This window comes from Euwallacea similis, chromosome 6 (assembly GCF_039881205.1).
Source record: "Euwallacea similis isolate ESF13 chromosome 6, ESF131.1, whole genome shotgun sequence".
Classification (NCBI taxonomy): Eukaryota; Metazoa; Arthropoda; class Insecta; order Coleoptera; family Curculionidae; genus Euwallacea; species Euwallacea similis.
Window position 1 is genome coordinate 1,901,531 of NC_089614.1, and position 288,358 is coordinate 2,189,888.

The window sequence follows — 288,358 nt, forward strand, 5'->3', positions numbered from 1 at the left end:
GAGGAAATGTTATAATAATTAAGTGTTAATTATTTTGAATTACCTCGCCAAATAAGCTGTGGAAAAAATTTAAACTTTTCTCCAAAATTTCGTTTTTTTAACCCTTCCGAAAGCCTTTGAAATGTTTTAAATTTGAAAACGGCATATTCTTCAACTCCAACTTGCGCAACCTTGCTCAAATTTAATCGACTTCCTATCTTTTATGGTTGCCACGATTCCCATGGTTGATCTCCAGGAACGGACACTCTGTATGACAAAACTCCATAAAGAAGTAAACAACTCCATTTAAGAGGGTTTGCCCAAGGAAAGCAAGTAATGAAGAACAGAAACCTTGATGTGTAACGATGTTACAATGGAAACTGAAAACTCGGAGTTTGAAACTTTCCTCAAAATCTGAACATCTCCTCTATTATTGCTCTCCCACCAACCCGCATGGCGCAAAAGTTAGAGCTTGGAGCTTTCAGTCAGTTAAGCTGCGGTGCTTGATCGTGTCGTTTCAGTGTCGCTGCGCGTTTGAAGCTCGTTCTACACCGAACTCGCGTGCATTTAAGCTCTCGCCTGAGAAAATCTCCAATTCGGTGGGGTTTGCAAACATGTATAAAGGGGGATGAAAAGCGGTCATTATACGACAAACACCCGATCCGGCGCGATGATGGACTGACTGCTAACAAGCACTATTGTTAAAAATTTTCCAAAGAGGGGCTAAAATGGATTCGGATCCCCTCACTGGGGCCGAAAAGGCCAAACTTTACGGGGACAAGAAATCTCCATCGAGCGGGCTCAATTTTGTGATGTGTATCCTTTGTGCAGTGAGTGTCGTTATGAGTGGATACAACAGTTGGAATGAGTTTTATTTGAAAACGAAGATAACTGTACTGGAAGAAAGAGTCTTCCATCTGGAGGAGAGACTCTTGGAGAATTTGAATTTTGGGGATACAGAGCAGAGATTCGACGAGAGCAGGAACAGAGCGGTCAGGGATTTGGCTGCCAAAAATCAGCCACACATGCAAAAAGACGCACCTGAATGTGTTTGCCCGGCAGGTGAGGAACCATTTAAGATCCTGTAGAACTGAACAATTTAACATAGTTTACGCTAGCGTTAAAACCTAACAAAGACATGGGCCAATAATTAAGGGATCACGAGAATTTGAATGAATTGTCTCGAACCGAAGAAATGACTTGGCAGTTTTCCTTCTTGGCAGCGGTTTGAAAGCTCTAATTTACACTGATAAGCTTAACTGACAACACAACATACTGCACCCTATTTTGGCCTCAATTTGAGCTCTCAGCCTCAATTAAAAAAGGCAATTAAAGAACCATTCACTTACATATGATAGGCAGAGTTCATAATCCTTTGATGATTGAGGATTTGGACGATCGTAATCTAATATTTGCCCGCAGCGAAATAACATGAAGAGCATGCTTCGTTGGCATTTTATGGATTAACCGATTGAAGGATCACTGCAAAAGAATGAAAGTCTTTGTTCGCATATTGGTATTTCCAAACAAATCAAATTCGAATTTTTCATACCCAGCCAAATATTACGTATTAATCTTCGGCTCTCTTTTCCCTTGAAATACGGAACGTTGAATAGAGAGCATTAAACTTTTACGTTAAGGCGAATCTCTGAGGGCGAGTAGTTTCTTCGAATCCCTTGTACTAGTCAATATTAAAATTTTAGAATATTCTAGATCTACCTATTTTGCTGGGAGCATTAAGATAGCACTGCTCTCAAAAGATAAAGGTTCACAATATCGTCTTTGTGCATGTTTCTGCTCTAGGAGGAACACTTAAAAGTGCATGAATGCTTTATTTTCATGAGACCTGCATCATGCTAAAAACTATAGAAATGTTATGCAAAACAAGTTAAATAAAAAATTTATTAGGACAAGTAGTTCGGTAAAATGTAATGAGTTTAAATAATGTGCTTGAGCAAGAAGTTGAGTAAAAAGCGGTTCATTCCGGAATAGCTTCTAATGTGTTGCGAATTAAACTCGGAATTAGACGATATAAACCTTGAGCGTCGAAAAGAACTTCCATGGAAAATAATTCTGTCCTGGATTGTCTCTATCTCTAAGTCCTGAAGTTCTCTGTTATCGGCAAAGAATACAGTTTTCCGAAAGTTGGTAAAATCAGTTGAAAAACTTGGGATGAAATTAATGAATTTCCTCGTGTTTATCACAATAAAAATGTCTTCACAATCTATTTTGACCTTCTCATGAACATGTTCTTTAATCGTCTTCTCCCCTGTTGGCTTCGAGTTTTGAGGGCTATAAAATTTTGGCATTCCTCATCCTCTAACTATTCGCAACTGTAATAAGTTAACTTAAAATCCAATTTAAGGACAAAATTAGTGAAGGTTTAAATTGCCAATACACATCTATTTATACAGCACAATTAAAGTCCTGGGGAAATTCTTCTGGACATATATAAATTAAATTGAACAAAGAACTGTTCATCGGAAAGATCTGAATGCTGCAAGTTTATAAAGAGTACTCTCCATTAAGATAGTCAAAATGCCCTTTGATTTAAATTGAAAATCTAACTTAATGGGCATATAAGTACATAAGTTATAACCCTCTAATACCAATCATTTGTGCATAATACTCTCACCCCCTAAACCACAAAAACCTCTCAACCGTCATTTTCTCAATTATAATTATTAACTTAAGAACTGTTTTTTCGAAAAATCTGAAAAAAATCACACGTCTATAGAAAACCCTCGCGTATTAGCCACATTTTTTTCGTTTTTTTTTCTGCTAATCCTAATCTAAAAACCATTTTTGAAATTTCAAACTGGAATAACTTTTTTTCAGAATGGGCTGCAGTTATAGTTTTTCTTCTTATAGGCATTTTTATGGCAAATCAAAGTGTATAAGGGTTATACCTTATCTACTTATATGCTCATTCAAGTTTTCAATTTAGATCAAAAGGCATTTTGACGATCTTAATGGTGGATACTCTTTAGAGTATGTAGTAATCTCGGCCTAAAACTATAATTGAAGGGTTAAAATTCTCAGGTGATTAGTCAGTCACAACAGAATAATAAAAAAAAATAATTTTAAGAGATATCATGGGAATCCCAGGCAGGCTTCAGTTCTTCCATTTTGTGAATTCACCCAAATTGACCTTATCTGCTGAAAATTCATGCAGGATATCCATGGTAGTATTGCCATGGACTTCTGCTGTGGTTAGCTAGCCATAGGAAGTTTCTAACAAGTGTTAGAATGGATGATTGGACATGTTAGGAAAGTGTTGAGGACATTTCCGTAAAACTTCGTGAGCGTTAAAGAGAAAGTTACAATAGACGTTGGGCAACCTGGTGACACGTGTTTCTATTTATTGGTCTCATCAGGCATGTGTTTGTGCGTATAAAATATGAACACAAATATTATAAAACATATGCTTAAAGAGACACACCCATGTAGGTATAGTCTGGAAAAGATAGAAAAAGAAAAGAAAATGGGAACCACAGGCTGTGCCATTTTGTAGATTTGTCCAAACCGAGACGTAAAAACACGTGTCGATGGGTCAATCAGAATATTCCTCCGTTGCTATTTAAAAGCTCATTCCAAACATGTCCAGTCATCCGCACAAAAACTTCTTTACTTGAAACTTCCTAAAGGTGGTTACCCACGACACGTGTGAGGTCTGACTAAGATCCTAGACGAATTTCCAACAGATGAAAAACATTTTGAGTGAATTCACATGATGGCGGAGCTAATGCCTGCCTGAGATTTCCATTTCCTTTTTTTCCCATTCTATCCAGGGTATACCCGTATGTGCGTATATCTTCGAGCATAGGTCTAATTATGAGGGCATAACGAGGGGCGTACCTACTTTGTACAAATCGTATCGCAATTAATTACATAATGAAAGCAGGTGCCTTCATTTCATAACTCAGTTAATAAATAGGACCATTAGCAACAACGGTTGCTCTAGTTCTACAGATACAGAACGCAGCATGAATATGTCCAAATATAACTATTTTCTGGTAATTTTTTCATCGAACAGCAAAATTAGGAAAACATATATCGGAAACTCGTCAGGAAAAGTTATCTTGTGTATCTCGTGCCATATTCCAGTACCTCGCTCCGGTCGTCTCGCGGAATCTCATACTCATAGCTATTGATTTTCTATAACTGATTAGACGAATAGCTATTCTAAGGACATTAACATTTTTTTAAGTTTTAAAGATTTATTTCGCAGAGAAAGGAATCCGAGCAAAGATTGGGAAAATAAACAATTTTGCATTTTCCGATCTCTTAGGTCAACTCTCCGCTTTTAAACAACAAACTTTAGTTTCAAGTAGAAAAATTTTACAGAACGAGTATACTTTCTGGCTCATATTAAAATAAAAAAATTGGAGGGAATCGTTAAAGATCTAGAATATAAATAAATTTTTAGAAGTCTTACTCGTTTATATTCGTAAGCCAGATCAGAAAGAAAATGTCTCAATCACAAATGGTTGAAAATGCGCAAAAAATGTTGAGTTAAAAAATCAAAAATGAATAAGGACCAGTCAATGTTTCTTAAACTCTAAGGGAACTTCAAGTGAGAAATACCTTAGAGGAAAGTTCCTAAAGTGTTAAAGATTCAATGGATATCACGGAAAAAAAATCTTAGAGAAGTGCTAACATTAACAACTCCCAAAAACCATTTGCCTCTTTTCGATCTTTAACTGAAGAAATAAAACAACTAGTTATCAAATTAAGGAAACCGACTAATTTATAACATAAAGCTGGGGCTGATCACAATGACATTGATGGTTAAGAAAACGAAAAGAATTTCTTCAAGAAGTCTTGTATTAATCAGTTCCAAGGAACTACTTGTCTATTTTTGGTGTTCTGTTGAAGAAACAATGCACCGAGTTGTGAAGATAAGTAATAGTGAAAAGGCACGAGTTGGCTAATTTCTTTGCCCATATCGCTCATTTCAAACCATATTTAATAAAGAAAACTTACTTAAGAAACTGCAAAATACATCGATCAAAGTTTGCGGCTTCAGCTTCGTAGATATTCGCTATAAGCTAAGTAAGAAATTAATCGTAAAAGATTTATAATTAAATATTTATGTAATTTAAAGTAGGGTTTAAGGTTTTTTTTTTTATTTTTAGCTATTATACGCAAAGCCCGACCGATAATACTGACATTACTCATACAGGGAACTAAAATTTTATTTTATTTTCTTTGAACATCGCTTCAAATCCAGCTTTAAACAATATGCGTATTGGATTGAAAATGGATTGAGAAACGTAAGGAACCAAAAAAAGTTGATGAGATTGAAGTGTGAAATATTTTAACGACAGAAAAAATGTGATTGAAAACTCATGATATTATGAATCAAACCATAAAGTTGTTGAAAGTTCGCAGATTAGATAATTGTTATACTAGGTGCAATATATTTACGTATTTACCAAGGTACTTACGTCTACAAATCCACACGAAAATATAATATTTTCTATCGAACTCTCTTCTTGCCTCTAGAAACTTTTTTACACTCAAAATTATGAAGACCTTGTTAGGACTAACTACGCCTAAACTGCAATTTTCATCTAAAATCCTGCCGTACTTAAAACTTCTGTAAATTATTTTCCTAATTACAAACTGCAATGGGTTTTTTAACGTCATGCTCATTAGGATTTCTTTTTCCTTTTTCTTTCAGCTTTCCTTTTAGGACTTTCTCTAGTTTCTCTATAAACCCACTGATAGTATCTGTTGTTTATGTTTCGTTACAACTACCCGAGCACATTATTTGATTGCTGGGAAAAATCAATAATTGCAAGTAACTTAGAATATGGAATCATCCATATGAATAGAGAACGGACAAGAAATGTGACTTTGAAGATGCTGAGGAAGGCAATGGAGGAAAAATATCAGAGAAACAGTACCCCCCGTTAAGATTGTCAAAATGCCCTTTAATCTAAATTGAAAAGCTAACTGAATGGTCATATAAGTACATAAATTATAACCCTTTAATGCCAATCAATTGTGCAAAATACCCTTGCCCCCACCAAAAAAGCCCTTAAATCATCATCGTCTCAATTATAATTTTTTACTTGATAACTGATTTTTTGAAAAATCTAAAAACAATCACACATATATAGAAAACCTTCGCGTATTAGCCACATTTTTTTCGCCTTTTTTTCCTGCTAATTCCAACCCAAGAATGATTTTTTAAATTTCAAAATGGAACCTTTTTTTTGTCAGAATGGGCTGCAGGGTCAATTTTTTCTTGTAATGATGGGTATTTTTTTCACAAATCTAAGTGTATATAAAATGTGTCACTTTAGGCTGCGCGTACTGAAAAATGCAAAAAACTTAATTTTTTGGCAGTTTTTTCAATACCGAATGAAGCATTTTGACATAAAATGCGATACATAGACACTATTGGATTATAAAAAATGCATCAAATGCCCAAAAAAGCCGACTATCTTAATGGGAGGTATTCTTTCAGAAGAAATTCACCATTGCGACACATTCTTTAGAAGCAGTTCTTTTAAAGGTTTTGTGTTTATTATGATATACTAATATTTTTAAACTTTAGGTAAACTTTTTGTGATAATCGTAGATACCTAGTTGTGCTACATTAAATATTTATCTTTGTATTACTATTAGCGCCAAATAGATACATTTATGAACCTTTTCCTCAACATTTTCCATCACTCTGTACGTTCTAGTTTCAAACAAATTAACATAATTTTGCTTTAAAACGTGGCACAAAACTCACTAATTAAATTTTTTGTTCGTTAGAAACTATGAAGCCAGCTTTTGCGTCTTTTTATGGAAAATTGCGGTTAAGCAATGCCCTAACGACCATTTCGGAAAATTTAACAGCGCAATAAGAAAACAACAATAATAGTATCGATAATTTAAATATTTAATTGCCCTAATCATATGCTAATAAAGCTGGGTGATTTAAGGCGTGTACTTAAGCCTAAGCTTAGAGAATTTCCGCGTATGGTACGAGCTTATTATCTGTTCGTACACATTGGGCAACTAATCTTCATTTTATGTATTTTACTAAATTAAGGCCGCACTTTCCTGATAGTTAAGTTCATCTTGGTATTAACGTGGGCTTAGCGGAGGTTTCAGTTCACGTCTCCAATTACAGATTTATCAAGAGCAAATAGTCTCTCCTCTGATGCGGCAGATAATGAGCTACTTCAAATTGGAAATCACGGTCCATATAACCGAAATTTAAAGACGAGTTTTTCCAAATATTTCAAATTCTAGTGTCTTGGCACGTTATTACGGTCACTGCTATCTAACTCCATTGTCGTTTCTGGTTGGTCCAACAATAAAGACGAAGGTAAAATATTTACCTGGACATACAAAAGCTGAGCCGTTACATCTTTCTCGCGCCGTCCTCTGTTCTTTTTATGGTTTTTACACCTAATTCTCAAACACGTTGGGGACCCACATTTTCGCAAGTGATTAAATCAGAATATATTTTCGTGTTGCATTAGTGTCGCGCGTTCACTCCTTTTCAATTAATGTACATGGCAGATTTACAATCTTTGAATTTCAAAAGCTCCGACATTGGCGGGAATTAATTCCAATTTCTGCGCCATAAATCAGCTCGAGCCATAAATATTCTGGATACCAATTAAGTTATATCTCATATTTAATCCAGCATTCTCAGTAATTTTAACATTAAGCTACCGCTAAACATGTATCGATCTTCAGTTGCCAACTACAGGCAAGTTTTGAGATTGATTGTCTAACTTTCCGGGCTTTTTCATCAATAAAGTTAATTTATTCAAGTCTCTCTCTCTGAAATAATAGTAAAATAACTGATTGCTAAAGTTGAAGGAAATTTGATCCGAAACCTATAGAAATCCCTCATACCCCGTTATTCTAGGGTCGTCTTAATAATTAACTGCACAGCAATATCAGGTTTCCTTGTGGGCAAAAGGTTAGGTTGGGTGGTCCCATAAAACAATATTAAAAATGAGCACAATAAGCTAAATAAGACTATGCAAATTTCGACAAATTTATGCGAACAATTTTAATATAAATGACTATGTAAATCGATGCATCAATATAGTAATATGGCGTGTCATTCCTCGAGGCAGAGCGAAGAAGTGATTGTCAGAGAACCCAAAAAGAGAAATAATAAGTGTCTAGCAGGAATTTAAAACTGACACGTTGAATTTAATAAGCTGTATTAGTATCGGGAAACTTAATATTTAGACCGGCATAGGCATACACAGTTACGTTCACAAGCCGCATGCACTCGGAGTATTAGATCCTTTACATTATCTATGGAGGCAATGCAACACCCTGCATAAGAAGGCCATTAAATATGAGCCTGTAAGTTTATTGACTCTTGAAAGCCATGTTGTGCTGGCCATGCATGAGTTCAAACGATTGTTATGGCCCCCTTTGTCCATTTCCAATGGCAATCCATGTCAATACGATATCTATGACGCAATTGTTCGGATATTGAGCGGTACTTTCAGATCTATCCTATACCAGCCTTTGGTCGACTTTTTTGTAAATAAAGTAACGCTTTCCCACAATTTAATTTTCAGAATGCATAAAGTTCAGTCTGTACCATGAAATCGGTACTTGCGACGAGATATAAGTAAAAGAGCCATTGATTTTTTCCTTCATGATTCAGGTTGAAATTATTCGGAAATCTTGTATGTTGTAGTATTGTTTTTTCGCTATTATTTTTTAAAAGTTTTTACGTAAGCTGTGGCAGAACCAGTAGTATCCATTTCTGTGCCAACAATTTCTAACCACTTAAGGCACATTTTTTAAACAAACACAAGAGAAAACACCAATGTCAGAAGCGAATTTGCCTTGTTTAAGGTTCACACGCTTCAAAAAGGTTTCAACTTATTAACGATTTGCGATTGTTGAAACTTTTGCCGATTCACAAAAGTTGGACAATTATGTTGAAACAAGTGTTCTCACGATTTTTTCATTGATTTTTGTTGACCCAACGTGGAAACGCTAGGCACAGTCCGCAGGTCTACGAACGCATCGCCAGCTACTGAATCGATAAATACAGATCTTGATGGTTCCATGCATAGAAAATCATACCAACCTGCCTAATGTGTGGGCAATATTCCTCTGCTCATGTTTGCTATTTTTTTTTCAAAAAACGTTCCTTCGAAAGTTACAGTACTGTTCATCTTGCATCTCTTCGCGGATGTTTTCCCAACCTCTCCGAAGTTTTTTCCTAAACATTAAACGATGTTGATCAACCCCATCAGCTGCGCTATGTCCTCTAGATATACGATCGATCTCCCCACTGAGTTCTTTTGTAGGAAAAAAATTGTCGAGTCCGCGAGTATCTCGAAAATTGATGGAAAACCGTAACAAAGAGAAGTTAGGGTCTCTCACAATATTTTAATTCTTTTTATATTCCTTCCTGGGAATAACTAAAAATGTCGTCTCCAAGTTATATAACTTTTTTTTAATCATTGTAAGTTCCTTAATCTTTATTTTGCATTGTCACAAATTACTTTTGAAACTTTCATTATTGCAAGTTTCGAGGATCTGAAAAGGCTTTTAAGACAAACCAAACCTAACACAAGACCATCTGAAATTTGCCATAATTTGAGAACCCAGTTTCACACACCGCAACTTCGACCAATTACAAGTGTCTAAACTTTCCCTTATAGGTACAATATGTCTTCGTCATTTTACAGTGACGAAATGAATTGCCGAAACTGGATTCGTCAATTTACAAACCTGCCTGCGTTCCCCGTTTCAAATGCCTTTGATTGTCGCATCCGGGATGCCTTCTCTTATTATTCCCTCTGGATACATCAAGTTTGAAATTGCCAATTCAATTTTTTTGAATTGGAGAGACAGAGGAAGACGTTCAATAGGAACAAACGCAGTTAACCTAGAAATAACATATTATTTCTCATCGTTCTTATTCCCAGAGGTATCGTTGGTTGGTAATTTGCATCTTTGAGAACTTGAAGGGAAATATGAGGTTTAGAGTAACGCTAATACCGCCAAGTATCGCAATTTTCAAAAATTTTAAATTCAAAATGGAAAGTTTATCCTTCGTATAACATCCTACGTACGGATTAAAGAAAGCCTCTTTGTATTTTGATACTTGGTGCCTATATTTGTGTCTGGTGGATTACTAGAGATAACGAACTAATCGATTCCATTATCTGAATTAATTCAGGGACTAACCCGAAAATTTTATCAACCCCCATCGCCATAAAGGCCTCCTTCCTCTCTCTCTCTCTCCCCTCTTTGATCCACTTTTCGCCCGTGATTTAAAATCGCCTCGCTCGACACTTTTTAGATAAGTTTTCATTCAACTGTTAAAGCGTCTTCAATTGGAACTGACAACATTATTCGGCCTGGTGCAAAGATATTTTCGAGTTTGCTCAAGAATCCTTTTCTGCTCTGATCTCGAGGACTCCGCTCCTTTATGTATTAACAAGTTTTAAAGATAAGCAGCCGGAGGATCTTTGTCGTTGGACACTCCCAATCAAAAGGCAATTTTCTAAATATTTTGATTAATTATCCAGTTCTCTTCAACGCGTCTCAAGTACAAAGAAGTTATCAGGGCCCACGTGGTTATTGTTTCGTTTGAGCGGTAAATAAGGACAATGTGAAGTTTTTGCTTTATTCAATGATCGAACCACGGAGAAAGGCTGCAGCTGGAAGCTGATTGTCTTTTGATTCCAGGAAATTAAAATTGGAGTATTCTGCAAACATTCGCGGTATAAAATACCGACTTTTATATCAATAAGAGCAACCGGGGAAAGACTCATCCAATTAACCAAATATTGATCTCTAGATAGGTAATACCACTCGAGATTACATCGAGCTTACTTAATTTAACCCTCAGGGACGTTTAAAAGGATGAAAGTTTGCGAATAAAATTGATAGCACAGAAATTTTGATCATTAAACTGTAACGTACGCAAGCTATGAGAAAATATACCTGAGTGATGGAGAGTTGCTTACACAATTATGATTCCTATGGATGTTGATCATCACAGTGTCACGATTGTAAATCTGAATTTTTATTTTTTTTCGTTTATTTTCCGAATAAAATGTCCTTTTGTAATCCCTATGGGATGCGAAGCGACTCACAGCCAAAAGCAAATCCTGTTAAAATTTGTCTGAATACCTCAGTGCCCTAAATCCAACAGGGATCCAGATATATTAATGTGAATTTTTTTCAGTTGATATCCTAAAGTTCAATAGCGGCTTTTTATGTATATCAAACAATGCTTTTATTATTTTTTTGACAATATATATATATATATGGTACCATATATGATTGTTCACTAAAAAACTTCAAATAACGGAAGTCAGCAGTGAGTTATTACTAACACCAATAGGATATTGCGTTTTTAATGAGAATGGTCGTTATATAAAAATTAAATCGGATTTCACCACGAAATATTTTGATAACAAATATGATACAATACTAAGTCGTACGATTTTGTGGGTCTTTATAAAATGCATATAAACGTAAATATTCATATCGCAACATTACTAGGTATATATACCCTCTCTTTTACTCCATTACAGTATTCTATCGGGGTTTGTTACATCCAATTTTCTTGTTCAATTTAATTGTTACATACAAATTTTCCATTTTCGGTCCCCTAACAACAATAAATCCTAAACAAATGTTTTAGTCGTCGTCGTCATAAAGAATTCGTACACGATCCGCAGTTGGAATTAGATTTTTTGTATGTTGTTATCCTTCGTTTTGGCATGTTTTCGGTATTTTTATTGGTGCTCTTTCTCCTTTGTTGCGTCACGTGCCCATACAGGACGTAACAGGTATATTTTTCGTGTAGATCTTGGATGAAAGAAACCCGATTCATTTTTCGTGAATCTAAAATCGAGGTTCTGATGTCATCTGGATTGTTTGAAATCGATTAAGTTCCATTCAACTCAATGTATCAAGTTTGGAATCAATTACCTCCTCATGGTTTCTCTTCGAGGCAAATCTTTAATATCATCTGGGCAACTCGATTAAAAGCGCTGATTCGAGGTTTCGAGTCTTCTAGGAGAAGCAAAAAAGTATTTGTAAACGTCCCTTTTGCATTTATTCGTACCTTCCGTCCTATTCAGCTCCAAGGAAAAGCCTTTAAAACTCCAATGATTCTCATAAAATTACGAACCCAAAAGAAAACCTCATTGGACCCACAACCTGCAATACCCTCAAAGAAGTCAGTGAGCGTTTCACAAGTCATTACTTTGAATTACTTCGCTTTATGACTTAAAGGTTGAGGTTTCTCCGCTGCAATTTTCTTCAATCCTTGTGTAAAGGAAAAGTGTATACTACCCTCATATAACTCACTGATCTCAGACCTTTTTCCAGGAGAAAAGACCCCCCCAGGCCGCAGAACATCACAAATATTTTTGTTGGTAGCTATTACCTTCCGAAATGACCTCGCGCTCTATCGGAAAGGAAATAAAGGGACTTGCCCCTTATCCTCTGCATATTTATTCACTCAGTTTTTCATCAAGGAAGGCGAAATGGTCAGTTTCTCTAAAGTAAAGGATGCTGTAACGCATTTTTATAGGTTTCAATCGAATTTCCGACGATAGCTTGAATCGAGACCAGAGAAACCTTGATGTGAAATACTCCAATATTTATAAGCTACAGGTCGTTTAAGAGGAATTTGCCAGTATCGTCGGTCAATCTCATGGAAGCTGTAAAAATTGAATTTAACCATAGAAAACTTGAGTCTTAGTAGAGTGATAAAAGTCTAAATATTACTTATCGCAATATTTAGGAAAAAACCAAAAAACTAGGCAGGATTTGTTCAGTGATTAGTTCTGAAGAGCCCTGAAAAGTTACCATCTAGACAAATAACTCTGCTGCTCAACAAATTCACTAATTAAGTACTTCCTACCAGGATGGAATTCTCCATTACTTTGGCGGAACTGCTATGAGCAGGGCTTTATTCCATGGTCAATCATTCAATGTTTTTCACGTTCGATCTCATCTAAGCAGTCTCCAATCAGGAAGAGCATAAGACAATATTTTAATCGAGGGAATGGCTAATGGAAAGATAATGAAATTGTCGATGGGGATAGGAACTGCATAATGTATAAATTCGTCATTAATGAGCAGAATATTGCTGGAGATGGCGGAGATGACCTGTATCTGTAAGTCTCTGGGGAGACAGATTGAAGAGCGTGTTCGGATAAAATAACTTAAAAGTCATGAAATCTGGTCAGAGAATATTTCCTTGATTTTGATGCAACAAAGGGACTATCACCTTGTTCATCAGCTTCAGAAATTCGAGAAATTGCACTTTGTTCACTCTTTCCAATTCAATTAACTGCCATACACCTTCCCTTATCACAGATTATATGTATTTCAAAATCCCCATGGAAAGCGATGTCGTAAATCCATCCCTAAGGCTTTTTTCAGTTCTTTAATAGTGTTTTCTCTTGGCAATTTTCCTGAAATTAGATGCGCCCCTGCTTAGCATCATTAGTCTTTATTGGATTAGTCAGTGCGCTTCTACATAGGAGATAAGCCCCTGCTGACAGGGAGTAATCCGGGGGTTTGGTGTCTGGATGAAACTTTACAGACTCGTTTGCGAGATTAAAACAAGGGACATCCCTCCTAATGGACGGTTCGCGTCTTAGTCTGGACCAAGGCCTTTGCCATCATTCATTATGTATATGGAGTCCGTTCGGGCTGTATCAATAACAGCAAACCATCACGTTGGATAAATCTCAGTGGCGTGTCATAAAGTTCTCTCAGAGAAGCAAAACAATAAAATACCGGAGAAATATAAAAGGAAAATAAAAATTAACCATAAAATGCGGTTACGGCCTATCTGGTTCATTATCATATATTGTTAATTCCCGAGTTATCTGCGGGGCCCATCTTGTCGTAAACTGAGCCCCATACGACGTTATTTACTCAATCTATCAGTCGGGCAGTTGTAACGTTAATTAAGAAATTGTTCGGGTCCTATTCAAGAACAAAACTTAATTTTTGAATTGTGCCCGAAAGAATTTTATCGGCGAAAGATCTCCATTAGTCCCGGGTGTTTCGGAATAATTGAACGTGTCAGCTTCAAAGATTAGCCGTACTTTATAGTAATAGGCTCTTGTAATTGTGTTAGGTGTGCCTATTTTAAAATAATTGCTTTTGAAAGTACCCGAGAAAACCGACTATTTATCGGAAAATAATTCAATCTTTGAGTCTGCTTGAATAAACTTCCTGCATGCGAGATTTTACTGCTGAGTTGTGCGATAATTTTTTATTGCTTTAGGGGCCTTATAAACAATACACTGCAGAGAAAATAGGGTTTAGTTATTGGAGAGTTGCCAAAACAATTTTGAATGGAAGTTAAGACCCAACAAGAGTTTCATTAACTAAACATACATACGCCAAAAGTTGATGATTTACGGGCGGAAATGTTAAGCTGACTTGCATTAAAATTCGCATAGGGTTATTTTAAATTCTGATACTAAGTTGATTCGAACAGTTTCTTTCAACCTGAAGAAATTTGAATTCCCTGGTTCACTGAGTTTGAAAACCAGAAAAATTCCTTCCTTACATCATTATATCATTCAAGCAGCAATATTCATCTTTTTCATCAGCATCATCATTATCATTTTCATCATCATCATCATCATCGTTACCATCATCTTCATCATTATCATTATTATTAAAACCCCTATCGACTAGTTTTCGATCCACTTTTATCAATTTGCTTTTGAAATCATTATTTTTCTTCCAGCATTTCCCTGTTACACATGGTGAGAAAATATACTAAAAATGTCAAAATTCAATTTAAAAAAGCAACGAGATCCATTTAATAAGTGAAAAGTTTTGGCTTCTTCCCCATCTCATATTTTCGGATCGATATTTCCTATCCAACCTTAATTAAACCCGTGAAATTAGTGTCACAGGTCCAAACCATTAAGTTTCACACCTTCAGATTGCTACTTGATTTTCAATTTTGTTCTCTAATTGCCAAAAACAAATTCTTTTAATTTCACACGGTTTTTTGGCGAGTCAAAAAAAGCTATGATAAAACCACCCCCAACCCTCATACGTTCTTAATTCAATACTCTAAGTGTATACAAGCGATTTAACTCAATCAGGTGTCATTTATCATAGCTTGAACAATACGGCTTCCTGCAACCCCAAATTGGTTATAAATCCGTGCCCGGTCGTGCGGAAAGTGATAGTGTATCATTAAATGGATCTTGCCCACATATTTTCAGATTCTATCGGTAAGCGGTAAGCACGGGCGCGGGTAATTGTGGCGAGAGAGGGGTCTGTCTACTGCCAATAACCCAACCCAGATAAATGAGATGTTGGTTTAAGTACACGGTAGCTTTTAAGCTAAAATGTTCCTCTAAGCCTATCTATCGAGTGTTAGATAGTCAATTAAGGGTGCCCAATTAGAGCAGTGAAAACGGAATTATTTAACTTAAGTTTAAAAGCAATTTTGATCTTCGTTTTATCTCGAGGGCCTTCTCAAATGAAAATCCGGCTTTGCGAAAGAATTCTGATGTAAATTGGTCAGGAATTTTTCTTTAACATCCAATTACATAGAGTTTCGAGAAGAATTTCATTAACATTATTATTACTGAAGCTGATTAATTGTTTTTGTAAGTAAGCTAGCTTGTGCAATTCCAAGAAAGCAGTTTAAAAGCTGTAATTATTTGATTGATTTTAAGTAATTTGCATTCGACATGAGAAAAATCTAAACAGGAATTTGCCCCCTAGGAAGGTAATGCTTAAAATAATACTTCCCTTTTTTTTCGAGAGCTTATTCAGAATTTCGATTAATCATGCGAGAAAAAAACACTCAAAATATCCAGATCTCCCCAACATTCGTGTCGTCTGTCAAAGAATGATAAATCGTCCCATATATTCCAGCCAGACTGGATTCTTTATCCAAATTACATTTATCTGGAAAGTGTTTGAATAAAATTCGGCAGCCACGAAACCCGGTTTATCTATCTCATCGCCCGATTGGCTTCGGATTTGCCCTTCCACATTTTTTAAATGGAAATTTAAACCGTCTTTGAGGATTTTGTCGCGGAAGAATGGAGATTATTACCAATTTGAACTGGTGAAAATTCGAAGGAAGACTACTTTTATCATATAAATGTTATCGAATGCTATATAGAATATGTGTACACAACTCTTCCCTAAATTTTCGACTCATATTAATTAAATAATATAATTGGTATCATTTTTTTGAGGCGATTATTTAGGCTAAGTCAAGTGATTCTTCGTTTAAACACTACATCAAAAACGTATCATTATTGAGATACAGAGTTTTAAAATATCGGATTCTATTAAGATTGTATTTCAGAAATCTAATTTTCTCCAGCCGACACTAGCGTTTAAAATCTTCAGAGCTAGATTCTAGAAATTGCTGTAAAAATTTGCAGGGTTATACTTTTTCGGGAGTCAAGCCCTTTTACCACCGCAAACATTTTTGTGGTGCACCACTGGTTTCAGTATCGGCCAGCACGTATCGACTGACCGCACGCATTGATCTCACATCATTTAAAGGAGCACCGTGAGTTTTCGCACGACGACAAACGCTTTTCAATTTGCAGCGATTAATCGGGATCTCGGTCAACAGCCGCATCATCAGCGATTGCACGAAGTTTAATCTATACTATGGCTATTTTCATTTTCATGCCATTGTTTAGATTTAGTTGTGTGTTATGTCTGAAATTTATTGTCCTATGACGATGTGCATATGTGTTTTTTTGTTCTTGCTGAAACGACCTCCCAGTTACAGTATCCATAAGCCGGCACTGGTTAGAAAGGTGCGTTGGAAGGGCGTTTAACCTCCACCGGAAAGGTACCACCGAGATTTTAACGACTTTTAAAATCTAATCAGGTAGATTATAAATTTTACTGTCTCCACAAATGTTGGTAGTGAGTTCGAATTTGACATATTGACTCTAAGGCTTTCGGTGCCTGAATTTATGAACTTGACGTTGGATTCGGATTTGGCATTGGCATTGGACTGCAAGATAAATTTGGTTGTCCTAGTAATATAATATGTATATGCCGTCGGACATGAAGATGCCGCTGAGCCGGCGTCGGAGGTAAACTAATTTTATCTTTTTGACCCTGGTGCATAGCGTCGTCGTTTAATGAAATCAGTCGTTGACTGATGATTTTTAATGTTAATTTTACCCAAAATTAATTGCCATTAATGTTTCCGGTGGAACACGCAAAACTCAATAGCTACATATGCATAAGCTAATGATATATTTGAGCTGTTCAACTCCATACACAAAATTGAAACGTACCTGAGAGTTAGCTCATCTCTCATCACGAGTAGCTAATTTCATAAATTCAAAACCAAAATATTACGTAATCCCTTGTAACGGCCAATTAATTTCGTCTTCAGCACATTTGCCATTACGCTTGTCATCAAATGGTCGATGTAAATGAGGAATTACTATTCAATGTTACTAAATTTCAAATTACATTTGGGTTGGAATTAGTTCATGTCACTGTAACTGCAAATAAACCATATTTAATATCGAGTTGATGACTGCCATTAAAATGTTTCTCTTCGTGCTCTTTTCAAAACAGAAAAACTGACTGCGCAGTCCTCAACATTATAAATATTTAATGATGAATTATAAAAAGATTCCTCCTGCAAAATACCATCGATCCTGCTGCGAACGAACATAAAAACATTCCCAATTGTTCAGACCTCCTGCTCTTGAATGTTAATGAAGCCACTCGTAGTGCTCAGTGGCAGTGGTCAAGAACCAAAAACTCGGTCATCGATGAAGAACTTTTAAGTTATTAAAATGCTTGTAAAAGTGGACGTTAAAAACACAATATAGGATATAAAAGCTGTGTTTACACGCTGATACATGATTTGAACCAGAAAGAGATTTATGCGGTATTACTGTTTACAGCCATTTGTTATTCGGTAAGGCGTACTTTTATTACGCACCGGTAACCAGAAATCGTCCGGACAGTGAAGTCAACCGAGCAAACCGGAATCTTAAAATTCATGAGCCGGAATCGGACTCTATCGGGTTTCTCTGACATGGGGCCGGCTTCTTTTAGTGTCTCATATATTGCCTAGACGGCAATTCAACCATTATGTCCCTCCAATGCACGCATTATGATCTCTGGTTAATAAAAGAATAAATGCGTATGATAGTTGTTGCCCTTGGGGGCTGAGGAACGAAAATATCTTGAACAATGCTGACGACTTTATTCCCAACCGACATCAACGGAAAATGAAATATCAATTTCGATTCTATTGAGAAAATCCCCAAGGTAGTTTGCTTTGGCCGAATTCAGTTAACTATAATATAACTTTTTCAATGGAAAAAACTCCTGCCATAAAACCGATTTAATTTAGAACAATGTGGAGCTTCCAGTAGTCTTCTTCTCGCTTTTGATTCGCCCGCATTTGCATTCGAATTTAGAAAGTTTACCTTGTACAAAAAGGAAATGAGAAGTTTTTAGTTTTACTTACATCCAGTTTCTGGACGTTAAACTTGAATGGGAACACGAGAAAGTGCTCTAGGAATAATTATTATCTTAAAAAAAGCTTTCATGTATGCTCGTCTAGTGCATGCAGGAACATAAAAGCAAACAAAGTGGATATTTGCACGGAGCAGATATCGGATAACATCACACATAAATGCCGCTCTATCCCAAAACGAGGTCGAGATTATTCTGGTGGTTTGCGCTTCGTGAATTTTGATGGTCCGTTTTGCTCTTGGCCATCGGTGTGGTCGATGGTCATGCACAAATAAATGATTAGAGCCGGAGTATGCATAAATAAGTATAAGCGAAGTTGCTCAGGTTAGTCCAGGTTAAAAGGGAGAACGAAATAAGGTTTTCGGAATAATTCCTTAGAAGATGCAACAGTCGGCGAAACAATCAAAAAGAATCCTGAATACTATCTGGGAAGAGCTGAAGTCGTTCTCTTTGTTAAGTAAACTTCGACTTGAGAGTCATGATTATGTCCTAATAGCAATTTATGCTATCTTAGCTATTTAAATGCTAAGAAAAGAGATCACATTAATGTCCTCCAGCATTTGGCCAGAAAGCGACAGGTCTAGTCAAGCTTTCATCGGCTAACAGAATATCTGACTGCAGATTTTTCAAAGTTCAAAATGGCCTGAAAGGATGAGCACAGTGAGAAGCTTCCTATGGAACATGCTTATAAAAAAAAAATATTCTGTCTAACGCAGGGCCAATCCAATACGGACTATTCGCCGTTTCTTGTTGAAACTCGTTAATTTATCGGACCATTGAGTCGGTGGATAAATAAGATGTAAATAATACGTCTTTGGTGTTTGACTGAATTTATGATAGGACCCCTCTTCAGTCGCTTCGTCAGACCCACCTTTGTGCCATCGTATTTTAACCACCAATTATCTGTCCATTGTGCTGTCCCCATTAATTTTCTCCCTCTTCATTTACTCATTACGTTTCCTTCGACCAGATGTTCAATTTTTTGTTTTGACTAGAAAAGTGCTGTCTTTCTGAGGCTAGAGGCTTTAAAGTGCAGGAGGAAAAGCTTTTTCATACGGGCCTCCAAAGACACACAATTTTCGCCTTTTTGAAAAGAGCATTAGTGTATATGTTACAACCGAACTACATAAAAGAAAATATATGTAGGAAGAGAAATGTAGAAATTGAAATGAATTTTTTAATGGAAACTTCATAACTTAGTTAACAAATTGGAATCAGTAACAATAGTAGTTAGAAACAGTGGTTGCCTACAGATTTGAGGTTTAAAGTTCAAATTTCTGTCATTTTCTCTTATTTTACCGTCTGTCAAGAAAATTAGAAAAATCGTATATAAAAGTTTATAGGAAATGCTATTTCCTGTTACTCCTGTCGTAATGTGGAATTTTATAATACTTTGTTCGGCTTGCAGATTTCCACAGCTTACGGAAAATTATATACTTCCTTAGTGGTTACGTAAATAGCTAATTAAATAAAACAATAGTTTACCAAGTTCGCCAAATTCATTGAGTTACCAAATTGGAGTCGCAGTAACAATTGTTGCTGTACTTCTGCAGCTGCGGGGCCCAACCGGAACTTCAAATTACTGCGTTTTTCTTCTGATGTTCCATGGTACTACAAAATTTGAGAAAAAAATATATTAAATTTTGTGACGAAACCGGCTCAATTTGATAACTATTTTCGGGATTGGACCGAGTGCATTAATTTCGCACTCAGTTAACAATTGGTACCAGTGGCGCAAATTACTGTTGTAGTTCATAAAACAGGGTACAGTTTGAATTTGTCCTAATTTTTGTCTTTTTCGTGCGATTCCTTTATCGTATGGCAAAATTATTTTCGTATGTGATTTATTAAATCACATGCGAAGCTCTATATATCATATATGGAAATGCTCTTTTGTGTAACTCTCGTCGTACTGCGAAACCTCGCTTCGCTTGTTCCGTAAAATTTAACTCGTTGTACAAAGCTCTATGCATTTCTTAAGTGTCTGTGTAAATAGTTTTTATTCAGTTTGATTCAATTCACCATAAATCCATTCAAATTGGAAAGAATATTTCAATATTTATTTTTAGTTGTGAATTTTTTCGCATTCGATCTCAAAAACGGTGGTATATAAATGTAGTAGATAAATGTCATAGCTATTTTATTCTGAACAACATTTTACACCTCAGACTCGAGCCTACTCAAATATAATTGGTTTTCAAGTATAATTGGATCGGGTGTCTTCACACTGGACAAGGCACATGAGCTGCGTAGGTGAATTTAGCGCTGAAAATCTGGGGGCGATCGAAATTTAGTGAGCTATGCCGATGCGGATTCTCAGCAAAGCAATCTGGTCAACAGATGGCCCATAATCTAGAGGAATATTTTGGATAAATTTTGAGTATGAAAACCCTTGTTCAAATTTGTCCCCCTTTTTTAAAATTCAGAAAGTTTGGAATGGGACTCCGAAACGGTGGGATGATTTCAGGTTTAGTACTTGCTGTTGCTAGGAAGAAACAATTGGAGAAACTGTTAATGGCAAGAAATCTCAAAAGTCACTCTATAAAGGCTTTGAAACCAAGAAACTTTCATGGAAACTAATTATGTTTTCAGATGCAGAAACCTCGTATGAAATGTGAAAATCAGGACTAATATAATATGACTCAAAACTCAGAAGACTTTGAAAGGAAAAGAATAATTAAAAAAAGCAAGAAAACTGGGAGGAAACGGGTATCGTGTAAGAACAACCATGTAAGAACCAAATTAAATTTGGGGAAAATGTTCGGTAACTCTCAAGAGTGACTTTCAATTTTAACGTTGAAAACATACTTTCATCAATCTCCATTGTCCACATATTAAACTTTGATCTTAGGAAATTCTTTGATGTTCGAAATTAGCTCCTTCCTCCTGATAGAAGAAAAGGGCAAATTCGGTGCTCTTTCGACAGTTAAATACGCTACATCAGGTCCTTTATTTTCAAGAAGAAGAACTGTTTTAATATATAACCAAAGAAAATGGTCGAAGACGTAGATGTTAACAAACATGTTAAAGATAAATGGCCAGGAAGCAGTTGAAATAGCGGGTAAAAAAGTATTATAAGACAGAAAAAGTCACATAGAACACAAAATTTATTATATACAAGAGATACAAGAAATTGGTGATAGTATCCAATTTTCCTCTGAATCAATTATAGTAATATGCACCATTAACTTCTAATCACTGAGTAGGAATAATTGGTAAACCTCAGGAATGCTAAGAACACATTAACCTTTGTACACACCTAAAAGAACGTTAAGCTTTGAAATAACTAAAACCTTGTCTAGACAAATAGATCTAATAATTTGGTGCTAAATGATCCTCATATATATCCACTTATTGCCCCCTATTGCATACCATTTTCCTAATTTCAACTCGTTGCCAAGAAACTTGACAAATGAACCTCATTAGAGATCGTCTTAAATAGTATTTACAATGCAAGTTTTGTTCAATAGGTGTGTTAATCCGATAAAAGCAAATTTGTCAATAAAATTGCATAATACTAAATAATTGTTAAAAACTTAACTAGACACTTTAATGTACAACCAATACAACACTCCATCACTCAAGCCTTCCTCTTGACTTTTTAGAGCCCGCCTCGTCTTCGTGCTTGATGGATGAAACACTTAAATAACCCTTAGAAACCTAATTACAATGTAGAATCCAATAAAGTCGTCGACAAATCCAGACTACATCAAACTGGAAGACAGTAAAAAAGTGCTTTAAAGCCCTGTGAAATCGTGAGTAATTGCTCTGGCGGGTTGATCAACGCCTTCATAACCGAGCTTTATTCGACATCAAGCAAATATCTTTTACAAATAGATCGTACTGTAGATTAAAAGTTGACCACAATGTGATGTAAGAATAAGAATTCCTTCCTAGAATTACAAATTATATACATTAGCCGACTTACCGGAACATCATGCATGACAAACATTAACTCCGTGCCCGTATTGTTCCATTGGCCTTATCTGGGATCTCATTACACGTCTCTGAATGTTATCTCCCTTTATACTTGGAGTGCTTAACAAAAGAGCTGTCTGGATGACTTGAGATGCTGGGGCCACCCAGATACCATTGAGCCAGGAAAAACTTATTTTCATGAAGTCGAAATGATAAAACTAAACTCATTTGAAATCGTACAGGTATGGATGTAAATAGCTAATGATTACTCATCAATGGAGTGTGGTAATTACAGCAATTATTCCATCAATCCATCACTTTAGAAAAATGTGGCTTATGGTGAACGTTATGTTGAAATATTGCAACACTAGTATGGCTAGTTTAACGGTTGATGGTTTTAAGATCGGTAATTAATTCTGAATTGACTCAAGTGTTTGATATATGGAGATAAATTTATGTAAAATAATATTTAAATTACTGACCGTAAAACGCGATTACCAAGTCGATTAGGCGCATATTAGCTGTCGAAAGGAATTATGGAGATTTCTTTTATGTATTTTCCGTGTTATGGGCATTTAAATGGGGGAACCGCTTGAAATCTGAGATTACCTTTGACTTATACTAAAATCTGAATTTTTCTCCTATCAATTAACAACAGATATGTTAGCTGGTGCCGTTATTCTCAACGTATAACACTCGAGCTTTATTTTTCCTTTCCACCACCACGCGTTCCAATTGGAAATTTCAAGTGTACTTGAAAAGGAAATTGAACAATCCTTACCGTTAAAGCGAACTGACATTCGACTTCCTTTGCCATTTAAACTTTGAGGCCGCGTTTAAGGGCTGATAAGATGAGGTTTGAAGGCCTTCGCGAAATTGTCCATTGTTGGAACATTCTTTTGGAAAATGTCGCTTATATTATTATAGCTATGTAGATAAAAAGTTTTAAAAGAGGCGTCGCAGACGACGGAGAAAGGGTTAGTAAATGAAATGCCAAGCAGCAAAGAACATGGTACTTTATCATAAAAGCATAAATAGTTATGAATTTAACAACCAGTGAGACTGACAATACTCCCAAGAGGGGAATCCCTGTGTGGAATTCTGAACAAATGGTTAAAGAGGCCTGAAAACCCGTTATGATACATAGGCACGGTTTTCACCTAAGTAGATTATCCTTAGAAGAGTTGAAATTTATAGATTTTAGACACATTGTTCAATCCTCAAACTCATAAGATTCCACTGAACCCACATTATTATTATTAGGTGTACAACTTTGCTTCCGCCGTTTTTGAATAGATGTATGTAGCGGTAAGTAATGATCGAAATAAATAACCCCATGTGGGCATGCAGGAGCCTTGGGCACCTGTTAACATAACCTCATAAAAATATTAGTCTATTTGTGTCTTCATCATAAAGTTATTCGCAATTGAAAATGTCAGTGTACGAGCCAAATTCTCGTCATTTGCGGGAGGTTTTACTTTTCTGCTTCAATATGAAGAAATCTGCTGCTGAGGCTCATCGAATGCTCTCAGATACTTATGGGGAAGCCACTATTAGTGAAAGGACATGTCGTGAGTGGTTTCAGCGCTTCAAGAACGGTGATTTTCACGTCGAAGACCAACATAGCGGTGGAAGAAAGAAGGTTTTCCAAGATGCGAACTTGGAAGCATTACTTGACGAAGACTCGTGTCAAAGTCAACAAGAATTGGCACAATCATTGGGAGTGACTCAACAAACAATCTCAAAACGCCTCAAAGACATGGGAATGATTCAGAAGCAAGGATATTGGGTGCCGTACGAGTTGAAACCAAGAGATATTGACAGGCGTCTGTTCGCTTGTGAACAGTTGCTTGCAAGGCAAAGACGGAAGGGATTTCTGCATCGTATTGTGACTGGGGACGAGAAATGGGTTCATTACGATAATCCCAAACGCAAAAAGACTTGGGGATATCCCGGCCATGCTTCCACGTCGACGGCCAAACCGTCTATTCATGGTTCCAAAATCATGCTCTGTATTTGGTGGGATCAACTCGGCGTAATATATTATGAGCTGTTACAACCAACTGAAACAATCACAGGTGCTCTTTATCGAACCCAATTAATGCGTTTGAGCCGAGCATTGAAAAAGAAACGGCTGCAATACAACGAGAGACATGATAAAGTGATTTTGCAGCACGATAATGCTCGACCCCATGTTGCGCAAGTGGTCAAGAAATACTTGGAAACATTGAAATGGGAAGTCCTACCCCACCCGCCATATTCTCCTGACCTAGCTCCTTCTGATTATCACTTGTTTCGATCCATGGCACATGGGCTAGCTGACCAACACTTCCGGTCTTATGAAGAAGTAAGAAATTGGATAGAATCGTGGATCGCTTCAAAAGATGTCCAATTTTTTCAACACGGGATTCGTATGCTGCCCGAAAGATGGGAGAAAGTAGTGGCCAGCGATGGACAATACTTTGGATCCTAAAGGTATAATTAGTTTTTTACAATAAAATCGCGAAATTCGGAAAAAAAACGGCGGAAGCAAAGTTGTACACCTAATATTATTTGATGTTCGCTTTGCTACTCCCTTTCCGGGAACCATAAGATTGAATGGAGCTCCAGTAATAACGCAGCAATTCCTTCATTGTTACCTTTCTTCAGATTTTTATCAGTTGTGCGCCCACTCCTGTTTCCCCATACGCACTGGGCACACGACTGTAATAAACGGACATTTGCCCCAATTTGACTAGATTCGATATTCATTATACCTAAAATTTGAACACCAAATATGTAATTTCATGATTCATCATGACCAATCGGATTTAAATTGTGCTAGACAGATGCGAGTCAGCCTGAGGATTTCTAACATGTCGCGTGCCTTGTCAAATGAAGAATCGTCTGGCGGTGTGTCCCTGGGGGATTTCGTGTAAGATTCTTTCAGTTACGATGTCAGATTATTTGGAATTAACCCAATGCTCGGCTTATACACACATACTTAAAATCTAGGGATATTCTAGATTTTGTCAATACATTTTTTTTGCGTTGAACCGAGCCTTGAACCTACTTAGGACAATTATTTTGATCTCAATTCCTCAAATACCAAACTAGCGGATCTGTATAAGACACGATTTAGATGTGTGCAAAAATAAATTATAATAGAAGGAATTAGTGAAAACTCTTCAAAAAACATACAAGTTTAAAGTTTAATATACTAGAATGTGTCCTCCCCGTGCATTTTATGGTGGTTCTACAAATCCTTTCCATACTCAGGATTTTGTATATCCAAATCTTGCTAATTAATATCATTTCAAGCTTGTTGGAGTTTGAAATAATTTATTTTCGGTCTTAAAATTAATTCTAGTTTCAAAGAACCTTTTTTTGACGCATACCACAAGCATGTTCAATGGGGTTGAGATCGGAAGTTTGCGCGGGCCATTCTAAAACTGGAATATTTTGTTCTTCTGAGAAATTTTTATTGATTCTGGCAGTGTGTGGAGGTATATTATCATGCATTAAGATAAAATCTGAACCGATGATGTTTCTGTGTGGAACAAGTTTTAGAACATTCCTAACATAATCGTATGCTGATAAAAAACGGTTCAGGGTAACAAGTTTGATTCTACGACCAAGTGAAATCCCTTCCCACACCATGATCATACCTTCTCTGTAACTGTGAACTTCCTATGTGTGTGTTGAATTCGACTTCGTATACCAGATTCTCTTCAAACACGTACTCTTCGAAAATCTGGATGTAAACCGAATCGAGACTCATCACTAAGCAAAATTGTTTCCCACTGATCCGGTTCCCATATCATATGTTCTTGAGCCCATACTAGTCGAGCGGCGCGATTTCCACAGTTTAGAGCTTGGCATCTCGAAGGCCTTCTGGAGATTAAATTACCTTCTTTCAATCTCCTGTACATGGTATGTCTTAAAACAGCTACAATATCTCGTGTAGTTTTGTGTAGACGATTAATTAAATGAGCTGCAGTAACAGGGCCATTTTTTCGAGCTTCTAATTGGACATAACAGTCCATACGAGAAGTTCTCACTCTTGGCCGACCCAAATGTCTCTCTCGTACGCTGCCAGTCTCTCTATAACGGGTTCAGAGGCGAGAGATGACGTTCTGAGTGATTTCTATGGTATCAACAGCAATAACTTGCAATAGCCCAGCTTCAGGCATTCCTATAGCTCGTAACATTTAATTTTCACTTAAATGTCGTCTAGGCATTTTTGAAATAATGAAAACTAAAACGACTGAAGAACAATGATCCCTCGGCACCTAATACAACGACTGCAGCACAATAATTTCATATGCGAACCTTAAGGTTGATTTTCCATATACTGGAAAAAAATTATACAAGACTGCTTATGAATACCTCTTATTTGTATGTTTACATTAATAAACGTTGCAGACATCATGATACGCTGTATACATAACTGTAAAGCAGATAGAGAAAATTTTATTAATAAAAATCTTTAATATCCTTAGATTTTGAGCATGTGTGTAGAATCAGCATTGGAATTTCCGTAAATGTGCCCTCAATCGTGGACTTAGCCCCATGTTTTATCAAATTCGTACAAGAACCTGCAACACCTCTCCTCTCAGAGAGCACAGTTGTGAGAAGATGACGGTACGAAGGATCTTGTCTGACCTGATTGAAGATCGGGAAGAAGAGAAAAATCATGAACTTTTTTAGTTTCAAGACCCCATCTTCGTTTCTTTTCTACATCTTACAGTGTATTCAAACTTGAAATGCCCATAATGTAAACACAGGCACGCGACCGATGGCCAATAACAATACAACAATTGTTCGCCGGACGGAGTTGACTCCACTTCCTCTAAAAAAATGTTGAAGATGTCCACATTCCTCCGATGAATCCTGGTAGATCGTGGAGTTGGCACTTTTTTAGACAAATTTATGGAAGAGAAAACTTTCGGGATAAAGTTGGGAACGTACTTTATTCGGGATTTACTTCTGTTCCCACGTTTACGTCGCTATGAAAAGGGCAAAAAGAATGGATTTCCCAAAGTTCAAATAAAAATTGACGATAAAATTTTTTCGGGCAGTTGGCCCTATTCGCACTTATCACACTCAAGAGGGCACCACGGCCGCTCCGGCCCTGCCTCACCTACGACATTCAATCCCGACTTCGGATGTTTGTTGGTGTATTCGGTTTCCTTGTTTATTTTAATAATTGGGCAAGCGCAAGTGGCTTTAAAGGACTGCAGCTATATTGTTTATCAAACAAATGTGGGAGATATATGCTAAGCAACTGCCATTAAATGCACGGGCCTCGTAGCCTGAGTGCCATCTGCTTTCTATACTTTCAGAACTATTATCCGCATGGCGTAAATGGTTGTCAAGACAAGGCACGTGGGCGTAGTTAGTTATCGCGCAGAAATATACAGCGTAAACGTTTTTTCCGTCATATTGGCATTAAAATTTTAAGTAGTTTTACAGTGGTGTGGAACCGAAATAATGGTATCGCATTGCGGGTAACGCTAGCGATTTGTCTCTGTCAAGAGATCCGCCATCGAAGTGTTCGATCATTTTATCAGAATGGTAAATATTGTAGCTGCTGCATTGATCGGACCTGAAGTAGTCGTTGTAACAGTAGAAGACGGCCCCGTCATAGACCATAAATCAAGGGTTTGCTAACTGGTATTGGTTTGCACAGATTTAATAAGTTGCGAAGATTTATAGAGGTTTCATGCGGCCTTTAGACTGCAATTACCCTCTAAAAAAGCCGCCGCACCGTTTACTGAAAAATGACACAAGAATTTGTTGGAAACTACGTGAATATCTTGCAAAGGCAGTTTTATGTAAATGAGCTAATGAAATTAGGATCTATCGACGTTTCCAGCTGCGGTGAACGCCATCTTCCACACATCGTGACGCTGCAACTAATTGACGGACGCTTAACGAAAGTAATTAGCATTCGTTAGCATAATCGAAACTCCTAAATTTCGGACGTAATTTGGGGTTAAATTTCCATAAACATCGGAAAGTGAACCCGCTGGATGTCACCTTATTTGCATCTTACACCTGCACGGTTTGGTTCCTCTGCGACTTGTTTACTGCCGCCAACTTCATGAAAGTTGGAGATATATGGTAATTGGGAGACTGTTTACTACAGATGTGGCGGAGTAAGGCGATTTTACATTTTATGGAAATGAATGCTGTAATCTGCCTGATACTTTATGGGGGATTGTAAATAATAATCCAGCTGATTATGAATGAAATGGCCCTTCCAGGAAGCCATTCATTTTAAAACAACACGCTTCCTTATTCACAAACTTACCTAACTGTCCAAAATATTACCTAACTAAAATAGCTATTTATGTAGTCATTTTAGTTCGAGTTAGGAAATGCCTTGGTTACATGAAGTTACACACTGAGATGGTTTTATTTTGTGACCTAAGCTTGAAAAATATCAAAAAGCAGTTATTGCTCTCCCCCATTAGGAAATTTGCAGGAGAATTTCGAATTGTACGGTGTTGACTTAAGTCGACGGATTTGATTCCTATCTGGACCTTAGTGGAAATGCAAATAAAATATCAAGTGTTAAGCTCATTTTCTAGCGACATTAAATCCTCTCCACTATGTCACAGCTTTCGTCAATTTATCAAATTTTATTAGTAGTGTTCAATACTTAGGGGAACATTCACTCTGAAATTCATTAGCGTGGATGATCCTCTTAACTCATTATATGTTTTTATATTTTCTTTTCTCTACTTACTGCTTTTTATCTTATGTCATCAAATGGCCTTATTGCGCCTCCAACCAAGCGATTATTCTCAAGGACAATAAGCACTGTTAACCAGATTCGCAGGCACTACTGAATTCTTACCAACCGACTCACTAATACTACTGTGGGTGTATATTATTTAATGTAGCTTCTCAATCATCCTTGCTTGGCGTTATCAGTATCCTTAAAGAAGTACTGAAAATCAGAACCTCGACTGCAACAACCGTCACCACCCAGTGAACTTCCTCCACTACATTAAAGTTGACAAAGCCATATCGACATTAACTTAGTAACCTCACCACCTGAATGCAGGCCAACACTGATGTTATCGATACATCGGTTGGATTTCACGCTTTCACACAATCAATTATGGATATTCAATACTTCGCAGTTCTCTGTATGGAAAGTTAGGAAGTCGGTACCATGAAGAATTTGATACTAAGTTTGTTTTCTTCAAATGAATTGCTTGGGGGCCCGTCTATGCCATTGCCATGCATGTAATACACAGCTATATGTTAAAGGTCTTGTTAGATCTACAGATTATTCAATAAAATATCAATTCAATTTGGCCTATATTAAGGGGAAGGGGGAGTTGCGCTAGGTTTAGCCGTGCTAAAATAATAAAAACCATGGCACGTTAGCAATAATAACTAAATCGATTTCAGTTATTCACTCATGGAAGACAATTAGCCCATTTCAAGGGCCTACCACGCAGGTAGACTTAACCAGAATTGGACTCTTTCACATAAGTCTGTTTTCTGAAAATCTGAGAGCGTCTTCTGCTGCTGAAAATTACTTAAATTTCATGAGAATATTGAAATTTGAATTTTATAATACCAATTTTTGGAGTCTTCTCTCAGAATAAAGATAAGTGCAAATAGTAGCAGGAAAATTTGAGAATATTAAGGCTTATTACGACTTGATTCATCATTCGAGGTTTAATTAATTAAATGCAGAGCTGGAATGAGGCATAAAGTCGTAATAGTCCTTAATCTTCTGAGATTCAGAATACAATGAATATTGCAACTACTTTTTCATCTACTCCATTCCTTCAAAAGTTCTTGTTTTCTTTCTTTTCAATTAAGTGTCATGCCATTTTTTTTTTCCTTTTTTTCCTTTTTTTCCTTTGCAATTTCGAGTTATCCCTTCCTTCACTCCTACTTTGATCTCTAAATGTATAAAAATGTGCAAAGGGAATTCATAACCCTCCTTACTTTGCCCTAATAAAGTTAAAATGCACTCTCAACCAACACAGGCACCGTCGTCTTTGGGGTGGGCCCATATTCTCGTCTTAATAAAGGCCGTCGCGGGGGCTTTTGTACCTGTTATAGGGCTTTTTCGTCCGTCGACCCCTATGGATAAGTAGAGCCAAACAGGATTTCTAGGTGATTTATTCCTTCCATTAAGTCCTGTCTTAGGGGCACAATTAAGCAAAATCGAAAGAATATTTGTGGCTTCTTAACGACATTGTAAGAATGAGCTAGATTTAAATAACGGTTATCAGAGAAAATGTACGGTGAGAAGCGTTCATTAGCCGGTAGACAGAAGATGGGAGGGAAATACTTCAAAGGTTTCAAAGATGTGAAAAAATTTCGTCTTCGAGGGTCTTCTAGGTAAACTCATTACCGCATTCGCCTCACGATTCGAACAGCTTTGGGCAATGTCTGTTTACCAAAGTTAAGCGCTCTCCGAGAAAGAGAGTCGACTATATTTGCACTCATCTTAGGCCGGATTTCGAGATGCAACTAACGAATTTTTATCCACTTTGCTCCTAATCAACCCTGGAAACTAATAACCTTTGAACTTTCCCAAGGCCCTTCAACGGACATTACTCAATCTTACTCATTTTCTCTTTCAATTCAGAGTACAAAGGATTTGTCGCTGGGACCTTAATAAAACACAATTTATAGAAAATTGTGTCCGTTTTCTTTCGATACCCTCCGTATTGTGTCCCCTATCTCTTTTATGAAATTTGCTTTTTGCTGCCTATCCTTGCAAAATCAATATTCCCGTCCCCAGGGACGATTCACTTTTAATCTGATTGATTAGTTCGCTTTGTTTGCTTGTCATTTTTGATTATCCTAGGGCTTTGTGTTTTATTTTGATTTCCCGGTGGTTCGGCCAAGCAATTTCCACCAAACAAATCCTTGTGTTCGTGGATAATCTTTCATAGAGAATATAATTTTTTGGCACTTTATCAATGTTAAGTCGCCAGATACAACAGGTTCTGAGTTCTGATAACAGCTCAGTCGTTCAAACTCCACAGGGTGATGTTTTTTATGGTGTATCACTGACTACTGCAAGTTGAGTGCCGGAGGGGGTCCTTTTAAGCACCTCAATTTACACAGAGACTTAAGGTCTTCTTTTGGAAATTAACCCAACTCTGAATTCTTCCGACTTCCTCTCCATTGCACCGATGAGGAGAAGGAATGGTTAACCCTCCTGCACAACCCTCCTGCACAACCCTCCTCTTCAGGCAATTTTTACCCTTCTAATGAACGCAAAGGTCAACCATCAACAACTATTAAATTACCAGACAAATGAGGTTCAAGGCCCTCATATCACCCTCTCCGCAGACATCCAAAAGAAGCTGAACAAATCTGCTGCGCTCGAAAGCACAGACCACTCATCTTAAAGCTTTAGCGAAAGTGATTGCTTATTAGAGACTTTAAGTTCTTAATCATGATAGAGACTATTCATCATCCTAATGCATAGCCACTGTTCAAACTACACCCTCTTCACGATAAAACGGATCGAATAACCAGCTTGACAGTTTAAACCCGATCGAAAGATGCTCCCATAAATATGTAAAACGATACGGCCTTAAAGGCGCGCCCCGAAGTTGTGCCCTCCATTGTCGTACCACATAATCGTATAGAATGTACGAGAGCGTAGTCAGGTAGCAGCAAAAACCACTGCAAAGTTGATCTTTTACGGTGCCACACTTAAACATTTTCTTTGATTTATGCCAGCTCAACTCAGAATAAATCAAACAGAGCAAAGCGAAGTGATCTGCCTGGAAGGCTTACATATGCTGCTATCGACGTATGTCTATGTGCTTTTATTCCGAGACGCAAAACATTTGTTTGCTACCATTACAACAAAATAAAAAGGAAGAATTACTCATCTTATAACCCTCAATGGATCTACACAACAAATTCTTGGAGTTTTGGACAACTTGATTATACAAGAACACAAGTTTACCTTATCCGAAAATACATTGTTCCCCTTAATTTACCAGTTAGTTGCTTAAACTTTGGCCATCAGCTCGGCTTAAAGTTTACAAAGTTCCGCAGAAATTAAGTTGTTGATAGCATTCCCTTACTTTTCTATTAATTTATTTGCCCTCTACTCTCAACCTTGGTTTTAGTTAGTTAAAGTCGCACTCCTGTCTTTAAAGCCGATTATAATTTACCTTAATGATGTGTCAGCGTCATATCTACTTCGTGGCATTTATTCTTGTGCGTGTTGCAAAGCAATTTCTCACCCAAGATTGATGAGTTTAATTAAATACTTAAAATATTCAGATAAATCAATCATTTGGCCGGATATCGGCTTCAACGAAGACACGACTAACTGATATCTATCGGCTTGATGATTACTATTCTTTACCTAATGGCAAACCTAAGGTAGAAGCAAATTCCTTGGTATTTTGCCAGGAAACGTCGGATTGTGGAGGGTATTAAATGAACTGATTTATCGAATTCTGAAAATACTTCTATTTTTGGAAAAGAGGTTTTTAATATGCAGATGGAGAGTGCTTCTGGGGGTCAATGCAAAAAATGATCTCAAATGATAGTGACCAAACTAATCATCTTTACGATGAATGAGAGAGAGAGAGAGAGAAAGAGGTCTTTTACTGGTTTTCTTAAGATGAGGGAGAAGATTCGGTTGTCCAAAATTCCGCTTGCGTGAAATATTTTAGCAAACCTGTGATGTGGTGATTTGAAACATCTACACAGTGGCCAAGTGTCATAAACAAAAATGAAGAAAACTTAATAATAGTAAATAATTAAAGAAAATAGAGAAGATAAAAATGTCTGCCTTTTCAGCCGTCCATAAGTCGCCTGGTTCAAATGTTCAAATAATCACTAGGTGACATGAACCAAAGATCTGGGCAATTTGTCCCTGGGTAAATTGTACACAATTGCAGAACCACCCAGATTCCAAATTTACCTCTATGATTTTCTTCTCGTGACTTCTTTTAGTCCTCCATGTTGAAAAGGATTTCTTAGTACATATACATTTAAAGCAATAATTTCCGTTTCTCATTCGTATTTTGCGTTACTGTTCCCTGTTCTAATGCACAGACTGGCAAATAAATACAGGCAATATTTTATGTCTTTTCTTGTACAATGGCGGCATGAAAATAGCAAAATCGTGTTTTACACTACTACCTCTAAAGTTAGCACCAAGTTTTTTGCAGTTTCCATCACGTGTGTGTCTGCATAGCGGCGTAAATGTGGGTTTCTGCACTGCAAGTGGGAAGCCCTCGTCTGCAATAACTATAAACTTTACCTGATCTGTGTGAAGGTGTTATTTTTACGTCTGGAATATGTATAATTTTTAGTTGTTCCTTTTATATCTACCAGCGGAAGCAGCAAATTTACGACCCAGGTGAATTCTTCATCCAGTGCCAGAAATGCTCTAATTAGTGGTTACTAGACGAAAACATCAACACGATAAAGCCACTTTAAGAGCATTTGCTAGATCTAAAAACACATTGCTTGCTTTGCAAGATGTTTAAGATCTTTAAATCACACCTCTTGAATATTTACACGGCAATAAATTCCCTTTAAGGAATAACAAATATGTTGACAATCCCAGAAGGTTGAGCAATCCATTAACTACCAGGGGAATGTGAATGCGCCTTGCGATGCTGCCAATTTCCCTCTCTTTTGCTACGTGAGGAATTCAAAATTTATAAGTTTTAATTGTGTCAAAAAAAGATTCATTTCCAGGCAAATTATGGGATGTTTATGTTTCTCAACCTCTTACGCCTTAGACTGAAATATTAATGATGTTTTCATTAAATTGAAAGCGACTTTTGTATATGTACAGTAGGTTCACAGATGACGAATGGCAACAAAGAATCATCAATTTTATGCAAGCCAGACGAGACGCAAATAAATAAATTCGAGTAAGAACAAATTGCATTATGGGATGACTTGGCAGCCTTGCGATGTATTAGCGAAAGCTTCAGCTATATGTTTAAAAGACATTTTCTTGGAGAATTTCCAAATGCAATTAAGAGAAAAAGACCCGGATTATCCCAAAGTTATCGAGAATTCCGCTTTCTTTTTCCGTAATTTTATTTATGAGGATGCAGCCTCGCCTTGTATTGGATTTTTTGTAGCCAATTTTACTTACTTTGCATAAATTAGTTTTTATCCTTTCTGGAGGCACCTTGTAATTAAACGTCTTTTGAGGGTATCGTCTTTTTCAACGACATGTACATATTGTTGAGAGTGTGGAAGAGCAGAAAGTTAAGAGGAGAGATGTATCGATAGATGCAGGAGAATGATGTTAATAGACATCATTTCCTTTCTTGCAATCACCGTATGCATAGGGAAAAATCTTCCCTGCGGTTTCCAACCATTTAGCCAAGAATCTTTACATAACCTCCTACGAAGCTTAACCAATCCATATATGGAGTTCAACTGAAGCAGCTAATTACTTACGTAAATCGATAAAAATCAATGCAGGTTGAACTACTGCAAAGCATGAAAAACTGAAACTAAAATTTGCACGTATAACAGACCCCTCCCATTTAACGGTTAGAGGCTCTGCATCGTCCTTCAGTTTCGTTTGTACTTTTAAATCTAATTATACTTATCTAATTAGTACTGTTTATTTTTGGTTTTATTATGGAAGTGGCTTTTCCTCCACACATCATTAAAGCCATTTATTTCAACTGTTACTGTCTAGAACAATATGACCCTTTTTCAGTTCTTTTTCTAAGGCATTCCGCCAAATCAATGTGAGTATTCTATATTTTATCGCTAGATCCAATCAACTATTGCATTCTCTGCAACAGGTTTCTTCCGACACATTTTTTCTTTCATGCCATTTTAAGACTTTCCTCCCAATCGCCATCATTCATTACATTTTCTTCTTGCATTTTCATTTCACCAATATTACTGCTATTAGTTTCTTTATCTGCGCTCGTCTTTATATTTATAATTGTTATATGTTTTAAGTTGGTTATTCAGTAACTGTGTGTGATCGGATGTTCTCCAAAGGTCGGTCAGATCTTGTTCGTTTGGATTCCTGTTTTTATGACTAAAAACCGAAAATGTGTATGTCAGGGATTAGTTATTCATTAATTTGATTTCGAAAAACGACTTTTGGTTGAATAGCTTATTGAATTGAATTTGTTGAAAAATTGAAAAGTTGTTTCTTAAGGCCTTAACACGTGTAAATTCAGATATCCAAAATACAACTTACAGTTCTATTTCAAGCTCCACCACAGATTATGTAGGATACCTAACCCTAACCTAATCTCCCGCATTCATGATTTTGAAAGAACGTTACCACCTTGTCCGTGTAGCACGCAAGATTTAGTTCTGTGGATTTTTTTTTGTTTTCTAAAAACGCATTTTTTTCCAGGTAAATATCCCTCACAATTCCCCGAGGCCTAGCGGCTAATCTGTAAGTATAAAACAAGTAACTTCCACACTGTTAATGTGACTGCCACGATAACAGAGGCACACAACAGAGGCAGCCAGACGGAATCTACTGAATGCGTGACTGAACTTAATCCCTGCAGACAGGCCCGACAATCAGGGGCCAAACAAACCCTTTCGTCCCACTGCGTTGCAATCAAAACGTTATTATCTGGGGCGTTACATACCCATTAATGGAGCTGGTGTTACAACAATGAACGCGACTGATTGCCTGCGCTTGATACTAAATTCGTCACCCAACATTCGTTTATGAAACTGAAAGACAAACATTTTTCTTTAATAACAATTGGGATTTTGTACCACTGCTTCAGTTTTGTTTTGAGAAATTTATTCCTGCCTTCAATAGATTTACATAAACTGGGCCCATTAAGACCATTGTAATGCTTCGACTGAGGCTTCTACATTTATAGAAACTGCACTGAAAATTACAAAAATTGCTCTCCTTGGAGCGTTCGAGTCTAAAGAAATTTAGGACAAATGTCCGTTCCAAATTTACGTAATTACAGTTAAAGTGGCGGAATAAGAGACTGAGAAGGAATAATCTTCCTCACTTCCGGGATTTACTTTGCGAGCAGATGCATCAAATTGTCAGTATTTTCCTTAAGTGCCAGCAAACTTTCTAAATTATATTGTGTGTGTCGGGGTAAAAGCGCACACTGTCGACAAATTATCCCTGGAAACTTTGGTTATTTGCTCGGTTATGAAAGCGACAACTGACTAAAAAGTTGCGTCGATGGCATTTTGAAATCTCAAACTTTAAAAGCCAAAGTGGAGTTAGTTCTGCGAATTCTACTAATTTCTGTTCGTTTTAATTATCGCTTTTACTGAAACAAAGTACCTAATGCCAGTAATGCCGCAAACATAACATTGCGATAAGTTGCACGCACATGCAAATTTATACCGCGTGCCTCAGTTTACAATGGTACCAAACTCTGTATTTACCTTCGGACTATGTTAACTCAATTAATTTCTTCAGTTTCTTTTGTGCCGCTCGTAACAGGAGCTGTAAGCCTGATATTAAGCCAGAGTTATTGTACTATAAATTATCTCACAGAGGTGTAATTTCATGAGAGTTGCAAAAATCTGAATATGCTCTCTACATACCTGAAACAGAAGCTCTCGTGGTTACTCTTACAAATTACTTCTTGTTCTAGAAGAAGTATTTTGTACACAAGGCGCTACGCATTTTGGGTAAGTATTCCCAATTCAGATTTCATGCTTATATTCGATAGTTTTTGAGACAATGGTGCTCAACAGATTTCATTTTTAACACATTCTGAATGTCTGATGTGTCAACGGTTTGAGATGAGGTGAAAGTGCAATGCAACTTACATTTGTTTTCAAAGAGTACCCCCCATTAAAATAATCAAAATGCCTTTTGATCTAAATTGAAAACCTAATTAAATGGGCATATAAGTACATAAGTTATAACCTTCTAATGCCAATCAGTTGTCCAAAATACCTTTATCTTCACCCCCTACACCAAAAAAATCTTTAAACCGCCATCTTCTCAATTACAACTTTTAGCTTGAAAACTGTTTTTTCGAAAAATCTGAAAAAAATCATACATGTATGGAAAACCCTCGCGCATTTGCCAAATTTTTTTATGGCATAAAATGGGATAAATAGATATTATTGGATTATAAAAAATGCGTCAAATGTCCAAAAAAAGCCCAAATGTTTAATTAGGTATTGAAAAAAAATGTCAATAATTGAGTTTTTTGCATTTTTCAATATGGCGCAGCCTAAAAACTAACACATTTTAGATACACTTAGAATTGTCATAAAAATGCCTATAAGAACAAAAACTATAACTGCAGCCCATTCTGAAAAAAAGTTATTCCAGTTTGAAATTAAAAAAATCGTTTTTAGGTTAGAATTAGTAGGAAAAGAAACGAAAAAATATGGCAAATACGCGAGAGTTTTCTATACATATGTGATTTTTTCAGATTTTTCGAAAAACCAATTTTCAAGTTAAAAATTATAATTGAGAATATGGCGGTTTAAGGGTTTTTTTGGTCTAGGAGATGGGGATAAGGGTATTTTGAACAATTGATTAGCATTAGAGGGTTATAACTTATGTACTTACGTATACGTATGTCCATTCAATTAGGTTTTCAATTTAGATCAAAGGGCATTTTAACTATCTTAATGGGGGATTCTCTTTGGTATTATACTACGTGACAAAGAAAGGTAAACATCCATTAAAAACCATTTTATTTTGATAATTTTTTGCATGTTGACTTTTCTTAAAAAAAAGAAAGAAATGATCAAAATTTCAAGTTTATCTGTTAATTTTTTTTTTAGTTTCCATGGGTCGTTCCTTAAAAAAATAAAAGTTTGTTTAAACATTTTTGTTCACATTTGCATCGCAACTTTTGTGAAGTGTGTTGCAATCGGTCATAATTTTTACTCCTTATGCCTAGAGTGCGTAGAATTGAACAGATCCGTCAGCTTAGTGACTTTGAGAGGGGGCGGATTGTTGGGTTGCGCGAAGCAGGTCTGTCGGTCAGAGAAGTGTCTAGAAGAACTAACAGATCCTTAGGAACCACAGTGCGATATTACCAGGCGTGGACTCAGGAAGGCCGTGGGCACAGAGCCAGAGGCACTGGGCGACTCAGAGGAACCACAGAGCGCGAAGATCGTCGATTGCGACTTTTGGTTCTTAGAGACCGATTTAGCAGCAGTCGAGCTATTGCAAATCAGTGGTTTGAAGAACATGGGAATAGGGTTGGTATGCGTACAGTATATCGCCGAATACGAAGTTTTGACCTTTTGTCCTATCGTCCGCATTGGGTGCTGCCTCTCACTCGCGAACATCGATCTAACCGCTTACAATGGTGTAGAGAGATGATTCAATGGGACCAAGAATGGACTCAGGTGATCTTTAGTGATGAATCCCGCTTCTGTCTGGGGATGAACGACGGTCAGGCAAGGGTGAAAAGGCGACGGGGTGAAAGGCGAGATCCACAATTTGACAGAGAGCGTCATGTCCACCGTACTGTAGGGTGCTATCGCATATGGTAGCAGGTCACCCCTAGTTTTCATTAGAGGCAACATGACTGCCCAACGCTATATCCAAAAAGTGTTGGAGCCATATGTGATTCCATATTTTCGAACTATCCCGAACGCTATTTTCCAGCAAGACAATGCTAGACCTCATGTTGCTAGGCAAACAATAACGTTCATGGATCAACATCAAATCAACCGTTTACCCTGGCCACCTCGATCGCCGGATCTGTCTCCTATTGAACATGTCTGGGACATGATTGGCCGCAGACTGTTGAATTTACAGCACCCTCCACAGACTTTAGCAGCCCTTACTCATGAAGTTCAGATTGCTTAGAATGAGATACCTCAAGAAGACATTGACAATCTTATTAGATCCGAGCCCAAGCGTATCAATGAGTGTATAAGGAACCGTGGATGCTCAACACACTATTGAAAAAAAATGAAGTTCTTCCTCTGATCTTGCTGAAAATGTAATCATTGAATAAGTATGTGATACTGAACACGTACAAAAAAAATTATCAAAATAAAATTATCTTTAATGGGTGTTTACCTTTCTTTGTCACGCAGTATATTTTATGAGTCAGTCAGAACTCGGTAAAAATAAAAGAAATCTCATATTATCAAGCGGTAGACTCTTACTCTGAAATCTGAACAGAGACGTCGATGTTGTAAACGGTGTAGAGCCTACAGAGCGGTAATTCTTTGAGATTCGAGTAGTTGTGCGACAATAATTTGTTCAAGTGATTGCTCCACGCGATTCATTAATGGGATTTTTCAATGTCGCATTTCCTTCAAGAAACCTTAGATCGACAGTAGGGAAGCCGTTGATTACCAGGAGCATTCGAAGTTCCACTACCTAGTGTTAAATTGGAATTACATTAGAAGAATATTTGAGCCTTTATTTAAGCTCATATCTAATCGCTATTTGGCGTGATTTATTTTTTGTTATTCCTCGCTGATTCTGCTTAGAGTCAATTTTCTTAAGCGACAAATAATATCAGAATCAGCATCGCCGATTGCTTTTCTTAATCGTAAGATATATTAGTTAGTTCATTTTTGCCGCTTGTTATAGCCAGAAGTTCAATATATATAATAAACACTTTTCGTATCGACTGGTGTTTAAATTAATATCTAGCTTCGCAACCATTTAAAAAAAACATGTTTCTCTAACTCGACTTTTTTTAAGAAATACTACAAAATACAGGGTATTGCAGGAATAAGCGCCACAATTTAAACCAATAATATATCTCTTATAAATAACTCTTAAAAAGCGACGTCTTTTTCAAGTACATTTTTTGAGTAAAAGGTATAGCTTTCCACTTCTATTTATTAAAAAATTTATCACAGTTCGGCTACCCGCCTATGACTTCTAAAATTGTTTCTCTTATTTCGGGTCCTTTATATAGGTACTTACTGAATTTTTTGCGTGTTCCTAATGTGCGTGTCTTTTTTCGAATAATCAATAAATGCGAACAGCTTAGAAGGAGGAACGTATGGGTTATTAGGGTGTTACGTTATTTACTATCAAAAAATAATCTAATTTTTTGAGATTTGTGAAATGCTGCATTTTACACCAAAATTTCTAAATAGTTTCAATCTCTATCACTATAATAGAAACGACACGTATCAATCGCCAACAATACAAGCCTCGTTGTGCATCTAGCTTGAATTACCGTTAGTAAAAAATTTTACGACAATAGAACGTCCACAAAACAGCGCGCATTTCGATTTTTTTAAATCTATAGGCGATTCAATAGAGGTTTTAATAGGTGAAAATACCGGAAGCAAATATACAGTTTAAAAAAACTTATTGAAAAAAGTTGTTGCTTTTGATGAATTCTGTTACTTGTTCAAATTATGGCACTTATTTCTGAGATACCCAGTATACGGGAGCATTTGTCTAAACGACTTAATGTTGCAAAAAGACTCCATCATTCCTAAATTAGGGAAAGGTAGAAGGGGTCAGTGAGGAAAAAGAGTGAGCGAGTTCTCCGTGTCTCCTGATCTGACACCGGAGAAAGTCAACATTCTCTTTTCTGTAATTGCACTCAGGGGTATTGGCGGATTGATCTCCTTGTCCACTTGGTTTCACGTCAATGACACTTTTTTCTTTCCCTCTGTGGATATCTATTAGATCAGGAGTTGTCTCGACCAATTTTCTTGGATTTGCCAGATGTGGCGCTATCTACGCTAGTCGAAGCAATCATTGCATCTTACAACTTAAGGGCGTCTTCCTTGACTCTTTTAAATGAACCACTGTTGTTAGCACCCCTTGTGAACGCCTGTTCCTTCACAAGGCTGGCAGCGTTGACGAGTTACACCGAACATTACCCGATATCTTCCTAAGTTAAAGGACCGGTTTCATTCTAATGGGTTGGTTCGAAGATGCCCTTGAATTTCCATTCGGTAGGTTAACGGGATTTTGCCATATTCCTGAGGTTTTATACGTATAGAGGACAAGTTAAAATTTGATGTGGTTGCCCTTTCACTTCCAAATCGGGGAGTGTTAATTCACGTCGAAAAGAATTTAAAAAATGCATTTTAGTCAATATTGGTGTTTACGGAGTCTTCAAGGCGACTACAAAAGGATAAAATGTCGCCGCAGCTTGGTTATTGTACAAAGTGCTGTGAAGTACCGGCTATAAAAACGTGCATATTTTATTTCCGCTTTAAGTAAAATAAACACAAGCAAATCAATAGATCTGTCTGTAAGATTTGTGGAAGGGATTACGAATTTATACGGAATTTTGCCGGCAAAATAAATAAGCTTTAAAACAGTACTCGAATGCAAATCCAAACATCCAGCTGTGTAAACGCGACCCGGTAATTGCAACAAAAAAAGTCCAGTGACACTGTTTACACATGCATGGGCGACCGCTTCGAAATTTCCTTTTAATTTGCTTGTTCGGGCAAACTTCGTCCAGAAATTTTTGGCCATTAGACCGGACATCCTACCACGCGTTTCATTCCCATGACGCATATGTAAATCCCCTTAAAATAATACCTATTACCTACATACAGGAGATTGCTTCAAAGTGCGTCCAAGGTAACCCGTAAATAAGTGCTAATGCATTTGGCTTATTACCATTCCATCCAGGAAAGCAAGTACTTATTCAGAATAGTGACAATAACCGTATAAATCATATCCAGATTATATGCCAGAGGCTTTCCGCCCACTTCAGAGCGCTCAGATTTGATCCTTTCCCCACAGAAATTGAGCCCTGGTGAGGCTGATTATTGGCTCTCGGGAAATCAGATTTAGTTCGTCCAATTTCGGTGCATAAGGGGAGCCAGACAAAAAACAAAATCGATGAAGTGATTCAAGAATGTAAATTTATGTGAATTTAGGATATAGTTGATCTAGAATTGAAGATCTGCCCCTGACAGCGCCGTTCCTGAATGCGAAATGCATTTCAGTTTTTATGAATCTCCTGCATAAATCACTTTTTAGCGACGAAGTTGCCGATATATTTTAGTAGTTACAGGCAAATTTAAAGGAAAAAAGTGAGATTTGTCGAATGTTGAATTTTTAAATGCGGGATATGCGCAAACGGCTTCAAGGAAACATCAGGGCCAGATTTCCTTTACTACATTTAAATGGCATAAATATCAATTTTTTCAAGGAAACACACAATTAAATATCTCGTTTGAGCTTAACGTTTCATTTTTCTTAAATAACCTTTGAATATTCCGCCTCCCTGGTTGATAATTTCTGTATTTTCATTAAAATTTATAGCCCTACATTGAGTGTTTTTATTCATAATTCTGTAAATAACTTGAAGACGGTGGGAAACACGAAGGCAATTACGTTTATTTACGTGGAGCTTAAAGCGATTCTACAATATTAAGAAGGAATTCATCAGCATACTTCTAGAATTTCCTTCAATCGTTGAAGCAGTTGTCGTTAGTATATTTCTTGAACCATTGTCAAATTTAAATATGACAAATCTTATCCTGCCCAGGAAAACATTAATTCCAGTCTTGTGGGAAGATGTTGGAAACCCGAACTAAGTCTTCAAAGCACATCTCTGTCTCCTTGCACATAACATTAAGACCTCTCGCGTAACACACATTTTATGTTTATACCACGTTTATACATTTTTATACGTTACTCGGGACATTTCGAGACTGCAGATAAAGCCCCTGAAATATTGCTAACCCGGCAATAAAACAGCAATATGGAAACGTCGTGCAGTCATATTTTTCTTACAATACATCTACCTCCTTCAGGTCGTAATAAACTTTATTGAGGATGCACATTCTAGCTAATGACCCTATTCATATCCAGGCATTTTTGGAAATTTAAAAATTGCCTGTTTATTTCGGCACACATTGGCTATATGCATGGGTTGACTGTTTAAACTCAATTCGTTTGCAGTATCGAGCAGGGATGTGAATTAAACCTATTTGAATATTTAGACCATAAAGCATTGGCAATTCTGGCCGTATATTGATCAAATAAATCAGTGTCTGTAGGCCAATGATAACATGGGGCACTAAAATTAGTTTAGTCTTGGGCTAATTTGGAAAATTGCGGACTTTTTAGTCGTTTTTGCTCCTCCAAGACCGTCTTTTAGTCTTCGACTAAAGCGAATGGTGAATTCAGGCAGATTTCTTAATAGTTTATTTTCAATACCAAATATAAGTATTATGAATTTTCCAGCAAAGAACTGGGCTTTTGCCAGGAGTAATGAATTTTTCACCTCCTAACAATTTATCACGTCGTTGCGGTAAAGCGAGGCTCGACATATTTATAAAATATCTCTAATGTCAAGTGAAAACTTCATCACCTCTCCTTTCTAATTTATGGGTTTTGTTATTCAAACAGACTGTCTTTCTGAATTAAAAATGAAAATAACGCGGAATGCATTTCATGCGGATCACGTTTATGTAAATATTTTTGAATTGGTGGGATTCCTATATTCATTTTAGAGTGGTGACCCAAATCCCCTAATAGAGGTTGCTTACCCATCTGCCACTTGGCGGGCTATACGTAGGTTCAGATGTTATTTAAAAAGTCCCTTTTAATGTTAGTCATCATAAATTTCTTTGGCACTTCATAATGCTCAACGTTGAATAATGTTGAAAGGAGAGCTGAGATTTCAGTTGTCTTGTCTTGTATCCTCTGCCTACATTCAACTGCTAGGGACTTGAGAACAGCTAGAATGGGTTCCTGAGCTTTCCTAAAAATAGCAGTAAACGGGATGGCTATGCGTCTATTAAAGAGAACAAAAATAAGAATTTACAACATAGTTTCGCATGAACCGAATTCAAAAGTGTAACTTTTAAAAATGTTACCCTAGTAAGGGTTTAGCAGCTTTTGGGTTGTTCTGAAAAACTGACTTTGATGATGGTTCTGGAAAAGCGAAACGCTAAAAAAAAAATTCACAACATCTTGAGACATAAAAAAGATAGTTCACTTCGGCAAAGTGACTCTTTATTGTTCATGTGTTTCTCGTTTACTCGAGGATCATATCATCTTCGTCAAAACGTTCAAGCAATAACTTTTTTTACAAAGCCATGAAGAGTGTGACAAATTTGTTGACTGGGCGTAACTATTAGTTCATCTAACCTTTAGCAAATGTGCCTAGCGCTTTTTCAAAAATTCATATACAAGGTGATTTTTTTGGTCTGGAAAAACCTACTAAATTTTTTGAAGACGTTCTTGAATTTTTTAAACCCTGAACACCTTATCTTACTCTTACCCAATAATGCACTCTTTCAGTAAAAAATGAAAAAAAAAACTAACTGGCATTACAAAGTTATAGCCAAAACCATTTTTCGACAAAATGTGTGAAACTTCCTGTATAATAACAATAAAAAATACTTGCAACTTTTCAATGCTTATTCGATATTCCTCTTAGGAATCTTGTTTTATGACAGAAGTATGCACAGTTCCTCATGACTCGCCCTGTATATTCAGTGATTATAGGATTTTGTATTGAGGTGGGGACGATCTGAGCATTTGAAACTTAAGGCAACGCATTAGTATAGCACACTTATAATGAAATCTCTAGTGACGTCTCCGAAACTATTTCCAGATATTTATGTTCGTCTGCCTAAAATCCTGATTATCAAGCATTCAAAAGTATATCCCGCCTTTACTGCTATCCAGGTGTCAAATCCATTATGTCGGATATGATATCGTAAACTGTTATTAATAACGAGTATTTTAACAGCACGAAAGCATATTCAGAATAAACCGCTAACAATAAAGCCTAAATTTAGCACCATATTATTGCCGACGTAAATTTTCTTATTCAGAATTTCGTTCCATATAAATTACCTGTGGTGTGGCAGTTTGTACGGTAGAATTTTTAATTTCTAAACCGCTATAAATCATATGGCATCAAGTTCTGTTTCCTGCTGTTTATTTTTAGGAGTTTGAAGTGCTCCTCTCTTCCCGGCATCGCTAAAGATAGAAAAAAATCGAGCTTAATGACTCCCTACTCCGTCACTGAAGTCTCCCCTGATTAAGGAGACTTCTTGTAGATACATTACACGGAAAACAGAAGTGTAACAGTAGTTAATTTATACTAGATAAATAGATTAAGCCGATACATCAAGCTCCCTCAACCGACGGAAAAACATCAGCTTTAGCCGAAACAGAATAAAGTCGTAGCTGTGGGGAGAAGAGTTCTTTTCAGTCCGCAATTATCCCAAGAACCCTCAAGAATGTCAACGCCACAAAAGCGGAAGAATATAGTCTGGCCCCTTAATGAAACACGCACTTCAAGCTTTATAGCTTTCGCTTTATTATCCAGGCGACAATGGCGAATAAGCAGCTTTAGGATTTTTTTGGAGCTATGTTATGCGCATACATGCATTCTAAGAAGCGTTTTTTCGGAAAATTCTTAATAACGCCCCTGTGTTGCTTATGAACCTCACCTTTGCTGGGATTTATGGCGAAAGCCCGTTTTGCCTTATTTGATGTGTTGAGGCGGGAAAGTGCATAAAACAATGCCCAACAACAATGACGAATGGGGTACCATTTAACAGGCCACCATGCTAATTCTTTAACGCGAAGTAGTAATTTTAGCCGTGTAGGTTTCAGTGGTTTCTTCAGCATAAGAAGTAGTTATTGCAAGTTTTCTCTATTTTTTTTTAAATTCGGTGAAAATAGCTTCAGTCATGCTGTTTCTGAATCCATATTTGTGGAAATGCCACAAATAAAAAGTATCGCGCAGGCATGAAGAAATTAACAGTGCCGAGTTTAAAATTTATTTTACATGAAAGCTGTCTTTGAACATTTTTTACGATACTTGTGTGTAGCAGAGTTGAGAGTTGAGCAACTGTTAGAATTTCTGATGCATGATACGCCACCCTTCAAACAGATGTAAATGGCAGCTGACCTCATTTTAGCTGAGAATTGCGAACAATTGGAAAACTGATTCACAACTGTTACCTCTCCTGAATGTGGCCTCCAAAATTATTAACTTCGTTACCTCAAAAATTATTGAAGGTAAGTTTTAAGGTATGCTTCATGCAAATTGCACATAAAAACGTTGAGGAAGACCTAATTAAGTATTAAAAAAATGTAATTTGGGAGCGAACAATTTTTTTGACCCATTCTGTGCATGTCTTGCGATTTTTAAAATGTACCATTTTTATCCTCATTTTACCCTAACTTTCCATATAACATTCCGCCCCTGAATAAAAATCCAAAATTCCAAAACAAGGGGCGTTTTGAAGACGGCCCTGGTACTCCATATTTAAACAAAAATTAGTTTTCAATATTTTTAAGTTTTCTGCTCAAATTCAGGCATTTTCATTGGCTCAGTGAGGATGAATGAATTACTCAATAAATATGAGCATTCGGATGTAAATCTACTGTTTGTTTAAATTTTAATAATACTATTAGTGGCATTAGTCATTTTTGATACGGATTTAAAATTTAAGTTTCTATTAGGTAGTAAACTTAGTTTTAAGGCTTTTTTGGAGAAGAACACATGTTTTTTGAAAGAGAACGGCGCGACTAGTTTATTAAAAATATTGTTCATTATTTTCTATAACTTTTTGCCATCTTTTTGGCAAAAGATGGATTCCGCGGCAAAAAAAGGACTCGTCTTTTGAGGCAATCCAGGAATCAAACAATATTTTGATGTCCTCATACGTACGGAATTGCTGCTCAGCGAGACCATGTGCCATTGACCGAAACAAGTGGTCTGTACAAGTCTGTACAAGTGGCGCAACATCTGGGGAGCACGGCGGGTGGGGTAGAATTTCCCAGCCGACATTTTTCAAGTAGTTTTTGACGGGAATTGCCACATGGAGACGAGCGTTGTCATGCTGAAAAATCAACTTATTGTGACAATTGTTCCATTTAGGCCGTTTCTCGCGCAATGCTTGTTTCAGTTTGATGAGATGGCATCGGTAGCGATCCCCGTGATGGTTTCACCTTGTTTTAGTAGCTCATAAAACATTACCCCTCGCTGATCCCACCAAATACAGAGCATTACCTTCAATCCATGGATATTGGGCTTTGCTTTGGAAGTTGACGGCTTCCTTGTATTACACCATGATTTCCTGCGTTTCGAGTTACCGTATCGGATTCACTTTTCATCGCCGGTTACAATTCGGTGTAGAAAACTTTTACGTTTTTGCCGTTGAAGCAACAGATCACACATGACAAGACGGCGTTCAATGTCTTGAGGTTTCAATTCGTAGGGCAGCCAAATTTCTTGCTTTTGGACAATTCCAGTTGCTTTCAAACGTTTCGAAACGGCCATTTCCGTCACCTCCAACGATGTTGACAACATTTTCAGCGTTTGACTTCGGTCGATGTTCAATAACGCTTCCAATCCGTCGTCGGTAAACTTTTTTGGTTACCCAGAGCGCTTCTTATCTTCCACGTCAAAATCACCGGATTTGAACCTTCGATACTAGAATTCCACAGTCTATATGGATGGCGCATGGTCGGCATAAGCCTTCAGCAGCAAAATATGGCACTCAACGGCCTTTTTCTTCAAATGGAAACAGAAAAGGATAGTTTTCCGCAAATTGCGTTTCGATGGCTCAAAGCTAGACATTATTAAAGCGATAGAATTATGTGTTGTTGTCACTATATTTGATTGGCGCGCACTAAGATGATAGCTGAAAGAGAGCCTTTTCAAATGAAATAAACGTTGTGTTTCCCCGATGCGAGACTAACTAGTTACGCCATCTAACAGAAAACCCTTAAAACTAAGTTTACTACCTAATAATACTTTAAGAGTTTGGAAAATTTGCATGGAATTTTCTAGTTCTCCAATTCACTATGATTATCACAGAAGATTACACTCCTATATTGAAAATGGACTTCTCTCAATAAATCATCGGGAAAAAACAGCGTTGTTCAACGCCGGTAAGGGTATTATCCCTCGAAGTAGGTTTTTATATTTTTCTCCTCCTCATCCGTAGTTTCCATTATTAAATGACTTTGACTTCGCACCTTTTTTAAGTGTTTACAACTTTTCCTACTTGTATCCAAGGTGTTTAGTAGTTTAAAAAAACAAGAACTTTTGAAATTTTTTCAACTCTTATGACATGTTGAAGAACTATAGAAACGAGGTGTTACTGAAAGTTATTTTATGCAATTTGATTGACTATTTTACAAATCATACTGTTGCGATATTTAAGTAAATGTCCATATATCATACCTTTTCAGCTCGAGATTCTGGCATTGGTCTTAAGAATCAATAAATTATGCAAAAAATAATACAGATCATGTCTAAATTACGTTATTCGAAGTTATGGTTTATAATTTTCTTTAGCAATTAATAACTTCGAACTTGAGGTCCCCATTGGTGGATCATGAAATGGTAAATTTTCTTCCATTTCTAATAAGATGGCTAATAGTCGTGACATTGCTATCTTCCCTCTCAAAGAAATTTTCAGTCCTTTAAAACCGTTCATGAGATCTATCCTACATTGTTTTGTATCTGAACCATATGCCGTTAAAAGTTTGAAGAATGACCCTGTAGATTCATGTCGAAGTCGTTATTTGTTCTCCCGGAATCGACAGCTGTACTTCTGGGGGGGTTCGCTGATTGCGGACGTGATAAGAAAGCGCAATGTCCAACTAAACTTCAAAGATAACGACAAAAAGCGTTATATTGTTAGAACTTTATCTCGACGGCCTGTCTGCTCTATCGATTGAATTCAGAAATGAAAGAGACCTTTTAAACAGAGATTTTTGCCCCAACTTTACACGAAGAACACACGTATCGTGGAACGAAAGAAATTAATTTAGGAGGATCACTCTTGGCTCTAAAAACCGGCAATAAATTACCAAATTACTGGATAAGAACATGCTTTTAAAACACGATCCGTAGGTGTGAAACACTCTAATCGAACGTCGGGATTAACATGAAAATTCAATATAATTATGTTAAAGAGGCGGACGTAGCCGAGTAATAGACAAATTCGTCCATTACGGACCTTATAAAGAAAAGGGGTCTAAATAAAAGCTAAATTAGCTTAGATAAAGCTATTGACGCCCCCAAGGCACTCCAATCTCAACGACAAAAGTGCACTTAAAGCTTAAATTATCGCTAATAAACGAAGATCGTACTCATGAGAATATCTTTATGGAGACCACTAGACAACTCTTGGTGAAATAATAGCCTTCGGAATATATAATACGGTCAAAGTTAGCAGCAACTTTGTCTATTTAGTATATAACTGCTTATAAGTTCTTGAGTTTGAATACCATATTCGCAAGTTGGCGTGGACTCTATTGTATACTGTGAAACCATTATTTTCGATTAGAAGACAACTCCTAATGGGTAAGTTAAGTTTGTTGAAATCTTAAAGACTATCAAAGATTGAAAATGGTTATTGCTTTGGAAAATCTACAGAAGTAGGTCACTTCAGATCACTAGAAAACAAAACGAAAAATAAATTAGGTCAAACGCGGACTGAAGGAAGTAGGGTCAATTCAGGTTACTATGCTCGCCGCACCTGATTAAGTGCATTGATTGACTTGCAAATTTCTTGTTAGTTTATTCAAAAATTTTAGATCCTAGTCGGGTTTAACAAAAAACCGCATAAAAAATGCGATTGGGAGGTCTAATCTAGACATGCCATTCGAACAATTCTCTCATCAATATTCATCTATTATATATCATGAGCGCTGACAGTCGCACTAACGTTAAATAACCGGAGTTCCTTTTTTGTAGAATGTTGAGGTGTTAACCCACTAAACTCCCCGCCCCGCTCTACCTTGAAAGCACAACCAAGAACATCTTCGGCGGCTGGAGGAGGGGTTGCTGACATGCAAAAACTATATCTTCAGTTTTACATAACTTTTCTTTCGGTTTTAATTTTGTTCAGTTGTAGTGAGCTTCACATTCGAATAATATCTCTACAGGCACACGTGTGATAAAAAATTTTACCGCACGAATATGAACGAACAAAAGTTCCTGACCAATGCTAATATTTGCGTACGAAGTTGGTGCGGTAAGGCCACTTTATCGGATACTCAAACATAAATATCGTTTCATATTACAATTATATCTTTGTCAACATAAATAAAATTAGACGTACCGCGTGATATTTTCATTTTTCTTTGCCCATCACCTTTTTTTCCCATCAATGAAAAATGGACAAAACATAGCAAAATCAAATTTTCATGGTCTATCACTTTGCAAATAATAAAAAATTGATTATGTGTGTATATTCAATTGCACGATTTTCCTGTTTTGATATTCTGCGGCAGCCCTTTATATATTTACTTTTTCGGATGAATAATTTGTTTATTTTCCTGACCATATTCCTATTTAACGTGAACTAACCTGGAAATTCAAACCTATGACTAATTTGGACTGAAATCCTCACCAAGAACTCCAATTAAAGGTCGGCCATTATGAATCAGGTCACGTACTAGTCACGGTCAGATCAAATTTTGCAACATTCATTTTGTATTGTTTATTCTCATTAGCACCCACGGTCAAGTTACGATCAAACAATACAAGAGGAATACTACAATATTTGAGCCGACGATGACCTCACCGACAATGTAAATCGTCCTTAAACATAACATTTGCTGAACCTCAGTTTTGAAAATGCCACTAACCTGAAGGCTGAAAATTGTAGTTACCCTTATTCAACTTGATCACTGAAAATTGCGATTAACTTAATCTGACCTGAGCGCTGAAAACCCCACTTATCTGAACTACTACTGAGGAGTGAAAACTTTATTTAACTAAACCGGAGTCAACTGGATCCTTGAGAGCACTAAAAGGGCGCTGATAAAAATGCAAAAGTGTATGCCCCAAACATTGTATTAAAATTCCAAAATTGGGAAGAAACCTTCCAATTGTTAAATGAATCTATTTTTATCAACTCTTTTTTCATCATTTAACCAAGTCTGCGATCTCTGAGAGAGTATTCAAGCAACGAGAACACTTAATTGACGCTTTCGCCAAAGATCAAATTCAAATAAAGCAATTTAACATAAAAATTCAGTCGATGTTATTCTTTGATGGGAATAGGTATAGGAGATTTTCCAGAATGAAATTGATTCAGGAAATATTAGATTAGACCAGCTACGATGCGGCAGATAACTGTGGGATTGAGTGGGAAGAAATGGCCCAAAATAACAGTGTACAGGGTGCACCATTTTCGTTGTAATCGTGAGATATCTCGGTTATTAGCAAAGTTAGAGAGATGCGGTTTTCTCGAACCTGTGTCACTTTTTAAAGAAACTAATAATGACGTTCATAGAATCGACGCTGCTATCATAGTCTTTGCACTACAGGGCATTGTTGAAAATATTGTATTTTAGAACCTTCCCTATAGTTAGAATATGCATCAAATTATTAAAAATGTAAAAATGATGTGGGATGGAGATTTTTATGTAGAATCCAGTGGCGTGCTCAGATTTTATTTATAATTCATAGTTTTCGAGGTATGGACCAAACTTATATTTTTTAAATGGGACACCCTGTATATTTTACCTATTTTCATTCCCTTAATTTTCCCCATTCTAAAAATACAAAACTCGATATGGTTATTTCAAATAATAAGGTTACAAATTAACATTTTCTGAAAGTAAAAGTAGAGTACCTAATCATATTTTCTGCACCTTAAAACGACATAATCATTTTGCAAGCTTTGAGTAAAAATAGAGAAACCCCTTAATCCATTTTAGTAAGACAATGTAAAACTGTGGAAAATTTAAACAGGAAATGCTTTGCTTACCTATAATCTTTACGTGGCTGTGGGGGTTACAATTTGGGTCAACTTTCATATGACCATTATGTGTATTTAGATTCATAATTACAGTGCAGATAGATGTTTCCTGTGGGATTTTTTTGCTATTTTCAATCTCTCCTATACGGAAAACTTGAAACTTTGACGAAAACATTGGCATAAACATAAGTATACAACCGAACGCGATGTGAACTATCAATACCCATATCTGTTCCAAATGCATTCAACTTCTTTATCGTATTACCCCTATATAGATAGAGAAAAATAGAAATTCTCAATTTCAGTATAGATTTCTGCATAGCTCCGCTTCATTCATCTTCCCATGAAAATTCCAAATTCTAGAAATAAGACAGCTAACAAATCCGAAATGTTTGTAACTTTGCTTTGAGCGGGCTCTCGAAGTCCCCGATTTTCTTTGTGGCGCACCTATTCGAAGTCCCTAAATTGATTTAAACCTGATGTCATTTAAGAAAATGCAACGAGGTTTCCAATGAAACCGACCAGGGATTGCTTACATTCCACCTTAATGATGGCAGTTTTCGTTTCGGGAAAATTGAATTCGGTTGCTAACATTAATAAGTGAGTGCCGCAGACCGAGGTAATAGATAAATGTAAAAGTGTTAAAAAACCGAAATATTTGCGCACTATATGGCGTTTTTAATTAAAAAAACCCATTTGAAACAAAACCTGCTGGCACATAAAAAACATTCATTTACACTCTCTCCAATAAGCCCACATCTGCATATTTGTGTAGGCGACTAATAATAATTCAGTTAATTTTTTTTTGACAACGTTCCGCCGGGGATCAGAGGTGAGCACTCTATTTAGAGCCTCTGTGAAGTCACTTGATTAATATGACAGTTTAATTTTCCGTGTAAGCACATGTGTTCCTTGTCGCTTTAATAGGCCGTGCCAGTAGTGTAATGGGACATGAATATTCTTCTATTTTGAAACTTTCCTTTTGGTACCCCCGAAAATTTTAAAGCCAACACGGCTTTAACGAATCAGAGTATGACGTCGATACGGCCTGGCTATATCTGGCCCTGACAGGGCCTCAATCATGACCTTAAAGCGCCCCTTATCCCTTTAGTGTGTGGCTTGGAAAGTTGATTAATTCGACCACTTAAGCCCGTCTATTTAGATTAGCTGTATTTGGTGATGAACATCTTTATAGCATATGTGGGCTATTAAAGGGTCCTTTGTCGCTTTGTTAATGGGGCCCAATGATACTCAAGCGTACAGTTTCTAATATGAAAAAGATGTTAAATAATCAATAATTCCTGTTTGAGATATCTTAAGAAAGAGGGAATTCACGAATGGATTAAATGGTAATTCAAAGATTTTCAAATTCTTGTATTCTAACATTCAACACCTCCCACTAAATATAGGAGATTGTCTGTGTCTTTCCTCTCGTGAGTATCTTTACTATCAACGAAACTTGCTGTCTTTAAATCAAAATTTGATTTTTTTTATATACTGAATGACAAAGAAAAGTAAACACCCAGTGTTTGTATTTTATTTCAATAATATTTTACATGCTAATGTGCTTTGGGTCAAACAACAATTGATAACATTTTCAGCCTTATCTGCACATTCATCTGTCCTTAAGTTTTTTTTGTACTTTCCGCGTTGTAAAGAATTTGTCTTTATATTGTAACTGGATCCTTGACTGTTGAAAATCTTGTTAAGCATTCTTTAAAGGCGACTGCTATGCCTCGAGTACGTAGACTTGGGTACATTCCTCAGCTTAGTGACTTTGAGAAAGGGCGGATTATAGAATTACGAGAAGCAGGTGTTTCCGTTAGAGAAATTGCCAGAAGAACCAACATATCCGTACATACTATTTTGAGATGTTATTGGGCATGGACGGAAGAAGGTTGTCAACACACAACTAGGGACACCGAACATCGTAGAGGAATAATCGACATCAAGACCGCCGCCTTAGACTTTTGGCTCTTACAGACCGTTTTAGTACCACTCGAAGGATTGCCCATCAATGCTTTGAAAAACACGGAAAGGTGATTGGAAGGGGATACGTACAGTATACATATTGTCGGATACATAGTTTTGGGCTATTTTCTTTTCGCCCCCATTGGGTGTTGCCTCTCACTCTCGAGCATCGACGTAACCGCCTGCAGTGATCCAGAGAAAGACAACAATGGGATCAGGAATGGAATAGTATGGCTTTTAGTGATGAATCCAGTTTTTGCTTGTGGATGCATAATGCTCGTGCAAGGATAAAAAGGCGACGTGGCGAAAGGCTTAATCCACAGTTCGACGTGGAGAGGCACGTTCATCATACTGTAGGGGTAATAGTATAAGGTGCCATTGCATATGGAAGTAGGTCACCTCTAGTCTTCATTTGAGGTAACATGACAGCCCTTCGTTACATTTAGAAAATAGTACAATCATTCAAAGCGGTATTTTCCAACAAGACAATACCAGACCCCACGTGGCTAGAATGACGCGAAACTTCATGAACTAACACCAAGTTATCATTTTACCAGGGTCATCAAGATCATCTGACTTATCTTCTATCGAACCCGTATGGGACATGGTAGGTCGCAGGTGGTTGAATTTAAAGCATCCCCATCAAACATTGGCAACACTTAGGCATGAGGTAGAGGTAGCCTGGAATGAGATACCGTAAGATGCTATAGACCACCTCATAAGAACAATGCCCGGATGTCTGAATGAGCGTATAACAAACAGAGGGTCTTCGGTACATTATTGAGCAGTTTCATGTGGTGATTAACCGATTTGTCTCAAAATGTTATCAATTGTTGTTGGACCCAAAACATTAGCATGCAAAATATTATTAAAATAAAAATACAAACACTGGGTGTTTAATTCCTTTGTCATTCAGTATAACTTATTTCTGCTTTTGCTTGTGACCATACAATTTTTTTGCAGCAAATTGTTCCTCCTACTTATCAAAAACAAAAGTGAAGAAAATAATAAAACCGACTTTTAAGTCCATTCTTAAGGTAGTTGCTATGACGCTCACAAAGGTGAAATTGAGGGATGTATTTTGTACAAAAATTTGTTTGCAAAATAAAGGTTGACGCACTTTGTGAATTTTCCCAAAAACAATTAATTTCAAAGGTTACCGGAGGGTCATGTTTTTGTTGAAAAACCTATTTATATTTAACAGGAAACATTATATTGCTACAAATATGTAGAAGAGAAAAAAAGGCACCGCAATTCATGATCCAAGGTCTCTTTAAGGCTCAATTTCAAGGTTGCACTCTGAAAGTAGTTCTTGTAGAGTTCTCAAATTGTGATAGTTAATTTTCCTAAAAGACGATATCATCAGTCAAGACATTGAACACGGTTTTATCAAAACATTAATAGTCTAAAATTACTGGGAACATTTCACTCCACTGAAATATTATTTTCAATGCTTCAGAAGAATCGTGAATATTAAAACGGCGGTTTAGCTTATTCTGTTTTAGGCATTACCGACTTTTTAATTAAGAACTTCCAAACTTAATTAACATTTTTGTCGGCCTGAGTGCCGATTTTATTCAAATGACTCCAAGTTCGTTGAACGTTTTCAGGGGCTAAAAGTAAATATTGTCTGGCGCTATATACTTTCAATCTTGGCACTTATAATGGGCCAAAAATAAAAATTCACCTTTAACCTTTCCGACTTGTTAGTAAGTACGAAATGGTTTCAGTCCCATCATGAAAAACGTTATTGGAGGAGTCAACACACGAGTTGGAATTGAAGAGCCCTCGAAAGTTGTCAAGACTCTTGAAGCATCCCATGCGTGCCGCATTGGGGTGCTTATGCCTAAATACGTACAAAAAGCTAAGAGACCATTTGGATGTTAAGTGCTTTTCAGGTTGAGCAATTGTCAGTGGTAATAACTACAATGTCGTGAGATGGAAGTTAGATGTCTGATGTTAACGTAAAAGGTAAATCTCAGAGTATATCGCGGAAACAAATCTACTCAGGCAGTCTAATAAATAAAACCCAATCATTTTTGTGAAGAGGCACAAACAAGGAAGAAAACAGATTATTTCCCAGATATGGATGCTCTGAACCATGTTATGCTAATGGCATCGACCAGTTCTAAAGACACAAGAATCGCAGCCCACACAGACCTCTAAATTTTATTTATTTACATGGCGTTACACTATTCGCAGTTTTTTTGGTAGGCAACATGGAAATATATGTTTATTATATGGGCCATAAATTTCTCAGGCGCCACTATGCTTTACTTTATATACAAGCTGTTCTAATGTTATAGCTTGTAAATTATGTCGTTATTCGAGTAGGTATTTATTTAAATTTGGCAGCTAGTTGTGGAGGCGAAGAGTTTTGTGTAGGTATGAGTCATAAAATAGTAGGAGGTCACTGTAAAATTCCTCATAACAGCATCCTGTTATAAAACACCATAAAACTCAGATATGTTTCACCTGTGAGCACGCCTGAAGTTATTTATTTGGCAAATAGAGTAAAATTGGAAATTATGAGATGCTACTCAGAATGTGCGAACAAAATTTTATACCAAGAAAAATTTTTGGAAGCCCGCCCATAGTACCACGCAACAACTTCCTACAGTTCGTTCTTGTTTGAGAAAAATAGAAGGAAGAAGATCCAGAGGTGACAATGGTCCAACAATTATTTGATTCTGGTAATATGTCGAGTGCCTACAGAACAAGGTGGTGCACAAAACTCCTCATTCTTATTTATCTACACAGGCTCTTGACTTTAATTATGCCTACACCTAGAATAGCAGTTTGAGGTGAATAATCAAGCTTATATTTAAGACAGTACGAGAGGAATTTACCTCCTAGGAGCAAAGTCCCATATGTGAATAGTGAAATCAAAAGGATAACAAAAACCAATAAAGGCGTTGATAATAATGAAGCTTCAGAGTATGCAACCTCTTCTGGAACTGAGAAACAGTATAATGGTATACGGGGGGCGAATTGTGAGACAGCAGTACCCGCTTCTTTATTTAAGAACTGTCCGGATGCAGCTTTTAACTACTATTACAGCAACTCTTTTCTAACATATCAACAAAGTTGTCCGTTTACCCATCTAACTGACATTGAACTATCCAGAGAGAATGCAGCGAGAGTAGGGCTTTATATTAGAAAAAAGCTAAAACTGAACAAATCTATGAACTAAAATAAATCTTTGTGGCCAAGAAAGCAAACGACTGAAACTATAGTGGAGAAAAGACTAGAAAATTCAAAATCGATGATTCTCTGTGCTTTGTAGAGTCACCAAAACCTTTGACTCTGAGATTGAAAGCATGTATCTCAACCTGTGCCAGGAAATGAAACAAAAAAACAAAAATTATATTAATTTTTTATTATTTTATTTTAATACAAATAATGTAATAATGCAAATAATAAAGAAGCACAGAGAATATTAAATCGAACACACATTGCAAAATCGAAATTCTCGAATAAATGCAAATCCGTTGACCTGTAAATTGAAAACATCCATATGGATTTGTGCCAGGAAAAGGTACAGGCCTCAACAATTGTACAAGTGTGCAAATAGATATATTACATATAATATAAATGATATACAACATAGAGGAAAATAGCCACATCTGGATGAATGAGCCCTTAATGGGAAAATTACTAGTCGAGATAATTCACAAAAACCTCCATAGACATTTTACGGCCTAATTCAGTTTATTAAAATTTAGTAAAATTTTGTATTCGTTTTTAATGCATGTTTTAATGTTTTAACACCCGTTGCTGGTGGTTCACCCATGAACATTTATCTGTAATTTTGATTCCTGCCATTGCACATGACAATATAACCGACTGAGCCGTCAGTATCTACTTGCGTGACTACCACTAAAGCCTGTAACTTGAAACAGGTAAAGCCAACGGTTAGTGTAACCAAAGCTCTTCATATTCATACATTAAAAAATTGAAAAACCACATGTCTTGTATGCACGGCAGTTTTCATTTTTTCGATAAAACCTGGTGCAATTTCTAGGAAAAAAGGCTATTTACATGTGACTTCTAGGCTTTATGATTAAAGTAAGCAATTCACCGTTAACGCTTCCAAGACATCTATTATCGTCAATTAAGAACCATCTATTTGGCCGATTGTTTTTTCAGCGAATAACGCTCAGTTCATATTCCAGGCACGTTCCCCTCATATGTTTGTTTAATACTACTCAAAAGCATTAACTTTAGGTGTACTGTTCTTACAGTAGTATATTTTATAACATAAAATGTGTTCATAACATTTCCATTTCATAAATAAACAAACCGACGTTCTTAAGGTAGATAGGACCGAATTTATCCCGACATATTAGAATTTATACGAAGAACGGTTTATGTTAATGGCATTAAACTTAGAGCCCATATTTCGGGGATCTTAATAGTTTATGCAGCCGAAACTATGGTGGATAAGAAGCCTTTTCGATTCCAAAGAGATCAGCCTGTTTGTTTACGTCCTCTTGTTTTATGAGGTGTAAGTATGATAATGTAAACTGAGTGTGAAATATCGCTAACGGTTTGTATATTTGGGGAACTGAGTCTCCGGATATTGGCTGCATTAATTTCGGTTTTTTTCTATAAATATTTTCTTTAAGTGAAGTGGTTTCTATTATTTTCATGGATAAACAATCAAGGAGGAAATGGACCATTATCGATAATTAGCAGTTGAGTACTTGTTTTTGAGTAAAGGAACGTAAAATTATCTATTATTATTAGATTTAATTATCACCCATGGGGATATTTTCACTCTCATGCATCTAATTAACCCTTCAGCAGTGGCGCTCTATGGCTTGACATAAATAGTTGCGCCGGGTCTGGTAGACCCAAGATATTTTTTATGTACAATAAGAGTAAAAGGTATAGAATAAATTCATTTAAAATTCATAGGTTTGTTTTTTGGAAAAACGCTCGGACATGCCGATTGTTATTTTTGACTGCGATTTTTCTGATGGCAAACTTATGTATACAGGGTCATCCAAAAATAAGTTACGATCACCAACTTCATTTTTTCAAATGGAAACACCTATTTTTTATTTCATTTTTGGATTCTGCATCGAATTCTAAGTATATTTCATGTACCATGTCCTATACCTAAACCCAACAGGAAACTATGTTAAACAATGAACAAAACAATTGGTTACTTAACCAATTTTTATAGAGAAATTATATTGAAAACGAGAACAAAATTTTATTAGTAGAAACAAATGAAGAATAACCTAAATTACCTCATCTAAGTATATGTTGAAAATGTTCACCAACAACCTCTCGACAATATCTTAGACGATCGTGAAATTCTTGCATTACACTGAAAATTGTTGTTGGTTCAATGTAGTATCTTCATTTAACACAGGAGAACGGCTGCTTTTTGGAAGATTTCTAACATGCCCCAATTAATGAAACTTTTTTTCTATTTTACTCACAGTGGACAACCAGCTACGAGGTCTCTCTGGATGATTATTGTTAAATAATATACAAACTTCCTGCTGAGTTCTTGTTTTGTCGCCACATTCAAGCATTATCAAAATTTCAATCCGTTCTTTTTCAGTTAGCTTATTAGCCATTATTGTTCTATTCACCTTTTACTTAGACTTTACTACGTATTAATATTCGAAATAAATTACTGTCAAGATTGAGAAAAACTAACTCCATGACGAGTACATACAACATATACACACAATACAACAAACAAGTCTACTTTTTGTTTGGGTATTTTGTATATTTCTTGATAACTGTTGAGTCTAGGTATGGGAAGTGGTACATGAAATATACATACTTAGAATTCTATGCAAAATCCAAAAATGGAATAAAAAATAGGTGTTCCCATTTGAAAAAATGAAGTTGGTGATCGTAACTTATTTTTGGATCACTCTGTATACATAACTTTACTATCAGAAAAGCCGCAGTCAAAAGTAAAAATGGAAGTGTCCGAGCGTTTTTTCAAAAAACAAACCCCTGAATTTTAAATGAATTTATTCCATACTTTTCACTTTCATTGTAGAAATTAATAAAACACTTTTAGTTTTCAATAGTACAAGGTTTTTATAAATGTCTTTAACACAAATATAGAGTTTTTATTATTTATTTAGAATGTTGTCTTATTTTTTAACGAAGTTTAACTAAACCTTATAATTCTTAACATCATCATGCTTAAATTAGTAAATAAAAAAAAAAAAGTATTATTTTAGTAAAATAATAATAAATTAAAAATTATTCTTTTTTTTGATCACCCAGTGTCTCATCTTTCATAGATAACTTTAGCGTGGGATAAACATAAGAATTTTCTACACTTTTCGCAACGATACCTCGCTTTATTGTCCTTTTTACACTCCGAACACCTTTTTTTAGTTCCGGGGGGTATTTTTGGAATAGCTGCAATAGGTGAAGATGTTACAGCCACATCTTGTCTTCTTTGAAGCATCATTCTGGGTACATTGTCCAATAAAGAGCGGCGATTCGAATGTTCGTCTATTAGGGACAAGGCGAGATATCTCAGAAATTATCGTCGCCGTAATGTGGACTAGCGATTGTTACAAGTATGAATTACTTCTCCGTTTATCCCAGGTAGGTTCATTAGCCCATAAAACAAAACCATGGGCCACCCCTTGGTTTTCCTGGCAGCATCATAATTTGATGTCAACTGGTCTATAGCTTCGACTCCGCCTTTGGTCAAACCTTGTAGAAAGTAACGATCTCTTGTATATTTTTATCACCTGTAGCCAAATTGATCGTGTCGTAATGGTGTAAACTGGATACAAGCAGAATGTTTTTTTTTTTTTGGATGTATGAAAACAGAGTAACTTTAGTTTTTAGTTATCTATTATATTATAGATCCAAAAGTAAATAAAACGTGGCGAATTAGGTGGACATCCAACAAATAATTGAAAAGGAAAAAAGCTCCCATATTTTTCCAGATCTTACTTTTTGTTTTACCTGGATTTGTGAAAAAAATAAAAAAATAAAACGTTAATGAATTTTACAATTAATAACACCACTAATGGCGCCAAGTCTATATGACCCAAATAGGCCAATGTTGGGTTACTAAGAAATAACAATGAATTGACGACAGAACCACGTATTAGTTGACCTAAAGCTAGTTAGGTGCTATAAGCCGCAGAGTCACTACTGTAATATTGTTGCAACAGAAAAGCAATTGATGGGGGTTTCACAGACCCGCCGCCACTGCTGAGGGATTAAACTATGCAATCTTGGCAATAATCATATCCACTCTAAACCTTTACGAATATACATATGTCTATGTTAATCGAGCTGCAGTGGGTGAAGTTAAACAAGAAAAATAAACTCATTTCATAGTAGGGATGATTTTATGGTTTCTCAACGCGCCTTTTGAACAAAGCCTCACAAAAGCTTCTAAAACATAGCTATTCTACAAAATTACTTTGAAACTTAATCTTAGCTGGTGGTTTTGTGAATACATAAATCAGCTGATGTTCACTGAAACCTCTTATAGCATCGTGAATAATCTCTTATCAAAAGAGAAAATCATTCATCCGTTCAAAAGTCGGAATTCTGAGATTGTCGAAAAAAAACAATGCACAAAGCATGACTGAAAGAAACCATCAAGGAAATTTCCAGGGTTCAATAACCTAAACTGGCAAAATGTGCAAACTAATATGCCTATGGACTAAGTACGCTTGAACTCATCTATCATCAGCATTAGGGGTAGAAGAACGTTTCAGACACATCAAGTATCAAGCGGGAGAATGCTTGAACTGAATCCGATAAAAACCAAAATAATCCTGAGTTCATTAATAACCGATTGGGAAACTCTCTGGAATAAATGTGTATGTGAACATTCCGGATTTTAAGGAGAATCGGTCCTACTTCGATTTATTTTTTCAGTTGCGGGTTAAATCTTTTGAAAAAAGTATTTGATAAACATGCTAGAAATCTTCTCACAAGGGGCGGTCAAGATGATCATCCTCAAAATCTCCTTGAGGGATAGACTTTGAAATTTTCTGTATGTTTCTGTTACATATTTTGTAGTGTTTTTTCTCTTTTGTCTCACCTTTTCTATCCCTCTGATCGGGTCGGTGTGTGGGTGAAATTGGAAACAAATGGAAGCTTGAAAGAGATACTTTTAACAAAAAGTGAATAAACTCATGCGTTTTTACTATATTATTAATAGAACTTTCCAATGCGTAGACCTTTTTTTGACGAGGCACGTATGGTCATTAAAACCGATCACTGAGGATCTCCGATAGCTGGAGTCATTCATTGATCACCCTGCTCCAGACGTTTCTCCTCTATTAACAAACGACAAGAGTCACTTTTCTCAAGCTATCGATTTCATTTGCAAATCTTGACCATTATCATTCTGCAGATAAGTTTTTTACCAAGTGGTTTTGCGCTTGATTTAGTTTTGTCTAACTGGGAAATAAGCTGACCAATATTGAGACTGTTAAACTCCTGCAAGAAAAGTTTATTTGCAAAAGCCGCAGACCCACATCGGGAACAGACTGCTTCTAGAAACATACGCTGCCCCCAAAACCAAATAAAAAATCTATCTATTAGATTGGCATATCCAAGCATTAAAAACAAATACTTCTAGAGGTCCAAAGAACTAACATCAATGTTGATATAGAAATGAGTCGCCCCCCCAGGGGATGATTTCGTAACATCATAACAGAATTTTGAAGTGAATTACTTCTAAAGTTTTCAACTTCATGCAAACGAAAAAAGGCTTGAAATTGAATAACTACTTTCCCAAGGAGCCTGTTTAAAAAAAGGACTAAATTGACAATAGTCCCAATCCAGTCGGAACTATTTTCCTTTGCGAACAACCGGGAGAGACTTTATCGTTCGACAGTTTGCTCCTCCGAAACTAAAACAGGAAGTTCTCGAATTCCTTCTTCCTTAAACCTCCAGTTTCGTGAAAATTTGAAATGAGCATAGAACATTTCCCGGGAGTTGCCGAATACAAACTTCATTAAACTGAGCGATTAAAGCACCAATATAATGGGCGGACTTCGAGTTAAAATTATCGCGTCCTTAAATGAGATCAAAAAATAACCAAATGGAAAACTTAACTGTCCTTTCTAATTACACTGCGCCTGCCTTTTATTTTCAGGTGCCATCTTAATGACCGTCTAGACAGTAAATAGGTATTTAGTTTCGTCATCTAATTCGCTTTGTTAATCTGTTTAGACATAGCGCGTATCTTCTTTTTGTGAAAGTTTAGAGTTGCATGGTGCAAATTGCAGTTAGGACATATGCGACGATAAAATCTGTCAACTTAAGGAATTAATCCGCACTTAAAACTGGTAATGTGATGGAAACGTTCCAATAAATCCTTCCTCGCTGAGGCAGACGATTTTTGCTATCCTCAGAGATACTGTTTGCAAACATACTTTGATTATATCTCGAGTATAATCAAAGGCAAATACAGTGAGTGCCGCATCAAAGTACCGTATTACTCGAGGAGGTTCTGCAAAAATCTCCATTTGGAATTTCGATTAAATTCCACGCAGTCAGGCCGGGGTAAATATTTGTATGGCGTGACATCTAGGCAGACGATCCCTATTTGCTCAAGCAAGCCGAATAAGCGGTGTTTACCCGAGGAAATCAAATAAACACCGCGTTCGAAAAGCAACTGCGACTCAAGAAGCGGTTGCAGAGGTGATGTCGTCTTTTGGCATACAAAAGCACCTATAGACCCCATGCTAGAATAATTCAACAGGGGTGTATGCAGAGCAGAAAGTTTCGGGGAGATTTGAGCTTTTTCATTTAAAAATGGTGAGGAGGGTAAATATTTGGAAATTGCCTGCGAAATTTGTTTAGGTCCGCTTGTAAAGGAAACTGCAGGCGGGGGTTGTTTGGTAATAAACTAGAATACTCTCACTTCCCAATTGGCCAAAACGAAGACCTTTAAATCAACAGAATTCTGCACTGGTTACTGATTATCCTGTATGAATCTGCCACTGTGATGATTTGTGGTTGGCTGATACCGACACGTGTCCAAATAAAGTTGAATTGCCAAATGTGAATATCCGCGAGTGAATTCGACTGGAGCGTGTGTGCCATGCTTTAATACCATGGTGTCTGATGGAGCTCCACAATGGCCGAAACCCTTATTTTAAATATTTCATCATGGCTCTAGCCATGGTGGAGATTAAGCATGCACTCAACGTCGTCGTAATGGATGTAGCCATCAGCAAATACAATTTACTTACAGACCTATTTGGTTCGGTTTATATGGATTATTCGCCAATGATTCATAGGACGTTCAGGCCACTGGCATAGAGAGACTTTTTTGGAGGTTTGACACACATTTTCTGCATTTCTCAACTGCTTTAGACCAAAAACAATGATGAAGTGACAAATTCTTCATGCGGCAAATTTCAGGATGCTCCACAGCGAAACTGATCAAGGACGAAGTTTCTGAGACAACCTTCTCGGTCCTCATCGAAAAAAAATTGTTTTCGGCTATGTTACTGTCGCCCTTTGTACACGAAGCTAAAAGGGCTAAATCAAGATTCGATTTCTTGAACTTCTGCCAATCATTCTGGACATAAACTAAAAACTTGTTGCTCTAACTTAAACTGGCGAGTCCGGAAAATCCGTTAACTGATTTATAACCAAAACTTAAAACCAAAAATGAAGCTAAATCATCGTTCAAAGTTTTAAAAATGCATGATATTGATCCTCTAAAATTTTTGCCTTAAATCATCCCTTAACCGTTGACCAAGAACGATCCAAGTCGTTAAAAACTATTAACAATGTATTATTTAAGCGGCTCTATTAACACTCTCCTGGGACTTTAAATGGCGAAGAGTTCTATAAGAGGCCAAGGGAAACATGAATTAAGTTACTTTATTTTACACAATGGGCTCTTTAAAAACTATTTTATTGCACAAAAAAACTAATATACAACGGTCAGACCGGCAGCATACTTGCTCACAGAAAATTATGAATAAGAATGATGATGTTCCAGTGGTTAAGGGCGGTTTTATATTGTCCCTTCTCACTGGGTCCATATGAACTTCACTTGTCCATGACGCCAGGCGACTTTGCACAGGATAATATATGTGATGAGACAAAAGATAGGATGAAAATCAGATGACCATTGGATAACACAGATGGTCTCAGGGCGAAACACATGGTTACATAACTCATGACTATTACCTGTTCAACTTAATTATAGGTATAATAATTCTACAATTGAACTGCAATAATCGTGCAATTATTGAACCTAAACTGATTCATCTCCAATTGGTCCATGAATCTAGAGGTATCCTGGATAACGCTTCAAAGAGGTGCAGATTATCAAAAATCTTTCTGCCTGAGCAAAAAACAATTCAGTTTCTTCAAATGAAAAAGCTATACCAGGGGGTGTGTGATTCTTCTTGTCTGTGTATTGAATTATTCATTCACGGTATGTTCTCTTCAAATAAGGTGCTTATGACTTGCCATAAGCTTTATACAAGTCCATACTTGGGGCTTTATCTATAGCTTGCCACAAATTATTATGTTTGGTTATGCTCGATAAGCTTAGTTAGCTAAATATCCAGTATCCAGGTAAAATCAAATTAAATTACTTCGAGTTAGTTCAAGTTATAACAATGACAAATGACATTTGCTGCCCATTAAAGTTTACCGCTCCTTTAATTAAAGCAAACCAATATCAGATTAGAGATTCGATTATTATACAGGGTGTTATTTAGATATGTGGCCAAACTTCAAGGGGTGATTTTTGAGTGGTTTTAAGATGAAAAGTTTATATAAACATATGTCCAGTAATGCTTCGTTTTCTAGATACAAAGTGTCAAACTTTTTTTTAATCGTTTTTTCGTATAAATCTTAATAATTCTTTACTCGATTTTGTTAAAATTTGGCATTTACTTATTGGTAAATTTATTTTTTCTTAAACCTCTGGCGTTACCCCTGTGCTACTAGTAAAAGGAGACAAACAACTTCTAGCTTAAAAGATTCCTTTGTATTATATTAAAAGCAGTCACCAAATTTCAACGTTATATTAGTTTACACCTTCTTGTGATTCAGGAGGTTTTTTTTAATACGTAACAACTAAAAAACGTTTGAGACCCTGTATCTTGAAAACGAAACATTACCGCACATATATTTACATAAACTTTTCGTGTTAGAATCACTCAAAAATTCTCCCCTTGAAATTTGGCTACGCACTTAAATAACACCCTGTATCAAATTTAAACCAAATTACTAAAGTACTGGCAAGCTCACCGTCAAACAGCTGAGTGTCATGAAAAATTTCTTCCGATAGATTTACGGGGTGGTTTAATAGTTTACTTCTGACTGGATTAGGACCGATACGTCCAAATACTGGTAACTTTACCTGAAAGAACATTCCCATGGAAATCGCAAAACTTGCTAATTTTATGGGCCACATTGTAACTTTTAAATCTCGTCATTGAATGGGCCAAATCAACTGAATTTGTACCAATTCCCTGGTGTCAGCCGGTTGAGCTTTGTGAAACACTTAAATTTAATTTATGTGTTAATATAGGGTATTGGTGGGTTTTTCCTTTTAGTCACATCTGTTACCCGTCGTGTTTGTTCGCTGACTTCAGCAATGGACCGACTTTTTGTGTCCCTACTTTAACAACTTTTATATTAAACCACTATTGTTTGTTCAGGCCGAGGCCGAAAGTTTTTGTTTAAACGTTTTTTCTTAAGTGTTCACTCCCCTGCTATCAGTAATTCCTTCGACTAAAGGGTCCATCAGTCTTAATGATAAAACTCCAAATTAAAGCATGCTTGTCGGGATGGCTTTCGAGTCGGTGGAATTTAAGAGCAAGTGTTCAAAAGATGTTCATACTTTGTTTAGGATTAGGAATGTAATTCCACCGTGTCTTATTAGGGAGAGATAAATGTTGCGGTCTCAAAGAACGCTCGTTATTGTGTCTCGTGCTAAATCATATTGGATGAGGCGTGAAAAGACGTGAAAGTCACATTCAATTTATTGGTGAACTAGCTAGTTTCCGAGAGGTCGTGAAGCGGAACACGTTCGGTAAATCTTCTTAAACGAGGCCGATGGGGAATTTATTCTTAAGGTTTTTAGCGACACATATTTTCACCCTTGGCCCCGCTAAAATTCACGTTCAATGCGGACGAAAACCCAAATTGATCAAAAGCGACGAAAAATCGCTCCCGAGCTAAATATCGGCTCGATCCTGCTCATTATATTCGCCATTTATTCAGGCAATTAAGCCAATCTAACAGGCTCTTAGCGATTCAGAGGCGTTGCTAATTGTACGGGGAAATGTTCAAAACGGAAAACCATTTTCATGACGTCGTAGTTACCAGGAAAATGACTCTATTGCCGCTGAAAGGGCTTCCTTTCAACGTTTATGAAATTAGGGTGCAATAATATGTCGGACGTGGCTTATATACTGCCGAAAGTTTCGAGACTAATACTAATAACAATAGAAATGCATTTCACATCCTCATCTAAACTCCCATTTTAGAACGTAACGGGGCAATCAGCCCCGAGGTGTTGTTTATTTTATTTGCTCGTAAATGTGGTAACACTTGAGTAAAATTGAATCGTCTGTCGAAATAACGTTATTTATGGGGGGCAGTCTCCAGAGCGGCATTAAATCAGGTGTGAAATTAAACCGAATTTTAACGCCCGCTTTATTGCCCCGAGCCCCACTTTATGATCTAGGTGGCTTGAGTGGCTGCGAGGGGATATATCTCTATTTTTAAATCCGAACAGGTTTAATGGGGAAGTCGTAAAAATGCTACACTTGATTCACATCAAATTTACAGTTTAGATCGAGTTTGAAAATTGCTCTTCAGGATTTTTGCTTCCGCGAAAGAAGTTGACTTAGGGATGAATGGGCGTCGAAGACGCGTGAGGTGAGAGGGAGAAGAGTACTTATGCTCGAGCTCAATCACTTTCAAGCACATCTAAATATCATTGAATACATGTAATCATTATATTCAACGTGAAAATTAACCCAGCCCTCATCGGTAATAATTCTCTCCAAAACAAGACGTTTACACACCCTTTCATTATGAAGTGAACATTCTCATTTTAACAATGAAGGACTGAATAATTGCGAACTTGAACTAACCCGAGCACTGTTCCGTTTTTCATTCTGTAGAACACCTTCATTTCAAAAACTGCTTAATCTATTCCAACCGCAATGTATAATATAGCTCATTATTTACCTAGCAAGCTATTGCAGATGATGGATGCCATGGAAATAATTGTCGCATTAAACGTTATCGTTGATATTATGATCACTATGATTCAAAGCGCCTTGTGTTTTTTTATCCTGATTTAATTGATTCATAATTCAAATAGATTTGATGTAATATGATCGAATCGGACAGGAGGTCAGTTAAATTAGGGCAATGTTGCGTAATGTAATGCTTCTTTGCGATTGAAAAAAATCCAAATACTTCCGGATATATCTTGATTTTTTGAGAGCTTTATTTTCTCAAATATTATAAGAACTGCTCATTGTAGACTACTACACTTTTCTAATCTAAAAGTATATTCTAAATGACCATTTATTTGCGCAACTTGGCCCTAATACTACTTTGTAGATTTTATAGTTACCGAGATCTCTATGCTCGAGCTCCAAAAACAAACACCTTGTATATACATCGAGGTTATATGAAATGTTTATGACCCTTATGTCTTATTAAAGCCCTCGGCGCTGCGCGTTTAGTTATTTAAACTTGACGTTATAATGATAATGATGCGCTTCATAACCTTGGTGTATAATGTACTATTAATGAAAGGCACTAATTACTCCATGACCCTCTGTACAAGTAGGGCAAATTTCGGTGTTTATATAGAAAAATTCGGTAACTAGAAAAGATAGAAAAAAACGAATCAAGAACTTTCGATATCTTTTTGGAGGCAAGTCTAAGAGAGTGATTAATTTTTTTTCATTTTTTGCTTTCAAGCTAGAATCAAAAATTTAATTTCGCCCATTTTTTATAGATAAGCGGCTGTACCTATTGAAAAAAATCCCCAAAATGTCTTACAAAAACTAAGAAAAATGTGGTGTGTCAAAATGTTTTATTCAAAGTAATAGTAAACCCGGCATTGCGTTCAAAACATATTTCAATCGATATGCTGAAAGAAGACATGATAAATCAGTGCTACGAAACGATGCAATTTGGGTATCGAAAATAACAGACAACGGTTTGAATGTTTTTGATAGAATTTTCTCTACTATTGCTACAAGATTTAAGGTTTATAAAAATAGTAAAAATTGCAAAGTTTTCGGTTATTGCTCGTTTTAAATGGTTCATATTCGGATCCTTTCCAATTTGAAAAAAATTAATTTGTCAGATTATCTTCTATGAAGATATCAATTGATACATAAGATGTGTTACTGACGCAATGCCGAATTTAATTACCTTCAGTAAAACATGTCAACGTATCCTATTTTTCTTAGCTTTCATAAAACTTTTTGAGGCTAAACAGGACCGAGTAATCAGCATAGAATTTTTAACAATTTGTTAATTAATATAAAATAAAAACACAAAACCCGTTACAGATAACTAAACCGTTATCTCCGTTGTAAAACGTGGTTTTTGTAAAAGAAATGGCTTCGGTCCATATTAATGATAACATGTTATAGTTCGTATTGAAAGGAAAATCCTCCTTTGAATGATGCCTAAATAAACCACGTTTTAAACTTTTCCCTCGCTCGGTAAAAAGCTACTTTCCAGTTCCTTTTGGACAAGGCAAAATGTGTAAATGTTGGTAAGTTTATCTAGCAGGCAAGTTGAAAAAATATCTCATTATGGTAGAGGCAAACTGTCCGATTGGTTCGCTTATTTATCCTCCTCACAGCAAAAAGGTAACGTGGAATTCCACCTACTCGATCTAACGCTGGCAGTTAATTGAAAATCAATCAAGTGCCACACTGGCAGTAAACTTAATTAAATCTAATTCTAGCTCGAATGAAAACGCTTCATTTTGTGATAACTGAATATCAAAACAATTTCCGAGTCCCATCATTAAATGGTCGATTAGGGACTTTTTGTCCTAATAAAATTAAGATAAGCATTCCAATTCAAAGATAATTAAAAGGTGTGACGTTATTACCCGCCCTACGGCCCTGTTGGCCATAATTTAACAATCAAATAAATGCGCCTCGTTTTACATGTAATTGGAAGCAATCCAGGTGCAATTATATCCACGATAACAAATCGTGACTTTCAAGGGACTGCCATTAAATCCTTTTTCCCTTTTTCTCCCCGTTTTTAAAGTCCGCCACTGCGAGACCATTTGCATTCCAGTTATACGGGTGCTTGTATATCGGAACAGTTTAGCTTTCGGTTAATAAATAAATTAGTGACTAGACTACATTTGTAAACAGATAGTGTAGATACTAGAGGCTATTTGTTTAGCATAATTCAGTTTGAATATTCCTTTAATAAATGCATAGCAAAAAGTAGGCGAATTACGTTTGATTGCTCTACATAGCTGCCTTAATAATCCCATAAAAACATTCAAGTAATTATGGTCCGACAGCATTCCTCTTGCCGCATTTTTTTGGACAAATGGTAATTTGTTCGATAACCATATTGTATGATATTCCGATGCGTCACGAATTGTAATTCATTAGTACACAATGATGATGAATAGATATGAAAGATTGCTAGCTGACAAAAAGGTCAAAAAATAATTTAACCTTTGTGTAGATAATATCTCTTTGTATGTTAGTTTTTTCAGCCATGGGTGCGTGAATAGGCGCTTTCTCGAAATGAGCATCCTGGCTGCTTAAATTGACTGATGACCCGTCCTTCTTAAGTTTATTTCCTCCACATTTTTACACAAAATATAACTAAAACCACCTTAAAAACAAATTTATTACAACCATTTAGTACACCGTAAACGTAAACAACGGAGACAAGCTATTTCGAAGTATTTATGCATCATTGTTGCTTTGACGGGTGGTATTTATGAATCCCCTTTAGCGTACGTGGTTATTAACATATGGAAATATTTTTGTATATTTTCAATTATCTTGTCTCAGTTCAATGCGCAGATGTTTCGAGATTGCGTGTCTAGTGCTTGTCAAGAGATAAGTCGGATCCGCATTCACTTCAGTTTTCACAGAGGCGAATTAATCCTGTAAGTATGTGGATTTCTCGGCTAAGACGTTATGATGCTGGAAGGTAGTAGGCGAGGCGATTTTCTAGAGTTTCCGCAAATTTAGATAAGCTTAGACTACAATTTAGATATAGAGGGTATTTCCTAAACCTACGTTTCATGGGTTAAAGTAAGAAAATAGTTTCTGTAAACACTGTGGGTCCACGGATGGACTTCACTATACTTGTAAACATTTTTATTTTCAGTTTTCCGAAAAAAATCATTCTTCATAATTTCTTTTGCTTGTTGTACATATAAATACGATTCACGTTAAAAAACTTTCATTTTGATGTACAGGGTGCGCACAAAATGTAAAAATGTAGATTTTCAAAATTAAACATTTTTGAATCAAACTTTTTTTAAGCATCAAAATGAATGAACTTAGAAGAGGAACTCGAAAAGCTGCATAAAGTTTGTCGATTTCTCTGATAAGATTTGTGGTTGCTGTGATTTTTAATATTAAAGTTTATCGATTCAGGTCTTAACTTGAACTTAATTATTAATAATTAATAATAATTAATAATAATGATTACTTAATTATTAACCCTTGACTTAGGCGTTATTTAAACATAGCATTCTTAATATTGTTATTCACAAAATGAGATAGTGGCCCATTTCTCAAAATAATACGTAATTGATTGAATCAAGTTAAGACCTGAATCGGAAACTTAAATATTAAAAATCGCAGCAACCACAAATCCTATCGAAAAACTTTAGTCGCCTTTTCGACTTCTCCTTTTAAGCTCTTTCATTTTAATGCTTCAAAAAAGTATGATTCAAAAATTTTTTATTTGCAAATTAAGCACCCTGTTCATCAAAATCAAAGTTTCTCAACGTGAATCGTATTTTTACAAGAAGCAAAAGAAATTATGAAGAATGCCTTTTTTTCGAAAAACTAAAAATGAAAATTTTTACAAGTATAGTGAAGTCCATCCGTGGGCCCACAGTATATGTATGTTCAGAATTGCAAATACAGGGTTTAAAAAAAAGCTACAATGGTGATTTCGAAACAGTTCGGCAGTCATTTAAAAGAAAATTTTGTAGATTTTCAAGCGTCGCTTCTGTTTATTCCCATTTCTTGACGAGATATGAAAAATTATCAAATGATAAAAAAAATGTATTTTAAATTGCTCTATTCAAAATAGTTATGAAAATTAAATAAATCTGCTAGACGTTACTATGTTTGTGTAAATTTTAGATTCTTAAAATTTCTACGCGAATTAAGATATTCTATGTCTAAAAGTCACACCATAATATTGTTATAAAAAGGGCGAAAATTTTAATAAAATCGGCCTAAGTATTTTCTTTTTAATATTAAAAAGCAGAATTTTTCTTTTAAATATTTTGTCCAAGAATTTCACAGTAATTTTTAATATTCTGACCTGTCTGATATTGTTACCAAAGAATATGAAGCATTTAATTTGCTGCAATTACAATTAAAATCAATTTTCAACAATATTGAGGTTAAAAATGCAATTAATAAACTTGTATCAGCAGACAAAAAGTATTTATTTTGTTTGTGTTTATTCTATTTATTTAAGTTAAATATAAAAGTATTTTGAACAAAAATGACTCTGGAGCCAAAACGACTCATTTTTGACTAGGGGTTTCTATGCAAAAATTATTCATTGTAATGTTCTCTAGAACCTCTCTACGTTTAGCACAATATTTTTGAAACACCCTGTATATTTGAACTAAAATATTTTTACTTATTGTAAATATGGAAAGTTAGTTCGGTAAATGATCATTTCATTTCATTTCATCTCAATAGTGGAAATTTTATTTTGCGCACACTGTATTTGAATTTTTTATTTTTAGGTATTGGAGATATGGGAAGATATCATCAATGAAAAAAAAATATATCAAAAGTCAAATAATACTTGAAATCCTTCCTCTATTGTTGCTCCAAAATAAACCGAATTCAGCTTTGTTGTATAACATTCTCATTTTCATGCCAAAACTAACGCATGAACAACAAAAAGGCACAAAGCACCATACCACTTTCAGTTTCATTACAAAAGAAGAAAACAGTTTCTGGCGACACCCATGTGCAGTCACTAAATAGCAACTACAGTACTGACCTATTTCTAGAGTTTTTAAAACACAAGAATATCCGATTTTACCGAGGATTAAAAAAATTAATTTAATGTACTTGGTGATCTTTTCGAAAATCCTCATGTTAGTCAAACTCATATTTCTTAAAATATCAATATAAGTCAATCGAGCGTATCAAGAATACTTCGCAAATATAAAAACCATTTTTTGTCTTATAAGTTACGCAAATAATACTGAAAATATCATAAATAAAAAATTATCCGAAATAAGAACGCATCGAAATTACTTTTTATATTGGCATTTTAGATGCAAACATGGCAACCGATACAAAAATAATAGGATTTTCTACTTTTTTTTAATCTCAATTTTCGAAGAGAACTTGTACATTTAGGCATAACAAATTTTAAAATGGTAATATCTCTATCTGTAACTCCAAGTAATCAAATATGAGGTGTTCCATTTAAATTAAGCAAGTTAATACTCTTCAAATTAAATACATTTTTCAATTTATTTTTTGGACACACTGTATAAGATATTTAAATTTTCATGACTATAGCATGAAATATGTCTCATGCCTGAGGTGTGAATATTGGCTTAGTCCAGATGAAATTTTTTTCAAAGCAGAATTTTTGAATTTGCACTACATTTTTATAAAATCTCAACTATGTATTTCAAAATCCTTAAGGTTTAGGTTAAGTGAACCTTAAACAAACTTATATTAATTTTTCTTAAGGAATATAAAACGGTACTAATATATTGAGTGTTCCGTTAAGAAAACATAACTTTGATATTTTCCATTTATTTACAACGCCCCGTATACTAAAAGGAAAATAAATTAAAAATATACCTTTATTTGAGTTCTATATAACGCAAAAAAATCAAAATATTAAATACTTTAGCCACATATTCCATGTAGAATGACGTGAATCTTGCACACAAGATGTCGAAAATTTTGCAGGAATCATAAAAAGAATGTAAAATTCATCTAATCACGCCAAATTTATCAAATAGACATTCATATAAGTTCAAACAAGGAAAATTACATTTAAATGAAACCCAATTGTGGAAAATTATGATATTGCTCTGATATAAAATAAACGCGATATGTACATACATAAATCAATAAATTTTATCAAATTAAACTTTAAATAAATTAAAACAAAATCCAGCAGGGCGGTCTGGATAATTTGTCGGAGTTTAATTTTCTTCTCACTAAGTTACTACAATTTGGATGGTTTTGATTGGACAAACTAAGAATGCTATTGGATATTGAAACTTGTGAATGGTTTTATCTTGCTGGACGTGATCGTCTACACTGGGTATCGAATTCTAAATGAAGCTTAAGACAAAGTGACATGTGTATGTATACCGAGGAAATTAATGTGAACGTGATAAAACGCACGTGGAGCAGAATGGAATTAAAGCTGAGTTGAAGAGAACAAGAGTCTCAAATTCTAGAAGAGGGAAGAATAAGTGGCGATTGCTTAAGAAATTATCAAAGTGAATCAAATATCCGAAATTTCTACTGCGATTGATTCCCATCCAAATATGCTGCTCGGCGATTTCGGAGACCCGTATGTAAACGACACGATATTCCCGGCATTGTCAAATAAAAGCGAATTTTAAATTAGCAATTTTTATCTGTTTTTAACCTATATATTTTGTTGCGTAAAGAAACTGTTTCGCTTTATTTCATCAATAAATTATAATATCTAAATATCGAGTCTGTAAAGCCCCAAGGTATCATCAATGATACATTGTTTTTTGCCAAAAAAGCTTTATATTTTAGTTTGTTTTCAATTTAATGTTGTTTTTGGTACCCTAATTAATATAATAAAGCATATGTTCCCGCAAAATTGGGCTCAAAGAGATCAAATATAGAAAGTTGAAATTTACTTAAAAACCAATTTCATATTCGCCAACGGATTTTGCTTCTGGCACATTCCTGAATCCGGGCTCCTAGGCGGCAGAAGTGCAGAGCGAAAAATACTGAGAGCTCATCCTTCGATCTCTTCAACTAAATCATCTTTATCTAACGGAAACATTCAGGACTTGGACCCCTCTAGTGATTAAGCAAGTTCTTAACAGCATCACAAATGTGTCCTCCGCACAACTGATCTTGAGTTGCTGGGTGAGGAAGCCCCCTTGTTGCAAATTGCAATTTCTACTATACCTCTGTTCTCTTATGTTGAAAACAATCCTCAATTCATCCAACTTTTCCAATAACCTATTTTTGCCATTTTTCAATTCCCCAAACGTTTCCTGTGTCAACCGGCATCCAATAAAACTCCAGCGTGAATTCAGTGATACTCGCGGAACAAAACGGCTCGAAAGCCGTCAAAGAGAACTCGTTTCCAAAATAAATTAAAATGTTTACGAAGAGTATTGTGAACGTTTTCACGCTGTTCATTACGATTAACTTTTTGTTTCAATATTGTTGGTTGGCGGTCGGAGTCCAATTTCACGGGCAATTTAACGCCATTAGGATTAAATTCTTGTCTGCGCGTTGAAATAACAAACAAAATTGAGTACTGCAGTTTCATAATGAAATTCAGGAAGTTGCGATTTGGAGTGGATTGGAGTGAATACAAAGGGAACAACTGGTTCAAGGGCCTTTTTCTAATTACAAAATTGTTACGAACTGAAACGAGGTACAGTAAAAGCTCCGGCAGCGATCCCCGGGGACAAAAAAAATGTGAATAAATCCTCGTTTCCGCACTTTAAATCCGCAATTTCCTTACAGCTCGTTTGGTGACGATTTCACGGACTATTTCGCTATCTTCCATTTTTATCTTAAAACTACATAAGTTCCCGGATTAATCTTCTTTGCCAGCCTCGTTACAAAAACGTATCACGTAAGGTAGATGGGTATCTGGAAAGGTGTTATCGCATTTAGCCAATTTGTCCCACTTAAGGCGCGGGCACACTAAATCGATGAAAAATTACGTTTTAGTTAAACGTTATTCCTTGATTGGTTAAGGGTCATCGGTCACAGCGTAAATGCGACAAGATTTAAGGCCCAGATAAATGTTTAGCTTGATTTTTATTACCTTTCGAAGACCGGGAGGCAATTAGCGATCCCCTTGGATGTCGGCCATTAGTCAAAGTTGTAGGTTGTGAGCGGGCGGGCGAACTAAATCAGCCAAGACTAAAGGATTTGATGCGAGTACCGCCTCGAGGAGGTAGAGAGACTTAATTGTTCTGAAACTGAATCGTAAATTCAATCTTTTTGTAATTAGAGCCAAAATGTGTTCGCCTTTGTATATAGCCGAGATGTGATCATTGAAGTCTGTCAATGTGACCCGTCGATTTTTCATCCGATGCTGGAAAATACTTTCTGATATCAAATACTGCACATTATTTGCGGCGGTTTTTAACTTCTATTTTATTGCCTTTTAGTCGTGAAATATGGGCAAATTATGTCGATAGTATAACACTGAGAATTCTTTAGACTGCATTTCCACGATTCCCAGCCCGCATATGCGGTTTGGAGAGTCATCGAAAGCATGAGGGTCAAGTCATTTCACTATAATAAAAACAGATAATCAGGAAATAAAGAAATTTTTTGCAACAGCAACAAAAGAAAGGGCAGTCGAGTATCTCACGTTTCCCAATCTTGGGCAGGCAGTTGATATTTGGAGAACTCGCGTAAAACGATTGGATTCAACCATTAGCCGGAATGGAGTGTCGAATGTTACTGTGTCTACATTACATTGAAAGCAACTGTTCCGGAAACTTTATTTAATGAGCTTTATTTGGTGATCAGCAAAAGATTGCAATTGCAAGTTAGCTGAAGAAAGTGCGATGTACGATATCAGCATGCTAGACATTATTGTCCTGAACACACTGTATGCTGTATATATGCATATGGGGTGCTACAGAATGTTGTGAGGAAAATTTAAGAACAGACTGTACATCTACAAATGTGAAAAAAGCTCATATAAACGTGGGTCCGAAATGCTCCGTTTCTAAAGCACTTACATCAGTGGCGTTCGTGCCACTAAGTTTTTATGTTTAGCGAGAAAAACTATACGCCACTGGTTTTTGAACAAATTTGTACATGTAAATGTAACCTTTAATGATACATTTGTGTGTACCAAAACTCATCTCAATATCTCAACGGTTTTTCGATAAATGTAAAATAAACTATTATAAACTATATAAAACGGAAAAGTTAGAACATCCCGTATCATGAAAATGGAGCATTTCCAAATCCGTGTTTTTGTGATCTTTTTTTCATACTTGTAGATGCACAATCTGTCCTTAAATTTTGCTCACAACATTCTGTAACACCTTGTATGCAGCAGCACAAGTTTACCTAACAATTCAAATCGGACTGGAAGCGCATAATACACCGGATTTTTCAATTACATCTTCAGTCGGCATTGAGAGGCATGGAAGATTACTTCGAACGTTATTACTTTTGATAATGTCCACCGCAGTAGTGTGGACGAAATGTCAGGGAGCAGTTTCTTTGGATCGCGACTTGGAGCTGTCTGGAAAATATTTCCAATTCCATTTTAACCGGCTATGAAACCTTTTACAATTTCATAAATACTGTTGGACCAAATTTCATATGTAAGTGAATCCCCCAAAAAAGGAATTGAGTATTCTGGTGCTTATCCGAAATTTATCTCACAAGGCTCAACTAGGGGTTGACGCCATTATAGTCAAGCTACAAATCAAGCTTCATCAGTCTGCTTACCAATAACTTTCACTCTCATTAAAATAAATAAAATTGTCTTTTAATTGGCGCAGAAAATTTAGGTAAATTTCCAAATAAACCCCAATTGTTCAAATATATATTGTTAATTTTAGTCAAATTGTCCTGAGGAGACTTCAGGCTCAAAATCAAAAGTGAAGAAACTATGTATCAATACAAATCTGAACAGGCCAGAAGTTTCCAACCTCAAGTAGTCTCTATAGATTCTAGATATAAAGGAACAAAGCTGCAGTAATCTGAAGTTTCTAACAACAACAATTGTTGGAATCTACAACTTTTGAAGAGAGTGTGTTGGTCTCAGATTTGTTCGACAAAGGGTGCATAATATTTCGAATTTAACTTGCTTTAACTTTCCAAAACTTGACATCTCCACATTTTTGGAATCCTCGGGCTTTCAGAGCTTCACAGCCGAATAGAATGATTGCGAATTTTGGATAGCTCAAATTGCCTTGAAGTTTCCAAAATTGCATACTTGAACTCGTAGATAACCTAATTCGTGTTAGTACATGTAACAAAAATATATTTGGAATTCAGATTAGTCCACTTTACTTTGGATTCTCAGAATTTGAAAGAATTATGGGAATCAAATTTGGAAGAACGAATCGTGAAAAAAAGTGGAGAATTCTTGAGTAATTTCCTAAAGAATGGATAAGGATTTAGAGTTCATTGAAGAGACTCATTCATCAGTAGATATCAAACTTCAGATTTAAAGTAAGGATTAATCCTTTAAAGAAATTGTCAAATTCTTCTGTTTATTTAAGTTTGGAATTTTTAGCGTTTACGCAGAACTAGATAAAATGAATATGGAGTAAATAATAAAATTACAAAATGAAGTTTTGAATGCTCTGCAGTTAATCCACTGCTTGCGATTGAATATTATACATAGATAGAGAATTAAATTGAGCATAAATAGCCACAAAATAAAGCAGACAATTGAAGAGATTAAGTAGAAAATGAGATTTGGTTTTGAAATATGAGCTAAAGTGAACATCTGGAATAAATATATTATATATAATAAAATTATATATTCGATACGCTGGCTCAATTGGGTTTTGAAATGCGTTCATTTCAAAATGGAATTTAATTATTTCCTTATTTTATTTAATTGTCTGCTTAATTTTGTAGCTATTTAAACTCGATTTCATTCTTTGTTTATCTGTAAAAATCAATGCCCATGAAAAACGCAAAGAAGATCTGCCGGCAATTTTGCTTCTATGTAGACGTTAAAAATTCCACACTAAAAATACTTCTCGCACGGAATAAATTCTATATTCAATTGTTATGCTTGTGGCAGAAATGATCCTTCTTAGAAGTTTGATATTGTAAACGCGTAGATTTCCCATAAAATTCAGCGATTTTGCAGTTACTATTTTAGATTTAAACTGAAGAACAATCTCGAAAGCAACTGAGTATTTCTAGGCTTGCCACGAACCTACAAGGATAATTCATCTTACGATTAATTTTTTTTTTTTTTGAGTAAAGCCTCACACACCAGTAAGGACTGTTGTTGTGGTGGAATTGCACACAATTCTCAGTTAAAACTAGCAGAAAATAACATTCACCCTTTATTAACAGCTCGACCGAACACCTTTGCCTGAAGGGGAAAAAGGAAGTAACAAAAAACACAGGGTAAACTAAAATGTATAATAGATGCATATTCAAATATGCGAAACACTTGGAGTGTTTTTTACAATTTTTTATCTGGCAGAAAAACGATAATAAACGGTAAACTAAACAGTGCTTTTTGTTTGATTCTTTTTGTGTGTTATTTTCGTTTTTTTCTACTCTTTTTTGTCACCGAAATGTTAATAATGGTGTTCGTCCGAGCCCTTAGTAAAGGGTGAATGTTATTATTGAAGAAGGAAAACCTTAATCTGCCTAAAAGCAATAATATTGATAAGGCCAAATGTATATGCGAGGTCAGCGTTTTCAGTGTTCCTTTGCATGTGTGTTCTTTTTTTCTTTTTTAATAGTCAGGTCTGTAATATATCGTGTTGTAATCAGGTGCTCCCTTTTCTTTTCCTCACCCACTGAGGCAACCCTTAACAGTTATTTTCAGCGAGTTTTAACTGAGAATAACGGGCTCTGTAACAACAAGAATCCCTGGGGAGTGAGCCATTGTTGCCAAAAATTAAAAAAAGAATGGACAATCCGCCTCAAGCGCACAAAACGTATTTACAATCTGAAATTTGCAGGCAGTCTTTGATTTTTTTAAGGTTGTATAGCAGTTCTTTTATAGTTTCTTCATGGGTGTGGAAGGCAAGATACCTTGGCAAAACTTATGTGGGATAAAACCGCGTGAAAATTCAAAATTACCTTTAAAATATGTTCGTGTACTGACATGTGCCTTTGCCCAGGTGGTCTTCGACATTTTCGGTAACCGGTATTCACGCACTGAAAACCCGGGGGGTCGCCATTCTTGAAAAAAACCGATTGCCAGTTTAATTTATACCGGCGGTTTGCGGTAAACACCCGTTGCGAGAGAGAGATGCGCTGCAACAAAACAGCCTTTTAGGTTGAGAAGATTGACCAATTACCACGGTAGGTTGACCGCCTTTTTACCACCCGAATTTTGTTATTTACGCTAACAATTTTCGACCCAATCACATGGTTGACTCACCCACAAATCCAAGCGGATTCTAAACCATCAGAGAACGTCATTTGCAATCGATATTTGCGTACTATGTAAAGATATAATATAATCCGATATTGCTGAGCACATCCCCGAGAAGTAATTACAAAAATGAAGGAGAATTAATGACGACCCTCGTTCCAAGCCGAATCTATCCTGTTGATGAAAATTGCTAACACGAGGCAAATTGGCCCGCCATATCCCATCTCTAATGCACCCCTTGTAATTACTCGGTGCTGGGGGAAAATCTCTGTAGCAATTTCTCTATTACCAAATGATGTGTATGTGCTTATTGCGCGCATTATGTTCAGATGTCGGGGTTAGTTGTTTTCTGTCCGTAACGATTATCCACACTTTGACTCCAGACGACTTTACATCGATGTAATGAGCACACCAAGCACTAAAGTTGGAATTTGCAATTTCAACCATATCCAATTTCCGCTTAGATGTAACATCGTCAGCTCGAATATTATTACTTTCTTGAGACGATATGGTCGCATGTATTGCGGAAAGCTTTTAGCCGCAACACTAAAATAACTTTGTCTATAAATTCCTATCAGGCAAGTTGGAACTGCTCCGTGCCCCGAACGTGGCATGGAGAATGACTTACAATGGATAATTTACGTCTTGGAACGTGCTTATCCTGGAAATGACACGCTATATGGATTCGACTTCCGGAAAGTGAGGCTATGAATGAGGAGAAGGCAATGAAAACGAGGGTCAACGTTGATTTAGTGGGCAGGAAAATGGACAGTTGTGGGTAATTTTCTAGAAAAGTGGGTCGGTTTAGAATTCATTAGTTATTGAACTTTATGGGAGTCTCACTGATTCCGCTTTTATCGCTATTTCTCAAAAACGTCTACTTCAAGACTAGAAACATATAAATTTAGTTTTTGCATCTATTTACTCCCAACATCCATTAGTGACAAATATTTCGAATAACTAAAAGCTATTATCGATTTTATAAATTTCAGTTTATAGAGGTCTATACAGTATGTCCACAGATAGAGGGCCCAAGAGGACAAATGGGCAAAAAATGTCGTTTTTCGACAAAAAGTCGTTCTTGATAAAAGTATCTGCTTCTCAAAAAAATACGATTTACGAAAATACTTTTGAACTTTTTTATACAGGGTGCCCAAAAACTACGAACACATGAAATATTATCAAGAGTAAACTACCTTTATTTCTCATTTTGGAGCAAAATGGTAAATAAAAAACAGATTTCAAATCCCATCCAAAGTTTACAGACAAAATTTTAACTGAGTATTCCATGTTTTATTTTTCTTTTAAAATTCAAACAATTTCTAATTTTATCTTTTTCACCTCATTTCACGTATTTGCAACAAGCATGACAACAAATGTCACAATATTAATTAATAATCTCGTTTTGAAAAATAATTTCGAAATGTTAACTTTTGAGCAAAAAATATTTTTGGTGCAGTGTTATGGAACTGGCGATAACTCTTACAGATATGTACAAGAAAGATTTGTTGAAAAGTTTCCGGGAGTTTCTGTTTCATTACATGGAATTCGTCAGTCAGTCAAGAGATTTAAGGATACTGGGTCGGTGAATAATTTAAAAAAGAAGAAGAAACTTTTTAACGATGATGATGCAACTACAGTTGTTGTCTTGCAGTCTGTTATGGAAAACCCTCTTGTATCGTTACGAAAACGAGCTCAAATTTTGCAGATCGCCCAAAAAAGTCAAATTCAAAAAATTTTAAAAGCAAATAATTTTTTCCCATTCAAACCACATTTCAATCAAGGATTAGAAGATGGAGACAATGCAAAGCGATTAGATTTTTGTTTGTGGGTGGGGGACAAAATTTTAAATGAAAATAACCAGTTTCACAAACTTATTTTATTTTCCGACGAATCAACTTTTTCGACAAATGGTACGGTGGCTTCACAACATGTAAGATACTGGAGCAGAGAAAATCCAGAATTCAGAATTCCTTCACGTCGCCAATATTTCAAAAAAATTAACGTCTGGTGTGGCATTTCATATTATGGAATAATGGGACCATTTTTTTTTAAGGTACGTGCAATAGGAATTCATACTTGGAAATGTTGAAAACTTTTCTTTTGGACAAGTTAAATGAGTTGCCATTACAGTACCGAGGACAAATGTACTTTCAACAAGACGGGTGCCCGGCACATTGCGCACACGAAGTTACAGAGTGGCTTAACAATAAATTTGGAGATCGGTGGATTGGCCGGTACGGCCCAGTTTTGTGGCCTGCAAGAAGTCCTGACCTCACTATTTCTGACACATATCTTTGGGGCCGTTTGAAGCAATTAACGTTTCAGCAACCCATTGATAATAATATCGACATTTTAAAACAGAGAATTTTAGAGTCAGTTCAAATGATTTCACTCGAGGAGATAAGAAGAAGTTATAATCACATTAGACAGCAGTTTGAGAAATGCGTCGAATACGGGGGAGGTGTGTTTGAATAAGTAACATCTACTAACTTTTATTTTGAATTACTTATAAACTATTTTGGAATAGTGGAATTTTGTATCTAAACTTTGGATAGGATTTGAAATCTGTTTTTTAATTACCATTTTGCTCCAAAATGAGAAATAAAGCTAGTTTATTCTTGATAGTATTTCATGTGTTCGTACTTTTTGGACACCCTGTATAAAAAAACTCAAAGTTATCTTCCTAAATCGTATTTTTTCGAGAAGCAGAGACTTTTATCAAGAATGACTTTTTGTCGAAAAACGACATTTTTTGTCCATTTGTCCTCTTGGGCCCTTTATCTGTGGACATACTGTATACCTGCGCGAAGGACGTTGGGACACCTTCAAGGATATCTCCTTTCTCTTTTGAGGTAAACTAGTTGAAATGGGTCAAAACTGGTTGCAAAAAGGCTGATATACCATCATATACGGAATGACAAAGAAAAGTAAACACTCAGTGTTTGTATTTTTATTTCAATAATTGCATCCGAATGTGTTTTGGGTCCTACAATTGATAACATTTTTAGCTTTATCTGCAGAATAATCTGCCCTTAAGTTTTTTTTGTATTATACTATTCCGTGTTGTAAAGAATTTGTCTTTATATTGTAACTGGATCCTTGATTGTTGAAAATCTTGTTGTTAAGTGTTCTTTGAAGGCGACTGCCATGCCTCGAGTACGTAGACTTGGGTACATTCCTCAGCTTAGTGACTTTGAGAGAAGGCGAATTGTAAGGTTACGAGAAGCAGGACTTTCCGTTAGAGAAATTACCAGAAGGACCAATAAATACGTACGTACCATTTTGAGATGTTATCAGGTATGGACAGAAGAAGGTCTCAACACAGAACTAGGGGCACCGGACCTCATAAAGGAACAACTGAACGTCAAGATTGCCGCCTTAGACTTTTGGCTTTTAAAACTCGTTTTAATACCACTCGAAGGATTGCCCGCCCATCAATGGTTTGAAGAACACGGAAGGGTGGCTGGGATACGTACAGTATATTGTCGGATACAGAGTTTTGGGCTGTTTTTTTTCGCCCCCATTAGGTGTTGCCTCTCATTCCTGAGCATAGATGTAAACGCTTGCAATGGTACAGAGAAAGACCACAATGAGATCAGGAATGAAACAGTGTTGCTTTTAGTGATGTGTCCCGTTTTTGTTTGTGGATGCATGATGCTCGATAAAAAGGCGACGTGGCGAAAGGCTTAATCCACAGTTCGACGTAGAGAGGCACGTTCATCATACTGTAGGGGTAATGGTATAAGGTGCCATTGCATATGGAAATAGATTACCTCTAGTCTTCATTTGAGGTAACATGACAGCCCTTCGTTACATTTAGAAAATAGTGCAACCATTCAAAACGGTATTTTCCAACAAGACAATACCAGACCCCACGTGGCTGGAATGTCGCGAAACTTCATGAACCAACACCATGTTATCATTTTATCATGGTCATTAAGATCATCTAACTTATCTCCTATCGAACCCGTATGAGACATGGTAGGTCACAGGTTGTTGAATTTAGAGCATCCCCATCAAACATTGGCAACACTTGGGCATGAAGTAGAGGTAGCCTGGAATGAGATACCGTAAGATGCTATAGACCACCTCATAAGAACAATGCCCGGGTGTCTGAATGAGCGTATAACAAACAGAGGGTTTTCGGTACATTATTGAGTAGTTTCATGTGGTGATTAACTGATTTGTCTCAAAATGTTGTCAATTGTTGTTGGACCCAAAACATTAGCATACAAAATATTATTGAAATAAAAATACAATCATTGGATGTTTACCTTTCTTTGTCATTCAGTATGTATACCTTCGCACATCATCAATCTTCACCAATTCATAACTCGCGAAGCAATAAAATTCTGAAAGAAGAGATGTGTTACCTAGTTCTTATCGTTATGATTTTTAACTTCATTCGAGTGAACTCTCACTCGTCACTTTAAGACACTCGTCTTAAAAATTATATGTATGACTTTTACTGATACGACATTCAATCACCTGTGATGTAGCCTGCAGATTAAAAATTCCATTTAATACAATGTTTTCCATTCATAAATATTTTATTTTGGTCTGTAACTTACTTATGTGAAACTCTCAAACATTCCGGACTATTTTAAAATATAGCTGTAGTCCGAATTAATCTCTAAAAGACTGCCAATATGGCTTCAAAGCGCAAATCAAAAAGTTAAATAGGTTTCCCGTGATTCTTCACCTTGCATTTTACTTAAGAATTTTGAGGGGTGTATCGGATTTTCAGGGTGTAATTGAATTTGGACAGTACCTGTGCAAACACAAATAATATAAATAATATTCATAATTTTGAAATTGCTTCCTTAGTTTAACACGATGATATTCAGCACCCAAAAAAGCAAGAAATTACGAAAGTTATCCTACTCAATTTATGTGAAGGATAAACGGTTTAAAGGAAGACGTTAATTTTCCAACGATAGCGGAAAAATATATTCCATTTATATGCCAGAAAGCTTTTACCTTTTATCATTCCTTCAAAGAACTTTCAAAAAGGTTACACATCCTGTATATCTCAACAAAAGCACTTGAAACGATTTTGGTTAAGAAGCGTGTTTCTTCATACCAAATTAACGTAATATAAAATTGCTTATGAAATGATCTTTAAAGCCACAATTGGCAATTTTCCATGCCATCATTTCAAATTTCGGCAATTTGCAATTCCGCCAAGTTGCTGCAACTTTTCTTGCTGATAACGAAAATAGCTCTATTTTTAACTGACATGCCGGGAACTTTGGGCATTTTGAGTTCATTTCATTATCTTTTCCCTGAGTTCTTGCTGATGTGCTTCTTTGGACTGTCACACTGTGATTTAACAAAATTGAATGCTTTAAACTGTATTTATAACAGGTGCATTTTGTCAATTTTGTTGGTCTTCGTAGAGCAATAAATTTCCAACTGTAAAACAAAATTTATTGTTCGTTTTACCTTGCAGCAGCTTTGCTGTTAGTACTGTCATCTAATGGAGGCTGAAAATATGCAAAATCGATAAAGGTAATAATAACAGAAAAGAAATCTGAAATAACAGTAGCAGTTTTAAAAATCAGATATTAATAAGATAAAATTGCAAAAATTGCTTTAATTTATTATACGTTTGTAATTGGTTGTACAGTGTGTCCCATTTTCGTTGTAATTGTGGGATATCTTAGTTATTAGCAAAAATAGAGAAATGCGGTTTTCGAGAACCTATGTCATTTTTTAGTGGGACTAATGATGGCGTTGACAGAATTGATTCAGCTATCTTAGTCTTTGTCCTACAAGACGATTTTAAAAATATTGTATTTTGGGACCTTCCCTATAATTTGAACACGCGTCAAGTTATTGAAAATATAAAAACAGTGTCGGATAGAGACTTTTACGTATAATTCAGTGGCATATTCAGATTTTATTTATAATTCATACTTTTCGAGATATGTACCAGATTTATATTTTTTTAAAGGGGATGCCCTGTATACTTTTACCTATTTTGATTCCTCTACTTTTCCCCTTTCCAAAAATATAAAACTCGATAAGGTTATTTCAAACAATGTCACAAATTGATGTTTTCTGAAAGTGGACATTACGTACATTGTGTCATTATCAAGAGTTAGGCATATTTAAATATATATAATTTATATATTTATCTTAGATTTCTTTGTATAGGGGTATTTAAAAAGCAGGATTTATCGAAAATATCAGGAAAATATGGATGGTTTACGCATTGCTACAGAGAAAGCTTTCCAATACATAGAAAGACTCTTGGTAATAGTTATAAACGCTTTAAACAGAGTATCCAAACTATGTGAAAAATGTTTGGATATAAATGAAGACGTGAATGGAAATTAGTTTAAACATTTGCCTTAATATACATTATTATGCAGTTCAAAAAAATGGTAAATTTGTTTTTGTTAGTAATAAATTCATGTTCTAAAAATAAGATTATATGTCGGGTCCTTTCGTAATGCATACTGTTATTTAGATTTTAACTGTTAATATAATTATTGACAATTATAATTGTCACTAATTATTTTGCTTTAAATGTGGTTGCCTCTAGTAACTATTCTAGCAGAAAGTATGAATTTGTGACATTATTATTTGAAATAACCATATCGAGTTTTATATTTTCGGAATGAGGAAAAGTAGAGGAATCAAAATAGGTAAAAATATACAGGGTATCCCTTTTAAAAAAATATAAGTTTGTTCTATACCTCAAAAACTATGAATTACAAATAAAATCTGAGTACGCCACTGGATTCTATGTAAAAGTCTCTATCCGTCACTGTTTTTACATTTTCAATAACTTGACGCATGTTCAAATTATAGGGAAGGTTCCCAAATACAATATTTTTAAGAACGCCCTGTAGTGCAAAAACTAAGATAGCTGGATCAATTCTGTTAACGTCATCATTAGTTTCACTAAAAAGTGACAGAGGTTCGCGGAAACCGCATCTCTATCTTTGCTAATAACCGTGATATTTCACGATTACAACGAAAATGGGACACCCTGTACATTTGTTCATCGTGTTTTGTACAACTTTTTGAGCAACAACTGCTTGAACTTTTTCAGCCTAATTTTCTAAATTTCTACAAAATTCATTTCCACACGGTATCAGTAAACTTGCAAGACCAGCAGAGCTTTTTCTGCCCTAGAAATAAGTTCAATGACGGATCTAGGCGAATTGGCTGCCTTAATAAAAATTCAATGGTATTAGAAAGTTAGAAAATCTTCAGTTTCATAGCCATATCGCGGCTATGCCGTTTCGATGGATGCTTAGGTGAGGTTCGTTATCATTAACTATGAACATAAATTAATTTATGTTGTAAAATTACACACATCTACCTCTAAAGCCCTTAATGTGAGATTAGTACAGTTATTATACCAAACAATAACAGGTTACTAGTGTATAGGAAATTAATAGCTATATCATGTATAATCACGCTCTGGAAACTACTAATTTATAGGACCACCCATACTGAGTTACTGACATTAGCGTGTTTGAGGTGACTTAATTTCTATATTTTTTTCTTTTATTTTGTATGGGAATAACACCTTAAACACATAGGGGTTACTGGAGTTGTGGAATTGCACGCTATTCTCAGTAAAAATTAACTCATAATAACATTCACCCTTTACTGAAGGCTCAGATGAAAACCCTTAATAATGTTTCCCTGACCTGTTCTGAACTAACCTGGGAAAAAGTTGTTATAAAAACGAAAATTAACAGAGCTAAAGTGTGTAAAATGTCGGCATGTAAATTATGTAAAACACCTCAACAATTTCTCTTCTCAATCGCTGAGGCATGGCGATTTTTAACAAGAGCCATGTTTTTACTCTAAAATAAAAAATAAAGAGTGATTGTTTTTCTTAATTAGTTTTAACTGAGTAGTTTGCAACGCCAAAAAAATTAAAAATCCCTTCAAACGCATAGAATATATTGAATTTCTGCAAATCGTGGGGGGTGGGGTATCACCGCAAGAACATGCAACTCGGCAAAAGAAAAATAAAAGCGAAAATAAGGAACACAATTTATACCAACGATTGCTTAAACATTCAAGAGATTCCTTTCTCGAATTAGATCTAATTTGATCCGAATGGAATTACTGCAATCGACCTTAAGGCTGCAGCTTCGAAATACGGAACTTCCTCTCTTCCTGAATACTAATGTGAAAGCCAAGAAAAAACCTTGGGCTAAACTCAATCAAATATTTTGGATTGGAGGACCACACCAAACTTAGTTTCTTTTCTAAGGAGTGGTCTAATTTTTCCAGGTTCTTCAGTTCAAAAAACGAACCTGCAATACCATTTGTCAAAAGCACACATTGCCGGAAGCAAAAATTTAACCATATTAATCTCCCCTATTTAATGGCCTTTTGTGGGTCCCACTTTAGACCGCATAATAGACCGGGGCGGAGATAGGAGATATATTCGAGAGGAGTTATTTTATAGGCGACGTTGCCAATGCTTTCTCATGACCAAATTTCAATCAACTAATTAAAATTTAAAGACTAATTTAAATTTGTTTACAACAGAGTGATAACAAAGTCTCGGGTCGAAGCCCACTGTGGACTGTGGGTTTACCATCCCTCGAGAAGTTGTCGTAGTTCGTGTCAACTTGCAGACGGTGTGGGCTGAACTATGTAAAGTAACCAATTGTCTGAAAATGAAGACATTAACACAAAGCCGTGTATGTTTTAGAGCCATAAAACCGATCGAGGTGGTGTTATCGTAAAACACTGCGTGTTCGGTAAAAGGGACGCATAATAAATCTCTCCGGATACAAGAAAATCTATTTTACAGTGAGAAATGGAGGTGTACAACATGCATCTAGTCCCTAGACCATTGACACACACATAAAAGGAAACTTATAGGGAAAGGGGGTGAAAAGATGTCTTGGAAAATATATTACTAAATTTTACTACCTCACCAGCATTTGCGCATTTCCGGTAGCTTTGATATCAATGCATGAAAACCAAAAATGTATGGAAAAAGTACGTTTGGAAATGGCACATTAATTTCCTTAATCTGCAATCTAGACCACTCACATAAGTCGTCTTTAACTGAACATTCATTCTCTCTACATAGTATTTATAAAGGACAGCTGAAGCTTAACTGGAAAGTGGGAATGACTAAGAACACTCGCAATAAATTATGCCTCAAGTTTCGACCAATGTTACCTCCAAATCTGGATGGATTCGGACAGCGACAAATTGTAGAAGTAGATCATGAGGAACTTTGAGTCCAAGAATTGTACATTACCTTAGTGTATAGGAACAAACTTTAGAATTTTATAATCGTCAGGCTCTATACAGAGTGCACTTTGAGAACTAAAACGCTGACAAATAGTCTCGAAGTTGGCAGACACTTATTTATTTACCTGTAAGACTGGAAAGGGGTTTTAAAGCTTATTGCTATTATTTCTCCTTTTGTAGGGCTTTGTAGCTTTTCTTGAATGTTAATTTTAATTAAAATTCTATCCCAGCTTTGAGCCAATTAAATACGGGAGTCATAAAATGTTGTTTTGCAAAACGCTTCTATGGCTGGCCCCAAAGTTTTTCATCATTCTTAGATGTTCAGGGCCGACTGCCCAATCTGAATTTTCTTTTCCATTTAGTCGAAATAATAGTAGCCAGAAGCAGCATATAAAAATCATAATAGTGCATTAATTTCAGATTACCTCGCGATGTTGCTGCATTCTTACACACTTGAAGTTATCAAAATTTAATTTACTTCAAATCCAGACGCATTTTAGATTATTAATAAATTGCAGAAGCGTTCATAAGTTTTTTTCCGGGGGCGTGTATTAAATGGACTGTAAATTGCATAACAATGTGCTTAGCCTAGCATGCATAATTAAAAAAAAGTCCCGAAACATCCCTGGAGTCATTGATTTTAGTAAATAAATTAAAACATTCTTTAAAATCTTAAGGATAAGGTTGTTTTGTTGAGGGAGAAGTGCTAACCTGAACTAATCTAAAGGCCTAATCGCAGAGCTACGGTATTCTAGCCGTGTCACTGTTAGTACTGCACTAACTATAATCATGACTTTTCTAAAGCTCCTAGGTGAACACAGGTCACCTCAGTTTTACACTTCGCCGCAAAATTAACGCATACATTTTAGAAATAAAATATTTCAAATCTCAAATATTTTTGACCGACATCTGTATATATAAATATTCCTTAAAATGTCTTATCACCATTTTTATAGAGTTGGATGAATAGAAACTTCCTTTTTTGTGAATTAGTAGAAAAAAAACAAAAACACGTTATTTGTGATGATTATTACTGTTTACTTTTTCACGTAAATGCGTTTTGTGGGTGTTTTTATTGCAGTTTTGTACTTATTCTAAACAAATATGGATGTTAAGAGACAACGTAACCGAAATTTATTCGTAAAAGAACGTGCAGTTGTGGGTGCTTTTTGTGAAGAAGGAAGAATCCAAGTTTACATTGCCCAACGTCTCAATGTGGCACAGTCGATAATTAGCAGAGTACTACAGCGGTTTTATGCCACTGGCAGTAATGCTAGAAGATCAAAGCAGGGTCGCAGGAGGACAACTACACTCATTATAGATCGGTTTTTCAGGCATCAAGCACTTAGACAGAAATTTGTGACAAGTACTGCACTCAGAAATGACTTTATGTAGGCACATAATGTGACAATCAGCTAAGATATTATCGGGCGAAGATTACGAGAAGCAAATTTGATTCCATATAAAACAGCAACAGGATCTCTGTTAACTGCAGGCCTTCGTACAGCCCGACTTCAGTTTGCTCGTAATCACCTCCATTGGGGGGAAGCCAAATGGAGGCGAGTGCTTTTCTCAAGTGAGTCCAGATTTTGTCTCATTAGCAATGACAGGCGAATGAGGGTTTACCGACGTCCATGTAAGCGCTACAGCCAATGTAATATTGTGGGGACACTTAGTTTTGGTGGAGGGTCAGTCGTGGTTTGGAGCTGGATCAGTTTCGAAGCTCGTACGGACTAGTGATCGTTGATCAAGAGACTTTAACGGCAGATGAATACATAACAACAATTCTCGAACCGTATGTTATTTCTTTTGCGCCGTTTATTGGACAAAACTTCATTCTAATGCATGACAACGCAAGACCCCACACAGCTAAAGTTGTCTGCTAATACTAGCAAACTCGCTGTAATGAACTGACCTCCGCGAAGTCCTAACCTAAATCCCATAGAACATCTATGGGACAATATGGGAAGACACATTAAAGCTCTACAACAGCCGGCACTGACTTCAAATCAGCTAGGAGCGAGATTGATTGATATTTGGGAGGCTATTGATCAAAATGAAGTTAGAATTTTTATAATGAGCATGAGACGCCGGTGTCAAGCTTTAATTGATGCACGAGGTGGAAACATGAGGTATTAGCCGCGAAAAATGGAGAAAAAGCTTAAAAATTAAAATTTCATTTTTCATTGTTCCATTTTTTCTCCAAATATATAACTCATTTTCAAGAATAAATATTAATTTGTTTTCATATTTTGTAATTTTTTTATTGCTCGTCTTTTGAAATACATTATTTTACATTTGCAATGAGTTTGTGCAATTTTTATTACTATACGTCAATTTTGCAGTGAAATGTATATCGAACAGTTAAAGAACTCTACAAATTATCTGATTAATTGAGCGTACCGAGTTGCCTAATTGTCTCGGTGTTTTTAATAAAGTTTATGAATAATTTCTGTAGGTTTTATAACGTGGGTTTAAGATGTTTAAAAAATTGTTGACAAAACTTATTACTTAAAAATTAGTAATTATTGAAAGTTCGAGACGCATCGGTGGTATTGCAAACTCAATTTAACTTCACTATCAGAAACTAACTTTTTTAAACAAGAGAGAGTTGATTCGTTATTATTGCTTCAAGTTTGTTTTGAGTTTATATTGGTCACAGTCGTGAACTTGTCTATCCTTACTGTTTTTATTTACACATTTTATAATTAAAAATTACTGGCTTTTAGAACACCTCCGTGTAGTCGCACAAGTTGAATCGATTTGCATCCTAAACAAACCTGATCGCGGGCTTAACACCATTCAAGAAAATCGACGTAGTGGCACTTAATTTGTTAAATTTCATGCCTGTCCAGGCATGTCCAGTTTCGAACACGCTGGTGACTTTTGAATTACGACTCATTCCAATCTACATCAGGTCTCTTCATTTATTGATTTATTTCCAATAAAATAAAAAATAGAAGAACGAGAGCCTGAAATAAAGATCGGATTAAACGAGGTAACGGGCTACACCCAGGAGGTCGTTTAGCATTCACCCCTTGCCATGAATTTGGCAAACTGACTGATGAAGAGTAATCAGGCAGTAAGCGCATCGTTATAACCTTGTTAAGCCTTTCCTTCCGGAATTATTAATGCGACTCGATCCAAATCCCAATTCCGCTGGATTTAAAAAAATAATTCCCTCAGGAGATATTTTTAAGCCTGAATCAACTCATAGATAATAATTTTCACAGTCTGCAAGCGCAGATCTATACAATATTTATGAGCGTCAGCATTGTTGAGAGAGAACAATAAACCTGGAAAATTAAATTAAATTTTGGCAAAGTACTTAAGACCACTCACAAATTAGTTTTCACAAACAGCAAAGCTTATCCTCTAAAAAACGGTCGAATGGATTTCAAAAGGACCTCGCACAATTGTCTACTTAAATACACGTTCAAATGAAATTAAATTTACGCACACAAGAGTCGATGGCAAAAGTCGACATTTCAAACGGATGTTTCGGAACGAAACCCGAGAAGAAAATTCAATCAGCAGCCTGACATGTCTACAAAATTTATCCGGGCCCAATAAAATGTCAGTTAAAGAAACTCCCATCGGACAGAAATCAAAAAAGGGCGTTATAAAATTTGTTGTATTATCGTTTCAGTCAGCAGATAAGGGCCGCTTTCCCTTTCTTCTGCAGTGTTGATGCCGGTTCGGAAAAGGAGCAGGAAAAGGCGGAAACAATATAAACGATTAGGCAATGACAGAGACGTATTAGCGGATTTGGACTGGTTTTTTATTTCCCTTACGAGGGTCTCCTTATTTATGGCAGGTTTTCTTCGGTATAAAAGATAGAACTTCCACAATAGACTTATATAAGACGAACGCTCGTTCAAAAACACAAACAACCTTGTACTTCCACGTAGAATTCAATTCGCTAGTTAAACTCAAAAAGACAATTTCCTCGCTCTTCTTTTTCCTCCGGGCGATGGATTTCCATAAATTTCCCTTGCGAACTCGCCCTCGGATGTCGTCGTTGCAACAAACGGTCGTTACAACTCGCCTTTAATCTGATCCCCTTTGTTTTCCCTTTCGCTTGGGCAAAGCGAATAAACGGTCTACAAATATATACGGGGTCAAAATTAAGCAATAATCACCTTATGGAAATTTCACACTCAGTGAAAGGAGATGAGAATCGTTTTTCCCTCCGGCCGTTGCGGCAGCTTCCTTCTGGGTTATCTGGGGGAGAACAAAGCGTTTCGAGGGTCTTATGAACGCTCGTTTTCAAATGTGCAACTCAATTTGTCTGTTTGCGATGGTTTAAAGCGATTTGAACAGTGAAATGCTGCTCCATTTGGAGTAGAAATAATTTTATTTGCAGCATTGTCAAATTAATTTCTTTTGTATCTTAAACTCGGTGATTTTTCTAGGTCCTCCGGGTCCTGCAGGCCCTCCAGGCCCACCTGGTAAGAGAGGCAAGAAGGGGAAGAAGGGGGAACCTGGCGAACCAGGGCAATCAGTAAGTCGCTCAAATTCTATTAACTAAAATAAAACGACATCAACCGTATGGACCCGAAAGCGTATCGGCGAACTCTCTTCTTGGCACATTTTTGGTGAAGAAAATGACGTATGAGATAAGGTCTATATACTTACTTTTACACTACTATAATAAAAGCTAGTTTGAGTTGAACACGTTTATGTATGTACAGGGCGATTAAGCGAAACTACCCGTCTCACCTTCTAGATATTGTAAATAAATAGAGGCTGAGAAAAATGAGAATATACATACATAAACTGATATTTGCTAGGTATAAGTGGGTATAAGGCGGGTCAAAATGATTACATAAATACAGAGGTGTAACATACATTACAAATTTCTCAGCCGATATGCCAAAAATGTTGTGAAATTTTGTAGTAACTTTTTATCCAAGTTGACTTTCCGAAAATCGCCAAAATTTTCTTGATTTCTTTATATTGAAAAACAAACTTCTTCCATCACTGTTGCGTTGGGACATCCGAATCATGACTGTTTCTTATTATTGCATAAATTGTTTCCCTATTTTTTTTTTGTTTTCTCTAGGGAATAGCAGGCACGCCAGGCAAGAATGGGTTTCCGGTATTTATTATTTTTTTAATTTTTATCATTTATTTTTTTCTACTTTAAATGCTCATGGTCAATGGCAAACACTCCAAAGAAGACCCTCGATGTAGTACTTCGTAATATGACAAAATTTGGAGGGTTTCCATTTAAGATAAATTGGAAACAACCTTATTTTTTTATTTCTTTCTAGAAGCACTTTGAGAATTGAGATTATATTTCGTGTATGCAAGTAGCCAGTTCTAGAATTGGAGCAACAGCCAACACCTACTATTAACATATCCATAGGGTATATTATGTATCAAGTTTTAATTCCATTTTGAATTCTTATCTTGGATTTTTGCTATTGTCACCAATTCACAATCTCCAACGTATGAGGTTTTTTCCAATTTTCTTGTGAGTTTTTAAAGATCTTATTTCGTGCCGCCATCTTAAAGAAAAACAATATCTGCCTAGAACCAGCTCACAAAGTTATCACTATCAGACATCTGTCAGCTTAAGAACATCCCCTTTAAGATGGTAGCAGACAGCTTCATTCATTATTTTTATATGAAATTATAATGTAATATTTTTAAAGCGATATCGAATCAACTCTATATTGCTCCGCCTTTTCTTAGAACTTATCAAAGTTCATTTAATTTAAACTATGATGGTCATCACACGAATATTAATTTTACAATGAATTTTGTAAGACCATATCACTCAACTCGGCAATAAATAATTAACCCCGTCTCAATTAATATTACAGGGTGACAAGGGTCAAAAAGGAGAAATGGGCTACAGGGTAAGAGACACCGTGGTTTTTTGGTATTGCGGCTCTAACATAATGCGAAAGTTAAACTGAGGCACTAATATGTCAGAGGAACTCTTGGAAAGGGGGAAATTTCGCTCTAAGTGTTGACAATAAATCTCACAGCTTAATGTCCCTAATATGTCATCCATTTACGTAAACTTGGAATATTTTCAAGCCACACTGAAATAAATTGTAGTACCCTCTTTTATATGAGATCTTTAACATTGCATCAAAGTTGCATCAGTTTAATGCTTATACTCATTTGGTGTCGATGTAGTAGATGGAAGCAAACGTTGCTGCTGCATGAGGTCGCATTCTCATATTAACTACCCCAATGTACCCTGTCCAGAGTAGCAAAGCAAAAAGTAGAACTCACGATACTGAGTGTGACCAAATCTCTGTTTAGCTTTGGCTTTGGTTTTAAAGCTTTAGCAAACAAATTTATACACTATACGAGGTTGGTTACACGCCCGTATCCAGATAATCCTGTTTTGGAAACGTTAATCCCATAAATCGCGTCAGTTTAGCAATTAAATCATTCGAATAAATCCTGGACAAAGTAAGAAAAATGGGTTCAATGAAATATGTCTGTTGCAGGGTCCGGGGTTCCGCGGACTTCGGGGATATCCGGGTTTTCCGGTTTGTTGATTTTCATTTGTTTTATCGCTTTTGGTGGCGGGAATGGGAAGTCACTCATCGGCTCCGGTGGTGGGTTAGAAGAGGCACAATTTGGGGAATCGTATTTGGGGTTTGTTTATTTTTCCGGGTGAAAGAGAGATAGATTCCATAATAAATTTGTGGTGACACATATGTTACGCGTAAAATATTCAATCCGCCGTCGGATACAAAACTTTTTCCTTCCTGATAAACTTTTTCATCGAAAACATTAAAACAGCCATGAGACAGACGCCATTGAATGCCCTTGTCGAGTAAAATATTTAGAACTACGCTCAAGGTGACCTTCAACTCGATCATCGCTCGATCAGGGAAACTCAGGTCATCTCATTCAACTCAAGATAGATCAAAGCACTGGGCAACTTTATCTAGAAGATATTTTCCATGGAAACTATTTAGAAAACCAACCCATGGCATATCTTTATTTCATCGTTTATATAGAAGTTATGCTCTTGGTAAAGTTGCCTAGAAATTAATTTTTCACTTAGTACTTTTTCCTACGAGCGTGCAGCCAGTAGTCACATTATCGCAATCATTTGCAAGCTGAAAGTAGCAAGTTATCGCACGTGTGCGTGACGGCCTGCCGCACGTAAAACGATTGCTGACAATGACTGTTAGTGACTGTGAATTAGGTATATTTCACATTTTGGTATCTTAATATACTTAATGGCAAAGAAAGGTAAACACCTAGTGTTTGTATTTTAATCTCAATAATATTTTGTATGTTAATGTGTTTTGGGTCCAACAACGATAACATTTTCAGCTTTATTTGCACAGCAATATATCCTTAAGTTTTTTTTTGTACTATTCCGTGTTGTAAAGAAGTTGCCTCTACATTCATAGCTTCACCTTTGATTGTTGAAAATCTTGTTGCTAAGCGTTTTTTAAAGGCAACTGTTATGCCTCAAGTAGGTAGACTTGGGAACATTCCTCAGCTCAGCGACTTTGAAAGAGGGCGGATTGTAGGGTGACAAGAAGCGGATCTTTACGTTAGAGAAATTGTCAAAAGGACCAACAAATCCGTACGTACCATTTTAAGATGTTATCAGGTATGGACAGAAGAAGGTCTCAACACAGAACTAGGGGCACCGGACCTCATAGGGGAACAACCGAGCGTCAAGATTGCCGCCTTAAACTTTTGGCTATTAGAATCGTTTTAATACCCCTCGAAGTATTGCTCGCCCATCAATAGTTTGAAGAACACGGAAGGGTATTTGGGATACGTACAGTATACTGTCGGATACATAATTTTGAGCTGTTTTCTTTTCGCCCCCATTGGGTGTTACCTCTCACTTTCGAGCATCGATGTAACGGCCTGCAGTGGTCCAGAGAGAGACAACAATGGGATCAGGAATGGAACAGTGTGGCTTTTAGTGATGAATCCCGTTTTTGCTGGTGGATGCATGATGGTCGTGCAAGGATAAGAAGGCGACGTGGTGAAAGGCGTGGACGTGGAGAGGCATATTCGTCATACCATGGGGGTAATGGCATGGAGTGCCATTGCATATGGAAGGAGGTCACCTCTTCTAGTCTTCATTAGAGGTAACATGACAGCCCTTCGTTACATTCAGGAAATGGTGGAACCATATGATTTATCATACGTTGTGACCATTCAAAACGGTATTTTCCAACAAGACGATATTAGACCACATGTGGCTAGAGTGAAGCGAGACTTCATGAACCAACACCATGTTATCATTTTACCATGGCCATCAAGATCACCTGACTTGTCTCCTATCGAACACGTCTGAGACATGGTAGGTCGTAGGCTGTTGAATTTAGAGCATCCCCTACTACTACTACTACTACTACTACTACTACTACTACTACTACTACTAGGTAGAGGTAGCCTGGAATGAGATACCGCAAGATTCTATACCTCATAAGAACGATGTCCAGGCGTTTGAATGAGGGTATAACAAACAAAAGGTCTTCAACACATTATTAAATAGTTTCGTGTGGTGAACCGATTTGTCTTAAAATGTTATCAATTATTGTTGGACCCAAAATACATTAACATGTAAAATATTACTGAAATAAAAAAACAAACACTAGGCGTTTACTTTTCTTCGTCATTCAGTATATATCATTAATACACGCTTGTTGGAAATTGTCCTTACATTAGTTATTGTTGGCCAAATTCCGCTGCTTGTCTTCCATTCAACTGCAGTTAGCGAGCAGTAAAAGATTAGTTTCCGAAGTAGTAAACTAAATAACATAATTATTGTACCTGTGGGTTTCGTCTTCATTGATGAGTGTTTTTTCATTTCTTGGAGGAAATGTCGAATTAATTCGAGATTTTCCAAGTCCAGAAAAATAGTCCACTTGGCTTGCAAGCAAAGAATCTCTCCAACGCCTGGTTGTTGAATCCCGTAAACACTCGAATGCCGTAAGAATCAAAATTTGTAAACTGTTAAAAATGAATAATGTTAACCACCACTGAAAAGCTCAAAGTTCTCTGTATTTAACCAACCCACTATCTCTTAGGATTCTCGGGTACCTGTGTTCGAAATTCAATTTGTGGCACTCCCTTTATGTTCCTTTAATAAGAAAAAAAGCAATATTTAGTTTAGTAGTAGAGTTATGTTTTTGACGCTTGAAAGATCTGTACATCCAGACGGCCTAAGATAGGACAAATCTAATTCAATTTTTTTACAAGATTTACTTTTTATAAACCTCTTAAGAATTTCAGAAATTGTGAACAACAAGTAAGGCATGCTTCATAGGAAAAGCGGAGAATCGCCCATAGATCGTAAATACGTAATATTAGTGATGCTGAGAACGTGTTTACGATATATCTGCCTTTTTTAGTATTTTAAGCAATCATTTTAGTATATAATTCGTTATCTCCTGCGCGTTTCCCTAAGACTTTGGTATGTCGGGTGTCTTTTTGTGGATGGTAGAGAATCATAGGAACCAAGTTAACACAGAACATAGTCAACAACTTCTACTTACACTTCTCCATAATCAAAATGGCTTTCATTTGAGATAAATCTTTTCGAATTTTAAATAAAAATCAATACTTACTACTACTGAAATATTGAAATTAAACCTTACCTCAAGGCCTTTTCGATAGTACTTGAGAGGAAGTGAAGAAAATTTTTGCCAATTGTTGTGTTTATGCTAAGTAATCGAATATATATTAATTTTGCTAAAAAAAATTACGTTTTTCATTAGTTTTTTAGTCACGTTTAATACATTTTTATAAACTGAAGAAAATTGTTAAATTATACCTTACATGATATCACCTGTAATAGGAATCGTTTTACCCAGGAAGTAATTAAATTACTTAAGATCTATGGGATTTATAGGAAAAATCATTTAAACTTTATGCATAATTCCAAATTGAACCCTACGGAAACACTTTTCAGATATTGCGATATTATGCACCAAAATTGTGAAGTGCATCATTATGCATTATATGCCCAAGGAGCCATGACGTGAGGATCATAAGTATGGCAGAACCGCTGCAAAAACGTCTGGAGTTGGTTTTGCGCTCCCTTAATAGTTTTCCTGCAAAATTCTTTTGATGTTCGATTATGTTTTAATTACACCCTGTATTCTCTGAATAGTGATAACTATGAAAAACGCCATTTGATTCTATTGAAAGAAAACGAAACGGAAATGCAAGCAGTGGAAGTATCAACAAAATCGTATCAGAAGTTTCAGAAATATCTCTTAGCTCTTTAGCATTATAAGAATTATGGTTTCTCTTTCTTTTTGTCCGGAGTTTTCAACGAGATAGAGGTGCATCTATACACTAAAAATCATTGAAATTTAATTATGAAAAAAATATAATATCAAAAATAATAATAATCTCCTTTATTCTCCGAAAAATGGTTCGCTATACCATTAAATATCGTCACAAAACAATGTCTAAGACACCTGAATGATATCCCTCATTGCAACGAAGTAACACAAAAATTAAAATTAGTTACAGAGATGATCACTATCCACTATACTAGTGAATGAATTGCCATGCTTTTCTCCAGTACGTCCATACCTATCTTAAAGGAACGAGAGCAGCATAATCTACATAGCAATTATTAAGTTTATCAAGAGTTTCCTTTATATTTCACTATTACATGTAATATCTTTTCAGTTATTAGATTTCGAATTGATCGACCTTTAGCAAAAAAAGGAGATTAAAACCATCAAAACCGTCGTAATTACAACTTCAACGGTGCCTCTTAACTTCCTAATGTAGCTTTATTAATATCCTAATTTGGATGCTTGCTGTGTGGCTCTCTGGGTTTACATTTTACCTTGGGAGGATGAAAAATTAATTTCACGCTTCCACAGTCATTTTCAATGAATAAAACCCTTCTCAATCGAATATGAACCTAGAAAACCGCTTTGATACGAAGTATAACATCCGAAAACGAGATCACTCGCACTAACTCATTCTTTCAAATAATCTAAACTAACCGCTTTAGTTCTAACAAATGTGCTATTTAATGCTGATTTATTTGTTTTTTCTGCAGGGTCCAATCGGCCTGGACGGTCCAAAAGGGGAACCAGTAAGTTCTCTTCGCGCTGTTATTAGTTAGCTATCCACTGATAATTAGTTAGAAAGTATTCATAACTAACTACTCTACTTATAGACCACAAATGTTCCTAGATAAGGAGTTTTGGCTATATTGGCTGTTATTTTAGGGTCCTCCGGGAGAAAAGGGTCAAAAGGGGCAACCGGGGAGTGCTGGGATCGATGTGATACAAGCAGTGAAGGTAATTGTTTCATTTTTAGTTTAGAATTCACCACCTTTTATCACAACGAATACATGGATGTTGCGAACATGCAACGTAGCACTGTTGATGATTCTGCACTTAGAAATAGCCTTAAGTCCGGTTTTTCAATCAAAGATAATGACAAAGCATTGAAAAACTGGCCCTTAGTCGAGTAAACTTTACCATCTTAACAACTGTCTCCTTATTCTATGTAATAGCTTATTATTATACTCTCAAAAATGTGATTTTTTAAGCCGCCAGGAAGGGTGAGTAACTTTGAAACCAACTTCAGTTAGAGTTCTGATTTGATTTGCAACTTATTTTTTAGATGACTCCTTTCTAGAGTAGATAGAGGTTTACCTTTAGTTCCAGACTTTTGTGTCTGTGTTTCTTTATTTGCAGGTGTTTTAAGTAATTGATAAGTGTATATTTCCGTTCATTTAGGGCTATAAACGATCAGTGACGACGCTTCGAGGAGGCAGTTTAGGCTATGCAGAAATCGTAGCTGTCAAGGTAAAGACAGCACCTCTATTTCACAGTTTTAGAGGTTGTTTGGTCTCGGTGTTTTTCTTCTTTTATATCATAGATGTTGTTAATTCCCGATTTTCTTAGGCATGTAGATGTGGAGTAATTCTACCTGGCCTTAGCATTATTTTCAATCATTGCATTGGTAGAATTGTTTAGTTATTTTGTGTTTAATTTACGACTAGTGTCTTTTTAGGGCCTTCAGGAAAGGGGCCATAACATAACCGGGGAAACTATCATTACGCTCAAAGTGAGTTAGATTTTAATACCCATGCTTCACTGCTTTAATCTAGCTAGATTCTTTCCGTCCTTCACTAACTTTTTTATGTAATATACTAACGCTAAATTAAAGGGATGAGGGTGCCATTTTCATAAAATTTAAACGTCGATAGGTAATTCTTCTATAACGTCTCAAACATGTACTTCTTTTGCGATTATTTTAGAGCATGATTCTTAAGTGTTTGCAAGGATTGCTTAATGTTCTCCCGCTTTGAATTTATTAGTTTTGAGGTAATTTTAAGATTTTATGCTAACATGGAACAAAATTTAATACCAGGTAGGATATAAGCATTTGACTGTTATTAAACTAACAATTAAAAAACAATATTCTGTCGTATGATATTGGGTGCAATATGGAATTTGTAAATACTTATTTCAGCATGTGTTATGTAGGAGTACAACGGCATGAGTAATAATTAAAAAACTGATATGTCTGTTATCGATTCGTAAAAGGGTCATTCTACGAGGGCTGTTTCATAAGTCAATTACTTTTTATATAAAATTTTTTGGGTAAAAACGTTTTATTTCTCAACATAGTTTCCTTTTAACTCGATACATTTAGTCCAGCGTTTTTCCAATTTTTTATCCCTTCCAAATAATAGGTTTTAACAAGGTCCGCAAAATAGGCGTTTGTTTCAGTGATGACCTCTTCATTCGACCCAAATCTCTTACCGCCTAGCCATTTCTTTAGGTTTGGAAACAGGAAATAGTCACAGGGGGCTAAATCTGGAGAATATGCTGGGTGAGGTAGCAGTTCGTAGCCTAATTTATGGATTTTTGCCATGGCGACTACATACGTGTGCACCCGTGCATTGTCTTGATGGAACAGCACTTTTTTTTCGCCAAATACGGACGTTTTTGTTTCAATTCAATATCGAATCTGTCCAAAAGCTCTGGATAATATTTACCAGTAATCGTTTTACTCTTTTCAAGGTAAATGATGTGAATAACACCACGTGCATCCCAAAAACTGTGGCTATTACCTTTTTGGCCAACAGACCCATCTTGGCCTTCTTTGGTACACGTTCACATGGAGAAACCCACTATTTCGATTGCTCTTTGGTCTCTGGTGTATTGTGATGGATCCACATTTTATCAACGGTTACGAAACGGCGCAAAAAGTCGTTCGAATTGCGGCTGAACATTGCAACACTTTTGAAATGGTCACACGGGAGCGTTTATGGTCGAGGACGAGTAATCACGCGGATAGCTTTTTCATATCCAAACATTCACGTAAAATGTGATGTACTCACTCAATTGAAATGCCTACAATCTCAGCCATCTCACGCACTTTCATTCTCCGATTGTCCAATATCGTTCCATGGATTTTATCGATAATTTCTGGCATGAGGACCTCTTTTGGACGAACTAAACGTTCTGCGTCACTTGTGCTGGTACGTCTACAAAAAACTCAGCAAACCACTTCTTAACCATTGAAATTGATAGTGCAGAGTCCCCATAGTATTTATGAAGCCTTTCCTTGATTTCGGTAATGTTTTTTTTATATAAAAATTAATGCTTGATCAACACACGAAATTCACTTTTTTCCATTTTCGTTGAAATTCACGAGGTCGTCTACTTTCAATTGTTGCTTTTGCAATTGCAAAAAAAAGCTGTTGAATACAAATGAAATAACGTAGCTTGCTCAAAATTTGACAGTAGTCTACTAACAGATGACAGTTGACAGGAGTAGTGTTGCATTCAAAGTTATTACGCGAGAAATTCAAAAAGTCACTGACTTATCAAACAACCCTCGTATTTCCAATATTTGCTGAGGTACAGAGAGTTTTTGAATTTTTGACAATTATATACGGATAATTCTGTCCTTTGACAGAATTTGAAAATTTCGTTTGGCACTTTCTTAAAGCTGGTTTTAATTTATACTTAGATTATTGATTTATTGCGCTAGATTGTTGTATTATACATTTTTTGAGATATCTCAATTTTCCTATTCAAAAGGAAATAAATTAATAACTTTTACAAGAAATTGGATAATTTAAAACGGGTTTAAAAGCTTTGTTAGAGCATAATCCTGAGGTAATTTGACATTCTTCTGGAACATGTCATTTTGTCACAAAAAATATTTTTCAGTTTTTTATACCCATGACCTAGATAAATATCGACAAAGAGCACATTTAGGTTTTGTATTATAATGAATTCTCAAAATTAATCAAAATAAATATTTCTTTAATTTATACATTTTTCAAGTAGCCCTTCTAAAAATGACAATACACGCACTTACGCCAAAAGCAAATGTCTCAGAATTCCTGAATAGTAATGAATTTGAGGAACTAGTGCTACATTTGCAAAACTTTGTAATTCTTAAGCATTTTCGATTCCTATGTGGAAATTTCATCCTCTTTTTATGCACATACAGAGTGTTCCAAATCCGATGTGCTAGCATTTCTATCTCTTAAGCGATAAGAGTTATAGGGTCGGTTGAATGAGAAAAAATCTGCCAAATACATGTGGGATTCTTAGGTCAAGTAGATCTAACCCTTTTGTACATATATAAAGACTTCTCCAGTTTTACGATAAAGTCCAGGCACAATCGGAAGTCTTTGAGTTGTAAATAATGATAGTGCCAATGCTGTTAATTAGGTTAGGTCCATTAATTTAAGATGAAAGAGTTGTGAGGGGGCTGATGTTGCCCCTGTAGGACGCCTATGTATGTCGCAACCTGGTTAGAAGTATTTTCATCAATTAAGAGGGTTTTGCAATCGTTATCTTCATGCGATTTTGCTATTTTATGATTAACGTCTAACCGCCCTTTGTCGATACTTGTGGGAAAGGATAGCCGCCCTTTGTTGACGCGGATGAGAAGCGCGGCCGCGCTTTGTCGGCATCTATGGAAATGTACCGACAAAGTGTTATCAGTACCACGGTAACGACTCAGGCGGTGTCATAAGTCGGTAATTGCTTTCTAGCCAGGGTACGACACTGTTTTAATTACCCTCAGTTTAGTGCTTAAGAGCGCCCTGAATCTAGAAGGGCCTCTTTCTTTCGAGTGGCTCACCAGCACTATAATCCGCAAGCAAAATCATAAGTGTATCCGTTAATATCAATAAAAACCCTAGACAACTATAGAAAAACTTACATACATATATAGTACTCTTTCAGGAACTGAAAATAATGTTGCCAAATGATTTTTAGTTTCCAAGTTATTAGGCAAAAATTAAAATTTGGCAAAATATAATTTTTCCAATAAATCGAAAATTAAAGGTTTTAGTAGTATTTTATAATTTAATTATATAATACAATTTAATAATAAATAAAAACAATTATTGATACCTATTCAGACGTTATTTTTCCGCTTTTTATAATCTGTTATACTTCCAAATTTGGAAATGTTCTGAATTAAAAGTCCATTATCACTGATAGGTATATTATTGATTTCCTATGACTTGATTGATAATTTATTTGCTTACATAATATTGTTGAGTAACATAATTATTGCATTTTTTACTTAGAGCTCCAGAACCGACCTAGCTTATTAAAAAAATTATGAAAATCTTCATTTCAGTCTTAAACTGAAACGTCAAAAAATTCTGTGGGAAACGTCATTGTAAAGGGATTACTTCGAACTTTTAAAAATCTGCCAAAAAATATACAAATCTGTACTTAAAATGCTGAATTCGTTGTCATTATCTCAAAAACTAAGCAATATTTAAAACTTTGAAATTTACTGCTTTGTAGACGTAAGAAATATTGTTTTGTATCAAAACAATATTTTAATAATTACTGTTACTTGTGTTATTGAAAAACCTTTAGTTTTTCCATTTATTTAGAAAATTATATTTGGATAAATTTTAATTTTTCTATAATAATTTAGAAACTAAAAATCATTTAGCAACATTGTTTTTAGTCCTTGAAAGGATATTAAATTTAACACATTTCTTCTCATTTAATCGACTTTGTAACCTTAAATGTTTAAGAGAACGCAATGATGACACATTGGATTTGAAACACAATTATTCGTCTCTATACGTGAAAATTACTTCAAATTTTGAAAAAAAAGTGTCAATTATTCCTCTCTGCAGAGAATTTTTTTAATTCTAAATTCAGAAACTTGCGGACAAAACTTCAGAAAAACAAAACGGAACTTAGACAGATTCTTTAATTTCAAAGATTACGATTTTTGTAATTCACTTGGCTCCGAAAGTGGTTTTGCGCTTACGAAAATGATTAACTTTATCTATGAAATTGTAGCAAACTTACTAAATTGAGCTAATATTTTACTGTGTTGAAGCGTATGTTTCAGCTTTTACTCATCAAAGTTACAAGTTTGCACATTTGGTTTACTTCTAAAGTAGAGGTTTCGATTTATGGAGATGATTAAATAATACCTATGCAGTGCTCATAGAAAAGTAACTAGACAAGACGATAGTTTACTGAGAAAACGACATACATCATTGTGTTCTTAGAATAACCACAAAGGAACTTCGCCGATTCTTTCCTTACTTCAAGGATATATTTTTCAAACTTTAAAATTTTGCCTCAACTCCTCAATTGGAGGTTTCGGTTTATGGGAGAAACTAGATATTCCTGTGTAGCACTTATAGCTAGGAAACAATTGTTTAGCTCAAGGCTTAAAGTATAAGTCACAGTGTCTTCTTATAGGAATTTCTAGAAATGGCATGAATGACAAATGTTGATCCTTGTTGCTTCTGTTTGGACAGACGCGAAATCTACAGGGTACAGGGTGAGTAAGTTTATTTACGAGACCGATTTAAAGTCGGGACTTTAAAGCTGAATGCCAAAACAGATTACAGAAAGTGTTTATTTTTTCATGAACCATAAATGAGCTTTGTCTAAATGATATAATTTAGTACTGTATTTTTCGAATCAAAAGTTGTTTTCATCATCTGCGAAAAGAGTACAACGCGCTTAAAAAAAAAATATCTTCTGCGAACGAATTTTAAGCATTCGATTTTTCGCAAATATCTCCGCTAATATTCAGCATCTTTCCAGTTTTAAATCGTATTCTAGACGAGTATTGAATTCTGTACATTTGCCCTAATTTATTCGGTCCTGCATCTCTTGTAGTTTAGAAGATCCCAATATATTCTGGCGAATTTGTCGCACCCTGTATAGGATCAATTATTTCACAAGTAGTTTTGATAAAATTACAATAAACATACATTAATTAGAATTAAATTAAATCAGAAACACAAAAATACAACGTTCTTTTGTGGTTTCTCTATTCCCTCACGTATAAAGTTGTGCCAAATTAGAGCAGGCTATTGGATCTTTCTAACAGTGTTATTTTAATGCCTGCTGAAAATTCTAAGTAAAAATCAGCCAAAGTTAAAGTTAGCTACGGCTTCTGCTATTCTGTCAATCAACGAAAATCTGAAAGTCATCGAAATTTACGTTCACTAATTCTTCAAAGATGTATCTACCTCATTGTGCATGTTTCTCAATAAAGCGTCCAAACTCTCATCTAATTTATTATAATTTTTAAGGGAGAACCTGGAGAACCTGGTCCGCCAGGACCACCTGGGCCCAGAGGATCGGAAGGTGGACCTGGCCACGAAGGAAGACAAGGTATGCCTGGAGAGCCAGGTCCTGCTGGAGAGCGAGGTATAGCTGGTCCTATAGGTCCCCCAGGGCCTCCAGGAATGGATGGAGCACCTGGAATTAAGGTATAACGAAAAATTTCTCATGGCGATAGATAAGAGATGTTTATACAGGGAGTTGTTTATGGAAATGGTTAGGAAATGTTTATGGAAAATTAGATATAACATGGTTCTGATAATTTGGTAAGTGAAATAAATGGCCCTAATCTATCAGCCTAAAAATTTTAGTCATGGACGCTGCTGCAGGCAATTAAAAGTAGCAACTTTCTGATTTAAAATGATACACCCTAAATACATAGTTTTAGATATTTAGGATCCAAATATTCCCGATGATGTTCTAATCGTTTTCACTTTCGTATGTCTACGTCTTAGAATTTTCGAGATTTAGTAAAATCCATAAAATACAAATGCCTTTCTGAAACTTAAAATTAACATTAGTATTGTGTATCCAACAAAAATCTAAAGCTAAATTTGTAAATTAATAATAATTAAATGGCGGAACAGCGTTGTAAACGAGCTCATAAACCTTTCCCCCGGTTTAATTGCTCCCTTTGAAATGCAAATATTTTCATTCCTTTTAGGGAGACAGAGGAGATAAGGGAGAACGCGGCTTGACGACGACGATCGCCGGGGACGCCCTTGCGACGTCGGTTATAGAAGGTCCACCAGGACCCCCAGGCCTTCCAGGTATTTTCCTTCACTATTACAATGATTTCTTCTAAGCTCTTGTTAGTCATCGCATAAGAGAAACGTGCAGCATGTTTACAAATAATTTGTTAGGTGAGAAGGGTGAAGCTGGTCCTATAGGACCGCCAGGACCCCCTGGAGAAAAAGGAACCCGAGGCAAAAGGGGTAAAAGGGTAACGTACCTTGACACTGTTTCTCATTCTTGGCCGATATTTCCATGAATTGATTTCGGCAAATAAATGCAATTGGATTTCAATTCGTGGAATGTAAATTTTTAAATAATAAAATTTCTAACAAATTGACATCTCTCATTGCATATTATAATATAGCTTCATATCGCAAAAGGGAATTGGGGTTTCTTCCGCATGTATTTTTTTCAAGTTATGCGCATGAATAACCTTTATTTGGTTTAAATGTTATTTTTAGTGCCTGAATTCGCTTTTCTCTAATATCATTTCGGTGCGCATATATATTTTGCTTCCATTTGCATATTAATGTACTGCACAAACAAAGTTATGCCTTGTTTGTTTTAAGGATGCTTCATACAGTTTGCCAATAATATTAATTGCAATATGGATTAAATAGTAGGTTTTGTACATTCATTTAAGTAGCTTAATAATCACTGCCGTTAACAATCCATGAAATGTGAAATGAGTAACATGAGAACACAATTTTACGATATATGATACACAACTTTTCTTACTTACGAGTATAACTGCGATCTAACACTAGTGTTCATTATGATCATATTGCAGACACTTTACCTCAGCTACCGTTGCGTAAGTATACACTATAGTCTTACCTCCCACGCAGACTTGTAAAAACGTAATTTCTGAGCAGGAATCCATAATACATTACTTCGTGAAAAGTATATAACTGCACGCAAAATAACGTTCACTTAATAAATTCTAATTAACATTTGATGAAATTTATAATACGGGGTATTCTATGGGCAATAAATCTTGGCTTAGCCGAGATTTAAAGCTTAAGTTAAATATGACATCGCTGATCAGTCTAACAAGGGTTCAATATTGCAGAACCTATTAAGTTCTCAAAATATTTTAAATGCAACTGTTGTAGGATTTTCCAAAATCGTTTAGTAGATGGAATCGGATTCATCAAAAAATGTGGTAAACCAAAGAAACTTTTTCTTTATTTTATTTTTACAACCTTTACATGTTATATTTCGATTTTTCTTAAAACCCTTTCCTTCATGTCACTAAAGATATCCCTACTAATAGTTTACAGATTTCCTCTTTTCATTCCTGTTTAGCGATTCCAATGATTTCCATTCTGTTATTTATATTGTAAAAACTATGTTCAATAAATCTTAGGTAGCTGACTAGTTCTTTATTAATTCCCATATTCAAAGCATTTCTTAAGAGTTTCATTTAATCAATAAACGTATCTTTTGTATTTAAAATAGTCCTCAAAAATTATAAATAAAAAATAATGAGTTTTATCGTCCTGTATTAAATCTGCCGTGGCATCTCATCCTCAGCCCATCTCCGACATACCACTCTCCATAGTGAAAATGAACTCCTTTATTAAAGTTTCGGGGAAATTCTGTTTATCACAACCTTCTAAGTTGATATTAGCATATTTAGGACCAAATTGTGAGTGTCAGCTTTAACTCGAGGCCAAATTTCACAGAAACGCTCAACTAAAGGGTTTTTACGTAAACTAGCTTCATGTTGAATTTAACAGCATATTAAAAAATTGAGCCTAAAGGCAACATTACAAGAACCAGTTATTCAATTGTGGGTCAAAGTCGGACCGCCTAAACCTGACTGGTACTTGAACCATCTCAAAAGAATAACATTGCTATCAAATCAACCTAATTTCATTTAGAAACGCTTGATGATAGCATTCTTATAGGGTGGTTCAAGTACCAATCCGATTTAGCTAAACCGATTTTGACCCATGATTGTACAATTTGTGCGATGCATTAATACTTGAAGCACAAGACGCAATAATCTATTCATCCAATAAGTGCGGAAAGTGACATTATATCGCACGGAGATGGTAATTTGAAGGCACCTGCGATAAGAAATTTTACCCCACACGTGTTGTGTTAGCTGGCAAACATGTGCAGTGAAGGCGCCTTAACGTACTTTCGTAAAAAAATACTTTTTAACACACCAAAACTGTAAAGCTTAGTTTGTAGATATCACCTGTATTTTTAGTGTTGTACAGATTCGTCGCTTGTTGTAGTTGTACGTTTGTCTATTTTATTAGTGTTTAATGTGTAATTTTTATTTTTTTAATAGTTCCTCTAAATAGGCATGTGTGGGAAACACGAGAGAACGTATTCATGGCAAACTATTAGTGAATTTTTAATTTTTGCGTCTTCACTTCAACAAATTATTATTTTTATTATTATATTAATATAATATAAAAAAAACAAATTATTTTTCGTTAGGAAACGGTAGATATACAGAGTGTTCAGAGAAAAAACAAAATTTAATCATTTGTTCCAAACTGGTTGAGATATTTGGTTATGTAGTTGCAAACCGATTACTAGCACGCTACGAACCTATTGGAATTTATATACATATGTATGTGTAAGGGCTCTACAAGACTGTACAAGTAAGGCTATGCTGAACTTCATCATAATCACTTGAGTCCTCTCATAAGAATAACGTTTTTGTCACAAATGAAGTAAACTTCACAACGATAAATTCATTATAAGAGGGCTCAAGTGAGCTAAATCTTAAATTCAGCATAGCTTAAGCCTTACCGGTACAATAAAGTGTGTGTCCCTTTTACTTTTGGGACACCCAGTATATATTAACTATTATTACGTTCAACCAAACTTATTACTTTCGAAATCTACTAATAGTTTGTCATAAACGTATCGATATGAAGCTATATGAAGCTGACGTAGTGATTTGCGTGTAGGGCCAAGACGGGCAAACATTGTCGAAAGGCGAGCCCGGAGTTAACGGGTTTCCAGGGGTGCCTGGTCGTAAAGGAGATCGTGGAGACAGAGGTTTACCAGGTTTTCCAGGTAAAAACTGCCTTGTCGACGGCAACTTACCTAACAACTGAGCGATGATGTTTTGGCTGCAAGATAATAACCACAATAACTAAATATACAATTTTTCTGGCAATCTATCAGGAATATAATTCAAATAATAGGTACAAATTTAATAGCAATCCATTCTAGCTGTTCTAAAAGGGCCATTCGTACAGGTTCTCCTTAAACACAGTTTGAAGTAAAACTTGTAAATCCCCATATAAAATATATTTCCGTATAGACTGATTATTCACGTGTTTCTTCAATGTATCAAAATACAGTCTATAATGCCATTAACGCATGACTTTCTTTAATGCACTATTTTACAAATCGAAAAATAGGTCGTATTTTCCGTTTGTGCCTAACCAATCACAAGTTGTTATATGCTTGTCACGTGATTTGTATGCTGTCATTTATCTAGGATTGTTGAAATAAGACGGTTTCCCATTTAAAGCAAATGTGGAGTAAGTAGAGCGACGTTTGAATTTCTAAAGCTGAAATGTTTATAGTTTAGTTTCTTTTCGGGTTTTTCGCAATGCAGCAGAAAAGAAAAGTGTTGTAATTAATACGTATATTAATAAGCGACCAATAATTTAGATTATCATTTGTTGTCGTTCATACACTCGTTCATTAAAGAACTATTTTTGTCTACGATACACTGAATAATTTTTAACAACAACGTGTTTTATAAGGGAAAATTTAAGAGTAATTTTAGCTTAAACTTAAGGAGAAAAGGCGCAAATGGCGTAAATGAAATAAAAAATCCCCCCTGTCAATCACCTTCACTGGATAGAGCGAACTCGAAACAGTATTTCCTTTGTCCCATCATCAATTAATATGTTCCTGTTAAAATTGCCTGTCAACTAAATTGCAAATTTTTTTGTCATGTTAAACATTCATTTTTGAAAAAATTCGGTAAACAATCGAAACAAGCTTTGTAACATTTTGAGGTTCATTGCTTTCTTGTCCAGAGGTGCAGATAATGTTGTTAAAACATATTTTTTTAGTTCGCACACAGGATGCTAAAAAACCTCTGAAAAAAGTATATAAAGCTTTTAAAAAAAGTGAGTCTATCGGCAAATTCAAAAACTCTGTTTGGGCTTTGTTCTAACAGACTGTACTTTGCATCAGTCTTAGAAAAAAATCGAAATGAAAACTTTGGTTTTACCGTTTCAGAAGTCTACTTCTTCTTTCAATTTTGACATTCTTGCAGAGTATTTATTTTCCTCCTGTATGTGAAAAAAAAAACCAGATCCGCTATTACACCTTTCTCTGCATTTCTAAACTTAGAAACTTCAAACTGCTTGAAATATCGTTTAGATCAGTTACCGCATTTTGACAAAATGAACGTTTGAATATTACTAAAAATTACATAGTGTGAAATTTCTCTACATTTTATTAATCGATTTATCCCTTCGGAATACACATATCCAAAACTGACATTCTCTCAGGTCCCAAAGGAGATACTGGAGCATCAGGACCTTCGGGAGTCTCAGGGATAAATGGTGAACCTGGTCCTCAAGGCCCCCCAGGTCTACCTGTAAGTCCTGGCCATATCCAAAACATCAAATTTGAACACTTTTTATAGGGGTTGATAGGTCCAAAGGGGGAGAAGGGCGAATATGGAGATATTGGTCCTCCAGGTTTGATGGGCCCGCCAGGGCTGCCCGGTCCTCCCGGATACCCGGGACAAAAAGGAGAAAAAGGGGAGAAAGGGGAGTCTGTGAGTAACTTATATTTATTGTTAACATTCTTTCTAACATACACATTCTTTCTCGAACAGAAATACAAGAAGCTTCGACGGCGACAGGTAATTCATTTTCCGTTATTCCACTTTCACTTTAACATTTGCTGAAATCTGTTATAATAAACTACAATAAAACTTGTTTTACTGTATCTTTTTTGTACTTTTTCTATACTGTTCCAGGGCGACGGGACTGGGGAAATCATTCTAGGAGACCAGGTATTATGCTCATAAGCTCACTGTTAGGGTTTGTTTTATTTGAGTATTCTGGAACTGTAAAGGTGATGGGACCACCTGGACCTCCAGGAATCCCAGGAGTGGCAGGAATGCAAGGACCCCCGGGAATCAAGGGAGATAGGGGGATGGATGGAATTAAAGGAGAACCGGTAAATGATTTACCACTAGTTGTAGCCGTAAACTTTACCAATTTTTTTAGGGAGAGAAAGGCACTAAAGGAGATCCAGGACCGATGGGTCTACCCGTGAGTAATCTGTGGCTTCATTAAATTATTTTGTATGATTTGTTATTAATTACTGGGTATATTTAGGGTCCGATGGGCTTAAGGGGTGAAAGCGGTAGCCTCGGCAAACCAGGTCCAATGGTAAGGAAATCATTCTATAACTAGGAATAGAGCAGGGTTTTCCAATGCAGTGACTTAACAAATATTAACCCCATTAACACGAAACTAAGCACATCGAACTGTGTTATACCCGCCCGAGTGACTTAAATAGCTGTTACAAAGACATTTTGTTAAGTGATTGTTTGAGGCTACTGCCAAATCAAGGATGCATGACCGCAGCAAAACGCTTAATTCCAAATGAAGATGTTTTAGGAGGACAATAACAAAAGCTGGTAAATCGGGAAAAGGAAATCGTCGAGTGACATTTTGAATGAAATGTGATGATAATTGCCCTTTTAAAGAAGGACGAAGTAGTTAGTTATCGGATAATCGGGTCTAAAAGGACAATGAACCTGAGCTTAATTGACTTGTCTCTATTTCATAGATTTCTTGTCAGCCTTCTTTAAATGGGGATCGAAATTTCCTGTAAGTGTCCTCGAGTGTCATCTTTTGTATAAATGGTAAAGTTACAATACTTATGTAATATTGTTGTTTTATTTTAGTATTTGCTTTCAAAAGGACTACTTCAAAAAGGTTTTAAGATGTTTTAGTTGATTTTATATTGAGTGTGGTATGAAGCGTTAAATAAGTATTTTGATAACTCTAAAGCCGGCTTCCCACGGACGACATACCGACAGGTCTAGTTTGAGATTCCTTGCGTCACAACGGTACAGAAAACTCTAAGTCTAGTTGAGAAATTATAACGCCTATTACGGGCAATTCTTCTCCAAGTTTCACATATTAAATTTCGGATTTTACTGTTTACTTTATTCCCTATTGAATTATTGAACGAATTTCGCCCGGCTACTCCATGCTCTAGGTAATATATAAAGTTTCGTCAAAGTTGCGTGACGACTTATTACCAATTCACGGGAAGCCGACTTTAAGTTTCCAATGTTTCTAGCTATTTTTTACTTAATTTACCATTGGTTGTAATTACTGTAGTAATTCTATATTTTTTATCTTATTTTTTATGCTTTTTTTTACCTCGTTTTGCCATTATGTTAATAGCATATCTTCGGAGCCTAATAGATTTTGGAAAGGCTAGTATTATTGTATTTATCTATTATATTATTTATTATCTTTTACTTAAATTGTAAGGTTCTAATGTAAAAATTTGCAGTTACCAATGCAGCATCACTATACGGAGCGACATCAGAAAAACAGTATTGCTATTTTTAAAACCAGGAGAATTTTCGAAATATTCACATTTTAATACCATCTGGGATACGCTTTGCGAAAACTAAACCAAACTCCTCAAATCGGCTTAGTAGTAAGCGGCGATTTCAGTGGTCTTATGGCGTTTCTTAGCCTACCAATTTCAGCATTACGAAGATAAAGGAGAAAAATCCAGTGATTCCCCTTTGTGAGACACCCTATACAAACATAGAAATTATTCCCCCGACAATTGTTGCTTCACTGGTTAAAAAGATAGCAAAACTGTATTTTTAAAATAATATTGGCCCACTTAGTTTGGTGGCTCTATGCCAAGGCGCGTACACTCATACTAATACATTTTATTATTTGTAATGAATTCAAATACAATCTACCTGAGGATGTGAATGTTAGAAAATTTTGGAGTCATAAAATTATGATATTTGATACATTAAAAAACGCATACCATGGTCAAATTTGGCCTTAAGTGGCGGATTCTGTGGCCTAGCAAAGTCTAAGAATAGTCGAGTGTACAAAAGTGGTTTATGGCAAACATATTGTTGTGTATGATACAATATTATAACGTTCTGAGTTACGGAAAAATCTTCATCAGCTGGAGTGTATCCAGGGTTTTGCAGTACCTACAGGTTCTTTATGCACTGCAACACCCCATACCGTTCTTCTGCAGCTTTCCTTTTTTATGTAGTCGACTCGAGATAGAGCTGTGTAGAACTGATGAAGACTAATAGGCTCGAACCTGTCTTCAGGGCGCTTTAGTCAATCGTATACAAGTGTGAAGATGGCGTACCCCGGAACATTTAGCTTCAAATATTTTTCCAATTTTCTTTTTTTGGTGGTAGCGGTATCGCTTGGAAGCTATTCAAAACAAAAAGCTTTGTTGTCCGCAACCCTTAACATCCTTCGTATGCGTTACTAAACAATTTATTACGGACAATATGAACCAATGCGAATTTTGCGATTTCCCAATCCTCGTCCCTCCTCGAACTTTCTATCATTGAGTTCCTCAGAAAAAGATCTTGCTCCCGGATGAACCTCTTTTGAAACGGCTTGAGGAGCTCTTTCTTCATTCTATCCAATTTCTAGATTAGGTCACCCATAGATTTTTGCTATCCCAACTGTCATAATCAGTTTATCGTATTTATCTCAATAGTCTGATATGTTTAATCAGTAAGATTTCATTAAATTTATCATTTTGGTTGTTCAAGTTTCAATATTATCTTAAAATTTAAAGACTTTAATACTCCACTTAGTTACTTAAGGAGAGTTCAGATTTATGACTATTGTTTCGAATAGGTGGCAATGTGGAGGTTAAAAGTCTGTTTTTGCTGGTCTAATTAGTTCATTCTTCAGGTTTATTAGGTAAAGGTACTAGGGCTTCAATATTATTCCGAAGTTCTTGGGATTTTAGTTTTTCAGTGTGTTACTCTAAGTCATATCAGATTACGCTTGATTTATTACTTAATGGTTCAGATGTGACCCACATTAAAATATTACAGATTGTAATAAATATTCCACCTAGTTATTTCAGGTTTCTTCTGGTGATTTCATATTTATTATTAAAGCTCTTACGGATTCCCCCATGTGTTAAAGGTACTTCAGTAAAAATGTAAACCTCCGGACTCAAAAATGGAACCCCGACCTATTTTGCCAGCCGATTTAGCTATTGATGTCCATTTTGTGTTTATTTAGCGTTTATGTAAAGATGCTTTGGATAAGATTGTTCCTACCCAGATTCCTCTTTCCACTTTGCGTTTATTTTGAATTTGTGCAACATCTTCAGATGTGGCTATGGTTGGCAACATCTATATTCGCAATTTCGCTCTTTCAAAATCTAAAAAAAATGTTAATAGCCTTTTAGCATTGTTCATTTTGTCAGTAATACAGGCGATATCTTGTGAAATTCTCCTCGATAGTGGATTTAATCATAGGAAAAGTACATATATTTAGGTTTTCCTGATATTTCTAGTAAGCGTCAAAAGTGGTCTTGATAGACTCAAACAAAATTTTACGATTTTCAAGCCAAAAGGTATAATAAGTTTTTTTTTGCCTGATGCCTATTGACCTCATACTAATGTCAGGTTTGTTATGAATAGCATTTTTTCAGCCAAATGAAAAAACCGACATACGTCTGGCAATAGATATTTGTTAGTCTGTGTAACGTTATTCAGACAGTGGTAGTCCGGTTAGTCCAGTTTATTTCGGGTTGCTTGGAAAATCGTAACCCGCTTTAAACTTCACATTACTAATCTAAATTTTTCAAACAAAGGTAGGATATTTAAATAAATTGATTTTAAATTTAAATTAACCCGGACAAACCTGAGCTTTCACATGAAAGCGCCAGTAATTGAACATTTGGTAATACAGTTTTTGAAATTGCAAAGTTTTTGCTCAGAATCCAAGTTCATAGGTTATGCAAGATACGAAATACTTCGAATTCAAAAAACTCAACATTTCAATAAATTCAGTAGCAAAGTAAAACTGGACCAAAGTAGACTTTGGGTCAAGTTTCAGTTATCATACTAATGAAATAAATACTGCAAAAATATTTTCGAAATAACTAGAACATTCAGAGGTTTAATTAGCAGCCAAAGAAACATGTTACTGGTAATGTATCGACAGCCGCTCAGACTTGAAAAAGAGATGACTCCAAAATCTTTTAAATTTTGCACATTTGACGACATGTTTTGCTCCTGCTTTGGAAGCCAAAAGAAAATCTTCTCAAATTTCCATTAAAAGACAGAGTGTTAAATTTATACAGACGAATTAACCATCTGAGATTAGTATAATTATTGCGCAAGAAGGTATGAGCTAGTGCCTCTCTAACTTAACCTTATGTGCAACTCTTTCAGTAATCTTTTGCGTCCACAAGGTACTTATATAAGACGAGTAAAAACTAACATAAATACATAATTACAAGAAAATACATATAACGTTTATCAAACACAAATAATGTATGATATGCATAATCGGCATGAGGATAAAATCAAGAATCTGATCATGGAATCTTAGTCGTGTGACGGAAAATTTGTCTTTAGGCCCAGTCGTGGATTCAGGGTTAAACCGAAGAAACGCATTAGAATATCGAGAATTGATTTAATCCTAGTTTTAAACCGATGTAACTGGCTCTCAGGAGCTCGAAAAGACATTTTCCACACATAACAATGATCGGAAATGTTATATAAAAAGTGTAAAATAAATGTTAACATTTTTTATAATAGGTGTCCCATACTAGGTTAGACTTTGTAATTAATATACAGGCTAGTTATAATGTTATAATAATAATTATTCTAATTATGTGACTGATTATTATAGTATTATTAAAACTTGTAAGTACTATAAATGATTGTAAGCAGAATTTTGATTGACACACGCCGAAAGAAACGTAAAAGATCTCTAATATCTTTTATGCGCAAAATAAGAAGTTTTGATACAGCTTGTATTGGAAAGTGATTATTGTATCCGTTAACTTAAGCGATTTCGTCCATTTTTTTAAAGAAGTTTATCCATATGTGTATATTACCTATGCCTATCATAGCAGCAGCAATGTTCAAAATAATCCATGACCAAAACATATTAAATGAATGTACATTTCAGAATATTATTTTAGAATATAAGAACAGCTGTATTAAAAAAAAAGTCCATAAATAAATGTATGTGCATGTGGGGAAATTTGAGAGTTGCTTTCTTCGACTAACATACCCTACTTTCTTTGAGGTTTTGAGAAACATTCGAAAGCATGAGGATTTTGTTATTGCTTAATATAATCTATATTCCACTGTATCCACGATAAGGCACCAATTAGCTAGTGAAAATTCTCCAGAAATGTGGTTTCCACTAATACATGTGTTTTTAGAGTGACTTTAATTGCTAGGATGATGTCCATCCCTCTGCATGGGTTTGTCATAGTGAACAGTGAAAATGTTGAGCATTTTGGCACCCATCGATCACCCATATAGTTTTACAGTTATCGCTCACATTTTCGCACCTCATTTCTCAGATATTTTTCTTCACAGGGTCCGCCCGGTTTGGATGGTATGAAAGTAAGTATTTTCCTGACCAATATCACATGGATCCTTACATTTTATCTATTTGTTCGGGATTGTAGTGAAGTCATGCAAAAAATCCCATGTGTTTGGAAATGTGTCATTTAGATCTAAACATTAGTAAATTTTAACTAATAAAACTTAGATACAAGTAACATTAGAATTTCTTTCAAATTTCTTATACAAATTTCCTTATTTACAATGTTTTATTGATCACATGAAGGGTACTACTAAGTACTAGAGTACATCGTAACTGTAACGTGCTATATCAGTTTTTTACAACTTTTTACTATTTACGTTCTGAAACTAACTGAATTAATCCTAACGTTAAACCTCACACCTCACGATCAAATAAGATCGACCTGTTTGTAAATACTTACCATCAGTATATGCAGATACCTACTATTACCCAATTTGGGTTTTTGCAATAGTTAATTCAATTTTTAAAGTATTTTCCTACTTTACTTAGATTATTTTATTTCCTTTTCTTTTAAATTTATCTTTTGCAACAAGCAGGTATCACCAGTGCAATTAGAAATATAGGGATTATACAAGTAGGACAAGGGCTGCCTAAGGTTTTATGTGCCTGTGACAAAGACCAACGAAGTGGGTTGCGAAACTAGCAGCTGACATGAGGGGGAGTCAGTCCCGCCGACGTCTCCACTTCGATGTTTAAATTAGTATGGGTTTTGCTGGCTTCGGGGCCATGAAAATTTTTGAAAATATCGGAGCAAAAAGCAGCAATGTCAATAAATGAAAAAAAAACGATTTATTCATCACTTATATCAATAAAAATTCTGAAACGATAAGACGTCTAGGAATACACAGGACTGACTCCGCCCACTTCAACCACTAGTGTCTTAACCCACTTTATTAGTTTTTGTTGGAAGCATATTAAACCTTATACGGTCCTTGCACAATCTCTTTGTGTCCACATGAACTGGTGACACCTGTATACGAGGTACTGTACTTTAAACATTAATTTATAAAGGAAATTATTGGTTTATTTGCCAAAGATTAGAAGAATCTTTGGAAATTGAATAAAGAACCTATATCCCCGGGAATTTACTTATAGTTAATGATTAATGGTTATTGACTTAAGGGTTAACCACGTTTTCAACCGCATTTTCAATCTCCTGTTTAAGTCTTAATGGTTCATGAAATATAATTAGACTATCCCGTTTGGAGCTAAATGGTACCAAATAGAGATTAGTAATGGGTTTACAGTATTGGTCCTGATCTGCCACAAAATGCAAGACAAGAACTGGCTCTGTGAAAACAAGTTTGAGACCAATTTTATAAGTGCAAGAAATATATAAGTTGATTGGAAAAATCTCACTTTTTTAAAATATCATTAAAAAAGAGCTTTATTAAGGAAGATTTTTATAAGCTAGTATCCTTTGATTCTTCGAAGTTGTCTTGGACTAATATGCTTACCCTTCTCTGTTTCTAATCACCACTTTTCCTTTTTCCATTGAAAACTCTCTACTCCGAAAAATCAGATGAAAGTGTCCAAATAGAATTAATTCAGTACAACAACAATTAATATGAAAATATAAGGATTTATGTAATTTTCAATGAACTACATGCTCGATATAATACCTAATTCTTACTCATGCGTCAGGGCGCACAAGGAGAGCCAGGTACCAAAGGAGAAAGAGGAGATCCTGGCTTGCCAGTAAGTACAAGAGCAGAACATTATTTGTAATAACGAAGCCATTAAAAAGTAATTAAACTCAATTAATAAATATATCTAAAATCCCCGTTTTAAGTCTCAAAAACGACTTTATAAAAAAAACATTCTTAGCTACATTAACATTAAAATGCACATCTTTGCACTTTACTAACAATTTTTTCTCTTTTAGGGAACCGACGGAATCCCCGGTCACGAGGTACTGCTATCATTTTAACACCTCACTCAACTAACCCACAATGCTTACGGCTAAAAAGATCATTAATAACAGTATGACATAAACCATTAGATTCACTCTCCTTCCTCTCACATCACACAGCGAAATGTCTAATGCACTCATTACACTTGCAGGGCCCCAAAGGAGATAAAGGATACAAGGGCGATGCTGTAAGTAATCGATTAAATTATTTTTACATCAAAATCTGTAACATTGTAAACTTAGGGTCCACTTGGGAAAAGAGGCCGAAAAGGCGATAAGGGAGACAAAGGGGACCAAGGAGTGCCGGGCTTGGACGCCCCGTGTCCCTTAGGTCCTGACGGGCTTCCCTTACCAGGTTGTGGATGGCGACCTCCTAAGGTACCCACTTTATTGCTGACTTAACGCTATTGCTTGTGTGGAGTCAAAAAGCCACTAACCTCATTGTAGGACTTAAGCAAACCAGCACCTCCTTCTTCGCCTCCGTCCAGCAACGTGGAAGCAGAAGAAGGGACGGACGAGGGAGGGCAGGATGATTACGAGGACCCGGAGGGCGGTGAAGAAGAATACGAAGAGTATCCAGAACAAAACGTCGCTATGTCCGTGTCTGCTTCAGCCATTTAACATTTGCTGGTTGTTTTTGTTGGTTTTGGTCTTTGTTGTTGAATAACTTTTCTTTGGTATGTAGGTAGTACTATAACTATTCTTAGTTAAGGTTCTAATAAACTGTTATATCCAGAAAATATTTGTCCGATTTTCCAGTTAGTTGTCCAAACCTGTAGTATAATCCGTATTCTCTTTTCAGATTTACACCATCCAGTGATTCAAGAAAAGGGCACTGTCTAGTTATGTACTTACTTAGTGCAGTGAAATTGTGTATATAGTGTTTATTGTAAGATTTAGCTATTTGAACTAGCTAAGAAGTGAAAATTTCCATTCAAATGTGTAGTTGGGGATTTTGAACGCTCGAAAGGTTACAAACGTTCTCGACCTAAGAGTAAATAGATATGCTGGTTAAAAATAACAAAACGTTCATGGAAGGCTTCAGGTATAAGGAACGATTTTGCTATTCCATGGAAGTTTGCATCAAAGTTGGTTCTTACAGTATCACATACATGGTGGATCGATCAAGTGAATTACTGTTTGTCCATATTTTCACTAAACTTTAATTTTACTAATTGCCTCAAAGGTGCATTCCACATTAAGTGAAAATCAATAGAACAAAGGACTAATGGAATATATTAACCCAGGCCAATCTTAAACTTCACACAAGGGTTAGCTTTCATGTATGCAACTGCGCCTTAGTATGTATAATTAATTTGTCCATTTTAGATAATTACTTATGTAAGAATAGTTCTACAGCTATTTACCTACCTACTAGGCATTTTTTTATTCAATTCACAATTAGTTACAATTGTACTCTATCAGTCCACATGAGAAGATCCATATGAGTGTGCAAAGTGCACCTTTAATAAGCTCGTTAATTTTTTAAAGGTTTCAATCCGAGATTTTTTCTTCTTTCCTACCAATACGAGATTCTGGTCCATATTCCTGTCCATATTTCGAAAATCGTCAATTTTAGCATTAATGTGAGTTGTGCTCAATAATCAAATTTCCACCTTAAAAATCAGCGAAACATTTTTGGATCGACTATTTAGGGGCGTCCCGTATAGGCATTCCCGAACAGTTTCCAAATTTCTCGAAAAATTTGTTTGTCTCCCGTAAATCGTTCAAATTTTGTGTGTTTCGAAAGCATGGTCTCATATGGGATTACCGCCCTTTGTAACAAATTTTTCCTCTTTTTTGTTAAGGGACTTATCGAAGAATCAATATAACGAATCGTTCATAAAAAGACCTTCAAAACATGATCTCACATGTAAAAAAGGGTTGCCTTTCTATTTGGAAAAAAATCGAAGTTTTCTTTAGCTGTCATTAACATCTCACTAAAAAGGAATTGATGTCTTTTGAAAATTTTGGATCACACGTTACACAGCTGTATGTTAAGAAAGTTTACCTCATATTTTTTCAATTTTCTTATTTCGTCGTTTCGTTCAAACACAGAAAATGTAATTTCAGTATGTTTGAATTCAGTCGTCTTTCCTGTATGGGAAATATTTGCAATTTAAACCACATAAATGAATTGGATCATATCAGTTTAGAGAACCTCACCATATTGATTACTTCTACTATTAGCATTAATATACAACTCTACGTGTTCTAAAGGAAATTGTTACTTATACAGGGTGGCGCAAACATTACCATGCATTTAACTAGGCAAGAGGAAAAGAGTTTTCCATCAAAATTAAAGCTATCGGAGTGCTACTAAAATTTGAAAAAGAGAGCATTAGTTGTGCAATGAACTAAACTAAAGGTTTTTGCACCCTCTGGCTCCAAACAAGCCTTCAAAAAACATAGAAATCAATATGGTTTTTCTCCCTAAATTTAGTTTTATTTCAAATATATTAGTCTTTATCATGACTATTCCCCACCTCATTTCTTATAGTTCACAGAAAAAGCAACAACGGAGTTAGGAATTGCCCTAATAATCTAATATGTTTCAATTAAAGAAGAAATTAGTGATCGATATTTTTATGAAGTGTTTGTATAAATTGTATATTATTATATAATTAGATTAGATCCAGATTAGTATTTAATAGTATGATATGAGTAATATATTGTTGTAAGAAATGAACTTTTCTGTCATTAATCCTCATTTATATTATACCGGTCTTTTTGCATAGGAATAAATGAAATAATCCTAGTTAATGAAATTTAACGCGTTTTAATATGTTTTTATATGGATAAATGTACAAATCAACAAAAAAATATATCACTAAAAGATTGAATATAGTGTGTCAAGATAAAAATTGCAAAATTTGTCAACGCACAGTCTAGTTTAACTCTTCCAGCGCATTAATCGTGCTCGGGTACTATGGTTTGTACCATCACATCTTTCATCCTACCAGGTGGTCTGGCGTGCCTCTTTACTCATGTCTGTGATGTAACAAAATTGTATCCTTCGATAAATTTAGGTCTCGTTGGTTTCGTTTCAATTACTGTCTTATTGCTATTGGTCCTTGAAACAGCTTTTTCATAGTTCCTTCCTAGGTTCCACTTGAGGCTCCGTTGGCCCAGGTTCATTTATTTAAATTCCTCCTTTATTTATTAAAAGGACTTCCACGAGGACTAAAAAATGCTGGGAACTCGAAGTATCATTTATCCCTCACACACCCTCACGTGCTGAGTCTTCATCGATCAAAATATTACTATCTATGTATATCTAAATCTAACAGAAACAGGTTCTTCCTCAAAACTTATCTTAAACAAATTTTGAAGCGTTATTTTCCTTCAATTATACTGGTTAAGAAGACAAATCTTTACGGCGATGGCGGTCACTCATTTGAGAGGTGCGATGTTCTCATATGAACTAACATTTAATTAATTATAATTTCGCAAAAAAAGACAAATACATGTTAGCTTCTCTCCAAAATTCGCTCTGAAAATTTTAATCCATGTTCATAGCTTCAATGAAGTGATGTTGGTTTGTTTGACAAAATTCATAACACTTAGCGAAACTACAATACAACCCTCTTGGCTCACTTGTACTTAAAGAATTCAATTTAAGTTATATGACGAGGGGCATACAACTAATGCTTCCCTCCCATCACAGCCTAATAGCTGGTAGCATTGGGACAGTTAGGCGCTAATGGGTTAAGTACATATTTTGTTTCCGAAAGAATATGCTTGTGAATCATTATGAAATGTTAGAACGGTTAAAAATCTTTAAACTACGTCCCTTCCAATTTTCTTGCAGAACCTTTTCAAAGTATCACAAAATGCAGTCAGCTTCATAATAATAATGACAATGATAATGATAATGATAATGATACGGATAAAGATAATGATAATAATAATAACAATAATAATATTAATAAGAAAAGAGACTACAAACCAAAATCGAAGAACTTCGGCGGAGAATAGGTCATCTTTCAGAGTATGTCGCAGGAAGAATATCCAAAAAGTTAGAAAAGAAAGTGCAAAGTATGTTGCAACAAATACGTATCCACTCAAAATAAGACCCGAACAATGTCACTGTATGGCAGTGCTTGAACACACTTTAACCAAGGCTCTCGGTGCTCTCAGGTAGACCGCATAAATGCTATAAATCCAGCAACAAAAGAAACCAGGAGAAAATTCTATTCAGGCAAGTCGAAAAGATTTCTATAGAAATCTCGAAAAAGACGAGGATGAACCTGGGCATTACCATTTTTGGGGCTGCATCTATCAATACTGGAGGGGTCAGCTATCCACGTAGGTTTCGTACGGAGTCCAATCTGCATTGGTAAATGAGGAAAAAATGGTGCATCAGGATCGTGAGGAAACGCTGAGCACTTCGTTTCAAACGGTTCCTGAGAAATCGTCAAAAATCTAAAAAAAAACTTTATTTTTAACACCCTGTATCTTGAAAACGATGTGTTTGCAGACTCATGTTTATAGGGATTTTTTTTTACAATGAGCCAAGGAGTCCCACCCTTTATTTGCAGACACACGTTTTGAAACATTCTGTATAATAGTTTACTTTACTTAAATGGCTACAATCTATTTTGTGTTTTTGTTGCATTATTAAAATTATATAAGGAGGTACGAGGTAAGTCGTTGGTGCTTAGAGTAAAGTCGAGTTCTGCTGATCTGCGTGCTAATTTGTTTTCCTTTGATAGTACATCTATTACCATTATTACAACTTGATGCCATCTGATGCACGGTATGCATATATTAATTTTTAATTTGAAAATTCGTGTAAGTAACGTAGTCATCATGTATTGGAGACGATCCGTGATGTCTCAACATATATCTATCCCTGCTGTATTATCAATTATGTCAGAATGAGCATTACGTATGAATATGTAGCCTTAAGTATCTAAAATAAGCGCGTTCCATGGAGACCATTATCACATCAATGAGATCAGTAGATGAAAACTTACAGAAATAAAGGACACTATCGACATCTGACTAAATGGACCAATTGTGAAGGCAAGAGGTTTCTGAACTCTCATGATAAAAATCAACACCATGAATTTGATTTTAGGAGTCTCGTCTGGCCAATTGCTTTCCCAGATTGAGTGGCTCAATTTCTGACTCTAAAATCCAATAAGAGAGGAGGCTTTTATAAATTGCTGATGATATGTGCTTACCAGAATCAAAAGTTCATTGGCATGGTAATAATACAAAGAAAGCCTTAACATCGTGGTTATGATGAACATGGTTATAGATCCGACTAACATTAACGTAATTTTGTTCTAATTAGAAGATGATGTTAGAGAATATTGTGATGAGAAGAAAAGTCACCAACCCCAGAAATTTGCGTGATGACAGAGGCAATTTGAATTGAGCTCTGAATAAAATCGAACACCATAGTATAGGCCATGTTCTTGTTGTAGGTATTAACATATCTGAAAATGTGGAAATCACCGAAAAGTAGGTAATACCACGTTTTTGTGACTCACTGAATAATATTCTCATGTCTGGCAATGAGGTGTTTAAAAAATAAGAAAGCAGCCATTTGCTCGTCCTCAATGGCATTCAAAGCTTGGTATTTCCGTTTAAAATCCTGAAAATTCCTTAGGAAATGGTCTAGCTTTCTTAGTTGCCTGCAAGGATACAAAATCAAACTGATCAAGAGGAAATCAGTGGTTGTTACAGAACAAGACCCGATTAGCATATCAATATTTTGAAAAGTATACACAATCTAAAACTGATAATATTTGATTTGTTTATATGAGCATGTAACTCAATGAACCTTATAATGTTCTTGCACATCAAAGGGAAACCAAGAGGATATAGGCATTTTTCTTTCAATCCTGGTCAAATTTCCATATGTTTCTTCAACGGGTCGAACCACAATGGGTTTTAAGATGTATAACAAACACACGATAACCGTGACGTAAGTGTAAAACCTATACTTCCAATTGGCGTTTTCAATGCTCTCTTTATCGAGTTTTTGAATCTAGAATTTTGGAATATTACGTCATGAAAACTAAACCATCGTTAAACCTACCAATTCATCATCAATTGGATCTTCCTTCGCCTCATCTTCAATAATTGTCTCGATCAATTTCTTGAAGCTGGGACTCATTCGAATTATCAATCGCCTACAAATAATGATAGTGTATATTAAGGTAAGACATAAATTCAAAGACATCAGATCTTTTCTAATGGGGTGTTCGTTCAAGATCACGAATAATTCTATGTATTCCGTAATAACGAATCTACTCCAATAAACAAATATTATGTTGGAATAGACGTTATAAGCGCTTCGCATCTTCTTGTTTTCTGGAAACATGAACTCCGACGGGAAAATTCCCACTATAGAGCACCCTTTTATGGCCATTTCCAAGCGTTTGCATTTAGGGTATATCTAGAAAAAACTGGGATAAGAAACCAAAATCCAAAGAGATTTTTTATAATTATCAGGATTATTAAGATTTACTTACGATCATCTTTTTCGATAGCGGTAGCTGTAGCTGTAGCTATCACTCGGCAGATGTAAATACCTACGTAGCTGCCGACTAAGTGTGGCACTAGGGAAATTAACTTCGGTGCATATTGCATAGGCATAGATAATATAATATTGGATTGTATACAGAATGTCCATTATTCGTGTTTTAAAGAAATTCAGTGTTTGTTTTAATTGCTCAGGATAGTAGGTAAGACAGATTCAAATGCCAGATGTTTTTTGGGAACGGCTCCTTTTGTGTTAGTAAAATTAAAGAATCGACTGCAATAATCTCTATCATATGCTATGTAGTAATTACACAATAAAGGCCCATGGAGCAATGGCATTTTTTTTATTGAATATAAAGCATCATAGCTGTTCCCGCAATTTTCAGTATAAATATTTACCTACTTATTGATAAAAATCCGTTTAATTGAAATTTATGTACTGATGTACACTGATGGAATCTGATAGGAATGTTAGCAAATTCTACAATGAAACGGCAAATTCATTTGCAACAAAAACCAAAACTTTCCAAAGCAATTTATGTATTTTATCTTTATTTCATCTTTTGCATAATGTGGTTTTCTTCCCGGAGAAAAAGTCCCCCCACAGGGTGTGCCTCCAATTGGCGCCTACCTGCGAGACTCTACATATAGTCCTACAGCTATAAAAGTTCCCAAGAAACTCTTAAAAGCCCACTTTCCACGAACATTCTTTTGGGAAATTCGAAAATAGTAGCCCTCTCCCAACCTGTTTAGGAGAAAGACTTTTTTATGGTAACATTGGACTATATTATTTTTCTCTGACTTTTTTGGGAAATTACTTGAAATTAAAAAAAAACATTCACCCTTAGTGTACATTGCAATAGATTACTCAAAATCTCAAGTCAGGCTCTTATTGGTTTCGTGCTTCTTGGGAATTATCATCAGACGGTCGTGTAGGGAAGGAGAGAAATAGATGTTGGGTTCGTGTCCTTTTAAAAATTTCGCAACTTGAAAAAAATATTCGTTGGTAAGGCCACAATTATTTTGCAACATACTATATAGTATTCTGACGATAATACATTATAGTATTGTCCTCTTATTTATTTACCGTTTTAATCCTTACATATGTACAATTATATATCAATTATGAGTATTTAAGTGTCTAGTTATTATTTCATGTCTCTTTTACAACTTTAGCCTATAATTACTATTATTTTAGCCGCATTTCAAGGAGAGGTTTTCATCATTGATATGGAAATTTATCCGATGTTTCTATCCATGTTTTATAATTTAATTTGCTTAAATTCAAAGGGTGAAATAATATACAGGATGTTAAAAAAAGATTGTAAAATATTTAATGAGGTAATAGTATGGGCAGAAATAAGCAAAAAACTCTTAGTAAACAAGGGTCCGCAAAGTAACGGTTTCGGAGATATGGAAGGTTATTCTTTCTTGAAACATTTATTCTAATTACTTATTACTTATTTATTATCTACAAATAACAAAAAAAGCCTCTAACAAAAACAAAAAATACAGTTACATAAGGTGTTCAAAATGCCCTCTTTCCATTTCCAAGCAGGCCCGACATCTTTTTCTGAAGAATATTTGAACCCTTTCTAAAACCTCCTCATTGGCTCGGATTTGTTGGCATTTTTGATTAATCCGTAGCTGCAGCTCCTCGAGGCTATTTATAGGAGTGTCATAGACGAATGTTTTCAAATATCTCCAAAAAAAGAAATCTAAAAGGTTTAAATCAGGCAATCTTGCAGGCCATAATACAAGTCCGTCCCTTCCTATCCATCTATGTGGAAAAGTTTGGTCTAAATGCCCTCTAACGACAATTGAAAAATGAATTGAAGCAACATCATGCTGAAACCACATTTGTTGTCTTTGGTCTAAAGGAATGTCGTCAAAAAGATGACCCATTGTGTTTTGCAAAACATTTAAGTAAGTAGCGCCTGTTAATCAGTTTGGTAAAACAACAGGACCTAAAAACCTGTCGCCTACAATACCCATCCAAATGTTTAATGAAAAACGTTTCTGATGTCCAGATTCCATTAGAGCATGGGGATTTTCATCGACCCAAACATGTGTATTGTGAAAATTAACAACTCCATTTCGTGTGAATCCGACCTCATCAGTAAAAAGAATGTTGGCATGAAAATGGGGAGTCTTCAGCATCACTGCATAGAAACCAGCAGCAAAAAACCAAACGTGCTTGATGATCAAGTGAATTTAAGGTCTGTACTCGTTGTACATGGTATGGATAAAGCAGCTCCTCGTGGAGGGTTTTCCAAATAAGAGGAATACTAATTCCTACAGCAGCTGATATTCTTTGCACACTCGTCTTTGGATTATGCTCTATCTGTGCTAAAATTTCTTCTTCTACTCTAGGAGTAAATACTGACCTTGGTCTTTCGGATAAACAGCATTGTCTGTTCAATGAACTGGTATCGCGCAATATTTGACGAATTGTTCCCAACATACGATGTGGAGAAATTTGGTGATTTGAGTAAACTTTAACATAAAGACATTGCGTTTCGGTAGCAATGCCATTAGCACGACCATACATGAAGTGCATGTCGGTTAATTCTGCATTAGAGCATAGCAAACGAAAACTTGTACACTGACAACAATCAAATTCTTAAGATTTATACCATGCTAAGAAAATGCAAATTTTTGTAATATAAAAAAATTGGGTGAAAAAAGATTTTTTTTTGTTTATAAATAAATAAGTCTTTCAAGAAAGAATAACCTTTCATATCTCCGAAACCGTTACTTTGAGGACTCATGTTTACTAAGACTTTTTTGCTTATTTTGGTCCATACTATTACCTCTTCAAATATTTTACAATCTTTTTTTAACACCCTGTACGTTATTATTTTTATATACTTTTTAATCATTATTAATATCATTATCATGTTACTAGAATATACTTGTTCATTACGTGAGTTACATTACTTACGCGAGTTATAGAACCTTAAAGTGCGTAGAATGTATATAGATGTGGGATTCATTAATCAGATAGTTTTAATCCTTCTGTATATACATCATTAATTCATACCAGATGATACATCTTTTGAACTAATTTTTCCGAATTCCTCAAAAATGTCTAAATCAAAATTGGCCAATTTGGGTATCATTATAACAAGAATCGAAAAATCTTTCAAACAAGGTTCTACTCGACCTTATTTTCCATTTAAGATTTTAGGGGTTTAACTCACCCCAGCTAGGGAATTGATGTGAAAGGAGCGAGTATACGTTCATAATGTGTCTCCCTCGGATATAAAGTTTACGTGTTCGAGCGTTTTTTAAATTTAAGTTTCTAGATACGCAAAAATGCCTCTGTTTCGTTTTCGATACGCCACCCTGTATGTAAATAACTTTCCTTTTTACAAGAAAGTCGAGGCACGATCAAGAAGTCGCTAAGTTGTACATAGCGATAGCGTTAATATTGTTAGTGAAGTTAACATTGTTAGATCTAAAGTGAAAAGAGATGTGAGGAGGATGCTGTACCCCTATAGGACGCCCATGAATGTTGCAATCTGGTTAGAAGTATTCTCGTCAATTAAGAGGGTTTTGAAATCGTTATCTTCATGTGATATTGATGTTTATTGATTGATATCTAACCACTCTTTGTCGGTACTGGTGGGAAGTGTAGCCGCATTTTGTCGGCATTAATGACAAAGTACCGAGCAAGTGCTATCAATACCGCTATAATGTGGCAGGTGGTGTCATAAATCGATAATTGCTCTCCAGCCAGGGTACGACACTGTTTTATTACCCTTAGATTTAGTATTTAAGAACACCCCGAACCTACAGGGCTCTCTTTCTTTCGAGTGGCTCATCTGTACCTATTATCCGTGGATCAGAATATTGTATCCACCATTATATCAAACCCTCAACAACAATAGAAAAACCTACATAAATTATAACGATTATAAACGTTATGTTTGTTAAGCATATTTTTCTATATATATTATTATATATTTCTATTTCGTTAGAATATAAACAATAGACAGCCATTTTGTTATCATTATTTTTTTATTTGTTTATTCAAAATTATAAACGAAATGGTATTAGTTATTCAATTAATGCACATGTTGATTAACATGATTTATTATTTACTAATTTGTGTGAAAGGTTCTTGTGTGTCCGTTCTTTATCACAGATTTACACTGCGGTCCAGTCTTGCAAACACTACATACTCTAGTTATCAAAGAAATATATTTTAGTTACACAAATCAAAGGTGCATCAATTCAGTTCCTCTCGGTGTGACAAAAACGAGAGTGGTTCTTCGGTGATACACAAAACCCAGAACCAGCCGCGGAAGCAGATACCATTAAGTTACATCAGTGTCTTGGAGAGGTTGAGTAGCAACTATCCCCGATATACGAGTAGTGGTCCTTCGAGCCGGATATTTCACAACCCAGGAAATCATCCTGTTTTGCCCAGTTCCAATGTTCAAGAGAACCAAGGGGTCTCAGTTCAACAAAGTGTAAGTAGTGAAAGTGGTATGCAAGTCTAAGTGCAAATTAAGGCCAGTGAACAGTGTCAGAAGGTCAGTAAACATAAGTCTATTTGTAATTTCTAAAACTATATATTCAAAAATGTCTACCAAAGCATCTGCAGAAGAATTAGTTAAGTGGAGATCAGTAGTCAAAAGCAAATTCACTAGGTTAGAAACATGTTTAAGTAACAATGTGCGAGCTGATGTTGATGAGTATAAAACACGGCAAACTGACATGTTAAAAAATTATGAGACATATGCGCTCGTTCAAAAGGATCTAGAACTTTTGAATGATAAATATGTAATGATAGGGATAATGTCGAAGAACAGTATTATAGTTTAGTTGTGAATTTTAAGAAGGCAATTGATTGATGTCATACAAAAGCTACAATGCACGAAGTAAACCTCCCGATGAAGGCTGTTAGGTCAGGTGGTACTAGTAGTTCCATCAAACTACCGGAGTTAAAATTACCTACATTCTATGGTACCATAAGTAACTGGCAAAGCTTCTTTGAACTTTTCAATACGCTGATTACAAATGATCACAATTTGTCTGATGTTAAAAAATTAATATATCTAAAGTCCTCTCTTAAGAATGAACCCGCTCGCCTGTTGGAAAATTTAGAGATAGTTGGCTCAAACTTTGAGATTGCTTTGTGTGTTACGAAACAGATACGAAAACAAAACACTCATCGTCAATTCTCACATCAAAAACGTGCTAAAATTGACTCCACCAACGAAAGCAAACACTCACAATTTACGAGAGTTTGTGACACAAATAAGGTGCAATATCAAAGCTCTGGAAAACTTTCATATAAACGATAAGATCGCAGATCTAGTACTTATACAAGTACTTACACAAAACTTAGATTTCAACTTAAAACGATCTTTCGAAGGTGAAAGGGATAACTCTGAATATCCCACTCTAACTGAATTTGTCGATTTTTTAGTCAAAAAATGCAAAATTCTTGAAAGCTTGTCAAGCTATGAAAGGGTTGTCAAACCCAAGGGGGGACAGTATCAATCTCATCATGCATTCTTAAAAACTAGTGATCAAACAAATTCTGGCAAATGTTTCTTGTGTAAAAACAGTACACACAAAATTTACAGCTGCACAAAATTTCTCAACCTTTCACCTGAAGATCGTATCAAGATTGTTAAAACTGGAAGGGCTTGCAATAACTGTCTTGCTACCGGTCAATGGTCAATTGCAAATCGACTTCAACTTGCAAAATATGTCACAAAAACACAACACTCTACTGCATTTGTCAGAAAGCACGCTTGAACAATTAAGTTCCTCAAATTCATTACTAGCGAGAAGGCCCTCAAGTACTATTTTGCAACAAGATTAAGCACATACAGTTAATGATATAATCCCTCAAAATGAACAAATTCAAGCACCCGCCAGTCTTTCAGTATCTTCACAGTGTCGCGAAGTTTTATTAGGTACTGCTATTATTACGCTTTACGATAGCCAAAACCGACCGGTTGAAGCCCGCTGTCTACTGGATTCAGGTAGTCAAATATCGTTCGTGATTGAAGGATTAGTAAAGCGATTAAATCTTTCTCCACGAATAAAGAGTTTACAAATCACGGGAATATCACAAAATCTTTCAATCACAAGGATAATCACAGATATCAAATTCTACTCTCGCTTAAACAAAAACCAGCCATTCGTAACGACTTGTGCAGTACTCAAGGAAACAACTTGTCAACAACTCTAACTTCCAATTGATCCACAGTCAATACCTGTTCCCCACTACATCCAGTTGGCAGACCCTACATTCTACATTCCGGGAGAAATTGATGTATTGCTAGGAGCCGACTGCTACTTCAATCTCATTATTGAAGGTAACATAAAGTTAAGCACTTATTTACCTGTGTTGCAAAACACTCATTTAGGTTACATAATTGCGGGAGGATTTCATTACTCCCACAGAGCAAGCTCAAATGTTAATACCGTAAAGAACTTTAAAGGCAACCATCAGTCTATCCCGAGGGCAACGTCGCTTTATTGTAGCAATACGGAATTAACTAATATAATCAAATCATTTTGGGAAATCGAAGAAGTGAAACCACACGAACCAACAGATACACTTGTTGCACCCGAAGAGTAACGAGTACAACAAATATTTGACAACGCGGCTCAAATGGCAGATATCAGATAAATCTACCGTTAAAAAGCAAGAACGAGTATCAAAGACTTGGAGATTCATTTACACAAGCCAAAATGCGATTTATCAATTTAGAGAAAAAATTCAGTAAGGATCAGGAGCTTTTCGAAAAATACAAACAATTTATAAATGAATATGTCTCCTTAGGGCACGCCAACTATATCCCACTCAACCCTTTCACTAAATCCAATAACGATAGGTTTTTTTACCCCATCATTGTGTCTTAAGAAGCGACAGTACGACAACAAAACTACGGGTGGTATTTGATGGTTCAATGAAAAGTTCCACAGGCGTGTCTCTAAACGATTTAACGTTTAAAGGTTATATTAGGTCGTATAGTATGAAATGAGTAGAATTGAATTGAAGCTTTAGTCATTTTTTTTTTCATATGAAATGTTTTTATTGTCAATCGAAATATGCACCACCATTATCAATACACTTCTGCTACTTAACGGGAAGTTCATTGATTCCCCTGCTGTAAAAGCCTGCAAGCCAGGAATCGATAAACTCTTGGAAGGCAGCTTTGACAGCCTCGTCGGAGTTGAATGTTTTCCCTACCAAGAAGTTATCCAAATTTTGAAAGAAGTGGTAATCAGTGGGTGCTAAGTCGGGTGAATACGGTGGATGACGAAGAGTTTCCAATTCCAACTCCTGTAGCTTGGCCAAGGTGACTTGTGCGGTGTGTGGCCGAGCGTTGTCGTGCAACAATAGCGGTGCGCTTCGATTGACTAATCTTGGCTGCTTAACAGTCAGTTGCCTGATCATTTCGGTCAGTTGTCGGCAGTAGACATCAGCCGTAATCGATTCACCAGGTTTCATGAAGCTGTGATGGATGACACCTGCGTTGGACCACCAAACGGACACCATAAGCTTCTTTTGATGAAGATTTTTTTTCGCACAATGTTTTGGTGGTTCATTTTGATCCAACCACTGCGATGAACGTCTGGTATTGTCATATAGGATCCATTTCTCATCACAAGTAACAATCCGATTCAAAAATGGATCGTTATTATACCGGCACAACAAAGAAACACAAGCTTCGAGACGTCGTTCTTTCTGTATGTCGCTCAACTCATGCGGTACCCACTTGTCCAGCTTTTTCACCTTACCAATTTCAGCCAAATGAGTCAATATTGTTTTTTTGGTTACACTGAATATTAACGATAATTCGCTTGCACTTTGACGTGGATTCTCTTCCACCACAGCTTTCAGATAATCGTTATCCACTTGAGTTTCAGGTCGTCCACGTGGTTCATTTGTTCAGGTTAGTTCAGGTCAAAATTGCCAGAACGAAATTTCATGAACCAACGAGATACTGTTTGCTGTGAAGTGACTTCAGTACCAAACACATCATTAATATTGCGAGCCGTCTGAGCTGTTGTGGTTCCACGGTGGAACTCATATTTCATTAACACACGAATTTCACTATTTTGCATGGCTGCACAAAAATTTTTATAAAAATAAAAGTTTTCAATAATTTTTAATACTTTAAACTCTGATCGAAAGAGGAAGAATGTGCCTTTTCCACATAAAAAAGTCAAGTCCAAATATAGATTTAGAGTGAAGTTATTCGCAGTTGAATGTGGCATTTCGAGAATCTACTCATTTCATACTACACGACCTAATACAATACAACTGGAACTATTCGACATTTTGGTCAAATTTAGAATATTTTGTTATGTTCTTACAGCAGACATCGAAAAAATGTTTAGACAGATCCTCGTCAACCCAACTCAAAGATGTTTACAAAACATTCTGTGGCGCAATTCTTCAGAGGAACCCCTAAGGTGCATTGAGCTAGCGACGGTGACATATGGAACTAATTGTGCACCGTTCTTGAGCACAAGGTGTCTTCAAGACATAGCTGTAAAAAATCAAGATCGTTACCCAATCGCTAGCAATGCACTTCTGAATCATTGTTACGTTGATGACATATTGTTTGGTAGTAACAGTCTACAGACCCTATTAGGGGCTCATACACAACTTACTAATTGTCTCGATACCGCCCACATGAAGTTACACAAGTGGAGTTCCAATTCCACTGAATTTCTCCAAAAACTAGCAAAGGATAATTCAAACCCTAATTATGTCCTAATGCCAGAAAGAGCTTCAAACAAGGTACTGGGTCTAAACTGGAACCCAACCACAGATCATTTAAGCACAATTATACCCGAAATAAAGGCAAAAGAAACTTACACTAAAAGACAAGTTCTGGCAACTATTGCCTCCATATGTGACCCTATCGGAATCATAAATCCCGTAGTAGTTTCTGCCAAAATCATAATGCAGGACATCTGGAAGGGAAAATCTGGTTGGGATGACACTCTGCCTTAAGAAATCATATCGAAATGGAAATGCTTTTTAAGCGCACTATCATTCTTATCAAACCTATCCATCCCACGGTATTCGTTTCTTAATAACTAGCTACATAAAGTCGAAATACATGGGTTCTCGGATGCTAGCATGAAGGCCTATGGAGCTTGCGTGTATTTACGAGCTTTTTATCATAAGGGGACAATATCCTGTACTCTGTTAAGTTCAAAAAATCGAGTCGCACCACTGAAGGTGATCACACTTCCCAAATTAGAGCTTATGGGAGCTATTCTATTATCTGATCTAACGGGAAAAATTGTATCGGTTATAAAAAATGTTATCCCAAAGATTGATTCAATTAACTTGTGGTCAGATTCTGAGATCGTTCTTGCTTGGCTAAAATCAAGTTCATCTCGTTGGACAACGTTTGTTGCAAATAGAACTTCTCATATTCAGCAACTCACCGCTAAGGCTCAGTGGCGCTATGTAGGCTCAAAGGAAAACCCAGCCGACATTCTATCAAGGGGATCCCTCCCTAATGAACTTTTGAGTTCAAAATTGTGGTGGAATGGACCATCCTTCTTGAGTGATCACAAAACTGACTTGATGAAGTACCGGTACTTAACTCATAATACCCAAATTATCCCCGAGGAACGAACGGTTACTGTGCACGTCATACAATATTCATACAATGATATCTATGAAACATTTACTAAATTTTCTAAGCTTACTAAGGCCCAACGTGTACTAGCGCATTGTTTAAGATTTATCAATAACGTAAGGCATGCACCAAAACAAAAGTCAAATTTTTTACAAGCTGATGAACTGTGTAAGGCAGAACGAATTCTAATTAAGAATATTATAATCATAGTACTTTTTTACTGAAATACAAGGGCTGAAAAACAATCAACCCCTCTCAAACAAATGTATGAAAACGCTAGCACCATTTCTTTGCTGTGATCAGTTACTGCGGGTCGGCGGAAGATTGTCAAATGCCCCGACATCGTATAATCAAAAATACCCAATTCTTCTGCTTTCGAAATGTCACCTGGTACGATTACTTTTAGAAAGAGAGCATGTTAGGCTGTTGCATTGTGGTCCCCAAACGATACTGTCCAATATACGATTGAGGTACTGGCCTCTTGACGGCCTTCGCAAAATCAAAAAAGTTATCCACTGTTGCTTGATGTGCCACAGGCTAAAGGCTACTACCACCACTCAACTCATAGGCCAACTTCCAAAGGAAAGACTAAAGCTCACTCGACTATTTACTAATGTTGGAATTGTTGGGACCGTTACTGGGTGGGAGTCTCACGCTCTCTCGCTCACTGCACTTTCGCTCTCTGCTCTCTCGCTGCGGCTCTCTCTCTCCCCACCACCACTTAGACGGTAAATGGATCTTCCCGCATTGTCCGGCGAATTCGAGAAGGGTCAGGCCCTTCTAGAAAACACGGCCACGGACTATAAAAGGTCGCGGGGGAAGTAGCACATGTGTGGGACAGCGTGCTTCAAGTGAGAACGTTACCGTGCAGTGAAGTGTTCTTTAGTTGTTAATCGTTATCTGTATAATATCTTGGGTATTTAATAAATTAGCTCCCCAAATCCAACAGGAATTGATTATGGCGGTCCGTACTCAATCAAATTCTCTTAATTAAGACGAGCATGCATTACTAAATGTTACATAGCAATATTTGTTTGCTTCGCAACTCGGGCGATTCATATAGAGTTAGTATCAGATCTTAGTACGAATTCCTTCTTATTAACTTTAAAAAGATTTATATCCAGAAGGGGAATTCCTGCTAGAATTTTTAGTGACAATGCAAAGAATTTTTTAGGCGCTCGCAACCAGTTTAAATCACTATGATTTTTTCAAATCACGCACAAATAAAGAAGTAATACAAGCCTTTGCTGGTGAAAGACAAATTTTTTGGAAATTTATACCGTCAAGATCTCCTCACCACGGTGGGATATGGCAAGTCGCTAGAAAAAGCGCCAAGTACCATCTGATAAGAATTGTGGGAAATCTAGTATTAACCTTTGAGGAACTGAGTACTACATTAACCCAAATCGAAGCAATACTGAATTCCCGTCCATTGTGCCAATTATCAGGTGACCCTTTTGAGTTAAATTGTCTAACCCCGGGTCATTTCTTGATAGGGTCACATTTAATGTCTTATCTAGAAACGGATATTACGACTGTCTCCACAAACAGATTATTAATTTATAAGAACTGTACTTGGGTACAACAACAATTTTAGAAATATTGGAGCAAATGTGTTCTGAATCAATACCAAACTAGGCCTAAATGGTCCTGTGTATCACCTAACATTGAACTCAATGACATTGTATTGCTAAAGGACGAGCAAACCTCACCACTGAAATGACCCTTAACAAAAGTCGTTGAGGTGTTTCCAGGGAAAGACAATCTTGTTCGAGTTGTTAAGGTGAAAACTCAAAGCGGAGAATACACGCGAGCAATCTCAAAGATATGTTGCCTTCCAATAAGTAGTTAAAGTAAGCAAATTATTTGTTATTGAATAATGTATATATGCAAGACAACTAGTTATAAGATTAGAGTGATTAACTTGTAATTAGGTTATTGGACATTCGCCCAAAGGGGGGAGTATGTCTGAAAATAATTCAGACTTCTTGGGAATTCCTAAATTCAGCAAAAGGTTAAGCCTGAAGGCCGATCATAAACCGGGGCGACTATCCCAGAATGGTTTACAACCTGGAATTCCTAATGGGTCTTTTATCTTTATTGTTGGCCGGAATTGGGCTTTAGTTTAAAACTCATCTGGTGGTTGCAAGATGTTGGAAATCGGAAAGCAAAATGAAAGACCGACAAAGGTCAGTTCCCAGATTGTGTGACGGTAATAAACTCATTAAGTGCACTCCACTGCATCTACAATGCGGCAAGGAAGAGATTGGATTTACCGTCAATTGGTGTATTGTCCTTTCATCCTCCTTTGTCGGCTGAGACGGCTACCCCGCCCCTCCTCCCCCCATAGGGATGAAGCCGAACCAATGGGAGTGAAGGAACCAGAAGAAATTTCCATCAGGATCTGAACAAAGACTCTTCATCAATCTGTGATCAAGAACGGATACACAAGCACCTTTCACACAAATTGACACTGCGGTCCAGTCTTGCAAACACTACATACTCTAGTTATCAAAGAAATATATTTTAGTTAAACAAATCAAAGGTGCATTAATTCAGTTCCTCTCGGTGTGATAAAAACGAGAGTGGTCCTGTAATGATACACAAAACCAAGAACTAGCCGCGGAAGCATATACCATTAAGTTACATCAGTGTCTTGGAGAGGTTGGGATTAACTTGGATATCACGGAAACCACTTCGAGCGTTACTTTTTTTTTCCCGTAATCTACTCGCTTAGTAATTCACCAATGTTTTTTTTTTGGTGCGGAAATGCTTTGTTCAAAAGTTTGCTTTTCCACATTTATTTCAATACTTGACTCTCTTACGGGACCGTGGAGCGAACAGGGGTGCTGGGTGGGATAAATAAAAATAAATTGAGGTAAGTTGAGGAAAGTTTAGGTAAGTTGTAGTATTGTTGGTGCCTTGAGTTAGGTAATTAGTTAATTTTAATCGTAAACTAGCCGTACTTAGTCCTTTAAGCTACGCCAATGTATGTCAGTATTTGTTGGGGAGATTTTATGTGGAGGGAGGGACGACGACACCCAAAAAGCCATACCGAAGGTTGTTTTATGTTTGGGAAATACGCTACTTGTGAATAGACGCAGTCTAAATTGAACTAATGCTGAGATCCGCAATTTAGCGTGTCTCCAATGCCCCAATAAAAGGGACCGATATAGGTATGCGCCCGACGGTTGGGTTTATGATGGTAGGCGCCCTTATGGCGCAGAAAGTCCGACCTATATAGGACCGATATAGGTAAACGATTTTATTTGGAAATTTAAAGTTGGAATCATGGAATATAAATGGTTTGATAATATGTTGCCTAAAACCCGTGAAGAAGGCTATCAACTAGCTTTACGAGAACAACTTCTTCCGAAGCCGCTATTTTGTAGAAGCAAAACAAAAGGTCATTCCGAACCAGTTACGCGTTTTTTACATTATTTTGACTCTGACACTAATTTGCGTCGATATCGATGTCCAAAACGGAATAAATGTCGACCTGACATATTCGTCTCCAGTGGCACATGGTTTGAAAATTCTCGGCTTTCAATTCAAAGTGAATTCATGTGAGCATTAATTAATAAATATATGTCGGAGATTTATTAGTTTTTTAGTTCTGTAAGTGTAATATTAGAAGAGACAATAAGATGTAGGGCAGGCTGACAGCCTTCTTAAGAAGAAGCATTGTCGAGCGAGGTCACTAATACCACGACGCTTTTAAGTGGCCATGTGTGCTAATTATTTGGGTGACACTAAACTATTGGTTCCTTTGTAATAAGGACTAGCAGGTACTTTTCCCACGGTTCTGAAGGACTCACCAGAACTGGGAAAGTTAAGACAACAGGGACAAAGAACAGGCAGTTAATAGATTGACGAGCAGAAGAGCGGTCGTGGGGTAGTGAATTCGCTAGTCTGTCTTTTCATTCTTTGACTTTTAAAGAGATACCTTTCCTATAAAATGGAAAACGCATCAAACGCTATTCCGACATATATATATATATTTTTTTAAATTTAATCTTTTTATACTAGTATACTTTACCATTACGCTCACGGTTCAAGTTATGAACAAATCCAGCGAGCTTGTACGCAAGATGGGGAAAAGCTGCTTGCTACAGACACAGTTTCCAATCGTGTAAGATATTGTAGGGAAATGGTAACAGAAGCTTTCTCCAAAATGCAGGAACAAATGCCTAAAACTGGAGGTTAAAGTGTTGTAGTTCAGGTTAGTTCGGGTTAGTTCCAGAATCTCTTTATGATTCAATTTTACATAAATACATTGGTATATAAATAGTATTACATTTTAGATTGACGAGTCTATGTTTGGTCATAGAAAATATAACAGGGGAAGGATTCTTAATGGGCATTGGGTTCTAGGCATAATAGCGGAAGGATCGGAAGATTTGCGTAGTGTACTATGTCCTGACAACAAGCGTAGTGCGGAGGTTCTGCTGCCCATCATTCAGAAACATGTAGTTGAAGGATCCGATGTGTGGACTGATTGTTGGAAGGCGTATGATGGCCTTAAGAATTTGGGCTACAGTCATCATACGGTAAATCACAGCAAAGAGTTTGTTGCTGAGGATGGGACACATACACAAAGGATAGAATCTCGGTGGAACGTATTGAAGCGAAAATTGAAAGGACGATCTATACCGGAAAGTCAATTCGCTGATGTTCTGTGTGAAGAACTCTGGCGTCGCTATTGTCGGAAAATCAATATCGACCCAATGGAAGCTTTATTAAATATAATTCGTTTGGAATATGGTGATTTCCGTTAATAAATATATTAATCCAAAAAAACTAAGTTTATTTTGCTATATACTTACCTTTTTTTTTTATAGAGGTAGGGGAAATGCATTTACGCACTTCCGCCAGGCCGTTGATGTTTTGTTGGTAATTCGGCCTGGCTGTGTGGGGCTCCGGTGAACAGCATAGATGCCGACTACCCGCTAAAACCCCCTTCCTCTCTTCACCCTGAATCCCCCCCGGAACCGCCGCTAGGCATTACTTCAGGGGGGTGGTGGTATTTTCGCGGCTACATCCCTCCCCTATCCACAGGAGGCGGCTCAGCCACGCTCTTTCTTCTTTCTTCCTTCCTTTCTTCTTCCTCTCTCCCTTCACGTTCTCTGATCCTAGCAAGAACCCTCCTAAACTCCCCGCACCTCCCAGATCCAGTCCTATGCGTCCCCATTCCACAGTTCATGCACCTCTCTTTCCCCTCGCACTCTCTCCTCTCATGTCCCTCCTCCCCACATGCATAACAGCATCCTCTCCGATCTTCTCCCTTACAATGCTCAATCCCATGATCTAATCCCCAACATCTTCGACACCTTCTCACCTCGATCTTCTTTTCCAGCCTACACCTTGCATACCCCACCCTCAAGTACGTTGCTCCCTCAATAACACCTCCTCCCATTTCCTCTCAACCAGTACCGTCACCGCCTGCACATCCCTTCTTATAGTTCTCATCTCCCCCACAGATACTTCTCCATCCTGCATTCCTGGTACCTTCTCCATGATAGCCTGTTTTACCTCCTCCCTTCCTGTCGTAATGTCCATCCCTCTCACGTACGCCACTGTTCTACTCATTCCCGGTCCAACTATCCTAACCCTTCCCCCTATACCTCCCTGTACTTTATTCTTCATTTCCCTTGCCCCATCACCTCGTTCCCCCATCTCTATCAAAATCTTCCCTTCCCTAGTTGTTCTTATTTCCGTAACCTGCTCCTTCTTATCACTATCCTTCATTGCGTCCTTAATCCTGCCAACAGTTTCCTCCACTCTTCTCCCCGGTTCCCTCTCCACTATCAGCGCATACGTCTTTCTTTCTTTCCCTTGTTTTCTTTTTCCTGTTCCAATCCTTGTGTAGATTTTTACAGTTGTCCGTGTGTCGTGCATTACGCTTTCCACCATCTTCCTAAATTGTTCTGTCCTTATCCCCTCCAGTTCGTGTAATGTCAACCATTCCTCTCCTGCCGTTTCCTCCCTTAATTCTATCAACCTGCTGAATAGTTCCTCCTCCCTCCCGTCATATTTTATTTTTATAATTTTCTTTGTCTCCGGCGTCTCCTTCCCCTTTGTTTTTATCCTACACGTCTGCTCCATGATTCCAAAGTCCTCTTCTATATTTTCCAACTCCGGATACCTTCGGCGATAAGCCGTCCATGCGCTCCTCTCCTCTCCTTCGTCTCTCGATCCCACTATCACCACCTTTGTTATATTATCTTTTATATTTATCGGGTCCCCCATCTCTACCTTTGTATTTGTATAGTTTTCCTCTCTCCAATATCCTTTCCTCTGCTCCACGAACTCTTCATAGTTATTTGTCCTTTCCAGCTCTCCCGTTTGTATTCCGATTTCTTTAGTATTAATATTTTTTCTTTTTTTTCCAGGTTCTTCCGTCTGGGTGTCGGCGTCCAAGGTAAGTTTTTCCGGTTCCTCATATCTATATTTATTTAAGAATTCTTTTATTATATTTTTATTTAGGTTTGCTAGTTGTTTTTCCATTTTTACTGTGATTTCTTTAATTTCCCTTTTAGTGTTATTTTCGATGTTTTCCCTTAATTTGTGTATTAAATTTCCCATTACATTTAGACTTTCATTCAAAATAAATACTTCTGCACACTCCCTTTTTTTGTATGGTGTTTCATTATTTCCTTCCCCTTCCGTTATCTCACTCCTTTTCCTTTTTTTCTCCGAATCACTAACCGTTCTATCCCTTCCTTCCCGTAGCCTGCTCCTAGTCCTGTCCGCTGCCGTCTCCAGTCTTCCCTTTTCTGTTACTTTTCCATCTTTTCCTCCCACCACTAATCTCTCCTTAACCTCATCCCATATCAAATCAATGGTTTCCACGGACAACATCGAGTGCCTTCTTTCCTGGAAACCCCTTATCATCCTCTCTGAGTGCGCTTGCCCCCCCCCCCCCCCCCCCCCCCGAATCCTTGGGGCCAGCACCGGCCACCGGGGCTTGCACCCGGTCGGAACCGGTGGCGGGACTACCATCCGCCTGGGGTACTAAGTTTTTTGACTCACTCATACCATTTACCTGTGTCTCTCTTAGTCCAGCCCCTCGCCCAAGACCCGTCCGGCACGGTTGCACCCGCCGGCATGGCTCCTAAGGTCGCAGGGACCCTCAAGCCCTCCCACCACGTCAAGGTGGAGACACCTCGGGAGGGTTGCTATATACTTACCTAAATTTACCTAAACTTACCTCAACTTACTTCAACTTACCTCAATTTATTTTTATTTATCCCACCCAGCACCCCTGTTCGCTCCACGGTCCCGTAAGAGAGTCAAGTATTGAAATAAATGTGGAAAAGCAAACTTTTGAACAAAGCATTTCCGCACCAAAAAAAAACATATTGGTGAACTACTAAGCGAGTAGATTACGGGAAAAAAAAAGTAACGCTCGAAGTGGTTTCCGTGATATCCAAGTTTTACCAGAGGTTGAGTAGTAACCATCCCCGACATTACCAATCGTATCGGTGAGAAAGTCGGGAAGGATTTTATTGAGCCCGAAAACTGGAATTTGTAGTTGTAAACCAGAAAAGATTGATGTTTGATCTTAGGTGCAATTTGCAACAAATCGCTCGAAGGGTGAATGATAGTTACCCTCAGAAAGTACACGATGGTACGACCAGAACGTGCCTTCACGGGCTTCGCCAAATTGCGATATTGTAGGACTAGCGATCCCTACTAATAAAATTTCTGCCAAAAAATCTCAATAAATTGTATTTATATACGGAAGTATGTAACAATTATTATTACCACTGTCACCACGATCAGCACTTCTTTGTGACCTTTATTATTATTATTAAAATAATTTTATTCAATTCCAAGTTGACGTTTGTTTTAAAAAATTAACTTGTCTGAACTACAAATTATAACTGGCGCAGTGGATAGGATATTGTGCGGTAGTGTTGGAAATCGAATGTACGGTGAAGAAGACGTTACTAGGAACATTTACCCTCATTGGCACAATTTTCTAAGAAGCATTCAGAATAGGGAATTGTGTGCCCCAACCAGCAGCTACCTTCTGTTTAAGGATATGAAGCCAGTAAGTGGCACAAACTCTTAAGGTACCCACTTTATTGCACTATCCCAACGCTCATGCTTGTGTGGAGTCAAAAAGCTACTAACCTCATTGCAGGACTTAAGCAAACCAGCACCTCCTTCTTCGCCTCCGTCCAGCAACATGGAAGCAGAAGAAGGGATGGACGAGGGAGGGCAGGATGATTACGAGGACCCAGAGGGCGGCAAAGAAGAATATGAAGAATATCCAGAATAAAACGTCGCTATGTCCGTGTCTGCGTCAGCCATTTAACATTTGCTGGTTGTTTTTGTTGGTTTTGGTCTTTGTTGTTGAATAACTTCTTTAGTATGTAGGTAGTACCATAACTGTTCTTAGTTAAAGTTCTAATAAACTGTTATGTTCAGAAAATATTTGTCCGATTTTCCAGTTAGTTGTCCAAACCTGTAGTATAATCCGTATTCTCTTTTCAGATTTACACCATCCAGTGATTCAAGAAAAGGACACTGTCGAGTTATGTGCTTACTTAGTTCAGTGAAATTATGCATATAGTGTTTATTGTAAGGTTTAGCTATTTGAACTACCTAAATAGTGAAATTTTTCATTCAAGTCTATTGGGAATTTCCCAACATAAAAATACCCTAAATGAATTATTGGACCCAAGCAATTCGACAGTAAAAATAAAAAATATACTAGACCGACCATTACATGCCGAACTGCAGATATAGTCATAAGACTCAACCATCTGTGTTACTGCACTTCGGACTTATGACCGAAAAAGAGCGGCCCTAAACCTTCTTGGAATTTCCGATATCTCGTTGTAAAAAGAAGCCGAAGGCGGCAACGGGTGTAATTGGAAAAAGAGGGTTGAAGGTCCTAAGTCTTCCACCAGGAAAAGAGGGGGTGTCCCTTTTGGGAGGCTCGGAAGTCCGCATCCAAACGCACTCTAAAAAAAAAGCTCTCCAAGAAAAGTTTCAAAGAACTCATCTCGCGATATACACCACAATTCCAGATCTCGTGCAACCCGTGCTTAGTTTGGGATTACGGTTCTTGCTCTTTTTTCTATTTGCGTCTGTACAAGAACTATCGTGTAAGTAAACGTAGTGTTAATTGGTGCGACGGTGTTTCATTTACTCTTGAGATCTTCGAACCCCATCAATTGATGACGGTAAACCTTCTGGTCCTTCGATTGAAAAGAAATCACACTAGCGTAAGTGGATTATTTCGTGGGTGCCTAGTGAGGCAGTCACTACTGTTAGGCACGATCTCAGGAAGCCCTGGCCTAAAAAAGGTCTGTAGTTGGGGATTTTGAACGCTCAAAAGGTTTCAAACGTTCTCGACCTAAGAGTAAATAGGTACGCTGGTCAAAAATAACAAAATATTCATGGAACGCTTCAGGAATAAGTATCAATTTTGCTATTCCAAGGAAGTTTGCATCAAAGTTGGTTCTTTCAGTATCACATACATGGTAGGTCGATCGAATAATGATGGTGAAGTGAATTACTGTTTGTCTATATCTTCACTAAGCTTTAATTTTACTAATTGCCTCATAGGTCCATTCCACATTAAGTGAAACTCAATAGCACAAAGGACTGATGGAATATATTAACCCAGGCCAATCTTCAGCTTTCATGTATGCAATGGTGCCTCACTATGTAGAATTAGTTGGTCCATTTTAAATAAATACTTATACAGGGTGTTTCTTAACTACGTGTAAAAAATTTAAGGGCGTAATTTTCGATTGATTGTAAGTAAAAAATGTCTAATAAACATATGTCCGCAAATGCTTTGTTTCCAAGATACAGGGTGTTGAAATGTAACAAGAAAAAACGGTTTTATTCAATATTTCCAAAATGACTCAATTTGGGTGTTTCAATTTTAGCACACGATTATATAGTAAGAAGAGCAATATTTACACTTGTTTTATTTCTCTTGTTCCTTTTTGATAGGGGCACTCCTTTTCAAAGAAAACACAATTTTTTGGAGGAATGCTTTAAAGATTAATTATAAGAATTGCTGAAAATTACCACCATTACTCATAATGCAAGCTTTAATCCTTCTTGTTAATGAATGTCTCACTCTCTTAAAAACTCCTAGTGTGTTGCATATCGTGTCACATCCGATAATTATACGTTCCTGAAGTTGATTCAGAGTGTTTATTGGGCCAGCATAGACAAGTCTCTTCAGATGACCCCAAAAGTAGATGACAGGAGAATTATAACCCGGGGACCTTGCTGGCCAGAATTGATTAGGCATTGGGACACCTCTGCCTATCCATTTATTTGGAAAAATTATATTTAAGTACTCGCGGACGCGTAAAGAAAAATGTGCTGGCGCACCGTCATGCATAAACCACATTTGAAACCTCTATGCAATAGGTACTTCTTCCAGTAAAACTGGTAAAGTATTTTGTAAAGAATTTAGATACGTTTCCCCGTTAAGATAATGCGGCAAAAAATAAGGTCAAGTCAAATAATCTCCAACTATACCTGCCCACACATTTCGAGAAAATTGATGTTGGCTCTTCCACAATTGAATGAAGATTTTCATCAGCCTAAATGTGATTATTGTGTAAGTTTATAATTGCACTTCTGGAAAACGTCGCTTCGTCTGTGAACAATACACGAGAAAGGAATTGTGGATCTAATGCAACTTTTTGTAGGATCCACTAACTATGGTAAACTGAAAACGTGGAGGATAATCTTGAGATAACAAAGCTTGTACCTTCTGTATGTGGTACAGGTAAAGTTGTTGCTCTTTTAAAACAGTCCACACTAATTTATGACTAATATTTAAAACGGCAGCTATTTTATAAGTACTTGTTCCGGGGTTTTCTTCAACACGTCTTAAGATTTGTTCCTCCACTTTTGGTGTTCGATATGTTATTAGTTTTCCTCCTGGAGTTTTTATAAGAGATCCTGTATCACAAAGACGTTGAAAGAGGTTTCTAAGGGTTTGGTAGTTGGGAGCTTACTGGTTTGGAAACTTTTCCGTGTAAATGCGCCTCGTTCCCAGTTACCATCCGCAAGGCCGGAAACATACACCATATTGGCTATTTCTTGATTGGTGTAATTAGGCATTTAAAAAAATTTCAAAACTGAGGTATAATTTAATTTTTGAGGCACAGAACTAAATACTTTCACTTTAGAGAGTATAACACACACACAAAATAACACTGAAGGAACTATTATTTATTTATTTCTGCAGATTTTTGCAATGACCAAATACCGCAGTTGTTTGAAATATGCGTTATTATTTACTATTTTGTTTATAATTGTGGCAGTAGCAAAAAAAAACAATAAACAAATTAGTAAATAATAATACATATTAAAACATTATGATTATTTTCAGCAATTCTTATAATTAATCATTAAGCAATCCTCCAAAAAATTGTGTTTTCACTGAAAAGGAGTGTCCCAATTAAAAAAGAACAAGAGAAGAAAAACAAGTGTAAATATTGTGCTTTTTACTACATAATCGTATGTTAAAATTGAAACACCCAAAGTGAGTTGAGTAATTTTGGAAATATTGAATAAAACCGTGTTTTCTTATTACATTTCAATATCTTGCATCTTGGACACAAAACATTTGCGCACATATGTTTATTAAAAAATTTTTACGTTAAATCAATCGAAGATTACGCCCTTAAATATTTTACAAGTAGTTAGGAAACACCCTATATAAGAATAGTTCTACAGCTATTTATTTATCTACTAGGCATTTTTTTATTCAATTTGCAATTAGTTATAATTGTACCCATATCAGTCCACATGAGAGTGTCCATATGAGTGTACATGTGCACCTTTCATAAGCTCCTTAATTTTTTTTACATTTTCAATCCGAGATTCTGTCTTTTTTTGAACCAACACGAGACTGTGACGTCCTGTACATGTTTCGAAAATCGTCAATTTTAGCATTAATGTGAGTTGTGCTCAATAATCAAATTTCCACCTTAAGAATCAGCGAAACATTTTTGGATCGACTATTTAGGGGCATCCCGTATAGGCATTCCCGAACAGTTTCCAAATTTCTCGAAAAATTTGTTTGTCTCCCGTAAATCGTTCAAATTTTGTGTGTTTCGAAAGCATGGTCTCATATGGGATTACCGCCCTTTGTAACAAATTTTTCCTCTTTTTTGTTAAGGGACTTATCGAAGAATCAATATAACGAATCGTTCATTAAAAGACCTTCAAAACATGATCTCACATGTAAAAAAGGGTTGCCTTTCTATTTGGAAAAAAATCGAAGTTTTCTTTAGCTGTCATTAACATCTCACTAAAAAGGAATTGATGTCTTTTGAAAATTTTGGATCACACGTTACATCTCTGTATGTTAAAAAAGTTTACCTCATATTTTTTCAATTTTCTTATTTCGTCGTTTCGTTCAAACACAAAAAATGTAATTTCAGTATGTTTGAATTCAGTCCTCTTTCCTGTATGGGAAATATTTGCATTTTAAACCATATAAATGAATTGGATCATGTCAGTTTACAGAATCTCAACATATTGGTTACTTCTGCTATTAGCATTAATATACAACTCTACGTGTTCTGAAGGAAATTATTACTTATACAGGGTGGCGCAAACATTACCACGCATTTAACAAGCACACGCTACTGACAATTTGTTAACAAATGAATATCACCATCAAATTTAGCGTAAAATTATATGTAGATATGTTAAATTGCATTCAATTATCTTTAGCGTTTCCACAGATATTCTAAATAATCAATTTCCAAAGGAGTACCTTCGAAGGGCACTAGCTCCGTTAGTATACATTTTTGACCTATCACTATTTGGTTCAGTCGTCCTATTTTGAAAAGTTTAACACCCCTGTAAATTATTGACACCTAGTTTCGGGACACCCTGTATACTGGTTAAGAAGTCAAATCGTTACGGCGACGACGGCCGCTTATTTGAGACCAACAATGTTCTTATATGAACTAACATTTCATTAATTAAAATTTCGCAAAAAAGGGCAAACATTAACTTCTCTCCAAAATTCGCTCTGAAAATTTTAATCCATGTCCATAACTTCAATGAAGTGATGTTGGTTTGTTTGACAAAATTCATAACACTTAGAGAAACTACAATACAACCCTCTTGGCTCACTTGTACTTAAAGAATTCAATTTAAGTTATATGACGAGGGGCATACAACTAATGCTTCCCTCCCATCACAGCCTAATAGCTGGTAGCATTGGGACAGTTAGGCGCTAATGGGTTAAGTACATATTTTGTTTCCGAAAGAATATGCTTGTGAATCATTATGAAATGTTAGAACGGTTAAAAATCTTTAAACTACGTCCCTTCCAATTTTCTTGCAGAACCTTTTCAAAGTATCACAAAATGCAGTCAGCTTCATAATAATAATGACAATGATAATGATAATGATAATGATGCGGATAAAGATAATGATAATGATAATGATACGGATAAAGATAATGATAATGATACGGATAAAGATAATGATAATAATAATAACAATAATAATATTAATAAGAAAAGAGACTACAAACCAAAATCGAAGAATTTCGGCGGAGAATAGGTCATCTTTCAGAGTATGTCGCAGGAAGAATATCCAAAAAGTTAGAAAAGAAAGTGCAAAGTATGTTGCAACAAATACGTATCCACTCAAAATAAGACCCGAACAAAGTCATTGCACGGCAGTGCCTGAACACACTTAAACGAAGGATCTTGGTGCTCTCAGATAGGTCGCATAAATGCTATAAATCCAGCAACAAAAGAAAACAGGAGAACATGCTATTCAGGCAAGCCGAAAAGATTTCTATAGAAATCTAAAAAAAGACAAGGATAAAGTTGGGCATTACCTTTTTAGGGGTGACATCTACCAACAGTGGAGGGGTCAGCTATCCACGTAGGTTTTGTACGAAGTCCAATCTGCATTGGTAAATGAGGAAAAAATGATTAATCAGGACCGTAAAGAAATGCCGAGCACCTCGTTTCAAACGGTTCCTGAGAAATCGTCAAAAATCTAAAAAAAAACTTTATTTTTAACACCCTGTATCTTGAAAACGATGCATTTGCAGACTCATGTTTTAGGGACTTTTTTCTTACAGTGAACCAAAGAGTCACACCGTTCATTTGCAGACACACGTTATGAAACATCCTGTATAATAGTTTACTTTACTTAAATGGCTACAATCTATTTTATGTTTTTGTTGCATTATTAAAATTATATAAGGAGGTACGAGGTAAGTCGTTGGTGCTTAGAGTAAAGTCGAGTTCTGCTGATCTGCGTGCTAATTTATTATCCTTTGATAGTACATTTATTACCACTATTACCATTGAGTGGCATCTAATACACGGTATGCATATATTAATTTTTAATTTGAAAATTCGTGTAAGTAATGTAGTCATCATGTATTGGAGATGATCCGTGATGTCTCAACATATATCTCTCCCTATTGCATTATCAATTATGACATAATGAGCATCACGTATGAATATGTAGCCTTAAGTATCTAAAAATGAGCGAGTTCCATGGGGATCATTATCACATCAACGAGCTCACTTGATGAAAACTTACAGAAATAAAGGACGCCATCGACATTACACCAAATGGACCAATCGTGAAAGCAAGAGGTTTCTGAACTCTCATGATAAAAATCAACACCATGAATTTGATTTTAGGAGTCTCGTCTGGCCAATTGCTTTCCCAGATTGAGTGGCTCAATTTCTGACTCTAAAATCAAATAAGAGAGGAGGCTTTTATAAATTGCTAATGATATGTGCTTACCAAAATCAAGAGTTCATCGGCATGGTAATAATACAAAGAAAGCCTTAGCACCATGCTTATCGAGAACATAGTTATAGATCCGACTAACATTAACGTAATTTTGTTCTAATTAAAAGATAAAGTTAGAGAATGTTGTGATGACAAGAAAAGTTACCAACCCCTGAAACTTGCGTGATAGCCGAGGCAATTTGAAGTGAACTCTGAATAAAATCGAACACCATAGTATAGGCCATGTTCTTGTTGTAGGTTTTAACATATCTAAAAATGTCGATATCACCCAAAAGTGAGTTATAATACGTGTTTGTGACTCACTGAATGATATTCTCATGTCTGACGATGAGGTGTTTAAAAAATAAAAAAGCAGCCATTTCCTCCTCCTTAATGGCATTCGAAATTTGATATTTCTGTTTAAAATCTTGAAAATGACTGAGCAAATAGTGTAGCTTTCTTAGCTCCCTGAAAGGATAGAGAATCAAACTCACCATGAGGATATCGGTGGCCGCTACAGAAGAAGCCCCGATTGTCACATCTATAAAGTGAAAAATATACCCAATCTAAAACTGATAATATTTGGTTTGTTCATATAAGCATGAAAGTCAATAGACCTTATAGTGCTCTTGCACATCAAAAGGAAACCAAGAGGATATAGGCAATTCTCTTATAATCCTGGTCATATTGCCATATTTTTCTTCAACAGGTTCAACCATAATAGGTTTTACGAAGTATAACAAACACACGATAAACACGTTGTAAACATAAATCGTATACTTCCAATTGGCGCCTTCAATGGTTTCTTTATCCAGTTCTTGAATCTTGAATTTTGGAATAATATATCATGAAAACTAAACCGTCGCTAACTAACCTACCAATTCATCACCAATTGGGTCTCCCTTCGCCTCATCTTCAATAATTGTCTGGATCATTTTCTTGAAACTGGGACTCATTCGCATTATTAATCGCCTACAGGTAACAACGGTGTATATCAAGGTAAGACATAGATTCAAAGACATCAGATCTTTTCTAACGGGGTGTTCGTTCAGGATCACGAATAGCTGTATGTATTCCGTGACAATGAATCCGGTCCAATAAACAAATATTATGTTGGAATAGACGTTATAAGCGCTTCGCATCTTCTTGTTCTCAGGAAACATGAACTCCGATGGGAAAATCCCCACTATAGAACACCATTTTATGGCCATTCCTAAGTGTTCGCATTTAGGGTATATCTAAAAAAAGTTTTGAGGATATGGATCTAATATCCAAAGATATTTTTTATAATTAATGGGATTGTTAAGATTTACTTACGATCATGTTTTTCGGTAGCAGTAGCTGTAACTGTAGCTGTCACTCGGTAGATGCGAATATATAACTGTCAACAAAGTGCGTCACTAGGGTAATTAAACTGCAGCGCAAATCACACAGGTAATATAATATTGTATTGTATACAGCATGTCCATTATTCGCGTCTTAAAGAAATTCAGAGTTTTATTTAATTGCTCAGGATAGTAGGTAAGACAGATTCAAATGCCAGATGTTTTTTGGGAACGGCTCCTTCTGTGTTAGTAGAATTCAAGGATCGGTTGCAATAATCTTCACCATATGCTATGTGGTAATTACATAATAAAGGCACATGAAGCAATGCATTTTTTATTAAATATAAAGCATCATAGCTGTTCCCGGAATTTCCAGTATAAATATAATATTTACTTATTTATAAAAATCCTTTTAATTGAAATTTAGGTACTGATGTGCGCCGATGGAATCTGAAAGGAATGTTAGCAAATGCTTTAATGAAGCGGCAATTTCATTTGCAATAAAAACCATAACTTCCCAAAACAATATATTTTTATTTCATTTTATGCTCTTGCATAATGTGGTTTTCTTCCCGGAAAAAAGACCCCCCACAGGTTGCGCCTCCAATTGGCGCCTACTTGCGAGACTCTACATACAGAGTGACAATTTGAAAACGAACAGCATTTAATATTTCTCTAGCTGTTAACAATATGAAAATTTGGCGAAACACTTCAAATGAGATATCAAGGGGGTCAATTTTTGAGGTATTTGTCGTTGTATTCCATTCAACCCCCTAAGCCCCGGGGTGTCTACCCCTAAAATTTTAAATAACAACCCTCAATTTTTATGTAATTTTTGAGATCCTTATGAAATTCTAAATAGATATCATTCTTTTTTTTGTGGCAAATTTTTTTTTTTGTCAAAATTTAATTAATTTACTTCACAAATCGACGAAACGCTTAAAATCGATTCCAATTTAAGTTAATACAAGAATAGATTTAAATTTCCTTCGTTTATTTACCTTTTGTTGGTACAAATCATGAAATAGTTCAAATAGCTCAAACCTCATTTTTTGCTTCATTTTGCTTATTTCTGATTTTATTTAGAAGTAACAAATACAGTTGTTATTTTCCGTAGCGTGATATTCATTTAACGAATTGTTTTATTAGTGAAAATATTTGAAGAAATACAAGTAATTCCAGAAAAAAAATTAATAGTTTTCAATTGTTGTGTATATTTTCTGTTCGTGTTGCATCTGCTTCTTAAAATGGTTTACACAATTGCTAAGCACGCCGAAATTATCTTCATTTATGGAGCCGAAAATCGTTGTTTTGCAAGAACGGCTATTACATTTAATACTAGATATGCAGGAAAGAACGTTGGGCACAAGTACATCCGAGAGCTAGTGGCAAAATTTGAAGAAACTGAATCTGTTTGTAATAAAATAAGAAACGAGCCAAGATTGCTCAATGAAGCCACGCAGACTAAAGTTATTGACAAATTTGCAATGAATCCCACTATATCGCTTCGTGGAGCTGCAAACATGACTGGAGTGTCTCGTGAATCAGTCAAAAAACTGTTGAAGTTTCACAAATTTTTCCCATACAAACTCTACAAATTACCTAAGAATTACAGGAAGACGACCCCAACAGACGTATTGAGTTTTGTGAAATTATGACTAACAGGATTATTGCTCAGCCCCAGTTAATAAAAAATATCTGCTTTAGTGATGAATGCACTTTTTACTTAAATGGCAAAGTCAATAAACAAAATTGTCGTTACTGGAGCGACTTTAATCCTCACATAATTAGAGAGGGATATACACAACGTCCTGAAAAATTAAACGTTTGGGCGAGCATATTGAGTGATGCCATCATTGGTCCTCTCTTCATAGATGGAAATTTAATTCGAGAAGTTTATGCTAAGATGTTAGATACAACTATAGAGCCTCTCATAATTCATGAAGTAGTAAACCAAAGGAACGTCGATGAAAATCTTAATTTAGATGACCATTTGCTCCTCTTCCAACAAGACGGAGCACTACCTCATTATGTACGTCCAGTAAAAGAATGGTTGGATAATCATTACCCGAGGAAGTGGATTGGTAGGAGAGGACCTATTGAATGGCCACCTAGATCTCCAGATCTGATACCACTTGATTTCTTTCTATGGGGCCATTTGTAATCGAGAGTTTTTAAAATCCAACCAGACTCAATAGAACAACTCCAACAAAAGATTGTTCAAGAATGTAGGGCTATTTTACCTCAGACATTTCAAAACGTTCGTGAAGAGTTTGAAAATTGGTTGCATTTGTGCTTAAAAAATAATGAAAATCATTTCCAACAGTTCATAAAGTAATAAAAATAGAAACTTTAAATTTTCACGAGTTTTATTATGCTCTTTAGGAAGTGGATGTGACAGTGGAACCCCCTTAACACTTGCATACGTATTGCAATTTAAAATTAAACACATTATTTACATTGGAATCGCTTTTAAGCGTTTCGTCGAATTGTGAAATAAATTACTTAAATTTTGACAAAAAAAAATTTTTTCCACAAAAAAAAGAATGGTATCTATTTAGAATTTCATAAGGATCTCAAAAATGACAAAAATTGGGGGTTGTTATTTAATATTATAGCGGTAGACACCCTGGGGCTCAGGGGGTTGAATGGAATGCAACGACAGATACTTTAAAAATTGACCCCCTTGATATCTCATTTGACGTGTTTCACCAAATTTTCATATTGCCAACAGCTAAAAAAATATTAAATGCTGCTCGTTTTCAAATTGTCACCCTGTATAGTCTTACAGTTATAAATGTTCCGGAGAAAACCTTAATAATCCACTTACCACGAACCTTTTTTTGGGAGATTCCAAAGTGGTAACCTTCTCCAAACCTGTCTAGGAAAAGGACTCCTCTGTGATCACATTGACTATATTATTTTCATCTGACTTTTTGAGGAAATTACATGAAATTTAAAAAAATCCATTCACCCTAATATTCATCGCAAGAAATTACTCAGAATCTTAGGCCGGGCTCTTATTGGTTTCGTGCTTCTTGGTAATCATCATCAGATGGTCATGTAGGGAAGGAGAGAAACAGATGTTGGGTTCGCGTCTTTTTAAAAATTTCGCAACTTGAGAAAAATATTCGTTGGCAAGGTGACAGTTCTTTGCGACATACTGTATAATAATTTGAGTATAATACATTATAGTGTTGTCCCTTATTTAGTTACTATTTTAATTCTTACATATATACAAATATATACCAATTATATGAGTATTTAAGTAAGTGTCTAGTTACTATTTCATGACTCTATTATAACTTTAGTCTATAATTACTATTACTTTAGCCTCATTGCAAGAACAGGTTTTCATTATTGATAAGGAAGTCCATCCGGTTTTTGTTTCCGTATGTTTAATAATCTTATTTGCTTAAATTCAAAAGGAGAATAATATACATTATTATTTTTATTTATTTATTAATTATTAATATCATTATCTTGTTACAATAATATGCCTTTTCATTGCTCTGTCTGCGCGGGAGCAGGGAAGGGATCGTCCCGTCTCAGATTCCATAATGTTAAAAGGGTGGGTTTTATTTTAATAAAAATGCCCGCACGTGTTCTCAAACAACTTTATTCTATCCTTTTCGGGAATCGAATGATCCACCATACCAAAGATGCATCAGGGTCACCCCCGAGTGCATCTGTTTGTCTTTAAAAGAATTAACACATACCATTCTACCTTCTTCCCACGCTCACAACCCTCAATCATGCTCTTCACATTTATATTAGAACAGACCGATAGGTCTATCGTTTTCTGCATTTTATGTTCCAGCCAAGATGATAAAGAGACTCTCTATCTTTTACAAGTGATTTATTCTAATTTAGTACAGGGCTAAACAATAAAGGGCACATGTGTGTTTGATTATGGGGACTGGTTATAATAATAAGTATCAAAAGGATGAGATCCGGTAGGATTCGCATGGTGGCAGCGAGTCCTGTTGAAATGTTCATTTCAAAATAATGAATAAAGCACGTTCCTATTCCACAAATGTATGACTTAACATTATCAATGCCATAAAGGACGGTTGGTCCAAACATAATTATTGCTTAGGTTAGTATTTTTTCCTTTTTCTGGCTCTGTGATAAGAGTGTGTGTAAAAAATATATATAGTTAGTTTATAGCCTATCGGGTTTTTGTGACGGGCGTTAATAGTAAGAATAAATGTTTCATTAATTACACCTTCAATCTCATTTTACTGTCACACCACTAGACGGTCTATTCAAAAATTATCAACAGGTCCTAGATGACACTGTGTCGCGCCACCTTTCCTAAAAATATGCGTACAGCGCATATTGTACGCATATTTACTGAGGCAGAGACAGTCAGAGGGCTGTACAGAGTACCGCCCTCATATACATAGCCCTAAATAGACTTTCGCCAACTCCTAGATTCTTCAGATTAATCAGAAGATTTTTCGTAATGAGTCCAGGTGTAGACAGGATAACAAGGACTATACCCACATTTATTATTCCTCATTGTTCCCTGATCTGTTCCTGCAAATCCTTAGATTTATGGATTTTCCCATCATGCTTTGTCACCGGACTGTTGTTTAAGATGACTATGTCGATCAGGGCGGCATGTATAAGTGTCTGATTCATAAGTATTATGCCTGGGCCATTGTGATCCATCGTACGGTCTGTTAGAACTGTACGGTCTCAGTACAGCCTATGGCATTTGCTCTCCAAAACAGATGCAGCACGTGCTCCTAGTGAGGGGCCTTAACCAGTCGAAGGAGCCCCAGCTTACTAGCTAGTCCCCGATGCAAAATGTGCAAGTCGTGTCGCCCTTTATTCTTCGTCCCTGCATACGCTTGACAGCCTCTGGTGATGTGTTGAATGATTTCAGATGCATTACATCCATATCCGAATTATACAGGGTGTTTCCTAACTACGTGTAAAAAATTTAAAGGCGTAATCCTCGACTGATTTTGAGTCAAAAAAGTTTAATAAACATATGTCCGCAAATGCCTTGTTTCCAAGATACAGGGTGTTGACTGAAAGCCGTTGAAAAAGGTTTTAAAGGTTTCTAAAGGTTTGGTGGTATTTACTAATTTGTTTATTGTTATTTTTTTTTTGCTACTTCCACTACTATAAACAAGATAGTCAGTGTTATTTTGGTGTTTTACTCTCTAAAGTGAAAGAATTTAGTTCTGTGTCCCAAAAATCAGATTATACCTCAGTTTTGAAAATTTTTCAAATGCTTAATTACACTAATCAAGAAATGGCCAATATGGTTTTTGTTTACGGCCTTGCTGATGGTAAGTGTTTGGCAGCGAGGCGCATTTACATGGAAAGGTTTCCAAACCACCAAGCTCCCAACCACCAAACCTTTAGAAACCTTTAAAACCTTTTTCAACGGCTTTCAGTCAACACCCTGTATCTTGGAAACAAGGCATTTGCGGACATATGTTTATTAAACTTTTTTGACTCAAAATCAGTCGAGGATTACGCCTTTAAATTTTTTACACGTAGTTAGGAAACACCCTGTATATATATTTATTATCATCATTATCATCATTATCATCATGTTGCATATATACACTCACTTTCACATGAAATGCGCCACCCAGTAATAATAATAATTAAGTCTTGTAATTTTGGCAAAATAATGCTTCATAATAGAGTATCAAATGATCAGACTTTCAGTTAAAAGATACAACATTTGATAATGAAAAAATTAATAATGAGTGACATCGCCTCGTACGGCAATGCAAGCACGTACTCTTCGCGGTATGCTTTGCAACAAATGATCAATATCTTCCTGGGGTATTTCATTCCATGCTACCTCAAGATGATGTCGTAGTACGTAAAACGTAATTAGTTTATGTAGTAATAATAGAGATTATTGTGTAAGAAAATCAAATAAATATTTGTTCATTTAAATTTAATCCTTATTTTCTTTAGATTGTAAAAATGAGTGGATGTAAAGATAATAAAACAAAAATTACACGAAAAAGCATTTCGCTCGACATTAAAGTGCAAGTATTGAGGCGATTGGAAAACGGTGAACGTCAAGCTGACATTGGAAATACTTTAAATTTGTCTACTTCTACAATAAGAACCATTTTAAAAAATAAAGACAAAATTAAGTTGTCAGCAACTACTACCACATTGTCTAGCGCAGCAAAGATAACTCGATCAAGAAGCAACACTTTAGAAGAAATGGAAAAACGTCTTTGCATTTGGATTAATGATGAAATGGAATGCAACATGCCGCTAAGTCAAAAAATAATCATGCATCATAATCATGCAAAAGGCCATAAATATTTTTAATCACATTCAAAATGAAAGAGAAGAAACGAGTGAAAATTTTACAGCTAGACGAGGTTGGTTCGATAATTAAAAAAAAAAAGCAACCTCCACAACATTCGAATCACCGGAGAAGTAGGGAGTGCAGATACTGCTGCCGCTTCAATTTTTCCTGCAACGTTAAAATCCATAATTGAAAGAGGAAATTATCCACCAGAATTGGTTTTTAACGTGGCTGAAACAGGACTTTTTTGGAAGAGAATGCCAAAGCGCACATTTATATCGCGAGAAGAAAAGCAAACACCGGGTTTCAAAGCTGCAAAAGATCGTTTCACCTTTCTTCTGGGTGGTAACGCCAATGGCGATTTAAAATTAAAACCTCTACTTGTGTATCATGTCAAAACCCCAAGGGTCATGAAAGGAGTTTTAAAATCTAGTCTACCCATCATTTGGGAATTCAATAAGAAATCTTGGATCACAAGAGACATTTTTCAAAATTGGTTTACCACACATTTTTGTCCATCCGTAAAACGTTACTGTGAACTAAATAATTTTGAACCAAAAGCTCTATTACTGCTAGATAACGCACCAAGTCATCCCATCAACCTATCGGACTTAAACACTTGTGTTCCGGTGGAAATAGTTTTCCTACCACCTACTACGTCGTTATTTCAGCCAATGAACCAGGGAATTATCGCAAATTTTAAGGTACATTATCTTCGTCGTACATTTCAATAACTTATTGATAAAACAGAAGGTGGAGATAAAGAAACAATTTTGCAATTTTGGAAAAAATACAACATCCTGGATGCCATAGGCAATATTGACGTCACTTGGCAAGAATTAACTAAGAAGTGCATGAATGGAGTGTGGAAGAAGATATGGCCGGAGGTATCCCAGGATTATCAACGAGAAGAGCCTATTGTTGGTCAAATTGTCAATCTAGTTGAAACAACAGGACTACGAGATGTAGATAAGCAAGATATTGAGGAGCTACTGCAGGTTTCTGGTGAAGGCCTTACCAACGACGACCTTCAGGAACTGGCAGAACAAGGAATTGAAGAAGGCGAAAACAGTGGTTCTGAAGACGATGAGCTAAAAGAAATTACAATAGATTTTCTTAAAAAAGTTTGGAAACGATAACCAAAATAGTAGATCAAATTGTAACGAATGACCCAAATTTTAACAGGAGTGCAAAAGCAAGAAGAGGAGTTTTGGATGCGATCGTCTACTACCGACATTTGCTTAATGAAAGAAAAAGAAAGCGACAAATGACTCTAGACGATTTCTTCGCCAAAAAATCAACAATATCAGAAGAGCCAGGACCTTCATTACAAATATAAACTTTATTATATATTTGTGCAAATGTTTGTGTTATATAAAACATTATATAAAATGCAAATTACTAGTATTACAGTTTAAAATTAAAGTAAAATTTGTTTATTTTTGGTCGTATATTCCCGTTTCCCTATTTACTATGTGTTAAAATGACCTCATATAACGCTGTTTCGTTTAGCGCTCCTATCTTCAGAAACGCATCTACGGCGCTAAACGAGGTTTTACTGGATATACACGTCGGCGCCTCCATAAATTTAGTGAATACCCCTAAGTAGACAGACAGACTTCTTGTATTGGTAGGACCCTATGTAATCGATCGGGGTTCTGATTTTTTCGCTATTCTGTCAACCTAAAACATTCATTATCATTCTTTATGGTATGACTTCCAGGAATACCGGGAATAAGGGATACACTTGTTTTTAACATGCAAGGGGGGCAAAACGGGACAAGCGGACAAAAAAAGAAAAGAAATGGAAATCAGGAAGGGAGAGTAGTAATTAACGAGAGTTGAGATTGAGAGAACTGGCCCCGGATTGTCATGTCTCCCATCCTATGATTCGATTTACATACGGTCTACCTTTTGTGAAAGAGATCATTGGCATAAGACATTTATCACCATCTACGGTAGTTAGTAAATATTCGTGTAAATATTAATTAGTGTAATCTTAGTGACATTCGTTCTTAGTAATAAGTTACTGGTATTAAGCGACTTTTCTTGTGTTTAATTTGCGACTCATGGCTTCTGGAAGCAACTCGCCTTCGGGTCCTCCGACATACATATATTATACGGGTGTTAGTGAAATAACATTCGTAAATTTAACCAGTGATTAAGAACATTATTTTGAACAGAAAAATTCCTTACAACAGGGGTCGTAAATACAACCATTTCTCCACAAAATCAAAAAAACATTTTGTGAGAATTGACAACGTCGCCTTGTATTTATTTCATTTTTACACCTACCTAAGTAGCCGTATGAAGTGGGTTTGCTTTTTTACACGTTTTTTTGGGTCTGGTGGATTTTACAGTAATTAATTAACAAAATGCACTAAATTCATGGAATTTAAAAATTATATGATTCTTATTTTATTATTTTGAAAAGCCATTTACCTTGAAATTAATGTTATCATCTTTAATTAGCTTAACATGACACGTTAGACATTTTACACCACTCACATTACACTCAAAAACACAAATTTATTATTGTTTTTGGTACATTAAATGTTCTAAATGTTCACCATTTGAGTCCATGCATGCTCTATTCCGGGTACTCCTTGTTGAACTCTTTTGAACAAGGTTTAAAATTTGTTCTTCGACTTCAGAATCAACTTCTCTCTGTCGACCTCGTGTCCTTGATATGAATGAATAACACTCCCTGTGCCCAGAAGATTTTGGGAAACTCGCACGAATGTTTGTCAATCTGGAATTTTTTTTTTTGGATAACGATTACCGTAAATGCGCCTAACTTCTTCAGAATTTTGTAACGCCTCTCCATAGATCAAAAGCATGTCATGATACTCGCGTACAGAATACATTGTCACGTAGGTGGTGTTAATAAGTCGGAATAAAATCACTTAAAGCTCGCCCAAATTAACCTTGCGGATAATCTGTTGCATGTACCGACAGAAGATGCATTCAGCGAGACCGAAATCACACTAAAATATTAAAAGTATGGAAGGACATACAGTCCATGACAAATTTGAAAAATAAGGGGGTTTTTTGTCTTGCCCCTTCTCGATGGTCGCTAATGGGCTCCACATGTCCATAGGGCCAGGCGTCTTTGCCCAAGATCATATGTCACATAAAATGGGATAAAGTACAGATGACCATAGCATAACGCAGATGGTTACATAACTCATGTACTATTGAGGTACTAAGTCAATCTGTCTACTGCGTATTCCAATGCCTTATCACTTTATCTGCAAAGGGGGTGAGCGACCCTCATACGGGCCATAAAAAACAACCATAACAAAAACAAACTTCTTTTTCTCGCTCACATTCAATGTGGCGTTGCCGCTTACGTTTTTTTTACTGCTTAAGTTATTAATTAAGTTTTCAATTGCTTTTAGCAATGTTATTGTTGAATAATTTTAAGTTTTTTTGTTACATGTCAAATAACCAACATGTGTCAAATACATTTTTCCACATTTTATTCAAATTTTAAACCTTATAGCTTTTCAGTTACCAAATTTGACATTTTTTTTTTAAACTATTAGGTTTTCGACCCCTTGTGTAAGGAACTTTTTTATTCAAAATGATGTTCTTAATCGCTGGTTAAATTTACGAAAGTTATTTCACTAACACCCTGTATACAGGGTATTTCAAATTCGACCCTCACCATTGGGATCTCGGAAACTAGAAGAGATAAGAAGAAGATTAAATGGGGGCAAAGTTGCGCAATCTAGCGCTTGATCGAATACCATTTTCAAAATTTTAATTTTCAGAGTACTTCCGGAGATATCCGAGAAAAACTAAAAATTGGAGAATCCATTTTTATTTTTTTTTAGCGTTATTTGACAAGAAAGGTTAAATCCGTAAGCACATTTTCATTGTCACTTTTTCTCAGCTACACAATGACATATTCAAATTTGCGATCCGACGTTTCGTCTTTCGGCTACCATTATCAACTTTATTTTTTCTTATGGGCGCCATACTGAATTTTTCGACAGAAAAATAGTGCATTTCATTCTGATTTCATTGATATAAAACTTCTTATAATTTATTTTTTTTTTAATCGAAATATTTAAATAAAAAGACATATTATATAGTTGGCCTTGACTCTATCGAAAGACTTTCTTTTGTTCGCGATATATGACAGAACTCCTCCAACGAGATTAGAGCGTGTGCAGATTTCCAATGAAAATGAGTTTCAGAAATGAAGAGAAACGAGATATGTTAAGACTTTATTACAAATTTGATAAGAACAGTACGAAAACAGTTCAAATGTATTTTGAGTTATATCCGGGAAGACAACAGCCGCATAGAACATTATTTAAAACTTTGGATGAACATTTAGCTGAGTTTGGTACCTTTGAAAATCTTCTTCCCTTCTGCTTTCATACTTCATTTTAGATTTTTAGTCAGTTTGGTGAGTTTGGTACTTTTGAAATACTAGGAATAAATCTATAATAAAAAAATATAAGTTGCCATTTGAAATGTCAAAACTGACTTTCAAATAACCTTGACGACAATTCGCTGCAAAAAATGAACATTACCACCTTTTTTTGCCCTCCGGTATTTTACAACTTTTGTTTGAAACATTTTTTTAAAGACGAATAATTCAGCAGATATCAAGCTATCTCCATTAAAATAGGACACCCGGTATAATTGTACATAATATATTATATTATATACATATACATAATAAGAATTGAAATAGTAACAAAATAAAAGGATAGTACTATAACGTATTATCGTCAGATTATTATACAGTATGTTGCAAATAACTGTCGCCTTACTAATGAGGAATTATTTCAAGTTCCGAAATTTTTAAAAGGACACGAATCTGGCATGAAATCGGTAAGGGCCTGGCCTGGGATTCAATGTAAACTTTTGCGACGATCATTAGGGTAAATGGAATTTTTTCGATTTCAAGAATTTTCCTCAAAAAATCATAGAGGAAAATAATATATGTAGTTCAATGTGACCACAGAGAAATCCTTCTCCTAGACAGGTTTAGCGAGGGTTACCACTTTAGAACCTCCCAAAAGAAAGTTCGTAGAAAGTGAGCTATTAAGGCTTTCTTCGAAACTTTTAAAGCTGCAGGACTATATGTAGAGTCTCGCAGATAGGCGTTAGTTAGAGGCGTGCCTTGTGGGGGGTCTTTTCTTCGGGGAGAAAACCACATTATGCAAACGCATAAGATGAAGTAAAAATAGATTGTTCTGGAAAATTTTGATTTTTATTACAAATAAAATTGCCATTTCATTGCAGCATCTGCTAACATTTCTATCAGATTCCATCAGTGTACATCAGTACATAAATTTCAATTAAAGGGAATTTTACCAATAAGTAAACATCTATACTGGAAACTGCGGGAACAGCTATGATGCTTTATATTTAATAAGAAAACGCCTTTGCTGCATGGGCCTTTATTATATAATTACTACATAGCATATGATAGATTATTGCAGTTGATTCTTAAATTTTACTAACACAGGAGCCGTTCCCAAAAAACATCTGGCATTTGAATCTGTCTTATCTACTATTCTGAGCAATTAAAACAAACACTGAATTTCTTTAAGACACGAATAATGAACATGCTGTATACAATTCAATATTATATCACCTATGTGATATGCATCGAAGTTTAATTACCCCAGTGCCGCACCTTGTCGGCAGCTATACTTGCATATTTGCATCTGCCGAGTGATAGCTATAGCTACCAAGAAACATGATCGTAAGTCAATCTTAAAATTCCCGATAATTATAAAAGTTCTTTATCCCAAAGACTTTTTCAAGGTATACCCCAAATGCGAACATTTGGGAATGGCCATAAAAGGGTGTTCTATGGCGGGAATTTTAATGTCGGTGTTCATGTTTGCAGAAAACAAGAAGATGCGGAGCGGTTATAACGTCTATTCCAACATAATATTTATTTATTGGACCGAATTCATAGTCACGGAATACATACAGCTATTCGTGATCCTGAACGAACACCCCATTAGAAAAGATCTGATGTCTTTGAATCTATGTCTTACCTTGATATGCACCGTTCTTATGTGTAGGCGATTGATAATGCGAATGAGTCCCAACTTCAAGAAATTGGTCGAGACGATTATTGAAGATGAGGCGAAGGGAGACCCTATTGATGATGAATTGGTAGGTTTAACGATGGTTTAGTTTTCATGATGTAATATTCCAAAATTCTAGATTCAAAAACTCGATAAAGAGAGCATTGAAGACGCCAATTGGAAGTATAGGGTTTACAGTTACGTCACGGTTATCGTGCGTTTGTTATACTTCGTAAAACCCATTCTGGTTGGATCCGTTGAAGAAACATATGGAAATGTGACCAGGATTGTACGAGAATCGCCTATATCTTCTTGGTTTCCCTTTGATGTGCAAGAGCTCTATAAGGTCCATTGAGATACATGCTCATATGAACAAACCAAATATTATCAGTTTTAAATTGTGTATACTTTTCATTTTATAGATGTGACAATTGGGGTTTCTTCTATAGCGGCCACCGACATCTTCATGGTGAGTTTGATTCTCTATCCTTTCAGGCAGCTAAAAAAGCTACACTATTTGCTCAGTTATTTTTAAGATTTTGAACAGAAATATCAAATTTCGAATGCCATCGAGGAGGAGGATATGGCTACTTTTTTATTTTTTAAAAACCTCATCATTAGACATAAGAATATTATTCAGTGAGTCACAAACACGATCTATAATCCACTTTTGGGTGATTTTCACATTTTCAGATATGTTAACACCTACAACAAGAACATGGCCTATACTATGGTGTTCAATTTTATTTAGAGTTCAATTCAAATTTGACTCGGCTATCACGCAAGTTTCAGGGGTTGGTAACTTTCCTTCTCATCACAATATTTTCTAACTTTATCTTCTAATTAGAACAAAATTACGTTAATGTTATTCGCATCTATAACCATGTTCTTGATAACCACGGTGTTAAGGCTTTCTTCGTATTATTACCATGCCAATGAACTCTTGATTCTGGTAAGTACCTGTTATCAGGAAGTCATATAAACCTCCGCACTTATTTGATTTTAGAGTCAGAAATTGAGCAACTCAATCTGGGAAAGCAACTGCCCAGACGAGACTCCTAAAATCAAATTCATGGTGTTGATTTATATCATGAGAGTTCAGAAACCTCTTGCCTTCACGATTGGTCCATTTAGTCAGATGGCGATAAAGTCCTTTATCTCTGTAAGTTTTCATCTACTGACCTCATTGATGTGACAATGGTCCCCATGTAACTCGCTCATTTTTATATATTTGAGGCTACATATTCATACGTGACGCTCATTATGACGTAATGGATAATGCAGCAGGCGTAGGTATGTATGTGTAAGAAAAATATTTCCTTCTTAGAAAAAAAAATTTAAAAAAACACAAAGGCCGTGTATGGTTAAGGGGTCAATTCGGCCCCCACGGGCGATCGATCTGAAATTTTTACCAATTGTCCCTACCACTCAAAGGACTTACCACATAAAATTTCAACTTCCTAAGTCTCACCATTTAAGGGTAGGACGGGGTTGAGGGTGAAAACTTTAAAACGCCATATCTCGGAAACTATTCATCGTACAGCGTGGGGCAAAATGGTGTGTCCTTCAGTAACCACCTTCTTATTTTCATATACTTGTAGATTTATCGGTTGATGTCAAAGGGCTGAAATCTCAAAAAAAAAAACTTAGGTGATTTTAGAGGAGTTCGCACTTTGGTACACTAACCATTTTTGCACACTGTGTAGAGGGCCCCTCGAAGTATCTACCCACGTTGAATCAGATTTGTATCAAAATCAGTATTTGGGATATAACGATTGAAAATATAGATATGATCACAGACCCACCTCCATGTTTAACAGTGGACAACATGTACTTGGGATCCATTCTTTTGCCACATGGACGTCGCACATAATTGATCCCGTCAGTTCCATGCAGATTAAATTTCGATTCATCCGAAAAACACACTCTTTTCCAATCGTTAAAGGTCCAGTGCAGATGGTTGCGTGCAAATTCTAGTCGGGCCTTCCGGTTCTTCTTACTAAGCAATGGCTTTTTGATGGGACGACGTGCAAATAAATTAAGATCATCCAGCCTTCGTTTTATGGTCTTAGTTGAAACACTGGGAACGCCCTCAGCGGTAATCTCATTTTTAATTTGTCTTGGCGTTTTAAATGGATCTTTGGAAGAAATTGTCTTAATCAAACGAAGGGTCCTAGCTTGAAGTTTTCTAGGTCGACCAGTTCGGTGAGCAACTTCCACGGAGCCTTTTTTTTTAAATTGACTGATAATAGACCAAACTGTCTTCCGCTTCAAATTTAAACTTTTTGCGATGTCTACTTGTCGTAAACCACTATTATACAGCTCTATAATTTTTGTTCTGATTTCAAAAGATACTTGAGCACCGCGGGGCATTGTAGAACTTAATTTTTTGAAAAAATGAAACAATTCTAATATTGTATATTCAACAAATAAACGACATGAACTGCCAGTCTATATACTTTTGTCCAAGCAAAAAACTATATTATTTTATTAAATATTTATTGCTATGCAAAAAAATATAAACATTTTAAAAATATTATTCCTTGTAGCTACCCATATTTTTTACCAAAAAAGGAAGTTCAAATTCAATTATTTGGTACATTTTTATAAAGAATCTTATTTGTCTATATACTTTTGTCCATTACTGTAAGTGACAATGTAAGAGGTCAATACATATATAATACAATAATACATATGCGTAACCTGGGGTGCTTTACAGAATATGATTTTTTTAATTGTTTATTTTTGTTTACAATGGAATGAACTAATAATGTGTGGGGTGTTTTTTTGTTCAAAAAACTCGTTGGATACGGCGTTAATTTTTTTCTCTTTTTGAGGCGCGTTCCTCTACGTAAAACAACGTGCACAACTGGACTTCAAATTATACAAGAAACGCTCGATTTTAATCAATTTTTTTGCCGAATGGTAAATTTCCAAAGCTGAGCAGACCACCTTCAAGATTATTTTTAATTTAGGGCCGCTCGATCGAATATCGATTTTTCAACACAAACAAATCGACACGTAGTTTTGCGATAATACGTCATCCGAAAGTGACGCTTTGGATTAAGAAGGTTCTGGAAACAAAAGAATAACACTTTCGCTGTCAGCGTTAATGGCGTCTTCGCGTTGCTTCCTGCGTAGCTCGAGAAAATGATGAAATTTCGGTTGAAAATGTGCAAAAAATTTGGAAAAATTGGTGCAGACTTGAAGGTTAATTGAATAGAAATGTAATGAATGCTTGTACGGGATTGTGTCTGATTGAAAACGGGTAAAAATCGCACGTTTAAAATTCGATTTTATTTGACAATGCCGGGAATATCATCTCGTTTGCATTCGGGTTTCCGAAGCCGTACGATTGCTGAGTAGCATACTTGGAAGAAGCTCAAATTGAATTGAAGTAAAAGTTTTGGTGACCGAAAAGAAAAAAGCCATAGGCGGACGTGAAACCGGACAGTGTAGTGCGTGTTGTGTCGAAAGTAAATAGTAACTGAAATCTCTCTTCTGAGTAACTGCGGAATGATAGTTTTTGTTGACAAGACTCTAAGCGGATCATAATTCCAGAAGGATTATTTGCGGTAAGTGATCGACGTTTGATCATTGAGCCTATTTTAATCTTCGCTTAATTTCATTTTCTGTCTTGATGACTACTCTAAGTGATGTTTCTTACTATTTATATGGCTTTCTTTAAGCATATACACGTTATGTATTATTTCGTTTCGCGTATCGTTTCCATAACTAGACCGCTGAACTGTTTTCTCGCAAAAAAGAGTGTAAAGTTATTATCATTCGTCCTATGATTCGTATCTTTGCAAAAGATATCAATTCTTAGATAATGTGGTAGCTCAGTGGTAGCACGACAAATAAGATATTCGAAATACAGGATAAGCTGATCATCGAGTTAGCTCGAAACGAAAATTGTTTAGCAATATCCTTTTTAGTTTCCCAGATACAGCATCATTTTGGTCCCTAATTTTTGCGATTTTTTGGTGCCGAAAATGAAGGTACAAAAAGTGCCCTTCCGCCGCATCAAACCGTTACCGTCTTAGCTAGGAATTGGAACTGCCACTATAGGGCCAACGGAATCTGTCAAGGACAATTCAAATTCCGACAAAGTATATTACAGGCAGTTCCAATGCCGACCAGGTTCATTGCGGGGATTTCCAACACCGACAAGGCATGGCATGGGAAATTCCCATGCCTCAACTAATGCCCACCAGGGTCGTACCCCAGGGGTATGACAATCTTAAAGATAACTCCTACTATCTAACCCGTATTCAACGTAAAAGTAACACCTACCTACAAGAGTCTGAGGTAACACGTATCTACAAGGAACGCGATGCTACATATTCATGACGTAGTGAGTGAAAGTGGAGGGGGGCATTTAATTGTCGCTTTGTAAGTCATTTCGAGATAATAGGGATAGGAAGTTTTCAAATTGACACCCTGAATGCATCACATACCGCACTCCTAAGCAAATAAACAGTTGGAATTTCCCGTCTTTTCCCAAATTTTTGCTTGTGTGCCTGATCTCATCGATGAGATGACAGTAGCATCTCCAAACTGCGACGGTTTCTTGGTGATTTCGTTCCAAACTGGCGGTTTTGTTGCCGGAAAGTTCATCCATCAGGTTTTGCTCGAATTGATCTTTCACACGCACTAATACATCAAAGGCTAAATTATTAAGTACTTGAAGTTTAACACAAACAACACTTACACGGAGAGAACACTTATAATATTTTTCTAAATTATACACCCCTTTCTTTCACTCACCAAAATAATCCCATAGATAGTTCTTTCCAACAAACATCCTCGCCGATTTGAATCCCAAAAGAAAAACATTCTCGAGACATTGGACTAGGCCATCTTCACTGCACAAGAGAGCAGTAAGGGTCGTGTGTCTTTCGGAATTCCTGGTGTATCTCCATTTGACAATGTTATTAACGCACTCTCCTAAGCATTCGTGAAATACAGGAGTGAAAAGGCAAGATTTACGGAATTCAAATTTAAACGATTATTTAACGGCCAAGAGTTTATGTTTCATTCCGTTAAATGATAGTGATGAACTTGTTTGATGTCTTCTTTGTTAATCAAAATGTACAATATGGGGTTAAAATCACAAATCACAAATGAAGAAAGAAGATAAATGTTATTACAAATGTTTGAAAACAAATTTGAAACTATTAGTCGACACAGCTATACAGAACCGACACCTGATAGAAAACCAGGGTAATGTTCCTCGTTATAATACTTACTTTGCCAGGGAATAGTGTCGACTCTGTATATTCCTGTACGTATAAACTGTACTAACCCAACATGTACTGCAATTCGGAGGCATTCAGCTCAGACCGGGGCGAGGGGGTTGGAGATCGCGTTCTCGGTGTGCTTCTCCCAAGGCTACCGGTCGGTCTATTCTCCTCCTCTTCTTTTTTCGGGGACAGGAGATTACCGACCAGGAGTCTTTCCGTTGAACCGTCGTCTACGCCTCTACCTAACCATCTACCACACGCAAACCTAAAAACAATGTAAGTCACAAAATATACAGTAAAATTCTAAATACAAAAGTTTACATGGAAAAAAATGTACTATGAGGGAAAAATTGGATAGATTTGGATTTTAAAACTTACTTATAGGTATGTCCTGTCACATCATTCCTCACCAACACATTGTCCACCATCCACTTTGCATACAATCCGGAATTATCATGTCCAATTCTCAAAGTAGTCAAAACTCCCAAATTCCTGTTTCTATACTCGAAACTGTATATATTTTAGGGAACTTGAATTCTCTGAGTTTCTGACAATGTCCCGGACAAAACCACCCATACATTTGCGGACGTGTAGGCTCCTTTCTTATTGGGAACTATTGTGACGTTATAAGGTATCACAGTCGTCGGGTACGTACTGGTAAAACAAAAATAATCCACTGCATTCAGAGAGAGCAAGTGGTATAAAAATTGCTCCTTTTCCTCTTCACATCGCACGAAAGCAGATCGCTTGTATAACTCTTTGAGAAGGCCCTGGTCCAGTAATAGTGCCCGTAAATGTTTGGACAGTTGTTTCTTTTCCAGGGCCAATCGCACCCAAGCTCTGGCAAATCCAATGCCCGTTTTCACGTCCGGCATTGCCTGGACGTTAGTTATATCAAAAAATATGCTATTGGGCAAGTCGGGAAGGTCGCTTTTAGTTCGGTCGCTTGCGGGGCTGTTCCAGCTTTCTAGACTTGTAGTTAACCGTGAAACGTCTGAAAATAAATATATATTATAACTAGTTTCCATAATCAAATACAAATGTATATACCTCCTATTGTTTAGCCCTATATTAAATTAGAATAAACCATTAGTCGTAAAGATAGTCTGTTTACAATTTGGCTGAAACATAAAATGCAGAAAACGACTCATCTATCAGTTTTGTCCTAACATAAGTGTGAATGGAATGATTGAGGGTTGCGAGCGTGGGAAGAAGATGGAATGGTGTGTGTTAATTCTTTTGAAGATAAACAGATGCACTCGGGGGGACCCTGATGCATCTTTGGTATGGGGGGCATTCGATTCCCGAAAAGGATGGAATAAAGTTGTTTGAGAACACGTGTGTGTATTTTATTAAAATTAAAACCTAACCGCTTTAACATATACTAAGTTCCAAGCGTTTATATTTAACTCCTGTCGATCTCTGATACACGTTAAAAAATCAGTTCTGGGAATGTACATTGCGTTACGAAGTGTCCCATTTTTGTCGTAATCTTGGGATATCTCGGTCATTAGCAAAGACAGAGAGATGCGGTTTTCGCGAACCTGTGTCACTTTTTAGTCAAACTAATGATGAGATTGATAGAATCGATCCAGCTATCTTAGTTTTTGCACTACATGGCGTTTTTGAAAATATTCAAACTATAGGGGGCTTCCCCCTATAGTTTGAATGTGCGTCAAGTTATTGAAAATATAAAAACAGTTATGGATAGAGATTTTTACGTCAAATCCAGTGGGACATTCAGATTTTATTTGTAATTCATATTTTTCGAGATATGGACCAAACTTATGTTTTTAATGGGACACCCTGTATATGTATACCTATTCTGATTCCCCGAATTCTCCCCATTCCAAAAATACAAAACTCAATATGGTTATTTCAAAGAATAATGTCACAAATTCACGCTGTCTGCTAGAATAGTGACTAGAGGCAACCACATTTAAAGCAAAATAATTAGTGACAATAATAATTGTCAATAATCATATTAACAGTCAAAATCTAACTAACAGTATACATTATGAAAGGACTCAACATATAATCTCATTTTTACAACATGAATATATTACTAACAAAAACAAATTTGCCACTTTTTTTAACTGCATAATGATGTAAATTTAAGCAAATATTCAAACTGATTTCCGTTCACGTCTTCATTCATATCCAAACATTTTTCACATAGTTTGGATATTCTGTTTAAGGCGTTTAAAACCATTACCGGGTGTCTTTCTATGTAGGTATTGCAAAGTTTCCTTTACAGCGATGCGTAAACCATCCATATTTTCGTGCTATCTTCGATAAATCCCGTTTTTTAAATACCCCCATAAAAAAAAACCTACGATAGATATATAAAATATATACAGGGTGTTTCAGAGTTGCGGTGACAAAAGCTTAGGGGAGATTCCTCTGACCAAAATAAGAAAGTTTTTTATTTATCGTTTAGAAACGCATTTACCTATTTGAATAAATTTTTTACGCTTTATTAAAACAGTTATTATACACCTGCTGGACCAGTTAGATTTGATCAGAATTTCCAGGAAGGTAACCAGCGAGCAAGTCGATTGTTTTTTTGCAGGAAAACCTATTATCCCGTATTTTTTGCTCTTTTTATGTGATATTCAGATAACCCCACTAAAAATAGTACATTTTTGTCTCTTGGCTTTTTTCGTGTCTTGCTTCGTTTTCGAAAAAAAATTACATTGCCATACCTCGCCATGTCCCTGAACTGAAAAAAATACAATTTTTTACAATTAATAAGTGATGACATTATTACAACAAATACTCAAATTGAAATTGCATTATTACTTTCCCGTATGAAGTTATAGTGGGGTTATCTGAATATCATGTAAAACTTAAAAAAAAATACAGGGTTTCACAGGGTTCAGCTAGGTTTTCCTGCAAAAAGACAACCGACTTGCTCGCTGGGTACGCTCCTGGAAATTCTGGATCAAATCTAACTGGTCCAGCAGGTGTACAACAATTGTTTTAATAAACGGTGAAAATTTTATTCAAATAGGTAAATGCGTTTCTAAACGATAAATAAAAAACTTTTTTTAAAACAACATCCTGTATCTGTATTTTATATACCTATCATAGGTTTCTTTTTATGGGGGTATTTAAAAAACGGGATTTATCGAAGACAACACGAAAATACAGATGGTTTACGCATTGCTAGAGGAAGCTTTGCAATACCTAGAAAGGGTTAAAAAAATGGCACATTTGTTTTTAGTAATAAATTCATGTTATAAAAATAAGATTATATGTTGAGTCCTTTTATAATGTACACAGTTAATTAGACTTTGACTGTTAATATAATTATTGACAATTATACTCCTCACTAATTATTTTGCTTTAAATATGGTTGCCTTTGGTAACTATTCTAGCAGACCGTGTCAATTTGTGACATTATTCTTTGAAATAACCATATCGAGTTTTGTATTTTTGGAATGGGGAGAATTCGGGGAATCAGAATAGGTATACATATACAGGGTGTCCCATTAAAAACATAAGTTTGGTCCATATCTCGAAAAATATGAATTACAAATAAAATCTGAATGTCCCACTGGATTTGACGTAAAAATCTCTATCCATAACTGTTTTTATATTTTCAATAACTTGACGCACATTCAAACTATAGGGGGAGGCCCAAAATACTACATTTTCAAAAATGCCCTGTAGAGCAAAAATTAAGACAGCTGGATCAATTCTGTCAACGTCAGTGGTAGGTGGGCTGTTATACCCCACACCCCAAAATACCACATTTACCAACTCAAATTTTCTAAATCCCCAGGTACCTATCTGTGGAAAATTACAGAAATTTATTCCGAAATTTTTTTTTTACTATTGGATTATGGGGTATAGAAATAAAAGAATCTGAGACAGATCGTTTTTATTAGAACTCTAGTTTCTTTATTACAGTCAGAAGGCACGTGTTAAGGGTCAAAAGATCTGTAAGGAACTCACTACTAAAAGCTCACACTTTTATGGCTCATCTCTATTAAAAAGGTCAAACACTGCAACCATTCTCTTGATTTATTGTCCTAGTCATTTGGTCTTTACAGGGGTGAAATATTAACTACAAGAAACAAAAAGACCCAAAAATCCATACATTCTTCTTTCTTCTGTTTTAAGAAAAAGAGTCATAAAGTGAACAAACTTGACTCTTACAGACAATAAATTTGAGAACATAAAGACTATTGAATTTTGGACAGGAACACTTGTATCAGAAATCCAACATTTATTTTCCCAAAAAGTTCTTTGCACAATATATGACGAGTGGGAGGAAGACGTTTAGGGGCATCTTTTGTTAAAAAATAAAAAAATATTTGATTTTCTTTATAAATTTTTTTTATTACCTTTGTGCAATTTTTCTCTGGTCAGTTAGCTGGTGGGTTTTGTTCGTTTTGTGGTGGGCTTGGTGAGTCCGATGACATGTCAGATGACATGCCAGAATCTTCACCACTGCTGCAAGAATATAAAAGAAATTTTTGTTGTAATATACAGTTTGACTAAGAACCAATAAGGGTTCAAGTATAGAAGGTTGGAACAAAAAAGTGAAGCTGCACATATGACTTTCTGCATCTTTATCAAAAATAAGTTATTAAAAGGACTTACAGAATATTAACTTATATTATATAGTTAACATCTTGTTAACAATTTTTATATTCTAATTATAGTTCATATTTTACCTGTTTGTTTTGAGCATCCGGCAAAAGGAAGCTTTTGAAACTGGTGAACCAAAAACGATGTCCACATATACACCACTGCACAAGTGAACGCACGCTACAGATGGTTCAATCAAAATCAATCTAGTGGCTGCGGCGGCAGGTAAATCCAAAACAGTTTCAATATTTTCGGTAAGAAGAACGAAAACTCGTGTGCGCTCTGGCCAGGGTGCAATTCGGATTTCATTGTGTTCGTTAATTTCTTGAACTGACATATTTGCTTCGAAAACGTGATTGTTGCAACAATTTATCGAAACATGATATTGTCTATTGTTTTGCCTGGTCATCTTGATCTGTGTAATATTTCTGGGGTTCAAAGATAACATAACCTTCAATTCACTGTTTAAGGCATGCGCGCATCAATCGCGTGGAAATATTGGACTGTAGAAAAACAACAGTTCACGAGATCTCCCAGACATAGCTTGATAGCGTCTTTCATAGATGGCGATCGCTGTTTAAATTTGTACAGATTTTTATTTAAAATAATAATAGATCAATTTTAACAGATTTTTATTTTGAAATAATAATAGATCAATACAAATTTAAACAGCGATCGCCATCTATGAAAGACGCTATCAAGCTATGTCTGGGAGATCTCGTGAACTGTTGTTTTTCTACAGTCCAATATTTCCACGCGATTGATGCGCGCATGCCTTAAACAGTGAATTGAAGGTTATGTTATCTTTGAACCCCAGAAATATTACACAGATCAAGATGACCAGGCAAAACAATAGACAATATCATGTTTCGATAAATTGTTGCAACAATCACGTTTTCGAAGCAAATATGTCAGTTCAAGAAATTAACGAACACAATGAAATCCGAATTGCACCCTGGCCAGAGCGCACACGAGTTTTCGTTCTTCTTACCGAAAATATTGAAACTGTTTTGGATTTACCTGCCGCCGCAGCCACTAGATTGATTTTGATTGAACCATCTGTAGCGTGCGTTCACTTGTGCGGTGGTGTATACAGTTACTCACATAATTGAGTATACACCTCTGAATTTATCAAATATGGTTCTAATTTTCAAATTTTAACCGACTTTTTGAATGCCGATTCTGCATCTAAATAAGTCTTACAATGTCAACAACATTATATTAAAAAAATAAATTTCAAACAAGTACTTTTACAACGGATTTTGAATATTTTAAGAAACCAAAGCGAATTACGATGACACAAAATTAAAGATACGCCTGCAAATAATCTATAAAATATCTACGGAATTAAAAAAAAAAAGTTGTTTACGCACTTAGAAATTCTTGGTTTTATATGTCAGTTGTTTTCTGTAGTTACTTGCATTAGTAAATCATCTTAAACAAAAATGGCACCTGTTCGAAGCGAAATATCAATTGGTATGAGAAAGCAAATTATAAAGTGGTATTGCCAAGGAAAATTGTTTCGTGAAATAGGAAAATTGATTGACAAAAACCATTCCACAATACAGAAGATTATTAATCGGTACAGATATGAAGGAACAATCGAAAATAAACCTGGAAGAGGAAGGAAAAGGATCCAGAGTTCTCAAGATGAGCGTTTTATATTGCGACAAATTAAAGGAAATCCTAAAAGAAGTGTTGCACAACTACGTCAGGAGGTCGAGGAAAGAATACATCGGACGATATCCAATGAAACAATACGAAGAGTACTTCGGAACAACAATTTTCATGGTAGAATTGCACGTAAGAAACCCTTAATTTCCAAACGAAATCGTCTTAAAAGATTGGAATTTGCCAAAAAATATGTTAATTGTGATGTATCGTTTTGGAACAACGTAATATTTTCCGATGAGACCAAAATCAATTTATTTGGCTCTGATGGTCGTCAAATTGTTTGGAGAAAGCCAAATACTGCCTTCAAAACAGAGCACACCGTTCCTACTGTAAAACACGGAGGTGGTAATGTACTATTGTGGGGTTGTATGGGAACTGAAGGAACTGGAACTTTGGAATTCATCGACGGCATTATGAATAAGGAGAGATACCCGGAAATTTTAAAAAATAATTTGCATCGTTCAGCTGAAAAATTAAAAATGCCTCGATGTTACTACTTTTACCAAGACAACGATCCCAAACACACTGCGGCTATAGTTAAGCAGTGGCTAATATACAACGTTCCTCGATTAGTAAACCCACCCCCACAATCACCAGATATCAATCCCATAGAAAATTTGTGGATGGATATGAAAAGGACCCTTAAAAAAAACAATCTTCAAATATCTTCCAACTCAAGCAAGATATTATTGATGTATGAGAAAACATCCCGTCTTCCGTTACGAAAAATTTGGTAGCATCTATGCCAGATCGTCTAAAGGCCGTAATTGATGTTAAGGGATTTGCAACCCATTATTAAACAAAATTATCTTTAGAAATTCATTATTATTAAGCGGTGTATCTTTAATTTTGTGTCATCGTATTTTGCTTTGATTTCATAAAATATTTAAAATACGATATTAAATTGATTTTTTGCAATTTCTTTTTCTAATATACTGTTGTTGAAGTTGTATCAATTATATAGAGAGAGATATGTAATTCAAAAAGCTGTTTAAATTGAAAAAATAGACTTTTATTTGATAAAATCAGAGGTGTATACTCAATTGTGTGAGTAACTGTATACGCGAGTCAAAAATATAACACTTTATTAACTTCCCGATAATATAATACAAGAGCGGAAGCGAGGCGTAAAGACCCTTTTATGTAAGTGTCTGTGAAGATGAGTCGTGAAGGTTTCTGCTGGACTTGAGCTTGACTGCTTGACTGACTGACTGACTGACTACCTCCCTGTGTAGACGTACCCTATTTATATATATGATATCTACATGGACTTTACCAAAGTACATTAATAAGGGTAGTTTGAACCCTGAACAGTACTGAGACTTTGAGTCTCAGCTTAATTACAATGTGATGGGTTAGTTATATCAGACAAAGGAATTTGTGTTTCTACGTAAACATACATTCTAATTAAGTTCTAATATTGTCCTTAGGTTTCCATGAGAAAGTAATAATGTAAGAGGTTAATACATATAATATAATAATACATATGCGTAACCTGGGGTGCTTTACACTGATGTACGCTGATAGAATCTGTTTGGTATGTTGGCAAATGTTGCAATTAAATGACATTTTCATTTGCAACAAAAACGAAACTTTCCCAAGCAATTTGTGCATTTTACCTTTACTTCAACCTAGGTGCCTCTATAGTGGGGTTTTCCCCCCGGTGAAAAGGTTCTCACCCAGGGGGCGCCTCAAACTGGTTCCTTCCTGCGAGGCTGTGCACGGAATCCAACAGCTATAAAAGTTCCGGAAAATGCCTTTATATCTTACCTTCCACAAACATTCTTTTGAGGGATTCCAAAGTGGTATCCTTCTACCAACCAATTTAGGCTTCTCTGTAGTCATATTGAACTATATTGCTTTCCTCTATGTCTTTTTGAGGAAAATATTTGAACAGGAACAAATTCCATTTACCCTAATGTTCATCGTAAGAGATTACTCAGAATATCACGCGAGGCTCTTATCGGTCTTATCCTTCTTTGTACTCATCAGACAGCGTGTAGGGAAGGAAAGAAACAGATGTTGGATCAGTTCACAATTTGAGAAAAATATTCGTTGGTAAGGCGACAGTTATTTGCGACATACTATACTATAATAATCTGACGATAATACATTATGGTATTGTTCTCTTATTTAGGTACAATTTTAATTCTTATACACGTACAATTATATACCAATTATATGAGTATTTAAGTAAGTGTCTAGTTACTATTTCATGACTATTATAACTTTAGTTTATAATTGATATTATTGTGGGATCCGTTAGTCATATCGCTTTAACCCTTCTATATGTATATACAGTATCGGACAAAATTAGAGCAACTCTGTAAAATTGGTCTTAATTAAAAATATGTTTTCTGAAAATCAGATTTTTAATTATAAATGTAATATGAAAGGTATTTTAGAACTGATACATATAAATCAAAAGTTAATAACAATCCTTAAGGAAAAAATCAAAATAAACATACATTCTTTAAATTAAACCACGACAAAATTAAAGCAACTGAATAATTATTTACAATAATACGCTTTTAAATTATCACAAAACGGCTTTAAATTAATATTTAGTCCAGTACCCTTTATTCTGAATGACTTCTTCACATCTTCTGGGCATAGAAGAAATAAGATTGGTTATTATATGTGGATCAATAGACTTCCAAGCTTTTTCAATTTCTTGAAATAATAAATCTTAATTCGATATATTTTTTTCTCGAATTTTGTTGTCTACAATCTCCCACAGGTTCTCAATAGGATTAAGGTCTGGTGACTGGGCTGGCCACTTCATTGTTTCTATTTTATTTTGCGCAAACCAAGCCTTAATGATTTTAGCCGTGTGTTTCGGATCGCTGTCGTGTTGGAAAATAAATTTTAATGGTAGTTCCCATTCGGCATAAGGCAACATAATATTTTTCAAAATGTTTTGGTAGACGAATCTATCCATTTTGCCCGTAATTTTATAAATTGGACCAGTCCCAATAGCGGAGAAGCAACCCCAAACCATAACGTTCCCCCCTCCATGTTTAATTGTAGTGTTTACGTATTTTGGGTTGAGCCTCTGTCCATCTGGACGACGTACCCATTGAGCTCCATCACTTCCATATAAGCAAAACTTCGATTCATCTGAAAACAGAACTCTTTTCCATTGTTGCGGTGTCCAATCTTTATGATATGTTGCAAATAACATCCTATCATCTCTATTTTTTTTTGAAAGTTTGGGTTTTTTGGCTGGTCTTCTTCCTTTTAAACCCCCTTCCACTAACCGACGTTGTACTTTCCGAAATGACAGGTTTTCCTCCCCTACTTCTGATATTAGCTGGCGAGGGGACATTTTAGGATTATTTTTACTTAGTCTTATAAGGCGGCGATCTAATTTTTTTGAAGTTTTTCTTTTCCGACCACCACGTTTCAAGTTTGTTATCGTTCCTCGCTGGTTATATTGTTTGATGGTTTTTGAAACCACATCTTTTCTGATGCCAAACACTTCAGATATTACTTTTTGTGATTTACCACTTTGATAGGCTGTAATAATTTTTTGTTTAAGGTCAACGGAATAATGAACACCTCGAGGCATATTTGCAACTATTACTCCGAAGATAAATCGAACAATAATGAAAAATGAACAAAATCTAAAACGAGTTGCTCTTATTTTGTCGCAAACAAATTTAGTGCATTCCATTTATTGTTATTTTTTTGTATTAAAAATTCATTTAAACATTTGTATTCCATGTAAAAAAGGGTAAACCACTTTAGATTTAACAATAATAATAAAAGAATTTATTTTGGCGAAAATAATCTAAAAATAGATTAGAATTTTAAAAGTTGCTCTAATTTTGTCCGATACTGTATATAAATAGCTTCCTTTTTTCCCACAAGTTCGAGACATGATCGAGAAATCGTTAAGTTTTACATAGTGATAGCATTAGTATGGTTAGTTAAAGGTTTAGTGAAACAGTTGTCAAACGATTTCCAGGAGAAGGAAACACTTAAATCCCGGACTAAATTTATTACAGAACGAAAATAACCACAAGAACTAAAATGTAGCGTCCTCATTAAATGCCGATACCAGATTGCCCTTTGTCCCGGGTTCCATCCCTCTCCTTGACACCCGACACCGCCCCACAACTCCCATTATAAGTGGGTCCATCTGTTTATTTTAATTTCCTTGGTTTTGCTGGAACCTTACATGTTGATAACAGAACTTTAGTTACGTTAACTCTATTAGATCTAAGATGAAAAAAATGTGAGGAGGTTGCTGTACCCCTATAGGATACCCATGTATGTCGCAAACTGGTTAGAAGTATTCTCGTCAATTAAAAGGCTTTTGCGATTGTTATCTTCATATAATATTGATATTTGGTGATTGATGTTTAACCACACTTTGTCGGCATTCATGAAGAAGCACCCAGTAAGTGCTATCAGTACCGCTATAATGTTGTAGGTCATAAATTGATAATTGCTCTCTAACCAAGATACGACACTGTTTTATTACCCTTAGATTTAGTATTTAAGAGCGCCCTGAATCTAAAAGGCTCTCTTTCTTTCAAGTGGCTCATCTGTACCTATTATCCGTGAAGCAGAATTCAAAGTAGTGTATCCATCATTATATCAAAACCCTAGAGAGCGATATAAAAATCTATATTATCTTAGTCGCATTGGAAGAACAGGTTTTCATTGATAAGGAAATTTATTCGATTTTTCTATCAATATGTTTTATAATTTAATTTGCTTAAATTCAAATGGTGAATATATACAAGGTGATTCACGTAACAGTTTCATTAGAAATTTTTGTACTTGTAACTAATCTAAATTTTTCATATTTGGGAGTTAAACTAATACAGATACACTCTACTTTTTTAAAACGTTTTAAAGGTCATATCACTTCCGGTTATATCGAAAGTCGAAGTCAACTTCCTTATTTCAAATGAAACACCCAGTATATTTTTGCATTTGTGGAATCTAGGGACTAAGCTGATTAAATTCTTATTATAGTCTATTTGGAAATGTTTGGCAGCACAACTAAGGGTCGAAAGTCATAAAACCCCAACAAACCAGTGTCGTTTCACCTTTTTAAAATGAATTTGAACTTTACCAGAAATTAAAAAAAAAAATTATTTAATTTCAAGCTGTACCCTTCTTAAACTCTGCCACTGGTACTACATTTCATCCGCACTACTATTGTTTAAATTTTATGACCTATTGTGTTTCTTAAGGGTCTACGGTAAGCACGACCTTAAATTGCGAAAATTGCCTGTTTACTATGAAAACCGTCCATTATCTTTTCAAATTTTGGCGACTCACCCTGTCAGTAAAAATTTGTGCTTATTGGTGTTCTGTGCTGCCAAACACTTTCAAATAGACTATAGGTACTCCTATACCTAAACCTAACCGTTTTAAAGATATTTTGATTTAAAAGAAAAATCTTTCTAAAATATCCTAGAAATCCAAATCGGAAAACTATTATTATTCTTGTTTTATCTTTAGTAATAACTGTTTTCGAAAAACTTGAACACTTTTTTTGAACGGGAATAATTTTAAGTTAATTTACATGCATCATCAGTTTTACATGCGTTTTTCTCAGAAACCGTTGCTTCTAGCGACTTCAATAAAGTATACCTTTACTAAGTATAAAAGGTAGGAAAAAAGATTTTTCAATGCCAAAATAACATACACTATGGCACAAAAAAGTTGCAGAGGTTTAAAGGTGTCCTAATGGTCGCTTGTGGTGCCCTCTAGAAAATACAACTAAATGGTTAATACATTTGAATTTCGCATTCTAAAACACCCTCAGATACGAAATTTCGTGAAATTAACTCAAAGGAATAGAAAGATATTAAAGATAATGCGATTTATTTTTTCAACTTTAACACCCTGTAACTCCGTGATTATCGACTTTTGGACTGAGGCAAATTTAGTTAAATCGACTTATTTTTGCTTAAATAATCTGCGGTATCATTTTGGCCACGCAATTCGAGGACACCCTACATACAAAAGGGTTAAAGCTATCTGACTTATGAATCCCACAGTCATGAAATAGTAACTAGGCACTTAAATATTCATATAATTGGTATATAATTGCACATGTATAAGAATTAAAATTGTAACTAAATAAGAGAACAATAATATAATATATTATCGATAGATTATTATACAGTATGTCGCAAATAACTGTCGCCTTAACAACGAATATTTTTCTCAAATTGTGAACTTTTTAAAAGGACGCGAATCCAACATCTGTTTCTTTCCTTCCCTACATGACCGTCTGATGAGTGCCAAGGACAAAAACAATAAGAGCCTCGCCTGAGATTATGAGTAATCTCTTACAATGAACATTAGGATGAATGGAATTTTGTCGATTTCAAGTATTTTCCTCAAAAAGACATAGAGGAAAACAATACATATAGTTCAATGTGACTACAGAGGGTGACTAAATAGGTTGGGAAAAGGCTACCACTTTGGAATATCTCAAAAGAAAGTTAGTGGAATGTGGGGTATTAAGGCCTTTTCCGGAACTTTTATAACTGTGGAACACCATGCACAGTCTCGCAGGAAGCCACCAGTGTGAAACGCCCCCTGGGTGAGGGTCTTTCCTCCGGGAAGAAAACCACATTGTGCAAGCACATAAGTTGAAGTAAAGGTAAAATGCATAAATTGCTCTGGAAGTTTCGTTTTTGTCGCAAACAAAAATGCCATTTAATCACAACATTTGCCAACATTCCTATCAGATTTCATCAGCGTACATCAGTACCTAAATCTCAATTTAACACGTTTTGATCAATAAGCAAATGTTTAAATTGGAAACTACGTGGACAGCTATAATGCTTGATATTTAATTTTAAAAAACGCCATTGCTGCATGTGTCTTTATTATGTAATTACCACATAGCATATAGTAGAGATTATTACAACCGATCCTTGAATTCTACTAACACAGAAGGAGCCGTTCCCAAAAAATATCTGGCCGCCTGGCATTTGAAGCTGCCTTACCTACCATCTTGAGTATTTAAAGGAAACACTGAATTCCTGTAAGACGCGAATAATGGACATGCTCTATACAATATTTGATTTGCACCGCAGTTTAGTTGCCCCAATGCTGCACTTTGTTGGCAGCTATATATTTGCATTTGTCGAGTGATAGCTGCAGCTACAGCTACAGCTACTGAAAAACATGATCGTAAGTAAATCTTAATAATCTCGTTACTTATAAAAAAATCTCTTTGAATGTCAATTCCTTATCCCAGACTTTTTCTAGATATACCCCAAATGCCAACACTTCAGAATGGCCTTAAAATGGGGCTCTATACTGGGAGTTTTTCCGTCAAAGTTCATGTTTCCAGGAAACAAAAAGATGCGGAGTGTTTATAACGTTTATTCCAACATAATACTTGTTTATTGGATCGTATTCATAGTCACGCAATGCATACAACTATTCGTGATTTTGAACGAAAACCCCATTAGAACAGATATGTTGTCTTTGAATCTATGCATCACTATGGTATACACCAACGCTATCATTAAGCGATTCATAATACTAATCAGCCCCAGCTTGAAGAAAATGATCGTGACAATTATTGAAGATGAGGCGAAGGAAGACCCAATTGATGATGAATTGGTAGGGTTAGTGGTAGTTTAGTTTTCATGATACAATATTACAAAATTCAAGATTCAAAAACTTGATAAAGAGAACATTGAAAACGCCAATTGGAAATATAAGATCTACATTTACTGCGTGGTTATCGTGTGTTTAACATATTTCGTAAAACCTATTCTGGAAGGACCCGTTGAAGAAACATATGGCAATGTGACCAGGATTGTAAGAGAATTGCCTGTATCCTCTTGGTTTCCTTTTGATGCACAAGAGCACTATAAGGTCCATTGAGTTATGTATATGCCCTATGGAGAAATAAAATATCAGTTTTAGATGGCGTACACTTTTCAGTGTATGGGCTGTATAGTGGGGGCTTATACACTAATGACCATGGATATGCTATTGATCAGTTTGATGCTTTATCCTTGCAGGCAGCTAAAAAAGCTAGATTATTTGCTTCGAAATTTTCAGGATTTTAAACATAAATATCAAACTTTGACTGCCATTGAGGACGAGGAAATAGCTGCTTTCTTATTTTTTAAACAACTCATTGTCAATCACGAGAATATTATTCAGTGAGTCACAAGCACGTGTTATAATCCACATTTTGGGTGATTTCCACATTTTCAGATATGTTAACACCTACAACAAGAACATGACCTATCCTACGGTGTTCGATTTTATTCAGAACTCAATTCAAGTTGCCATGGGTATAACGCAAGCCTCAGGGGTTGGTAACTTCCCTTCTCTTATCAATATTCTCTAACTTTGTCTTCTAATTAGAAAGAAATTTCATTACTGTTAATCGCATTTGTAACTACGAGCTCGATATGCATGTTGTTAAGGCTTTGTTTGTATTATTACTATGCCAATGAACTCTTGATTCTCGTAAGTACCTGTTATCAGGAATTCATAAAAGACTTCACTCTTATTCGATTTTAGAGTCAAGAATTGACTAATTCGGTTTGGGAAAGCAATTGGCCAGACGAGACTCCTAAAATCAAATTCATGGTTTTGATTTTTATCATGAGAGTTCAGAAACCTCTTGCCTTCACGATTGGTCCATTTGGTATGATGTCGGTACAGTCCTTTATTTCTGTAAGTTTGCATCTACTGATCTTATTGATGTGACTGTGGTCTCCATGGAACTCACTCATTTTTAGTTACTTAAGTGTACATATTCATACGTGATGCTCGTTCTGACATAATTAATAATACAATAGGCGTATATATATTTTGAAACACCACGGATCGTCTCCAATACATCATGGATACGTTACTTGCACGAATTTTCAAATTAAAAATAAATTTATGCATAACGTGCATTAGATGGCGCCCAGTGGTAAGAGTGGTAATATATGTACTATCAAAGAATAATAAATTAGCATGCAGACCAGCAGAAATCGGCTTTACTTTGAGCGTCAACAACTTACCTCGTACCTCCATATGTAATCTTAATAATGAAACAAAACCATGGGATAGATTGTGGTCATGTAAGTGAAGTAACTTATTATACAGGGTATTTCAAAACCTATGTCTACAAATGAAGGGTGTGATTCTTTGGTTCATTGTAAGAGAAAAATCCCTATTAACATGAATCCGTAAATGTACTGTTTTCAAAATACAGGGTGTTAAAAACAAATTTTTTTTTCAGTTTTTGACGATCTCTCAGGAACTGTTTGAGACAGAACTCAGCTTTTACACACATACTATTATTAATATTAGCTACTTAAATGACAATAAGTATTAACCTCAAGAAGTGTATTAAGTCAGACGACTAGATCAAAAACAATTTTGTTTTATGACAAAATGTGTTGCCACTTTTTTCACATTTCATCATAAAATGCCATTTTTCTAGAATACGGTTCCCATTAAAGCTTTTGATTAAGGATTTTTTTTCTGTAGAAAACATTAGCGGTTTAAAACGCAATTCCAAAATACCAATTGTTCTTGTGGCGTAAAAATTGGGGGCGAAAGAATCTCACACAAACCTTAAAATTTGCGCTATTGGTCAATGAAAAAAAATTGAATTAGCGCTCGAGAATAGCTAATATTAATGATAACACGTATACAAAAGCTGAGTTCTGTACCTCAAACGGTTCCTGAGATATCGTCAAAAAACTGAAAAAAAAAATTTCATTTTAACACCTCATATCACGAAAACAGTGCATTTGCGGACCCGTGTTAATAGGATTTTTTTTCTTACAATGAGCTAAGGAATTACACTATTAATTCACGAACATATGTTTTGAAACACTCTGTAGAAAGTAATAGCAATGGCCGTCATTTTGGGCTGCAAATGAACTGGGGAAGAAATGTGCAAGAAATGGTAGCAAACCGAAATTAAATTCAACATCTGCAAAAACTTTGAAGAAGCCGTCAAGATTTCATGGAATAAGGGTTGAAACCAACTATTACAAAAACCAAGAGGGAAAAGTATTAGATCTATATAGATAATATAACGATACCGAAATAATTTCCAATCCAAAATATGGGCTTCCAAAGAGTAACAGATATAGATTTGGTTAAATGAATAGAAAATTGCCTTTTTTACGATTTAGGGTAGCACAACTAAAACGGGGGGAAGGAAGCTGTGCGATTAGGCTTCGATAGGCGCATGGTATCGTACTACTTGATTACTCGTGTAGATTATACATACATGTAAGAAAAATATTTCCTTTTTAGGGGAAAAAAAACAAAACACAAGTTTGCGTAGAACCTCTTTATTCGCCAAAGATCGGGAATAGAATGCCCTCCCATCCAAGGTGTCGTAGTCATCCCCAGTGTATCTGTTTATCTTCAAAATGATAGACGCTAAACCTTCCACATTCTTCCCACATTTACATCCCTTAGTCATTCTCTTCGCACCTCCATATGATAAACAGACCCTCTTTATCTTTTAAGGCAACGATCTACTTTAACTAGTACAAGTTTAGTCAATTTCCAATGGGACACTAATAGGTGTCTGTGACATACCGCATATGCCTAAGGATAAGACATAACGCCATCCTTGTGGGATAACATGTTTATTGCTCTTACGTTAAATGAATTAATAAGCAACCCCGTATCATTTTCTTTATGAAAGCTAACATATATGTAGTACATTGTTATTTTGTTATACGAAGCCCGCCACCTAAAACTTCCGAGGCTCGCATTATCTTTATTCTTTTAGTTACAACCTTAAGTGATATGCTAAATTGAAGGTATTTTAAACTCTTTAAAAATTGCATAGTGGGTGTCTAAAAATATTTGATAATATGTGATTTAAAAATACCCCGTATAATAAAATTGTTTCATAAGATGATGCCAACTTTTGTCTTCTTCACTTTATGTCGTTTCCATGTTTGCCTTATTTTTACTTCTTTTTAATGAAAAACTCGTCGCTGCTATTTTCTATTAACTATGTTTGTAATTTTATAAAGTTTGTTAACTTTTCAATAATTAATTAATCGAATAAAAGTAATTTTTTTGACACTCCTTATGCCATTTTTAAAGAGTTTTAAAAAACCTTCAATTTAACATATTACCTAAAGTTATAATTACAAAAATACGAGACTGGAGAAGTTTAAGTTTCGCACTCTGTATACAGGGTGATTGGGATCTAAAGGGACAAACTTTAATGTTGTATGGAGGGTTCTGCTGTGATACCATATTGACTATTAAAATGTTCCCTTAGGGTATTAACAACGAAGATACAGGGTATTTTATAGGTATGATCCAAATCTTCTTTTGTTTATATCTTTGTTATGGCTTAAGATATTTTCTCAAAATTTGGTAGTTTTATGTTACTGCCTACGCCTAAGAACCTCTAATAACAAGAATTGAAAAATTCCAGGTCCGGACTATTATAAGCGATTTTTTGATATTTCCTTAAAAATAAAACACCCTGTGTATTTTTCAAAAAAAATGCATATGTAGTTATTTAGATCATGATATAGTAGAAACATCTTTACATCTAGTTTTTGTGCCGCACATCTTCCTTTGTTTGTCAAATTAATTAAATGTCTGATAATTTAAAATTTTTATCATAATTACAAGAATCTTAATTACAAGCATTTCCAAATAAAGTAAGAATTACTATTTAGTTAATCTATACTAATGAAATTAGATTAAAAGAGTACTAAAAGAAATAAAACAACTCGTTTTTTCAGATTTCAAATGAGTAACTCTTGACACCCTGACAACCACTAACTGTTTGTTTACAACAATTGACTGTTGTTGAAATACTTTTGCACAGGTACATTTAGTTGATTCTATTTTATTTCAATTTAATCAGTACTTTCTATTATTTTCTTCTTTTCTCTCTTCTTTTACTAAGTGTATTATTAGATATTGCAAAATGCCTTACAGTTTTGCGAATTCTAAAAAATAAAAATTGAAATAAAATAGAATCAACTAAATGTACCTGTGCAAAAGTATTTTAACAACAGTCAATTGTTGTAAACAAACAGTTAGTGGTTGTCAGGGTGTCAAGAGTTACTCATTTGAAATCTGAAAAAACGAGTTGTTTTATTTCTTTTAGTACTCTTTTAATCTAATTTCATTAGTATAGATTAACTAAATAGTAATTCTTACTTTATTTGGAAATGCTTGTAATTAAGATTCTTGTAATTATGATAAAAATTTTAAATTATCAGACATTTAATTAATTTGACAAACAAAGGGAGAGGTGCGGCACAAAAACTAGATGTAAAGATGTTTCTACTATATCATGATCTAAATAACTACATATGCATTTTTTTTGAAAAATACACAAGGTGTTTTATTTTTAAGGAAATATCAAAAAATCGCTTATAATAGTCCGGACCTGGAATTTTTCAATTCTTGTTATTAGAGGTTCTTAGGCGTAGGCAGTAACATAAAACTACCAAATTTTGAGAAAATATCTTAAGCCATAACAAAGATATAAACAAAAGAAGATTTGGATCATACCTATAAAATACCCTGTATCTTCGTTGTTAATACCCTAAGGGAACATTTTAATAGTCAATATGGTATCACAGCAGAACCCTCCATACAACATTAAAGTTTGTCCCTTTAGATCCCAATCACCCTGTATACAGGGTGTAACTTAAGTGATGTCATTAATTTTAGGGGGTAATTCCTTGTCATATTTTATGAAAAAATGTTCTTATAAACATGTGTCCTAACTTGCATCATTTTCGACATACAGGGTGTCAAACTTTTAATAAAAAATCGATTTTTTATTAATTATTTACAAAACTTTGCGCCAATTTTGATGAAACTTCGCATGTTTGTTATCATTAATAAGGGGCTACGTTTAATGTTATTACATTCTAAATAATAATTCCAGTGGCGTCACAAATGGTTACTTGATTGATATTTATAGCGTGATTATTGTACGCCACCGTTTTTTCTGAATTTGATATTTATATCAGATTAAACAATTAAAAATATAACTTTCTTATCCTTTGACTTTTTTTGTGGCTCGCTTAATTTTTGGGAAAAAAAATATCGAAGTAATATTTTTATGATAGGTATTTTCTATTATTTTGAAAATTTAATTTAACTAAAGTTTGGGGCATCTAAAAAATTCTTATTGGTATTTTTAAAATTTAAGATGAAAACAAGTTTTGTTTGTTGAATAAAAAGAAATTCCTGTGATAAGAAAATTCCGATGATTTTTCACATTAAAATTTACCAGGCATTTAAATGAACCAGTCTACCGGAAACGATTATTTTGCTCTGTAACCATTCGATCAATACGAAATATACAAAAATTGTCTAAAGTGTTGCCCAGATATCAGACTTGCCTATAGCGCTGACAGTTTTTGAGATATTTTATTCAAATTTTGGCGCGAGAATATTCATCAGAATAATCACCTAGAAGATAGTTAGAAGTGAAGATTTATAGATGACCTGGTCTGATCGGAATAGGATGTGTGGAACAAAATGCAACCACAAGGCTGATTTCTACGTTCACACTTTCTAATGCGTGCTTCCTTTCTATATTTAAGAGATGGAAAAGAATTATATACTAATGTTTTCACAAACATGCGATTATTGTGTTGACCATGCAGTCCTTGTAAAAAATAACCACTAAATATCCACAGACAATTTATAATAAATGTTTTAAATTATTTTCCATTCATTCTCCATTAACTAGAAAACTATTAATTATTAAGAAATATCGAACAATTTCGCTATTACCAAAAGTGCATTTATCGCCGCGAAAACCTAATAACAATTTTCACCTTAGCTCTCTATTACGGTTGCATAATGGTTCTACTTACTAGTTGTAGACAACATGCCGGCGGAAATTGAAAGTCCACAAGAACTTCTACTCTTCGAGGTAGTTCTTGCAAGCAGTTTACCGTCCACCTTTGTCGAGCGACACCCGGTTCACCTCCTAATTTTAATCATGGCTCAAATACTAGTTACTTAATCTAATTACTTAATGAAACTTTCTTAGAAATTGCAACAAAACCAAAAAATGTTCTTCAGCTTGGTAGTGACATGTTGTTGGCTTCTAATGCGGTCTGTTGATGTTCACGGAAGTAGTGAAGAAACGAGGATATTTGATGAAAAAAACGCGTTACATTCTTCTTCTGTGAATTCGTACCTCGGAGTTATGACCCCAAGTCAATTGCAGATGCTTGCAGGGTTATATGATCAGCATCAATGGAGCGGAAGACTGAATGTAGTGGAAGAATTTCGTTGCAGGATAGAAATGAAGGATTACGTTTGGGGATTAAAGAATGGCTCGACTTGGGCTGCAAAGAGTAAGTGTCTAAAGCAAATTTTTCCCCATACGTTCCTAGTCAAATTCCTACAGGTGAACTGAAATTTGTATTTAAATTTCTACTTTAATTAATACACTTTTACGCACGCCATAGAAAGTTTATATAATATGCGTTAACTTCAATTAATATAACCATTTTTTTCATTAATGAAATTAAATTTATAAATGAATTTCATTAGCGATATAATAGAAAAGCTAGCCATCATGCAGAAATTTTAAAATATTTAAAAATTTAGCATTAATTAATTTCTGCCGAATAACCTGAAATTGAATTATGAGTTCATTAATTGAATACCTGCCCCGAACAAGATTATATCTATCAAAATACAATTTTTACAGGAAACATTTTTTTTTAATACTGATGGTAACTATCGAGCTGTACATATATATTTACAGGGTGTCTTTAGCTGAGTGTCCATTAAAAGTATTTAGAAAAGCGCAGAAGCTAGAAAGTTAAAATTTGGAATGTAGCCGTTTGAGCCCAAGATCTATTGATTAAAAATATTTTCTGAATGGCAGCACTTCCGGAAATACCGGAAAGTGATAACAACTTTGTTATTTTAAATGGAATGATGATGTTTTTTATTTTTTTATGATTCTATATGGAATTTCAGGTCAACTTTATATAACATATTATTACCCTAAAATATTAACTTTCGAAGATAAAAATTGTTCTATGCAAAAATTGGCAAAAATCTTCTGTGTAAGAACAATTTGTTATAGTAGAACTAACAAAGGTAGAACAACGAAATTTTACCAGTAAAACGTCAAAATATTGCACTTCATTCTTCTCCATTTAGATTTTTATAATCATCTGTAGGGTGATCTGCAAAATAAATTGAACTAGGTCAATACGAAAATGCCAAAAAGTCATTTTCTTCAAATGGGACACCTCATATTTTATGGCATGAGTTAAAAGACAATTTCATTCTCCATTTAATCATGTAACATTTTTCTATTCTTCCATAAGATTTTTTTTTGTTATTTGAGTTTAAAATTTTAAAATTAAAAAAAATCCAAAACACACATACTTAACTACTTGGTGCTGTAATATCCTTAACTTGATGTCAACATTCATTTTTTTCTTCAAATTAAGTAGTTTAAACATCAAATTAATTTTGCTTTTTATACTTTCGTCGTGTTTTCTAATCGAATGCTAAAGGTTAATTTATGTTAAGTTCTTAGAACTTTTATTTGTTTGTGTTGTGTTTCTTTCTTTGTGTATAAACAACTTTTAAAAATTATGCAAGTTAAGTATTCTAATCTAAACATCCTAAATCTTTTCTGTATTCATGGCAAATATTGAAAAATAATTTCGCAAACTTGCCGTACTTTCAATGAGAGGTATCCTGATTTTCCCACAATGACTCGGAAATAATTTCGAAAATTGGAAGCAAATTTTATTACTCATAGACAACCTTACGTTTCTAGGCAGTTCATTTAATCAGTTGTTGGAGAAGAGAATACTCAAATTACGTTAATGAGATATTTTCATGTTACTACTGAGACTTCTATTCGATCGGTTGAAACAGATCTAAGAATTTCTCGTTTTTCCATCCAGAAAATTTTGAAGAATGCAAAAATGCATGATTTCAAATTTAATACAATTCAATGCTTTGAACCAAATAATTTTGCATTACGGATTCAATTCTGTGAAAACGTCCTTGTGAGATGTCAAAAAGACAAAACTTTTTTAAAAAAGGTGATTTGGACAGAGGAAGCAAAAGTTTCAAATAAGGGAATTTTCAATAGACAAAATAGCCATTATTGGGCTAGAGAAAACCAGGATAAATCTCGCGGACGAGCTTTTCAAAACAGATTTTCTTTTAATGTATTTTGTCTTCTCTGTGACAACCAAAACCACTTTTTTATTTATGACGAGACCCTAAATGATAACCGTTATTTACAAATTCATAATAATCATGTTGAAGTTTTTCTTCAAAATCTGCCTGAAGCTCAAAGAGAAAGCACATGGTTTCAATTGGATGGAGCACCACCGCACTGCACATTGGCAGTAACCCAAAAATTATACGAGCTTTTCGAAGATAGATGCTTTCGTCGTCTTGGTCCTTGGATGTGCCACCGAGGTCTCCAGACCTCACTCCTCTAGATTTTTTTCTATAAGGTAAAATTAAGTCCCAAGTGTTTGATAAACACGTAATACCAAGAGAAGATATGGTTAGAAAACGTTATAAGAGCCTTTGACACTTTGAATGGAACCGAAATTCACAAAGCCATTGACCAGATGTACTTACGAACAAAAAAATGTTTAGAAGTAAACGGTGAACATTTTGAACAATTATTAAAATAATTTGTGTAGTTAAGGTTATTAGACAGTTAGACATGTAGTTAAGGATATTACAACACCAAGCAGTTAAGTATGTATGTTTTGGATTTTTTTTTAATTTTGAAATTTCAAACTCAAATAACTAAAAAAAATCTTATGGAAAAATAGGAAAATGTTACATGATTGAATGAATATATACAATATGTTTGCGAACGAATTTGATCCTTAGTAATATGAACTATAAGACTCATTGGCAGTATTGAATCATTGTAATGTTGCTTACAACTTGTTGCCATGATTACCATCGTTTCTGAAATATTTATGATTACAACCTTGTTCGGGGTAGGTGTTCAATTATTAAGTGACCGTGTAATAATACTTTTCCTTTGCTAAATTACTAAAATTGGTTAGGTACCATCATAATATTTAGTGGTGCTTCCTCATTTTCTACGTTGCATGGGTGGGCAGCTATTAAGATGGTTTGACACGATATCAGCATGTATATACATATAACTGGAGAAATTGTATTCTATCAAATATAAATTGTATAAAAATGGATGTTCTGAATGCTGTAATTTGTTTGATAGAGTACAATTTCTCCAGCTATTTCTATGTGTAGATACCTTGGTAGGTATCCTGCAAAAACTACTATGTTTAGTCTGTCTCTAGTAGACATGAGCTTTAAGAATGTTTTTAATTTAGGTTCTACGGAATTTCTGATTCTATAGAAAACACTACTAACTAATTCAGGTTAATTTATGTCGTGATTAACAATTTTTTTATGTTCTATATACAGGGTGTCTCTAAAAGGTCTTTACAGCGCTCTACCATAGGTAGTTGAGATAAAAATAAAACGATTTAACCACATTTGCCTTAGTCCAAAAGTTGATAATAACCGAGCTACAGGGTGGTAAAATTGAAATATAAAATTCAATTTTTAGCCATAATTATTAAATGGCAAGAGGAAAACTCATGAAATTTTCTACAAGGGAGTTTTTCGGGATGAGAAATTCATATCTACAAATAAAATTTCGGTAAATCTTAGAGGGCCCCACGTATACGCATTAGGTACTTGTTTAGGTCCTTCAAACTTTTTTGTTTTTAACGGTAAACCAGTTTTGGATGAAAAAACGTATTTCCGCGGTATTTTTGCTTAAAAAAGGTATACCTTAATCAAGTCGCTAACTGCAATCATTTTCGATAGAAACGCTTGTAGAGTAAATGGAAAGAAATGTAATTTTCTAAATTTTTATTTTTTAATATTAAAAATAACATTAAGAAATTACTTAAGTAACTATTCAAAATGCCCACCATTTACACGCACACATGCGACGAATAAAATTAACCCTTGTTACTCTGTTGCTGTGTTACTGTGTGCCACCCTGTACCTCGGTTATTACCAACTTTTGGACTAAGGCAAATGTGGTTAAATCGTTTTATTTTGATCTCAGCTACCTATGGTAGAGCGCTGTAAAGACCTTTTAGAGACACCCTGTATATAGAGTTTATTAAAACTTTCACAATTTTCCTCGCCCCTAAGTTCAAGTTCATAAAGGTTTCGTAAACTATATTCTCACTAGAAGAATTAATTATGAAACACACTGTATAATTATAATATAGTAACGAGTAATTTTATTCTTCTAGGATCCAAAACAATTTTTTAGATCTTTATTTTTTTTAAATTTATTCCTTGTTACTCTCTCTAGCAGTTATTTTTTTAATTGAATTTATAATTTCAATTTTAAACAAAAAAAGCCATCTTGTACTAACGGTATCTGAGGTATTGTCGAACACCACTCTGAATAACACACCCTATACAGCAATATTTAGCATCTAAATAGAGTTGTGACACCTGGTAATATAGAAGAATTCTTTTTATTTAGACTTTTCGACTTTTTAAAATCTCCTTTTCCCATACTTATCCACCAATATTATATATGACACAATACCTGAGAGAAATGTTGCAAAAATTGCTTCTCTGCTCTTTGTTCTTCGACAAATGTCGGGGGTAAATAAAACTCATGGAGATAATAAAACTCAGCAGTTGCTGAGTTTCATTCTCTTGGCAAATTGGCCCTGGCCTATAAATTAATCAAGAACTTCACAAGACTACAAGGTATAAAATACTCTGACCGTATCAATGATTCTTAAAGACTTAGGCACCATAGTTAAGGCTGCAATAAATTTGCAATGGAAAGTGATATCACAGAACAAAATAGAATAACATAAATTAATCAATTATAACGACAGAGATGTATTTTTTATAATATAACTAAATACAGGGTGTCTCTAAATGGTGTACACGAAACTTTACCGCAGTTTCCTGAAGTTGATATACACTCACTTTCACATGAAATGCACCACCCAGTAATAATAATAATTAAGTCTTGTAATTTTGGCAAAATAATGCTTCATAATAGAGTATCAAATGATCAGACTTTCAGTTAAAAGATACAACATTTGATAATGAAAAAATTAATAATGAGTGACATCGCCTCGTACGGCAATGCAAGCACGTACTCTTCGCGGTATGCTTTGCAACAAATGATCAATATCTTCCTGGGGTATTTCATTCCATGCTACCTCAAGATGATGTCGTAGGTCATCCACATTGTTTGGAGGCCTCGGTAAATTTCGAAGACGGCGACTCATCATATCCCAAAGATGTTCAATGGGCGATAGGTCCGGTGACCGTGCAGGCCAAGGCAGTATTTCCAATTGTGCTTCTTCCAGATATCTTCGAGTAATGTTCGGACTATGTGGTCTTGCATTATCCTATTGGAAAATGCCATTTGGTAAAGTTTGCATGAAAGGTACTAATACTGGCCTCAGAACATTGTCAATGTAGCGACGTGCGTTTAGGGTGCCTGGAATGAACACAAGAGAAGATCTTCGGCCAACACATATCGCACCCCAGACCATAACACTAGGTGTTAAAGCTGTGTGGCGCCTGTCAGAAAATTGCAAATTTCTTCTTTCACCTCGGTATCGTCTGACTCTTCTACGACCATCATTGATCCATAAACAAAATCGCGACTCGTCACTGAAGAAGATATTGTTCCACTCATGATTCCAATCAATTCGTTCTTGACACCAGGTCAATCTGGAAGCATGGTGTTGGGCGGTTAGTGGCAGTCGTAGATTTGGGCGGTATGAATGCAGGCCAAAAGACGAAATTCTTCTGTAAGCCGTTGCCATCGACACCCGACGATTTAGAGCTCCCATCCAATCTACTGTAACAGACATTGTTGTTTGAAATCGATCACCAATGGCCATCCGTCTAAGAAATCGATCTTCACGTGCGTTGCTGCTACGGGGAGGACGTCCAGCTGGACGATGTCGCTGAACCCTTTCTTCAGACCAAGAAGACCATATTCTCGCAATCGTGGTGTGGTTCCGATTCATTCTTCGGGCAATCTCACGAAAAGAAAGTCCACCCTCCTTCATGCCGATAATTCGGCCTCTATCAAAATTCGAAACGTGGGAAAAATTTCGACGCTGTTTCACTGGGGGCATTTTAAGATGTCTTGTTCACAGTTCAACAACAAAATAAACTGATATTTCCATGTAAATATTATTTTATTTATTTACAATTGAATAAAAAATCTAATAGGTCGATGACAAAAAAACCACTAGCATTCTTTCTTTTTTACTGAAAGTTTGATCATTTGATACTCTATTATGGAGCATTATTTTGCCAAAATTACAAGACTTAATTATTATTATTACTGGGTGGTGCATTTCATGTGAAAGTGAGTGTATAATGATTTAACCTAGCTTGCCTTAGTTTATAAATTGACAATTTTCGAAATATAAGGCTTCAAAATTCAATTTTTTAGGTTTTTTCTTCCATTTTCTGTAATGATAGTAATTGAAAAAAATCTCGTATTTGGGGGTATTTAGGAACAGCGACTACATTTTATACCTAAGCCGGACTTTTTTAAAGGATTAGTCACCTGTTAAGAAATTTGGTAGTAATAAAAATTTTATTTTCTAACACACTTTTTATGAAAAAAATGTACCTTATAGAAGCCTCCATGAACTTTCCTTCTTAAGATACTTGCATTTAAATTAAAAACGCTCATTTTATTGTCATTCTTATCTCTGCCAATTGACTGGGATATAAATTATTGTCTATCGGAAGGTCTCTACATTCACTTTGTTATAAAGAATTGTTCTATATTTTAGAATTATTTGAAATGGTACGTTATTAGTTATTATTTGATATATTACCTACTCGCTATAAATGTGCATTTATTACGATTAATTTCATACTTATTATGGGAAGTTCAGACTAAAAGCGATGTCTTGACTGACTTCTAAATCGCTATCTGAGAAAGTGTAAACCTCATTAGTAATAGCAAAACATTCGATAAATCACATTGCAAACACAGCGTTTCTTGTAAGTCGAACTGCAAATATCTCAAAAACAAAAACGGTTGGAGGTTCGTGGAACAAATGCTTTTTGAATAAAACAATGGAACGAACATTTTAATACGACAAAATTTTGCGCGGGATCACAAAAAAGTTTGTTTTTAATAATTGGGCAGTTTGATATTCGCGCTGGTAATTTACTTCCAATGGACGGGGCAGGCCAAGTCTATGGGAAGAATGGGCCTGGCAATTTCAGAATTACTGTGGTCATTATTGCAACAAGAAACACAAACAACTTGGCACTTTCACTGATGATTATATCCCCAATGGATGGGCTACAGATTAAAGAAGTCATCAAAAAGTAAAATGCCCTCAGTTTATCGTTTGGCCTATACTACCATTTATCCCCAAAGCAGCTCTTTAAAACTCACTACCGCCTATGTTATTATTATTATTATTATTTTACTATGCAAATTGTTACTTTATTTCTAATACTAACGTAGTAGTCAATACTAGTTCTGTAATACTATAGTACTTATTTGCTAGTATTGACATTAAGCACTAACTTAAATATTTGAAAACAATTACCTATTTACCACGCTTTTCTTACATTAATTCAAATATTATTATGAACTTGTGCATATCAAGTACATACTCGAGACGAAGGACATATGTACGTTTATAAATACAAGGAATGCAGCGATACTCGAATTCCGGCTGATTCAATCCAATTACGTAATGGTCTAATGCCTGGTTTACTTTTGCCAAGAATTGAAAGTCAGCCAAACAGGTTCTCGAAGAAATTGCCCGGATTTTGATTAGATAACGTTTGTTATTTCATTTTTTCCTTGATTGCATGTAATGTTCTGGAGAATAAATAACACAGTCATCGATTATTTTGCAGTGTACGATGCATCTGGAAGATACAATGGCCAATTCTTCGTCGGCAACGATTTCTGGCTGGGATCTTCAGTTTTATGCTCGGAGCTGCAAAACTCTGACACCGACATTGAAACTCCACCGTTTGCCACTCACTACTTTGTGGCAAAAGTTCGCATCAGTTTCAACTCCAACTTTACGTCAGACGTATGTGATTGCACTTCAATTTTATATCACGCTGATGAAATTTACACACAATTTCCATCAGGTTCGACAGATTCATTTAGGCTTGTGTCTGCCTGAATCCTGCACTGTACAAGACGTGAGAAAGTTGCTGTCTGAAGAACCTACAAATTCGTTGTCGATGGACATTGCTGGCGTCAAGAGGGTACCAGGAAGTTACAACCTGTTGCGCGATCCAAAGTTTCAGATAATTGGGTTCGTATATGCCTAAGAGCGCATAGCAATTAATTATGCATACAATATCGCTAGGTTACGTATGATTCCCATTAAACAAAACCACAAGGACTAAGTAGATAGGCATGAACTGTCTCTTGCATTTTTCAGACACACAAAATACAATCTCTTAAACACTAGTTTTGCACAATCGGACATGGATTGTTTACACGAGCATATCATGCAATATGTAGGTACCTGAAGTATAAAATTTCCATATTGTGTCATAAAGTCGTAAAATTGGTAGTCTTAAAAATTATCTTTACGAAAAGTATACATTGAGCAATTATGACTGAAAACACTTTATCCATAACAAATTTTTCTTCAAGTCCTAATGTTGCTCAGAACGTTTGTGCAAAGAGAAAACGTCGTATATGCCTCATTAGCAATTCATATTGTTACTAATAGAAATTGAAATTGGTCGCCTTAATTATCTTCATTCTTGTGGTAAGTAATATTTTCGCAAGGTCTATGTCCTATTCGAACGTGTCTTTAAAATGCTGAGTGTTGCATAAACTCGGTCATGAAGTCTTTGGAAGCATTATGTGAACGTAATTTTTATCTTAGAAAAAAATGGTTGTCCTTATTTGAGATAATTGAAGAATCCGAAACATTAATAAATCGTGTAGTTGTAGAAATAATCTTTCGAATTCTTCGGAATGATCTTCATCACAGCTCGATGAGTCTTCCTTCCTGATCACACAACAGTTCTTCCTCAGCTTCTATAGGATTTTCCTGAAGTATGTAACGAATGAGTTCATCCAACCAAGCCGAAATGGCACAGTTCCGCTGGCCCTTGAGAGAAAATTCTCATTTAGGTCTGGGAAAATTATGCCTGCACTATCTTCTTTTTCACATGCAATATTCATTTTCAATCATTTCATTCAATTTCATCAATTTCATATTCTTTCAGTACATCCACAAAGTTATGTCTAACTTTTTCCTCATTTCATTTACCTTTTTCCACATATTTCAGAATATCAGCCTCTATAACCTTCCTCTTAATAATCGTGGCCTCTGCGGTTGAAATCCTGATAAAACGAAAACACAACAAACGACTTCACTTGAAGGTGGTTGATTCTGAGAGACATTCTCCAGTGGATCACTCGCTAAGCAAAGAACAAATCATCGGCAAAGCGGACGCATATAAAACCAGTATGTTCTCTATTGTGTGAAAATAAATAAATTGAGTTAGTTCCTTGTAGATTTTCCTCTGAGGATTCTCCTGGCATTCTCAGCTATCACCAACGGCAATAAAATACTTTTTATTGAGAGTAAACCGAAGGATTCAATCACTTGTCTCAATGGATTACGAGTCATTTCCATAAGTTGGATCATTTTAGTCCACACTTACCTGGAAGTGTTTGGAGTGGCCAAGAACAAGTTCTTACGTACTTTGGTTGAACGAAATTTTACTTATCAGACGATAGCAAATGCTACTTTTTCAGTGGACACATTTTTCTTCATAAGGTAAGAGCTATTGTTCTCAAAAAACTTTACAAACATAAATTTTCGTTAATTTTCAGCGGATTCCTGCTAGCTTTGGGATTCTTCCGAAATGAATCAAACAAACCCTATAACAAGCCCTTCAGGGAATCAATACTTCCAGACTTAACTAAGTTTATTGCAATGCTGTGCTATAGGTTCGTGAGATTGACCCCTCCATATTTGTTCGTCCTAGGAGCCAACGAAGTTGTGATGCGATATGTTCACAAGTACGCTGTAATAAACTGGAGTATAGGTTTATTCCACGATTTTTTTCAGTAACTCGGTGTTTACTCCTGCTGTAATAGATCACATTACATGCGAGAAATATTGGTGGAGAAACGCCCTGTATATCAACAATTTCTTCCCACAGGCAGAGTTTTGTATGCTGTGGTCTTGGTATATTGCCAACGACAGTCAGTTTTTTATTATAGCTTCGATTATTTTAATAGTGGCTATCAGGTAAGTGTAATATCAGTCTCCACAAGAAAATATCTAGTGTAACTTCTAATGTATGTCCATAATCGGACAGGACAAGGAAAATAAGGAGACCTACTAAACAATAAAAAATTAAACATGCTTATTCGTTCTCTATAGGATTTTTATCTATTGCCGACTCCATTCATCCTCCATTTGGTCGACCTTCAAAAGTTTCAAATTATTCCGTGATTCCCTGTATATGAAAAGAAACATCATAAAACTGATGCCTGGAGACCTGTCGGAACCACATAGCAGATATTGTCCAGCCGGACTTCTGGACAACTCTACAGGTATCATCAAATTAAATGAAAACACAGAGATTGTGCTAGTGCGAGAACGATCGCATAAGATTTAATATGCCTCCGACAAAGACCAACGAAATGAGTTGCGAGGTTAGTAGTAGATGAGGGAGGAGCCAGTTTGGCCGATATCTCCACTTTGATGATTAGATTAGTACCGATTTTGCTGTCTTCGTGGTTTTGGAAATATTTAAAAACATCAGAGCAAAAAGCAGCAATGTAAATAAATGAAAAGAAAACGATTAATCCATCACTAGAACTTATATTAGTGGAAATTCCGAAACGGTGAGATATCTGGTAACACTGGACTGACTCCACCCACATCAACCACTAATCTCCCAACCTACTTCGTTGGTCTTTGTCGGAAGCATATTAAAAACCTTGTGCCATCCTTCTCTCACTGGCACAATCCCTACGTTTCCATTTGGACTGGTGATACCTGTATATTAATTTCAAACTCAAGTGGTCGCCACTCAAAACAATGATATTTGAGGCACATAACGTTTCCTAAATTGGTTATTGCAGATTATTGGATATATATAGATATATATATTATTACAGACTGCCAAACTCTGACTTAAAATTAGTGCATCTAAAAGCATTGTAAAAGCGCAAACTTTGTCGTTATACACCTTAACCGTAAACCCTTCATCTCGAGACACTAATGAAAACAACAATCTCTTATTCTCCCTCATCAAACTTTCCAATTAAGCAACCTTCCACAACAAACTGTCACATTATACGAAAAGTCTTGGTAAACTCGAGATGTGTCACCAAAACCCCCTAAATCAAATCCCTTCTTCACGGCACGGTCTTCTTCAAAAATCTCACTACTGGAACGGTTCAAGTTCCCTTGTAGGAACCTCTGTTCATCACGATTCACTAATTTCACGAAATCGCGCAACCGACATATGTTTCGAGGAGCCGAAAATTTCTGAATAACTTCAAGAAGTCTTGAACTCAAGAAATATGTCCAATAGAAATGATTCTATCCAACATTAATTTATTATTTAACTGGTGTAAATGTGTTCTTGAGAAAAGATTTGTTTCATTCACATGCATAGTAGCAAACATTCTCGACCCTGGCTTCTGAACCCTACTCAAGTATTTAACAGAACTTGTCATCATTGTGGATCCTCCAAAAGGGCGTTCCAATTCTTTAGATTGTCCAGCAGTTTCTTCTCTGCCTCCGTATATCTATGGCTTACACCAATTGATCCTCCTGAAGCTTCTGATTCTCATCCAGAGACTCAATCATACCTAATAACAGCATCCCTTGTCGGAATATAACCACAAGATTCCCATTATGTCATTTTGGAACGATCAAACGTTCGAAATTCGCTTGAACAGAACTGGTCAAGGCATCTGAAATTTCGCCTGTTGGCGATTTCCACCAACAGTAACCCCTACACAATCCTCAGAGATTTTCAATCTCACTGCCGGAATCAATAAAACTCAAAACCTGAACGTCCAGTAACCCATCGCATCCAAGCCTCAATGATCGCTGACTTCAGCTGGGTGTGATTCTGATATCGATTTCATTTGGGGATCACTAAAGACGCTTAGAGACATTAGGACATTAAGAACACACTTACTTACATTCAAGCGACCTTGTATTGGGGCTACCAATTGGGAAAATAATGAGCATTGTACCTTATTACAGAGGAAAAAAACCCCTAAAATATGCAGCAGCCGCAGTAGGTGTTCTTCTAGTAACCTCATGGACATCAACCTTCGTTATAGCAATACGTTATAATTATATAGCGAAAGTTCAAGAACCTTTTGCACTTTTTGACGAGTTATACGACAAACCTTGGCTGAGAATTGGGCCCTACTTGATAGGCGTGATCATGGGTAGACACCAAAAACATCTATTAAAATATTATTGATCACATGAGAATTTTAGGTTACGTGATGTTCAGGCTAAAGGGGAAGATCATGCTTACACCATCCGTGGTGGTAATTGGATGGGCGCTATCATTGTCATGTTTGACTTCTTTGGTATATGGCTTGGGAAAGCAGGGTCTGGTGGTACCAGCTTCAGCTTTTTATGTCAGTAAATTAAGTCTTGATCTAGATGGATATATACCAATAATAACCAGAAATCCTCGGAGATTAATCAATACTTTTACAGGTAGCACTTGGGCATACAGCTTGGGCTTTATCTCTAGCCTGGATTACAGTGGCGTGTTGCTCAGGTTACGGGGGTCCATTCAACGTCCTTCTAAGTTGTAAATTTTTTCTGCCCCTAAGCAGACTCACGTATGGGGCATATTTGGTACATCCAATTTTGATGTTTTTGACCAGTTTTTCCTTAGACGGTTCTCTACAGATCCATCAAATGATTGCGGTAAGTTCGATAAAAGAGGTTGAAAAGTTTAATAGTGTTCATATGGGTTTTTAGATTGTGATATTTTTTGGAAACGTGGTGCTATCATTTGGAGTCGCTTTCGTAGTTTCATTGACCTTTGAGGCCCCAGCGATTAATTTAATGAAAATCATTCTTTCAGGAACTGGGTAAATTATTTTATTATTAGAATTGGGTTAGCATAATAAGCAAATAATGTACAAAATTATTTAAATATAGTTCTATTGTTGTTTCTTATTGGTGTTTTGCCTATTTTTGACACTCATAACTTATTTTTAAAATCATCTAAAGTGTGAAGTGATGGAAGTGCACTACACATAAGTATTCACCTTGTGAAATAAAGCAAATACAGGATGTCAATTTCAAAACTTCCCATCCCTATTATCTTGAAACGGGATACATTTTTTAAAAATCGCCAGAATATGTCGATTTTGTTTTCGAGAGGGAAAAATTTTTATGTTAAATTCACTGCGCCTTTTTTAATCTTCTACCCCGCAAAACCACGCTCTCAAATATCTTAAATAATAAAAGGGGTTAAGTTATTTTAAAGGGCATTTCATTCTCTACATTTTGGTACCTTATATGTTACATTTAACTGCTGCGTTAACAAGTTAGGTACTTTTTAAGATTTTTTTATTCGAATATGTCTTATGGTTAGGAAATGATTGTGATAAATCAATTTACCGTCAAAATAAAAGATGCATTAATCACTGAAGTAAATGTTTATCAATTTAATAAATTTCCTTGGTCTATAGAAAAGAAACATCTCACAGGTAAATAAATAATATTTTCTAAGCAAAATAATATCAAAATTTATCGAAACAGCATACCATTTCAAACAAAAGTAAACAATGAAAAAATTCATATTCTACATAGATGTTTCTATTCGAGGACCGTATGCATTTTTTCCTTTTGATGATCTTCTCGACAAGCAATAAATCAATAAGTTAGCCAGTTGATTTATTACAACAATTTTCAAATCTTAAGACATGTTTAATAATATATTAATGATTACATCCAAAACCCTAATGTTAGAAGATATCACACGACAATGATCTAGCAACGTTGAGGAAAACCTTCAGTACTTACTACCCAATCAATCACTTCATAGACGGAGAAATGGTTTTAAATTTAACTAATTTTAAACAAGAATTGGGAAGTGGTTCATGTCAAGAATTGCTGAAAATTGGTAGCGTCTTCCAGTGTGTCGCTGAACTGTTTTCGAATTCTAAAGATGGTTATGAGGTAAATTTTATTTTCCACATACTGTGAACAACTAGGACATTTGTTACGATAAAATACAAAATAATTAAATAAAAGTTATATTGCTTTACTAAACAATTATAATACATTTTACTATATTATTCAAAAACTAGAAAATTTCCGCTTCTGTTCCTCCTGAGACCTCAAAAACTTCAATCCAGCCTCAATTGATTCAGAAATATTAATTGGTCCTGCGTTACGTGTCGGTGGTGGAACCCCTGAAGGGCCAAAATATTCGAAAGTAGGAGGAGGCGGAATCTCTGTTCTTTTACCCCTAGATTCCTCATTAACTTCTCGAACTTTTTCTTCCATCACTCTGTGATAATCCGCCAAAAGAGAGTCTTCGAACTCGGTATCTTCAACTTCATTCATGATTGACGTAGGTGCCATAGCATCGCTAATAACACCTTCTTGGTCGCTAGTAGGCTCTTCTGGTTCATACGAGTTGCTTTTGGAGGGTCGGTGAGAAGATTTTCTAGGAGAATCTTCGTCATATTTATAAGGATTTATTGACCTCTTAAGGTTTTTAGTAGTAAACCTTAATGATTTATCACTCTCTTCATTATGGGATTCCAGAGTTCTCATGCCACTAAAATCCCGTTTACTGTAAGTACTCGGAGGCGCAAACTCCTTACGTCGCTCTTTGCGCTTTTTTTCATTCCATTCATGTTGAGTCATTTCATAAAACTTAGACACTCCCTCTTTGCCGATGTCCCACGGTCGGACGTGACGTTTTCTAGCCTCATTCAACTTTTCTTCATGTTCAAGTTGTTTTTTATCTTTTTTCTCTTGTTTCTTCTTTTGCTCTTCAGATTCTATTTCTGGTGCTGGAGCTGCTTCAGGTTCTAAAATTAAAAATAACATTTTAATTATTTAGAGATTTGGCTTCTTGTTTCACTAGTTCTATTTCATTACTCACCATCCTCTTCTGGTGGCAACCCTAGTCGGGCCCTTCTCCTATTTTTTGCTGCCTTAATTCTGGCAGCCATTTGTTTGTCCCTAAGTTCTTTTAGCTCTACTGCCCGCTTTTGTTTTTGCTCCGTCTCAACTCGCAATTTCTTCAATGCCTCTTGCTGTTTGGCTCTTTCCTCTTCATCTTTAGAGAACGCGTAGTAGCCTACACCATGTTGTCTGGCCTCTATCAAAATAAATTTCAAATAAAATTTCTGTGGCAGCTGTTTAAATCAACCATTTACCATTGAACAAAATATTTTGGTAGTGAATATCAGTTTTATCTCTTAGCTCATCCTCTTCCATCTCCCATTGCCGTCTTAACATTTCTCGCCTCATGTCGCCAGAAATCATTTCACTTTCTTGCTCAGCTATTTGACTTTCTACATCTATTTCTTTTGCTTCTTCTTCAAGTGGTGGATCTTTTTCAACATCTTCAGGGGTATTTTTAGCGCTATCTGGACCTGCTTGATGGCGTTTCTTAGCTAAATCCTTAAGTTCGGCATCTCTAGATTTTATATCATCTAAATCTTTACGAAGGCACTTCCTAGTCCGGCCTAGTGAATCTGTATATTCAACCCATTGATCTTCTTGATTCACATCTTCATCATAATAATCTGAGTCATATCTTTCTTCTTCACTATCCACTGGTAAATCTGGAGGTTCATCTGAATCTCCATCATAATGTGTGGAAACTTTAGTTTTCTGATTAAACTGAACTAAATATCGACGATTGATATCTTCACTTAAATGTGACTTTGATGATAGTTTATCATAGAGTTTTGCTTTAGCTTCAAGCTTCGACCTAGGTCATAATGAGAGCTTTTCTTAATTTTGTTGAATTGTTTTTAAGTTTGTTGTTAAAATCAAAGCAGAATTATTGAAATTCTTTTAATCTATATTTTATTCTAAGAATTAATATGAATTTTAATTTAGGCATGTCATAATACTGACAACTTCATACCACTTCTTGAAGCATAAAATACCAATTAGTTGTAATATTGATGCACTTGTAATACAAGTATTGTCTATTCACTATCACACTATTCATGTATAAGTGCCTTTAAAGCCATTATGAAGTTAACTTACCTGGACAATTTTAGCAAGTCTTGTTCTTCCTCATTTAAATCATTTTCTTGCCTCTTTTCAATGCCTTTGTTTTTGAGTTCAAAAGTTTTCTTCTTAATAGATTTGGCCTTTTCAATATTGTCTATCTTGGCTTTTGTTAAACCTTCCTCTTTTCTTAATATTTCAGCTTTCAAGCTTAGCAACTAAAATCACAGGTACTTGGATAGAAGAAAACCAAAGATTTCAAAGTTAACAAGATACATATAACATGTACATATGATATAGCTATCATTATTTCATCAACTGTTGATAACGCTTTAACTTTAGTTTGAAAAACACTTCATCTATCTCTTGGTTGCCAAGAACTGCTAGTAATGACAACTGCAGTATGAATGCCAAATAATTGGAAATGGGTTAGGAGAGCTCACTAACTTAATGAGCACAATACAAATAGTTTGTCAAATAGCTATTATTTGGGATGCTCTAAATACTGCATGTATGAATCCGTCTTTAAGTTAAATGTAAGGAGAGGAGGTGGAAATCCACTCGGGAGTTTATGTAATTTACCTTAACTTTAGGGGAAGGTTATCAATTCTATGGCAACAATTAAATAATGAATCTTGAATGATTTCCCAATCCCAATGAAATTTTGTTAAGGACTAGGCAAGGAAAAGCTTTTAAATGAAAATGTATGCTTTATACTTTTTAAACATCGTTTGTGTCAGAAAAGTTTTACTGTTAATTCCACAAAAAAATGATTAAAGTAGTCAAAAACTTACCGAGGATTTATTTATTTCATAGGAATTCATTTTTTGATTTAATAAATAGAAAACTAATTAATAATTTAATGTTTACAAATGGATTTTCGAAAAACAAAAAATTAAGGGCAAAATCCAAACAAACCAGACATTTTTTCCATAAACAAATGAAATGACAAACGTCAACTCTGAAATGCGTTCCGAAACAACACAACCGGTGCACGAATGTCGTAGTGGGGCTGCACCACCTTTTCACAGATCGTAATTTGTCCCTTTCCAACTTCTAAATTGAAAAGTTATAAGAACTGTTCCAGACAAAAATAATTTAACATTGTAACTTAACAAGACATATTTCCAAATTCAATCTCATTTTTCTCTAAAATACTGAAAACTTGATATGCAACATTGGCATTCTAATCCAATACCGTCCACAGCTAAAACTTTGCGAAACATAGCGGAACTGTCATCGTCTTGTTCAAATTGCGCGGATACTTCACTTCCTTTAAACCGCGCAGATGACGAATCTTCTAAGACTTTTTGCAGCAAAATATTCCGTCCTTACTATTATTTTGCGCTATGGTATTCGTAGTAATAATTTTTCCCTTGTTTAGTGGGAACTTCTTTATATCTGAAATGATATTGTTTAATATTTTATTGATTTAACTAATCGTATTAAACCTGGCGGTAGTTGCGTAGTTTTGTTTGAATAATCTTCCTTTCTGGGATTTGATTTTTGCAACAACTTTTGAATATCCGGCTCAGAAACTGACACATGAAGGGAGGACTGGCATTTGGGCCCGAATTGTTTTGTGTCTTGGCTTGCGGAAAATTCAGTTCCTTGGGGCAGGGTTTTCACTAAACGTTGCTCAAAACATTTATGAGGGAAGCACAAATAACGATGTGTGTTCATGATTCGATAGTTAATACTGTCATCAAGTCCAGGACAAACATTCGCTTGGGATTTTTCAGTCTCGTTGCCATGGTAGCAGTAAACATTACTGGGTTTACTTGATTGCTTATCGCCTTTTTTTTCCTGACTTAGAGATAAACCGGCATAGTCCACATTGGACGAGCAATACCCAAAGACGTCATCTTTGTTATGATGGTCGGTTGAAAAAATGTTTCCACTTTTCCTCCTGTCATATATCTGTTTAGTTGAGACCATTTCCGATGCTGAGACATCATCCTCATGTATCACTCGCCCACTATGCACAGTACTTTTAATAGGCTCTCCTTTCTGTTTCGCCTGCTTCCCTTCTGAAGCAGTTTTAACAGATTCTTTTGTCTTCACATCCTCCGTGTTTTCTTCCCGAATGCCCACACGTGGACAAGCATGCATTTTCATGTAATTTTGAGCGTTAGTTTTGAAGAGCAGCTCTTTGTACATAGGACACTGCAATTTGTCGCATTGTTCTAAGCATTCACGGTTGTCCTCATCAAGTTTAGTGAGATCCCTTACTCTATCTCGTTTCGCGCCTGAAGCGTGGCACATGTGGTCGGGTGCTGATGATTTAGTAGAGCGAATCATGCTTATCGGAACTACATTTTCGGGGCTTTGAATGGGCCTAGCTTTATCCGACTTGGATTGACTGGTTGCAATGCCAGGAATTAATTCGGGGTTCAGGTTGGGCACATTTGGAATATCGTTGACGCCTTGACATTTTGACTTTAACGTTTCAGTTGGGACGATGTATGAGGCACGTTCAGGAAGCTTTATGAATGCTTTTAGAGCTGATCTGTAATATATCAATAATAAAATTATCCACATTTGGAAGAAAAACGGCAGAACACAGCGGACTAAATAAGGTTGATTTATTTAACATTTAATGGAGGTGTGGTAATTAAATTTACCTCTGCTTGAAGAGAAACTTACCTAATTTAAATATTAGGTAATTAGGTATTGTGACGTGTGTGATCGAGGCTGTTTTTAGTAAAAAGGGCGTGGAAGGAATAAACTGGTCTACGAAGTCGTTAAGATAGGTACCATTTCAAGGCAACGTTCGAGGTATTTTAGCGTTATAAATAGTATCGACATAGTAGCGAATTTCATAACAAACTGCATTTTGGTGGTTCTTAGGCGAAGGGCTACATTACCTTGTCACTTTGCCTTTGTTAACCTGGTTACGATACTCATAATCCTGTCCAATAGGTAGTTAAGGAAAATGATAACCGTAAAAAGCACCAATAAGCAATATTTACAATAAAAATTATTTCCGGTATTTTTGCTAAGAATATGAGCGCCTATATGTTGCCAAATAGGAAAATAAAGTTAGGGATGTTTGGGAAACTGGCAGCTATTAAACGTTGCTCATGCAGTTTATGACAATTGACGTCAGAGTATTGATGCGACATTACGGCCGCTATATTACATTTTATTAATAAAAATTATTTATTTTAAAAAATCACAAGAAATGTATTTACAATTCATATTATTGTTTTGTCAATTAGTGCAATGTTAAATTGTAAAACTCCACTCATTCAAAACACGTTTACACGAAATTCAAATAGATTTAAAACTTATAGTAAGTAAAACTTAAAATTTAAAATAAAACCTCGCTAAAAAATTACAAAGAAGGATAATAGCCCTTATTATCGTCCAGCCTAGATCGCGAAAAACGTTCATTGGCAATATCCCTGCGCAATTGCTTATTTTGCTGACTGTACTCGAAGGCTTTGCCTTGATAAATATCGAGTTGTTCAGCTGTAGTAGTTCTGCAAAGCATCAATGACAAAAATGCTAAAGCAAGTCTTGAAAAATTCTTACAGTCTTTCTTCCAGTTCGGATATATTCTGCTTCAAGCGAGAGATTTCTCGCTGCAAATCCTGGTTCAATAGCCTCTGCTCCGTCAAGTCGCGCCTGGTCTCGCCGAGCAACTTTTCCACCGTCTCCAGACTGGTCTTTCCCTGTTCCAAAACTTTTTGCAGAGTTTCTTTCTCGGAATTCAACTTTTCGGTTATTTTCAACGTCTAAAATAAAAGGTTAAAAAAATCGTAAAATCTTGGGGCTGTAATACCACCTGTGACCGACGATCCTCCCTATTCATCAGTTCAGATTTCAAAACGTCCTTTTCCCTGTCCAGTTTCACGCACAAGTCGCGCATTTGTTTCAATTCGGAGCTGCAATGCTCCAATTCTATGCCATTTTGCTTCAGTTGCATCTCAAGTCTGGCTACGTTTTCTGACAATTCCGCTATCTAATTTAGATAAAAGAGGGGAGAAGATTACTATCAAAATTTGATTGATGATGGTAACACATTCTGGAGTTAAATAATTTTTTTTTTTATTAGGATTAGATTGGTTTTGTCTCTCACCTGTTTTTCGTAGCTCTTGATAACGGACTCCTGATGTTGAATTTTCCTTTCAAGGTCAGACGTATGATCCAACGCCACGGAAAGTTGTATTTTCGACTGTGTAGCCTCAGTTTCTAAGGTGTGGTTATTACTCTCAAGCTCATTTGCTTCTTGCGACAAGCTTTTAAATTGATCCAAAAGTTCACTTCTTTCCAATTCCTGAAGAAAAAGTTATTCAAATATTTTATCGCTTGACATTAATCACCCTTTATCAAGAGACGGCAGACTTTCCCCAATGTAAATACTACCTTTTGTGAGATTAGGTCTTCGGTTCGTTTTACTTCGGCCACGTAATGCTGCAATTGACGTTTCAAATCCTCGACTTGCCTCTTAGTAATGTCCAATTCATTCCGAGCTTCCCTGCAGTCGCATACCACACTACTCAAATCGTTTTGGAGACGCCTATAAAATACAATAATTGAACATTCTGGTTAACTGATGCGAAAGAGCAGATGGAGGAATGGGAAAAACATTCAGACAACAACCTTGTTTTTGATTTATTTTGCAGCTGAAATGAATAAAAGATATTGCTGAGGTAAAATCGAGATAATTTCGATATCAAAACTGAATACATTTTCCAGCCATGGGTTTAGATATAATACTTAAAACGTTTCTCAATTTGGGGTTGGGATGGTAAATCAAAATCAACATTGAGTTATAATACAAAGAAACTTACTTGTTTTCCACTAAAGCGGCTTCTTTAAGGCGTTTCTCTTTCTCATGATCTTGTTCTAGGGAGACTATTTCCTGCTCTTTTGCACGTAGCAATTGATCCTGGCTCGACGTCTCGTTTGTGCGTTTACTAAAATTGAAAACACAAACTTACATAAAAAAGTCAGTTTTATTAGCACAGAAGCATTATTTGTTTTTAGTGTAAAGTGCATATTAAAGGGCTTCAAAAATTCCAACTTTTCCGTTGAAACCGACTTCTTTACCGTTTTGAAAATATGGCAATTAGAACACGGCGTACAAAAAAAGACTGGTGCAAGTTACTATAAAAATTTATTGAAGTTGGAGGACATTGCTCAGGTTAGTTCAAGTTAGTTCAGGTTATTAAGGTCAATTTAACCCTAACAATGATTGAGTAATTAATCAAAAATGAAGCAAAAATCTAGTATTGTAATCCTTTGAAGCTATATGGTATGATAATTAGATAACCGGACTGGCACAGCGACGGATCTAATTTTCAATTTAAACATTTTGAAATATTCATACACAAATAAGAGGACTTTGTCTGATAAAGCGCAGGTAAATTATTAGACACCATTTATGTCCAGTATTATCAATTGGCATCTCAGCCAGATGTATCGAATAGCAGTAAATTCATTTCAAAACAGTAAAGAAAATAAATATGTAATAGGTACATATGTAGTATAAATGTTATGAATCCGAAAGTAGCATTTCTCAACGCGCGTGGGACAAATTCCCGTATGAGATGAAGCTGGACACGGGAATGAAAGCGAATTAATGGTTCTTTTCACAAGAAAGTAACAACTGTTGGCGAAAACTGCATCCTTTTACATTAATTAATAACCGAGATATCGGATGCAAGAATTGAAAATAGGACACCCTGTATATTGCTTTCAGTCAAGCTATGATCGCAAGTGAAAAAAATGTATCTCAGATTTTAAATAAGCAAATCGATATTCAACTTAAACATGAGTTGACCAATGATCAAATTTGAACGCGTAATCGGGGATGTAAAGTTGGATTTACAGTTTCTTTACTTTAAAACATAAAATGTATTATTATCAACGTCTTACTTTACAGTGATGTGAAGTAAAAAATGCTAACGAAACGATCGATATGTTTATTTTTCTTAAGTCTTAACATTACGTTTTGCGGCTTAAGTTAATGAAACTATAAATCCAGCTTTCAGTTTGAATTAAAGGAAAAAGTTTCGCATTGAAATTTCCATATTCACATAAATATTAAACGCTTGTCATTTCTTAAAAAAAACGCCTCTTTTGTTGGATGAACCTCGACACTCGCGACAATAATTCAGAACCAAAGATGGATTTATGCGTCCTTGGTTCTCTACGCTCCTGCATCATTGATCGCAAATAAAGTAGAAGTGGAAGAATGGTCCCACACGGTACCAAACATGGTGCCAACAAATGTGTTGGAATCAAAGCGCGCGTTATTTTCTCCGAGTCGAGAGCAATAGTCGCGAGTTTCGGTATTTACGAAATTTTGCAGCGCCGGTTTGAATTGTAGCCAAAACGTAAAAGAAAAATTTCTGAGCCTCCTGTATAAATATTTTTGTGTTACTCTGTAACTCATCCTTGAGCGAATAGATCGGATGAAGTCATTGTGATTATCTGACTCACAGCTTTAAATGAAGTTGGAAGCGTCGTAGTTAAATCGCAACTGAAGCAGTTAAAGAAGTTTGTATGAAATTAGTAGTGCGATATCGAGAAGTAACTCTTCGAATAAAAATGTGATGAAAAATTTTAGAAAAGGCATCACAATGAATTTGCCACTAAAGGTAAGACATTGTTACATTTTCTAAAATAAGTACAGAGAAATTTAATAGAATTAGTTTAGAGGGTAAGCGAAGTGTACAGGGTAAGTGCTTTATTTTTTATGTTTTTTATAAAGTCATCAATCTCTGGCTAAAACTGAAATATAAAGGATGGAACTGTTCAGATAATAACACATTAGAAAATATCTACATTTTATGGAGAAACAACAATATCTCGGATTACTTTTATATTCAAATTTTTGGATAACTTAACGAAAATTTGAAGAGTATACATAACTTAGTGAGTTAGTGGCACATTTCACTTAATTGTTAAAATGTAGGGTGCAGCCTCTTCTGAAGTAAAGCATTATTATCATGGTGGTTAAGGTGGTTGAGGACCGGAAGCAAGATATGTCATCAAAGAGAAAAAAAGAATTGTTGAGACCAATTTTGGGAAATTTGTAATGCAGACACAGAGCAAGATACGTCATTACAATTTCATAAAATTTTACTCTTGAATATCTTATATTAAATAAACAATTGGTGGAAACCCCTGGGAAAGTGGTAAATAAATTACATGTAATGGTTAAATAAAAAAAAGTAATATTTCAAGACCAAATTGAAAAATGTGTTACTAAAGAAACAAGAGTGCAAGAGAAACAAGAGATATGCTTCACTATAACATCGCACAACGTGGCTCCTGAACATGTTGTAATAAAATATCAATTGGCATTCTGATCGGGGAAAAACCAACGGAGCGTGAGAAGAAAATTGCAATATATGAGCGAGATAAAAATGTTCAAAATTGAGTTAAGTGTCTGAAAAGTTCTAGCAGCTGTAAAAAGAAAATAAATAAATTTCTTTTGGAACTTGGAACCTCATGACCTCAGTAGCGAAAAAGAAAAATCGTGCAGGGGATTGCCATGTGATGCATTGGCATGCCATTAAATAATGCTCTGTAGAGTTTTTGTTTCCCCATTTCCTGCAATTAAAACAGTTGGCATGAAATGATTAAAAAATTGCTTTATCCATGGACGTCTTCCAGACCATAATTTTTTGCTACCACAACATAGTGGTTAAATATCGATCTAAGAATTTTCTTTTCAAAAATAATAACTTCATTAATCTTTGTATTTCTCAAATTCTTAATTCGTAACTACTCACTCACGCTTAATGCGGCACTAAGAGGTATGTAATGGGTGCAAATCGCCGATATGCGGTGATTGTGTAACGTATTACATTCACCGCCGAAATGACCCAGTTTAGCGGGTCACGGTGAAATTATCCTTAGATTATTCAATTAATTGGCACATTTCTTGGCCATGAATCCACACTTTGGTAGGTACTAAATGCCGAATGCACGGTACCATCGTCTGTCTCACACGAAACCAGTTCTGGGTATTCAAATTTCAAAACTAATATTTTACCCATCCGTCGGAATTACCAATAAATTAGCTGACTGCTGTTTATAACCTTTTTTTTAGTACAAACGCGGGAAGAAGCATCGTTTATGCATCATTATTAATTATGCAACATTGAATAATTATTGTAGATATTTATGTAATGGGAAACAAGGAACTGGTTCCATTGTTCTTCGAAAATGGGTACGAACGTAATCTCAAGCGAACAGGAAAAGTAATGATGTTGCTTCTCGTGATGATATTTTCTTTTTTCAATATCAAATATGAAACTCGTTGATCGCGTATATAAAACTCATCGATAACATACATAAACCCCCAACAATTGTAAAATAAACTGCCAAAACACAAAAGTGGGCCACCTATGGAACCCATACACATGTCTTTGAAATTTCCATTGTCCTATATTTTGTTATGTAAATTTCATAGTCACAGATTAAAATTTAACTTCAAGTATAGTTTAAAATTGTAGTAAATTGCTTTGAGAGTTTCAACATGTTAGTCGGTATCAAATTATTTACATATTTATTTCCCTTTCCTCGTTTATAGGTATGGATATTACTCGAGGTATCGTTAGTACTAGTCTCCTATGGAGCCATAATGCCACCGCCATGGGCGGATCCAAAGCTCAATCCATGTGCAAAGGAGCCCCTTGGGTGGCAGCGTTTATATTGGCCTCCTGACGGAAAATGTTATAAGATATTTCAAGTAAGTGATAACCTTTACAAAGTTCCAACAATCTGTCGTAGAGTGTTACTAAGCAAATCAAACAACTTGAACGAATCTAGTTCCACGAACGTTAGGGCAAATGTGCACTAAATTAGTGAAATTGTGGCAATTAATCGTTCTTATGTAACATTCCAATCTTTTGAAAAATAACTTGTAATTAAAAGTTCTAACAACGAATCGGCAACTAAAATTCTTATGTGATTTAGATCTAGGAGACACACAGCAGAAAAAAATTAGGTCACAGACTTAATAACTTATATTAATTTTTATTTGTACATTAAGCGATAATGTACAGGGCGGCGGAGAAAGGAATTGTCACCAATATACAGGGTGAGTTTTTTAAGTGTGTCACGTAAATATCTCTGAAGTTATGAGTTTTAGAAAAAAAGTTTCAAATAAAAAAGGGATTATATGAAAGGAGGAAACTTTTGGCATCATCACTGTTTCGATTCAAGGTCATCTTCAGGCTCTAATCAAGGTCAACTTTGTTTTTTCAAATGGAAACCCCACATTTTTTTGACAGATTCTGATTTGTTGTTCAAAACAAACAAGTTTTTACTTGAAACATTTTTTTATTTATTTGATACTTTTGGCACAAATTGACATTTTTAAAGAATTTTGTTGCTGAATGAAATGCTTGTATCGATACATCCAAGAGAAGAAATTAAAAAAAAAACATAATTTTTAAAAGAAATTGTCTACACTGAAGTGCCAACAACTGCTGAAAACATGAAAGAAAGAATAAGAGTAGCTTGCCGTAACATTCCACCAGAAACATATTGGAATATCCAACAGTCATTCAAAATGAGGATCGCTAAATGCATTGAAGTAGAAGGACATCATTTTGAACACTTATTTGATTGAATTGTTTAAAAATTATGGTTTTTTAAAATTTCTTCTCTTGGATGTATCGAGACAAGCATTTTCGTTAGAACAAAATTCTTTAAAAATGTCAATTTGTGCCAAAACTATCAAATGAATAAAAAAATGTTTCAAGTAAAAACATGTTTGTTTTGAACAACAAATCAGAATCTGTCAAAAAAATGTGGGGTTTCCATTTGAAAAAACAAAGTTGACCTTGATTAGAGCCTGAAGATGACCTTGAATCGAAACAGTGATGATGCCAAAAGTTTCCCCCTTTCATATAATCCCTTTTTTATTTGAAACTTTTTTTTCTAACACTCATAACTTCAGAGATATTTACGTGACACACTTAAAAAACTCACCCTGTATAGGGTATATCAGAAATAAATACATTAATTTTAACTGGAAATGGAGGGGGGAGGGGGCAAACATATAGCGCAACAACTTTCCTTAAAATCTTTTTTTTCAATCACCTTTCGTTATCGAGATAGAATTAAAAATAGCTTTGAACAAAATTCACTACCCAGCACTGACCTATTTGACTGAGCGATAAACAGGTACCAAAAACAACTGCAAAAACGATAGGTAGGTTTTTGCACCTGTACCGAATTCTTAACGTCTGAAATATGTTATGATTATTGATAACTTATTTTTTAAATTATAATAAATTCTGTTGAAGTGTTCTCTTCCACGTTTACGGGTTGCCGTAATCCCGAAGATGTTTAATCACATGCACAAAACTGCGTTCGTTAGGAGTTTGACGGCTCAGAAACTTTTGTAAGTAGATCCTGCAAAATGCAGCAGATTCACCGGAGGCACTATCTGCCAAAATCATATCGGTGTATTCATTACTTGAAAAATAAGCCATTTTTAACAGACTTAAATTGCTTCATTCATCGAAACATTGAACCTAAACAATAATCGGCCGCGATACAAAATAAATTTAATTTATTGACGAAGGTACGCGTAGTAGCAACTCAACTTCTGACCCTTTTTTTGGAAAACCGTTTTAATTCAACAACAATAATTATTGATGCATTATGAATTTTAAGAAGGGAAAGGTAAAAGTAAAAAAGTAGTTTTCGAGAAAAATGGTACATAAAAAAAATATTGCTGTTAACGAGATCTTTCACTGCTTTAAATTAATGTATTTATTTTTGACACACCCTGTACATAGAGTAACTTTTTAATTCCGAGAAAACGACTAGACCCGCTTTTTTTGGGGGGAAGATAATTCATTTCACGAATATGAATTAAAAAGAATTAAAATAAAAATAACAAACGATAATGATAATATGTTAAGAGTAATTCCAACTTTTAAACAAGATATTAATTAAATTGACAAGATTATCGGTGCACCCGATAACAAAATTACTACTTCACCATTAATTTTTAACTGAATATTTGTGGTTACTCCTTCTGTCAACCTGTCCATACAATTTGCATATAAAATAGTAAACATAATCCGAACAGTGAAACTCATCTACGATTACGATTAATATTTAACACACGAAGACAATGTTTCGGGCTGAAAGGTCATAGCATGGACATGTACACCCCACCTTCTTAGAATGTGTAGATTGTCCAGTACAAAAACCGATGCACGTGATAAACTACGTAATTTCATTGCCCAACCCTCACGTTCAAAATATGAAAAACTTTCAACATGGAATTTATTCCCAGGTAAACAATAATTATGTGGATGAACTGGAACTAGTACTTGAAACTAAGGGTAACCCATCCGTTAACATTTAGTAAAACATTTAAACTTAACACTAACATAAATAATGGAAATATTAACAACAATGTTAACAACAGGCCACGATGACGCTAAATTTGTCATATACAAGGTGTCCCATAACTATAGGGACACACAGCAAGTGGAGATAATACATGTAAAAATGAGACATTTGGTATCAACTTGTCTGTATCAAATATTGTTAGTTAAGAAAATATAAGGTATTTTAATCGACCGGGTATTTTTAACAGAATATGACAATATTTAAATAAGGCTCAGCAAAAATATATTGAAATTAATGGAGGTCACTTCCAACACTTTTTGAACTTAATTAGTTCGATGTTTTGTTATTTGGTTTGTTTATCACTATTTTGTTATTTTTAGTTAAAATGTAAAATTTTATTAAAAATGTAATTTTTTTTGCATAATTTATTTACTAAAATTTTTTTTTTATATAAAAATACTTAAGCTTTCATAATTTTCAAAAAAAAATTACAAAAAACTTTCTACAAAAAATTATAGTAACATTTGTGCGAGTAATTTTTACACGTACTATCTCCACCCGCTCTATGTCCCTATAGTTATGGGACACCCTGTATTTGTCTGTTTCGATATTACACTTTTTCCATTCCACTATTTTATTTTATTGTGACTGTTGTGTTTACTTAACCCTAGAATGCTACCCATATTTTCTAGTACACAAAGAGTACCCTGGGGTTTCAGTGTACCTCAAACAATCTACATTTAGAATATAAACACACGAATCAAACCAAAGAAGACTAGATACTATATGAAACTACTGTGAAGGACAAATAGGTGTTATCGTCTAGCAAAAAATAGTAGGATATTTTTTCATTTCTGGGGTACAGATGTACCCCGGTTAGCATTCTAGGGTTAAATACCATCCAATTTTTCGCCATATTCTATTAAGTTCCTGTTTTACTGGTGATTTCTTTACAACAAGCTCTCTTTTTAAAAACACAGGCTAGTGTGAATATATTGAACGTTATTAGTATTTTTCGATATGTCAAATCAGTTAAATAGCCCGTATAAAGAACTTGTTGCGTCCTTAAATACAGTATTTCGAACGGGAAAGGAACAATAATGTCCGTCTATTAACATTGAATGCCGTCAGAGAAGTATATTTATCATTTTTATTAAATTTCACAGATTGTACATTGTGTAATACTAAATTAATCATGCAATCGGCAACACCACTTAACTTTAGCGTTATGACGTCCATCGGTTTTTGTATTGGATGACCTATACTGTAGCTAAATTAAAAAAAAAACTTGTTATCACTATAGGCCACACAAAAAAATATTTGTAGATAAACACATCTTCCCATTACAGTGGTTCAAAGCTGTCATTAAATAGTAAACGGCGCCTTAGCGCCTGTTGTCAGCAGCGATGTTCTGTTTTACCTGTTACTTTTATCTCATACAATTTCTTCAATTTCAGAATTATTCTGAGATTTCATTTTATCCCGAACTTTTAAGCGTCCAAAAGTAATAGGAACTACTTTACTCGCAAGTATACCTATTTATTAAGGTATTTAATAAAAACTATATAAGAAAAGCGTTGCATTGAAATTTTAGATCAATATAATAGATTGAAAAATGTGTATTATTTTCAACCCTTCCAAGCTTTGTCAATCGTCATAGCATGTTTTGCTGCTTGCAGTTCGTAGATTTTTGTGCGACCTATCGTGATGACTAATTTTTTCTTTATTTAGATATAGTATATATATTATTGCTTTACATACATATAAGGAGTTGAAAAACTATGCCTTTCGATGGCGTAACAATAATTTAAAGGCCAGTTCCCTAAAAAATCCGAGAGTGACCGAAGATATTAAACGTCATCTTGAAAATGCTGACATTAATACAGCAGAAACATCCCCGCAAGTAAATTGCATTATGGTGCAAAGGAAGACTCGAATTTGCAATCTGCTATTTTCCTTTTTTGAATATTTTCAAGGCAGTGGAAGAGAATCTGACTAAACTCGGAAAAATAACTTACTTATGTAATTTAATATTTACATTATAAAAAATATTATATAACCGCATTTAAACGTTTCTCAATAATCCATGGGTTATTTTCAAGGTTGGATAGAATGTACGATTGCCATTTTTCTACTTTTCCAAGAATAATATATGCTAATCTGCGATTAATGTATTCTGATAGCATAACCACAATAATTTCCCTGCACAACGACACGATAAATACCAATAAAAAACGAGTATTAGCTATATATGCTTTATGAACAGTATTACCTAACCATTTAGGGAAGAAAAGCGATTTAATTTCAATTGAATTCGATTGTTTTCAAAGAGTACAATGTTTGTTTTAATGCACCTCAATTTCTAACTTAATATTGTATATATTAGTTAGGTCCACCATGTCCAGAAGGAATGGAACTCAGCCCTGCGAAAAGCAAAGAAGGGAACGAACTATATGCCGAATGCCGATGCCCTCCCAAACAAGCGCTTTCTGACACAGACGGCAAGTGTTACCCCCTATTTAACCTCGGACCATGTGATCTTGGTTCCTATTTCGCCCCCAAGACTGTGTATAAAAATAACGTAACCACGTAAGCGAATTTGTAAACGTTTCGTATAATCAGCTTCATTATCACTTTATCGCAGATCCAACGAAAAAATAGGAACTTGTAAGGAAATACCTGAATGCCCCAACGCAAACGCGATTTACTGGGTTCGAAGCGGAAAATGCTTTCAAAAGTTAACTCGTGGGCCTTGTCCTAAAGGGCAACTTCTGACAGTGGATGATAATGGGATTTCCACGTGTGCTTGCAATAAACTAAAGGAAATGAAGCAATTTCGGGCAGCGGATGACAAATGTTATCAGCATTTCACCACAGGATATTGCAAAGAACGGGGCCATTTATTTTTACCTGATCAAACTTGTGGTTGTTGGAGCTTTCTTCCTCATTTCCACCGAGAATCACAAAAATGCTACGAATTAGGTAACAAATAACAAAAGAATATTTAGAAGAGAAGTTTCTTTATTTTGAACTGTTTCAGGTACCATTGGACCTTGTTCAAAAGGGGAAATGTTCACGGTCCTCCCGAAAACTAACAGCGGAGGTTGCATGTGCCGCCCGGGTAACATTCGCTATCGAAACAACGCCGCGTGTCATCGACCTTTTACACGTGGCCCTTGTGAGTGGAACCACATTCTGGTCAATTCTACCACCTGCATTCCTCTCCCTTGTCGTCGTGGAGACCTCTATTTTCCCCGAGACGCATTTTGCTACAAAATTGGCAGTCGCGGTCCTTGTGAAAAAGGAAAAATTGTGACTTTCGATTTCGACACTCGACCTTCGGTGGACGGGATTTCGTATAATGGAGTATGTGCATGTCCTACTAAAGATTGTTCAGACATGGAGAAACTGGAGTGCGACAGAACCAAAGGGCTGATTAGATACGGAGATAAATGCTTCAAGTTGTATTCGCAAGGGCCTTGTCCAAAAGGCGAGTGGTTGTCTCCTGCTAGAGAAGGAAAAGAATTGCTAATGGAGGAGGACAAAGACGAAGGCGTTTGCGAATGCATTCCTGGCAATATTCAAAGACTAAAGACCGCCAGAAATGAATTGTTAAAGGAGTGTTTGCCCCAAACGACTGTACTGGCCGAATTTTTGAATAGGACTTTTGGTAAAACTGAGATGATTGAGACAAATATGTAAGTAATGATGTGATGCTGTGATTGTTTTGATAATATTAAATAAAGTTTTATGAAACTACTTCGTTTTTTCTGCATTAAAAGGAAAATACTAACCATCGTATCCACTGCAAACTGAAAAAAGCTATAAAATGGGTTAGCCGATGGATGAAAAAGGTGCAAAATTTACCTTAGTTTTCTATTCAGGTCTTTGAGTTCGGTCTCCAATCGAGAAATGAACTTCGTTTTCTCACCAATATCGTCCTCGAGAGCGGCGATTTTTTCAGTTTTTTCATCCAAATTGTTCTGAAAAACATTTAAAAAAAATTATATTATGATATGTAAGAAAATGTTCTTACATAAAGTATTTTTTATACTGAAAAACTGCTTTCATGCACACGCTGTGTAGAAGCTGTAGAATTATAACCTTTATTGTTACTTTTATTACATATTATTTTAAGAGTAACTTTATATAAGAGTCAAAATTCTGAGATTGACAAAGCTTTTTTTATAGATCATTTGCATACAGAATAAACAAATAACACAATAAAATTACTCACCGCCAGGCTGTCTTTCTCCTTATCCAATCTGATTAATTGATTCTTCATAATTTGAATATCTGATGTCAATCTTGCGATTTCTCTATCTTGGAGTAATGTGTCATTGCTCGATTCCTTTATTTTTGATTTATAACTCGCAAGATCAGTCTCGGCCCGCAATACCTGGGCTTGAGCTTCCAACAAAGCTCTATCATTTTGCTCGTGTAGCAATCTATGAAGAGATATTAATATCAAATTTTGACGAGGGCAATAAGGAAAAAATATATTATTACCTGAACAGTACTTACTTCAATTGATTGTAGTTGGCTCTTAAATTGTTTAATTCTATTTGAGTCTGTTTAAGTTGATCCTTAACGTTCCTATTATCGTTTTCCAGGTCAGAAATATTTGAACGCTGTGTTACATCGGTCTTAACCAAATCCCTTCTCTCATCTTCCAATTTTCGTATATGCTCCTGCATTTCCTTGAAAGCTCTCTTAATTCTTTCTTCATTAAAGACTGTGGATTCGTTAACCGCCTAAATAATTCAAAATGCATAAAAAACAATAACTTAAATAATGAAATAATGCAAACCTGAAGTTTCGTTTTGAGTGAATTATTTTCAATTTCTAAGTTATTCAATTCCTTAGACTTAACTTCCAGTTCCCTGTCTCTGTTTTTGCAATTTATCTGTGGCATTAAAAAAATCGAAATATTATATTTTCCCGGGAAAGAAAACCATACTTACATTACTACAAACTGATCTCTGAGAGTCCGGCAGCTGAATACCATTAATCAAATATTCAGAATTCTGGATTTTGAGTCTTCTTGCGTTTTCTTCTAATTGTTTGATTTGATTTTCTTTATCGTTTAATTGTTGTTTTAATTGCATAATTTCCTAGAAAAGTAATATAAAATGGAGACTTGTATAAAATCGATTAAAGCTATCATTGCACACAAAACTTACATTGCCCGAAGTTTCAAAACGGGGAACGTTCCTCATTTGCTCCATCAGGCGCTGGTATTCTTTCATGTAATACTCTTTTTCTTGTCGCAAATCTTCTACAGATTGTTTCGCCTATAAGGGACAAAAGCTATTAAAATGAGGAATAAACTTGAAACCAGAAAAAATAAAATTAATTTAGTAACATTAATATAGAAGCACTTACATGAACTTGTCTAAATTCTACTTCTCTATCCAACAAGTCCCGCAAATTTTTTATGCAGTTACCCGATTCGCAACAACATTTCGGTCCCACCTCCTGCTGGGAAGTGGATCTTTCATTTTTCTCTGTCACCGAGGGGCTTTTGGTTGGTGATTTACTCATATAGGATTTTTTGCAACCCTTCTTATGCCCACTCTTCAAATTGGTTGATTCAATGCCGCCTTTCTTGTTCAGCATATCGTCTTCCATGGTGTCTCCCACTGATTGCTTCGTTGTCTTCATACTCTTTAGAAACAGACTTGTTTACATTAAAAACGTGCTCTCTGTTGAATGAACTTGAATAAACAGTACAATAATAACTTACCACCCTTTCACGCAGATCTTCTCGTTGAAAAGTTCCAGTTTTACGAGATTCTAATTCCATGATATTCCTTTTCTGCTTTGCATTTAATCTTGTAAGCCGATCAATTTCTAGGTTTAAATCATTTTCTAAAAAGCGAAAATTCACAATATTTATTATTAAATAATTAACGGCCTTGGTTTACAAACCGATCAACTAATTTTTTTTTATTGAAACATGCATAGAAAATATAATAAAAGAAGAAAAGTAGGGACATTTTTTGCACTAAGGTCTTCAGGTATTATTATCCAGTTTTCCTTATTGGTACACTGTGGATTTTAACAAATATTCTCAGTAATGCGTACCGATTATCGTCAAAGAATTGATCCTATCAGTAAGTTTTTTATTAGCTTCCTGCTCACTTTGTAATTGACCTTCTAAATGACTTTTTTCTAATGTAACGGCATCTAAATCAGCTGCGAGTTTTTGTTTGTCCCGTTCTAAATTTTGAATGAGTATAAGTGACTCATTTATTCGATCTTGCAATCTGAAATATAATAAATGGGGTATATGTCTGAGGATTAGAATGAGTACAGCAAAAAAGTCCAAACATACCAATTTATTGTATTTGTTTGTAATTATATTTATTATATTAATTTGTAATTATTGTAATTTATGTATCTCTTATAATATAAAACGGATGAAGTGTCTCACCTGATCACTTTCTCGGAACTCCCTCGAACCGTACTGTTACATTCAGCTTCAACAGCAAGAGCAATTTCGTCTACATTTTTCATTTCTTTTTCTAGTTGCCGGTTCCTCTCCACTAAATGAAGAGCACGCCTCATAGCTTCATGCTGCTTAGCCACAGCATCTATAAACATATGAGAATTAAGAAAAAATTTTAAAATTGGGTATATAAATGTGAAATAATAAACTTAGTCTAACGTACCTACCTTTTAGCTGGGCTTGCAAATTATTTCTTTCCGCTTTTAAACGGGTAATTTCGTCTTGCAAAGAAGTCATCTGATTGTCAATGTTTTTGTAGCAGCAATCTTTCCTTACAGCCTCGTAAGGTCGCCCGCCCTCTAGCAATAAATGTAACCGTTCTACTTCCTTATCTCGCGTTTCGACCTAAGATGGTAAAGCTGAGCACTTAAACAACTTACATGCCTACTATTTTTTATTCCTTAGCTTTACTTAGCATTGAGACCATAGAGCAAATGAAGTTCCAGATGGACATTGGATAATAGTTTTTTATAACTGACTAACCTGATTTTTCAGGTATGTATTTTCCTGTGTTAATCTTAAAAGTTTCTCTTCTAAATCCTTCACCTTTCCTTCTACAGGCAGAAAACTCTTTGTTAGTAGAGGCCCTTTGTTGTTTGAAATCTCATTTTTTGCTTTACTGACTTTGGGGCCTTTTTGATTAAAAAAAATAAAAATCTGATAACAATTTTTTCACACATTATCAAAGTAATAAGAGTATTTAGTTACCTTTTTGAACCTTTTCCTTTTCTAAATGTTGAATGTGGTCTATCAATTTGGTTTTTTCAGAGTAACAATTTTCTAATTTGCCTTGAAGCACAGCTATTTGATGTTTCAAATCTAAAGCATGGAAAAATAATGAAAAGGAGCTTAGTACATAATTTTTATGATAAATATTGTGAAAAATGCCTTAAAAGACTAAAATTATTCAAAAATTGGATTTAGGGCTTTTGAACAATAATTTACTAGTGTTTTACTCTAAGCATACCTTTCTGATTTTTCTCATGTTGTTCTTTAAAATGAATAAAGGCTTGATGTAAATCATTACACTCCTTTATAAGCCTGGCATTATCACACTTGTATGGCTCTACCCCTGACTCCAATAAATCTCTCTCCTATAAAAATATTAGCATATATAATATTTCATTATATAACACTATGTTGTATGAATGCAGATGTGACTATCACATTAGGCATAACATTGCTAATAACCTTCTAGGCTCTGATAAGGGTATGGATGTGGTGTCTGAAAAATCCTACAGAATTTTTTACATTGTAGCTGAGCGAGGAGGTTGGTACATACCAGGTAAATATTTCTTGTTTATTTTTACATTGAGGTATCTATTCTTTGACTGTTGCTGGCAAATTAGATATCACACAACACTGATATAGATTATTTTTTCTCACTTTTACTACAAAAAGGACATCCAGAACTTCTTGCACATTGTGTATACTTAAGCTTAATATGAACCATACCTTTAACTATCCCTAGCCCTATATCTATCGTTGCACATATGCCGAGTCCTACATATACCCACATACTTCTCTCATTTACCATCTTATGTATGTATAAAGGAAAATGTACAAGTAAGCTTATATTTTAAAGAATTATGGCTTAAACCTACCAAAATGAGTAAAATCAAACACAAAAGGATAAATATGTAGAAAATATCAACAAAACAAACTCCTGGAATTGTCAAATTGACATTTTCTAGTCTTCAACTTACTTCCAAGGCACACTGAGATATTTTCATGTACTTTTGAAGATTTTCACTTGTTTTGTATAAATCAAGAAGTAGTTTCTGAACAAGGGGTATAGATTCTGGTACCAACTTCTGAACATATCCTAAACAGTCTAGTTCTTCTCGAATTTGTTTGAACTTGTTCTCCATTATTTTGAAACCTTTAGTAAGAATAATTAATATCTACTTTATGTATAACAACTAACAATAACAACAAAACTTAACCCAAACAATCGGAATTATTCCTATTAGCGGATTTTTAACCAATCCGATTCGTCCCGGATGATAGCCAGCCAATCCGATTGGATGAACATCAGCTGATAACGATCAATCCGATCCGGATTCTCGTTTCCGAATAGGTCCAAAGACTACTAAGGAAGGAGTCACAAAGGTAAAGTAGAAAGACAAGGCTACTAGAATTACTGTCTATTTATCCATTTATATAACTACAAAATTTAACTCTACATAGAAATGCTAGAATCTAGTATTCAAAATCACACGAATGCGCGTATTCACGTCAATGTACTGTGCCATGCAAGGACATGACACTCCTTCAAGTGTATAGTTCCTGAACTTGACTATAACTCGAATCAAATAATAATCAGTGTCCGCGTCATTAAAACTTTTCTTTCATACATATTGCTTGCCTTTTTAGATAAAAATTAAAATTTTGGAATTTTACCAATTTAAAATAGGCTTTAAAATATATGAACTAAAAATCTGTTGACCAGAAATTCCTCACATTTTCTAGCAATGTAGTTAATACGCATTTGTCTCAGAAAAACCAGTAGTACAGTAATACAGCACCTGTAATGTCTTTGGGAATTTTTAAACGAGTTTGTCATTGGGGGCCCCTAACAGCCATAGGTAAGCTTTCCTATATAATCATACTTTTGAAATATTGAACCAAAACATTGAACAGGTATAGTAAAATTGGTTACTGGCTCAACCATACACTGCAGTGGAATGTGGTGGCCCTCAACTTCACTTAGTGGTTTTTTAAACACACTTTGCTTTATGAGTCTATCAGGTTTAACTTTATTTAATTTATTATCAGCTATGTTTCATGGGCCAGGATACTTACCTTTAAGGTGGATGCCGGTAATAAAAAGATGTAAACTGAAACATTATTTCAATTGACTAAAGTCAAATTTCAGAAAGATCCTAATGATTGCCAGTATTTGCAACATTGTGGTGTTTGTCAGGGCTATAAAGCTCCTAGATCTCATCATTGCCGAAAGTGTAAAATGAGTTAGAAATTGAGGTTTTGCTATTTAAGTATTCAATAAAAAAATTTATTAGGTGGAAGGTGTGTTCAAAAGATGGATCATCATTGTCCTTGGATCAACAATTGTGTGGGCTGGGGTAACCATGCTCATTTTACTTATTTTTTGTTATTTGCTACTTTAGGATGCTTTCATGCCAGTATTGTTTTGGGGTGTTCTCTCTACAGGTAAGCAACATTCATATAGCTAAAAACAACAATAAATCAAATGAAATTCTCCTTAGGGCTCTGTATAGAAAAAATTATTTGTATTACCAAATTCCAAATGTGCCTATAGTTCACTTAGGGCTTGCAGGAATGGTTACTACAGTACTATCATTAGGTTTTGCTATTGGGGTTGTTGTTGCTGTTGGAATGCTATTAATAGTGCAGGTAAGTTAGAAATGAATTGAAAAATAAGATTGCTAAATAAGCACATAATATCTTCATAGATAAGTTCAATATTAGGAAATCGAACTGGGATAGAAGACTGGATTCTTGAGAAAGCTAATCACCGTAGAATGAACACAAATGACAAGTTCATTTATCCCTACAATTTAGGGAAATGGAAAAACATTCTTCAAGTTCTAACACTTAGTGGTCAGCCTGTTGGAAATGGCATTAATTGGCCAGTTAGAGATGGCTGTGATCAATTTACTTTAACTGTAAACATAATTTTGTGAAATTTGTAATTTCACTAAAACACAACATTTCTAGATTGAGCAAATAGAGCAAAAGCGCGAGAAGCGGCTTAAATCACGTAATTATAAGATCATAAAGCCTGCATCAGGCTATTGGTTTCCCATTGTTCATGGAATTAAAGTCTGTTCTAATTATCCCTGCACAAATGAACCAAGACTGAAGTTGAATGTAGACGATATGGTGGTTGTAACTAGATGGAGAAAGTTAGTTCATATTTTTGTTTAATAAATGGGGGTTTAAAGAGACTTTTTTAGACACTGGTTGTTTGGTGAAAAAGTTCAAGAAAACCTGTCACAAGAACAAATTGCAGTGCTGCGCCAAAGAGGATGGTTTCCACGACCTTGTGCCATATTAATTACTGACCATTCTAATGGTTTTATTCCAGAAAATAGTAAGAAAGTGATTTAAGAGAAACTATTTTCTATGTTATGTTAACATAATTATATTACATTTTAATTTAATAATTTATTAATCTATAAATAAAAAAAAACAAGACTTTTAATTTAAATTTAATCAAAGTTTTTTCTTGAAAACACAAATGGAAACAACATTACCAACTTTTCCTCCAAATCTGAATTGGGGAGTTGGAATTGTTTCATACAAAATAAAAGTCTCCTGAAATCTCTTTTCCAGTTCACTCTCAGTCCAGTTACATGATGTTATAACAAAACAGCCGTTACCTAAAGCTTTAGCTACACTACCCAAATATTTCTCACAGCTTTCTATCGAGTTTTCACTTAAACTGATAGCATCATACGTGCCTTTATCATGGATCACTTCGTAAGTCTCTGGAAGTCCTTCAAGAATATCACACACTTGGAATTTTATATCAAAGTCATGTCTCTGAGATATAGCTGTGGCTAAATTAATGCCCTTCTCTGAATAATCTAACCCAGTGAGGTTTTTATAGCCCATTTGTGCTAATTCAATTAAAATATGTCCATTCCCACACCCAATATCCACAATACTTTGTGATTTGCTAATGTTTGTAGTTATCCAAGTAACTAATCGATCAACAATATCTTCTCCAAACCAAATTTCTCCAGTATCTCCATGCTCATTGAAATTCTTGATTTCATTATTATAACGCTCTTCCCAATATTCTAAGGTTCCTAATTCTGAACTGTCCAGTTCATCCATTCTGGTATCAAAGACTAGTGGCAGTTGTGGATTTTGTACTTATGTGTATATATGTACACAAAATTTAGTTAAATATGTTAAGAAGAAAGCACGGAAAATAACTTTTTATTTAAAATCGACCGTCCCTACTTCCTCTTAAGCATTCCTTGTTTCTGTTCCTTCCAAACTCAAGCTTCGTAACAAGTTTTCAAACATAACCCAACACTATACATTGTAGTTTGAACGAAATCCGGTTATCTTCCTCCTTTTTGAGAAATATCTGAGGTTAATTTAACAATAGAGTATTTGTATTTTCTTCCTGATTACTGGTTTATCCAGGATATAGGTATATTAATGCGTAATTTTAGCGGTTTCAGTTAAAATGAACGTAAATTCGTTTCGCACTCCACATTTTAGAAACAACCATTTAAGTATTAGAAATATTGAGGGGAACGGTAGTTAGTCAGGTTACAACGTTGCCAAATTTGTAATTGTGCGCTTTGACGTGATTTTCAATAAACTTGTGCCGCATTATACACTCGAGAGTAGTTCACACCGAGAACCTGCACCGACAAGTGACACTCACAGGAGTGACAGTTGACGAGTAGCAGGGGCGGAAATAGCGAAAGGGTTGATTAGATATATAAACCCAAAAATACCCTTTAAATCTCTCTTACACACTTAGTCTCTCATACTTTTAAGCTCTTATACTCTTACTCTCAGCTCTCTCGAGGTAACGTACCACGATTATCACCCTCGATATAGTACATACAGACTGTGATAATAAACATAGCAAGTTTTGTGTAAATAAAGATAGTCGAGCAGTATCAGCGCGTATTTTGTATTTATGACTAGTATCTTTGCCGGGTTAGAGTACTGGTCCTTTCAGCGTGTTCAACTTGTAACGGAAGAATAGCTCACCCCGTTAGCACCAACAACACGCCGCGTTACTCCGAATCCCATCGGTAAACGCAAACACCTATAAACCCGACAAACTTTAAAAGGATGACAGTGACAGTTAATCAAATGTGTGGTTATGATACTATCGTTTATGTTTTTGCCTTGATTCACTTTTTAAAGTTTATTTAGGTACTCTGTTTAAAAACAAATTATTTCTCACAGAAAATAAATCTTCTATTCAATTTAATGGTTTTAAGTTCATGGAAGTGACCTTTTTACCATACTTTTCCCCAATAACGGGAACAATCTCATTCTTTTGAAATGGAGGAATCAAACATTCAACAAAATATTGAACTGCATAACATTGACTCTCAAACAGAAACAACAAAATGGCAAGGCACCAGTATTGAAGACATATGTAAGGGTAAAGGCCCCTGGTCATTTGCTGTAGGGGCAGTACTTCCTTCCAAGTACCACTGCATACTTTGTGAACTGCCTGTAACTTTGCAAAGCCCACCCAAACCACACAAAAGCAAAAATGCATTTCTTTGGGATGATGATCATGTCCGAATGCCACATTCTGATAAGAATTTGTTTTGTGTTTATGAGGCAAGTTTTAGTTATTTTTAGTGATTCCTTACTTTTATTGAAAATTTTATTATTTGTTTTAATAATTTCAGAATGGTTCAGATGTAATTAAAGAAAGGTGGAAGTTAATTTGTAAAGCATTATCAATGCCAATAACCACTAGTGAAGAATTAGAACATACATTGAATAAATATAATAGTGCATTACCAAAGTTTGAGGCATTGCATTATTTTTTAAATGAGGTTGATATTGTTACTTTAACAAACATGCATTTCTTAATGCACCTCATAATTTTAAGGACATGACAACAGAGCAATCAGTACATTTTTTCAATAATTTGTTGCCAAAAATAATTACTTTGACGTTAAGACTGCCAGAACTATTCCCAAATGGAATCCCATTACTGAAACGAGACCTTAATCGGTCTTTAAGCATGTCTCAGGAACAAATTTCATGTATTCTTGCCAATGCATTTTTGTGTACTTTTCCATGGAAGAAGAATATATCCAAAACCTATCCAGGTGTGAACTTTGTCAGGTTAGTTCAGGTTAAAGTATAACATTAGATTTAGCAGACTAATACAGATAATTTTTTCCTTAATTTGCATAATTGAACTTAGAAATGTGAAATTCCATTCCAAAACTTGCATTATCTACAAGTCTGCATATTGCAACTACTATAGCTGTGAAAATTGCTAACATCCAGCAAATGTTTGGAAAATTATTATGCATTTCTATTTTTCCAATGCTTACAGGAACTTAACATTTTTGGCATTCTTCTCACATTCCCAAAGATCACCAAATGTCAATTGTATTGGTGTTATTATTAAGACCCATAAAAATATTACAAAGTTTTCCCAGAAGCTTCCAGAAATTTCATTTTGAATTCAATAAAAATAAGTGTGCATAAACATGGGAATTAATTACTTTGTGGTCTATTAATAAGCTTGGCAATTAATCTCTGCCTCTTTGACTTTCAAAGAAATTAGCAGGTTTCATGGAAAAAACTGTCTAAGGATATTTTAATTGAGTTGTTAACACATAGTAATGATGGATTTCCTGGTTGTTATGGTCAAGAAATTTATTTGTGTGTTAACTATCTTAAAGTAGTTATTGTAATAAATTTAAAATTTGGATACTTCAGTTTATTTGCAGCATGTGGAATACCAAATAGAAAGCAGAGTGTTTGTGAAAAATTAAAAAGCATTTGCAATTACTTCAGAAGAGTAACACAAAATGGTGAGTGAAATGAATATTTAGTAATATTGAAGTACACTCCTAGATTTGAAAAAAAAAGTGTGATTTTACGTGATTATTATTAATTTAACACTAGATCCAATGTAATGGGAAATCATTAAAAAACATTTCTTTCTTTACCTAAGAAAAATATTGTCTGCCATATTTGAAAATAATTAAACAATATGTTACTTTTAGTCTAATATATTATTTGTAGTTCCTTTCGGACTGGTAACATTTCAGCGTAAAATAATTCGACGTAATAATATGCCCAAATGGGATACTTTAGACAATAATTTGGGCAATACTAGAGTGCACATTACTAGTAAAGGAACTATAGAAGACGACGGTTTGGGATTCTTGCAAGTTGATTTCGCCAATAAGTACATTTTTTCTGAAGAATATTTATTGCCTTTATTATGAACATAATAATTTTAGAAATATTGGAGGAGGCGTTTTGCGTTACGGCTGTGTTCAGGAAGAGATTAGATTTGTGATATGTCCAGAATTAATTGTTAGTAGGTTATTTGTTGAACAACTGGGGAATGGAGAAGCTGTGATTGTTACAGGTAAAAAACAGATTTGTTGCAATACAGATTTAGTTGCTTATTTTGTTTCCAAATTGTAAAATTTTTTTTTTACTTCTTAACCACAAAGTAGGAGAAAAATTCTACCGGAACATTTTGTAACATCTGATCGCCGTTTAGGTGCTGAACGTTACAATAATTATACCGGATACGGCGACTCCTTCGAATGGACTGGCAACCATGAAGATAATACTCCCTTTGACCCTTATGGCCGAAGAAGGACCACAATATGTGTAATTGATGCTACTCACTTTAATAAATCCAGAGACCAGTTTCATCCTTCTTCAATGTTGCGAGAGTTAAACAAAGTATAATAGTTCTTAATTTTAATATTGTCTTTATTTTAATCGTTCCTCAATACAGGCTTACGTAGGATTTAGCACAAGAGAAACTGTGAACGTGGCACCTGTTGCCACCGGGAATTGGGGTTGCGGAGCATTCATGGGCAGCAAACAACTGAAGACGTTGATACAGCTAATGGCTTGCAATGTCAGCAATAGAGACTTGGTTTACTTTTCTTTCGGGGACGAGGAATTGATGCACAATTTTTATAATCTTCACTCATTTTTAGGTCAAAACCAGATTACTATAGGTGACTAAATTAACCATTCTGAAGTAAAAGTATTAAAAGTGTATATTTTAGTTCAATTGTGGCGCTATTTATGCCAGTTTGCCACGAGGAATTTGGATGAAAATAAACTTTACTCATTCATTCAACAATCGTACTTCGATAGCAAAAAACAGCCCACTTTAAGTCACTATTTCAGCATCTCTAAACCTAGCGCTTCTAAGAAGAAGGTAAAATATTGTGCGGTTATTTTCTAGGCTTAATTTTAGCTCTTCCAGATTGCACCAAGCCCGCAAAAAAGCCCAAAAAAAGGTAGGGTAGAAGAAGAGGCCATGGAAGTCGTAGATGATTCACCTTCTCAGTCATCATCTACTTCATCAGATGATATTATTCCATCCAGTCGACCTGAGAGCCCTGCGATTATGAGGATGTTCAACCGAGCCAAACCAGAAAAGCCGAAGACCAATATTGAAGAGAAACTGCCGAAAACAGATATAGGGGAAATATTCGACATGCTTGACGGAAATATGAATAATAGCGAATATTGTAGCAGTCAACGAAAAGTTGATTCGGCAATTACCGGAACAGATGTTTTCTCGGTGATTGATCAATTTGCTGTACAGGACCGGAAAGTAATGGATGTTGAGCAACCTTAGAAGGAAGTTATGATAACCGGATTAACCGTACGGAAGAAATGAAAATGGATGATATGGTTGTCGATCAGCTTAATAATTCCATGCAGAAGAAGAAAATATCAGATTATTTCACCAAAATTACTTAATCGTTTAAATAAATAAATATTATGATATCGACTTTTAATGCCTTCCTTTTCGATTTCACTATCGAATACAGTGATATTATGAGAAAGCCAATTGTACACTTTTTTCAATTGTTTTTAATTGATTTGAATTGAAAAGTTGAAATGTATGGACAATTCTTTATTGAGACATGCAATTGGTACATTTAAGTCTGAAATAATTATCATCAAATCACTGCCCGCATAAAAAAGTGGTAGATAGTGAAGCACGATATAATTGTCGTGAAAGAGAACAATATTGTGTAAGTATTAAACGACTATTCACATCAAGGCTCTACATTTTTTAATGGTAAGTAATACTAACGTCGTTACGGCATTAATCAGTAGTAGATACAATTATGACATCATTCCCTAAATGCACTGTTAAATCATAAATAATCGTCGAGAACATTAATTTCTGAATAATTATTAAGTAAAAACTTGCTGTTACCCTAACAATGAAAAAAATTAGACTAAAAAGAAACATAAACTTAATTTGTTGCACACTGGACTCTTTGTCCCGGTCCGTGCATTCCGTCATCGTCTTCGTCGTAGACATTTTTGTGCTGCCTTCTTCGGGCCTCCTGTTCGGGATCAAAGTCTTCCAAAACGCATTCTTCGGCCGTGTCAGGAATCATCACACCTTCACGAGGTGGAAGGCAATTTTCCAATTGCGTAATTACCGTTGGGTCAATTACTTTGGGGAATTGAACCCAGAACTGTACAATCAGACGTCCTTTTTCGAAGGGGTTCTTGTATCTTGGCATACCTGAATGTAAAAAAGAGTAATCAATATTGCACCACGATGTAACTTGAAAATGGTTCTCCTGCGTATACAGCGAGGTTACAAATAAAGCTTTACCTTTATTTTTAGAACTACGGCTTAGCTGATATTATTCTTAACTCCTATTTTAATTCACCATAACGTCGTAATATCTTTTAATGCAATAAATGAGAAATCGAACGTACCCTCATTTAAAATGCATTTGACGTCTCCGTGCTTAATTACGTCCCCTGGCATCTGCGTAATAACCAGATCTCGGTCGTCCAAGGTTCGTATCACTTTCTGGAAACCGCACAAAGCTTCCACCAACTGAATTTCCAGTCTCAAAATGAGATCACTGCCATTTCTCTTATACATCGGATGTTCCTTCTCGTCTAAAACAATGATGATGTCTCCTGGCTCCAACTCAGGCTCTTGATCACCTAAATAAAATATGAAAAACATTAAAACTGTGAGATCTTAAGATGCGTTATTTTTAGACTTTGCTAGTTTACTAGTTTTGTCCAACCTAGATAGCATTAAAAGTTTTTATTAATCTTTGGATATTGAGTGTTTCTATTTGTACTTACAGGAAGTCTAGACGGGTTTAGGAATGAAGAAAAATGAAACTTATGCGTAAAACATGACTAAAGAAAAGTTTTGTGTGTTAGTTCAATATCTTTATATTGGCTATTATGAAGGTATTTTCAAACATGAATCCTTCTAAAACTCACCCTCCCCATTAAATACGATTTTCTGTCCATCCACCATGCCCTTGTCAATGTGAACTTCTAGAATCTTCCTTCCACGTACGACTTTCTTGCCCAAGCATTGCTTGCATCGATCTTTAGAATTAATCCTCTCCCCTTGGCCTCTACATTCTGGGCAAACCGTCTGAATCTGCTGCAGCATCCCAGGTCCCAACTGCTGCACCTGTACTTGCATTCCAGTGCCTCTGCAAGTGGGGCATTGCTCAACGGCACCCTTTTTACCCCCGCGGCCCTCGCATTTATCACATATTACATTCTTTTGTAAGGCTAGTTTTCGCAGCGTGCCCTTATACAGTTCCTCCAAGGAAACGGTTAGTTGGTGCACTACGTCTTTTCCTTTACGTTCCCGCCGTCGGCCACGGGCCCCTCCTCCAAATCCACCCCCAAAGAACATGTCGAATAAATCCATGGGGCTCGAGAAACCCCCACTAACACCACCCTCCTTCAAAGCTTGTTCCCCACCTTGATCATAAATACTTTTTTTCTCCGGGTCAGATAGTACTTCATAGGCCTGTGATATTTGTTTGAATTTTTCGCCCTCATTGGGATTCTTGTCTGGATGATACTTTAGTGCCAACTTGCGATAGGCTTTCTTCAGATCATCTGGGGAACAACCTGGCTTGACGCCCAAAATGTCATAAAATTTCGTTTCTTTTACCATGTTTGAGTTCTGCAAAAAGGCAAATAACATAATCTTCAATATTAAATGCTTCATTTAGTAAAAATTTTTGAGAAGGCAACAAAATAAACTATTACAGTTAAATGCAGATTCTCCACGTTTCAGAATTCAATTTTTATGCCTATTCAAGGTTGAGATCCCTGAAGGATGCTATTAAAATTCACCCTAAGTGTACTAGAAACAAAATTATCATGGATATTTACTATATTTCTGTAATATGACAGAGGGACTTAAATTATATTTGATGGGATTTTTTTAATCCAATATAGCTTTTTAAGACTAAGATAAAGTACCACAAGCAGAGAATTGCCAGTTAAGATTATTTGGCAATTGTGGGTCAAGGGATTTCTTACATATCTTGTTCCTCAGATATAGCCATGGTAAATTTTCAAATTATCTCTTTGTATGAACTTCATTTCATAAAATGACCCAAGCAAACACAGCGTTAAGTTTGGTAAAAGGTTTTCAAAATTTCTTGTATAATTAGAATCTGAATATTCTAAGAAAAGCATTTTTCCTGCATAATATTTGCATTTGATTGTGCATTAAAACGAAGAGTAGCAGTACTCTTTTTGCAGTGTTTCAACTCTAGTACGTAGACATGCTTCCTGGATTTTTTGAAACACAGATATTCCGAATTGTGTTTCAAGGAAAGTTTGCCTGATATTACATCTTTTAATCCGAGTTTGTTATGGAATATGCATTATACAGATTTTATAATTAAGAAATTAACAGCGACACGTGAAATCTATCAAAAAAAACCTCAAAAAATCAAGAGATCTCTTACCTAATTGATATAATGAGCTTGCGGATGTTCCCTCTTGACAAGTCGAGTTTATAAATTGATAAGAGAAAATGCCCTAACTGCAGAAAATAATTCGATGAGACGACTTTCAATCACGCTTGCAATTAAATTAGTAATAGAAGTACAACAAAACACGGGATGCAAATCGAGAATAGAAGATTCTAGAACACGACCTACACAAAGCGGTCGAACTATTCTGGATAATGATGACATTTTTGAATGGTAATCGATTATTCCTTGCCACTATTGCCAAGTTTAGTACAATAAAGATCTTGGGCAGAGAACATGGCAGGTAGCCAGCAGAATATGTATTACCTTTTATACTTTTTAACTCTAAACTTATGTTTAATTAATAAAAAAATGCTTATTACAGCAGTAATATCGATATCATTGTTCGCGGCATATGTAGGTTTTATCACTTTTTAGCTGCAAATGGATAAACGCTAAAAGAAGGCTGCGGGTTTCATTTATGAACTTCAACACACGCAAAGAGTTTGAGGAGAGCCCACTTTTATCAGTCAGATACTAGAATCGTCTCTGCTCATTTTACTAATTCAGTCCATTTTTCCATCAACATTTTTTGCAGTTTCTGCTCTCTTAATTTTTTGCTTTTCTACCGATTTCTCTATACTAAAGGATGAAATAATATACTTGACATCGTTGCCTACATATTGACAGTTAAACATATGTGTTTTGACATTGACACTGACACTGACAACTCTTTCCTTATTGGGGTGGGAGACTGCAAAGCTAATAATTTAGCGCAAACTCAACTTTAAAATTGTTATTTATATATTTTAGTATACTCATTCAGTAGATAATTAGAACGTAGTGGTGTTAGGTGCTATAAGAGACCCAAAAAATATCGCAGAATCAGCTGTCGGTGACTTAACACGTAAAGAATGTTATCCCTTGTTCCACGGTCCTTTCTGTAAGTGCTTCCCATTGAGTTCATATTTCATCCTTACCATGTATTGATTGGCATTGCTTGTGTAACGACTATGAGTTCCATGTAGTCTACTTATTTAATTTGAAGTTGCTTCATTTCTTTTATGCTTGTTTCCAAATCGGAGCATCTAACTTCATCTGTTACACATCAACACTTACCCAGTCATTTTATATTTCTTTGCCATTACCCATTCTACCTCTCTTCTATCGGTATTTACCGACATTTGTCAACCAAGACCTTCCTTTTGCTTTTATCACTTTATTTCTTAATTTACTAGATATTATATAAATTGCTAAGACATTTCTCTAACAGAAATTTGAAAATAACAGTTCACAAGTCATTCCAAAATTATGACAATAATATTGTTCTTATCAAGGTTCTTGTAAGTGTAAGATAGACTGCTTTCCATTTCTAAAGCTGTTTAGCTCTAAAGCACATTTGAAGAAAAAAATAATTTAAAGGAATTAGGTTTTCCATTTTATCATAAACATAGAGGTTTCTCTAGAAATTATAAGCTGTCTCTGTCTCTGCCTTGCAAGATTTAAAATTAACAAAGCAGTGAAGTGATAGTATCAACTTCAATTTCAAGTGGCAGGAATCAAAATTCACGCATTTAATTTTCATATTCAACAACTATGAAAACCTCTACTTATCATTAAAAGGTTGAACTGTTAACAAGAAATTTATCCCCAGAATTCTACTGTTTCCTAGAGTTTCGAAATTATAAACGTTTCATGATAAAATCAATCCTATTGATAATAAAATTGATGTACACATAGTTTTCATTGGCACGCTATATTATTTAGCAAATTATTACTGTTCTACCTATAAATATTTGAAAGTGATTTAGTCTCTGATACTGTGAAAAATTAAAACTGAGAACCAGTTTTATTCCTCAATGAGCAAAAATTACCATTAATATCGTAATCATAATCATAATCAGCAAATATCAACTAGAAAGACATGGCTTTTATTTCTATTTATACTTAAACCTAACAGTCGTGTTGAAATTGCCATGAAAAGTTTTAATAAAAAAAACTCAGGAATAATCCTCACAAAACTAGAATAATGTGGTAAATAAAGATCTTTGCAGCAGCTACTCCTACTCTCTAATAATTAATTTATTTTTCTGTGAAAACAAAAATCGAGTCTCTATTACAGCTTTCATTGTCTAGGTCAGGGTAATTTAAGCTATTTGAATATCCAGACATAATGGAAATGCTTAGAAAAAAATAAAAGTAGAACTGCATAACTTAAGCAATACCTTTTATTCTTGGAATTCAGTTGTAAAAATCATTGGTAGCAGGCCAAAATGTGCCACTAATAAAAATGTTGCGTTAACTTCAGTGGCTGCTGATGTTTCTTGACGGTGGACTTGCAAGATCTCAGACGCAGTTTTCCACCTTGAAAATGGTTGTTGACTCCTTAATGTAATTAGCAAGTCACTCCCTTTCTATCAAACTAGTGCTTAGAGAGATATAATTGTATTTCAGTATGGTAACATTCTTGATAGGAATATCCTGTTTTATTAATGATACACGTCACTTTAATAATTAAGTAGTATTATTAGCATCATTAAAGGACCGCCTCTGATGACGACGTAACACCTGCATCTCTGCCAAGTTCAGTCATATTATTTTTAAATATATCAAGTTGTACAGGCCCAACAGTAATTGTTATATCCATTTGCTAAAAATATACTTGCATCGAGTAGTATTCCATAATACAAACACATTTTTCCCTCAATTTTTAAATGTTTTGCTTGAGAAAACAACACTTTATTTAGTACATTACATATGTAATATCCTACAGGATCTAATGTGAAAACCTTATCAAGGTACCTGAGGTATATCTATAATTGGAATATTATTTAGGTATCTAATTATTAATTTCTTTGATTACGAGACATTGCACTCGAAATCCTTAGTGAAAGCTTAATCCTGTTATTAATTTACAGGAAAATATGGAACATTCGTGCTCTTGTCTGTAATAAATACATTAGAAATATTTTCAGTGTGGGACTAGCCAAAGCCTCGAGGAACGCCGTGAACCAAAAGCCACTGCTTGAAGCAATAAACTGCTTAAATGAGGATTCTAAGAGGGGTTACCATGAGGTGGTTGGAGATATTATTACACCCTCACAAGTGATGGGCATTGATCATTTGAGAGATCCAAGATTAAACAAGGTTAAACTCCTTTATTTCTACAATTGCGAAGGGGAATAATTAGGTGCAAACATTGACAGAGATTAGATTAAAGTACATACATATATTGTAGGAACTCATTATATGGGTAACACCCTAATAATGATCATTATCAGAATGAGACACTTTCATGTCTCATTCTAATAATGATTTAAATCTTGTTTGTTACAATCTAAAATAAAATATTCATTATATTTTCAATAGCGAGCGTTAAATAATTTGACCTTAAAGTGGCATAAGTTTAGCCGTAGCGTGGGAGTGAATATTTCCAATTACAACTTCCTAATAAACGTTTACTATGAGTTTAGACTCCAAAAAAGATAATAATTTGAATATTTAATTAAGTAGAAAACTTTATTATTAATTCTTACTTTTACCACGATAGGAAATGAGTTATTAACATAATTAAAATATGTTTATCAATCAGTCAAGATTTATTGTCGTAAGGAACTAAAAGCCAAAATACACAATACATTATAAAACTTATATTGATTATAATTTAACGAAAACTTCGTTTGCGCCACTTTTTTGATAAATTCCGTTTATCATAAGGGTTTAGCTTTTACTTTGGAAGAACGCCAAGCCCTGGGAATCCACGGGCTTCAACCAGCCCGTTTCAAAACTCAGGAAGAACAGCTTGAGCTTTGCCGAATTTCCATTGATCGTTACCAAGAGGACTTGAACAAGTATCTGTATCTCACAGAACTGCACGACCGCAACGAGAAGCTGTTTTTCCGCCTCCTGACTGAGAATATCGAGGCATTGATGCCCATTGTCTATACGCCGACAGTTGGTTTGGCCTGTCAGAAGTTCGGATTAATTTACCGCAGACCCCGAGGACTCTTTATCACCATAAACGATATAGGACATGTCTTTGATGTCCTAAAAAACTGGTACATAGACAGAGTTTTTGGTAATTTTTATTGTCTTGATTTTGGAGGTAGATGGTAGTTGATGTTTGTATGGGAGTTTTTTTTAAATTACTTGCAAGACTTTACATTCGGTGGAGCCATTTTTTGTTTGCTTGTTTCTGATTCATTTTCAATTCCTCAGTAGAAAAAAAAAACGCCTATTTTAGGCCCGAACCGAACGTAAAAGCCATCGTGGTTACCGATGGGGAGCGTATCCTGGGGCTGGGAGATTTGGGTGCTTGCGGAATGGGTATTCCTGTGGGTAAACTTGCGTTATACACTGCTTTAGCAGGTATAAAGCCTCATGAATGCCTGCCTATCGTGTTAGATGTGGGGACTAATAACCAAGTATGTGAATATAAAATTATAATTCTGCATTTATGCATTAAGTCTGTCTAATCGTTGTTAACTGTTCAAATTCAAATTAAATTTGATTGTCAATAAAATAGACTTATAAGGCAACGTCAGAAAGTATTATCTCTTAATATGACATAATGTAAATTACATATCTATTAAATGTGGTGAGATGTAGTATATAATATTCATTAACCGTCAAATGTGTATAAACACTGATCGGTTTTTCTCTTTCTGAATTGGACCAGACTATTGACATCTCATAAATATATATGTAGCAATTGATTTTTTTATTCTATGATATGGGCTATTCTTAACGGAGGCCGACCTATGTTGAAGGGTCAACAAGATGCAAAAATTATGACGTGAACAACGTTTAGATATGTTTTATTAACTGAAGTGCAATTTCCGAGTTTTAATTCGCTTTTTAGAATTTGTTAGAAGATCCTTTATACGTGGGTTTGAGGCAAAAGCGAGTAACTGGAAAACTATACGATGATTTCATAGACGAATTCATGCAGGGCGTGATTCAACGTTATGGTCAAAATACTCTTATACAGTTTGAAGATTTCGGCAACCATAACGCTTTTAGGTGAGTTCTGGTATAATTTTCATAGGAAATGGGTATAATTTAACAAACTCATTCAGGTTATTAAAGAAATATAGAGATTATTATTGCACCTTCAACGATGACATTCAAGGAACCGCCAGTGTGGCTGTATCCGGGCTTATGGCCTGTAGGAGAATTACCGGGAAGAAGTTCTCAGATAACACAATTTGTTTCTTGGGGGCTGGAGGTGCTTGTCTTGGTATCGCCGATCTGGCTGTTCGAGGTAATTTTGTTGCCTGTTCTTGTCTGCATTGAAATATTAATGAATGTTTAGCTATGGTGTTGGAAGGATCAACAATAGAAGATGCTAGGAAAAAAATCTGGATGTTTGATATTGATGGGCTCTTAGCCAACGACCGACCAGAAGGCAATCTGGAAGGACATAAAAAGTATTATGCGAAAGATCATGTTCCTAGTAAGGACTTTGCCGGTTTAGTCAACGAGATTAAACCTTCAATTTTAATAGGTAATTTTATTGTTTGCCTAAAAAGGAGAAAATATAGAATATTAGCCTATCAGCTAAACGTTATTTCGTGAGCCTCATAAGAGGTAACATTTATCAATAAAATGATGTAAAGATTTTAATATCTTACTAATTTGATCTAATATAATTAATTTGTTGCCTACAGGGGCATCAGCTCAAGGAGGAGCTTTTACAAAGGATATCTTAACTGCTATGGGAAAGTTTAATGATAAACCAGTCATTTTTGCCCTGAGTAATCCGACAAATAAAGCTGAATGTACCGCTGAGCAAGCCTACACCAACACAGAGGTAAAATTTTTAGTTTTAACACACAGACGCCGTCGTATCGAAACGGCTTCTAGCAACATTTCTATACACTCATAACACTTACTACAGCCGATATTACTAAAATCGTTTTCGTGAAGGGACAGACTCTCTTTAGTTGAGGCCACTTATCACCCGCGACTGTGACGTATCTGAACAATTTATTTATATATTTTTCATTAGTTTAAAATTGGTTAATTTAAACGAGATGCATTTTATAACGACTGAGTGAAGTGGCGCAGCAAGGTTGTCTGTATGTAGGGGATCTTAATTAGAAAGAACTACAAAACATCACAATTTTCATGCAGGGACGTTGCATATTCGCCAGCGGTTCGCCGTTCCCCAACGTAACGTTAAATGGGCACACCTTCAAACCCGGCCAGGGCAATAATGCGTACATTTTCCCAGGGGTGGCGTTAGGAATTCTCACTTCCGGTATCCATCATATAAGTGAGGACATTTTTCTTCTTGCCAGTGAAACTGTAGCCGATCACGTGACTGAAGAAGATTTGGCCTTGGGGCGCATTTATCCCCCTTTAAGCGAAATCCAGGAAGTATCTATTAAGATCGCAGTGAAAATTTTGGAGTATGCATACAAAGAAAGTGAGTTTTCAGTTGCATAACAATTTAAAGTGTTTGATACAATTTGTCTGATGCAGGAATTGCAACTGTTTACCCTCAACCTAAAGACTTGAGAAGATACGTGGAAGAACAGCAATACAATTATAATTATGAGCCGTCTTTGCCTAATTTGTGGCCCTGGCCACAGGCACCGTACATCAAAACTAGGCCCATGGAGCCTATCAAATTAAAAGCGTAAACTTGTATGAACCGGGAAGTTATAGGAAATTTACTTTCGTTTATTTATTTTGCGTACGATTAATTAAATTATGATTAAATTATATGTAACTCTTGTGATGTTAGAATGAAGAAATTAGTTTCAAAAACCCTTTGAATATCTCTATAAAATTAGTATTTCATAGTTTTGCGATGTTGTGACATTCGTAGAGTATTATAATTATAAGAGATCTATTTCAATTTAAAACGTCGGCTATTGTATCCTTTCATAGTATTATTTTCCATTAGTAAGAAGTTATATATGCTTTTCAGAAAAGCCATTGTTATCAGTAATAATTTTTGAAACGGTCAGTATTTCCTTTCTATTCATACGTTTACGGATCGTCTTTGACATTAAAGTAACAACTATTACCTACATGTTTAAATTGTGTTTTATTCCTATATAAGGTGGGTGATTTTTTAATTGGGAATTTCATTTAATTCATCTAAGTCTACGACTACTGGAGCCTCATCCTCATCCTCAGACTCCAAATGACTAAAATCCCACTGATACAAATTGGTCATATTAATTTTAAGCCTGCTGGCTTTACATTTTAATTTTCCATCTACATCTGAACTCTTCATAGCCCTAAACAGCTCTCGCAGTTTTACATAAACAAAATTTTTATTAGCAACTATGTCAACCAAGAAATCTGCTGGTGTCTCTTGAATTTGCAGCTCAGTTACTGACAAAAAAAGATCATATACTCGCCGATATTTTTTTATAGCATTTTCACAAGAACAAAAGATGCTGAAAATCTTTTTCCATTGTTCAAATGCCTCTAGGCTATGACCTACCAGAAAGCATATGTAGCAGAACTCAAGTTCCCCTAAAATGTCTCTTGGCCTGTAAAATACAATAGATATACATAAGCCAGAAATAGTTATTTGGTATTGTACTACTAACTCTTTGTAGCACCGTAGTAATTGTTCGAAAAGGTAAGTTGAATCCAGGAAATGTTGAGTGATTTGGGATGGAGTTGACCCATCTGGATATGGTTGCGTAGGAAATACAGTAAGCCTCAACTCAGTACCCTTTTTAGGTTTCAAATCAGGTAAAAAGTCTTCTTCTGATGAAGATGATCTCGATTTTTTGGCTGATGAAGGACCTGAAGCTTCAGTATTACTTTCAGAGTTGCTCTTATTTCCTCTAGGTCTATTTGCATCAGTACAAGGTTCTAGTTCCAGTGCTGAACGCACCTCACCACTAAGAGGTATTAGCCTTTTCAGTAATCCTTCTAATTAGGCCAAATAAAGCAATAAAGATTATTCACCTTAAAAGAAATCACAAACCTGAAATGTCTGTACTTAAAGCTTTCCATTTTTCCCAAATATTATAAGGATAAGGTCCTAGGAACTGATCTAAAGCTCTGATATTCTCTTTAAGACCTATAACTTCACTTTCTGAAACACTCTCTAAGTGCATGCCTTCATTGAGTTTATCCCATCTTTTGACGAGTATTTCATTCTTTTTAAAGTGATGGAAAAACCCATTGCGAGGAGCCACATCTCCAGTATTACTGACTGAACTGTAAAATATAAAGTGTAGGCCTGGAGGGATCATTTTTACTCCTCGAAATTTCTGGCCAGTGTTCCATGACTTGAGGTCTATGCCGAATTCTGTTCCTTCTGGAACGTCTAGGAAAATTAGGAAAGCTCCTTCTCTGAATAATCTTTGGGCAGTTGGTTGATCAATTTCCATATTTTTGTTTTATTCTCTGCTAAATTGGAAATTAGAAAATTCCAAACTAAAAGTTTTGATTGTTTATTATTTTAAATAATAAAATAAAAGTAATCGATTTGCTACTGTCATCATACGTGTCATGTGTCATCATTAAATATATTGAGTCAAAATTATAGGGTGTCCCTAAATTAAGTGGGATAATTTTATCAGCATATTCTGCAGCCAAAAATTAGGGAGTTCATAAAAACATAAATCCGCAAACACTTTTAAATATAGATCTTTTTAAGGTCTATATCATTATTGACTTTTACAAGAATCTATAGAGTAATATTTTTCCGAGAGTCGTGCCCCACCTAAAACATAACACCCTATAGATTCTAACAGGTACGATAAGGAGAATTTTGGAATTCATTACCTCAATAATATAAAAATAAATTGCACACAAAATTTATATTTGGTATTTAAATTTTAAGGCACACTGTATATTAATAACCGACAGTTACAGCTCAAACAGTTGGTATGAGTGAGTGAATTATTAACCACTCTATGGACTCCATGCTACATCTTGACAAGTGACAGGAGCCCTTGAAAACCGATTCATAACCTCAATTGTTTGAGTTGAGTTTTGAATTTTCCTCTTTACTTAGATTTGGATATTTGCTGTGATGTAATTTTTATTTTTGCGAATTTAATATTCAAAACAGGTTGGTGTTAGTTTAGTTTCATCTGTTTACCTCTAAATCTATGCCATAATCTTTATTTTTGATCGTACCAGACTTATTTTTAGCCAAACGATTTTCAAGATTTATACTTTTACTATGCAAGAACGCAGACCCCATCCAGAAATGGATAAAGTCGGCTATGTGTTCAACCGATTTGCAAGCCTTATCGATAGAGACATAAAAGGGGTTCATGTAAGTGCCTATAATAGATTTAACTTAGAATAATTATGCAAGATATCCCAAAGGGCCCCAGAATAGTGGTCATTTATATAGTAAGCGCTATTTGAAAATATACGTTATTAATAACAAATATACTCGCTAGAATAGAATAGGATATTATCTTGTTGCTAATCTTATCATTCTTTCTAGATTGGTTGTTATTCAGTTGCCCTCATTGGTCTAACAATAGCAATTCGAAAAGTCCGTCCAGTAAGTAAACTAACAAATTCACTATGAGCATGGAGCCCCACAATATTTAACTAATTCAGTTTAGCAAATTCAAGCGGCCTGGAGACATACCCAACCACTTTATTCAAGAGAAACGAGAGCTTACTGGAGTAGTTAAAAGAATAGACCCAAATGGGGGACTTTTAATGGTGGAGCACAAACCTCTGGTTGATATACCCTTAATAAAAACAGGCCAACTTCCAGTTAAGATATCAGGAGTGAAAGTAACAGGATTGGGACTAAATTGGCTACAAGCCATTGTGGCTGGACAGCAGATTAAGTTTGTTCCAGTTACCAAAGCTCCCCACTTTCTACAATGTGAGGTGCTTTTAATTCAGAAAACAAAAAATGTAAGTAGATATTTTTATTTTGAAAAATTTTATTTATTTTGTGGGTTTAATAAAGGAAAAAGAAGATTTCCTTAATGTTGGCGAAAGTCTGCTGAAAATTGGCTTTGGTCAAACTGAGCCGGTCATGCCTCCACTATCTCTGGATCCAAAATTTCTGAGCTATTATAAAAGATTGCAAGCAGCTGAAAAAGTTGCTCTGCGTAAAAAACTTGGCCTAAAATACTATGTTAAACCTACAAAGAATGCCCTGACTATCTTATATAAGAGTTTGAATGAATTATCAAAAAATCTAACTAAAACTGCCTATAAGAAGCTTAAAACTATTCCTCAATTTTCATCTACATAACAAAAGTGGTTTAGTTTAGCATCTGAATGTGTCTTGGTTGTTTTGCAATGTCTGGGAGTTTATAATATTGTCCAATTCTTCTTTTACACTAAGGATTACTCAATTTCTGACGATTTGATTTATTGGTTTGGAGAACCTTAAAGTTGAATTATCAATATTAAAAAAATTATTTAAATAAATTTTGATTTTTTCAATTTTATTGACAATATGAGTGCTTGCTTCTAGTTTATCCTTGTTTAGTTTCTTACCAATTTGTTTAGTATTTACTCTCCATGATTTAGAAATAAGCAGTCTATTATAGAGTTGAAATTCTAGTGCCTTATTATTTTTATTATAATAATTAATGGTTAAATTTGTGGTGTATATATTTGGTTACGTTTATCCTTTGGTGGTAAATTTGAGAAAGTAATTTATTAGTCTTATTGCGGAAAAAACACATTTCAAATTGTGATATTCTGAAATTAAATTTAATATATTGAATATTAATTTGAAAATGTTTGTCATTTTTCTTCTCTCAAACCCATCATATCCAATCTTTTATTCCCATCGCCTCATCCTGGGCATGGCACTATCCAACGGTGTCTCTGTTCACTCAATGCTTCCCCCCCAAGGTCCCCTAACCCTTGCATCCTATTATACTCCCTAATGTTAAACCGCAAATTAACGTGAGAAAAACGGGCAAAGACCATTTTCTATTTAGTCTTAATTCAGGAACGTATTTCCGATCACGAAAGACAAAAGGAGTTGGCGACATTCACTTTCACTCGCTGCTTAATAGTTATATGACATCCACTTTCAGTTACTAAATAATAGCCACACTAGTGACGTATCTCTATAGTTTTTGGAATGGAAGAACACTCGATTATTACTTTATTCTATACAGGGTGTTCCAAATCCGATGTGCTATCATTGCGATCTCTTAAACGGTAAGAGTTTCAGGGCCGGTTAAATTAGAAAAAATGTGCCAAATTTCATACTCTTCTAAGAACTGAATACAATGTTGCCAAATAATTTTTAGTTTCTGAGTTATTATGAAAAAACTAAAATTCGGTCAAATTTTATTTTCTAAATAAATCGAAAACTAAAGGTTTTTCATCAAAACGTTTGATACAAAAACTTCATAGTTTTCTTATGTCTACAAATCAGTACATTTCAAAATTTTAAATGCTGAACAATTGGAAGCCAAATCATTGGATTGGGAATAACAGACCTATTAACTGGTCAGCACGGTCTCCAGGCATAACCCCTATGGATTTCTTCATATGGGGTTATATCAAAGATCAGGTCTATCAAACAATACCACAGAATGTGGAGGAACTTATATAAAAAATTGAAACTGCTTGTCAAAAACTAACCCTTTGTATGTTAAAAAATGTCCAAAAAAGTTTAAAAAAATGCTCGACCCTGTCTTCATAATAACGAAGGTTATTTTGAACACTTATAATTAGTAAAAATTATAATGATAATGACTGTTGATTGTATTATATTAGTTCTCCATTTGTTCATTAAACGATATTTAGTTTCATGTTAAATTAAGAGTGGGATTATTACTTTTGTTACCGTGGAGAAATTTAATCTATGGCTTGATTTATAATTCATTTGCCTGCATAACATTTTTGAGACATAATAATTGCATTTTTTACTTAGAACTCCAAGACCGACCTAGCCCTATTGAGAGAAAAATGCAGAATTATTTTTTAAACTAAAACATAAAAAAATTCTATCTTGTGATACATCATCAAAAACTCAAGTTGTTGTCATTATCTCAGAAATTAAGCAACATTTAAAATTTTGAAATATACTAATTTGTAGGTATAAGAAAACTATGAAGTTTTTGTATCAAACGTTTTGATGAAAAACCTTTAGTTTTCGATTTTATATTTAGTATTTAGAAAATAAAATTTGATCGAATTTTAGTTTTTTTATAATAATTCAGAAACTAAAAATCATTTGGCAACATTGTTTTCAGTTCTTAGAAGAGTATGAAATTTGACACATTTTTTCTAATTTAACCGGCCCTGTAACTCTTACCGTTTAAGAGGTCACAATGATAGCACATCGGATTTGGAACACCTTGTATAACAAACGTTTGACTTGTTACTCAAATACTCGACTGAATCATTTAAGAAATGTAATCGCTTCGAAAAATATAAAAAACTGTATAACCTTTTGTAAACAAATCCCTTATCGGTCTAAAAATCAATATTCAAAAGAAATAATATACAGTGTCTCCAAGAAAAGACGTTCAGCATGGGAATGTACTAAATAGTACATAGATATAGACTTGATTAAATGAAACAAAAGTTGTGCGTTCAAGGAAGTAGTTTCATTGCGTTAACAATCATTTAAAAAAAAACGAAATTTTATAATTTCTTTTTCATTTTCTTCCGAGCTATAACAATATGTAAGTTGTAAGAAAAGATTTAAAAAAAAAATTGAACAATTTATTATACATACATGAATATGAATTTCCATACTGAAGTTTACTTCGGCCGATTGTGTATGCCTTTTCTTTTTACCCTAATTTCCTTTAATTATTTCTATAATTGAGGAAACACTCTGCAATATACAATGTAACTTCAGTTATTACATTTATCAAAATAGGTGTAAAAAATTATAGGCCCATTTAAAAATAATTAATAAAATAATAAAAGCCGGTTCTGTCTCATCCCTGTATAGATAACCAAGTTACACAACATTCGCCATCTAGGAAACGATTTCTTTACTTCAGGAAGGCATCAATCGATGGCGCCACAGTCACTCGGCTTGACTTTGTTTTTGACAGATTTTAATATGGCGCCTTACCGCAAGGACTTCTGGGAGTGTGTAGATGGTTTTCATTTTTCAGTGTTCAGTTTTAAGCGGTGTTAAACGAGTCCTGAAAAATAGAAATTGTTTACGAATGGGAAAATAGTGATTTTTCGTTGTTTTTTCGGCTTTTCCCATGAAACTGGCGGTAAAGAAGTGGTGTGGACCCCAATTTGGCCATGAATAAGTGCGAGTTTTACGGACAGGTGTTGGGTTAACCCAGCAGCCGTCAACTACCAAAACAGATAATTTAAAACATCTTTTGGCCAACAACAGATTGTAATGGTAATTATTACTAAAGCCTGCAGTTGGAGGAAGAATTATACGACATGCAGGTAAGGAATTGCTACTTATTGTGTCTACACAATGCCCTGTTTATTGCCTCTCAAAATTCGGAAGTTTTATTGCATCCATAATTGCAGCAATTGACTCTGATCTTTAACGCTTTCAGGACGTTTGTGGCTTAAAAGGGGGCACTACGAGGGGGCTGTTGATATGCATGTACGATGGCATTAAAGCCTGATTTGAATTCAACAGCCAATGTCCAGAATGTGGTAGTTTACGTATCAAACGACAATTTCGCCCAGTCCTATGCAGTCGAGCATCAAAATGTGCCCCAACAGGCGAACATACACCCTCCTGGGTACCCCCACCCGAACCATACCATGGCCCCCATGGCTGTATCGAAGCCCTTCAGTGATAAGCAACAAATATTCACCCAAGGAGGATATTTTGAAAACCTGGTGCCCCATGGTGGTTTCCCCTTGAATAACATCAGTTACCAAAATGGGGCCAACATCAAAAACTGTGCATCTGGTGAAGTTGTGTCTTGTGATCGGACCGGTCCTGGTCGCCTGGATAATATCAAACGAGACGAATGTGATAATCGAGACCGGTATACAGAGCCCTATATCTTGGGTACGGAAATACCCAGTCAAAGTGTTCGGTGTGATTCTGTGCGCTCTGAGACTGCCGAATCGAGTTGCAGCAGCCTCAGCTCTGCTGACGAGGGGATGATTGTTGTGCAGAATCCATCACCCGAGATGGTGGTGTATGACCCCAGTGTAAGTGTGCGGCCTGGAGGAGTGGTGGTTGTGGCACCTTCAGGTCCCATACCGCAGCAGCCACAAGGGGCCCCTGTGGTTGGGATTGGGCAGCCCCAATTCACCATTGTTCCTTATGGATGGAAGAGATTACTAAATGGTGGATGCGTTGTTTACATTAGGTAAGTCAGATCATTCATTTTTTCCATGGAAATCAGGGTTGACTTCTTAGTTGGCCTGATTTAAGTCAATTGAGAATTGATTAGAATCATTATTTAAATGCTGATGAAAATAATTAGATTTCTTTAAACAAAATCATCATTTAAATCAGTCGTCCATCTCATCGTCTTTCATCTTTTCTGTTCTCACAACATTAATAAGTATCTTAATAATGGTCCCTATTCAAAGGACTAATTTTTGATTACCCCATTAGGTAATCAAGAAGATTTTAATTGGGATCATTATTAAGATCCCTATTAATATTACCCAGGCAGGTAAGCTTTCAAGAAAGCTTTTAATAAGTAGGTAGTCTTCGTCCAAAAGCCACTTCAAGCAAATCATATAGTTTCAATTTTTAATAATCTTAAGTACCACACATTATGAAATATTTCCCAGACTTAATGAACCTTGTTCGACCTTGCCAATTTAAATTGATTATCAACGAATAGGGATTTCTACCAAATCTTTAAAATTGCTTAAAACTACTAAATATTTAGTACCATAAATTTTTTTATTTGCTTTCTTGTTTTTTAACAAGGATGCAAAGTTTTGGGGCACAACTTTTGCCTGAAACCATGAAATGAGAAAAGTCCCACATTTTGGGATGTTGTAAATCATCAGGACATTGGACCAGTGGACCCTTTACTGACACAGTAAAATTTACAACCCCAGATTAAATACCTCCCATAATGTAAAGAATGCAAGGGACAATGGGGAGGATCATGCTCAGAGACACAATGCAATTGTCAGAAGAAAGGTGAAGTTACTTTAATTGTCACCAGTTTGTTCTTTTACAACTTTGGTTACATGTTTTAAATGGCGACCTTACTTGCGATTTTGTGGTGAATTATCCCAGGAATTATCCTTGGTTTAGGTCCTGCCTAGTCAGGTATATTTTGATATTCTTGTTTATGTGCTTTTTAGTGCACTACTTAGCAGCTCACTATACCTATGTGTTTAATAATTTGGTTCTTTTAATACCTCACCTATTTAATGTTGTATTTATTGCGTTATTTTGGTATTTAATCGATAAAAAATTGCCAAACAATACCACAAGCAAAAGACCCTTGAAAGTCCATTTTAGTTTTAAGAACATATTTACTCATGTTCTTTAAGTTTTTACCATGGTTTTGATCCACGCTTTTACCCTATATCAAACCCTCTTTATTGTCAACATATCGCATAGTGTCAAGCATATGATATAAAATGGTGTCTCCAATTATGTTAAAATTTCCCTCTTTCAATTATAGCATAACTAATATTTTATCCAAGATAGATAAGCAGATATGAACCAAATTGTTTTTATTAGAAACTCGCCTTGTAGGTAGGTAAGTATATTTTGAAATTTTTAGCTAACTTTTCAATTTTAAGAATATTTCTTGTATATTTATATTTTATGTATATATACATATATTTTTGAGATATTGACATCTAAAATATAATTATTAGTTTTCATTTAGGTGTTCACATTCCACATCATGTCTCTGTATTCCCTGTAACACTTTTTGATAGTACATTTTAATATCTAGGTAATTTTATAGTTATCAAAAATGTAAAAAAAAATTATAGTCCTCTAGTGCAACAGTTTTTCAAGATTTTCAAGACCATCAATATACCTATTGCGATGTAAAAATACGTCTAAAATTTAATATGGAATTCGAGATCCGATTTAATCTAATTAGGTATTTAGTTTCACTCAAATTCATATCTAGATACCATTGTTGAAATTCATATGGTTTACTATATTGTACGCTGATGGTATATATATTTATACACTTTCTAATTACTGTACTCACAGTGGAATAAAACCGTGATTATTGCGACTTTCTATTCACCTAAGACTCAAATAAGTACATACCAGTTTGTCCAATGTAAGCTTTAAATAAACCACCAGAAACTGCTCTCGAATGGATTACTCAATTTAGGTATTTATGGTTTGAATTTATTTTTGTGTATTTTTATGTTCTAATAGGTATTAAATAGTAGTTTTATTAAACACGGGATTACTTGAACACCTGTTTAGTTATAGTAATTTAATTTAATATTATGATATTTTTATTAATACGGGTATATAAAGGGTTTAAAAAACTAGAGGAAATGAAAAGAAAAGTTATAATAAGGGATTTTAAGACTCTTGATGAGAAATACCCTAATTTGTAGAACTTTAGAAGGATGCAAGAATTTAGAAAATATTTATAGATTACACTATTAGATAATATGGGTATAATGGTCCAGTTTAAATAAAATTTCATTCATTAATCTTGACAAATAAATGAGGAATCTGCTGAAGAAGTAACATGAAGTAAAATTTCATACAAATTTCCCTGATTATTACCCCATTACAGTCGTTATGGTCGAGTGAAAGATAGCGGGGGGAATTAATTTCAGAACTAAGTAAACAAGGGTTTCCCTTGAGGTTTATCACTTTTTCGAGACCTTGCCCACCAGAAATTTAATGTCGATCTCAGAAAAAAGTTAGTCAAATTTGAATATTGAATTTAACTAAAAGTCGAATATTAAAATATACACAGGATATGTAATTTTTCATTTCTTTAATAAACCACTGACTTTTCCAATTAAGAATTAATCCAGTTCCCTCGATGTTCCGCACTGTATATGTGTCATTGCGATGCGAGTCATCAATGATAGCGCGCTGTGTCGTGGATAGCCGGCTTAAAAATTGGAAATCTACAACGTAACGCATTTTTTTCTTGCTCATTAACTTAAGTTATGAATTTCAAATGATTTTTAAAATTATTTGACCCGCCCGATTATGTAAATCGTCTATCAAAGTTGAAATTGAAAATGCAGTACCTCACTCGAGCTTGACCAGAGGTGATCCAATGCGCGAGTCTAACTTCCGCACATTGAAATTTCTTTGCTATGCCCGTCACGCCGCGGAAAGTCGACTTTAGAAACCTTGGAGAGGGAGCAATAGATAACTTTTATGTTGATCTCAGAAAGTCTGTCATTATTTCAAATCTAGTACTACTCCTTTCTTATTTGGCTTTGTACAAGTTGGGAGATGTTATCTCGAGCCCAATTTTGGCCTTAAACGATTCCATCTCGGAAACCACTACTACTTAACTGTTCTTATTCGGCTTCTTTCGAACTAATTCATTTAAACTCGTTCAGAATAATCATTAATCTTAAGATTAAATTCCCGATAGCCTTCCAATCATCGGGTTTGCTTTTGGCCGAATACGGATATTTTTAAGAGAGGCGAACACAGGTAGTCGACCGTATCACACCGGGTGCGTTATTGATCGCGCTCTTGGTGTTATTGCCTTCTAAGCGGTCTTGGGGTTGTAAAAAAGCATCCGGCTATTTATTACCTGCCACTTCTGGCACACGGCACACGGCACACAATTCGCAAGCTTTATTCGCATTTTACGGCTTAACTGGTGCTTATTATGCTATTGATTTTTATTAGCCTTACCAATGGCTCTAGTCTAACCCGGTGATGATGATCTTTAAGTTGGGTGAAAAGTTTCAAACTTTCCGCTGAAAAACTTGTCTGTTTGCATTGACTGTTCAGTCCCAGACAAAGCGTTTTGACTTTCTAAAAGAGGGTTTAGGTGACCCTTCTGCTATAAATAGCAGAACCTCTCTCCATCTTCGGTTGTTAAGTCGCCCCTCACGGCATCCCGTGAGATTTGCCGACAGGTTTTTCCGGAGGTTTTCCTGGATTTTCAAGCGAGCAGCATCCTCCGGCATGTCCTGTGTAATGGAAAGCCGACCTGAAAGCCCCCAAAGTACATATTGGCCAATTTAGATTGATTCCTTTTGCGGGAGTTGAAGCTTATTTTAATGTCCCCTCCATGGTAAGTAAATTGATATTTTTGAGCGATTAATTTGCTTGATCACGCTCCGAAAGGTCAACGACTGAATTACATGGCCATTTGCTTTATCCTGCCCGGTAATATGTTAAAACTAAAGAGGAAATTGTTTGAAGGGTCAACCCCTTTCGGTGCCACCTTATCGAAAGCGGGGCTCAGGTATGCATGTCACATCTGATATAGGAGTAAGTCGTGTCGCAGGCCTTATGCGAGCAGTGCTCCCCTTAGGTGCATGTCACACAACATGCAAATGCGTATTTCTTTTACTCATGGGCGTACAAGTTTTGACATAGAGTGGTAATCACAAAGGTTGAGTTTCTCATCAGATTTGCGTTCGAATCTCAAAGAAGTAGGTTCGGGTTGTAACGGGTTCGCCCTGTCAGATATATCAGGAGATACAGTGTTGACACTACATCGTGACTTATATAAAATAAAATTACCGCGCAGCAAAGATGCTACTTTTCGCAGTAATTTATGGCAGACAGCGAGCTGTTGCCGCATTTATATTTATGTTAACACGGCATGGACCGTGTTAGCTTTCTACGATGTATAATGCCAGGTATAATCGTTGCATCTACGAAGTAGGTAAATACTTCAAGATTGTTCGTGTGTGCGCGTGCACATCATACAAATTGGAAACTTAAGCAAATATTGAATCGGTTTTTGCGGTGCCGCTTGAAATGGGGTTCCACTTCGCTTTTTAACGCTCCTCAAGTCTTTTATAAAAGCTTGTTCATAAAACTAATTGAGGTTCAGGTGCTTATTTTCCAAATAAGTACTTGATTTAAAACTGCTAGAAGCACGAGATATGTTTTTCTGCGCCTGCCTTGAAAATAAAAACGCATTAGAAACATTACCTGACAATCGCAGAGTCCAAATTGTTAGCGATAACAGATCATGTACGCGAACACGTACTTTCCACATTTCTACGAGTGTCAAAAGTGTGCTTTCACACTCGTATAAATGCAACTTCAAGCAAGTATACAGGGTGTTTTCTAAATGTTAGCCAAAAATTTAGGAGCCTATTCTCTGAGTAATTTTAAGAATTTTTTGTTTTTTGCTGATTTTAGAAAAAATGCTTTGTTCCCTAGATACAAGGCCATAAATATTTGTTGACTAAATTTTTTCTTTTTTATTAAAATGGTTAAAATAAGCGTAGCAAGATAGTGTGAATCTTAAAAACGACACTAGTAAACACGTTGAACGTCATTTAATTTGAATACGTTTTCAAATTCATCACTTTTAGTCTTTTTTTTATCATGAATACCTATACGAACGCTGAGATGACTGACATACATTTCGTGTAAGGACTTGCTGATGGAAAAGATTAAAAATGACAAATTTGGAAACGTATTCAAATTAAGTGATGTTCAACATGTTTACTAGTGTCGTTTTCAAGATTCACACTATCTTGTTACGCGTATTTTAACCATTTTAATAAAAAAGACAAAATTTAGTCAATAAATATTTATGGCCTTGTATCTAGGGAACAGAGCATGTTTTCTAAAATCGTTAAAGAACAAAAAAATCTTAAAATTACTCAAAGAATAGCCCTCTAAATTTTTGCTTAACATTTAGGAACAATCCTTTATATATTGTCCCTTTCTAGATTAAAATACTGTCTAATGAAGGAACTTACGGGGAGTGGTATACTATATCACAATTTTACTTTAATTGGTCTCTAATTAATACATTAGGTAACATTTTGTGAAAAGTTTTTGGTATTACAATCCTAATAGTGCATTACACATCAAGATTGTTAAATACATTGTTATGATCCGAACGTCAAGTTTAAAAGTACACAGCGCTGAGGGATTTAACACGTGAGGGTTATAAGTAATTCACAATTTCCGAGTATACACCATTTTCCCACTATCAGATTTAACTAGATTTTATAAAATTCCAATAAACTTACCTAAATCAACTCCAAAACGCCAAACTACAGCGCGTCTTGAATTAAAAAAAAAAACATTAATGGTATCGTTTTATTCCACATTCATTTCCATGGAAACTACAGCAAAACAATAATGGGGATGAGAACAACATTGTGGTCGAGGAGGTCGCTAGGTAGGTAATGGGCCATATATGTGCCATTATTAACCTGTTATTGAACTGTTTTGGAAAAAAAGCGAGGAAACGTACTTCACAGTCATTTAACACACCCAATAATGGAGGCTTTTAAAGTTAACAGTTGAAAAACAATTTATGCCCTTTTATATAAAGTCTATAATGATGGCTTTGTTATATTTTCCATGAAAAGGGCGTTGTCCCTAAACGTACTATCTCTCCCACTATGGACGATCCAATGGCTTATGGTGCCTGAACGCCTGGATATATTTGAATGATACATTGCACATATCGATAGTGGCTCCCAGTTTTTTTGCACCATGCACTGTTTTTGAAAAAATCGGTACTGTAGCTTTTTTGTGTGCATTTTTTACCAAGGTTTGCGCCCTTCTTAGGGAACAAACCTTTGTAAAAACGTTTCTTGACAAAATAATTTTAGAAAATAGTTTATATAGCAAAGTTGGGTTATTTTCTTTCAAATGTAGAATTCGTAGTAAAAGTTTAAACATTAAAACATGAAATGCCATGCATATAGACTGGGATATGTGAGTTTCGAATATGTTCACTTTACTGTCCCCGATATTTCTTCTCGGCTCATTCTTACCCCAAATTGCCCTATACATTTTCCAAGGGTTAAAGGTAGGTGCATGTATTATGTAGAAATACTCTCGAATCGAACCCTGTTTTCTGGAATATATTTAGTTCTTTGGTCTCTCGCTTTGTCCCTGTCAATTCACATAAATTAATACTTGTTTTCAGATTGTCATTTCCGACTTTTCTCGTTATAAACAAAGGTCAAATGGGATTTCAACTGAACTTCGGCATCAGCGTATGAGCCATTTGCGAAGTTCGCTAAGCTTAATTTTACAGATCTCATGTACACCGTTTCTGACTATTATGAATTGAAGGAAACTTATACTACATACATATATGTGTATGTTTTCAGTTCATTTTGGGATCTTCAATTATCTTCAACTCGCAAAATTCATATTCGGATTTGTGTATTCTCCAGCAGCTTTTGATAAATGCATTTGTACCTGATTGCGAATCCTATATTGCCTAAATATCTTGTAGAGAACTGCTTCTTTGATCTTTGTACTTTTTGATGAAAACTGCCGCTTTTGTTTCGGCTACATCTTTTATCTTTTGCTTAGATTTTCAAGGGACATATTAACGAAGTATATTTTTAGGCATTACTTTGCTTTATAGAGCATGCAGAGTCGATTTTGTGACGTTAGCAACAAACCAATGGTTTCAAATATCATGAAATTTTAATTAATCATGAGTTGACACATTTAACATTGTTTTGCTTTGCAGGAACATTTTTAATGAAAATTCTCGGTCGTCCATGTATTTAGTTGCCAAGGCTTGTAAAGGATAATGTCCGAGGTGATTCCTAACCTGACCTGAGTTACCACCTATAGGATGTTAAATTTTAAAAATGGGCATCAACCTTTTCCCTACATTTTTCCGTTTAATAGTTAATTTTTGACTTCATCTTCTTCCAGTAAGTTGAAGTGCGATTTAACTTTATTTCGGCTGTGAAAGCTGAAATGTACTAAAATTGAAGATTTTTTTCCAAATCGTCACAAATAATTTTTGTAAGCATTTTGTGTTTTGAGCGCGAATCGACGTACAGTTTTCAATATTTCTAGAAAATATCAAATTTATATTGCGAAAACAGTTCAAAATAACACTACAACATATCTTATGGTAATTGTCTAGGACTGATATAAACTATATAAAATGTAAATATGTATACACAGGACGGTCTGCTTAAAAAAATTGTCTTGTTGGTATTTGCAATGTCATTTTTGAAAAAAATTATATCTCATCAAGTACCTTAAATCCTCACAACTCTGTAGACTTTATAATGATCTGAAAAATTGTTTTTAGTTGGAGCTGACGAAGAGAGCGTTGGCGTAGCAAAACAGCGGTCGGTGTTCCCGCTTATTAAGTTATTATTAAAACGCTACCCACTTGTTTGAAGTCGTTTTGTTTAATGTTGCGACCTCGCCATTATTAATGACGCAGTTTGTTATTTCAAAGGACTGGTTATTAGCCAAATTGGATTATTTTATTATCGCAGAGATACAATAAAGCTTCGGCTTTTGATCAGCAGCTCCTCTGTAGCCCACACACGCATCAAAAGGGCCATAAATTGGAACATCCGGTATAAACAACATAATACCTACGCTCAACCTTATTAAAGTCTATTGTTATACGTGTGTTTAATTAACACCTTTTGTCTATTTTTATGTCGGTTTATTGACTTCAGGTAATACCTTAATCTAGAAAGTCAAAGGTATTCCGATAATAATATTCAGATAATATATTTTAAGTCTAGTTAGTGTTGCTCAGAGTTGCTTGAAAGATCAAATTACATATTCAAGGCGTTTTTTGTAAGAAGCTTAGCTATCGTGTTACAGTCAATTTTGCTTTCATGAATAATAATCGACTACGCCAATGAACGCCTTTCCAATATAAATTCGCTAAGACTCCACCTGCCACTCGGGCCCAAAAAGGGGGAAGGAACTGTTAAAATTAATGACGAAAAAATTAATTTCACCGTGTAAATCGATATAAGAAGCCCGCCCCCCTCATCTGGTTTGAAACGGGAGGCGGAAGGATATTTTTTAATATCTGAAAGTGAAATTTCCCTTTCGTGTTTAGGGAACTAATTTGATTAAGCAAGCACCTTTATGGCATGAGTTACAAAATGAGTCATTACAGAGCAATAATAATTATTATTGGCAATCTGTAGCTTATCCGTTTGTGGCAAACTCGGAATTATTCGAACCATTCACTTAAATAAACAGCCGGTAGGCAATATAACCATAATACCAAATAGAAAACATCCAAGCCCGAATGCCATGAAGCAATAATCCACTTATTTATCTCTCATTAGGTATTCACCAGCAAAGGTATTTTAATAAAATATACGAACCTGTTTAGATTAAATTGTGGTACGCTCATAAAGGTCGCAATATTTATGTAATTAGGTGGTACCAGAAACGAACGCGTATTACTCCCATTTAGGCATTTTTCTTTGGGTGGGGTTTTTTCAAGGCACCAATTATGGTTCGGCGTTTGCTTCATGAATCACTCGTTTAGTTGATATTCCAAACGCACGGTTAATTCCTACCCTCCGAGCGTATAAAGTAGCTGATAAAAAATTGGATTGCATGTCTGAAAGAAAACAAGGGAGCATATTTTACAGGTAAACACATTCATTTCGTATTTGGCCTGTCTCACACCTGCAAAACAAACCCCTTCCCTGGCGACAACACACGGGAACGTAATCAGTTGGGGGTGAATAACGGGGGTTAATAATGCGTCTGACCAGAACGAACACAGTGGCGGATTTCGAGTTTGATACGTTTTTTTGCCAGTTTTTTTGCTGAAATAAAACTGATTGCAATAGATCTTTTTTTAAATTTTTCAATGATAACTGGATAAACTAACGAAAATTTCATACTGACGGATATCATATACTGCCGTTAATACATTGTCTTTTTACTATTTAGTGTTTGAAATATTGGCTTTAGTTTTTTGTAAATTTTAATTTTTTTAAATTTTTTATAATTTTTATTTAAATTTTTGTAAATTAGATTAAAATTTTTTATTTGTGTTTTGGAAGTAGATGCTGTTCATCCCCAATTCACACGATTACACATTTCGACATTTCATTTGGAGAAATAGCCACGATGGAACTTTTTTATGAAAGATTTTCAGTCAGAAAAAATAAAATTTTTAGAGACATAATGAACAATTGTCTGCATTTCATTATAATTTGTTCTATTTTTTTAATGGAAGAAGTCATGTATTAGTCCCCTATGACGTCCTTTTGTTGTTAGACATAACACCGCTACCTTTTACTTGTTGTAAAATATTTAAGAAGAATTCTGAAATATTTCAGTAATACTTCAAAGATGATGAATAATGGCGTTTAGCCTTAATTCTCTGGAGACGAAACCCTAAATCCTAGAGATATACTTGTAAAAATGTTAGATTGAAAGTAGATGTAATTTCCCGTCCAATTGAAACAGCATTCCTTTTGTTACATTTATCAAAAGTTATTCTTTAAATTGGATTATTAGTGACCCATTAATATGCATGTGAATTTTCTTAGACAATCATATCACCTTTTTCACACTTACCTTTTTTCTATCATATTTTAAGCTAAAATTTTGAAGTTCGAGATAATCGATCACTGCTCACAAAATGAGTATAAGCTCCCATTGCAATAATGAAAAAACGAAAAAAATTTCATTCTTTGATTTTATGATGTGATCGATCTAAAACTAAAAAAAGCTTTATTTTTGGAGTGAGTTTTATTTGCAGGAAAATTCACAACAACTATCCCATGTTTGTCTATCCCATTTTTTTCCTTCTATAGGATTTTAAAAAGCCCATACATGCAGGGGAATTCCATGTAAATACCATGCAAATCATACTATATTTAATAATAAAATATCTCTATCTAAATAATGAAGAAATTAGTCATCATGATAGGTCACACCAAAAAATATGTACAGGTAAACACATCTCATTACAGTGGGTCAAAGCTGCTATTAAATGGTAAAAGGTCAAATAAGTAAGCTTTTAAAAATAATAGCAACTATCTTACTCGCAAATACTACCTGCATAATATTGTGTCTTTTAATAGAAAATATACATTTTTTTTTTGTTAAATACCTTAATAAACATAAGAAAGGCATTGTATTGAAATTTTAGGTCAATGTGAGAATTTTAAAAATGTGTATTATTTTGAACCATTGCACACCTTGTCGACCGTCATAGATATGTTTTGCTGCTTGCAATTCGTAGATTTTTGTGCGACTTATCATGATGACTAACTTCTTTATTATTTGGATACAGTATACAGTATGTCCACAGATAGAGGGCCCAAGAAAGGACATACTGTATACGGACAAACCTCGATGTAAACAAATTTACGCACGTAGACTGACAGTTTAATTGGTGAAAACGTCATTTATTGACATTAGTCTAACAATGGTAAGCTGTCATAAAATTTATGTTATGCATAAAACTTTACGTTACGTTACATAAATCGCAAATCTATAAACTGAGCTTAATTCTCTGGTTACTGTCTTTTGATTTTTAAAGGTAGGTTATAGGGAAATTCTCAAGTCACTAACCCTGAAAGTTATTTCCATTTTTTTATTACTCAAGTGGACACCCACCCGACGAAAAGCAAACAGTTTAAATACACACGAGTAGCCGATCTTAAGCACCTCCGAAAATGAAGATTAATTAGGAAGTCCCCTTATTGAGCTCTCAAGATTGATTCGAGACATCTGCATAATATTAAGGAACCTTGTTAGTAACGCCTTTTTCTTGTAAAGAAGCGAGTGTATATACTTTGTAGGCTCTGACAGAAAACATTGTTCATGATCGGTTTATAATTTTGTAAAATTTGTGTTGGCTTTTAGTTGAATGGCTTAACGCAAAGACACTTATTTTAAATCGTTTTGGATTAGTGAAATTAAGTGATCAGAGAACACAGGAAATTTAAAACATTTAAAACGAGCTTAAGATTTGCTAATAAAGAACAGTCAATGATGACCAATAATATCTTCCGGGAATATATGACACTTCAGACCGCAAAACTGGGTAACATAAGATAAAGAAGTCGATTCCACTTATTCAGTTCAATGTCAGATATTTATAAAACTTTTAGGTAGCGTTGTTAAATAATTTACATAAAATGTATGTTTCGGATCATTAAAATTCAAAATCCTATTTTCTGAAGCCCAGGCATGTTTAAAGCAATTACAATTAATGCCTATCAACTGCCTGCTATTTATGAGCTGTTTGTAATTTTAAATGCGAATACATCATTATTAATATTCATGGATATTTTATTGTTCGCACCTTGGAATTCTGTTTGCCTGCGAAATTTGCATTTTTAAGATGAAAATAAAACCACTGCTGAGGTCTTTGTCCAACAACAGCATAATTAAACTCATAGTTTGAATTCGCCCTTTCGCAGAGCAAATCAAATTTCGTCGAACCCTCGACATACCAAGTTAACCGCCGATAGCCCCAAAATCCTCACTTCCTCGGAAGTTGGGCCAAATAGAGTAACGACTCTAGTAGGATGCTAGCAAATTAGTTCCTTTGTCAACATCAAATTAATTTGGTTAGGGATTAACAGTCTCTTTGAACAGTTGGAAAATGGCTTTTCCTCATGTAGTTGCATTTTCCCTTTGAATATTAATAAAACCTCCAATACAGAAAGTGAGCTGCTATCGACTCGACATAACGAATTACTGAGCCTACGCGTCATGAATAATACATTATCTTAAAAGATTCCGAGATAAACTTTAATCCTCCGTAAGATAAGGTTAATTTTCGCATATCCGTTCGCGACAAGGCCTCCGTTATCCTAATCACATGATTCGATTACTCGGCAAATTTATATTGGTACGGGTACCATTAGGGAACCGCATCGCAACAAATTACCGTAACATAATAATAATTATTACAAAACATGCTACTTAGTTCCCTCGGACGTCTGTATTTTACTCGAAAACCTTGACGTTAATGTTCATCTCGTTTTATGTCCCGGTAATGACATGTCTATTGCGTCTGTTTAAACGATTTATTAAATAATAATTGTTTTTATTTACTAGAATTTCGGGGTCAGCGAAGTGCTTTATGTAGGGTTTATTAAATTAACGGCCCGCCCTGTCTGCCTCGGCATAAAGTGTATATAAAACTAATAGGCGACATCCTGATCCGTCCATAAACGTACACATAAAATTATATTCGATTTGAAACGATGCCCATCGTGGCCTAATGAGGCATAAAGCCATCAGTATTTGTATAACGACCAGAATCCATTAATTAAGGAGATTTATTTTATCACGTTATCATTTACATTCATGGGATTACGCGGGACCTTGGGGGTTATCGTCGAAGAACAAAAAAATCGTTTCGAAGAATTGATACGCATACCAATTTTCGTTATTTTGACATTGATTGCGGAGTACCACGTACCCACTCGAGCACCCGAGTACAGGCCCCAATTGGGCTTTTGTCCTTGAACACATGTCAACTGTAACTAAGTAGTTTTTATCAAGCATCATCCTTGTTCCACTCGGTAAACAACAAAGTCAAGGTTTTACTATTCCAAGAATATGCCCTGCTTGGCGGCAGTTTGGCTCTAGCGCAAATGTGGTTTGATTTATAACTGGTGCATGGGTACTTGATGCATCGCACCAGCTACAAGGCGATTTAGAAAATTGGTTCTCGAAACTGCCTGGGTACCATCAGCACTTAGTTTTTATCGTCATTGTTGACTGGGTTTTAAATTAGAGTTCGACAAGAGATTATCTCTGTACTTATTTGATAGGTTAGGAGAATCACTTAAAGAGCAAATACCTACCATCACCAGCAATAACCCAGCCAAGTAGATTATTTTTTTACCAATTTTAAAATCCCACTTGCACAATCATGAACTGAAAAATACATAATTGTTTTAAACTAACTATTCTGCACTGACCTCTCAACCTACCTTAATCAAAGGACGATTCATATTAGCGATCAGATCACGATCTGATCACGATTTGATCACGGTCAAATCAAATGTTGCAACATTTGTTTGGTATTGTATATTTACATTAGCGGACATGGTCAAGTCACGGCTAAACAATTACACTTTTACAATAATTACGATTGCATTTTGTATTGTTTGATCAAGACCGCTAATATAAACGAACAATGCAAAACGCATGTTACAATATTTGACTTGACCGCAATCAGAACGTGACCTGATTGATAATGTGAATCATCCATAAAGGCCCTTTAAGGACGATTCATATTATCGGTCAGCGATCTGACTGAAAAAATCTAAATCGTTCTTTACTCTTTGTCTACTTGGTATTCGTGGACTGTATATTTGAATTAACCGTTGAAGTGGAATATTTCAACTCTTACTTAAAACGAGCTGGATATTTGAAAATGCTGAACTAACCCGCCAAAAGAAAATTGCTATTTATAGTACTAACACTGAATTGGCTTTGGTCGAGCTTCTAAATCTAGGAATTCCTGACATTCCCTTTCTTTCAAATGCTTTATCCATTTTGAGGAAGCTGGAGATGGACTAATGAGTGTTACCACGGGCTTTGCTTGAATGTCCTTGAGGTTCCTCCACTTTACCATGCAACCTCCATGGGAACGTTCACCACTGTGATATGAACCGATTTATCGCTAACAGCATTAATAAACTAACGGAGTTAATATTGTTTCAGTGTGCAGATGGTGTTTCAGAATCATTCTAATCACGGCCTTTAGCGTAATTGCCACGATTGTATCGCAGGATGCAATCGCCTATAGAGCCTCCGCATGATTGACATTCGTGGTACTCCAACAGACCATTAATAACATTCTGCGCCCAAAAGGAAAAATTATATTAACAACCGAGGATATACAAGTTTAATGAACTGGGAATGATTTATTATACCGTGGTGTTTAAACGTTGATTTATTTTTCAATATAGCGTGAACAGCCTTTAAAGCGCTCTGTTGTTACGTAACGAACTAATTAGGTATAACGCGTCCTTGGATCAAGTTTCGCGAAGATACTCCATGTAGAAAAACAGCACTGGTAGTTAACTTTAGATTTCTACTCAGTGGCACTAAGAAATTTCTTGAAAATCGCTGGTACATTTCAGTGTACAGCGTTAAAGATTGTGCAAGAATTCGTTGGGGCTAGGAATGTATACTATATCTCAACAATGAAGAAATTAGTCATCAGGATAGATCATACGGAAACCTTTGCAAGCAGTAAAATACGTTTATACTGGTCAACAAACCATACAGTGGTATACAATTTCTTTTTTTATTAAATACCTTTATAAATGTTTTCGATTAGAATACACAATTTTATGCATGTAGTATTTGCGAATAAGGTAGTTGCTATTATTTTTGAACGCCTACTTATTTGACCTTTTCCCACTCGACGACAGCTTTGACGCACTGTAATAGGAAGATATGTTTACCTATAAATATTTTTTTGTGTGACCTATCGTGATGATTAATTTATTAATTATTTAAATATGGCATAGTCAATTTATACAAAAAAAAACAACTTAAGTGCAGAAAATTAAGATTTTCTGCAGGCGAGAAGGAAAAAAATAGTAAGCCTAGATTTCTAACCACTGACACTAATATTGGAAGTCACTGGCACAACTTGTTCGGAGTAAGAATGTAATTAATTTATCCCAAAAATTGTTTTAATGCGGAAAAGTAAGCTTTTGTGCTGAGTACAAAAATATAGTAATAATAACCTTCGTCATTACCTGTCGAACTCTGACCACATTTAAGGAATGGGTAATTTTACGAGAATTTTTGAAATGTTTAATTAATTTTCGGCAGTTCCTGTGAATTGTTGAAATAAAAATTTTCATTGTAATTGTTGGATTTGTTGGAACTTGAAATTGGGCATTTCCGTGAGGAGAAAAGCTATTAGTAGTGCATTTGGTTATATGACAAAAAAATATAGTCGAATGTCACAGAGGATTTAGAAGAGAAAATATTTGGCCAAATAAATAATAGCTTTGTTTGTCTTCTGCTGTTTTTTATCATCATTTCAGCATAGCAGAAGAAAGGTAAATCTGGCGATTTGTCGCTTTTTCTCAGAAAACAATTCACCAGAAATACCACCGAGAGAGGTATGTATGCAGCCCCCCTCCTGCAAACTTGTTAACGCCTCTCATAAACGTATACACATGTTCAAAATGCCATAACAACCATTAAATTATCTTTTGTATTAAGATAACAAACATGAACATAAACTTCGGGTCGTAAATTTATTTACATTTCTCGCTTATCCCCGGTACAACCGACTAGGTACTAAACCACGAAGTACAAGAGTTAATGAACAGACGCCCGCGAATGGCAAAACAAATATTTAGTTTTGCGTGTTTTTGTTTTGCGTGGTGCTAACGGCTTGATGTGTTCATCCTCTGCGGTTTTAATGGTTAACATACATTGGGGTACTTCACCCGCATACAAAATGCAGTACCTACACAGAGGAAGATGTTAATTGAATTTGGCCAACGACTCTAATGGAATCGTTCAAAATCCAATCAACTAACTGAACAGGGACCGAGGCTGCAACTCCTGTACGTTCATTAATCAGATGCCATTAAATTTGCGTCGCGCGCCGTTCACCGTCATCAATAAAGTTCCTATTTACTGCTGATCCGCCATTTATTAATCAGTGGCGGAATTATATCCCTGATAATTAAAACTGAATTTCAAATTTCCTCCCAAGCGCGATCGATTTCGACCGAAATAATTGGGAAAATAACACGAATTTATTGCCAATAATAGAGACGTTCTCTGCGACAGTGGCGCACTAGGAAAAATCACATAAATACGTCAAAGTTTTCTCTTCGAGCAAAATTTACAAACATTGCAGAAAATGATTATAAAGTATTTTCGTGTCCAGGGAGTTTTACTTAAAATCGCTACCTCGTCTTACAATAGACAACTTTTTTAATGCCTTCTTGTAAACTACTAACTACCTAAATACTAGTTTTACCCAAGTTTCCAACCAGTGTTAACTAACAAAATCTAAAAAAAGAAACAAAAATGTGTTAATTTTATTAATTTTCTCAGATTAAATCATGAACCGCATCAACATTTTGTCAAGATTTTGCTTTGGAGTAGCAATATGCGCATCCACCATAGTGTAAAGATTGAACACTTATTTTGCCTGCTGTAGATGATGCGTATCCAAAAGACGTTTCCGCATCTTCGCCGTTGGCAGCCACCCATTAAGATTTATTCAAATGTAAATTATATACAAATATGACTGGTCGTGAACGCAAGGAACTATTCTAATTGCATACATAACCGGGCCGCAAACAGATGGCAAACCCATTATGCACGTTCATTTTATAGGCCACTTTATCTTGCTACAAAACAGTTTTAAATGTAAATCATCCGACCTTATCGCGCCGGTTTAGCTATACCGTGGCGCTCCTTTTGTGTTTAGTTAGTTGGGCTTTTGATATACTTGTTAAGCAATTATTTTTCTTTTTAACGATTTTTTATTCAATTTTGTTTGAGTTCGAGGAGGAAATTATTAGTCGCTAGTTCAGGTCGGTGCATTCATTAATGCGAGACACCATTCATGCCGACATTGTTTGGTCGTGAGGACTGTGTAGTGATTATTCAAAATGGATTGTTAGTACATATTTACGGCTACACTACAAACAGAATCTCAAAAGCGCGGATTAAGATTATAAAGCAAAGGGCTTTTTTTGCACACGTACAGGGTCATTTTCATGGTTTTTTAAGTCGCAGAAAATTTGACGGTTTTCCGTGTTCATCCTGCATGGGAACACGTAATTGAAGAAATTGAAGAAAAGAGCGTTTCTGATAGTTGTGAGATTGTATTTGAATCATGGAATATCTTATTTAATTAATTTAAATCCGCCCCTGCAATTTTCAGCTTAAACGATCCATATGTATTTATATTTCGATTTGTTCTTAGCACTCATTCCCAGATGAAATTCAACCGAAACCGCTGGTAAACACCGGCCAAATTTACTTTAATCGCCTGGGTTACATCGCAAAAGTTAGCCGCTGGTTTTTTGCGTTTTAACATTCGCTTTGGCCTTAACCTTGACTTTTGACGGTCATAAATAACTTTATTTTCCAGTCTAAAAAAAAACAATTATGATTCAGTGAGATTAGGTTTTAATATTTGATTATCTGTGAGTCAAATGAGAGAAAAATTGATATTTAGGTTATATCTTCGGAATTGTGCTTCAACCTAGAGAGGAGGTCCGAAGCAATAAAACGGAGATTACTTTTTAATCCTATCAAAGATCTAGATTTTAATTAAACCCATTATAAAAACTATGATTTTACGCTGTAATTCGCAGTGTGAATAGTGTAGGGAATGCAATTTAAAACGATGCCTCCTGAAACCGGTTCAGGGGCCCTATACACGTTTAATTCACTGGGCAACGCGACAGGACCGGCTTGACAATCTGGTTATATCAGCAGCAAATGAATGCGATCACATATTCTAAAGACGCGGTAATTGAGCTCAAAAAACCCTCGCACACCGGAAAGTTAACATTCCTATCATTACGAGATGTTGAGAAACTTTGGAGGAATTATACCCACCAACCAGTGATCATATTTTAATTTTGTTTATGGACAAAAGAAGTTACGCTTCATTGGATGTACTTTTCCTGAATCGAATCAATTTGCCCATAAACGGCCGGTTACTCGTAGAAACGTCGACGAGCCAAACTATTTGTATGTAAATCGATCGAATTAGAGGGAAATAAGGTAGAAAGCAACTTATTTATTAGGTAGTATAGGTGGGATGTTACAGCAAATTGGAAAATCCTTTGAATGCCACTGGTTTGTGTGCCTAATTTGTTTCGATTTTGGGTTAACACACGCATAAAATCGAGCATAAAAGCGGTTTTTAATTATTGTTTACAAACTTGCAGTAACACGACTGAAATGTACTGGTATAAAAGTGTAATTTTGGATTTTAAGATCTTAAAGTCTGACATGATGTTGACGAATTTAGAATGGTTTTTTCGTCTTCAAAGAGCTTCCAAATTAAAATTGGAATTCCAAATAGATTGATGTAATTTACGGCGAAGGAAACGTTGAAAGTTTCAGTTTGGATATCATCATCAGTTTTTTCCAGCAAAATTAATTTACCACGTCAAAAATCAGGTACAATTATTAAAAACTCCTGTCAGCAAATTTCATCACTATTTTAGTATCTATGTTGAGTTAAAAATTCTTTAAAACAGTTATAAATACTTCGCATTTAGTTGATGTAATTCTCTTCCAAATACATTTAACTCGTGCCTCAAAAATTCTCGATTATTTTAGACCAATATGCATTCATTACTCTAAAATAATCAATAATTGCATTTGTTATATTATGTATGATTAATTCAGCCTTTCTGCAATTGTAATGAATTGAAGTGAATTTTTGTCCACGTACTAAGAAAATGTAAGTAAGAGTCTAGGGCACAATTCCAATGCGTGGATCGCCTGATAACCCATTAGCGCCCACTATCTTTTGAAGATCCTTTGAAAAATAAAATCCATATATATCCATAAGCAAACAATGAACGTTCCTCTGAATCATTCAGGTGCATAAATTATGAAGTCATTAAAAGATTCAGATACTTTTAACACATTTAATCTTTAAAGCAGGAATGGTGTGAAGGAGGAGAAATGTGTTGTATTTTTTTTTAGCAACACCTTCTTTTGCAATTTTAAACGAGTATGTGGAACATAGGATTGTTCAACTTCTCTGGATAGATAGATTCGTGAAATATATGCCATTATATTATGAGCAATCAGCGGCTATAACTAGAGTGCTCAGCATGTTACATGTTTTATCATCGGGATAAAGGATTCGACGTTCGTGCTTGTATCTTGAGTTGTTCGAGTTATGTTTAGTTTTAAAGTTCAAAATTTTAAGATAGATCGGAGCTGTTCCTTGAGATGCTCAAACAATACTCTCTGAGTAATCCAATAACAAAACAACTAATAAGGGTATAACCAATCGAAATCAATTCCTATCCAAATACGTAAAACATGTGATTTTCCTTAACAAGACACCCGACAATCTGCCTGATTTTCGCTATCTTGAGCCCCTCATGAATATTCAGAGACACATTGTGAACAGAATCCGCGTTTCTTGTTCAAACAATGCTTTCGAAAAGTTGATCCCTCTGTTTGCCAATCCCCTGATTGCCTTGGTATTAGTGCTCATAAAACCGGCGGCGCTTCATTTTTTTTTAAACCAGCTCCTTGCAGCTTATGGATTTTGCTCCGGGGTGTCACGTGAAATATAATTTTTTTTTTGAAATTCTGAAACAATATTAATGTCGTATCACGTACTGTGCTTGAAAAAATGGGTTGTTTACACAATGGCATAATTAACTTGTAATTGATATTGTTTTATGGACCTTGAGTACGTGATACGTCTACAGTGTAATTTGTCACACAATTGCTTATATTTATAAACAAGATTTAATGGTTTTAAATAATCATCATCATTATCATTTTCCCTTTGGTTATTTCGGAAAAATACATCCCATTATAGTCATTACTTCGAGGACCACGATGAACGCTATTGATTTCGTAAAGTTCGTGATAGCGCAGCAAACACGACAGGTTCCTAGACCAGAAAGAGCCGTAACCTATTGACGGAAATTAATTGATCTTTGCACGAAGTTATGAAGCGAAACACACCTTTGAAGGCGATTAAAAAAGTACCTTCCCGCATATGATAGATTGAACTTCACACGCTACACCATCATTTAGTCGTTACGATAAATCACTCAGGACCTTTTGCCCATTCGGTGTTGATATTAGACGGCCTTTCATCCTGTGATTATAGTTAATTTATTAAATATTTTACTCAGCACGATGATGGTCCTATTAATAACGTGGATATTGCTAAAAATACACATTAAGTACCCTGTGATTTGGCATAACGTATTAATTATTTACGTGACGTATGAAGAATTCACTAGGCAGAAACCTGTTAGTGTCGTACGGAAATGTTTTAGACAATTGGAATACTACTGAAATGATAGTTCCTTCCTGAGGAGCACTGAATAGTTAATTAATGAGGCAGGATTACTTGTGTATACGTCCGTCCAGTATAAAAACCGATGCACGTCATAATGCTGAACTCTAGCGCTGGTGTCGGTTGCATGATTCACTCAGTGTTTCTTATACAGTATACAATTGTGAAATTTAATAGAAATTATGAACATATTTCTCTGACCGCATTCAATGGCAATAAAGGAGCGTTATTGTTCCTTTCCCGTTTCAAATACTCTATTGAGGAAGCAACAAGCTCCTTACATCAGCTATTTAACTACTTTGGCATATCGAAAAACACTAACAATAAACGGGGAGTATACTCATACTAGCCTGTGTTCTTAGAAGAACAATTTGTGGTAAAGAAATCACCGGTAAAACGGGAACTTTAATAGAATACGGCGATAGATTGGACGATATTTCAGTAAACATAATCATCACAACAAAATAAAATGGCGGAATGGGGGAGGCGTAACGTCAAAATGGACAAACATACGACCAATTTGGCGACACTGCGCCCCGTTGCCAACATTGTTGTTAACGTTTCCATTATTTACATTCATGTTAAGTTTAAATGTTTCAATAAACGTTAATGGGTAGGTTACCCATAGGTCCAAGTACTAATTGCAGTTCCTTCACAGAATTATTTGTTTACTTAGAGACAAAGTCCTCATTGAATCTTTTAGTATTTTGAACGTGAGGGTTGGCAGTGAAATCACGTGGTTTATGACACGCAGTGGTTTTTATACTGGGCAACCTATACTTCGTAACTGTTCTTCGATTTCGATGTCAAGAATGAAAAGAAAAGAATCATCGTTTCATGATTTATATCAGCGTTATCATTATTTAATCACACTCATACACGGATTATTATACTATACGTAATCCAACTTTTAATTAAGTTTTAACTAACTATTACACATCTGTCGCGACGTTCTCGCATAGTTTAGGAAATTCCGGTAATACCTTGTAAATTCGATTGAAAAACAAAGTTTTTAAAGATTAGAAAACGGCGGCAGATACCAAAAAATGTTCAATGTGGAAAATTGTTTAAACGGGAATTTTAATTTTTAAACAGAAATGGCTAATGGCTTACTTGGTTAGCCCAAGTGAATGCCATTAGTGAAAATTGAGAGCAAAATATCTCAAAAGTTTTCGGAGCTATGGGAAATTTGGAGAATATGTGTGATAGTTTGTCCGCGTTTCGTCCAGAAAATTAAGCGGTATGTTCAAATGCGTAGAGTTTACTGCAAACAGTTAAAGTCGTCCATACCCTGTATACACGATAAAGTGTTTTTGAATGACGTGTTAAAGTTTCATGGCGTTATTCCTCTGATCGTTTTATAAAAAAAAGTTCGTTTGAACTTAGTTTCGCAACTGCTTAATCAAGATACCGTTACTTTTTTTAGAAATGGGTAGAATTAACATCGTGTTACATCGAGGTACAAAGTCACAAGAATGTCAATTATTAAGAGACAACTGGTAGTACAAGATCTAAAATCGATACCCGAATGTGGTTTGCGCCAAAAACGTTTTCTTTTAAAATTAACACTTTTTATCTTTGCTATATATTAAAAAAAAAATGAATTTCATGAAATTTGGACCAACTCATAGGAAGTGAAGAAGAGAACCCACGGAGAACTTCATTCTCCGTTGTTACACTCATTATTTTTCTGTCAAACTTCCTACAGCTGTTTTTTTTCTGTTCTTTGTCTGGTACTTAAGCCCCTGGAATCTCTTTTTTGTCTTGATAACCTATACGTGAAAGAACTTTTGTTTCGGCTTAACATCGATATCAATAGAAACAACTTTTTGACTGTGGAAGTATTTAAAAGCATTTCAGTTAGATACTTAAAAAGTGCCCAGGGAAAGCTTTTAGCTCTGTATCATTCTCACTTTTCATTCACTTGTTGTTCGCGACCTTCGTCTATGGTGATTGTTCTGGTTTAATCGTTCAATTTGTTACTCTCGCACTCCCTCAGAGTGAGAAAATGATCCCGTTTTCTCACGCTAAGTATCTTACAAAATTATAAACTGTCGTCTAGGTTAACAATAGTTTTAAACTGTCTCTCCAAGCTCTTTAGAGCATCAATTTGCCTATTGTTGTTTAATAAAGCCAGCAATAATTACACGAAACATCTAATTCTATTCGAGGCAAGGATTAAATGATAATTAAACAGATTGAAATCGAAGTACAAAGGGCGTCCTGTCAACCGAAGCCCACGCACACGAAAGGTAATTCATTATCGGATCCCTGGAGAGCCCTACCGACGTGGATGGCGTGGGGTTACAGTCGCTCTGTAAAGCGGCCCTAATTAGTCAGCCCTTTAGCTCTGACATTGTCTGTTTCCCGGTTATTACTTAAAAAACGATGTGTTTTTTCCCGTTTTGCTCTTCTTTCTCGCTCGTCCAATTAAAAGAGCGATCGTTTGTTTGAAAGAGGTGCACGAGTACGTAGCAGGAGGCAGTATGGGCAATCAATCAGCAACGACTTTCGTTTTTATTACTTGCTACACACTCGGTTAATCAAGAACGGCAAAAATAAATAAACCCCGTTATGGGTGTACTGATACATAACTTACCACCTAAGGAGTGAAAAGCATATGGGTTGAAAAAGGCTGTTGCAATATTTCAACAAACCGTGACGAGCGGTGTGTACGTGGTTAACGTTGAGGAATGCGAAAAGACCAAGACTCGAACATCTGGCAGAACTAGATAGATATTAATTTATCTTACCAATTAACACAAAAACTTGTGACGTTGAGGTCAAGGTTGACATCAATTAACTTTACCACCCCGATAAAGTTAACACTCCTAATAGGGGCTTAAATCAATAGCATTATCCCTGGATCGCCCCTTATACGCTATAGCTTATAATGCGATTTCGCTGCGCGCTTTGTAAGGATTCTTATTGGATAAAATCAATTCGGCAAATAAAGAAAACGTTTTAAAAGCTTTCCATGATGGAGGGGAAACAACGAAAGAGGTGTTGCGGACTAAAGGTCAGAATACTCGCCTGGAGCGGGGTATATCGGGACAAAATCGATGTAAAGGGTAAGCGCAGAGGTGTAATCAGGTGTAGTGATTAATGACTGTTTTGTTTTGGGTTTTAATTATCTTGAATTGTTAATGAAAAGTTTCAGATTTGAGGAGAGATGGGGGTTCAGAAATGAAGTTAGATTTTAAGCTCCGAGAAGGGATGTGCTTTACGTTTTAATTTGTAATCTTGTTAAATTTTCCGTAGAATATGGCTGAAATTGCCATCTCGCATTAGGACAGTTCTTAAAAAAATTACATACAGGATGATTCGTTAACAATGGGACAACCGAAAGCTGGAGATTCTATATGTCAAATGGGGACGATTGGAGAAAATGTGTCTTATCCGAAAGTTGATAGTTTCGGTTGTATACTGAGTGTTGAAAATTAAAATTTCAAATCATTTTTGACCGTTGTTCTAAAAATATCTAGGTTAGACAATTGAACATTTGTAAAGTAATGTTTTTTAGGTGACGAATAAGATACGTTTGAAAGCGAAGAATTACCGTGCAGATAGAGAGATAAAGAACTTCAAGGCTCTGGAAAACGTTTAGAGAATGTTAAAAACTGCTGAGATAATTTTATGTGTTTTTGTTTCCATTGTTCCTGACAGGACACTTAGAGTTTTGAAGGATTAGAAGGTTTAATTTTCTCCCAGAAATCTACATCCAAAACGAGCTTTTTCCATGTGTTCCAAGTAACACAATTTGTTTAGAAAATATTTGTAAGTCCTCCTCTGTATCAATCTCGCCTTGGCAAGTTTTCTTTATTCAACCAGTCTTTATATTTAAATTTGACGGCCGTGTATCCAGATGTTCCGATACGTACAATGGATTCGAGAGCCTGATTCTAAACAATCGAATGAGTTGTATACGCTTGGCTGACAACAGAAGTGTATTTGGTCTCCAGGAAACAAAGGCGGAGGAAGAGCTTTGTTTTTATTAGTCTTAGCGTGAGGAAATTGTGCCTTAAGCAAATAGGAAACTCTATTGTGCTTGTAGATTTACCGCGCTTTAAATCTCTTTTCTTAAATAGTTTTCGCAGTGGATTTATGCCTGCAATGAAGAAGTATTTTAACTCCAGAAAGTAATTTAATTTCCCAGAGGCAAGAACTAAACTCAAATATTGTTCAGTGCACGCCTCATGAATATTATTAAATTAACCCCAATTAACGAAGCAGACACGACTACGGGGCTGACAAAGTCCCCGGGGTTTAGTTCTGCTAAGAGATAATGCCGACAAGCCTTAGAAAATAAATAAGACCGTGTCAGCAGTAATCGCCCGGATTTAGGGTGCTTTGGACGATTATTTATGCCGCTCTTACGTAGCTTAACGATCCGTCTTGGCCAATTTTGAGTCATCGGCAAGTTGCAGTCTTCATTTCTCTTTACTCAATTAACTTCAGTCGCGGCAATTTCCATGACTTATAAAGCATTTTATTGCAGCTTAATGTCGCCAGATGACCTAATTTGTGGATGCTGCCAAAACGCGATCTAACTTCACAGCCGACGTCAACTACCTCTTAAGTAAATTATTGTTTGAAAAAGAATTGTGTGCCTGCTGGAAAGGGCTTATTTATACAATATACCCCCTTTTGCCAATGTATTAGATTCGAACAGAGAAACAAGGGTCATTATGTGCAGATTGCCTGCAAGTGATTTCCCGTATCTAAACGTCCATTAAGACATTCGTGCTTTATTGATGTTTACAGTTTGTTTCTTTTTGTTTCAGTCCCAGTAATACAGCTTTAAGTTCATTGGAACAAGTGAAGGAGTACTTGCTCACATCTGGGACGTGCAAGTGCGGCCTTGAGTGTCACTTTAAGTACGACACTGTTTTTAATTTTGATCCCAAGGTAAGTGCTTTTTTCATTACCATCAACAATAACCGCTTGCCTAGAATAAATTTCCGGACTAAATTGAATTAATCTCATAAAGCCCCGTTTTGAAAATCGGAGCGTCTCTGGTTTTATTCCCGGCGAAGAACTCCAATAAATCCTAGATGAGTTTAAACAAACATTTATTTCCATTGTCGAAGCGGGAAATTCGCCTTTCTATTCTCATTGGTCGACGACCAGAAGTGGATAAAACCTTAAAGAGGAGACGAAAAGAACGACAAAGGGGAAATATGGGAGCCCGATGGCTGCTGGCTTGTCTACAAATATTATTTTGAAAGGCTGACGTCTGATAAACACAAAAGGTAATAGCGTTTCGGTGCAGAAAAGAGACGTTTACTGGAAAAATCCGTTTCCAAAGTTTTGAACGGGAGTAACCTCTTTGGATAGTTTTACGGGGGCGATTCGGAATGGGGAGAGGCTGCTTGAGATATTGCGGCGTTATACGAGTGTCCCGAACTTTTTCGTTTTTGCGGGTCTTGGAGTTAAAGTATCTTCGTTCCTCAGTATCTTTGCAGATTTTCTACATTTAGGCTATTTTGGTGACCTCATTTTCCCATATCAAAATTTAGATATTAACTAAAAACTTTCATACCATCCGTCAAGGATATTATCAACTTCTAGGTGCAGGAAAATTAGGTGGACGATCTTAATGTGGTCTGATAAGTATTGTACATGAAGAATGGTGATTTACCCGAATTCCATTAGGTATGAAACGAGGAAAACAAACAAATGTCATCAAACCGAAACATAAGGCTGAAATTATGCCGTTCGTGTAATTCTTAATTGAAGAATTAATTTTAATCTGGATTAGGAATTAGAACCGGCAAACTTCTGAAAGTAAATTCCATCCCCCAATGGAAAATGGAAATCCGAAAAGTCATTCGTATTTATTGACAAATTTCTGGTAATAGATGTAAAGGGGAGGCAAACTCGGATCCACTCAGCTGTCAGAAATTCATTCTCCGTTTGTTCCACGCGAAATTGATATGCTCTGTCGTTTTGTTTTCCGTATTCGCATTCGAATGGCGGAAAAGAAATTGAGTCAATTTAAACTAAAACCCTATGGATAGTCAGTGCAGTCGATCGTTCCAGTTTCCTTCCAGGAAAGATTGTAAAAATTGTTCAAACTTATCTATTATAGAGAGATGATGGAACTTGATAAAAGAAAAACGATTTCACTTAAGATGGCTTTTACAATGTATTCACTGGAGTGTACGATTATTTCTCTCGGTGAAAGGCCATAAGTATAGATAGACGATGATACTGTTGCGATTTGTAGCGTTTATTGTTTCGATTGAATGCCACGCATTTCTCGATGCTTGGGTTTTTATAGCTGCAAATATCAATGCCTGCTCGGACGTCTAAATCCTGAGAAGTAATTCTGGAATTATCGCCTATTGTACCCCAAAACGTGCCCATTCCAGACAATTATCTTCCGGAGCGAAACACGCGGAGCCATTACACCAGTTAGCTTTTAACGAGCTATCAAATTACCTTATGTATATATGTTTTGTGGCTCCCTATTACTATGCTTAATGTCGGCTATTTGTTTCCGTTCCGCAATGTAAATTGGACTTAAAGGCCTTGGGTGGTTTACCTTATTATTTATTTCTGCGATACTGATTTTAGTTGGCAAACAATACCAGTCGCGTTATCGATTCGCCATAAATTCATACTGGTCCTTTGTTCTTGGGCAAAAAGCAAACCTACGCCACTGATAATCCAGTGCATTAATTCTTATAATAGCGACACGGAAAATTCTGATATTAGGGCCAACGGAGCAGTTTTCATTTTAATTAAATTACTCGATCCCATCAGTTTGTATGGAAACGGGAGCGCGACGGGCTTGTTTCCTGAATTCGGGATGCCAATTAAATCGAGCTAAAGCTGCAGAAATAGTTCACAATTGAAATAAAAAGGACCCCAGAAATTCGCGATATTAATTTGAATTGTTCGTTTCTCTTCATCAAAAAAGAACAAAAGAGGTTCGGGTTTTATACGAGGGGAATTGTTAGAGAGTAACTATTGTAGATATGTAAAATATTTCCAACAGCGTGACATAGTACAATGTCTTTTTTAGTGTTAAAGGTAGATACAAATGTTTTAGAAACTTCTGTGGTTCATATTTGAATATTTTTGCTTATAGCGCAAAACCTCTGCGAGACGACGCTGTGCGAACACGCTAGATTCGACAAGCACGATCGATGATCGACGGTGTAGCAATAACAAATAAACCGCTGGAAAAATTCCAGAATTATTGGGAAATGTTTTGGGCATATAAGATAAACAGAGGGTGTTGTTCGCTAGCTATAGTAGTTCCAAAGATTTGCAAAGGATTCAAAATATCTAACATAGTATATTAACGTCTTAAACTGACTATTAAATTACTTGTAATGACTTGATACCGAGTTTTGTCAAAAATCTGCCACTAAGACATTTTTTTCCACTTGGCAAAATCATTGGAGAATTAAGCTCAACAGAATTTCAAGGTAGTAAGGCATAAAATGGTCTATTGAATCGTTGTTTGTTGGGAATTGCGAGGAGTAGACAATAACATTATAGGAGTAACTATAGAGAGTTTTGTTATTTTGCACTTCGTGCTTCACAATGGGGTAGAGGTGTGAGGAAAAGACAATCGAATAAATAAAAGGCAAGTTTGGAATTTTTAGCGTTTACCCAGAAATAGGTACAATAAATATGTAGTAAATTATAAAGGAAAAAATATCTTTCGCAGAAAATATATTTTCTATTCAATTAAATAAGGAGTGATCATTAAAAAATATCCAGTAGACATTGAAATATCATATCTGGGATCAATTCATTTCTTAATCCGATATTTGATGCTAAATAGTAAATTGCTCAATCAACTCCGAGAGTTTTTTTTAATGACTTCTCAGTGTCTAACCCTACTGTTTTCAAACATCAAAAAATTTAATAATACTCCAAAACCCAAAGATACACCAATTTTGTTATAAAAAGCTCATTACTCAGACTTTCCCAATTTCTACGTTCCCAAAACGCTTATTAATTACAAGTCCCTCGTTCGTTGGAAAATTTCAGCCACAGTTCATAAAAAGTTCATCCCGATATGAAGGGAAGTTAAATCGCTTTTCGCGATGTCCGTCGGGGAATAAAAGTTTTTGAGAGGTCTAAATTAACGTTTTCATTCCAACTTTTGCCGTGGAACAAACATAAATTTAAATAATTGTTCTTTTCCGGACCCTCGCTCCCGTCGAAAATTCGTTCGTCATTAAAATTGTTTACTCGACAACTCTCGGTAAGTCGTTTCTGTGCCCGTAAATATCAACATGGTTTAAACAATATTAAATGCGCGAACAAAAAGGTCTACGCCATTGTTGCTGAAACTCAAAGCGCAACCGAATCATAACGGGAAAATATACATATTAGTGCAAGAGACAAAGTCAACAGAGAAACGGGAATTGAACACGGAAAATCAATGCAATATTATATTTCCCTTGTTTCGGGATATTCAGTACTATTTCAAAAGCCTTTGTTGACTCATAATAATGCGGTTCATTTATCAGTTTTCGAAAACTCGGGCTACTGAGTTAATCCGGAATACGCGACCGAACCCCCTCTTAAATCGAGCCGCATAATATGATGAAATTGTGTTGATGAATATGAAACAGTGAAACAAGAATATTATAGATTAAGTTTGGAATTGAACGCGCATTGAATATGAAATGAGTAATAAAATCCCGAAATAGAATTGTGAAAGCAAATTTGCTTTCTGACCATTTTATCGATTGCAATTGGTCATTACTGATAGATAAAGAATGAAATTGGGCATAAATAGTGAAGCAGATAATTTAAGAAATTAAGCAAAAAAAATCCATTTGGTTTTGAAACGTAAGTCATAGTCAACATATGAAAAACATGTTTTAAAAACTCATTCGTTTTCGGACCGCGTGATGGAAAAATATGAAGTAAAAAATGTTATAAATGGGTAAGTTTTTTATCCACTTATTCCATATGTTGACTTCGACTCACATTTCAAAACCAAATGTAATTTTTTGGGTAATTTCTTAAATTGTCTGCTTTACTCAGTTTCATTCTTTATCCATCGGTAATGATCAGTTGCAATCAATGGAATAGCTATATAGCAGATTTGCTTGTAAATTTCCATTTTATAATTTTATTACCTTTTTCATATTCATTGCACCTTCTGCTGTAAACACTAAACATTCAAGCCTTAAACTAGTTCTCACAAGAAATAAAAAATTCCTATTCAGGAATATTACGAGCTTCTATGTCTAATGCCAAAATGGCACTTTTAATAAAATGTTTCCATTTCACAGTATATTTTTTTATGACAGCAAAAAACACATGTGATATGTGTGTAGCTAAGTGCACGTCACACACTTCTGTGAGATGTGAGATTTGTGTGAGATATTTTCAAAGAAGTACAGTCGTATAGAAAAAGAGCGTTTAGATATGCTATTACAGCTGTGACCAAAATTGTCATATGCGTGTCTGCTGGTGTAGGCTTACAGGCCATATGTTCATGACTTAATATATGTAAAACCCGGAAATTACAAGATAAGTCATAATGGTGAATTGATATTAAATGATAGAAACATTTACAGAACATTTCCTGATTACTCAGGAGGACTGAAGATCGAGGCAATAACAGAAAAAAGTTCCCTAAAAATAGCGTTTAATAGAATTGTTATTACTCATGTAAATTTGTGATGTTTTTCCAGTAATTCTATTTTTAATACCGGTATTTATAGTTAACCCAGTTCATTTTAATATAGCATCCGACATAACATATCCCGCAATAATAGAGGAACAATTTTAACTTTATTGCCCGGGGAATTTGTCAAAACGAACTGGTTGATGTCGGAAATTTAATACGTTTATTTTCGGTCTATCAAAGGATTAATAATACTAAAACACTCAGTTTTATTAACTGTATTGTATCTTGCATAAAAGAGGTTAGTTCGGGTTTCCAAAGACTCAAAGTTATTTATATATAATATCATGTTTTTAGCATGATGGATGCCCTTTCCATATTACGTGGTTATTTGCTTATTGCATTCGTCGCCCTTCCCTTCTATATTTATTTTTATCAGTTTGAGTCACACATAGAAATACGTTTAAAAGTTTAAGGTATGTCAATATTTGAAAATTCCGATAGTTAGTTATTCAATAACATATTATGTAAGCAAATATGTGGTGAAAAATTGTGGGCTGGAACGTTTGAATTATGACAATTTTGATATGCATGCAAGGAACCTCTTAAAAGGGTTGGACAGCGAGTTATCTATTTACTTAAATGGGGATTTCGGGGAATTTAAGTTTAAATAAATACTTGGTGGTTTCTTTATGTACTTAGAGACTGAAGAAATCTTTAAACAACCGACTTTAGTATCTATTAGAGATACTAGTATATAATCTACAATTGGTAATGAGATTTTTCTGGTAGTTGATACACTCTAACCGAAAAGAGATTTTTTCGACAAATGAGATCACGGTCGAATAACTCGTTCCACACCCAAATGTTTTTCTAAAATTACTTTATTTCTGGTTATGTTAACAATCGGTAAGCATACTTCGCGTCTACGTTTTTTCAAAAACTTTTCAGTTTTTGAAAAGCGAACTGACAAGTGTCCTTCAAACCTGCAGAGGCTTTTTTATTAGTCTTCAGAATGGTCTCCTTTAAAACGGAAACTTAAATAGTAGTTCCTTTTGAATTGCCCTCAAGAGATTACCTTTAAGATGGCAGTCTTTAAAAATTAATTCTTCAGACTTTTTTATGCTTGTATCCTCAAGTTTTTGTTCAGAAGATTTCGTCATTAAAACGTGCTATAATTTATGTCTTAAACACTCTTTAAGGTTTTAGTATGGTTACACAAAAATTAATTTCACATAATTTCTAAGGATCGTAATGAGAAGCATTTTCGATCTAAAAAGAGAATACTGGCAAGTGAAGATTGCTCTCGAGAACAAGGACAATATTGCATTTTCCACCGGCTCTGGATTATATCAGTTTACTATAATACCCTTCAGATTGTGCAATGTTCTATCAATTTTCGAGCCACTGATGGAATTTGTTTTGAGGGGACTTACTTGGAAAATTTGTCGTGTAACCCAGATCATATAATCGCCATGGGAAATAATTTCGACGAACATCTGGATCTAGAAAATTTAAAAGAGACATTCGACTCGTTACGGGATGCGCTACTGAAGAGGGATTACAAGAAGTGTAGCCTGTTCCAGAAGGAAGTGGAGTACTTGAGGCGGATCATTGTACAGATAGATATTAACGCCAGCCAAAGCAAGATATGCGCCATTGAGAAGTGGCCAATTCCTCGAGGCAAACACGAAGTAAAGTACTTCTTAAGATTGTGCATCTACTACAGAAGATTTGTGGAGGTTGAAAGAGCGCTCATACCAGCACGATTTTAAAATTGAGCACTGTCCAGGAAGAAACTATACAAAGAAGAGTGTGTTGCCTTTGTCAGAGGATCGAACAACGTGAAAGACTTTGGTAGAATTGAAAGATGGCTGGATCACACAGGAACTATTAGACAAATAAATCAAATATCTTGGATACATCTTTCTGGCGAAAGTTGAATAGGAGGCCCGAATGATATCTGATAGTACTCTTTTGCCCCGGCAGAAAAAGATTTGTTCAACTCGGAAGGCTTCCTGGATCATTTCAAGGAGAGGTTAAACGTTGTCCACGAGTAAATCAGGAATAAATTGAGGAGACATATAACTTGCTACCTAACTTTTCCAGTTTCCATAAAAGCGAGTTCGTGTCGCTACACAACTTGCAGAAGAAGGTGTGGAAATAATCCAAACTAGACCAAAATTGAAAAGCCAAATTGCTAAAAAAGATCAATGATGTGGTCTATAAGACCCAGTGGATTTTAAAGACAAAGATGAAAATCTTTCGTTTGGATTGTTTATCGAGATACCATGGAGTCTATCGGTTCGAGACGAATAGCTTTAGGAGGACAGTGTTATAAGTGATATTAAAGTATTTAGTTGCAAAAATGTTTTTTAGTTGGTGACTTGTAGGTATGTCTATTTGTTGAATTAATAAACTTCAGGTGTAACTTAATGCATATTTTTAAATCTTTGACATTTCTTTGGAACAAATTTTCATTCCTCTAAAGAATATGCGTTCCAGTATCCTGATTGTTCTGGGAGATGCCGCCAGTGAAAAAGTTATTGAAGAATTTTGTTTAAATCTAAAGTATTCCATGAGCTCGAACGAATAATTTGTGAAGCATTTACTGTCAGGTTTTTAGCAAGGCTCCGGTGAATTAAGTTTATGCTTTTGATCTATTTTCCATTTCATCTTACTTTCCACGAGATCGTTCCAAATTTCTCAATTTTCTTTTGGCTAATGTTGCAACTGCCAATTACGAGATTGCCAGAACGAGAAGAGTTGCTCTTCAACAACGTCAAAAAGGGAATTTATTCCCTCTTCCCTAGAAATTAAAGTCTTCCTTATAGCCACTTGCAGAGCGCGCCAACTTCAGATCAAAGACATTTGTTTGCTCGGCGAATTTTATGGATATAGGAATCTGAAAGGAAAATAAAAGAGATATAAAACGAAAAACGGGCAAATTTAAGTTTACGAAGTGAACACACTTCACCGTAAAAACGGAAATTAAATTTTGAAACGCTTATCAGAAAGTTTATTCGAGTTACCGGAATGGCAACTTTATTCCCAGCATTACAGGCGAAACGTTCAAAATCTCTGAAATTGAGATCTCAATTCCTGGCTGCCGGAGGGCGGCTTGTTATCGCCTAAGGAAAGTTCAGTATTGTCTCAAACCCGTCTTTGATGGAGACATTCATTGGAGATCTCCGTGAGAAGTAAACCATTCACAGCCAAAAAAAGAAACTTAGATCGATTATCTCGACTCTGAACACGGTATATTCGTTTATAAAACAAATTTGACACCTACCTAACCATTATGTTTAGCGATTTGCATGCCGCTCGTGATTTCGTGCACCTCGTATATCGGCGGCAAATTATGAAGTGCCACTTCGGCTAAATCTAAAATAAATCTTTCGAGAATGCACGTTGCCACACACCGCTGTCACGAAGTTTTTCGATAATGGCATGGCACGTTGTTTTGTGTCAGGATTCAATATGTAAGCAACAATAAATTTCCTGTTGAAAATGCGGCTGCCAAACGGTCCATTTACATATCGCTGAGAACCTATTGAATTTTCGAAATAAGACCTTGTCTCGTTTCTGGCCGAGGTCCAATTCGAAAAGAATCATGCTTCGAGATCAGCACCTAAATTTCACATTTGTTTCGTCTTTAATACGATACAAAAGCGTATTTTCATTTTCCGGTAATAACAGCGCAATTACTTTACTGTGTATAGAAACGAGGCCTGCAAAGCAATCAAAATGTTTTATATCCTAGGTTACTTATTTTCCTCGGTATGAAGTGAAATATTGCAGCTAACCCACTTTTAAGTTCAACATCGAATGCAGGCTTCATTGTGAGTTATTATCGGACGAACTTGTTAATTTTCAATTTTGCTCATAAGCGTGAAGTATTTTCGAGCTGAATTCGCAATTTTCGTTAATGCACAAACATAGTGCACACCGAGGTTATTTGTGGTGGATTTATTTTGTTTGGGGGTGATTATACCCAACCGAGTACACAGTCGAGTGTTTTCATATTTCTGTTAAAGACTCGTTTTTGCAAGCGAAAAAATTACTGAGGCCTAAATTTGCTGTTATGATTAAAAAAGAGGAAGGAAATTCGACAGTACTGTTTTCATTAATATCATTTTGTACATCCTATTTGCAGTTCGATATTTGGGCTTGCTGTTTTATATTGAGCGCGTTTATACATACACGTGTGATGGGAAATCTGTAGAGAGCAAAAATATTATAAGAGGAATACCCACCTATTTCGACACCTGGCAGGATCTGCCTCATCGCCTGGTAGGTCATTGTAGAGCCTTTGCAGTCTCGCTTTGGGATAAAATTGATTCAATGATCAACCTATGCTATTCTAGAGCCTTATGATGGAAGAATTTCGCTCCCCTCGGTGAAATGTGTTTCTTGGAGTTCTAAGCTCTTCCAATTTCTTGTAAAGCCTCAGCACGTCTTCTTTTTTTCCGTTCAGTGCTTTCATCGCTTTATGAAACGGAAACAAAAAAAATCTAGGTGGCTGTTGAAAAATATTGAAAAGAAAGAAAATTCTATTCTTTTAAATGTAGCAAAATCAAACTGTTTTATTTATTTATAACCGCATACATAATGCTGGTATTAATTTACTAATACTAATAATGAAATTGGTATTATTATAAGTATTCATCTAAATTTTATGTTCTTGATATTAGGGTGAATGTTCTTCAGTGGATTTCATGGGATATCAGCCAGAATTCAATGCACATTTTTACATATTCAGAATTTCGTGCTTCAAAATAAAATACAATACTCCTCTTGATGAAAATTTTCACTGCTAATTCGATTTACATCTCGAGTTTTAATAGAACATTATTGGCACTTTATTGGGAAATAATTCAGTTCTAATTTTGGCAATTATCCTGAAAATTTTCAAAAATTTTGGCATTATTTTGTCGATATTTCAGGACGTATGTATTAGGCTTGATCTCCATTTCGACAAGCCTTTTTCCTTTAATTGTGGAAATATTGAGATGTTTAGTTTTTTTAATCTTTTTTACCTCGTTGAAAGAGTTACGGATTAGCGTCATCCATTTATATACATACAGCGTGTTCCATTTAAGGAAAGAGCATGTGATATGAATATTACTGCTTGATAGCGGACGAAATTCGCCCAGTTACTATTTTTGTTATGCATTAAACAGTATACCAAAAGCTGGAATGTTTTAATTAACTGCTTTTGTTCACCTATAATTGAGTTGTTCTGGAACGTGTGCCCAACTTTGTATAAGTGTCGTATAATTCAAACAGAGAAATTTAATTTAAAATTGCATAAAGTGCACATAATGTGGTATACAAAATTTGAAGTAGATACCATAAACCTCTTTCCAAATTTGTAAGTAGATCAAACCAGTGGAGCAACCTTATTGCGACAGAAAGAGTTCCAAAGGGACTTATAATCTCCACGTGATACAACTTTGCAGTAAATGGTTTTGACGTCAAACCGGAGGTAATAATCTCCGAATTTCCCATTTTATCATAGGCCTAAAGCAAGGGCTCATTATTTCACAGCTGATGTACGACGTCAATGAAATTTTCCGGCCGTTACGTCCACAGATCTTGCTATTGACAGTGAGGTTATTAAATTTAACTCTTCGCTGAATTTGCGTTACCGGATCGGATCAAAATCGTCAATAATAAATAGGCACTTCCCAGAATGTTTGTCATGATAATCCTCCATATGTTCTATACGCTTGAGGTGGACAATTAATTTTTTTCTTTTATTTCGTTTGGGAATGGCGCCTCACAGATAAGTACAGTGGTACAGTGGAATTGTACTTTATTGTCAATTAAAACTAACTGACAATAGTAAGTTCCCTTCACATTGAGAGCTGGGATAAAAACCCTTGTTGAAAAAGGGTTAGTTCGGGCTAGTTCCGAGTAACCTTTGTTGATAAACGGTTTTCGTTTAGGCCCTCAGTAAAGGGTGAATGTTATTCTCAGTTAGCTTTAACTGAGAATAGTGGTAATGTCACCGCTCCATCAGCCCCTACTTGTGCGTGAGGCGTTATTCCCAAACAAAATAAAAGAAAAAATGACAATCTTCCGTTATGTAACGTTCTCTCGGATCTTTGCTTTGCATATTACCGTCAATGTGTGTTCAGTGGTCTAACGCAAATAAAAAATCATTAAAGATAATCATTTATTTACCATTTTGCTAAGCAGCCAATTAAAAAATCTCGTGTTTGTGCATTCCTGCGTAATTGATGGAGGAAGTTTGATCGCGATTGTATTGTCTGATCACAGGCATGAATACTAATACGTATTTATATTATATGAAATTGTAAACGAACGATATTATGCGTGTAACAAGCTAAACGTTGCTAATTAAGTTTTGAATAATTCATCACAAAGCTCTCTTGGTGGATCCACGATGGATAGTTCTCGCTTGAAGCACTCGGACTAAAGTGACCCAATTGGAATGAGATTTTTACATAATTGAGCGACCTTTCACATTCAAATCTCGTGTGCTGAGGCTTTCAAATTGGATATAAGGAAAATAAAAGGCGAGTCATTTACCTGCTCGCAAAACGGTATGTGTATTTTTATCCAATTAACGAGGACAAAAGCCGATTTAACTATGGCACGGCGCTC

General features: G+C 35.5%; 17 protein-coding genes across 50 annotated transcripts in view; 9 read left to right on the top strand and 8 right to left on the bottom strand.

The window, feature by feature from the left end:
* Positions 1-479: 479 nt before the first annotated feature.
* LOC136409496 (collagen alpha chain CG42342-like) lies at positions 480-123,141 on the top strand. Of its 27 annotated transcripts, none has more exons than XM_066391010.1 (28): positions 480-1,041; positions 94,182-94,270; positions 94,832-94,867; positions 95,598-95,633; positions 96,240-96,281; positions 100,802-100,837; positions 100,974-101,045; positions 101,300-101,311; positions 101,490-101,558; positions 101,767-101,820; positions 107,315-107,494; positions 108,010-108,115; positions 108,209-108,288; positions 111,017-111,125; positions 112,586-112,674; positions 112,723-112,857; positions 112,918-112,944; positions 113,062-113,097; positions 113,160-113,264; positions 113,315-113,359; positions 113,426-113,479; positions 118,687-118,713; positions 120,341-120,394; positions 120,582-120,608; positions 120,761-120,796; positions 120,852-120,986; positions 121,056-121,285; positions 121,411-123,137. In XM_066391010.1, the coding sequence occupies exons 1-27, from the start codon at positions 708-710 to the stop codon at positions 121,227-121,229; spliced, it is 2,199 nt and encodes a 732-aa protein (XP_066247107.1). In that variant the 5' UTR covers positions 480-707; the 3' UTR covers positions 121,230-121,285; positions 121,411-123,137. The 27 variants fall into 27 exon arrangements, with proteins under 27 accessions (XP_066247107.1, XP_066247106.1, XP_066247127.1 ...); XM_066391009.1 differs by having other exon boundaries at positions 112,918-112,943; positions 113,055-113,097; XM_066391030.1 differs by lacking the exon at positions 121,056-121,285 and having other exon boundaries at positions 112,918-112,943; positions 113,055-113,097; positions 121,411-123,141.
* Positions 123,142-125,317: 2,176 nt separating this feature from the next.
* Positions 125,318-126,536, bottom strand: LOC136409630 (odorant receptor Or2-like). Its single transcript, XM_066391259.1, has 6 exons — positions 126,403-126,536; positions 126,110-126,253; positions 125,956-126,055; positions 125,798-125,902; positions 125,588-125,743; positions 125,318-125,523 (listed from the first exon to the last, which is right to left on the bottom strand). The coding sequence occupies exons 1-6, from the start codon at positions 126,420-126,422 to the stop codon at positions 125,479-125,481; spliced, it is 570 nt and encodes a 189-aa protein (XP_066247356.1). The 5' UTR covers positions 126,423-126,536; the 3' UTR covers positions 125,318-125,478.
* A 24,675-nt stretch (positions 126,537-151,211) lies between these two features.
* On the bottom strand, positions 151,212-152,842 carry LOC136409518 (odorant receptor 10-like). The gene is made up of 8 exons (XM_066391082.1): positions 152,837-152,842; positions 152,398-152,757; positions 152,137-152,343; positions 151,844-152,085; positions 151,690-151,789; positions 151,532-151,636; positions 151,322-151,477; positions 151,212-151,256 (listed from the first exon to the last, which is right to left on the bottom strand). The coding sequence occupies exons 1-8, from the start codon at positions 152,840-152,842 to the stop codon at positions 151,212-151,214; spliced, it is 1,221 nt and encodes a 406-aa protein (XP_066247179.1).
* A 13,497-nt stretch (positions 152,843-166,339) lies between these two features.
* On the bottom strand, positions 166,340-175,479 carry LOC136409673 (DENN domain-containing protein 5B-like). 4 transcript variants are annotated; one of them, XR_010752191.1, is made up of 7 exons: positions 175,142-175,479; positions 174,809-174,917; positions 170,835-171,450; positions 170,519-170,721; positions 169,981-170,160; positions 166,897-169,866; positions 166,340-166,834 (listed from the first exon to the last, which is right to left on the bottom strand). XR_010752191.1 is itself a non-coding variant. In XM_066391346.1 (6 exons), exons 3-6 carry the CDS (start codon positions 170,882-170,884, stop codon positions 169,592-169,594), a joined length of 708 nt encoding a protein of 235 aa, XP_066247443.1. In that variant the 5' UTR covers positions 170,885-171,450; positions 174,809-174,917; positions 175,142-175,479; the 3' UTR covers positions 166,340-169,591. The 4 variants fall into 4 exon arrangements, 1 of the variants encoding a protein (XP_066247443.1); XR_010752190.1 differs by having other exon boundaries at positions 166,340-166,841; XR_010752192.1 differs by having other exon boundaries at positions 166,340-166,841; positions 170,463-170,721.
* An 8,738-nt stretch (positions 175,480-184,217) lies between these two features.
* On the top strand, positions 184,218-185,079 carry LOC136409546 (uncharacterized). The gene is made up of 4 exons (XM_066391122.1): positions 184,218-184,337; positions 184,389-184,538; positions 184,665-184,888; positions 184,944-185,079. The coding sequence occupies exons 1-4, from the start codon at positions 184,218-184,220 to the stop codon at positions 185,077-185,079; spliced, it is 630 nt and encodes a 209-aa protein (XP_066247219.1).
* Positions 185,080-190,599: 5,520 nt separating this feature from the next.
* On the top strand, positions 190,600-203,946 carry LOC136409593 (nose resistant to fluoxetine protein 6-like). The gene is made up of 11 exons (XM_066391202.1): positions 190,600-191,056; positions 198,642-198,823; positions 198,885-199,054; positions 200,049-200,227; positions 200,278-200,542; positions 200,599-200,787; positions 200,837-201,019; positions 203,000-203,190; positions 203,243-203,388; positions 203,471-203,686; positions 203,741-203,946. The coding sequence occupies exons 1-11, from the start codon at positions 190,768-190,770 to the stop codon at positions 203,855-203,857; spliced, it is 2,127 nt and encodes a 708-aa protein (XP_066247299.1). The 5' UTR covers positions 190,600-190,767; the 3' UTR covers positions 203,858-203,946.
* Positions 203,947-205,010: 1,064 nt separating this feature from the next.
* On the bottom strand, positions 205,011-207,920 carry LOC136409501 (coiled-coil domain-containing protein 174). The gene is made up of 5 exons (XM_066391041.1): positions 207,766-207,920; positions 207,008-207,189; positions 206,164-206,723; positions 205,887-206,105; positions 205,011-205,812 (listed from the first exon to the last, which is right to left on the bottom strand). The coding sequence occupies exons 1-5, from the start codon at positions 207,793-207,795 to the stop codon at positions 205,070-205,072; spliced, it is 1,734 nt and encodes a 577-aa protein (XP_066247138.1). The 5' UTR covers positions 207,796-207,920; the 3' UTR covers positions 205,011-205,069.
* Positions 207,921-210,238: 2,318 nt separating this feature from the next.
* Cep135 (Centrosomal protein 135kDa) lies at positions 210,239-226,860 on the bottom strand. Of its 4 annotated transcripts, XM_066391000.1 has the most exons (21): positions 226,529-226,860; positions 225,790-225,916; positions 225,531-225,641; positions 225,306-225,454; positions 224,990-225,167; positions 224,748-224,907; positions 224,399-224,580; positions 224,058-224,182; positions 223,697-223,978; positions 223,495-223,605; positions 223,276-223,425; positions 223,122-223,217; positions 222,836-223,065; positions 222,549-222,759; positions 222,179-222,294; positions 211,771-211,896; positions 211,343-211,496; positions 211,056-211,253; positions 210,762-210,938; positions 210,509-210,711; positions 210,239-210,456 (listed from the first exon to the last, which is right to left on the bottom strand). In XM_066391000.1, the coding sequence occupies exons 1-21, from the start codon at positions 226,691-226,693 to the stop codon at positions 210,309-210,311; spliced, it is 3,399 nt and encodes a 1,132-aa protein (XP_066247097.1). In that variant the 5' UTR covers positions 226,694-226,860; the 3' UTR covers positions 210,239-210,308. The 4 variants fall into 4 exon arrangements, with proteins under 4 accessions (XP_066247097.1, XP_066247098.1, XP_066247099.1 ...); XM_066391001.1 differs by lacking the exon at positions 225,531-225,641 and having other exon boundaries at positions 226,529-226,859; XM_066391002.1 differs by lacking the exons at positions 225,306-225,454; positions 225,531-225,641 and having other exon boundaries at positions 210,241-210,456; positions 224,990-225,121; positions 226,529-226,857.
* Positions 213,169-222,060, top strand: LOC136409507 (uncharacterized). The gene is made up of 5 exons (XM_066391066.1): positions 213,169-213,582; positions 215,526-215,684; positions 220,698-220,900; positions 220,956-221,293; positions 221,352-222,060. Exons 1-5 carry the CDS (start codon positions 213,538-213,540, stop codon positions 222,011-222,013), a joined length of 1,407 nt encoding a protein of 468 aa, XP_066247163.1. The 5' UTR covers positions 213,169-213,537; the 3' UTR covers positions 222,014-222,060.
* Positions 226,861-227,205: 345 nt separating the features above from the next.
* Positions 227,206-228,930, top strand: LOC136409510 (palmitoyltransferase ZDHHC6). Its single transcript, XM_066391074.1, has 8 exons — positions 227,206-227,410; positions 227,466-227,644; positions 227,701-227,785; positions 227,846-227,996; positions 228,053-228,200; positions 228,260-228,472; positions 228,525-228,712; positions 228,764-228,930. Exons 1-8 carry the CDS (start codon positions 227,356-227,358, stop codon positions 228,915-228,917), a joined length of 1,173 nt encoding a protein of 390 aa, XP_066247171.1. The 5' UTR covers positions 227,206-227,355; the 3' UTR covers positions 228,918-228,930.
* A 92-nt stretch (positions 228,931-229,022) lies between these two features.
* LOC136409515 (EEF1A lysine methyltransferase 2) lies at positions 229,023-229,649 on the bottom strand. Its single transcript, XM_066391078.1, has one exon. It carries the CDS (start codon positions 229,647-229,649, stop codon positions 229,023-229,025), a length of 627 nt encoding a protein of 208 aa, XP_066247175.1.
* A 1,081-nt stretch (positions 229,650-230,730) lies between these two features.
* On the top strand, positions 230,731-234,270 carry LOC136409499 (poly(ADP-ribose) glycohydrolase-like). Its single transcript, XM_066391039.1, has 10 exons — positions 230,731-231,137; positions 231,209-231,358; positions 231,415-231,653; positions 232,260-232,354; positions 232,569-232,734; positions 232,790-232,920; positions 233,059-233,246; positions 233,302-233,530; positions 233,582-233,736; positions 233,785-234,270. The coding sequence occupies exons 1-10, from the start codon at positions 230,850-230,852 to the stop codon at positions 234,160-234,162; spliced, it is 2,019 nt and encodes a 672-aa protein (XP_066247136.1). The 5' UTR covers positions 230,731-230,849; the 3' UTR covers positions 234,163-234,270.
* Positions 234,271-234,429: 159 nt separating this feature from the next.
* On the bottom strand, positions 234,430-237,516 carry Droj2 (DnaJ heat shock protein family (Hsp40) member A4-like). Its single transcript, XM_066390970.1, has 4 exons — positions 237,302-237,516; positions 235,800-236,505; positions 235,272-235,508; positions 234,430-235,071 (listed from the first exon to the last, which is right to left on the bottom strand). The coding sequence occupies exons 2-4, from the start codon at positions 236,494-236,496 to the stop codon at positions 234,794-234,796; spliced, it is 1,212 nt and encodes a 403-aa protein (XP_066247067.1). The 5' UTR covers positions 236,497-236,505; positions 237,302-237,516; the 3' UTR covers positions 234,430-234,793.
* Positions 237,517-238,072: 556 nt separating this feature from the next.
* Men-b (Malic enzyme b) lies at positions 238,073-244,357 on the top strand. The gene is made up of 10 exons (XM_066391040.1): positions 238,073-238,250; positions 240,283-240,454; positions 241,025-241,365; positions 241,551-241,731; positions 242,169-242,329; positions 242,386-242,570; positions 242,622-242,813; positions 242,977-243,119; positions 243,443-243,737; positions 243,794-244,357. The coding sequence occupies exons 1-10, from the start codon at positions 238,222-238,224 to the stop codon at positions 243,952-243,954; spliced, it is 1,860 nt and encodes a 619-aa protein (XP_066247137.1). The 5' UTR covers positions 238,073-238,221; the 3' UTR covers positions 243,955-244,357.
* Positions 244,340-245,754, bottom strand: LOC136409511 (protein AAR2 homolog). Its single transcript, XM_066391075.1, has 3 exons — positions 245,265-245,754; positions 244,879-245,209; positions 244,340-244,818 (listed from the first exon to the last, which is right to left on the bottom strand). The coding sequence occupies exons 1-3, from the start codon at positions 245,671-245,673 to the stop codon at positions 244,392-244,394; spliced, it is 1,167 nt and encodes a 388-aa protein (XP_066247172.1). The 5' UTR covers positions 245,674-245,754; the 3' UTR covers positions 244,340-244,391.
* Positions 245,755-246,227: 473 nt separating this feature from the next.
* Positions 246,228-248,006, top strand: LOC136409514 (protein C3orf33 homolog). Its single transcript, XM_066391077.1, has 5 exons — positions 246,228-246,359; positions 246,443-246,569; positions 246,747-246,806; positions 246,866-247,174; positions 247,230-248,006. The coding sequence occupies exons 2-5, from the start codon at positions 246,474-246,476 to the stop codon at positions 247,518-247,520; spliced, it is 756 nt and encodes a 251-aa protein (XP_066247174.1). The 5' UTR covers positions 246,228-246,359; positions 246,443-246,473; the 3' UTR covers positions 247,521-248,006.
* A 2,318-nt stretch (positions 248,007-250,324) lies between these two features.
* LOC136409485 (methyl-CpG-binding domain protein 5/6 homolog sba-like) overlaps positions 250,325-288,358 on the top strand; it is a 68,527-nt gene continuing 30,493 nt past the window's right edge. For both annotated transcript variants that reach the window (XM_066390987.1, XM_066390988.1), the window contains exons 1-3: positions 250,325-250,663; positions 250,780-251,553; positions 276,903-277,026. In XM_066390987.1, coding sequence (XP_066247084.1) covers positions 250,835-251,553; positions 276,903-277,026 — 843 coding nt within the window. In that variant the 5' untranslated portion in view covers positions 250,325-250,663; positions 250,780-250,834. The remainder of the gene's footprint in view (positions 250,664-250,779; positions 251,554-276,902; positions 277,027-288,358) is intronic.

Coding starts and splice junctions, on each gene's coding strand:
- LOC136409499 (XM_066391039.1), top strand. CDS start 230,850: ATGGAGGAATCAAACATTCAACAAAATATTGAACTGCATAACATTGAC. Junction 232,921..233,058: donor AGAAGCTGTGATTGTTACAG/GTAAAAAACAGA, acceptor ATCGCCGTTTAG/GTGCTGAACGTTACAATAAT. Junction 233,247..233,301: donor TGTTGCGAGAGTTAAACAAA/GTATAATAGTTC, acceptor TCCTCAATACAG/GCTTACGTAGGATTTAGCAC.
- LOC136409515 (XM_066391078.1), bottom strand. CDS start 229,649: ATGGATGAACTGGACAGTTCAGAATTAGGAACCTTAGAATATTGGGAA.
- LOC136409510 (XM_066391074.1), top strand. CDS start 227,356: ATGTCTTTGGGAATTTTTAAACGAGTTTGTCATTGGGGGCCCCTAACA. Junction 227,786..227,845: donor ATCTCATCATTGCCGAAAGT/GTAAAATGAGTT, acceptor AAAATTTATTAG/GTGGAAGGTGTGTTCAAAAG. Junction 228,713..228,763: donor GTTGTAACTAGATGGAGAAA/GTTAGTTCATAT, acceptor AGACTTTTTTAG/ACACTGGTTGTTTGGTGAAA.
- LOC136409630 (XM_066391259.1), bottom strand. CDS start 126,422: ATGTGCAAGAACATTATAAG. Junction 125,903..125,955: donor TCATCACGCAAATTTCTGGG/GTTGGTGACTTT, acceptor TCTTCTAATTAG/AACAAAATTACGTTAATGTT. Junction 125,524..125,587: donor CGATAGTGTCCTTTATTTCT/GTAAGTTTTCAT, acceptor CGCTTATTTTAG/ATACTTAAGGCTACATATTC.
- Droj2 (XM_066390970.1), bottom strand. CDS start 236,496: ATGGTAAAAGAAACGAAATTTTATGACATTTTGGGCGTCAAGCCAGGT. Junction 235,509..235,799: donor AATCGTATTTAATGGGGAGG/GTGAGTTTTAGA, acceptor TATTTTATTTAG/GTGATCAAGAGCCTGAGTTG. Junction 235,072..235,271: donor CAAATGCATTTTAAATGAGG/GTACGTTCGATT, acceptor TTTTACATTCAG/GTATGCCAAGATACAAGAAC.
- LOC136409593 (XM_066391202.1), top strand. CDS start 190,768: ATGTTCTTCAGCTTGGTAGTGACATGTTGTTGGCTTCTAATGCGGTCT. Junction 203,191..203,242: donor CTTGATAGGCGTGATCATGG/GTAGACACCAAA, acceptor TGAGAATTTTAG/GTTACGTGATGTTCAGGCTA. Junction 203,687..203,740: donor AGATCCATCAAATGATTGCG/GTAAGTTCGATA, acceptor ATGGGTTTTTAG/ATTGTGATATTTTTTGGAAA.
- LOC136409507 (XM_066391066.1), top strand. CDS start 213,538: ATGAAAAATTTTAGAAAAGGCATCACAATGAATTTGCCACTAAAG. Junction 215,685..220,697: donor AATGTTATAAGATATTTCAA/GTAAGTGATAAC, acceptor TGTATATATTAG/TTAGGTCCACCATGTCCAGA. Junction 221,294..221,351: donor ACAAAAATGCTACGAATTAG/GTAACAAATAAC, acceptor GAACTGTTTCAG/GTACCATTGGACCTTGTTCA.
- LOC136409518 (XM_066391082.1), bottom strand. Junction 151,790..151,843: donor AGACATGAGAATATCATTCA/GTGAGTCACAAA, acceptor CGACATTTTTAG/ATATGTTAAAACCTACAACA. Junction 151,637..151,689: donor CTATCACGCAAGTTTCAGGG/GTTGGTAACTTT, acceptor TCTTTTAATTAG/AACAAAATTACGTTAATGTT.
- LOC136409514 (XM_066391077.1), top strand. CDS start 246,474: ATGCAAGAACGCAGACCCCATCCAGAAATGGATAAAGTCGGCTATGTG. Junction 246,807..246,865: donor CAATTCGAAAAGTCCGTCCA/GTAAGTAAACTA, acceptor TAACTAATTCAG/TTTAGCAAATTCAAGCGGCC. Junction 247,175..247,229: donor TAATTCAGAAAACAAAAAAT/GTAAGTAGATAT, acceptor GGTTTAATAAAG/GAAAAAGAAGATTTCCTTAA.
- Cep135 (XM_066391000.1), bottom strand. CDS start 226,693: ATGGAGAACAAGTTCAAACAAATTCGAGAAGAACTAGACTGTTTAGGA. Junction 222,295..222,548: donor AGGAGAAAGACAGCCTGGCG/GTGAGTAATTTT, acceptor AATGTTTTTCAG/AACAATTTGGATGAAAAAAC. Junction 211,254..211,342: donor AAGACCTAATCTCACAAAAG/GTAGTATTTACA, acceptor CTTTTTCTTCAG/GAATTGGAAAGAAGTGAACT.
- LOC136409673 (XM_066391346.1), bottom strand. CDS start 170,884: ATGGTGGACAATGTGTTGGTGAGGAATGATGTGACAGGACATACCTAT. Junction 170,161..170,518: donor CGAATTGCAGTACATGTTGG/GTTAGTACAGTT, acceptor ACGAATGCTTAG/GAGAGTGCGTTAATAACATT. Junction 169,867..169,980: donor CTATCTATGGGATTATTTTG/GTGAGTGAAAGA, acceptor TTGATGTATTAG/TGCGTGTGAAAGATCAATTC.
- LOC136409511 (XM_066391075.1), bottom strand. CDS start 245,673: ATGGAAATTGATCAACCAACTGCCCAAAGATTATTCAGAGAAGGAGCT. Junction 245,210..245,264: donor TTTAAGTACAGACATTTCAG/GTTTGTGATTTC, acceptor TGGCCTAATTAG/AAGGATTACTGAAAAGGCTA. Junction 244,819..244,878: donor TTACTACGGTGCTACAAAGA/GTTAGTAGTACA, acceptor TGTATTTTACAG/GCCAAGAGACATTTTAGGGG.
- LOC136409546 (XM_066391122.1), top strand. CDS start 184,218: ATGGTATACACCAACGCTATCATTAAGCGATTCATAATACTAATCAGC. Junction 184,338..184,388: donor ACCCAATTGATGATGAATTG/GTAGGGTTAGTG, acceptor ACAAAATTCAAG/ATTCAAAAACTTGATAAAGA. Junction 184,539..184,664: donor ATGGCAATGTGACCAGGATT/GTAAGAGAATTG, acceptor TACACTTTTCAG/TGTATGGGCTGTATAGTGGG.
- LOC136409501 (XM_066391041.1), bottom strand. CDS start 207,795: ATGAATTCCTATGAAATAAATAAATCCTCG. Junction 207,190..207,765: donor ATGAAATAAATAAATCCTCG/GTAAGTTTTTGA, acceptor CTGTGATTTTAG/TTGCTAAGCTTGAAAGCTGA. Junction 206,106..206,163: donor CCAAAATATTTTGTTCAATG/GTAAATGGTTGA, acceptor TTATTTTGATAG/AGGCCAGACAACATGGTGTA.
- LOC136409496 (XM_066391009.1), top strand. CDS start 708: ATGGATTCGGATCCCCTCACTGGGGCCGAAAAGGCCAAACTTTACGGG. Junction 112,858..112,917: donor AAGGGGAGAAAGGGGAGTCT/GTGAGTAACTTA, acceptor TTTCTCGAACAG/AAATACAAGAAGCTTCGACG. Junction 113,098..113,159: donor AAATCATTCTAGGAGACCAG/GTATTATGCTCA, acceptor GGAACTGTAAAG/GTGATGGGACCACCTGGACC.
- Men-b (XM_066391040.1), top strand. CDS start 238,222: ATGTTATCCCTTGTTCCACGGTCCTTTCT. Junction 241,732..242,168: donor ATGTGGGGACTAATAACCAA/GTATGTGAATAT, acceptor TTCGCTTTTTAG/AATTTGTTAGAAGATCCTTT. Junction 242,330..242,385: donor GGCAACCATAACGCTTTTAG/GTGAGTTCTGGT, acceptor AAACTCATTCAG/GTTATTAAAGAAATATAGAG.